The 288,358-nt window shown below is 38.8% G+C and overlaps 1 protein-coding gene across 4 annotated transcripts; it reads left to right on the plus strand.

Moving 5' to 3' along the window:
- Positions 1-1,787: 1,787 nt before the first annotated feature.
- Positions 1,788-193,501, plus strand: LOC124556655 (carnosine N-methyltransferase). Of its 4 annotated transcripts, none has more exons than XM_047130624.1 (9): positions 1,788-2,091; positions 2,205-2,289; positions 18,721-18,913; positions 74,682-74,845; positions 95,832-95,972; positions 96,083-96,248; positions 125,351-125,459; positions 150,032-150,159; positions 192,801-193,501. In XM_047130624.1, the coding sequence occupies exons 2-9, from the start codon at positions 2,210-2,212 to the stop codon at positions 193,107-193,109; spliced, it is 1,290 nt and encodes a 429-aa protein (XP_046986580.1). In that variant the 5' UTR covers positions 1,788-2,091; positions 2,205-2,209; the 3' UTR covers positions 193,110-193,501. The 4 variants fall into 4 exon arrangements, 2 of the variants coding, with proteins under 2 accessions (XP_046986580.1, XP_046986579.1); XM_047130623.1 differs by having other exon boundaries at positions 1,797-2,068; XR_006968644.1 differs by lacking the exons at positions 18,721-18,913; positions 74,682-74,845; positions 95,832-95,972; ... (2 more) ...; positions 150,032-150,159; positions 192,801-193,501 and adding an exon at positions 7,502-7,896 and having other exon boundaries at positions 1,828-2,091.
- The last annotated feature ends 94,857 nt before the right edge of the window (positions 193,502-288,358 follow it).

Consider the following 288,358-nt stretch of genomic DNA (forward strand, 5'->3'; position numbering starts at 1 on the left):
CAAATGTACATTGTACATTAAGGAATCGAAATCGGATCTTGCACATATTTCATTGATCTTTCCACAAGTATGCACGATCCTCCTTGGGTTAAATTACTCCTACAAATGCTGCTGGCAACTTAAAAATTATCAAGGTTATTTAAGATTTTGATATATCTTTGCAAACCAGTGTTCATTCAAGCATACAACCTTGATACTTGGTATTTCTGACAAAATAATTGGCAAGTTGTTAAGTTTTGTTTCTTTGCCATTTGTGTAGTTTGAAGTTAACCCATTTATGTTCAAGTGCATTACCAACGTATTGTTACTTTTTTGGATATTCCTAATGGCGTCTGTTTTGAAACGCTGTTTGTGTATTTTCGTTTCAACTTCGTTATCAACTTTTACAACCTCGTCTCTGCATACTAGTTTCCCTTTCTAAGTAAGATCTTACAAATATTAATTATATAGTACTAAATTTTGCCGATCCTAGCCTGTTTAGATGCAGCCCATCTTGTCTTACACATTTATCACTGATAAATTTATTCTAATCCAAGAAAACTGCATCGAGTCTGTTGCACTGCTCTCTGGTGTGATTGTTGATCTTTTCCATGTAGTTATCACTTAACGATCTCCTGAGCAGGATACTACTAATAATTAACTTTGATGCTGGGTACACGTTTTTCACTGTTCGGATTAGATTTTTTGCTTCGTTTACAATCTCTTCTTCACTGTTGTTTCTGATGTGCCAGTAGGAATGCATTTTGTTTAATTGTCTACGTGTTCTTGAGGTGATTATTTAATTGATGTATACCTATCCCTGGGCGGACACCAGTTTTAGTATTCGATACTGCAACGTTTTTAATTATGAATCACAAGTTATTAAGAAGTCACTTCCGATGGTTTGTTTGCCACGTTTTTGTACGTTGCTGCAACCCACTTGTATTTATTTCTATGTTCGACACATTTTGCATTTCTTTCTACACGATTTTCGTCATTATAATAACTTTTTTCGATTTGCATATTACTTTTAACACTTTGACATTTTTTGGTCAATTTTCTCCACTGGTTCACTGTTCCACGGATCCATCGTCGTTTTTCATTTAATAGCTTCGTGTTTTCTTGCTTCAAAGTGGCAATTCCTTTTCTGGGGGTCTCAATGTCAGTATTCAGTAACTTGATAACTTCGTCTTTTGAATTTATCGTGTTGAGAAAATCTTCACGTTCATCACTAACAAAGTTACGGCATGACCACCTAATGAGATTATCTTGTTCTGTGGCTGTCTCTCATTTCACTGCATTCCATACACCCTTTTGTTTGGTGTCATAATTACTGATTTCTGACATTATGTGCATGTTCCTTGATTTTTAATAACCTTACTTAGAATTGAGAGTAGTTTTTATAGTGTGTAGCTACTGCAGGGTCCTACTTGTCCTTGCCAATAGATAAATTTCCCTTTTCCTTTCACAAGATACTTTAATCCTTATAGTGAACCATCGCTTTTTACATGGCTGTTTAGTGTCCTTTCTGATTGGTTTATGAGGAAAGCGATTTTCAAACAATGATCAAACTTTCGGAATGTGGTGCTATAGAAGAATGCTGAAGATTAGACCGTCAAACCATTTAACTAATGAGAAGATACTGAATAGAAATTGAGAGAAATGAAATTTGTGGCATAACTTGACTAAAAGAAGGGATCTGTTGCCGGCCACATCAAGGGATCCCCAATTTAGTACTGGAGGGAAGTGTTTAAGATAAAAATTGTAGAGCGACATCTCTATATGAATACAGTAGGACGGTTCGAAAGAATGTCGGTTGCAGTAGTTCATCGGAGACGAAGGGGCTTGCACAGGACAGTATAAAATGGAGAGCTGTACCAAACCAGCCCTAGGACTCCTGAAGATTACGCCAACAACATGCATTCTTATGAACTTTGAGTTTTCGACTATACTCTTTGACTGCTTCGAATCTGAAGTATTGTTTCTGCACGGGCGTCATTGTGTGGTGTTTGTAAATATGAAGCAGTAGTTGAAAACATCGTTAGAATTAGTTTTAGTTGTTAGTGGAGATGGTGTAGCTACTCGTTGGGTTTGTACCGCCGAACATAAACAGTAGTTTTCTTGGATCATATTAATAACTAATAATTACTGAAAAACTGACATGTTTCTGTTTAGTTGAAAAGCGGCTTAGTTTACTGAAATTGTTTATTTTGTGAATGTGACAGGGACCATGGCTGAAGTGAACATAAGTCCCGATGAAGAAGAACGTGTCCATTTCAGAAGAATAGTTGCTGCCTTTAAATGTTACAGGTAAATGCGTTTTTTAAATGTTCTTTTCATATGTTTCCTAAAACAGTGAGCAACGTCAGCCTAGGTTATATTATAAACATTCGTACAAGATCCGAGAAATTGCAGGAGTAGAAGCTGAATTTGTTATTTTTTGCAGTGTAATGGAACTTTCTTGATGAAAGTTAACTTTTTCCATGATGTTATTCGAATATTTCGACATTTCTGCTGTCAGGCAGGTCCGATGGAATGCCCATCACTGTTGTAAATACTGTGTGTAATATTATTTCCTACCCATTGACTACAACAATTAACCAGTCTCTAGAACAGGAATCTTTTCTAAATGTCTTGAAATATGATAAGATGAAGCCAATCTTCAAAAAGCGATTACCAGAAAATGTAGGGAGACTTGTATGTTGCACAGTGTTCTGTAAGTCATTGGAAAGGTTGTGCCCAAACAGATGGAGAAGTTTCTGACAAAAGCAGTAATACTTGTACAAATCACGTAGGTTTCCAGAAAGGGAAAACCTTTATACTTGAGATTGGCGAATTAACTGACAAAAATAAGCTCCTCATTAGATAAATTAAAATGGTCACATGAATTTTCTGTGAACTGTCAAAAGCTTTTGTTTTAATGTATCACACATAACTTGTTTTCAAAATACAAAGGTATAGTATCAGGGCCTGTGAGTTGCAGTGGTTCATGTCATATTTGGTAGATTGAAAACATAGAGTAACCACAAATGGAAGCAATTACTTCTCAGGCTTGAAGACTTTTATCTCCAAGGTTCAATAGTGAGTCGATACCTGTTTCTGTTGTGTATAAATAACTTGCCATTAAATAATGATGTGCATTCGGTGTTGTTTGCAGATTACACCTGAGTCCTAATTGAATATAATGTCCTAGAAAGTATCCCAGATAGTATACAAAACATTAAAAAACCTTGAATCCTGGTTTTATCAAAGTGGACTGAAAATGAATGTAACAAAGACTGACGTGATGCAGTTTAGAGCTAAAATACCAGAAACAATTGAAAATAAAATAACTCACAATGGCCACGAAATGACAGAAGTAAGCCATGTTAAGTTTTTGGGGCCAAGTCTAGACAAATATTTTTAATTGGAAGGCACAAGTAGGTGTCATAGCAAACAATTTAAATAGTCTAACTTTGCAATGTGTGGTTTATCTGATGTGTCCCATTGAAGCAAAAATGTGTCTCACAGATACTTTGAATTGGTTATTGGGTATAGTATAACCTTCTGGGAAACTTCAACCAACAGCATTAGACTTCTGATGCTTCGCAAAAAGATAATCAAAAACAGGTATAGCTCGCTACTTAAAAATGCTAAAAAGTAACTAATACTAACTATATATTTATGAAAGTTTTATTTTCCTCTGCAGTAACTGCTATACGCTTAGAAATAATCATTTGAAACTCAATTACAGTGACTAGATTGTGATATTGGACCCCTCCTCCCCTCCATTGAAAAGTAGGCTTTGGTGACATACTGATTTGTAGTGTAGCCCAAAGTCAAGGTTAGGGTGAATGTGATAATTTGCCACTCGTCACAAAGAAAAATGCAAGCTTTCAATGCACAGATTAAAACTATGACCAAATACAACTATATGTGTGACGGAAGATTTATAATTAACTTAAAGGCTACAAAATATATAATGTGAACCTTGGCTAGCTGAAATAATGGATTATTAACTTTTGGAAACCACCGCCAGTAGTGTGTAGTGGTCATCATATTCATACTACTCCCCTTGTCCCCTTTTCCTTTTTTTGTTTTTAAGCAACTTCATCTGTTAATCTCATGAGGAGGTAGACACAAAGAGGTTACAAATTTCAAATTGCCGTTGACAGTTAACTTTACCCAGATGTTTCTGCTTCTTTGGTACAATCTGTGCACAGGTGATTTCATGCCAATTTCACAAAATTGTTAATGTGTATGGCCAGCTTTCTTTCGAAACACCTCAAGTGGCAAGTGACGTGTAAATTATAGAGTGATAAACTGCCCCTGTTTGATTTATCATCATTCTGAGTACCTAAGTATTTGGAAAAAGTGTTGTCATAACTAGTGTATATTTGAAGTTCTCTGATTGCTTAGCCTCCCAGATCCCCTGACTTGAATTCATTGGATTCTTTGGTTGAAGAGTACTTGAAGTGTTGGTGGCCCTTCTACTGCGTACTGTTTTTGGCAGTTTGTTTCCATTGCTTGTAGCCAAACAGTTGATAGTATACAGTAGCCAACGAACACATCTGAATGTAATGACTTTTTCAGCTGAAGACACAAATTGGTTAATTTTGTTTTTTACGCAGGTAGCTCATGATTATGATTATAGATCTGGCCACTACGGATCATTAAGGGATGTGTCCACTAGCTAGTACACTTCCACAAGTTAGTTGCACAAGAATTCTCTTGAAAGTGTTTTTGAACTCTGGGAACATATTGTGGATGACTGTCATTGCATTCTGAATGTGCCTTGAATTTTGGAATGTGTACGGGTATCAGTGAGGAGACTTGCTGACCCTGTCAAGGGAGAAGGTAATTATGGCAGTGTGGGATAGCTGAATGCATTAAAGAACGCAGTTCCGGGATACCAGGAGGTGCGCTGGTCTCAGATCGCTTGTGCCTCGCAGATTAATTATGGGGACCAGTGTGCTGGGCAGTCTGGATGTGGTATTTAGGCAGTTTCCCACATCCACATGTGTAAATACCAGACTGGTTCCCATACCCTGCCTCAGGTACATGATGTGTAAACACTTTATGCCACAATGTCATATTTGATCTTTTGATTACACTAGATGCAGACAGAAAATGTAGACAGCTTGGAATGTTGAAATACCCTAAGTATTTGTACCACAGTGGATGCCATGTCAACATAAATAGAGGGCTGGGAGGATTTCGCCATCAACAAATTTTTTAAGCTCCACTTAAAATCATATGTCATTAGCAGCTAAAATGTTCATGGTTGCCAGCCAGCCATTGAAAATGAATGCTCCCACATAATTAACGCAATTCTGAACCAAAGTGAGTGCCTTTAAGTCTTTATGAAGGTTTTCTCATTTTTAGTATTGATTTTGTGAACTGAACTTTTGCTTCAGAAGACAGATAAATTATGTGGAAGAAATTCAATTAAACAGTAGTTAGTATGCCCAGTTCTTTGAACAGGCTCTTGCAGGACATTTTTGAATTCCTGCCACAAACAATTTGTATTACACACTTTCGAATATAGAAACTGGGTTGGAGTTATGGTGGTCTATGGTTACTTTCTTATGTTGTCAGTACACTTGTGGATGTGTAATACATCTATTACTCTGCTGTGTGCCTTAGGATGAAGCCTTTTGTACTTCGAAACTGACTGCAGCTGGTGGAATACAATAAACTCGGCTGGTTGGACATAAAAGCAATAATAAAATTGATTAAATAGTTTTTACTATTCTAATAACATATGGCAATGGTTTATGTGAACTAGTTTATTGTAAGAGGTGGAGCAATAATATCGTCAACAATTTTCCTTGGATGTAATAGTGGGTATTTACAAAGTTTTTTTACTTCAGTGTTATTTACACAAATACACAAATAATTTACATACACAAATAATACTGATTTACAGCTTCGGTACATAGTATAACATGGAATGCAGTTACATATATACTGAAACACACCACCCTTTCTCTTCTCTTACCTCCTGATAAATGCCCTTCAAAGAGATTCATTTCTGTCATCAATGAAATTTGATCAGAACCATGTTCTCACCTAAGACTCAGTTGGAATAGGATTTCAAAATTTAGATGGTGGAAAAAAAGAAAAAAAAAACATACCTCACAGGCTTCAGAACACTGTTTTTATGCCCCAGAAGCAGACAAACCGTAAAAAATAAATTTAAAAGATCACAGTCACCAATGCAAAAGGATACTGCAATCTGCAAACATAACTGTGCTTCCACAAAGTGGAGCATAAATTGGAAAATCAAATTAAAATTAAAAATGGTGTAGAAAGAGCACCATCTAATAAGCAACACAATCCTCCTGGGATCTTTTGTCAGTTTCCAAACATGTTTTGCTTTGTACGGTTGGTCCAACCTATTTGTAGATGCATTTTGGAGAGCTGTCAAGTTTCTCATACAACTAAGAGTGACGGTCAATAGTGCAGCTCTTGTAACACAAATAAACACAATCACATAACACTGGTACAGACGATTCTCAAATATTCCTCAAATGTGTGGGACGCATACTAGATAGGCCTAACGGGAGATATTGAACGTATGCAAAGAAAGCCACCACAAACGGTCCCATGTTTGTTTGACCCATTGGAGAGCATCACGGAGATGCTGAAACAACTGAGCTGCAGTAGGCACAAACTATTCTATGAAAGCTACTTACAAAGTTTCAAGAGCCAGCTTTTAAGTGATTAATCAAATGGTTCATATGGCTCTGAGCACTATGGGACTTAACATCTTAGGTCATCAGTTCCCTAGAACTTAGAACTACTTAAACCTAACTAACCTAAGGACATCACACACATCCATGCCCGAGGCAGGATTCAAACCTGCGACCGTAGCAGTCGCGCAGTTCCGGACTGAAGCGCCTAGAACCGCTCGGCCACCGCGGTCGGCAGTAACTAATCAAGAAATATACTACAACCCCCTACAAATGACTCCTGCCTCAATAACAACATGAGACAAGTTACAGCAAATGTAGAGATGTTTAAGCAATCTGTTCTCCTGCACTCCGTACTTAAGTGGAATGGAAAGAAATCCTAATAACTAGTACAATGCGAAGTACTTTCCACTATGCACTTCACAGTGATTTACAGAATATGGATGTAGTTTTGTGATCATGTTACACCCTGCCCACTGGAACTGAACCATATATGTTCATTGAGATTTTTTTTTTTTTTTTTTTTTTTTTTTTTGTTTGTTTAATTGTATTGCTGCAGGATTTGATGTTAGTCAACTTGAAAGGGTCAGGAGGGGATAATTTCCATTATATAACTTTTATTCTTAATGCCAAAGGTAATTGTATGGTAGGCTGCTTCCTCATAATTTACTGACGAATTAACTTCCTGTATCTCATATATTAAAGTTAAAGCAGCTATTTCTGGAGTTTTCTGTAGGTGGAAATGCATATGAATTTGTGTATTATGTAACTATCAAATCATTTATCAGTGTACTCAGAAACATAATTATGTTTTGCATGACCCACTATTTCAAAAACGCTGGCAATAGTTTGTTTCAGGTTGCTGTTGTTTAAATGTTAATGAAAACTCTGAAGCAAGTAGGAGTCAGTTCCCTCTGAGCGACACAGGTGTTAACAGACTGAAATCTTCAGTCATCATCACCAGTGAATTCTACATAACAGTGGAAAATGACATAAGGACAAATTAAACAATGTGTACTGCATTTAGCTAGTTATTTATGTGTTCCATAGAATGTTTGTATGATATTTAATTATAACATGGCATTGGTCAGTTGACAGGTTAAAGGAGTGGCTACATTATGCCCATGTACTGAATTTGTGTAATAGTAAAAATATTTAGGTTATTAGCAGAAGAAAGTATGTAATTCTCTTGAACTTCATACAAAACAAGTTTCTAAATAAAAACTCCTCTTTAGAATACAAACTTTTTCAGCTTCCTATTGTATTTTCCTTTGCTGCTTGCCTGAAATTTTATATAAATAGGAAAGTGAAGAAAATTTTCATTAACAGTATTTTAGGAAAATTAGGAACTGTGACTGGTCCATGTGTTTCACTACATCCATTCATCACAGTGCACTCCATCCCCGCTTAAAGTTTGAGTTGTATCAGTAGTTTTTTTTCAGTTTGCCTCATTCAGTCTTTGCAAGAGTATCTTACCTATTTTTATGTATTTCTAACATACACTACATACTGTTAATTACTGTGTGGATTTTAGAAAAGGTAATTTTGCTTTAGCACTGATCACACATTACACACAATTATGACATATTACCTACAGAAAAGGAAATTGCAATTTTATATACATATTACCACATTATTATTATTATTATTATTATGGTTATTCTTCCCTTAAAATGAATTTCTTACACATTTACAGGCCACACACATATATTGGCTATATGGGTAGGTGTGACAGCTTTGACTATTTGAGGTGAATTGTGGCTCACATAACTGGCATTTATAAAGGAAAGTAATGCCTGTATTTTTTGTTTGTTTTGCAATCTGATTAAAATTACTTGGCACTGTATGTTGCCAAACTGGCTGTCAGCTCTATCCTTGTGAAAACTCGTACAAGGGGTGGACTCATTTTTGCATGCTGTAGCTGGTAGCAATTAAAAAGAGGATCCAGCACTGCCTGGTAAATGGTTGTATACATACACTGCAAGTCAACTGAAAGTCTGTTGCATTGGCAGTTGCAGTTATTGTCACATTGCAAGCTCCGTGTGGAGAAACTAAGTACCAAGGTGTGAAGTTTCAACTAACAAGTAATTTGAATCGTACTATAGTATTGTCATTATGGCTGTCACTATTTCATATCAACCATAATGGATTATTAAATAAAAAAAAAAAAAAAAAAAAAAAAAAAAGTGGGAGAATGTGTAATATGTATTGCAGTACTGTAGTTAAAATACATAACACTTGTAAGATGTGTCTTGCTTTCATAATTGAAAGTTTCAACACTTCCAGACCAGTATTTGTTATATCTATCAAACTTATGCCATGGTAATACTGAGAATGATTATCCACTAAAACTAGCGGACTATCATATTGAGAGTTGCACATTTTTCTGCATGCATTTACACAATGAACTGATTCTTAAGTGTGAGTTATACAGAATATAATTGCATTGGAAATAATTGAATGAAAATGTGTGCAAAGTATGTTTGCTTTGTGAATTTTTCTCTCTTCGAAGGTTAACACAAAATACAAAAGTGACTGAACTGAATTGTTTGAGAAGCTTCAGACACCTTTTTCTTTTTTTCTTTTTTTTTCAAATTTAAATATGAACATCCAATAATTTTGCAGATTCCACCTAGTTATTATCTCTTGCCTGTGCATAATATATATCATTGGCAGTGTACTTTTTGATGTGCACTATTACTTATTGAGGCAAACAGTGATGAAACCACTGGCATATATAACTTGTGTGAGCAGTAAAGTATAGAAATCCTGTGATGATGTGATAGAACCAATCTTGAGCTACCTTAGTAATCACTCAGAAAATATATGCCTGGATGACTGACAGACTTGACGTACAGTTTAGCCCTTTCCATTTGTGATAGTGGACGTAAGCATGTCATCCTTAACGATAACATAACTAGAGAAATGTGCAAATATCGAGTGGAATTGATACCTGTGGCACCTGAAGAGACACTTAATGTTATTAGTGACAAGATGCCAGTTTAAACTGTGACGTGCACTAGCAGAATACAGTATGTGAAAATAGTTCTCATCTGGACTCTGCAGTTCCTGGAAGGAGAGAACATGAAGTGCTGTATTTTGGTTCAAAATGTGTGAAGAAATTTTCCACAGACAAAATACATCACTTCTGGGAATCAGAGTTGAAATCGCATCTTATATTCCTGTCAAGCTAGATGCCACAGTGGCAAGATGCTGAACTAGCATTTGGGAGAGCATTGGTTCAAATCCCAGTCCAGCCATCCAGGTTTAGCTTTTCCATAATTTCCCTAGATTGCACAAGTCAGATGCCAGGATGGTTCCTTTCCCATGAGACACTCCCACTTACAGCAGCCCCAGGAGAGGAACCATGACAGAGGATAACCAGGTCACCAAATGAGATTGAGCTCTCTCACTTTGGGTATTAGGACACAGGTAAGCCATTCTTCTGGTAATGCTGATCATACAGAAATAAGCAGTAAGGGTTTCCTTGCAGCTGGAGTATGAGGATTCATGGGACATGTCTTATACATTTGCAGTTCACCACTTCTGCCTAAGGATTAAGTGATGTTTGTTGAAAATAATGTTACATTCTGTTTTATTTAATAAATAAAAGATCACAGATTATTATGACAAATTGAGTAAAAGCTTTGGTTCCTCTGAACAGAAAGTCAGTGCTTTAGACCACAATGACTTTAAATTTTCGTTTGTGTGATGGCAAAGGAGGATAACTGTACCAGTGAAATAAAGACCTCCTGAAAATTTCCACAGCATATTGTATTATTTGCAGCAAGCTAAAGAAGTGTGTTCACCTTATCAAATGACAGTGCATATAAAGTAATATAGAGGGTGACTAAAAATGTCAATTGTTGCTGTATTATGTCATTTGTTTTACATTTTTTTGAATTCTTGTTGATCCATAGACTCAATACACAACTATCAAAGCACTTTTCCACATTGTGTTTTGCAGTGCCAGTAATATCTCAGCAGACACCTTCTCCAGATTCTTCTTAATAGCTTCCATGACAGAACAGAGTTCCTGTCCCAATTCAGTTTCTAATCTTGTTGAGTCATGTTAAGTGACATTTACACCCTCACCAGAGGAGAGCGAGCCTGTGCCACCTGCTTCAACCCTTCTACTTAGAAAATTACTTAGCTACAAAATGAAATAACAAGTTTATTGTTATCAGTCTCAATTTATTTCCACATTATGTTTTAGAAATTTAAAGCTGCATTGTGAGGTGGATTTATGTAGATTAGCATGTCTCATGTTACATCTTTGGAATAACCTGTATTACTTTTGAATAGAAGAAAATAAAAAACTAAAAATCTATTCCAATAAATGGCTTACAGTTTTATGAAAGTTCTTGACTGAAAGTATGAAGATAAATTTGAATGTAAAAGTAAAAATACTTCCAGGGGGCACAACACCTTTTTCTGTCGTGTTCCATCACAGGAATGATCACACTTCATAAACATCAAAGGAAGTGAAGATGGCATATAGAACCTAATAAGTTCAAAGAACATATAACAGACAAAACTCTATTTTGGAACATATCAATGTACTGTGGAGATCTTAGATTGCATAGATGAACGGAAATATAAAATATAAAAATCTCGTGTTCACAAATTCTTTTATCTCATGTTTACATCAATTACTTCTTTCTACACATTTGAGAACTCAGGATGGCATATTAGAAACATGAAGTATAAAGAACATATGAAATAATTATTTTGCTAACAGTGGCAAAGCGGCAAACTAACTCACTAATTATTTGTGAATATGAAGGAGGTGGCAGGCATTTTTTAATCCTTTACGATGGGCTCAGGTTGTTGATTTTTGGAGCATTTCAAGGCTGTCTAGTTTTTTGCCTTTAGGGTGGATATGTAAAATGCTGATACTTCAGTTATTAACGTGGTGTTTAGTTTCATGGAGGTGAATGGCTGCTGCTGATATGAGACATTTTTTGTTTTATTAATGCTCCCATGTCTTTCTTGAATTTGATCTTCGCTGTAGAAGGTGGTGGTGTCACCTACTTGGTATGCAAATGTGAAGTTCATATTTTCATGGAAGCTGTTGAACAATTGGTTTAACTCACTGATATCTTTTGTGACACAGATTAAAATGATGGCATCATTTACATATAAGTAGTAGTAAACAACGTTTTTGATAATATAGTGGTTGAAACTCAGAGTCTTGTTTCCTAAGTTTATGAAAATTATAGCTAACAATCCAGAGAGGTTTGATCCCATTGCCAGGCCATTTACAGCTTCTTGTTGAATTTGAAATAGTGAGTGAGTGTGTGTAGGTCCATCAGTTTAGTAATGTATGTAGAAATGAGTTGTTGTTGGTTTTTTTTTTTAATTGGCATTAATGATCTGTAGTGCTGGAGCTATTGGTACAAAGGGAATAATTTTTTTTGTGTCAAACAAGGCAAGTGTTTCTCCATCTGGAATTTTTGACATGTGTAAACTCAGTTGTTTTTCTAAGTTTTCTGTTATTATTCAATATGTACATTACATAAAAAATTCTGAAGAACTTTTTGTTGAATTTGAATGTTCTACTGTTGTATAGTTCTCTTTAGCTGTGGCAATTGGGATTCCATTTTTATGGATTTTTTGTTGTGACCTGAGGGAGGGTGCTTGAGGGCTCATTGCCACAGTGTTTCTTGCTTTTTGAATGGTGAGTAGGAAATTTATGTTATTTGAAATGTATGTAATCTCCTTTTGGATTCTGACTGTTGGAGTCTTAGGTATTTCTATTACATCATTGGGTTGGAAAAAGTTTAAAGTTTTCTCTATGTATGTTGATCTATTCATGATTACATGTGCATTACTTTTGTCAGCTTTTACAGTTATTGCATTATTTGTATTTATATTTTATACTACATATGAGGGCTGCTTCTCCTTTCTTGTGTGCGTGAGGTGGTTTTATGACCTCCTCCTCCTTAATTTTGTGACATGTCGCTATTCTGTCATTTTGCTTGTCAAGGGCAATAGCTAAAATCTGTGTGACACTGGTGACGAGCTTATCTCAAGTCTTTGGTGCAATGGAACTTGAATATTGTGTTTTAATTCTTTGCTGGGCGGTACCTCTACTTCTGCAGTGATTATTATCTCAGTGTTGTTGAGGACAGGGGTAATGGATCTGTGTTTCTTTCAGCTGTTTTCATTCGCTTTGGGATGTAACTATTGTTTGACAAGATTGTCTAGTTTTCCCTTATGTGTGGTTTTCATTTTTTGCACAATAGATTCTAGTTGATGAAACAACATTCCCAACAGTAACTCTGTGTTATAAAGCTATATATTGATCATATTATCTAATAGATACAAGCTTAAGTTCCAACACATCTGTCAAAATAAAACCTGTGCACTCTCTTGGCCATTGCTTACATATAGCATGTTATAGATGTAATCTTAATAACCTACCGCTCTGCCATAAAACTGTGCTCACTCTCTCTCTCTCTCTCTCTCTCTCTCTCTCTCTCTCACTCACACACACACACACACACACACACACACACACACACACACACACACACCAATCAATGTCACATAGTAATGAGAAGTAAATTGTTATGTGTACTGGTATAATTTATGCCAGTGTTGGCAACATAATTATTTTATTTGTTCTTTTGTTCTTTACACTTCATGTTTCCAACATGCCATCCTGCATACTTAAATGCATACAAAATATAAACTGATCTAAACATTACAGAAAGTAATCTGTGACCACTGGCATATTTACACTTATATTTATATTCGCTTATGGAACTGGCAACTGTAGATCTTCACAATCCTTAGACACTTGGTCATAAATAGTGTTTTGTTTGTTATGTGTTCTCTGCACTTATTAGATTCTACATGCCATCTTTGCTTCCACTACTGTTTACAAAGCGTGATGATTTACATTTTCCTTCAAACTTTCAGTCACAGATCACCATAAAACTATGAGCTGTGTACTAGAATAGTGTTTTGTTTTTGTCTTCTTCTGCTAGACAGTGCCAAAGTCATAACACAACACAAATACGTCATATTAATCCACATAAATTCACCTGACGATGAAGGTTTAAATCTCTGAAACACATAATGGAAGTAAATAAACTGTAACTGGTGACAATAAACTTGATTCCATTACTTATGGAGAAACACGTCTGTGGTAAAGACAGCCAACCTTTCAGATTTGGTACAGCTTTGAAATATACAAAAGTTCTTGATCACACAGTTCTTTATTAAACATTCTTACACTTAATTTTTGCATAGTTTCTAACATGAAGGCAATTAAGGCCTTCATGAAAGTATGTTTTAATAGGAAATGTTTACCTTACAGTGTTTCACCTATTTATGCAAAAATTAAGTGTAAAAGTATTGAATAAAGAATTGTGCCATCCAGACCTTTCTATATTTCACAGATGTGCCACTAGACATGATGTTTCATTCGATATCAGTAACAGTCATGGTAAAATCAAAACAAAAATTTTCAAATTTAAGGCTACCCAGCTATTATTCTCAAAAAATTCACTAAAAACCTTGATAAATATCATATCATTAAACTCATCCATCTCAGATGTTTCAAATCCTTTTGAAAAAGTGTAAACTTCCATTAAACAGACGATAGTCACTTCCATGTCTTGGAATATAAAAGGAATCAAGTATTGCTAATCTAACAAATTAGTTGTTGCATATTGTACCATCATATACTGGAAAAGTCAATATCTAGGACCATTAACAAAATATTGTGGTTGTTTGATTTAGGCAGCTAACCACTCATTGACATATTATATTGTTGGTGTTTGATGGTGGTGTTAAGAAATGCAAGTGATGCCAGACTGAGATTCATTGGAAGAATCCTAAGGAAATGCAATCTGAAAACAAAGGAACTAGGGTACAGTGCACTTGTTTGCCCACTGCTTGAATGCTGCTCACCAGTGTGGGATCCGTACCAGATAGGGTTCATAGAAGAGATAGAGAAGATCCAACGGAGAGCAGCGCGCTTCGTTACAGGATCATTTAGTAATCGTGAAAGCATTACGGAGATGATAGATAAACTCCAGTGGAAGACTCTGCAAGAGAGACGCTCAGTAACTCGGTATGGACTTTTGTTGAAGTTTCGAGAATATACCTTCACCGATGAGTCAAGCAGTATATTGCTCCCTCCTACGTATATCTCGCGAAGAGACCATGAGGATAAAATCAGAGAGATTAGAGCCCACACAGAGGCATACCGACAATCTTTCTTTCCACAAACAATATGAGTCTGGAATAGAAGGGAGAACCGATAGAGGTACTCAAAGTATCCAATGGCACACACTCTCAGGTGGCTTGCGGAGTATGGATGTAGATGTAGATGAAATAAAAATATTGAAGCAGATAGGTCTGTCAGTGACTAGGGTTATAGCTGTCCCTGCCTTAAAGTCTTTCCATTTTACAGAGTGTATGGTAAGGTTCGTTCCACAAACTGTGCCACAGTAGGATGGCTTATGTGCCTCGGTGATACAGATAGCTGTACAGTAAGTGCAACCACTTCAGAGCAGTGTCTTTAGAGAGCTCTGACTGATGTATAGTTCCTGAAGAGGGGTGGCAATCTTTTAAGTAGTTGCTAGGGCACCAGTGTGGATGATTGACTGATCTGGCTGGCAACATGGTGTTGATACTATGAGTGGCTGAAAGGGAGGCTAACGTCAACCATTATATTTTCAGTGAACATGCGGCTCTGCTGTTTTATTTAATAATGATGACATCCCCTTGGGTTAAATATTTCAGAGGTAAAATAATTTTCCACTTGTATCTCTGAGTGGGAGATTGCTCGTGAGGTTGTTGTAATCAGAAGGAACAAATGTGGCAATCTGTAGGTCGGAGTGTGGAATGTTAGATCCCTTAATTGAGTAGGTAGGTTAGAGAATTCGAAAAGAGAAATGGATCGATGGAGGTTACATATAGCGGGAATTACTAAAGTTTTATGGCAGGAGGAATAGAATTATTTTTGGGATGAGTGCAGGATTACCAACACAAAATCAAATAGGAGTAATGCAAGTGTACAAGACTAGTAGCTCGACAGTTGATGAAGAGATTGAAATGAAGTATAGTCAGGTAAAAGGAAACAAAGTATGGTGAAACAAAAGAAATTACTCAGTTTGTTAACGGAGATGAAAATTTAATTTTAATGTGGGACTGGAATTCAATATAAGGAAGAGAAGGAAAAATAATAGGAAAATCTGTACTGGAGAAAGAATTGAGTGAAATTCCCTGGTAGAATTTTGTGCAGAGCAAAATATAATCACTGCAAATGCTTGGTTTAAGAATCGTGAACAAAAGCTGTGTACATGAAAGAGACCTGGAGTAACCTGAAAGTTTCAGATAGATTGTACAATAATAAGACACATTTTAGACCGCAAAACATTTCCAGGAATAGCTGTGGATACTGACCATGACTTACTGGTTATGAACTGCAGATTGAAACTAAAGAAGTTCCAGGAAATAAAGGAGCTAGGATATGGGTAAGGTGAAAGATCCAGGTGTTGAGTATTTTAAATGGGGCATTAGGTAACACTTGACTGAAATGGGAAAAGTAGCAAAAAGGCAAGGACCAGTAGCAAACCTTGGATAAGACATGAGAAACTGAATCTAATTGAGATACGAGAAAATACAAAAATACAGGATATGAATTAAGCAAAAGGGATTACAATTGTTTATAATATTTGATTTTTTTTATTGAGCCAAGAAATCCCATTGTGCGATGTTGCACGTGGATATGAAACAAGAAATATAAAATGACAACCCAGGAATGGTTAGAGGAAACATGCAAAGCTGTAGAATCTTGCTTGACTTTGGGAAAGATAGATGCAGTCTATATGAAAATTGAAGTTATTTTTTAAGAAAAGAGAATGTCTCAGATGACAAACAAGTACTAAACAAATAAATGAAAGCTGAAAAGCGGAAGGATATATTGAAGGACTGTACAAAGGGAATAACGTGTAGTTAGTAGTTAATTAAAGTGGCAGAGGTTTGCACAGGGTAGAGTAAAATGGAGAGCTAAATCAAACCAGTCCTCAGATTGAGGACAGCATGGTAATTGTATTGCCTCTGCAGTGCTGGATGAGATAAGGATTTCAGCTTCTAGTATATTGTTATAGAGAATGAATACCATTTATTACTATTTTTATGTCCAACCAGATGCATTTATTGTTTTTCAGTAATTGTAATCAATTTTAAATCACAAGAAGCTTCGTCCTCAGTTACACAAAATAGCAATTGATGTTTCACATGTCTGGAAGTGTATCAGGTCATTGTATGGCTGGAGTTACAGTGGTGCCATTAAGTGCAGAATAATTCCACTCTGAGGACATCAACATACAAAGGGCAGACAATTTCAGATCACAGCAGCCTAGAATCAGAATTAAAATATTTGTTCAGAAGAATGCCTGTAAGCCACACCAAATGTGATATGCACGTACTTGTAAGTAAAGGTACAAACCTGTTCGGCTGATTGATAAAAAGTAGATCTGCAACACTCCTTCCATTCTGCAGAGCTATCTTTGGTGTGAAAGGTTATATTCTAGGAAAATATAGTATTAGACTAGTTTTCAGATCACCACAAAAAGCTAAATAAGTTCCTTGTTTGCAGTGCAAGATGATCTGGGTATGAAATGATGGAATACCTACTATTTTATGTGCAAATGCTACAAAAATTGTATAGTGCGAGCAGTGTACGTCGTTCTTGGAATGGGTTAAAAAAATAAAGAAATGTCTTAAAAAGACAATGGGAGCAGAACGCAGCGATACAAAGCTTATAAAATCATTTTTGAAGATGTTGAGAGCCGTGCGAGCCTTAGTCTTTTTGAGAGTATGTGTTAAAGGGAACAATACAATGTGCATGGGTACCGGCACTTTTAACAGAGAAACCGACTGTAATATTAGTAGAGTTTGGAGATGGAAAATAACGAAAATTTTTCCGTCAGAGGAGAATGGTGGTACTATGCTCAAGATGTCCAGTCTGATGGGATAGGAGGAGATACACAATATCTCACATTTTCATGGTCAAATCCTTTCTCGCTTGACTGTAGTAAGCCAGACAGTGAGAGTGTAGTAGGCACATTCACTTTCTTTGAACCCTCAAGTAATAATATAATGTGCCTCAAATGCGAGAAAATTTTATATCAGAAATTCATGACAAAAAAATTTGAGGTTACTGTAGTGGGCAACTTGAGTGATTTGTGTGTGTTGCTCAAAGTGTAAATTGGGATTTGTGGTTTTTAAGAGTAAATAAAGCAGCTGCAACTAAATGAACATAGACTACTGCTGTACAAAGGAGGATGAGTGTGCCATTATTACAGTGTCCATTTTGGACTATAATATTTTATTATTCCACCTATACAATAATTGAAAATCGCCTGTGAAAAATAAATAATGGAACAGCTGAAGACAACCGATGTCTGTGAAATGGAGGCACCAAGCAGTGGATAGGCATGTAAATGAGAAATTGGATGTGATGTCTCTAATTTGTAGTCGACATCATCCTATAACAGTTAAGCGAAAGAATTTCAGTTCCTCTTTCATTTTTTAAGATATTTCATTTCAGTTAAAAGTATATAAAAGACATGAGATGATTGCTGCATAGCTGTTATTTAAAAATGTGCTCAGAAATTTATTTGTCTTACTCTTCAGTTATCTATTGATTTTTCCCAAAATCTTGAGATTATCCTCAGTTAAATGTTTTACTAATGTCTGCAATCAGTCAAATGAACAAAGTGAAACTTTATAACGTTGTAGGAATGTAAACAGAGGCAAATTATTATGATAAAGACTTTTTTTTCATTTTAGATATGGATAGATGAAAGTAATAGATCTTTGTGAATTGAACTATATCATATCTGTACTTTCAGGGAAATGATATCATTCATGTGTATAAAAACTTTTCCAAAATTAATTTTGATAAAACATCAAAACTGTATGGAAGCTGTTATATCCAGCCATTAAAATATGTTTGGGGACGATGAGAACATGGAGAGGTATAACTCTTGCAATGTATTTTGTTAATATGTGTCATGATAGTCTTCATTTTTCTTCACAGAGAAATGTATGAAACGAGACTAAGGAGGGCAGAAACAAATTTGAGAAAACTTTCTGCAAGGCACCAACAGCTCTTACAAAGTTATAAATTGCATCTGCGCAGCGTCAGAGAATGTATTGAGAAAAATGCTGAGGTTCTTTCAGCATTTGTTCAAGATGCTTATGCACTGTTCGACAATGCGGAGGAATTTGAAGTAAGTTATTTAGGTATTATTAAATCTGAACATCCAAATTACATTTTTCTAAGTATTAAAATTTTTCTGTAAGTGGTTTAGTAATTAGTGTGGTCTTTCATGAGTTGTCTTTTCCATAGCAAGTAAAGAAAATTTGGTTTTTTAAAAATTGTCCCTAAGATCATGATATAACATGTAGCTAGTTAGTTCCTTGTTCCATAGATCAAATTCACAATAAACGTTATGATGTAGAATGTGTCAACATAGAAAATAAAAAGGGCAGTCAAATGAACACAAGACAGGTGGAACAAAAGTAAGTAAATTGTTTATTATTTCAGGGGTCATCACCAGAACTGTTAATTCATTTACCTCACTGTGAGACATGACTGTTAGTGCCTTCACAAAAAAAAAGGGTGCGTTGTTGCCGACAGAACCATGATTGTACCCATGCATGCACTTCTTCATCCAAAGCAAATCGTCGGTATGAATATCTTTCTTCAGGGCTCCAAAAATATGAAAATTGTACTTGGGGGGGGGGGGGGGGTGATGGGGACTGTATGGAGGAGTTGTAAGGGCATTCCATGGCTATGAATGTCATTCTTCAGGGTTCAAAAAATATGGAAATTGCATGGGGAGAAGTCGGGACTGTTTGGAGCATTTGTAAGGGCTTCCCAGCAAAAGTAATGCAGTGCATTTTCAATGTTATTGCAAGTACACTGCAGAAGTTTTGCTGGGAAACACTTACAAATCATCTGTACAGTCATGATCTCTCCCCCATGCAATACCGATATTTTTGGAGCGCTGAAGAAAGTCATTGTTTATCATCAACTTGCTTCGGACTAAGAGGTGCACGCCTAGTTACAATCATGGTCCTGTTGGCAACTGCAAACAGTTTTCCATGAAGCCACTGACCATCATGTCTCACAGTGGGATACATTTGTCAATAGGTTCGACAATTACTTTTGAAATAATAAACAATTTTATACTTCTTTTTCCACCTCTCTCTTTCTCATTTGACTGCCCCTTACATAGATAAAATAATATTAATATGGATACATGCTGGCCATTTACAGTATTTCTTTTACTGACTAATCATTGCTATTCAAGAATTCCTATATAGCACTGAAGGAGATATTAAGGAGAAACATCTTTACTACATTTGAAAACACTTCTGCCATCTGTCAGACATTTTATATCTGCGGGTAGATTGTCAAAGAGTTTCATATTGGCATATTTAACTCATTTCTGTGCTAAAGTTAGATTCGTTAAAGAGTAATTGAAATAATTACTCCATCTAGTGTTGTACTTATTAACATCTCTTTTACTCTCAGACTCAAATGGTTTGTTGATAACAAATTTCATAAGTGAATAAGTGTATTATGAGGCTAGGGTGTATAATGCCAGCTGCTTAAAGATATGGCTGCAAGATGTACACATGTGAACTCCACACATAATGTAATTGCTTTCTTGTATTCATTGTACACTTTTTGCATAAGCGAGGTGTTACCGCAGAATATTTTCCTGTATGACATCAGTGAGCTGAAATATGCAAAATACATTAACTTACTGACTAAAACATCCCAAAAGTTGGCAATTATTCTTGAGTTAAAAATAGCAACACACAAATGTTTTTGCAGGTATACTATTTGGTTTTTGCAATTTAAATTGTCATCAATATGCAAACTGAAGAACTTGCAACAATTTTCTACTCTGTTTATTACTTCTTATTGGTATACTATGTCAATAGGAGGTGGGATACCAGTACAAAGCTGAATGAACTGATTTTTTCAAAATTTAAAACTAGCCCATTTGCACAAAAACATTCAGTTACTTTCACAAAAACATCAGTTACCATTTTCTCTTCTGATGCTTCTTTGCTTGGCTTCACAACAATTCTTGTATTATTTGCAGACAGGACTAATTATGCCTCCTGATTGAAATGAAGTGGCAGATCATTAATATAAAGCAAGAACAGTAATGGTTCAATAATAAAATCCTGTGGGATTCCCACTATAATTACACCCCATGCAGATGATGTGGCATCCCTCTTTGTTTTTCTTGAACATACTGTGGTAACTTTGTGCATTCTCTCTCTTAAATAAGAATTAAACCAGGCATTTGTTGAACTTGACTCAGTAGAAAGACCCTTTTGAAATCCGGATGGTGATTGATTATGTATTCCATTACCACACGGGTGGCTGACAGCCTTGGAGTATATTACCTTCCCAAAAATTTTAGAAAATGTTGTAAGGAGTGACACTGGATGGTAGTTATTGACATCTGTGGAGTCACCCTTTTTTAGAGAATCTCAACAATGGCATATTTCACTTTTTCTGGAAAATACCCTGAGTTAATGATCCTTTACGTGACTAAGGACATTACAAATTATAGGACCATAACTTTTTAGTGTCTTTTTCATGATATTATCAATTGCATATGAACTTCTACATTTTAGAGTCATGATTTGAGATTAATTTTTAATTCACTAAATGTCCTCTGTATTGTCTCTTCAGTGAAATGTTTTGCTTTCTCTTCTAAACTATGTGCATCAATTTTTTCACCTATTTGTAGAAAGTAATTGTGAAAAATGTCTACTAAAGGCAAACTTTTAGTATGCTCCCATTCTCTTTAACAGAAATATCATCATCATCATCTATCACTTCTTTCTCTGCTTCTCCTTTAACAATACTCCACATAGATTTTATTCTGTTATTTGATCTCTCAATTTCGGACAAGGTGTGGATACTCTATGATTTTTACACAACTTTTCCTCATATGTTGCAGTACTGTTTATAATAAGAAAGTATTTCTTGATCATTACTATTTCTGACCATTTCATACAAGTCCTTTTTTCATTGTCAGAAAACTCTGATACGTGTATTGATCTGAGGTTTCTTTAATGATTTGCCATTATTACATTTAAGTATCTTCTTTAGGAAAAGTGCTTTCAAAAATGTATAAATCCTCATTAAGAAATATCTTAAATTTATAGTTAGCATTATGCTCATTGGAAACTTTACAGGAGTCAACATTATTTAACCTTTCTTTAAAATCTTCAGTAGTTTTGCCATTAACCAGCCTTACTGTTTCCTTAGACTCTTAGAACTGTACATGAAGCTGCTAACTTATAAAATGTGTCTAACAGTGCATCATGCTCTGACAATCTATTTACTGCCTAATGGGCGTGAGTCTCTAACTTCTGTTTGTTGAATCTGTACATTAGGTAGAAGGGTACTGGGCAAATTATAAGTGGCTTAGAGCACCTATAGATCATTTCTCCTGTCAGATTCTTTTAAGAAATTTATATTGTAATCAACACAGATTAATAATTTCTTCCTCCTGTCTGTCAGAGAGCACGATAATTCATCAAAATTTTTCATGAAAATTTTCCAATTACCCACTGGACCTACATACTGTAAAACTCACATATATTACATTCCCATTAATAATTCACAAGCACATGCTTCTATATCCAGATCTATGCAGAATTTACTTATTTCTGCAGTTTTGTACCTATTTCTCTTTGTATGAATGTGACAAATCCTTCTCTATCTACGTTGGATCTACATGAATATGTAGCTAACTTATAACTACTACACTAAGATGTATAATATGGGTTTATACCAAGTTAATGAAAGAACAGTTTGTGATTTATGAAATAATAGATAAATCCTGCAGTTTTAGCAGCCATGAGATAAAATTTTATGAAGTACATGTATGAACTATATTAGGTCTATGCTAAGAGGGAATAACTATGATTTTTTCACTAGAATCAAAGCAGTTTTAGTTGATATGTGGTTGCCAAGTACACGGACCAATTAATTATCATTGACATTAGATATGTACTCAAGCGAGTATAAACACATTATATCCGGGCTTACAGCTATGGAAGTATGACACTGCAATGAAGTAAATCAGGAATACATGTAACAATAGTGTTAGAAAATACCAAAAAATTGCAGTTAGGCATCAGTGTTCCAATAGTAAATTTATAAAGAGGCTAGAAGCCTTGTATGTAATTCCTTAGTTTTATTTCCCATGGAAAATTATATGTCATTTCATGTTTTATTTTTCTCATGGTTCAAATCAGTAGAGTCACTTACACAATTAATTTGAGATATGCCAATACAATTCTCTCACATCAGTGAAATACAATACATGTAACAAACAGATTATCTGATTGCAGTGATAGATTTTGCCGTACAAAGAGGTTTAGATTAGAGATTAGATTTACTTTCTTTCCAATTGATCCATAGCGAGGAGGTCCTCCAGGATGTAGAACATGTCAGAAAAACAACAATACATGACAAATATTTACAACCAAAACAAATAAGCTAATGTACCATTCCACAGGTCAAAGTGGAATGATCGTCATTTTTTTTAATGAATACTATGAAAGAGTCATTTTACAAATACTAATGCACTGAATTTAAAATAAAAAAGTTTATTTATTTATTTATTTATTTATTTATTTATTTATAAAGTAATAAATGTGTGAGGGAAACATTCCACGTGGGAGATATATATATCCTTTTGCCTTTACAAATGTCTGCTTGTGTGTGTATGTGCGGATGGATAAGTGTGTGTGTGCGCGAGTGTATACCTGTCCTTTTTTCCCCCTAAGGTAAGTCTTTCCGCTCCCGGGACTGGAATGACTCCTTACCCTCTCCCTTAAAACCCACATCCTTTCGTCTTTCCCTCTCCTTCCCTCTTTCCTGATGAAGCTGCCGTTGGTTGCGAAGGCTTAAATTTTGTGTGTATGTTTGTGTTTGTTTGTGTGTCTATCAACCTGTCAACCTGCCAGCACTTTCGTTTGGTAAGTCACATCATCTTTGAGGGATATATATATATTCTTGAGTTCACACCACATATAACACTTGCTGCACGTTCTTGTGCCCAGAAAACTTTAGCTTGGCTTGATGAATTATATATATTTTTTCCACGTGGGAAAAATATATCTAAAAACAAAGATGATGTGACTTACCAAACGAAAGTGCTGGCAGGTTTTTTTATATATATATATATATATCAACCTGCCAGCACTTTCGTTTGGTAAGTCACATCATCTTTGTTTTTAGATATATTTTTCCCACGTGGGATGAAAGTAAGCATAGTATGCCAGCTTTTTCATTTTTATATCCTCTATGTCTGACACAATTCACATTGCAAATAGAGATTTGTTAAGACGTTTCAGCAGTTCTGTGGTGTGCTCCTCCCAGTTGAATTTATTATCAAGCTGTAATCCCAAGAATTTAACACTGTCCACTTTTTCTATCTGCTTGTCATCATATGTTAGGCATATACTCGTGGGACGCCCCTTACAAGTTCTGAACTGCATGTAGTGTGTTTTTTCAAACTTTTGTGACAAAGAATTGCCTAGGAACCAGTGATTAATGTCCACAAATATTTTATTAGCTGATCTTTCTAAGACTACACTTGATTTGCTATTTATTGCAATGTTTGTATCATCGGCAAACAAAACAAACTTGGCATCTGGTAATGTTACTGATGAAAGGTCATTGATATACACGAGAAAAAGTAAGGGCCCCAAAATGGAACCTTGTGGGATCCCACATGTAATTAATTCCCAGTTGGATGTTGCCTGATAGATTGATACATGTCTCTTTCCTAATAACACCCTTTGTTTTTGCAGTGTTTCCTGTTACACTATAATATTCTAATTTACTTAAAAGGACATTGTGATTTACACAGTCAAATGCCTTTGACAAATCAGAAAATATACCAGTTGTCTGCAATTTTTTGTCTAATGAATTAAGCACATTTTCACTGTAAGTGTAGATAGCCTTCTCAATATCAGAACCCTTTAGAAATCCAAACTGTGACTTTGACAGTATGTTATTTGAGATAAGATGGTTATAAAGCTGATTGTACATTACTTTATCTAAAATTTTTGAGAATGCTGGCAACTGTGAAATTGGACGGAAATTTAATGCTATTTCTTTACCTCCTTTCTTAAACAGTGGCTTAACTTCAACATATTTCAACCATTCAGGAAATATTCCACTGATAAACGACTGGTTACACAGATAGCTTAATATGTTACTTAGCTCAGATCACATTCTTTAATTAACTTTGTTGATATTTCATCATACCCACTAGATGTTTTTGATTTTAAAGATTTTGTGATGGACATTATTTCTGCTGGGGTAGTGAGGCACAAATTCATATTATGGAAGTTACTTGAAATGTCTGGTCTGAGGTATTCCATAGCAGCATCTACCGAATCTTACAACCCCATATTTTCAGTAACAGTTATAAAATGTTTGTTAAAAAGTTCTGCAACACTATACACATCTGTCACCAATGTATCATTTACTCTTAATCCTATTTGTTCCTCTTCATGTCTGGTTACTGACAACATACCAGTTTTACTAAGAAGCATACCATGTAAAAGATGTCAACTGTATGATTAGAAAATTATGATTTGAAAATTAGAATTTTCTTTTCAGAAGCATGTCAATAGAATAGGTACATAATTAACAATAGTCCTGCTTTCTTTCCTTTTGTGATTTTATCCATAACAGAATATTTCACAATACATTTGACAGCATTATAAGAATTACAATTGAAAGTTTGTAGTGTACAACTAATGTCTTGTGCTGTTAAGTGTCTTAGTATTGTCACAGTGTTATGACCTGAAATGTTGCATGAAGTTGACTGTAATTTTAATAAACTGTTGCAAACTCTGTAATCTGTTAAATAATTTCCTTTTACCTTTGGAACAAAAACAGCTGAGTTACATAAGTTTTATGATTGTTTGAACTCTCTGTGTTAAATGAAATCAGTAGTGTCCTGTTGTTATACCTCAGGAAAAGATGTTTTCCTGCTGTTGTGGCACTAGACATGTTGCTGTCTTGCACCATAGCCATTTCAACGAGACCTATTCTCAACAGTTCTGGTAGAAAAACTTGGATCTGGAAAAAAAAAGTTTTATCTCCTTTGGTTCTCATTGGGGGTGCACTTCCTCAAATTTGAAACATGTTATTTATGTCTCCCTGTTTACTATGAAACAGTGAGTTTACAACCACCAAAGAAATAAATGGACGATTAAAAATAAGATCATACAATGTACAATAAAAAATTAGGATTAAATATGTAATGTGTTGAATATTGTTACTCACAACATATTGACACAGGGTACTTCTTACTACACAACAGAGGTCATAGTGGTTTCAGTAACTTTCATATAATTTAAGGATGAAGTTTTCGCTACAAATTATATAGCTGTACTATGCAGAGTCTGTGGGGGAGGTGGAAGGACTAACCTGGTTTGCCTTTGGCTACTGTAACACAGAGAAAGCAAAATGTATTCGTCATTCAGTGGCCATCCTGGATGCCGTATTTGATTTTTTTTTTCTTTTGTGTCTAATATTTCAAGTCCTGGAAGAATTTGATCTCTTGGTACTCAGTGAATTATTTTGACGTGAATGGAATATTTGTGGTTGGTGTCTGCACAATGCCTTGCAAAGGTGCAATCTGTTTCGCTTGTGGAATATGAGCTACACTCTTGACAAGTAGTTTTTTCTCTTCAGTTTTGTTCAATATGCAACAAATTACCAATGAGTGCCAGCACACATTTTTACTTGGCCAAAATTTGAGAAGTTATTTACTACATTCACATTGGCACCAAAATCCAGTTTTCTGCAAAGAGGTTTCCAATACCACTTCTAGGTTGGTTTGGTACATTGAGGAATAAACTGCTGTTGAACAAATTGGGAAAGTATCTTAATGGAGTTTACTTAAACAAGACAATAATGTAGTTGTGGGTTCCTTTGTATCGTGGTTCTTCTTTCTATTTTAGAGATAATACTGCTACACTCGTGTGTACTTGTCATACTTGTGCATTGAATGGTTGTCTTTGCATCCTTACAAAGCTTCTGAATTGAAGGGATTCTGAGGAGTCATCCTCCTTCTTCAAGAAACTTATTTTATTCAAAAGCACATATGAATGCTCATAACAGCCTTTCTCACTGTTACCTTACTTTCATTCACTCACTTTCTTAACTTTGCAAGAGTGAGTACTTCTCTGTTACACCATTATTTAACTGTTGTTGCTGCAGATTCACTTGTTCTATTTCCTCTGCACACTCTACTTCATATATTATCGATTCCATAATGATTGACCCCTGACTTTGGTCTCATATTCTGGTTACATTGCATGGCAGACATTGATATGTTGTACCTTGCCAGAATTGTGGCAATGTCTACATTTATTTTATGTGTGAATATTACATTTTAGTTGAAAAGGGGATGACATATGTAGTAATATTTAAGAGAAAACATGCTTTTTTGAGCATTATTTGGTGAGAGCCAACTTTGAGGTGAGGTGTCATAGGAACCGGACCATACATAGGAGAAAAATTTTCATTGTCCTTTTTAAAGATACAATCTTTTGCTGTTTGCAGGCGGGAGAATACTGTTGCAGCCACTGCAGTGGAGAAAGCGCAGGTGTAAAGCTTGAAACTTTGTTGATCACATCATATGTCATCAGTAATGAATACTTCCTATCTTAATAGTTTGTAGAGCAGTTACATTAATAGCTACAATCCGTGTGATGGAACATAGTTGTCATACCAGCATGCTGCCAGTTTTGTAAGACAAGATAAGTGCCTGTTCATCAGTGGAAGATGGCGACTTAGTACTAGTATTCCAATACAGCATTGCCACATTCAGTTGTTGCAGGTAGAGGGCAATAAAATGTGAAAATGCAAATCATCGCTTGATGTACAAGCAGCTGTCAGTAAATGAACAGTGAAAGGTACGATACATTTTAATAGTAAATGAAAAATCAATTAGCTCGAATAAATTTTGCAGGAAAGAATGATGAATGAAGTAAAACCTTCCTTAATCATTTTTACTGCTGTATTAAGAGTCACTGCTGCTGTTGCAGTTTTATGCTTGGCTCAGCAATGGTTCTATTGCTATGTCAAGACAATGGGCTCTTTGTGCATATGTTTGAAAGTTCATTCAAGTGACTCACTGAACTCCTCCACACATTTTGGGGAACACTTTCCTGAGCAGAGCGATACAACTGTAAAGCACCATTTATCTTAAAATTCTGTTACATTGTTCTTGACAAAAGCCCAAATAAGTTCAGTGACACTAAATTCATGATATGCCACAGGCAACCACAGAAGCTTAATTTCCAGTCCACTGAGTGCAATAAACTGTCTGGAAGGTTTTCTTGTGACCTGAAATGCGGTCATGCGTGTTCCAGTACGCCTGCTTTAGTAAATTCCTCATATGATGTTGCATTAGATGGAAGGTGTACATTATTGCTTTCCATCCATTCAATATTAGAATTCTTCTTCCATTTTACAGATTGCTTTTGTGATGCTAGATTTATCATTGTGTGGTGCAGAGCCTGGTTTATAACAACTGCAGATCTATTTGATAAATTTTTGAGAGTGCCCTTAAACCACTCTTCATAATGTCTGGCATTCATCTCGGAATAATAATCTGCACCTCCTTTTTGTCCACTGAAACAGAAGCCAGCATTTCACATGAACCCATTTTCATTCCCATTGTGGAACATTATAATCCTTTTTTCAGACCTGGATGCTGTTTGAGTTTCTCCATTCCATCCAGTTCATTCTTGAACACTTCCTCTGTGATAATTGTGTACATCTGCATTTACATCTACATAGACACTCCGCAAGCCACTGTACGGTGCATGGCGGAGGGTACTCGTACCACTACTTGTCATTTCCCTTCCTGTTCCACTCACAAATAGACCGAGGGGAAAACGACTGTCTATATGTCTCCGTATCAGGCCTAATTTCTCGTATCTTATCTTTGTGGTCCTTGGCACAATGTATGTAGGTAGCAGTAGAGTCGTTTGGCAGTCAGCTTCAAATGCCAGTTCTTCAAATTTTCTCAATAAGAACATTGCCTTCCCTCCAGGAATTCCCGTTTGAGTTCCTGAAGCATCTGTGCAATACTTACATCTTGTTCAAACCTACCGGTAACAATTGATGTCTTCCTTCAGTCCAACCCAGTTTGAATCCCAAACACTCAAGCAGTACTCAAGAACAGGTCGTGCTAGTGTCCTATATGCTGTCTCCTTTACTGGTGAACCTCTCTTTTGTAAAATTCTCCCAATAAACCAAAGTCGACCATTCACCTTCCGTACCACAGTTCTCACATGCTCATTCCATCTCATCACTTTGCAATGTTACGCCCAGATAGTTAAATGACTTGACTGTGTCAAGCAGGACACTAGTAATACTGTATCCGAACATTATAGGTTTGATCTTCCTACTCATCCCCATTAACTCACATTTTTCTACATTTAGGGCTAGCTGCCATCCACCACACCAACTGGAAACTTTGTCTAAGTTGTTTTGTATCTTCCTACAGTCATTCAACTGAAACATCTTACTGTACACCACAGCATCATCAGCAAATAACCACAAATTGCTGCCCACCCTGTCTGCCAAATCATTTATCTATATAGAGGACAACAGCTGTTCTATCATGCTTCGCTAGGGCACTCCTGATGATACCCTTGTCTGTGATGAACACTTGCTGTTGAGGAAAACATACTGGGTTCTATTTTTTAAGGAGTCTTCAAGTCACTCATATCTGTTAACTTGTTCCATATGCTTGTACTTTTTTAACAGCCTGCAATGGGGCACCATGTCAAATGATTTCTGGAAATCTAGAAGTATGGAATCTGCCTGTTGCCCTTCATCTGTAGTTCTCAGTATATCATGTGTGAAATGGGCAAACTAAGTTTTGCACAATGATCTGTGGACATGCAATTCTTAGTCTCAAGGAAGTTTATTATATTCAAATTGAGAATATGTTCAAGGATTCTGCAGCAAATGGAAGTTAGGGAAATTATAGGTCTGTAATTTTGCAGGCCCATTCTTTTACCTTTCTTGTATACTGGAGTCATCTGCTCTTTTTCCCATTCGCTTGGAACTTTGTGCTGGGTGAGAGATTCATGATAAATGCAAGCTAGGTAAGGGGCCAATGGCATAGAATACTCTTTGTAAAATCGAACTGGGATTCCATCTGGACCAGGTAATTTATTTCCTTTCAATTCTTTCAGCTGTTTCTCTATGCCATGTATGCTTGTTACTTTGTTGTCCATACAGGAGTCTGTCTGATTTAGGTATTCCGTGATTTCCCTAAATTGCTACAGGCAAATGCCAGGATGATTCCTTTGCAAGGGCATGGCCAATTTCCTTCCCCATCCTTCCCTAATCGAATGGGACTGATGACCTTGCTGTTTGGTCCCCTCCCCCATATCAACCAACCAACGTAGCTGCTCTAGACAGTATTTAGAAAATGTGTTCACAAGTATTTTGCATGACTGTCTGTCTGTACACCCCACCCCCCACCCCACCCAATGAATCTATATACATTCCAGTGTATACTCAGCAGGTTTTTGATGCATAAAGCAGTTTTTGTTCCTGCCATCCAAATGTACTGGAATGATTTGCTCTACACCAACTCTGATCATTGTAATAAATAGTCCATTCAGTGTTTTGCAAGTGTCTTATTTTCTACAAGAACTTGTCTCTCTTTCCTACTATTCAGTTCTTTTCCCTCAGTACGAGATTTTTTGTTGAACATTTTGTATCTGAAGCCCAATTTCCAAATAATATGCCAAAGGATTCTTTCATTCATATCAGTAAAGTCTCACACTTAAGTCTTCACTTTTCCAATATAGCTGCAATTGTAGGAAACTGCTTTTCCACATTGAAGTCATAGATTTTTCTTTTCATCTGATGTAAACTTCTGTCACCTGTTATAACTTTTTTTTCCTGATGCATGACATGAAGTATCTCTAGATTCTCTCAAGATCTTCTTCACTGTACTGAGACATTCATAAGTTCTCCTTACAGGCTTTGAGACAGAACTGCCTGTGCCCTCTTCTTTTTCAACCTCAAAGTAAGCACATTCACTGATTACAATGGACTTTTCACAACTCTGTAAATGGTACAGGGTTTCACACAAGTACAGACAACTAATTGTATTGTGACGACTGCTTTACACGAGTATCCAACAGTGAATGGAGGCACAGTTGTTTCCTATCTTATGGGAAGCTTCAATGTAAGCATTGCGTCAATGAACAATAAAGTTGAAATACTGCGTAGAGGGCCAGCATACATGAGCATGTGACAAATAATGATCAAAAACCAAATAAATGAAACATGTGATATTAGTTCTTAATGTAGATTATGGTGTACAAAATACACTGAAAAAAATCACAACACTGAAAAAGAGTTGTTCAACATAAACAAATGTTAGTATGCATGTTTGTACATCTGAAAAATGATGTCTATTCAAATTTCATCTGAATCACGAGTGGTGTTAGTAGCACCACTATGAAGATGCAAATCAGGTTTGCTTTAAATACATGCTGTAATGGTCGTGAGCATTTGTCACCTTTGAGATTGGACGTGGGGAGTTGGTGAGTGCCTTTAAGGCAACTTTGTCGCCATTGTCAGCACCTCATGAGTTTGAACAAGGTCATGTAATTGGGCTACAAGAAGCTGAATGTGATGTTGCCAAAAGACTTGACAGGAATGTAACCACAGTCCATGATTGCTGGTAGCAGTGGTCATGAGAATGTTCTGTCGGAAGAAGACCGGGCTCTGGATGGCGACATGGCAGTTTCAAGAGGGAAGACCATCGTGTTCACCATATAGCTCTGGTGCGTAGTACTGCATCTGCAGCAGCAATTTGAGCAGCAGTTGGCATGACAGTGACACAGTGAACTGTTAGAAATCGGCTACTTCAAGGACAGCTCCGAGCTAGATGCTCTGTAATGTCCACTCCATTGAACCCAAACCACCATCATTTGTGATTTCAGTGGTGTCAAGCGAGAGCTCATTGGAGGGCAGGGTGGAGGTCTGCTGTGTTTTCTGATGAAAGTTGGTACTGCCTCAGTGCCAGTGTGTGTTGGTTATTAGGTGGCCAGTTGAGAACCTGAAGCCAACCTGCATGCTGGACACACTGGACCTGCACTTGTAGTTAAGGTCTGGGGTGTGGTTTTGTACAACAGCACTAGCACTCTCGTGATTATCTCACATACCCTGACTTCAAATTTGTATGTCAATCTGGTGATTCGATGTGTTGTACTGCCATTCGTGAACAACAACCCAGGGGGTATTTTCCAACAGGATAACACCTGCCCACATACTGCTGTTGTAACCCAACATGGTCTACAGAATGTTGAAATGTTGCCTTAGCCTGCTCGATCAACAAATTTTACCTCCAATGAACACATATGGGACACAATCAGGTGACAACTCCAGTGTCATCCACAAACAGCATTAAAGTTCCTGTATTGACCAATCAATTGCTACTGGCAGGAAACTCCATCCCACAAACTGACATCTGGCACCTGTACAACACAATGCATGCATGTGTGCCTGCTTGCATTCAACATTCTGGCGTTACACAGGTTATTAATGTACCAGCAATTCACATTTGCAATGGCTTATCTTGTGCTTACAATCACCTGTAGTCTTACAATGTTAATCACTTAAATATGCTACCTAGACAATTATATTCCTGAACTTGCATTACTCTATATTAATTATTTTTTGGTGTTGCAGTTTTTTTCCTGTCATTGTATAACAGCTGTGAAAGGCAACAGCCATGCATGCTATACAAATTTACTTTACTTTACTCTAAAAATGTTTCTTCATTCACTGACAATGGTCACCACCAAAGCATTTACTTGCTGATTCTCCAGTTTAGGAAAGCAGTTGTGGATAGAATGTATTGGTGTTGATGAGTGCTGACTTATTTCATGTGTGAAGGATCATTTTTCATTGGTAGCATTGAGCATCACTATCAATTCTAGGAACATCAAAATGTCTTCAATTTAAAGCCTGTGTGGTAAATGTCCAACTTGTGAAGAAAAGTGGCAATTTTATCTTGCACTGTCAAAATATCCACCATATTTCCTTGCAAGCTGAGGTTAGGTGGATTTATTCTATAAAGAAATCCACAAGGTGTGCCACTTTTGATATAAATGTATAGGAGTGCTCAAATGAAAAGGTATGAAAAATAACCAAACCAGTTTGAATATCCATATGTTGCTTTGGGGTAACATAATGAGACATGTAGGGACAACAATGTAGCATCGTCACCTCTCTCTAAAAAATTCAAAGTTGTGCCATCAGCAGGCAAGGTGATGTTTACCGACATTTTTGACATCCAAGGTCCAATACTCATCGAATTCCTCAAGTACAGACAAACCATTAACAGTGTTGTGTACTGTGAGGCACTTTGTAGCCTATTCAAGTCCATCAAAAACAAACCGCCTGGGATTCTCGTGGAGGGAGTGATTGTGTTCCACAATAACGCTCATCCATATGTCTCCAAGCCCACACTAGTGAATGGCCAAGTTCAAGTGGGAGCAGCTTCAAAATTTGTCCTATAGCCTGGATGTGTTTCCCTGCAACTTTCATGTGTTTGGTCCACGAAAAAAAATATCTCAAAGCGAAGCGCTTCAACTCAGACGTTGAACTGAAGGACACAGTGGAGTACTGGCACCTGTCACATTCACAGGAATTCTGGGAACAGGAAATCCTTCAGCTCATGAAACAGTGGTATAGTTGTGCTCAGTCCTCTGGTGATTACTTTTGAACAAAGAGTTCAATTATATGCACAATATTATTTCGAACCTTTTCTTTTGAATACCCCGTATACACTGAAGTGACAAAGAAACTGGTATAGGCACGCATATTCAAATATAGACACATGTAAATAGGCAGAATACAGTGCTGAGGTCATCAACGCCTATATAAGACAACAAGTGACTGCTCTTTTATAATCATAAAAAGTATTTTAACATGCTAGCTACATTTATTACACTGCAATGTATAATACAAAGTACACTAACTGAAAAGCACTGCTTATAAATGATGTTGCATTAACGAGCTGCTTTAAGAAAGAAACAGACATCTTTTTTACACCTTAAAAACGGGGGATGGAATGGGATTTTGGACTTCCATGTGGATGACTACAGATGATTTCTAAAGCCTTCTAGAGGTGTTTGGGGGACACACATAAAAAAAATCCGCCATAGCTTGCCAGTTTCTGCTTTCTCGTATTAGCAATGGCACCTCACATCCATAATTCACTACCAATTCTTCGAACAGTGGACAGTGATTACTTAACTTCATAGTATCATACTAAATACATGTGTGACTATAAGATGTGAAAAACTCAAATATTTGTACCTAATAGTATCCCTGCAATTGTTTCAGAGTGAAGCAAATCCAAAATCTTTGGCTTTTAAATTTTATCAAGAAGTATTAGATTTTCCTTCACCGAAGGATACAGCTTGGCTTCGTCTGTATAAAGGGGTTTTTTCAGCAACGCAGCAGATGACTCAACCTTCACCTTTCTCCTTACCTTGAATCAAACCTATATGTGGACATGATTCTTTGCTTGGTAGGTTGAAAAAGTCTGCCACAAAGAGTTCATGACAAAGAATTACGGGAATGGGTTGGAACAATGAATCAATGCATACTAATATTTGGAAGGGGAGTGCTGTCATGGGCTAAATGTCTAGATCAGGCATGTTCAGGAGGTGGCTTGAAAAGGACGTGCATTGTGATAAAACAGGCAGGCAGACAGCGACATGTAGTGCAAAGTGTGTGCTGCCTTTTGATGTGTGACCTGATGTTAAATTTATTGTAGTCTTGATCTCAAGCAGATCCATTCATCACGATCTGGTGATGTCAATATTTTCTTTTTTTATCTAAATGAGAATAGTGTAAAAAATACGTTTCATACATTTCTGTAATCATTCCTCCCGCCCTAAGTTTTCTTGACTTTACAAGCTCGCAACCATGAGTATACTAATGTTTGCCTAAATCATAGACATGTGTGTGCAACTTTTATTCTGCAGTGAAAAGGCTGGCTTGAAGCACATGTGGAATTCAATTGTGTCCTTATTGTGAAGTAATTTTTAGAGTTTAAGCTCTGTTGCACTGCAACTGCAAATAAGAAAGAAACTTACACACCCACTTTTCTTATCAACTCAACTATTTGTGTTCAATAATAAGTGAAAGGTAGTGCTGTAAATTTGCTATTTCTTACCCAATAGTTGGCTTTTGAATAGGAAAAATGTCACTCACCTGCTTCTGTTCCACGTCCAAAAATCCGAAATAGATTGAGAAGGTAGGAAAGTCGGAGGCAGTAACAGTGCATTCACTTCACATATTTGTGTACTTTTTGGAGAGCAGGCTGACGAAAGGGGAACAGTGGGCAAGGCAGATAACTCAGTTAAGCCTAAAATGGGCGTGCTGCACCAAGCAAGTTGCTAGCTGTGGCTAGTTGTCATCGCTAACTATGTGCACATTTCAAATAATGTTGTTAATACATTCACTGTGGCTTTTGCTGTGTGGCATCATGTGTTAATGCTCTTATTTGATAACTTAAAATTAGTCCAGTGTGGTAGTGATGTTGATTTTTAAAACAATTCAGTTTTGCAACTGGACCATAATCAAACACCCTTCCTGTTTTTACCACCAAGAAAATTTCATTCATTTTACCCCTCAGGGGGTAACAACCCATGCTCTCCTCCCTCTGCCCCCCTCTCCCTCCCCCCCCCTCCCCCCCCTCTGACTGAATCAACTCATAACTGATCTAATGCCCTTGGTGTTAGAGTGTTCTTAGGCATATACTTTTAATCTTTTGCTAATAAATGTTTTTCTTCTTCCTCCTCCTCCTCCTCCTCCTCCTCCTCCTCCTCATCATCATCATCCTCATCCTCAATCTCTGAGTTGTTTTGCCCTTCCCACACACATTCGTTATTGTTCAGTTACGCAATTGGAACTGAAAACTCCGTCTTTAAATACAGTGAAAATGTGTGAAATAGTGGTGTGTAGTATATAATACTCTATTGCCAATATTTTGTTGTTAGAATTCTGTATTTAGACTCTAGCCTATTTGGTTTATTGTCCATATTAACCCATAATCTTTTATCTAGTACTCCTCAAATGTGTCATAGCATCACTTGATTTCTTTATGGTATATTATAAGACCATGATGTATTTTAAGTTACCACTAACTTTCTTTGGTGGTTGTAGAGTTTTTGTTTTATAGTACACGAGAAGACATGAATAACAGCTTTGAGATGATAACACTACAACAACGGCCTGTAACCAGACATTGAAATTGTGTAAAATAAACTAAAATTTTGTGGAGCACAGACAAAAATGCATTTCCTTGCGTAATTATACATCCCTACTTTTATGATTCTTCACTGCCTGACAAAAAAAGTGAAGTACACAGGGGAAGAGGAGAAAACAAAATGATGCTTCATGGATTGAGAGTATATGTGAAATTATTTCAGTTGTTACAATTATTAGTCAGATTTACAAAGAACTTGGCAGTATGGTCCCACTTATCAGTATGAGGTTGCACCTCCTCCATCCTGGATGCATGCAGTGAGTCAGTTGCGAAAGGGTGCCATAAAGCTGTTGTATCCTCTCCTGAGACAAGCTAGCCCACAGCTGTGGCATCTTGCTGGCCATAGGAGTACCTCAACATCACACAGATAGGACATAGAAACAGGTACAATGTGTGGACGAACACTGTCCTGTTAAAAAATGGCACCACAAGACAGTCACATGATAGGTAATATATGAGGATGCACGATGTCCTTGATGTACTGTTGTGCCATAAGTCACTAACAGCTGTGACCTGTGATCATGCCTGATGGCTCCCCATGCCATGACAGCAGGAGTAACACTGCTGTACTTCTCGAAGACATTAGAAGAGTGAGACCTCTCCCAGGGTAACCTCCTTACTCGCTGATGATGGTCGTCCAGGGTAGTGCAGAATCATGATTCATTGCTGAACACAATGTGAGACCATTCTTCAGCAGTCCATGCTTTCTGGTCACAACATCACTCTGTATGCAGCCATTTGTGTTGTTGCCTTAACAGCAGCCTATGCATGGGACAGTAATTCTCTAATCCAGCTGTTGCTAGTGTCCAACAAATGGTGCAGTATGACACAGAATGTTGAAGGAAGTCTGTTACTTGATCTCAGATGGCAGGCACAGATGTGAAGGGATTATGATGTATGTGGTGCAGAAAATGGTGATCCTCACTTATGGGGGTCAGGCATGGCCGACTTGAATCTTGACGCTGAGTGGGCCTGTCCTCATTTTCCGATAAAGTCCAGCATTGAACCACTCTCACATCAGAATGCCCCACAAATATTTCATAAGTCAATCATCCAGGCAAATGGGGACTCCAGTGAGATCTCTTTCAGTCTCTGTCAGGTACTGATAAAGCTGTCCTGTCTCACATGAGTACACAGCACCACTATGTCCTTCACAGTGATCACTCAACATCTGATGCTGTTTGTACCTTTTATATACCCTACCAGGCCTGGTGACAACACAAATAGCTTTAAAGCACTTCTACTTGCCGCAGAGAGTTGCAATTCTAATCATTTACACACCCAATGGTGCGTACATGTACAAAGTTACATTGACATCCAATCTTGTCTTATGGGTGCTTAATGCTTTTTGTCAGGCAGCTTCAGGTTAGACCATCTTCCTGATGCTCATTTTAGTCTTTTTCTGTCATAAAGTAATGGAGTAACTATGTCCAAATTCTCATACTTAAAAGGTGTGACTTACTTTTTCCTAAAGTATTGATTAAAATGGATACATTTTATATGTAAATCACTTCTTGCCTTTTTTATTATATTCTTAGAATTTGAAATATGTCCTGATGCATCTCAAAACTTAAGTTATATACATTTTCAAAAATGGTGAGCTGCATTTGTTTCTCAGTTGTTCCAGTGTCTTGTGCACAATTATCTCATTGCCAACAATCAATCTGGCTTCCAGTCACATAAATATTCCTCTGGTGCTGCTCATATCACTGTGAACGAAGTCTTACAGGATATTAAAATAAACTGTAGTCTGTTGAACATTCTATTGGCATAAATTTTTATGCTATATGTTTATTATAACTTTTATTATATTTGTTGTGTTTGTGTTCTGATATTTCAGTGTTTGATTATTCAGATTGTTTTGAAACAAGTATACATTATGTTACAACAGGTTCTATGAAATTGTCATGGACACAGATGTATGAATGGATAAAAATTTAACCATTTTCCAACATAGATAACTACAGTCATCACAAACATCCATTCATTGTAATACGTTCCTGGTTGTAGCTTGCTACTTTTCCAACAGTCTTTATAGTAGTACTTTAGTTGTACTTATAAATAAAACTTAATGTGAGCTTGTGAAATGGAGCCTTTAATATGAGCATAACAAATTTTAATCACTGCTTCATGGGCCCCAGAAGCATGTTTTTCATACACACTAAAAGTAATTAATGCTTTTGGAAGAAAGTGACTGCACTGATTCAGATTGCCATCAAAACAGTTATCATCAGGACAGTAATGCACATCATACTTCATAAAGTGATCACTCCAGTAATATTTTTGAATATGGTACAATAGAATGTAGTGCACAATAAAAGATTTCTGTCACACCAAACATTTGCCACTTTTACCATAATTTGTCTGGCTGTGTATGTAAAGATGAATGAGTTGTTCTGTAACACTGTTGAATTGAGTTGAGATTTATTTGACCCTGTAGGATTACATTGCGTACTGCAAGTGCACATGTAATACAGGACACTGATAACAAAAGGTTGAGTTTCTTTGGATGTTAGTGTCATGAATATAATCATTTAGGCTCTTCTGTAGAATTATTAGTAACTTGATAACAAAGTAATGATGTCATTTTTCAGGAATTGTAAGTCATTGGGGTGGTAATCCACTCTGAACTATCTTTTGCACTTAGATATTGTTCTGTATGTATTACGAGTTGTAAGAGTTAAGTAGATTTTTGAAACAATATCTGCATGTTTCAGAAGTCGTCCTTAAAATGATCCTAATCATTTCTTTTTATGTTAACACCTGTTTTCTCTCATTTATATTTGAGTTTCTCCACACTGTCACTCCATACTGTTAAAAAGAGTCAATGGTGTACTGTGCACAGAAGCTATATGTCTCCATATTACAATAGCAATTTTAGTATGACTGTTATTAAAAATCCTATTACTGGACCTCTCACAGCACCATTTTTCAACCCTGTGACAAGGAAAATAAATGCTTACACATTAAAAGTCTTTCAAGAGACCACTGCTCATTCAAAAATTGGTAAAAAAATATTGGTTTCCTGTAACATTAGTGTAGTTTCCTAAAATCGATTGAGATATTGCCCTGATAGTTCCTTTCATTTCTTGTCTTTTGTGGATCCCATGGAGAATAATAGGCTTCAGGGTTGTGGCGGAATCAAGATATACGTTAACAAAAGGGGAACACCTCAAGGAAATGTGATGAGTACTCTGTATTAACAATAAATTATGAAAAAAAGACACAGCCAAATCTTTTTCGATCCTCAACCTACTGAAGATCATCCTCTGTCCCCAATAACCTCACCATTAACAAGACTTTAACCTTTATCTTCTTTCTTTCCTTCCCGGTAACAGTTAGCAAGCTGAAGGTGTATTTCACTCATTGTATCCTAATTTCAAAAGAGAACAATGTTTTCCAGTCAGTTCAATTGGTTTAAGGGAATTGAAGCTCCATGATTTGCTGAAACAGTGAAATTTACACGATTCACTTTCATTCACAGGTATTTGCACTTAACTTCAGATGTCCTAGAAACACAGCCTTGGTTAAAGTCCAGAATAGGGGCCATGAAGGCTAGGACACTGTCCAGTAAAGTGTATAAGTAGGCAACACATCTATTTTGCATATTCAGTGACATACTAGTAGTAACCTACCCCCATGAACCATGGACCTTGCCGTTGGTGGGGAGGCTTGCGTGCCTCAGCGATACAGATGGCCGTACCGTAGGTGCAACCGCAACGGAGGGGTATATGTTGTGAGGCCAGACAAACGTGTGGTTCCTGAAGAGGAGCAGCAGCCTTTTCAGTAGTTGCAGGGGCAACAGTCTGGCCTTGCAACACTAACCAAAATGGCCTTGCTGTGCTGGTACTGTGAACGGCTGAAAGCAAGAGGAAACTACAGCCGTAATTTTTCCTGAGGGCATGCAGCTTTACTGTATGGTTAAATGATGATGGCGTCCTCTTGGTTAAAATATTCCGGAGATAAAATAGTCCCCCATTTGGATCTCTGGGCGGGGACTACTCAAGAGGACGTCGTTATCAGGAGAAAGAAAACTGGCGTTCTACGGATCGGAGCGTGGAATGTCAGATCCCTTAATCGGGCAGGTAGGTTAGAAAATTTAAAAAGGGAAATGGATAGGTTGAAGTTAGATAAAGTGGGAATTAGTGAAGTTCGGTGGCAGGAGGAACAAGACTTTTGGTCAGGTGAATACAGGGTTATAAATACAAAATCAAATAGGGGTAATGCAGGAGTAGGTTTAATAATGAATAAAAAAATAGGAGTGCAGGTAAGCTACTACCAACAGCATAGTGAACACATTATTGTGGCCAAGATAGACACGAAGCCCGTGCCTGCTACAGTAGCACAAGTTTATATGCCAACTAGCTCTGCAGATGATGAAGAAATTGATGAAATGTATGATGAGATAAAAGAAATTATTCAGGTAGTGAAGGGAGATGAAAATTTAATAGTCATGGGTGACTGGAATTCGAGAGTAGGAAAAGGGAGAGAAGGAAACATAGTGCGTGAATATGGATTCGGGGAGAGAAATGAAAGAGGGAGCTGTCTGGTAGAATTTTGCACAGATCATAACTTAATCATAGCTAACACTTGGTTCAAGAATCATAAAAGAAGGTTGTATACATGGAAGAATCCTGGAGATACTAGAAGGTATCAGATAGATTATATAATGATAAGACAGAGATTTAGGAACCAGGTTTTAAATTGTAAGACATTTCCAGGGGCAGATGTGGACTCTGACCACAATCTATTGGTTATGAACTGTAGATTAAAACTGAAGAAACTGCAAAAAGGTGGAAATTTAAGGAGATGGGACCTGGATAAACTGAAAGAACCAGAGGTTGTACAGAGTTTCAGGGAGAGCATAAGGGAACAATTGACAGGAATGGGGGAAAGAAATACAGTATAAGAAGAATGGGTAGCTCTGAGGGATGAAGTATTGAAGTCAGCAGAGGATAAAATAGGTAAAAAGATGAGGGCTAGTAGAAATCCTTGGGTAACAGAAGAAATATTGAATGTAATTGATGAAAGGAGGAAACATAAAAACACAGTAAATGAAGCAGGCAAAAAGGAATACAAACGTCTCAAAAATGAGATCGACAGGAAGTGCAAAATGGCTAAGCAGGGATGGCTAAGAGGACAAATGTAAGGATGTAGAGGCTTATCTCACTAGGGGTAAGATAGATACTGCGTACAGGAAAATTAAAGAGACCTTTGGAGAAAAGAGAGCCACTTGTATGAATATCAAGAGCTCAGATGGAAACCCAGTTCTAAGCAAAGAAGGGAAAGCAGAAAGGTGGAAGGAGTATATAGAGGGTCTATACAAGGGCGATGTACTTGAGGACAATATTATGGAAATGGAAGAGGATGTAGATGAAGATGAAATGGGAGATACGATAATGCGTGAAGAGTTTGACAGAGCACTGGAAGACCTGAGTTGAAACAAGGCCCCGGGAGTAGACAACATTCCATTAGAACTACTGACGGCCTTGGGAGAGCCAGTCCTGACAAAACTCTACCATCTGGTGAGCAAGATGTATGATACAGGCGAAATACCCTCAGACTTGAAGAAGAATATAATAATTCCAATCCCAAAGAAAGCAGGTGTTGACAGATGTGAAAATTACCGAACTATCAGTTTAATAAGTCACAGCTGCAAAATACTAACGCGAATTCTTTACAGATGAATGGAAAAACTGATAGAAGCCAACCTCGGCGAAGATCAGTTTGGATTCCGCAGAAATGTTGGAACATGTGAGGCAATACTGACCCTACGACTTATCTTAGAAAATAGATTAAGGAAAGACAAACCTACATTTCTAGCATTTGTAGACTTGGAGAAAGCTTTTGACAATGTTGACTGGAATACTCTCTTTCAAATTCTAAAGGTGGCAGGGGTAAAATACAGGGAGCGAAAGGCTATTTACAATTTGTACAGAAACCAGATGGCAGTTATAAGAGTCGAGGGGCACGAAAGGGAAGCAGTGGTTGGGAAGGGAGTGAGACAGGGTTGTAGTCTCTCCCTGATGTTATTCAATCTGTATATTGAGCAAGCAGTAAAGGAAACAAAAGAAAATTTCGGAGTAGGTATTAGAGTCCATGGAGAAGAAATAAAAACGTTGAGGTTCGCCGATGACATTGTAATTCTCTCAGAGACAGCAAAGGACTTGGAAGAGCTGTTGAATGGAATGGACAGTGTCTTGAAACGAAGGTATAAGATGAACATCAACAAAAGCAAAATGAGGATAATGGAATGTAGTCGAATTAAATCGGGTGATGCTGAGGGAATTAGATTAGGAAATGAGACGCTTAAAGTAGTAAACGAGTTGTGCTATTTGGGGAGCAAAATAACTGATGATGGTCGAAGTAGAGAGGATTTAAAATGTAGACTGGCAATGGCAAGGAAAGCGTTTCTGAAGAAGAGGAATTTGTTAACATCGAGTATAGATTTAAGTGTCAGGAAGTCTTTTCTGAAAGTATTTGTATGGAGTGTAGCCATGTATGGAAGTGAAACATGGACAATAAATAGTTTGGACAAGAAGAGAATAGAAGCTTTCGAAATGTGGTGCTACAGAAAAATGCTGAAGATTTGATGGGTAGATCACATAACTAATGAGAAGGTATTGAATAGAATTGTGGAGAAGAGAAGTTTGTGGCACAACTTGGCAAGAAGATGGGACCGGTTGGTAGGACATGTTCTGAGACATTGAGGAATCACAAATTTAGCATTGGAGGGCAGTGTGGAGGGTAAAAATCGTAGAGGGAGACCAAGAGATGAATACACTAAGCAGATTCAGAAGGATGTAGGTTGCAGTAAGTACTGGGAGATGAAGAAGCTTGCACAGGATAGAGTAGCATGGAGAGCTGCATCAAACCAGTCTCAGGACTGAAGATGACAACAACAACTAGTAGTAACCCATGTGAGGGAATATATTTTGAGTGTGAGAATTGAAACCATTGAGTATTCTTCTCAGATTATTTATGATGATGTAACATTGTGAGATATTTCATTAAATTGTGAATGCCACCACAGTTTGCGTATCTCTTACTATATTATATATAAAAACAAAGATGAGGTGACTTACCGAACAAAAGCGCTGGCAGGTCGATAGACACACAAACAAACACAAACATATATGTGCGTGTGTGCGAGTGTATACCTGTCCTTTTTTCCCCCTAAGGTAAGTCTTTCCGCTCCCGGGATTGGAATGACTCCTTACCCTCTCCCTTAAAACCCACTTCCTTTCGTCTTCCCCTCTCCTTCCCTCTTTCCTGATGAGGCAACAGTTTGTTGCGAAAGCTTGAATTTTGTGTGTATGTTTGTGTTTGTTTGTGTGTCTATCGACCTGCCAGCGCTTTTGTTCGGTAAGTCACCTCATCTTTGTTTTTATATATAGTTTTTCCCACGTGGAATGTTTCCTTCCATTATATTGATCTCTTACTATATTGTTTGAATAAAACGTAAAGTCATATGGCATGAATACCTGGGCGACCCCGAAGGGTAGGTTTAGCCACCTAATTGGAAAAGATTTCCCTGTTACTTGTGCCCTTGGGCATCATTCCATTGCAAGCTGTGTATGTAAGTGTAACTGATAACTGTAGGTGGCTCATTTGAGGATTTGATCTCTGTTTCTCTAAATATGTTGTTGTGCACTCCACAATTATATTCACATATCTAGATTTGGCACAGTTACTTCATCTCATCATCATGAAACAAACCATCAGTCTGCTGCTCTCTGATCAGGTTTTATGAGCAGCTGTTGACACACCCCTCTATGTTCTCATCACACCTCACAGCGAGTGCTGCTGACATCACTCCTCAAAAAGGCACTGCTCCCATTCTAGACTGTTCTACAATATGAAAAAAATGAGGAAGGTATGGCCAGTTATTACATTGATTATAACCAAGGAATGGTTGAAATAGACATGTGTGACCAGCATTTATCTTAGTGCGCATTTATGAGGAGATATATCAAGAAATATGAGAAGTTTAAGTTAATGACATTCACGAAGTTTTGGTGGAATAGCTGCTTGGCTACTGACCTAATGGGCAGAAAACCCACATAGGCTTCAAGACAAAAGTGGGGGTAGTTTTCAATTGAAAATAGTGCCAACTGAGGAGAAAATTGTCTTCTAGAAGATATAAGGTCTGTTAGAACTGAGGATTACATGAAGATTGCAGCGAATGTAAAACAGAGCCCTGCGTAATGTCAGGCTATACAATGCTTGCAGTGCCTTGTTCAGTGTTTCCAAAAGTCACACCTTACTGAAAAGTCTGTGGTTCACTGGAGAAAATTGGACTGAGGAATCAAATGGAGTATTTGGTAAATTAAATGTATTAATTAAATTCATTTACAGTTTTTTTATTAATATCAAGGAAAATAGTAGTGTTCCTCACATTATTCAAGTTAACAGGTGAGGAACTACAGGTTATTCCCTCTGGTGTTCTGCAAAAATGTCATAAAAATTGAAAATGAGTCCGTACACTTCCATATGTTCTATTTCACTCATTTGTTTGTATTTTATCACAGTACATATACAGTGATTGTAATCTTTTGGTGGATTTCCTACTTTCTTTAACTGTTTGTATGTTGGACATTAAGACTGTATTTCTGAGTGTAGGTTTGCCAACTAAACCACCAGAAATGAACAACTGCTGTCTACAGCTACGTACAGAGATTTGAGTTGTTATGACATAAATCCATGGAGGTGACCACCAGCTGGTCTTGGATGTATGCAAGAATGTCTCATTTTTCCAGTGTTTGATAAGGCTCAAGTCACACCTGTGTAATTTACTACATACAATGTTGTAGTGTAGGAGACCCTAATTTTTCTTATGTAATGTTCATGGTCATTAGATGAAATGTATACTGGTGTTAGTAGGGTCATACAGTGCTCGGCCTCAGATGACGGTTCTCTAAATTTTCTCAATAGTGTTCCTCAGGAAGAATGTCACCTTACCTCCAGGGATTCCCATTTGAGTTCGGCATTACCATAATACTTTCATTTTGACTGAACCTACCTGCAACAACGCTAGTAACCCACCTCTGAATTACTTTGATGTCTTCCTTTAATCTGATCTAGTGGGAATCCCAAACATTCGAGCAGTACTCAGTAGTGGGTCGCAGTAGTATTCTACGGGGTGATCAGTCATTAATGCAACTGCTTTCACATGCCGACAACCAGTGATGCCAGCTGCTTTGTCTGTGGTGGAGATGACAGGAGGTTCACAGTAAATATAGTATGGTTTATTGTGTAAGTTATTTCTAACATACATAATGTAAACAGTTAAAAAAAATAAGTAAATTGCACTTGCATATTACACAACAAGATACTGGAACTGACTCCCTTCATTCAAGCATTTCTGACAGCTGCTTAGGAAACTGCTCATTACACTCTGTAGTTCCCTCTGAGAAACGGCAGCAATTTCTTTATGAACATTTGTTTTAAATTCATCCGAAGTGTGTGGATTTGATTTGTATACTTTCTCTTTTAATGTGCCCTCCTCCTCCCCGTCCCGAGATAAAAATTTCCAAGGTTTAAATTGGGTCAACAAGGGGGCCATATATTGTTAGTGATAACTCTGTCTTGAAACATGTCGTCAGTTTCCTGTAATGATAAGCTGGCTGTATGAGCTGCCGCAGAGTCCTGCTGAAAGCTCACGAAAGCACATTCTCTCTCAGGTAATTGTTTCCAGGAAAAAGATAGGGCCTATTATTCTCTCACTGCTAATAGTGGACCACATACCTAGTTTTTCATCATGCAGGGGTGCCTTGTGTATCACATCAGGCTTTTCAGAACCCCAATAATGGTTACTTTGTGAAGTAATGTATCCATTTAGGTGGAAGCTTGATTTGTCTGAAAGGAAAGTTAGGCGAGGGTCAATTTCTCCGCCATGCCCCACGCTATTCAAAATCCATTCACAAAACCGCAACCTCGTTGCAGGGTCACCTGGTTTAAGTTCTAGCATTGCCGTTATTTTATATGGTTGTAACTTCAGTAACTTTCTTGCAATTTGAACAAAGCCACAGGAAATTCCCATCTGCTAAGAAAGAAGTTGAACTGATTTTCTAAGAGACCTTTCCACAGCATTTCCAGTGTTACCCAGAGTTTCTTGAGTACTGTATGTGATTGTCTATGTTTCCTATCAAGAACACTTCCCATTTCATGAAATTTATTTATAAATTGATGAATCATATTCCAATTAAGAACTTGGACTGTCTATGTTTCCTATCAAGAACACTTCTCATTTCATGAAATTTATTTATAAATTGATGAATCATATTCCAATTAAGAACTTGGACATTAGGAAATTCCTCGTGAAGTAATCTTCTTACTGCATGCACTGATTCTGTATGCACATGAATACTCTGTGGCAAATAGAATACCTGTATTTCTCCATTTCACTTGAAACAATTTCATTCAGTGCACTGTGTTGTGTAACCGAACAGACACATGCTACCTGCACAAGATTTTTACACACTCAGAGGCCTTGCAGCAGGGGGAAATATGCTTCCCACCATTGCTGCCTCCAGCTTGCTGCCGGTGGGGGGAAGAAGATCCTTGCCAGGCAGTTGCATCCAGGATTTATCATCCTGTAAAAGCAGTCTCCTTTACAGATGAATCACACTTTCCTAAAACCAGCTTGGCACTGTACAGAGCACTGGCGCAGAATTGCACTATGCATGTGCTTGACAGTGTGCCATACACTGAACTTTGAGGGATAATGTCTTAATGGCTTACAATTTTTGTGAAATTGTGCAAGTACAAGAAACTTAAATGTGTAGTGCAAAAAATTGTTGTTATATAACAATTTTGCAGTTAAAAAATGGTAATTGTGTAGAAACTCACTCAGTTGTACATGATGCAGGTGATGCAACACTGCTAAATACACACAATGCTATAGAGTTACATAGTGCAGAAAACAGTAGATTCCATATGCTCTATCATGTGCAAATTGAAAGAGTCAGATACCAGTGGCTGACTGATGATGCCATACTTCTCATTCACCCAGTCGCATGTTTGTTATGCCTTAATGATACAGAGACATTCTTGTCATGCTAGTGACATTCTATAAGGCCAGGAAACAGTTATCAGAATAATGTTTGAAGTTACTGGTATGCTAAAACCAGCTTAAGGTAGAACACTTGCTTTCACAACGCATGAGGTAAATTGGATGTCGATCTCGTGCTATATGCACTGATAATTTCCTCAAATAACTGCTTGTAATTTTTAAAACAAATTCTTATCATCTGTTCATTACACACCGTTTAATAGTGCCAGCAGTCACCAGCATGGGAGCAGTGAGGCTTTGATCCAGAGTACAATCTGAAGGTACACTGGCCTGACTCTCCCTCATGTTTACTCGCTCTGCCTATGAAGACGTTTGGATGTACTGTTGCCTGCATATCTGTCTGTGTGGATGTGCTAACTGGTAATACCCAGCCACTCCAGCAATATGGAGACATACTCATAGTGATAGTGATACTATCTGTGTAGCAATTAGTTCTGTTTTCAGTGGCCGTGACTCCAGGGGATATAGCAAATGTGTCATCTGATGAGTGATCACTGGCTCACTACAGGACATAAATACCCATCCTGGCAGTTGGATTGACAGTTTGTACCTTGTTTAAGTCTTTGTATGCCAGTCATCAAAAACAATAGTTACCTCGCTTTGTGGACTGTGAACTGAAACTCTGACTGTGTACATTGTGTTAAGACACTCTCAGCTTTCTTGTTTGATTTTGATTTGAATTAATGTTACTTAAAACCATGACATTTGCTCCCTACTAAGTTTTTAGCCATCAATTTAGCATTAATCTTGGTTCCACATATGGTTCACAGCAGTGACCTCTCTAGTTTATGTCAGATGATGACGCAAAATTAACTTGTGCAGCCACATTCATGCCCTGATCTGTCAGTACCTGTTCAAATTTTGGACATATGTGTTGGAGTGTTTGTGTACATTTACTGCTGGAGTCTCACATTGTAGATTCTTACTTTTCTGTGTGTCCTGTTCATCAGGATTAACCTCGGAGTGTTATCCTTGCTGTTTTGTGTTAAGGAGAAAATGATGCGTCACTGTCATCACTTGTAGGACAAATACTGGAGGAACTGAATAGTAGTTATAGTGAGGACAATTCTGTTGATGTCAGTGATACAGGATCTTGAAGTGACGGCCTATGGTGTATGTGTGAGCATGTATAACTAGACAGTGTAATATTTCTGCAAGAGATGTAGTTCTTAGTTCTCTAGTGTCTGAAGGTGATGGTAAAATACTTGGGAGGGGGGGGGGGGGCAAGAGAGTAATTTAGTGACACATTTCAGTGGTAAACATGATTTCTGTTGATTCACACATTCTTTTAATTACCTGACTTCAGAACACAAAAGTCATTTATAGAAGTGTGGAATTTTGTTTTTCATATTTCCTAATATGTTTTGTAACAGTGAACCTGATGAATAGCACATGAAATCGATGAACTGCATTCATGTAAAAAGGCAAATGTATCTGTACTGCTGCATTCTTGGTTGTTAGGGTGGAAATGTAGAGTGTTGGAGCTGATTTGTCCCTTGGTTGCAATTAGTCTTCCCACAGATGTGGCAAAAAACTAAGAATTTTATGATTAATGGACAAGAATGATATATCTGAACACTCCAGGTTTCTGTAAAATTATATCCCAAGACCTTTTGTATTAATTTCTTGAGAGTACTTCAGTTCAGTTCAGTACCTGAGGAGACAGGTAATTGAAAGTTAGAAACATTGTTGATACAACGAATATGATTCTCCAATGTTCATTAAATACATATCAGGATTTCTGCACTAACAAAGGCCTATTGTTGTTCATTTGTGTTATGCCCCTGCTAGGCTGTCTGTCTTAGATTCTACTTTTTACACAGGTGGTACAACAGAATTTGAAATCCACAATTTGGAGAAAAATGGCCACATCTCTGAAGTCTATTTGGAATTGTATCGTATTATTTACATCATCAGAACTTCTTCCTTTTTGAAAACTTACACAACAAAATAGAGAAAAGATGACAGAGAAAGGCACTCTGATGAATCTAATGACAAAAATATACGTGCAATAAAAATTGAGATATATTTTTAATTTTGCCTGTGCCAGAATGGAAAATATGAACTGTGAATGTGAAGAATACTCAGACATTTAGTTTTTGACTGCAGAACTTCTGTCCAGATGAGTTAATGTGTAAACTCATAGACAGGATGTTCCAGATTCCATAGTATCTGTTTCATACTTTAAATACAAAAAATTGAAGAAATGGCAGACAGGTGCATTGTATGATGCAAAAGAAGTTACAAATAATTGTTTATTTCCAAGGTGCAGTAATTATTTCGACACTGACAAAGAGCATTTGGACCTCAGCTTTTTTGAGTTTAAAGATTATCAACTAACAATTGATTGAGTTTGTGGGTTTGAAATGTATCACTACTTTCAAAGTGTGTTCTGGCACCCAGATGATAACGCTTTGAATATTATATGCAGATGAACAGGTGTATTTGTATAGAACAACAGCAGTGAAAAACTATCTGTGCCTAGATAATTTTTACACCCACTGTGTATAAATATCTCTTACCAGTGAAAAAGTCAGAGAGACAGAAAAAATTGTCACCACAGTGCTCCAGAAGTATTTGGGAAAAAATGAGGCAGGCCACACGGATAACTTGCCTTCATGTAGCAGCCTGAATGCAGGTTATTAGATGCCCATAGCTCTAATTTTATGATGACAGTCCACTATGGAGCTGATTAAAAGCTTCAGCTACTGGAAATATGGTAAATTTTCACAAATCATACATTTGGCAGAATGTTAAGTCTTCTTTTATGCCACAAAATTAATTACAATGTACACTGGTATCCAAAATTAAAGCAACAAATGGAAATTTTGTGAGGTTGCATTTACTTTGCCGCAAAACAGTATAATCAGGTGACAGTAAAGTAGAAACAATATAAAGAATACAGAAGGTGAACAACTGCAACATGCATAATGGCAGACAAAAATGTTCTTCATTTTTTCCAACTTAATGGACTTACACACACTCTAACAACAGGTTAATCCTCTCAGTATGGGGTGTGACCACCTCTGCAGCAGTAAAGGCCTGCCAAACAACGGGGCATGCTGTGAAAGATGTCATCAATCTCATGTTGAGACAAGAACACCCATTCTTTCTGCAGTGCTGCTTGCAAGTCTTGGAGAGTGGTTGGTGGATGCTGACATGATGCAACCTGTGTCCCTAGTGCATCCCAGACGTCCTCTATAGGATTCAAATCAGGAGAGCGAGGAAGGCTGCACCATGCAGGCAGTATCTTATCTTTCCAAGAAAACATCAACCACACATGCTCTATGAGCTCAAGCATTATCGTCCAACAATACGAAGTCAGGGCCCACAGCATCTCACAACAGCTGCACATGAGGTCTCAAGAGCTCATCACGATACCTGACAGCAGTTAAACCTTGCCAATTTGACCATACAATTTCATGAAGAGGTATTCGAGTGGTCAACATATTCCCTGCCCACGTCATTAGGGATCATCCTCGATATCAGTCTCTTTCCACAAAAGTTGCCTCCTGAAATAGTGTTTCACATTTCCTCCAGATGCGAATCTGTCTAGAATCACTGTCCAGACCAAATCGGGACTCTTTTGGGGAAAGAGCATCAGCCCACTGTTGGACTGTCCAGGTGGTATGTTGACGGCTCCACCCTAGACATTCCTTTCTGTGAAGACAATAAAGGTCACACTGCCAAAGCCTTCTGTACGCTGCTTTCCTCGATACAGCACATCCAGTGGATGCTGCGAGTTTCGAGGCCGGTTGCTGTGCAGTACTAAAATGGTACCATCATGTCTGTACAGCCAAATACTGGTCCTCTCTTTCTGATGTTACATGTGCTCGGCCCTGCCCTGGTCTTCGGGATACAGTTTCAATCTCTATAAACTGTCACCAAATCTGAAAAACAACAGAATGATTCACATTAAGCCATCGGGCCACATCAGTCTGCGACTGTCCTGCTTCCATTCTTCCTATGGCCATCCACCACAGAGAGCCTGATGGGAGTCTTCTCTGTTCCATACTTCACTGTCTGTGACTGTGTACACAGTGATTGTGGTTGTGAGACTACCCAGCAAACATTACCCTGTTTGATAGGTGCCCTGATGTCATCTTTGGCATGGTTGTCCATTAACCAGAGTGTCATCTTTTGTGAAGGACACAATTGTACGGACGTCTGTTGACAGTTTCTACGATTATGCCATGAATTAGACACAGGAAAGGGAAATAATGGTTTGTTTCTTTAATTTTGGACACCAGTGTACAATCCATGAATGGAAGGGAAACAATTTGAACTAAGAGTACTCGCAAAAGTGATTAAAAGAAGTTACACACACGTAATATGAACAGCCAATTTTGACAATGTTTGAGATAGGCCTAGACTGATCGTAATCCCAGTTATCTAATCAAGATTATTAAATAAATTATTACTGTCATTTATGCAAACAACAGCATGTATTTCTTATCTTCCTTCTCCTTATTTCCACATTTATGATTCTTTTATCTTTGAGTACATTAAGATCCATCTTTTGTTTCTGCACTTTTATTTTATTTATCTATTTTTATTTTATAGGATGTCTGTGTCCTGAAGCATGTCATAAAATGTCCAGAGTTTTTTAAAGAAAAATCTGATATGTAAAAATGCTGAACTGTGCAATGACAAAATGAGAATACCAATTAAAATTACACAGAAGGATTAACTCTTTTTTTACTGAGCTTAGTAATGGGGAAGTCATTAGCCGCAATTTATTTGTTGGATTTATCCCAGGAGGTACTCGGACTGATTTGAGAAAAGTGCAGAAAACTCAAATCAGGTAAACAAGCCTGAATGTTATTTGCATCAACACTTTTTCCCACTTTTTGATTTGTGTCAGTAATTTCCAAACACTATAATGTAATTGAGCAAATCTAAACTACTCATGCAAGTGTCATTTTCCAATTTATTTCTGTGCTGTGGGTTTAATTGGATGTCAGTCTTCACTGAATAAGTGCTTCTAATCCTATTGATAAAGTCTGCATGATCAACAGTGAATCTCATAAATGAGTAATTGTGCTGTGATATATCCAACTTCTTAAGTGGGAACCTACACCGGGTTCATAAATTGACACCACAGATGGCCTTGATGACTCACTTTTGGGCTACGAATACTTTCATACCTTAACCAAATTGCCAGAACACTGAAAGGATGTTCTGATTCAGATGATGATTGTCTGTTAAGGCAGTGGTTGCTGTACTTAACAATAGAGAATTATTTGTTACAAAAATGGCATTTTTTATGTTGTTACAATCAAGTTACAGGCAACAATAGGTCGATGGAACAGTACATATATTTACTTGCAGTTTTCACACAAGGTTAAATTGTATTTGGATAAACTGAGAGCAGTTGTGCTTCTTGCAGTTGGTACTCATCACATAATAGTTGCAGATGCCAAGTTTGGTGCAGCTGTGGTGATGGATGGACATAATCTGATGGCAGTGATAGCGGAACTAAATGTACTACTAGTAAATGAGGAGTAGAGGCAGTAGAGCAGTTGCAGCTACCAATATTGCCATAATGTCAGTGAGCAGATAGGCAGTGGAGAGTGTTCATGGTCAAACTGTAAAGTGGAATCTCACTATGAGTAACTGCAGTGCCATCAGTTTTAATATAGGAATTGTTTATACATACTGACTGGACTGATCAAGCTTTCACACAAGAAGGTTTTTGCACCATTTCGCCTGAAGTCTCCAGCGTACTGTAGTTGACAGCAAACACAAGAAGTTTAAGTAGCTGGATTGAGCTACTGCCTTCTGTTTTTGTCGGAAGTTTTTGCTGTATTTGTATACAAAAATCGTATGAAATTATTGTGTTTGTGTATGCTTTAGGGGAATTAGAAATGTAAAGAAGAGGAAAGTTATTTAAAATCTACTGTTACCTGTTGAAGGCATAAAAATAAAATGTCCAAAATTATAATAGTAGTTTTGTGTTTGTCAGTGTGTAAGCAGTTTTTGTTTTATAAGAGGGTGGAACTATAAAAAGGGTATGATTGGATTTGAGAGAAGAGCTAACAGACTGTGCAAGAGAAAGAAAAGAGAGTGGAATAAGAAGAAATTTCAAGAACTAGAAGAACTAAAGGAACAGAGTGAAATAAGAAAGTTCTATCATGCCATAGGCAAAATGAAGAATAGATCCCAACCAAAAACAATGGCCTGTTCCAGTAAAGATGGGAAAATGATAAGGGAGGAAGAACAGATAGTGGGAAGATGGGCAGAGTATTTCAAAGATACACTAAGCACCAGCCTAGAAGATGAAGAGACAGCTGCACAGGAGGGAAGAGTGGAGCTGGAAGTAGACAATGAAACCAATGAGGCAAGAAAGCCAACACTACAAGAGGTCTCCCAGGCTGTGCGCAAGTCAAAAAACAATCGAGCCCCTGGGGAAGACAGCATAATTGCTGAATTAATAAAAACTGGTGGTGAGGCTGTAATAAAGGAACTGCACACATTAATATCAGATATATGGGAAACAGAAACTATGCCAGATAATTGGAAAATTGGAATAATAGTCCCCATTTATAAGAAAGGGGACAGAACAGCATGTGAAAACTATAGAGGTGTAACACTCCTAAGTACAGCTTATAAGATCTTCACAAGTATATTAAACGAAAGGATACGGAAGTGTGCAGAAGGCATACTAGGGGAATATCAGTGTGGCTTTCGACCGGGCAGAGTAACAACTGATCAAATATTTGTGATAAGGCAAATGATGGAAAAGTTCTATGAATATGATATGGATTTGCATTTCTTATTCATCGATTTCAAACAAGCCTTTGACAGCATAAATCGGCAAGAACTATACAGAGTACTGAAAGAAGTTGGTATATGTGCTAAATTAATAAGACTAATCAGAATGACAATGACAGAGACAAGAGCGAAAGTAAAGGTCCTTAGCAGAGCAAGTGAAAGCTTTGACTTTAATAAAGATGTGAAGCAAGGGGATAGTCTCTCCACTGTCCTATTCAACATAGCCCTGCATAGTGCAGTAAATAAAATCAACAAAAGAGGCACCATATTTATGAAAACTAGCCAGATATGTGCATATGCTGATGACATTGCTGTAGTAGGAAGAAATACCAACACACTCCTAGAAACATACCGGGCAATGGAAACAGAAGCCTTAAAAATTGGCCTCATAGTAAATGAAAACAAAACAAAATATATGGTAATGTCACAATCTGAGGCCAGAAGAACCCCTAAAAACCTAAACATCAATGGGAAATGCTTCAATGGAGTGTCCTCTTTTAACTACTTGGGAGCCCTAATAACAAATGATAACAGTATTAGAAAGGCTATAAGGGAAAGAATACAAGCAGGAAACAGAGCTTACTTTGCAAATATGCAGCTTTTCAAAAGTAGCCTTGTTACAAGAAAAACTAAATTGCTAATATATATAATTCCCTAGCCTGCCCAGTTATCACATACGGCTCAGAGGTATGGACGTTGACAGAACACGATAAAAATGCTCTAAGAAGCATTGAGCGGAAAATATTACGCAAAATCTATGGGCCAATAAGGGAGGAAGAAGGTTGGAGAATACGCTACAATGCCGAATTACAAGAGTTAATACAAGGCAGGGACATAGTAAAATTTGTGAAATCACAGCGAATACGATGGCTAGGACACTTGGAGAGAATGGCAGAGCATAGAATTCCAAAGAAAATGATGAAAGGTATGATCCATTCAGTTAGGCGAAAAGGTAGACCTAGAAGAAGATGGATCAATGAGGTAATAATGGATATCAGCAATATGGGAGTCCGGGGGTGGAAAAGAGCAGCAAATAACCGAGAAGTGTGGAGGAAGATTGTTGAAGAAGCCAAGGCTCACCAAGGGCTGTAGAGCTACTGAAGAAGAAGAAGATTGGGTATGAAGATAGTAACTGAATTTAAAATAACAGAAGTATTGTTATTTTTGGATGGAAAGTAGGAAAAATAAATTAGGAACAAAGAAATACATGTATTTGTTGTAGGAAAATTCTTGTAGAATGTAAGTACTATAGGATTAAAGGAGACCACTCACCAAGAAGCAGAAGCATTTAGTCATCAATACGACATGCAAAAGAAGGAAAACTTGCTAGATTTGGTGTTATACTTTGACAAGCTAAAGCGTGCACGCGCACACACACACACACACACACACACACACACACACACACACACACACACACACACACACACGTGAGCCTGCACCTATGTGTCCTCCCCCCCCCACCAACACACACACACACACACACACACACACACAAGTGGGTGCCTACATCTATTGACGCTACATGTTTCCAGCACAGAGGTGTGTGTGTTGTGTGCGTGCATGCGTGCGTGCGTGCGCGCGGACGGATAACTCTGAAAGCTAGCAACTTTTCCTTTTCTTGTGTGTGCCTATCAATGATCCACTGCTTCTGCTTTTTGGTGAATAATCTTCTTTAATCCTCAAGTTAATATGTATGTTTCTATGTAACAAAAAATAGCTCTGGTCAATTATATTAGAAGAAAACATTTTACTGACAATAAATAATTGCAACTTCAATTAAAAAAATCTCTTTGCTTCTCTGCTTTTTAAAAGAACTGTTATATATCTGATCTATGGTCTGATACCAAAAAGTCACACTGCCGTCATCATGGAGGTCAATTTGAGCACCCTCAGTGCTATACTAAGCTGGGTCTTGTTGGAGGTGGGTTGCCCTTGCTTCCTTCCAACCTTAGAACTGATTTTCCCAGCCAGTTATAGGGAGCCTACATTTTAATATGGACTCCATACCAGAAAAAGTACAGCCTGGCAATTTTCACATTAACAAATCATTGCCGGAGTTGAAAGAACCAATAAGTGACAGAAAAAGAAATTCCCAGGACTGAGAGATCGGACTCCTGATCTTCGGTTTGGAAGCCTGGCACGTACCCACCGACCTGGTGAGTTGTATTGTTTGTATCTGTCTAAGCATAATATATTTTGTGATTACAAACACAAAACACAATACTATTCTCAGAGACAATGCTACTCATTGTGGCATTTGGAGATTTTGGAAATTTGTGGTAAGTTCCTATGGGACCAAACTGCTGAGGTCATCGGTCCCTAGGCATACCCACTACTTAATCTAACTTAAACTAAGGACAACATACACATGCATGCCCGAAGGAGGACTCGAACCTCCGATGATGGAGAGCCACGCGAACCATGGCAAGGCCCCTTAGACCACGCGGCTACCCTGTGCCGCATTGTGGCATGTAAAATATACAACACATTTCAACTCTAAGATGAGTAAGGGTTTGTGGGGTCAGCAGAGAGCCTAGCTTCAAAAGCAAATGCACATAGAATATCATAACATTGGTACTGTCCTTAATCGTATGGAGGAAGAGGTAGCCTCAGCCAACTCTATGAATCTCTAGATCCTGCTAACAGTATTTTTCAGCATACGGTGTGCTATACACATGGTTTACTCTGGTCATATGATCAGTGATAAGCTGCACTAAAAATACGTCAATGAAGGATGCAGAATGAAATAAGATAAAAATAGAATGAGATTTTCACTCTGCAGTGGAGTGTGCACTGATATGAAGCTTCCTGGTGGATTAAAACTGTGTGCCGGCCGAAGGTAGGAGGCGAGGTACTGGCGGAAGTAAAGCTGTGAGGATGGGGCGTGAGTCGTACTTGGGTAGCTCAGTTGGTAGAGCACTTGCCCGCAAAAGGCAGAGGTCCCGAGTTCGAGTCTCGGTCCGGCACACAGTTTTAATCCTCCAGGAAGTTTCAAGATAAAAATAGATAAGATGTAGAATACAATAAAACAGAACATAACATCATAGTAGGTAAATTGCGTAACTTGTATCTTCATATTCTGATTTACAGGTTGGTGTTGCATTGGAGGCAGTATGATGCGGTGATAAGGAAGTCAGCTAGGTTACCGAGATAGGCTCTTAGTTCACGGTCCAGGGTGGTGTGTTGGACGGTTTGACTTGGAGCCCTTCAATCACAGATAGAAGTGGGTAGCTTTCCCCACTTGTGGAGATTGTTTGCACCTGTTCCATGTCTCGTTCGAAGTCTGTTTATGCTTTACAGTATCTGCCATGGAAGTTCAAAGCCCTTAGGGTTTTCTACTGGATTGACATGATCACTGTTATTGGATGAGGGACTGTCACTGAAGCTCTTGTGCCATTTAGTATCCCTGCTAAAATTAGTAGCTGCCAGTTGTTGGTCCACTCTCAGAGGAATGTTTCTAGAGTGAAGCTGAGTTTTTCCAAAATTGGGGCACTTTTGTGGATGGAAAGTAGTGAATTATTCATTGCTTTTATACATTTCTTCACCAAAACTTCCTGTCTCCAAAGGGAAGGTGCAACTATATGGGTAATTGTTGGAAGTCAATATAGTGCGGTAGTCTGTATACATCCACTTATAATCTTCATAGCAGCACTGAGCTGGATGTCCACCATCTTTACATGCTGGCTGGTTAACCACACTAGTGCACAGTACTCAGCTGCAGAGTTCAACTAAAGCAAGTGCAGAGGTGCATAGTGTATCCATTGATGTTCCCCAGTTAGTGCTGCATAGCCTCTGAATGAGATTATTGTGTGATCTTATTTTATGGGATACATTTTCAAGATGTCTTTGATTGATAAGGTCCTATCTAGAGTAACTGTCAAGCACTTTGGTTGTTGCTGATAGGGGAGTTCAGTGTTGATCATGTGAACGTTCAGCTTTTATCCCACCATTTTGTTGTTCAAATGAAAATATCCTACATCGATCTTGTTGGGATGCAGTATTAGCCTCCATTTAGTGAAATACCCATGCATTTTATTTAAATCAGCAGTGAGAATGTTTTCAGCATCTTTTAACTGCTTGTTCAGGACAGCTAGAGTCATATTATCAGCATAGCTGAGTTCCCGTGACTGTGTTTCAAGCAGATTAGAGATGTAGTGGTTAAAAATGATTGATGCTAGTACTGATCATTGAGACAGCCCATTATACAATTTCCTATGTTTGGCTATGTTATTAATCACCTGGCAGTTTCTATCTGAAACCATGTTGTCGAAAAGTCTCAGTGTGGTTCAGGATGGGTCTACTTTTATTAAATCGTGTAGAAGCCCTTCTTTGCACACAGTGTCATAGGCAGCTGTTAGGTCTGCAGAAGCTACCACTATTTTTTTGATTTAGAATATGAGCCTCAGTGTGCATGGTTAGGCTCAAAACCTGGTCTGTACAACTCCTGTCTGATCTGAAACCTTCCTGCTCTGGTGGGATAACTTCTAGGATTTGTGAACCCATCCTGTTCAAAAGTAGCTGTTTAAGGGGTTTGTACAGCTGCTGAGAAAAGCTATTAGGTGGTAGCTTTTTGCTTTATCTGATGATTTGTTTGCTTTCAGCATTGTCATTAGTTTAGTAATCTTAAAAGTTTTTGGCAGGCAATCCAATGTTAGTATGCATGAGTAAAATTTTATCAGCCATTTCTTTATTTCCTTCCCACACTGATTCAGGGTCCAATCAAAACCAGGCACCTTACCCATTTTAACATCACTGAAAGCCACTTACAGTTCTTCAGTGTCAAAGGTCAGAGAGTACTCAGTTTCTTATGATGTTACTTGTTGTGTATGTCTGTATTCCTTTTTAAATTTTTGTGTTTGATATTTGTCTTGTGGTGCTCTAGATAGTGATAGAGTTCTACTTGCTATCTCATCAGGTGATACTGGACAAGTTACTTTGACAGGTGGTTTGCTTCCACTGATCTTCTTCAGTAATCTCCATGCTTGCCTGTTAGATTTTTTAAAAATGTATTTCAATAGTTGACTTAATCCTTCTGTTTCTTCGTGCATTGTCCAATTTCTCTAGCAGTTCATTGGCTATGTCTGCATCACCATTCTTTATGTAGGTTTCAAAATGTTCAGCATAGTCTTTGCTCCATCCTGGAATGTATTCTTTGTAGTGCCCACATGGTATATTCTTTTTTGCTGTTGCAATCACTGTGCCTGTGAATCTGTTGTAATTTTTAGATGTTGGTGGGATCTATCTTACAACCTTGTCAAGTTCTTATGAAAACTGATTCTGTGTTGAGAGTCTCTGCCCTAGGCTGCTGATCTGAAAGTTCCCTTATCCTATGCATCAAATATGATACGTAGGCTGTTTTCCTCTATCCAGTCAGGTAGTGCAAGGCCATTCTGGTCATTGAAATTGTAGTTCCACATTGTACAGTGACTTTTGAAATCTCCCAAGTAGAGAGCTGGGTGGGGAAAGGGAGGGCGGTGGGGAGGAGGTTAATACCTCAGGAGGCCAGTGAGCCAGTGGAAGCTTGTCAGTATTAGGTATTTAAATCTCTTTGACTTTTGTAACAACACTGTAAATTCCAGTTTCAATGCCAGAGGACAGTAATTACACATTTTCTATGTTGATGTGAATACAAGTGACACAGTTGTGTGCGTGATAGTATTTATCCAGATATCTTGTGGTGTGTAGCTCTGCAAATGGTGCCTCTTTTGACATCTATTTTTAATGGTCCACGTGTACTCTGGTACATTCTGGAAATTTGGAAAATAGTGTGAACCATAATGAGAAAAAATGATGAATATGCTTAAAATTTGAAGAGCTGTAGACCCTATATCATGAGTACTATAGCAGAAGTCCAGGAGAGATTTCCACATGTCTGCATGCAGAGCTCGATGTGCTGCACCAATATCAATCAGACTTTAGAAAGCATAGCTCTGTTGATGATGCAGTAGATATCACTGCATGCTAGCTGGATGACACTGCTAAGAATTATGCAGTTGCTATAATGATGGACATTGTAGATGCCTTTGACAATGTCTGGTGACCTGGGAAGTTTGTCCAGTTAAGCCCTTTCAACAATCTGCCCTACAACTGTGTAGGATGAACTGTTGAGTGGGAAGTTGGGCAGTTAAAGATAACAAAATGCTGTCCACAAGGTTCTATCTGCTGTCCAGTTCTTCTCATTTAACTGTCAAATCTTACATAACCCTGCTGAAAGAGGACAGCGAAGCAGGTGGTTTGTTCGCACATATTGATGATGTACCAGTTGTTATTTCAGTGAAATTCAAGAAGCAAAAGCAAGAAGGTGATGGGTAAATAATATAAAAACAACAAGCAGCAGCCAGACAGGCTCTTTCCTGCTGAAGAATAGATTGCTCCTGACTAGAAAGTCAGAGAAATTTTCATTCCCAAAAGATTGATGTGTAGAGATTAAATTTACATTTAGAAAAGAAAAGAAATGTTTCATATCACCACAGCAAGGTCACAAGAAACTTGCAAAATTATGTACAAATTAGCTGAATTTGGAATTTTGACATAAACTACCATTGTTAGCATTGAGACTACACCATAGTGTCATCATTACTGCCACTGTCGTATTCGTTACATGTGTGGGCATTACAGCTGAAGTCAAAGCACCCCTCCACCATAGATGGTGAGATGGTTTTGTAAGATAAATGGTGGTCTTTGTAAACATACCAATAAAAGCATTGTCTGTATTCTGTGAATGTATCTTACCAGTATAAATTTCAGATACAGAACTGCTGCGTATTACTTGTTGCAGAAAGGTTACATGAATATGTAAGGCAGATAACTGAAGTCAAAATCACGAGTAAGATTCAATTAAAGTTATGGAGATTTTTTCCATGGCAAAGGAATTTGCACAAGGACAACACCTGTTGTATTTGCGAGCTATTCTCAGATATTTGTAAAATGTTGATGAAATATGTGTACCCAAGCAGTGGCTTAAGCCATTTTGTGATGTGAACTGGACTATAAGCTCTCTATCTATACAAATTTTGCAAAGGACAGTGAGATGTCAATACACTGGTCATCCAGTCACACGTCATGTTACATAAAACCTGTCAATAACACAGACCTTCAGGGATGTTGAGCAAGTCAGGTTTTCATGAACAGGCGGAAGCAGCTAGTGCAACCTTTGTATGCAAAGTATACTAACAACCAGTTATGATTAGTGCTAGTCTATTCGTTCTGTAAATCATAAGAATTGCTTCTATATTACTTTGTATATGTGTATAAGGGAGACAGTTTTCACTTTGCACATGATAGTAAAGGCAAGGCTTAACAAAAATTGAGACACTTCATTGGATTTGTTGACCTAGAAAAAGCATTTGACAGTGTGTGACGATGTGAAGTGGTGCAAGATGTTTGACATTCATAAGTCAAGGAATGCAGTGTTTCTCTCCTACTGTTCAGCCTGAATACTGAACAAGCAATGATGGACATAAAAGAAAGGTTCAGCTGGGGGATTAAAAATCGGGGGTGAAAGGACATCAATGATAAGATTAGCTGATGATAGTCGTAACCTTAATGAAAATGGGGAAGAATTATGGGACGTGCTGAATGGAATGGGCAGTTCAATGAGCACATAATATGGGTTGATAGTAAACCAAAGAAAGACAAAAGTGATGAGAAGTACCAGGAATGAAATCAGCTATAAATGTGAACTGAAGTAGACAATGTGAAGAAATTCTTCTATCTTGGAAGGAAGCTGAATAATGCATGGTAATGCATGGCGGATGAAGTGAGGAGATTATAAGAAGCAGTCTAGTGATAGCAATGAGGGCATTTCTGACTAGAGTCTTAATTTGAGGAATACATTTTCGAAAATGTGTGTCTTGAGCAGAGGACTCTATGGATGTCAGTCATTGTGGAAAAATATTTGTCGGCTAGACAGTGACTTCTCTTTAATCTGTGATGAAGCATCTTTTGCTTTCTTAACAATTTTCTAACATGGCTAGTAAATTTGGTGGGTCATTCCCAACCCTTACAACTTTGCTCAGCACATACTGGTCTAAGGCATATTTTACAATGCTTTCGAATTTTATCCATCTATGCTTCATATCTTAATACTTGAAGCTGAGTATTTGATGTTGATTACTCAGAAACTTTGCAGTTTGTTTCCTTTCACTCTTGCTAAGTAAAAATATTTTCCTACCTTTCTTAACAATCCTAGTAATGCCTGCTGGCAATAATGTCTTGCTCTACCTCAACTGTTTCTAAAAGTTCAGATCCGTTAGTTAGTAGCAGGTCTAACAAACTCCCTTCGTGAGATAGTTCCCTATCTGCCCAAAGTAATTTTCAGTCAATACATTCAGAGCAATCTCATATGAATCCTCATCTCTGGCAGTGCCTGTTTTAGTCATAAGCTATTCCCATTCTATAACAGGCAAATTGAAGAGTTCCCATATTATAACAGTATCATCAGGAAACTTACCGTGATCTTCTCCAAGTTTTCTCTGAAATGCTATGCTACTATAGCTCTTGAGGCAGATGGTCAATAGAAGCAGCGGATACCATGGTTGACCTGCCTTTGATGTTTACTTTTACTCAGATTACACCACATTTGTTTTCTGTAATGAAGTCACTAGATATTATTGAGTTTTTCCATGAGAATAAATACATCACTACCACTGGTGTCTGTTCCAACCTTCCATTATATGTTCCCAGAGTTTGGAAGAACAATATTACATGAAGGTATGCAAAGAATGCTAGAAATTCTGTTTGAAGTTCAGCATATGGAGAGAAATTCCTAAGTGCAAAGCAGTAAAAACTGATTTTTTTGGTTAACTTGTCTACGTATTGGTGATATCTTATTTAGTTTTATTATCCACCTAGCTGCATAGGGACTTTGCACGTGGGCCTCATTCAGTGTGTGCTCATAGGTCTCTACTTTTGGAACCTGTAAGTCATTGTTATTTGTTTTTAGTTTCATAACATGAGTCTTTGTAAGAGTAACAGTTAAACTGTTTGCCATGAACAATTTGTGAACCTGTTCTACTATGGTATTCTCCTGGCTCTGTATGTTATACAGTGCGTTAGGGTCCTTTATCACAATACTTGTGCCATCATCTAACATCACAGTTTTTGAAGAGTCCACCAATATCCCACAGAATTTAGTTTAATATGCTGAGCCAAGTGCTCCTAGCTTTAGAGGAATTTAAAATCCTGTTTCCTGCTGCACGCAGCACTCTCTTTAGCAGTGGTGTTGCCTGGTGGCTGTTTTCACCACCTTAGACTTGCAGCAGCTGGAGACGGGGTCTTCCCACTCATGACATGCAGTAGAGCAGAATTCACTAACAGTACTGGTTTGCTCTAGCGGTTGTGGTGATAGGGTTTTTCCTCCTGGAATCACTGAGGCGAGAAGTGGCGTAAGTGGATGTTGATGTGTTGGGTTCCCATCAGGCCATAGTGTGCACAAGAGTGAAGTTATATACTATTCAATATTCTCCTGGAAGTAGAAGTGTTTTTAACTCATTTCTCTCAGCTGCCCAATGGCTTTGTAACTCACAAATTGTGGAAGCACTGGCTAGCATCAGTCATGTTTCACCGGCTGTAGTGCAATATTTGTTTCTGAGTGCAGGTACCAACAAATTGGTTTACAAGAGTTTTTGTGGCGAGTTTGGTGAGCGTATGTGTTTCTGGTCAATTATGGTATAGCATCTTGGGAAATTGGTTCTGGCACAATTGTGAAGTTTCTGCAATGACACATAGTTGGTGATTTGAGACATTTACATTGTCTCTTCATATGTGAACCATGTGGAGGATTGTTTATCAATAGTTCATCTGTCTGGTGTTAAGTATTATCACTTGTCTATTGGGATACTTCAGTTTGCGGAATCTGACTGAAATCGTGTTATGATTCCCTATATCAGTGAGTTTATTGACAGGGAATTAGTTCTGCATGTCATCTGGGTGGAAACAGTCAGTCTCACTTGCAGTACTGTTTTGAATGTTAAACGACAGTAATTGAATGTGGTTGTCATAATTAAGACTGGTTATGCCACATGTGGTTAGAGTGGGGCTTGGTAGGATGTGCCCGTGCGTGTATTTCTGAGGATGTGTTGTTTATGATAGCCATGTCTGAGCAAGCATTGCCTTTTGGCTGGCTGTGCTTTATGAACTTTTCTCAGTCCAGTTGGATGTGTTAAGTGTGTGTGTAGTTTAAATTGTTGCTTTGTGTCAATCAGTGTCTCTCTTGAATATTGTCATCATGTGTTTTGGCATTACAGGCCAATTCTTGTCAGGCATTGAAGATTAATTTTAAGTAACAATGTATGATTGTTACCATGGTTCACCCACATTGCTCAACGGCTATCTTGAGTGATTAACTGTAAATACATATAGCTAGAGTTGTTCTCATCATAAATCGGCATTATTGGGTTGATTTCCAGCAAGGCTACTGTTCTAAGCTTGTATTTTATGGTCAGCAGTGATCCGCCTAAAGGCTGTGTTGTTATAAAGGTGTTTTTTCCCCAGTATATATTGAAAATGTAGAAAAGCCCCGGCTAGTGCTGTCTTAGGGTAAGAAGCTTATTGTCTGATAGTTGTAAGAGGTATTACACCATGATTGGCTACTGCCTTAGTTGTAAGTGACGTTACCATCATTAAAGTTCGTAAACATCAACAGCTAGCTTAAAGAGTCAGTTTAGGTGTAGCTCAGTGAGTAGCCACTAATTCACAGCAACCATTACTATTAACTGGGTACTGGGTTACGTATGTAACTAACTCTGCTATGGATGTTGTTTATTAATTGTAACCTGTGGTGACCATTAAACTGTGTGTTAATCAGAGTCACTAGATTGTGACTTGAAGTGCATTGTCTGCCTTGAGATTAAATATTCATTGATACCAGAATTTTACTTTCTTGAAGTGTTCAATTAGTTGTAGCCAGTGAATGTATTGCTGATCAAATATTTAAATTGTGGGTTTTGCACGTTTTTATTTGGAGTGTTTTAAATATGAATGTTGCCAGCTAGTTGCACTGTTTGTCAGAGTGAAGAGGAATCTGAAACCTTTCTGTAGATCACCATTGGTAATTATTCCTATATGCATAATCGGTGTTTGCCACTTAACACAAACTATGACCACCTTGTGGCACTGATTAAGACACAGTTTACTGGTCACTACAGGTTACACGTAACAAACAACATTGTATGTTTTTATTTGGTGTGTTTTAATATGAATGTTGCCAATCAGTTGTGCTCCTAGTCAGAGTGAGAAGGAAGTTGAAACTTTCAGTAGATCACATTATTATTCAGGTCTCTGTTTCAGAACAAAATCACTTGTGCCTTCCATTTGTCTTCCACCCTCAAGAATTTCAATGTCACTGCTATTGACACTGCACTGGTTGAGCTGTGTTGAGCTCTGATGTCCAGTGCAGAGTTCAGTCTGAAGATGTTGTATGGTCAAAATTCTCATATTCCAAAAACCGAAAATTGCATGCTTGAGCAATTTGAAACTGAAGGATTGAATAAAAAAGATTGTTTCAGCTCAACCAACCCTCAGTCACAAAAACCCAATGCTCCACTTGCCAATTTTATTGTGTGGCATATTGTCTGGCATCATTTGTCAATGTGCCAACCTGTTTTCTATTGTCAAGATGAGACTCCATTGATGGAATGGAAATGTCCTTTATATCATACCATTTTAGTGTCTGTAGGACAATTTTATGGTCTATACATTTGGATATCATGTCAAAATCACAGAAAATGGCAACATGTTAATTTCCCATGTTCATTTATACCAGAACTGAGTTTTTCATATAATATATTGCTTTCTTAGTAGAGAAATCTCTACTGATGCCAGATAAAGGTAATGAAATGTTATTCTCAGTAAGATGATATAGTATTATATTGTAAGTTAACTTATCAACAGTTTTTGAGAACATGTGAAGATGTAGGTCTATACTTGATAATTGCTTATCTCAACTTCTATAAATGGCTGTTACTACCACATACCTCAGTCTTTCAGGAAACACACCTTGACTCATCAACTTGTTACGCATTGCACGTGCATCCAGAAAAGCACAAGATTTTAGTACTTTGATTAAAACAACATCCATATCAAAAGAGTTACTTCTTTTCAAGGACCAAATAATTCTTGTAATCTCTGTAACAGTTGATTTGGCAAAACTGATGTCTAACAGTGGAGTTTGTAACTATCCTTGATCAGAACTATCTCAGATGCAATCAGTATTGAAATATCCTCTTACAATCCCTTCCATTCATTTTTAATTCTTACCTGTACTCCCTGTAACTGCTTAATGTAGTTGAAAAATTTGTTGTTGGGGGACTTCTAGAACTGCTGTCTTGTATGTTTCCAAATCTGTTACTGAAGTATAGTTGTCCAAGCACTTTTCAGTGCAGTACCCATCTGTGCATTGTTGGCTGTTCAATGGGTACAGAAAATCGAACATTGTACCAATTATGCTGAAAAGTAATGAAAGTTATGTACAGTTTTTACACAAACTAATATTTATGGAGCTATCACTGCTTTTCTTTAGAACATAAATGACGCCTAAGATGATCACATTATAAAGATATAAATTAAGAATATTAGGTGTAAAATGCATGAAAACTGTCAATGATGAACCAATCAAATGAGGGTTGTAACTTTGAGAACACTACTTGCACCAGGGTTGGCTGGCAGCACTATGTGTTGAATGTTGTCAAGTGAATGTAGCATACTTTTTCTTGTACATATCTGTCTTGTATTGACAACATGAACCAGAAAGTCTCCCACGTGGTGGTTTGTTCTGACATCTACACATGGCTGCCAATTCTAACTGCAGGCAGGTTCTGAAGGTCATACCTATAAACAAAAACCTTTGATAATTATTGACTGAGCTATTGGCCAAACAATTAAAATGGAACAGGAAATTTTGTCTGCAAATTATCTCAGTTCCTGCAAATGACATTTTAGTCTGCATCAAAAAATCACCCTGTGTATTAACGTATAAATTACCAGTACCATCAGTAAGACTATACTGTAGTGGTGTCAGTTATAACGTCAAGTTTAACACATATGTTTCAGAACAACACAACACATATAAGTCACAGAGTAAGTTGACAAGCAAGACATGTGTACATGTTAGCATTTGAATGAGCACTCAGTCCCAGTCTAGCGGCCACTGCTCGGCTGGCCGCTTAGGTGGCACAGCTGCTGCATGGCTGGCAGACAGCGCCGCACGTAGAAGACGCGCGTAATTGCGCGGCGGCACTTTGAATGATCGGCGAGTCATAACACTTTTCCCCCCTTTGAAATTGTTGCACTGGTCTTGATGGAGGTGTCCTGGAGATGGCTAACGTCCATAGGCGTTGTTTGACTCGCCGTAAAGTCTCGAGGAGGAGGCTTCCCGTACGGACAGAAGTGTCCCCGATGATAACGGGTCGAGATGACAGGAGACGTAGGGGTCGAATCTGCTGGGGCCCCATGCATCAATCTGCCCGTTGCGGCAAGTCCAGTTTGATATGACAGGAGACATGGGCGATGTGTCGGCGTCCGTTGGAGGAGGAGGCGAGTAGATTTGTTCTGACAGAGGATGGTCATCTGGTTCCTGCGTGGGCACGTCTCCTGGTGGCGTCCGTTCTTGTGTTGGCATCGCGATGACAGTGAGAGGGCTGCGTTGTGAGTATTGAGAGATGCCAAGATCCCGAGCGTCAGGTAGAGCCAAAGGTGGTGCAGCGGCATTCGGAACAGGCATTGCAGGCACACGAGGCCGAAGCTGGTCCGAATGACGCACTGCAACACCCGTGTCCGTCTGGATTTCATACAGGCATCTGCCACAGTGTCTTAATATGCGGCCCGGGCTCCATTTTGGCCACCTGCCATATCCCCGTACCCAGACGAGGTCGTCGGCGGTGAACCGGCCAAGTGAAGGCACCTGCGGCCGTGAGGTGGAAGGCCGCAGAAGATGAAGTAGCGTGCGGGGCTGTTGGCCATGTAAGAGCTCAGCCGGGCTGTGGTCACCCGTGGGGGTGAAACAGTAAGACGCCAGAAACTGGAGAAGTGCATCATCAGCAGCAGAAGAAGTCAGAAGGATCCGCATCTGAGCCTTAAATGTGCGGACCAGTCGTTCAGCCTCATGCGTTGGATTGTGGATGGAACGGCGGGGCCGTGACATGCATAACGCCGTGACGAGCACAAAAATCCGCAAATTCGGAAGAGGCAAATTGCGGACCATTATCAGTAACAAGAGTAGAGGGGAGGCCTTCCAAAGAAAAAATGCGGGCGAGAGCACTGGTGGTTGCCGCGGTGGTAGGCGACGTGCAACGGACAATGAAAGGAAAGTTAGAGCAGGCGTCAATTACGAGGAGCCAATAAGTACCTAAAAAGGGTCCCGCAAAGTCAGCATGAATGCGCTCCCAGGGCTTCTCAGGCGAAGGCCACGGTGACAAAGATGACTTCGGGGCAGCGGCCTGTGATGCACAAGTGCCGCAGGCAGCGACCATGTGTGCTATTTCAGAGTCGATGCCGGGCCAGTACACATGACGGCGCGCCAGAGATTTTGTGCGAGACACACCCCAGTGCCCTTGGTGAAGGAGGCGCAAGACCGAAGCACGCAAAGACGCAGGTACCACAACATTGTCGGTGGAGAGGAGGATAACATCATCCCTAGCCGTGAGGCGGTAGCGCAAAGCGTAGTAGTTCCGCAACAGATCAGAAGTCTTAGCGGACGGGTGATCTGGCCAACCCTTCTGAATACAGCGTAAAACCCGGGAGAGGGTAGTGTCAGAACCCGTAGCAGCCGCCAGCCTGTCCCCAGTGATGGGGAACTCGTCCACAACCCGATGCTCAGCAACATCCAGGTGGAAACACAAAAGTTCGTCCCTATCGAATGCCTGATCAGGACCCATCGGAAGGCGAGACAGAGCATCAGCATTTGCATGTTGAGCCGTTGGCCGGAAATGAATCTCATATTTGAAACGAGACAAGGAAAGAGCCCAACGCTGGTGGCAGTGTGCAGCGTTGTCGGGAAGTGACGTTGATGGATGAAACAAGGGAACAAGTGGTTTGTGATCTGTAACAAGATGAAATTTTGAGCCATAGAGAAAAACACCAAACTTATGAAGAGCATAAATAATGGCCAAAGCTTCTTTCTCAATTTGAGAATACTTTTGTTGGGCATCCATGAGCGTTTTGGAGGCATAAGCAATGGATTGTTCCGAGCCGTCAGAAAAACGGTGCGCAAGGACTGCACCGACGCCGTATTGAGAAGCGTCTGTGGCAAGAACAAGATGTTGGCCAGGTCGATAAGTAGCCAGGCACGGGGCCTGTTTCAGCATAGTCTTCAATTTCTGGAAAGCCGCTTCGCATGACACGGACCAGTGAAAAGGCACGTTTTTATGCAACAGGCGATGCAACGGCTGAGCCACCGAAGCAGCAGACGGTAAAAACTTGTGATAGTATGCTATTTTCCCCAAGAAGGCCTGCAGTTCCTTAACAGATGTAGGTCGGGGAAGGGCATCGATCGCAGCGACAGTTTGCTGAAGTGGACGAATACCATCCTGAGAGAGTTGAAACCCCAAGTACGTGATAGAGGCCTGAAAAAATTGTGATTTCTGAAGATTACACTTAAGACCGGCAGTCTGTAAGACATGAAAAAGTGTGCGGAGATTTTGAAGATGTTCTTTAGTGGTGGAGCCAGTGACAACAATGTCGCCCATGTAATTGATACACCCAGGGACAGGGAGGAATAATTGTTCCAAGAATCGCTGAAAGAGAGCAGGGGCACTAGCAACCCCGAATGGCAAGCGTTGGTATTGATAGAGGCCGAAAGGCGTGTTAGGGACCAGAAACTGCCGGGAAGCAGCGTCGAGAGGAAGTTGATGATAAGCTTCTGACAGGTCAATTTTAGAAAAATACTGGCCTCCAGCAAGTTTAGTGAACAGTTCTTCAGGACGGGGCATAGGGTAAGTGTCAATGAGGCATTGAGCATTTACAGTGGCTTTGAAATCGCCACAGAGACGAATATCACCATTTGGCTTAGCAACGACAACGACAGGAGAGGACCACTCACTGGAAGTGATGGGAAGCAAGACCCCTGAAGTAGTGAGACGATCCAACTCCCGTTTTACCTGATCACGAAGGGCCACAGGAATGGGCCGAGCCCGAAAAAACTTTGGCCGAGCAGTGGGTTTGAGCATGATATGAGCTTCAAAGTCGTTTGCACGGCCTAACCCAGAAGAAAAAAGGGACGACAATGTCGTCAACAAGGAATCCAGTTGAGCATAAGGAATAGCATCAGAGACAATATTGACAGAGTCATCTATGGAGAACCCAAAAACGCGAAAGGCATCGAAACCAAAAAGATTTTCTGCATTGCTCTGGTCGACAACAAATATGGGAACAGTGCGAACGACGGATTTGTAAGATACCTCAGCATTAAACTGTCCCAAGAGAGAAATCTTCTGTTTATTGTACATCCGTAATTGCCGAGTGACAGGTGACAGGAGTGGAGAACCCAACTGAAGATACGTCTGACAATTAATTATAGTGGCAGCAGAACCGATATCCACTTGCATGCGAACATCTCGACAAAGGATTTGGACAGTGAGGAATAACTTCGCTGAAAGGGAAGAAGTGCAATTGACAGACAACACAGAATCAGCGTCATGTTCATGAACATCATGTATGCGGTCAGATTTGCAAACGGAAGACACATGACCTTTCTTTTTGCACTTGTGACACACAGTCCAATGTTGGGGACAATCCTCGCGTGAATGCTTCGTAAAACACCGCGGACATGAAGGAAGTTGCCAGGGGTTTTGCTGCAGTTTCTTAGCGGGTTGTTTACGGCTAGGCCGAAGCTGCGTGTGGGAGCGCACTGCGGCCACGTTGGCCGGCGGGGACGCGCCGCACGTGTCGTCAACAGTGCACAGAGGTTGTATTTCCCCGACATCACCCCACACCTCTATTTGCGCCCCAGCGGTGTGAGAAATTTCAAAAGACTGTGCAATGGAGAGAACTTCATCTAGAGTCGGATTCGCCAACTGAAGGGCACGTTGCTGAACTTCTTTGTCGGGTGCCGACCGGATAATAGCATCCCGTACCATGGAATCAGCATAGGATTCTTTGTGAACGTCAGTAACAAATTGGCAATTTCGACTGAGGCCATGAAGTTCAGCAGCCCAAGCGCGATAGGATTGATGTGGCTGTTTTTGACAACGATAAAAGGCCACATGAGAGGCTACCACATGCGTTTGCTTTTGAAAATAGACAGACAGAAGTGAGCACATTTCGGCAAAGGACAAAGACGCAGGATCCCATCCTCGTCGCCAATTGTTATAACGTCAAGTTTAACAAATATGTTTCAGAATGACACAACACATATAAGTCACAGAGTAAGTTGACGAGCAAGACATGTGTACACATTAGCATTTGAATGAGCACTCAGTCCCAGTCTAGTGGCCACTGCTCGGCTGGCCGCTTAGGTGGCGCAGCTGCTGCATGGCTGGGAGACAGCGCCGCATGTAGAGGACGTGTGTAATTGGGCGGCGGCGCTTTGAATGATCGGCGAGTCACAACAGTGTCTTTTTTCCCGCATTTTATTTCACCAGTCACTTCTTGATAAATAGAATTATTATTGCCTTAATATGTTGTGTGCATGTATCTAATAGTTATTATTTTGCCAATCTCTCTCCTTTTTTGTAAAAGCTGTTGCTATATTATTATAGCATATTCAATTTGATGGTAACTGAAGTTTTCATTACTTTACCTTCATATTGTTGCTATATCTTCTGTTGCAAAGAATTTCAGTTGTTGTGTACTTCATGTCATTGAAAATTATCAGCCTTGTGATTTTCTGTGCTTGACTTGTTTGCTTAGTAGATGTGAATTTGTGTGTTTGAAATACAATCTCAGAAAACTGAATTGATGGCAATCCACATTGGACATGGCAGTGTGAGTTCTATACAGTGCCATAAAATTATTGGGCTTGTGTACAACGTAATAAACAAAAGAGATTGGCAGGGGTGGGAGGGAGAGAGAGAAGATAAATCTACACTATTAATCCTGAATGGTGTGCTGAGGCTTGAGTTTATCTGTGACTTGTACTTAATCAGAAGAAGATTGTGTTTATATTTATAGTTGATTTGAAGAATAATCAAGAACAGGTGATTTCCTAAGACCCATCAGTTATATTTTTACCTAGTGTTCCTGCAAGTATTTAAAATTTTGTTTCTGTAATGTGTAGATGGAATCAGTTCAAAGTGATACTGCGTTTGTTTAAGCAGAAGCCCAATGTAAATGAAAAATTTCTTATTATAAACAAAATATTTTGTAATATGAGGTTTTATGTGCCCATTCAATAAAATGATCTCAAATTAATATAGTGTGATATTTTGTTTAAAAACATGTTCTTTAACACTTACATTATCTGTAAATATTGTTAACAGATTTCTTTAAAATGTTTTCTTCAAATCGTCTAAAAAACTTATGGTAGCTCATAGGCTGTTGATAATCCTTTATTCATAGATTATACATGACTGGTTTCACAATATTGCAATCCCTTCTTCAGGTGAAAAAAGCTACAAAAACATGTAGTATCAATTAGGAGCAAATTAATAATACCAAACATGTTGGATACCTAAACCAGAAAAAGAAGCAGTGAAATACTTGCATAACTTATTGAACATTAGGCCATTGAAATAGTATGATCTCCCAATATTCAGATGGTACTTGGCATAAGCATTGCCATTTAAAATGTATGTTGAGTAATCCAGAAAAAGAAAACCAAGAAATAGTGGGTGTAGGCCATATAACTGACTGCTGCAAGTCGCATTTTTAGACCTAAAAAGGGAACATAACATAAGAAACCTGAAAAAGTATTGGAAAACTAACTTATGGTAAAGTAAAGGAATGACGGCTCACCAGTGCTGTAAAATGTCTCCAGCAGGAAGGTCGTATCACTGCATGAAGGTATGGACATGGCCAAGTGCCAGAGAAAAATTATGTTGGGCAATGTGCTGTGAAAGGGCAAGTAAGAAATAGTGGAATATGTTGGTAGAGAGGAAAGTAACAGTTTTGAAACAAAGGTTGGGAGTCATTACATAGACAAAAAATGTAGCAGTGTTACTTCCTCGCCACTTTCATGCCCTCTATCATTTTATTCCCCTACTTCTTACTCGCTCTCTCGTGGCACATTGCCCAACATCAGTTTTCTCCAACACTTGGTTATGTTCACACCTTAATGCGGTGGTATGACCTTCCTGCTGCAGGCAGAGCCACAGTCACTATATGTGGTTTTTGCTATTTTCACAAATTCTGCAGTAGTGTTGAGCCATCATTCTTGTACTTTAGTGTAAGTTAGTTGCTCTGTAGTTTTTTGAGTTTCTTGCGCTATGTTGCCTTTGTTAGGTCTAAGAGTGTGACTTGCAGTGGACTGTTACATGGCCTAAAACCACTAATTCTTGGTTTTCTTTTTCTGGATTATTCAACATCCATTTTAACTGGCAATGCTAATGACAAGTGCCATATGAACACTGGGAGACCGTACTATTTCAAAGGCCTAATGTTAAATTAGCTGTGTAAGTATTTCACTCCCTCTTTTTCTGGTGTGGGTATCCAACATGTTTGGTATTATTAATTTGCTGCAAATCAACATATGTTTTCATAGATTTTTTTTTTTTACCTGAAGATGCGATTACAATGTTGCATAGCTGGCCGTGTATAATCTTGGAATAAAGGATTATCAACAGCTAACATGGTTTCCAAAAATTTTTTAGAAGATTTTAATAAAACATTTTTAAAGAAATTCGTTAACATGTGTCATCTAAGCTGCGGATGGTTGCACCATAAAATGATGTTCTGTAAATATTTCTTTGTCATGTCCTTCTATCCTGAGTCACCCCATCACATGTGCTGGCCTGTGTTGTGCTGTCTACTGGCACTATGTAGGAGTGCTACTCACTCACTCACTCCTGGGGTACTGATTATACTTCATATTTTACTGTTCCTGTTAATATGTGTATCTAAACCGAATACTGCAATGGATTAATTTGAGACCACTCTGTTGAATGATCACATAAAATTCTCCCATTTTGTTCATAAAAGGAAGCAGACCAACATTTTTCATTAACACTATGTGTTACATGAAACACATGATGAACAATATTTGTGTAGGCTGATTCATCTACACAGTGAAAAACAAAAGAGAAAATATTTACCAAAATCCCAGAGAATATGTGCCGGACAACTCAGAGGAGAGATACTTGGTTTCATATTTATGTTTTATATGAGCTGGAGGATATATCATAATTGTGACAAATATCATACTATGGAAATTTGAAGGTTTCATATAATTCATGTTTTAGGCAATAAGGAATCATGTAATGTAATTGATAGCATCAATGAATGTTTAAAAGTGCACCAAAATACTATCCCTTATAGTGTCAAGAAATGCAGTTGCACAATAAACGAATTTCAATACATTGAGGGTTCTGAGTAGGCAATGATCCGAGGGTAAAGGTAACTCTGCATTTAGCTGTAAACATGTGCCTTCCAAATGAACTTTCCATTTACACTCTGTCTGATGTCTACTGAAAGTCTCCAAATACTTAGATTTCCATGTATGCTACAAAGCTATAGTTCTTAAATGTATCTTATTGAAAACACTTGTAAGTTTCTTTAGTCAACATTTTGTGACTGTGTCAAATTAAACATTGTGAACTTGAAGTATTATAAGTTGCTGGCATCAAGTAATACTTTACGCTTTCTTTGCTATATTTTTAGAGAGGTGGACGTGATGAGCCACCTACCTGGCAAGACATTGAGAAGCTGCAGGCAACATTGAAAAGTGTGTATCGCGATTGGACTGTTGAGGGAGCTCTTGAGCGGGACCAATGTTATAAACCAATACTTGAAGCTATTGACAACCATTTCTCCACTGAAAAGGCGTGAGTAATATGAGAGTTGTTATGTTATTCACCATAGAGATGACACATTTAATTGCAGACAGGCACAAGAAGAAGATTGTTACACACTGAGCTTTCAGCCAAAGCCTTCATCAGAAAAGAAAGGAAAACACACATTATATTATTGTACCAACTGATCTAAATTTTTAAAGCAAATTAATGAATTATGTTGCATGGGTATTCAAATTTGTGTCACTGAGCAAGCTTTAGGTAAATGCTTTCTGTGTTGTTTGTTGTACTTAGGAAATATTGCCATCTGCTTTATAAAGATAAAGATTGGGGTTTAATTTCCTGTCAGTGACAATGTTGTTAGAGCACTTGTTCAGGCAGGAAAAGAATGAGGAAGGAAATTGGCTGCTTCCTCTTTACCTTACTTAATTTTGAGAGACTACCAAAAACCTTAAACACTATGACCCTCTCTCCCTCTCTCTATCTCCCCCTCTCTCCCTCTCTTTCTCCCCCCTCTCCCTCCCTCCCCCCTCCCCCTCCCCCCCTCCCCCTCCCTCCCTCCCTCCCTCCCTCCCTCCCTCCCTCCCTCCCTCCCTCCCTCCCTCCCTCCCTCCCTCCCCGTCCATCCCTCTCCTCCTCTATCACTCTTCCCTCCTCTCTCCTGTTTTCTCCCTCCCCCTCTCTCCCTTCCCCCCTCCTCAAATCTCCGCGCTTTTGTGCCATGGTTTCCATTCCAAATACCAAGTGAGGTGGTGCAGTTGTTAGCACATTACGCTTACATTGGGGGCAGTGGTTTAAATTATCATCCAGTCATCCAGATTTAGGTTTTCGTCAATTTCCTTAAACTGTTTAAGGTGAATACTAGGAAGGGTTCCTTTGAAAATTACGCAATTTGCTTCCTACCCCAACTATCTCAATGCAAATTTTAACTTGTGCTCCATCATTAGTTAACTCATCACCAACAAGATGTAAAACTTGGATCTTTCTCCCCATCATTCTAATTCCATCATTTTCTACCCTATTATCATTTTCTCATGTGCTGCCCTTTACAACGCAAGATGATTAAGAGTGAAATGGCTAGATTTCTATTCCCTAAATCATACCAAGACAGTTCCTTTTAGATGAACAAAGCTGATACTCTTCTCTGTCTGTGCTAGGACTCCACCTATAATGGCTTTATCTCTGATGGTATATTAGACTGTAATTTTCCTTCCTTCTCTTCTTAGTTTTCCATGTCATGTCTTTACTGTATCTTCCTGTCATTGTCTAGAAAGCTGATTCTTTTGTCATTCATTTCACACAACCACAATATTTACAACATTATGCGGAACACATTTAAATGCTTCTGCAACTGTGTTCCTTCCTTGTGTTTTGATGGTTGAAAATTTTCAGAGTCCTAATTGTTTTATTCTCATGATTTCACTTCTGTTTTCTGTTATTCAGTTGCAGAGATTCTTGTGAAAACAATTATTGTCAATGCAGAGTTCTCTTGTGCTTATGTGGTACGTCTATTTTGAGAAAAAGTCAACAAAAAATTATTTATGGTTGGTTCTATCACAAAACTGATAGTTGAAAAGAAAGTGACGGTGCCTCAGATTTATGAAATACGACTGTTTTGTATGAGAAATTGAGATATTGTACTGTTTGAGACTCTTGGTGTCCTTACTATTTCAATATAAGATTTTTTGGAATGACTACTATGTAGCATTGAGTGTCTGTCTATTAAAGTTAAGATTAGCTGTGTAGTGTTCAGAGTAGCAGCAAAGTGTTAAAAGTTGTCCATGGTTATGCTATCATCTTTCAGGCGTGCATCCAGGGCAGCAGTATTTGATCTTCTGATACATCAGCTGTTGACCATACAGCTATCTTCGAGGTGTGTCAGTGACTGAATTAAAACCATTTGACATAGAGATATACTGTGGAGTAAAATATGCATGTGTTAGAGATAAGACAGTCTACACAACAATGCCAGATAAAACTTTATTTGTGTAGGAATAAAACATAGCAAGCACTGTGGATTTACTGACTCAGCACTTGTTATGTTTTCTTCTTAGACACACAAAGTTGTACACATGGCTGGCACTGTTGTGTTGACTGTTTTATCTCTGATGTATGTACATTTTATTCCACAATATATTATTCATCAAGTGGTTTTAAGTCAGTCACTGACTCACTTTGAAGATGGTTGTGCGTATAACAGGTGAAATATTGGATGATGAAATATTATTGTCCCAGATGCGTGCCCTTAAGAGGATGTCCTCTCTGCTGAGCAAACTAGAGCTCATACATTTAGCGGAGTTTCTATATTCTGTCCTTGAAATGCTGAGAACTCAGAATTAGTACCATTGCTCTGCAACAATTTGAAAACCAATGAGGTGAAATTTTAGTAGGAGATAGTAGGTGACATATCTCTAAGTTCATAGGATAGCAGGACCCTGATTGATAACATTTTTATTGACTATGCATAGGCTGAAACAAGTAATGTGTACCAAATTGTTAATGGAAATAAACACTGTAGTACCTTACAGCCCTGAGGCATGTTCACACACAACAGAGAAGCTTATTTATGAGAACAGGATACAATGTTTTAAGAATAAGTGAAAAGAGGTGGTATGGGATGAGGTACAGGGGTTGGGCAAAAATACGGAAATGCCATGGGAAATGCTTCAACAAAAATGTGGACCTGGCCAAGCCTGCAGGTTGTGGTTTTGTTTTTGACCATGAATGGCACCAGTGCAATGCCCTCAATACATTGCAAGTGTCAGTCATGGGCACAACAGTGTTCTGCGTAGTTGTGAGTGCGTTATGTTGGAGCTAAGTGAATTCAAATGTCAGCAAATTGATTGTGCTCGTATGGTTAGTGCATCTGTAAGCAAGGTGGCCGAAGGGTTTGGTGTTGCAGGTGGCAGCATATTGAAGATTTATACCGCATACAGGAAAAGTGGAAAAACATCACACGCTGCGTCACAATGCAGATGAAAGTGTATATTGAGTGATCATGGCAGATTATCATTGAAGAGTTTTGTGATGAAAAATAAGAGAATGACAGCTGCAAAAGTCACCACACAACTGAATGTTGCACTCATTGACTCTGTCAATGTCAAAACAACACAAAGGGAACTCCATTAGCAGGGACTAACAGGGCAGTCTGGGATTCCAAAACCACCCATCAGTGATGCAAATGTCCGTAACAGGAAAATGTGGAGATGAAGCCATAAAACCTAGACTTTGGAGCCATGGAAGAAAGTTATTTGGTCAGATGCATCTTGTTTCACACTGTTTCCAACTTCTGGTCGAGTTTGCATCCCAAGAATGAAACATTGTGTGGGTTTGGTGATGATTTGGGCAACCATATTGTAGTATTCCATGGGCATCATGGTTACTCTGAAAGGCTGCATTACTGCCAAGGATTATGTGATCATTTTGACTGATTAGGTCCATACCATGGCACAATGTTTCTTCCCCAGTGGCGATGATGTGTTCCAGGATGACAGGGCCATTGTTCACACAAGTCACATAGTCCAAGATTGGTTTTGTGAGTAGAAGAATGAATTGTTGCGTCCTTCCTGGCCACCACAGTCAAAGATCTCAATGTTATTTATCCTTTTTGGTCTGTTTTTGAGAGAAGGGTGTGTGTTCGCTATTGGTCTCCATCATCATTACCTGAACTTGCGACTGTTTTGCAAGAAGAGTGGTGTAAGATCGCCTTGAAAACCATACAGGACCAATATTTCCTGACTTTGAAGTGACTGGAAGCTCTTTTGAATGCCAACAGGTTTCTTAAACCATATTAGGTGTGGTAATGTGTTTTGTTTTTGATGTTTCCATATTTTTGTCCAACTCCTGTATATATAGAAAGAGATGCTAATGTAGAATTCAGTATATTCCATAGTAAATTTCTGTCAATATTTGAAAGTAGCTTCCCTAAAATGTTATTCAGAAAGTCCATTTAAAAAAAAGTAAGCCATGAATAACTGAAGGAATCAAAATTTAATGTAAGAGAAAAAGGGAAATTTATAGAAGCTAGAATAAGTCAAGATCCAACATTATTTGCATTCTACAAAAAAGGAAAGTTATTAAAATGTCCAGAAATATGCATGTTCTGACAAAATAAATAATGCAGATAACAAGATTAAAACTGTATGGAATTTCATGAAATGGGAGATAGGCAGGCTAGTTAGTGTACAAGATAGAACAACAATTAAACTAAATGACAATGTTGTGACTGACAATTCAAAAGTTGCAAGTATTTTCAACAATCACTTTCTAAAAGTAGCAGCAAAAATAGGATTAAGTAGTTCAGTTGAAGAAACAATAGAATATATTAAGACTGTCATTCTATAAAACTTGAAGTGAATAGAAGTAGCACCAAAATCCTGCACTGAAATTAATAGAATTCTAAAAAGCAAAAGCTCGTATGCTGTTGATGGAATTTCAAACATAATTTTGAAAATTTGTTCTTGCTTAATAAGCAGTGTCCTTAGTGATAAATGTAGTGCTTCATGGCACAGAGAATTTTTCCAGACAGATTAAAGTATGCAGCTGTTAAACCTCTTTCCAAGAAAGATGACAAGAAAGACTTACATGATTAGTTGTCCAATTTCCTTACTAACACGTTTTTCTGAAATACCGGAGGAAGTAACGTTTGCTAGAGTAATCCCACATTTAAATAGAAGTAATTCACTTACCATGTTACAGTTTGGATTCTAGAGAGGTTGCTCCACTGAAAATGCGATTTATAGGTTCACTCACTAAATGTTACAAGCCTTAAATAATGAAATATTGCCAGTCAGTATTTTTTGTGATCTTCCCAAGGTGTGTAACTGTGTAGATCATGTTACTCTCTTAGAAAAACTTAAGATTTATGGAATTGGCGGCTTTACACACAATTGGGTTTAGTCATACTTAACAAAGAGAATGCAAAAGGTTGTGCTGAATAATTCAAACAATATTGAAAGGAGAGAAAATTATAGTCACTGGGGAGAAATCACACTGCCCACCAGGTTTGTTTTGGGATCACTCGTATTCCTTATATATGTGAATTAACTTCCGCTTAACATTCATCAAGTAGAGTTGGTACCTTTACTAGTGTTATAATAAGTCCCATTAGAGAGGAAGCAAGAGAAAACATTGTTAATGATTTGTTTCAAAGCATTATTAAGTGGTTCTATGAAATTTGTCTGGGTCATAATTTTGAGAGAAAAAAAACTATATTCAGTTATGTACAACAAATAATGTCATATCAACAATTGATGTAGCACATGAACAGTAGTCAGTAAACAGTGTAGAATGCACCAAATTTTTGGGTGTAAATATTGATGAACAACTGAACTGGAAGGAGCGTATTACTGACAGTTAAGTCAGCTGCTTTTGTTCTTTGTATGGTTGCTAATCTTGGAAACAAGCAGATAACTTCTTGACATATTTTGCATATTTACTCTTGATAATATTGTGTGGAACTTTTTTTTGATTTGTGACTTAGAAATAAAATATTGATTGCACAAAACCAAGCAGGTTAACTGCACCACACTAATGTGTATGTTCGCTAATGAAATTCATCACAAGTAATCCATCACAACCTGAGAAGAATACTGAGGTCTGTCCCTACAACATTAGAGGAAAAAATGACCTTTATTACACCTTAATAAGCTGTCAGTGGCTCAGAAATGAATTCAGTATGAAACAACATAAATTTTTGCTCTTTTGTCCAATAAAACCTAAAATGTCTGACAGGTAATAAGGCAAGTTTTAAATCCATTCCATGTATGTCTTTTTTTTTTAGAAAAAAATTAAAAACTGATAGTGTGTTAAAAAGCCCTAGTTTTTAAGTGTAGTTGCATGAGTAGGACTAAAAATATATGTTCATTAATGTTAACATGAATTATGTATCCGTACCCTGTAAACTGACTCATTCCACATCATTTTGATGCAATAATCATTCAGCTGCTCCATGAAACAGATAACTAACTAACTATCATAGGTTAAAGTGGAGGAGTAACCATTTATATTGTGGGAATTCATTCAAGGGTGTTGCCACAACATTCGGCTCTCATTTATTGCATGACTGGTTTTAGGGCACAATGCTTCATTTACAGTAGCATCCTGATACCATGATAGATAATATGGTGAATGAAAGTTCCTAATAAAGTATAAAATCTGTCAAATTGATAATACTACAACACATCAAACTTAAACAAACCAATTGTTATGCAGCCAAAATTAATAATTGTGAACCTATTCAGTATCGCTCTATACAAATATTCTGTAAATGGTCACATTCCTAGGAAGTGCAGCATATTATTAATCATAAACTTTATATACATGATGTATTCGGTTTCATGTCATCCAATGATGAAAAGAATATACAATATAAAACTCTGTTTGATAGCTGAGTGAAGTCACAAATTAAATTGCCTATATAGTCAATAGTCACAAGGCATTAATAAAATGGCAAAGCTGTTTTAAATTTAAACAAATGCCTAACTATGAGCCATCAAATGTTGGCCCACTTTCATGACTTGCGCACTTCATCTGGTATAAGTAAGTAATGGAACGAATAATATTGAACCATATGAGTCAGCTACAACAATACATCTCATATTATGATAACTTTCTATAATTGCTTGAAAAATCATGGTATGCAAAGAGAAGTACCAGTTTTATGAAATATGGCAGCCCAAGAAGAAATAACAAAACAAGTAAGCCAGGAGACTCAATTCACAAACAGTTCAACCCATTCTTAACCCCTTAACATATTGGTTTTTTTTTTCCTTTTCTTCCCAAATTACAATAAAAAAATTTTTTTTTAATTAATGAAAAACATCCTATATTGAATGTCATTACATATAGACACATAAATATAGCTTTTAAAGCTCAAAATAATGAGTTACAAAATTTTGAAGAGCATCAGTAATAAAATCTCAAGTATACTTGTGCACTGGGCTTTGACTAAAATGTCCTGCAACTTGAAGTCATTTTTTAGTTTCTGTGTAGCTGTGAAGTCTAAACTTGTATTTCACAATGGTTTCCTGTGGACAGAAATCTCGTACCACTGGCCAATACTTGTCACTCAGCTGACAAACTGTTGTCAATTTCAGTCTCAATTGAAGTAATATCACATTCTTCTTCACTTTATGAGCTGCTAAATTCAATATCAAACTCAGGATCACTAGAGCCATCCTTTTTTGGAAACACTGCCTAAACAATAATACAGGACACAGGTTGAAAATGCACATTTTGTTGCTGAGTATCCAATGCTGCACACATTAAAGAATATCTAATGGCAACCACCTCAACCAAAACATGACAGCCAGGCTACAAATGTAGAACTGGATGTGCTCTCTAGCGGCCAAACACTTAACTATCACTTACAGAAAGCTATAACCACCATTTGACTGTACGATATGGTTCATTACACAATCTAGATTTCAACCTTAGGCCACTATCAGGTGTTACAAATTTAAAAAAATTGTCTGAATTGTTTGGAACTACACAAGTCAGATGACTTTCATTATTTTATTATTTTGACAGAAACTTTAACTCCTGTGTATACTTGGGCAACTTAAGAACAGACCTTCAAAACAATCTTTCTGCAAGTTTTGCATGACTGTGGCTCCACATGAAGGAAAAATCATTACTTAAATATTAATGCTGAAATGGATACAAGAGGGGTTTTATGTTTTGAAGGTTTGTTCTTAAGTTGCCTCAGTATACTCAGGAGTTTAAGTTTCTGCAAAATAATAAAATGAGGCAACTCAGGGCTCTATGTTAAGAGGGTAAATAAAGTGAATCTCATAGACTGAACAGAGGTAAATTTGGTAATAAGTAGACATAAATTGATACTTGCAGTAAAGACATGGGCTAACAGCATCAGACATCCCATGTTCATTTTATGTAAGTATGAGTTATGCTGTTCCATAAAAACACGGGAGAACTGCTGGATATCAGTAACGTCCTGCCATGATATTTCGGCGCAGAGATTTGTGGCCATCTTCAGGTGAGTGCCCCTGTAGTACATCACATGAGTTATGCTAGTTGTGAGTTGAGTAACCTGGCAACCTTGTCACTGTTATCTTTTCTTGGCCTGCCACATTCCATGATGCTGGTACGTGTCTTCAAATACAGTAATTTTTTGAGCAGTTGTGGGATATTGTTATTAGGGTGTATTGCAGTGGCTGACCAACATGTTTAAATATTTTTCATTCAATTACTTTAGTATATGTATTGTGCAGTATCATTAACTGTAAGGCCATATTGGGTGGCTCATAGTACATGACTAGTTGTCTGTTTGCCTAAATTGTTGTTAAGAATATTTATGACAACACATTAGTTTTATGAATATTCTACAAATATTCAGGCATGCTAATTTTGGCTGCTAATCATGTATCAGTTGCAGTTTTATAACAAATGTCCTTCTTAGCACTGGATGATATGAAAAGGAATGTTGTTGTTGTGGTCTTCAGTCCAGAGACTGGTTTGATGCAGCTCTCCATGCTACTCTATCATGTGCAAGCTTCTGCATCTCCAAGTACCTACTGCAACCCACATCCTTCTGAATCTGCTTAGTGTATTCATCTCTTGGTCTCCCTCTAAGATTTTCACCGTCCATGCTGCCCTCCAATACTAAATTGGTGATCCCTTGATGCCTCAGAACATGTCCTATAGTCAATCCCTTCTTCTAGTCAAGTTGCGCCACAAATTTCTCTTCTCTCCAATTCTGTTCAGTACCTCCTCATTAGTTAGGTGATCTACCCATTTAATCTTCAGCACCACATTTCAGAAGCTTCTATTGTCTTCTTGTCTGAACTATTTATTGTCCATGTTTCACTACCGTACAGGGCTGCACTCCATACAAATACTTTCAGAAAACACTTCCTGACACTTAAATCTACACTCAATGTTAACAAATTTCTCTTCTTCAGAAATGCTTTCCTTTCCTTGCCATTGCCAGTCTACATTTTATATGCTCTCTACTTCTACCATCATCAGTTATTTTGCTCCCCAAATAGCAACACTCATCTATTAATTTAAGTTTCTCATTTCCTAATTTAATTCCCTCACCACCACCTGATTTAATTCAACTACATTCCATTATCCTTGTTTTGCTTTTGTGATGTTCATCTTTATCCTCCTGTAAAGATGCTGTCCATTCTGTTCAACTACTCTTCCAGGTCCTTTGCTGTCTCAGATAGAAATACAATGTCATAGGCAAACCTCAAAGTTTTTATTTCTTCTCCATGGATTTTAATTCCTACTCCAAATTTTGCTTTTGTTTCCATACTGCGTGCTCAATATACAGATTGAATAACATCAGGGATAGGCTACAACCCTGTCTCACTTCCTTCCCATCCACTGCTTTTCTTTCATGCCCCTCAACTCGTACAACTGCCATCTGGTTTCTGTTCAAATTGTAAATAGCCTTTCGCTCCCTGTATTTCACCCCTGCCACCTTCAGAATGTGAAAGAGAGTATTCCAGTCAACATTGTCAAAAGATATCTCTAAGTCTACAAATGCTAGAAATGTAGGTTTGCCTTTCCTTAATCTATTGTCTAAGATAAGTCGTAGGGTCAGTATTGCCTCACTTGTTCCAATATTTCTACGGAATCCAAACTGATCTTCACTGAGGTGGGCTTCTACCAGTTTTTCCATTCTTTTGTAAAGAATTCATGTTAGTATTTTGCAGCTGTGACTTATTAAATTTTTGCACGTGTCAACACCTGCTTTATTTGGGATTGGAATTACTATATTCTTCTTGAAGTCTGAAGGTATTTCACCTGCCTCATACATCTTTCTCACCAAATGGAAGAGTTTTGTCATGGCTGGCTCTCCCAATGCTATCAGTAGCTCTAACGGAATGTTGTCTACTCCTGGGGCCTTATTTTGACTTTCAGTGCTCTGTGAAACTCTCCATGCAATATCATATCTCCCATTTCTTCTTCATCTACGTCCTCTTCTCCATTTCCATAATATTGCCCTTAAGTGCATCACTCTTGTATAAACCCTTTATATATTCCTTCCACCTTTCTGATTTCCCTTCTTTGCGTAGAATTGGTTTTCCATCTGAGCTCTTGATATTCATGCATGTGGTTCTCATTTCTCCAAAGGTCTCTTTAATTTTTCTGTAGGAAGCATCTACCTTACCCCTAGTGATATATGCCCCTACATCCTTACATTTGTCCTCTAGCCATCCCCGCTTAGCCATTTTGCACATCCTGTCGATCTCATTTTTCAGATGTTTGTACTCATTTATGCCTGTTTCCTTTACTGCATTTTTATATTTCCTCCTTTCATCAATTAAATACAATATCCCTTCTGTTACCCGAGGATTTCTACTTGCCCTCGTCTTTTTACCTACTTGATCCTCTGCTGCCTTCACTATTTCATCTCTCAAAGTTACCCATTCTTCTTGTACTGTATTTCTTTCCCCCATATTTGTCAGTTGTTCCCTAATGCTCTTCCTGGAACTCTCTACAGCCTCTGGTTGTTTCAGTTTATCCAGGTCCCATCTCCTTAAATTCCCAACCTTTTGCAGTTTCTTCAGTTTTAATCTACAGCTCATAACAGACAGATTGTGGTCAGAGTCCACATCTGCCCCTGGAAATGTCTTACAGTTTAAAAACTGGTTCCTAGATCTTGGTCTTACCATTATGTAATCTATCTGAAACCGTCCAGTGTCTCCAGGCCTCTTCCACTTATATAACCTTCTTTCATGATACTTAAACCAAGTGTTAACTATGATTAATTAACTGTGAAATTCTACCAGGCGGTTTCCTCTTTCATTCCTTATCCCCATTCCATATTGACCCACTATTTTTCATTCTCTTCCTTTTCCTGCTATTGAATTCCAGTTTCACATGACTACTAAATTTTTGTCTCCCTTCAGTATCTGAATAATTTCTTTTATCTCATCATACATTTCTTCAATCTGTTCATCATCTGCAGAGCTAGTTGGCATGTAAACTTGTACTACTGTGGTAGGTGTGAGCTTCGCGTCTATCTTGGCTACAGTAATGCGTTCACTATGCTGTTCATAGTAGCTTACCCGCATTCCTATTTTTTTATTCATTATTAAAACTACTCCTGCATTACCCATATTTGATTATGTATTTATAACCCTGTATTCACCTGACCAGAGGTCTTGTTCCTCCTGCCACCGAACTTCAATAATTCCCACTATATCTAACTTTAACCTATCCATTTCCCTTTTTAAATTTTCTAAACTACCTGCCCAAGTAAGGGATGTGACATTCCAAGCTCCGACCTGTAGAACGTCAGTTTTGTTTCTCCTGATAATGACGTCCTCCTGAGTAGTCCCCTCCCAGAGATCTGAATGGGTGGCTATTTTACCTCTGGAATATTTTACCCAAGAGTATGCCATCATCATTTAACCATATAGTAAAGCTGCATGCCATCAGGAAAAATTACAGCTGTAGTTTCCCCTTGCTTTCAGCTGTTCGCGGTACCATCACAGCAAGGCAGTTTTGTTTGATCTTACAAGACCAGATCAGTCAATCATCCAGACTGTTGCTCCTGCAACTACTGAAAAGGTTGCTGCCCCTCTTCAGGAACCCCACGTTTGTCTGGCCTCTCAACAGATACCCCTCTGTTGTGGTTGCACCTGCAGTATGGCTATCTGTATCACTGAGGCATGCAAGCCTTCCCACCAATGGTAAGGTCCATGGTTCATGGGGGGTGGGGGGGATGAAAAGGAATATATCACCCAATAAAGTTTATAACTAATAGTATGTCATACTTCCCTTTCCACGATTTATAGTGTCTGCCCTGAAAGTGAGTTCTTGGAGTTTTCTAAGCAGTTTGTTCAAAATTTCTATTATACTGCCCAACCAGACAAACAAACCTGTGACCACTCACACTTTTCTTCTTTGGATTTGCTGGATGACCACTTCTAGTCTGATGTGACATGTGCCCACACACTTGTGCAGGATTAAAGCATTGGTTGTATGAATGTTTTGTAGTCTATCTCGTTTGTGTACAGTTTCATAGTATCCTACCAATGAATCAAAAACAGCCCTTTGCTTTATGTACTACTGAGACCCTGTGATTGTTCCACTTTATATTTCTTCACATTTTTACTCCCAAGTGTTTTATGACATGACTAATACTAATAGTTTTGTTTGATGAGCTCTGAATGTAGTCAGCTCCTGGTGTGGGACTGCAAGAGCAACTGAACTGATCTGAAATGGCCTTCTGGAGGCTGTGCTTGGTCTTACATACACATCTGGTGGAAGTATGTTTGTGATTAAATGATGTGAGGTGAGTGCTTGTTCTTTGGTAGCAGCATTGCCATCTTCCTGGTGTGTGTGCTACTCAGAAACATAGCTGCTGCCCCCTGGCGGAGCCCATAAAAAACAGAATATAAACATACTATTTGTATACAGCACTGTGTAGTCTTGTATAAATACACAATCTCTGGAAGAGAGACATTTTCGGGTAATGGGTAGGCAACCCAGCAGGGCAGAGATGTCAGACTAGTAGTGTATGTACGTGGTCTGCAGCTGATAGGTAACATCCTTTCCCCTTATGAAAGAGATGGCGAAGCCATCTCGAAGGAGGCCGACCATGGCTGTAGCTGTGTGGCAAAGGTGCGAAGCAGTGCAGCAGCATTGGGCCAGCTGATGAGATGGGGCATGGCAGCCAGCCAGGACGACCCAGTTGAAAACCTTTCAAGACACTGTGTGTGGACGGGAACAGAAGATGGTGCAAGAGCTATCAAAGGTGCTGGAGCTGGATAAAGTGCTGGATCCTGGCAAGGAGGTGCTGGATTGGCCCAGACACGTGGATGAGTGACAGCAGCTATTAGTGACAAACTGTCTCCCTTGACTTTTCTTTCACCATCAACAGGAATCTCCAGAAAAACTATGAAATAATGAACAACAGCTGGTATTCAAGTACACGGAATTGAACAGAACTAAAAACGATATGTCTAATGAGAATCTTCGAATTGGTATAAACTTCTGAGTACAAGATTCAGTGAACAAGACTGCTGAACTGCTGAGCATGGGGCATAGGACCTGTGGGATCTACACGAGAATAGAAAAAGTACATAAATATTTTATGACAACTGCAGCACCAGTTACATGAAAATACAAATTGAACACCTGATTAACACAAGAAAATGATTTCAACAGATTAAGCATGTAGGGGAACAGTGACTGGCCATCACGGGCAACAAAAGAAAAGGCCGGGTGCTGGAGGGGCATTCAGCAAAACTTCCACGAAGGCATAATCCAGTGCCCAGAAGAACACAGGACAGGATTGGTGGCACCAGCCAGGATGGTGAGACCAGCAGCAAGGTCGGCAATGACAGTAGAAGTGGGTGGTCATAGCGATGCCAGTAGTGACAACTGGACTGACCGCAGAAACAGTGGCAGCGAGAGCACTGGCCCTGGAGGATCAGCAATCAATACACTGACTAGACAGTTGGCATCAGCATTGGCAGAGTTGGCGATGGCCAGGGGCCGACATCACAAAGACTGATGAACAGACCGACGTCATCGCAAACAGACATGCCAATAACTGGAGAGCAAGCATGGCTGGTGACTCACATACTGACTACAGGACTGAGAGCATCGCAAACTGACTTGCCAACAACTGTAGGGCAGGCGACTTGCAATCTGACAACGGGACGGATGTTGTTGCATACAGACATGGTGATGGCTGGAAGGTTGGCCATGACAGTGTCGGCAACATAAAGACTGATCACATGAATGACATCATTGCTGACAGGCTTTCCAATGACAGGAGGGCTAGTTGGAACCGGTCTAGCGATGGACGGACTGAAGACAGGACTGATGTTGTCATTGACGGACTGAGTGATGACATGAGGGCCAGCCAGGACAGGGCCAGCTGCGTGCGGATGGATAACGGGGCAGACGTCACCATTGACAGACTTGGCAGTGACAGGAGGGCTGGCCTTGGTTCAAATGGCTCTGAGCACTATGTGACTTAACTTCTGAGGTCATCAGTCGCCTAGAACTTAGAACTAATTAAACCTAACTAGCCTAAAGACATCACACACATCCATGCCCGAGGCAGGATTCGAACCTGCGACCGTAGCGGTCGCTCGGCTCCAGACTGTAGCGCCTAGAACCGCACGGCCACTCCGGCAACCCCATCAAAACAAACTAACACCCAACCAAAAATGCATATGCTTGAGCAACTCTCAACCAGAGAGAAAAACAGAATGATACTCCAGCAAACAAACTAACACACTGCAAGAACCAGAAACCATGCATGAAAATAGCCTCATCGCCAATGTCCTCAATAATGGATGAGGGAAGAGTAAACAGTTGCAACAATGTACTTTAACACATGTGGACAAAGACTTGTCACAAATTTACTTTCCTGCTATTTGTAGGTGGTTGCTTGCTGTGTTAAAAGATGATTCTCAAATTGCAATACAAAACATTATCTTAACTGCACAAATTCATGATGACATTTGTCCTGAAAACAATTACTGAAAGATGATTCATGATCATTTGAAGTAACAACCACAAAGTTCGCTGATGTGATACCAGATCTGTGGGAAACATCATCCCGTATGGCTTAGGGCGGTGTCTGTGAGGGACCACACTGTGTGGAGTAACGTAGTAGCATGACGACGGTGCGAAGCACAGTGGAGCATCCTGGCTTATCTCAGCGAGTTCCGTTTGATGAACTGATTAACTATGAGTATAGCCAGCTCCAGGCTCGGAACTGTGGGAGCAAATGAACTGAACAGGCCTGCTTTAGGCTGTGTTTTGCATTATGTACCCAGCTGCTGGAAGTATGTTCCTGAGTTTTAGTTTAGTTTTAGTTCTAGTTATGTCATGTTCCATAGATCATTTTCCTGATTATTTTATCGATATGATGTGGAACAGGTCAGCTTACAAGATATATATACATACACACACATGAATAATGCTAATATTAATATTACTGAAATTTTTAGTTCTACACATGCAACTACATTTAGAGGTACCCTTTTTTTTTTTTTTTTTTTTTTTTTTTTTTTTTTTTTTTTTTTTTACCATTTCTGAAACAGAAACTCGTCCATAGAGTAGAAGGAGTTGTCCAAAAGAAATGATTTTAAGCTAGATTTAAAACTTGATCTGCCAGACACTTTATGTTGTTGGGCAAATGACAAAGATTTTTGTTGCTGAATAATGTACTCCTTTTTGAGCAACTGACAGCTTCAATAATGGATAGGAAAGGTCATTTTTCCCTCTAGTGTTGTACGTATGAACATCACTGTTCTTCGCGAATTGAGGTGGATGATTTGTAACGAATTTTATTAGCGAATATATTTACTTTGCTGGTGCAGTTAAAATACCTAACTCCTTGAAAAGGTGCCTACATGACGTCCTTGGGAGAACACCACTAATTATTCTCAGTGCTCTCTTTTGTGCAATCAATACTTTATTTCTTAGTGGTGAGTTACCCCAGAAAACTATTCCATAAGACATTATTGAATGGAAATATGCAAAGTACGTTAGGAGGCTGATTTGTTTACTACCAAGACTAGCGATTTTACGAAGAGCAAAAGAAGCTGAACTTAGTTGTTTGGGAAGCTCAGTAATATGCTTCTTCCAGTTCAAGTTGTCATCAATGTGAACACCCAAAAATTTGGAGAAATCTACCCTGTTAACTGAGCCCTGTTCACATGCTACATCAATTGTCGGTATGACTCTATTCGGTGTACAGAACTGGATGTAGTGAGTTTTTTCAAAATTAAGGGAGAGTCCATTTTCTGAGAACCACATAATAATTCTTTGAAAGACATCCTTAACAATATCATCAACTGCTTTTTCTGGAATGGGGTTTATTATAACACTCATGTCATCTGCAAAAAGTACTAGTTTCGCATGCTGAACATTAGGTGGGAGGTCATTAACATGAATAATGAACAGCAGAGGACCTAAAAATTGAACCCTGTGGAACTCCCTTTGTGATAACTCCCCATTCACTAGAATTTACCACCCTCCTAACATTATTTGTGCTATTCAGCACAACTTTTTGCGTTCTGTTCATTAAGTATGATTCAAACCAGCTGTGTGTATAGCCTTCAATTCCATAAAACCTAAGCTTTTCTAAGAGTGTGACATGATCCCCACACTCAAAAGCCTTGGAGAGATCACAAAAAATAGCAACTGCCGATAATTTGTTATTTAGGGCTTGTACTATTTGATGGGTAAATGTGTAGATAGCATTCTCAGTCGAGTAACCCTTCCGGAATCCGAACTGTGACACACTGAGTAAATTATTTTCACTTAAATGTGAGACTACTCTTGAATACACAACTTTTTTGAATATTTTAGAAAATGAAGTCAGCAATGAGATTGGTCTATAGTTATTTAAGTCACTCTTGTCCCCTTTCTTATGGAAAAGTTTGACAATTGCTTGTTTCAATCTGTCTGGAAAAATTCCCTGTGCCAGCGAAGCATTACATATATCGTTAAGGACTCCACTTATTAAATTAGAACAAAACTTCAAAATTCTGTTAGAGACTCCATCAACACCACGTGAGCTATTATTTTTCAATTTATTTATAATTCCCTTAATTTCAGTGGGGGAAGTTGGTGCTATTTCTAAAGGCCTAAAGTCCTGGGGAATGACATTTTTAACATATTTTTTTCTATTCTTCAACGGAACTCTTTAACCCTGTTTTTGCTGCTACATTCAGAAAGTGAAATACTTGCATACTGACTACATGATGTGTGGACTGTGATTGTTCTTTGATAATAGGGGTGCCAGTTTCTGGGTGCAAGTGCTGCTCAGAAGCATAGCTGGTGCCCCCTGGTGGAGCCTATGACAATGATGTATAAATTTACTGTTTGCATACAGCACTGTGTTGTGACATGTGATGCCTGTCATTTATGAATACAAACTCTCAGGAAGAGAGAGACTTCTGAGTAATGGATAGCCCACTGTAGAGGTCGGAGACGTCAGGCTGGCAGCAGGCATATGTGGCCTATGGCATATATACAACAGTACCAAACAAAGAAGCTCTGGGAATCACCAGGATTCTTATAGAAGATGTAATTTGAAAGCTTGGAAGACACTGTGCTATGCTCTGTTATTGTGGAAAAAGGTGCAGTTACTGCTGTCAGTACGACTTTTGTTTTGCAACATTATTTGTAGAATGAACATTTCCTACCATCTGCAGGTAGACGACCTCGTGAAACATTTTAATAATACATTGGCAGATACACTTTTGATGTACATTGAAGTCAAACAGTGAGACCCGGATGTGCTACTGCGTGTCATGACATTTTCATACAACACAACAGAGCAAGCCATATCGCTGTTTTTCCTGAACCATGGGCAAAAGGCTGAAACAACAATGAATGCTTTGTTTCTGTTCAACCTGACAATGCTGAGAATTGTTACAGCAATCAGCTCATCACCTAGACTAAAGACGCAAGACAGCTGACACCCAGAATACGGACAGTAAAAATTATAAAATCAAACACCTACCATAAAATTACAACCCAGGTCCACTAATATGCATCTTTACACTTGTGTGGAAGGTTGGGCTATCAGAAAAGTATTGAACTGTTACTTTGGTACATGCCATTTCCAATTTTGTTTGTCAGATATTACCTACAAAGTTGAGGACGATGATCTGTATCAAGACTACAATGGCACAGAGACATTGTCCACGTCCTTTGCATGAAGCCTTAGCATAGTCATGAAGCGAGGCGTCACCATGACTGCCATATGAAGGATCACTGACTAAGTCTAGATCCAAAAAGCTATAGTCCACTCCAAAGCAATGGGTTACCATTCTACAGGGAGGGGGAGCAGTGCCATCCACCATGGTGTAGCAGTTGTAATCTGTGTGGTACTAGTTAAATTGCTGCTTATTGCATTTATTTACTATTTAAGATTTATGATTTCTGGAGTATTGAAGATTACTATAACATTCTATGTATGTATGAATAAATGAATGATTAATAGCATTATCTGCTGAGGAAAGCAGTTCAGTCCTGTCTGCACTGTTGTGTGTGCTTAATAAAAATGTTTTCTGTGTGAAATGTTAGTTTTTGTGGATGGCCCTGCTATTACAGTTGGTATTTAGTTACAGATGGTACATGAGAATGTTGTGTATTGGAACCCCAAAAATTCACAGTTTATGTTGTGTTCTGAAATGGTATGTCTTTCAGTTTGCATTTTAGTAGTGTAGTCACTAGTCACAATATATTATTGTGTGTACAATCGTCTACGGCCCATTTCTTATTCCCGTAAGCTATGCAGCAAAGTGTCTGCTCAGCAGTATTTCTTTCATCAGAAATTGCTAGGTGTTAAAAGTTCTCATTGTTTCTGGCAAATTTGATTTCACACTATGAAAGGAAACTATTGGCTGAGGATGGTTTTGTTGATGTTTTTTTACAGGATTGAAAGTGTGTTTTCCAGTGCAGCTACTTTTGCAGTTTGAAGTCTGTAGGTTAATACAACTTCAGCTGAGTTCTCTGTTCTTTCCAGTGGTGACATGTTGTTTCAGCATCCTGCAGCTTAGAAAATAGTGCCATGCTGATAGTGTTCGAGAAGGGAGACTGTATAGAATAGAATAGAACAGAAGTTTGTTGTCTTGTAACATACAGTTTCGAGTCATTGACTCAATTTACAGGAGACTCGTCAAAATACAAAAACTGGTTACAATGTTTCTTATAATATCATTAATATAATATACTGTACTTTTAACTAATTAAGCAATTAATAATTTTTCTTAGGCAGCAACAAACTTTTAAAAATTAACAGTCCGAAGTACTTGCTCTCTCCTGCTCAAATTTTCAGGTTGTCCTTCATGAATTCTTCTACAGAATAGTAACATTTATGCACTGGTTTCTCATACAAGGTTTGTTCAGTGTCTCTGAATTTGTACTGAGCAATTCTCTTCCTTTCACTTTGTTATAAATTTTCATACCCGTATACTGTGGAGTTTGAGCATAAATTTTTTAACTGTGGGTGGGTGCCATGAAATTATTTTGATTTCTGGTGTTGTAATCATGTTGAAAATGAATGAGAATTTCACTCTGCAGTGGAGTGTGAGCTGATATGAAACTTCCTGGCAGATTAAAACTGTGTGCCGGACTGAGACTAGAACTCGGGACCTTTGCCTTTCGCTGGCAAGTGCTCTACCAACTGAGCTACCCAACCACAACTCACGCCCCATCCTCACAGCTTTACTTCTGCCAGTACCTTGTCTTCTACCTTCCAAACTTTCTTTCAGGAGTGCTAGTTCTGCAAGGTTTGCAGGAGAGCAGCTGTAAAGTTTGGAAGGTAGGAGACGAGGTACTGGCAGAAGTAAAGCTGTGAGGACGAGGCGTGAGTCATGCTTGGGTAGCTCAGTTGGTAGAGCACTTGCCTGCGAAAGGCAAAGGTCCTGAGTTCAAGTCTCGGTCCGGCACACAGTTTTAATCTGCCAGGAAGTTTCATATCAGCGCACACTCCTCTGCAGAGTGAAATTCTCATTCTGGAAACATCCCCCAGGCTAAGCCATGTCTCCACATATCCTTTCTTTCAGGAGTGCTAGTTCTGCAAGTTTCGCAGGAGAGCTTCTGTAACGTTTGGAAGGTAGGAGACGAGGTACTGGCAGAAGTAAAGCTGTGAGGACGGGGTGTGAGTCATGCTTGGGTAGCTCAGTTGGTAGAGCACTTGCCCACAAAAGGCCAAGGTCCCGAGTTCGAGTCTCAGTCCGGCACACAGTTTTAATTTGCCAGGAAGTTTCATGTTGAAAATGATTTGCTACAAATAAATTAGGGTTACTATTTACAAAGATAAGCAGCTCATAGATGTATAGTGAGGGATCTCTTAACATACTTAGATTTTTTAGAAGTCGGTGACATGATTTTCTTCACTCTACATTGCGCATATTTCTAATGATGGTTTCCTGAAGTTTTAATATTTGGTACTTATGGTTTGAGTTATCCCAAAATACAATTCTGTACCTTATTACTGACTCAAAGTAGCTCTAATATACTACTTTTCTTACATCCATACTAGTAGCATTGTACAATGTTCTCATTGCTAATACTAGGCTATTCAATTTATTTGCAAGGTAATTTATTTTTAAGCCTCATGATAGATTTTTATCCAGTTGCATTCTTAGGAATTTCACGCACCTAGCTTCCTGCAGATCGTAGTTTAAGTGACTGACTTGAATATCATTTAATTTTGCTTGTTTTGTTTTAAACTGCATTAACTGAGTATTTTGCATGTTTGATTTTAACCCATTAAAATCAAACCAAGTATCTAATTTTTCTGAAGTATTTAATACAGTTTGAGAAATTTCGTCAGTAATGTTACTTTGAATTATTGCAGATGTGTCATCTGCAAATAAAACGAAGTGATACTCGATATTAAGTGGTAGATCAAAATGGGACCTAAGACAGAACCTTGTGGTACTCCTTGTGAAATGGTTTACCATATTGAACTATAAGTTCCTCTCTCTAATGATATAACAATTCTTTGTCTTCAGATGTGTAGGTAGGACTTAAACCATTGTAATACAGTGCCCAATGCCATATATTTGAAGTTTACAGAGGAGCAAAGAGTGGTTCACACTATCAAAGGCCTTTGATAGATCACAAAAAGTTCCTATGGCATGCGCCTGACTATCATCCATGATTTCACCTTTTGGCTTTATTCTTGTATAAATTCATATTTATTTTTAATTTTTGTAATTTAGAAATTTAAATCAAAACATTATGTGCTGTGAAATTCTTGTTAACTTGTTACAAAGAAAAATAACTTTTATATTTTCCATGAGAATTGCCTTCACAGTTCAGTGTTGAGTGTTTTTTCTTGACTTTTTTTGATGAATATGTTTATATCTCCTCGTTATTTGAAGAATACCTTACACCGGTAGATGTATGTAATAATTGTGTAAATTCGATTTGACATCAGCGTGACAAAAAGTATTTGCATGATAATATTAAGTAATATAGCTATACTGTTGTTACAGTGCAGGTGCAGTTGAGCTGCCGTCAATTCTCAATGAATTTGTTTATGTTGTAGACTTCGTCAGGAGATTAAAATATTAGTCCCAGGTGCTGGGTTGGGTCGTCTGATGTTTGAAGTAGCGTGCCGAGGCTACAGCTGCCAGGGTAATGAAGTCTCATATTTCATGTTGTTATCATCATATTTTCTATTAAACAGGTGTGTACTTCAGAGATTCTAAATGACTTACAGAATTACATTATACATTTATTATTAGGTTTCTATTTGGACTAGTATACTGATTTAGTTGTTTTTTCTGATATTATCAGGTGTCATACAGCACATATGTTTACAATTTACCCATGGGTACATAATTTTGCAAACAACCTGACCTGTGAGTCCCAAACTCGAGGTGTCACATTTCCTGATGCTGTTGCCAGCGAAATCTTGAGCTCTTCCGACCTCATGTCTATGGCTGCCGGAGATTTTATGGAGGTTGTACAAAACCATTTTAATTCTGATTTGATAAACTTCCCTAACAATCTCTAGCGCTATAATTTTTCACGGAATATGAAAAAAGTTGTAAATTTTTATTACTGTTTTCCAGGACAGTAATTTTCCAGAAATTATACTTTCTCTCGCTGTAGATTGAATGGAAAATCTGTGTAACTGTATTAATAAGTATAAGAAGTATTTTGCATTTAGTGAATTCCAGTGTTGGAGCAGCAGATTACTTTTAAAATGTCAACTTATATCAACTATAATTTTGGAGGCTCTTGAGCCACATGACATTATTATTGAACAAGTTAACATTTCAACATTAATCTGCTGCTCCAGTACTTGGGAATTCACCAATTATTTGCAGAACAGTAGCGTCTGTAACACAGCCTTCTTATTAGGAAGTACACGGTCCAGTCACATAATGTGGCTACCGCTGATGTTTGACGTCAGTGTACATTAACCACTCACAGACAGCAGGTAGCAGCACTAGCAGTGAAGGGTATATAACACATGTCATGATGAATGAGGAAAACAGTGGTCATCGTAATGTGGAAACAGAGCAATTTAGCTGATGTTGAAAAGGATGTGATAATTGGCTTTGAGGCCAAGGATGAAAACATTTCCCAAACGACTAAGTTTGTAAAGTGTTTGTATGCTGCTGTGATTGAAGCATACTGTGCATGACAAAATAGCACTATCCATAACTGGTGCCAACATGGGTGAATGACAACTGTGGAAATGTGTACAGTTGAATAGACTTGACTACCCATATGAACTGAGGGGCTACCAACAGTGTCTCCCAATGGGTACTCAGCGAACATTGCTGCACAGCAGGCATCTGGTTCATGTACCCATGCTGATTGCAGTTCATTGGCAACAAAGGCTGGAATTTTCATGCCAATACCACATGTGACCATTATGGTTTGGTGAATGTTTTTATAGCATTCCCTGGGTGATAACGTAATACTGGAAAGCATGCAGGATAACACAAGTGTGCATCTGTCCTTGGCTTTAGTGTTGTTGCAGTTAAAATGTGGCATCAGCTCTGGAATCAGTGTAGCCACACAGATAGGTATGTAAAACTGTTGTATGTGTAAACAGGATACGATGGCCATTTGATCTGGCTGCCTCACAGCTAAAAGTCCCATAATTCACAGTATGCTGTGGAAACATTTGAAAGTGAAACTGTAAAAGTTGATATTCCTTTGGTCACTGAACGGGGGATGATGAGGAAGAAAAAACTTTTTTTTTTTTTTTTTTTTTTAGCAACATTCATCCTCTGTGAGAAAGCTAATTGTTAAAATCCGCATGTGGGCTCTAGAGAATCCTTTTGGAAAAAGGCATGAATCTTAAAACAGTTCATGGTAGCTTCGTCTGTTCTGTTCAAATCCTTCCCTTTAAACTACCACTAAAAACACTACAGTAGATCAATTTCATTAAATGGACAGGGACAGCACAGAATATTACCTGTTTCAAATTGTAGCTTAGATCGGTTATGCATTTTGGAGCTGATGATTTCATTTCGGCCTATTTGGACGTGGTGGTGATGGTGATGGTGGTGGTGGTGGCAGTGGTGGCAGCGGCAGTGGTGGCATTGGTGGGGGTGGCGGTGGTCTTCAGTCCAAAGACTGGTGTAATGCAGCTCTCCTTGCTACTCTATCCTCGGTAAGCCTCTTCGTCTCCGAATAACTACTGCAACCTACATACATTTGCACCTGCTTACTATACTTGTCTGTTGGTATCTCTCTATAGTTTTTACCCTCCACACCTTCTTTCGTACTAAATTGACAATTTCTTGATTTAAAATGTCTCAAGTTAGGCCACAAATTGCTTTTCTCCCAATTATTTTTAGTACCTCCTTATTAGTTATGTGATCTACCATCTATTATTTGGCATTTTTCTGTAGTACCAAATTTCAAAAACTTCTTTTCTCTTCTTGTGTGAGCTGCTTATCATCTACGACTTCTGAGTACTTAGATTTATACTTGATGTTAACAAATTTTTCTTCTTCATGAACACTTTCCTTGCCATTGACAGTGTAAATTTTATCTCCTCCCTACTTTGGCCATCATCACTAATTTTACTGCTCAAATAGCAAAACTCGTCTACTACTTTTAGTGTCTCATTTCCTGATCTAATTCCATCATTGTCACCTGATTTAATTCGACTAAATTCCATTACCCTTGTTTTGATTTTGTTTAGTGTTAATCTTACGCCAGCCTCTCAAGACATTGTCTATTCCATTCAACTGCATTTCCAAGTTCTTTGCTATCTAACGGAATTGGGAAACCTCATTTTTTTTCCCTTCTCCCTGAACTGTAATTTCTTCTCTAAATTTTTCTTTGACTTCCTTTACTGCTTCCTTGTGCAATGTGGGGGTAGGCTACAGTCCTGTTTCACTCTCTTCTCTATCACTGCTTCCCTTTCACGCCATTCAACTCTTATAATTGCTTTCAAGTTATAGAGCACAGCAATCAGTTGTCCTTTTCGTGCTACCTTCATAATTTTAAAAAAGTTTATTCCAGTTTACATTTCCAAAAGCTTTCTCTAAGTCTGCAAAAACTATAGATGTAAGTTTGTCTTTCTTTAATTTATCTTCTAACATAAGTTGTAGGGCCAATATTGCCCCATGTGGTCCAATATTTCTTTGCAACCCTAACTGACCTAACCCAAGGTCGGATTCTACCAGTTTTTCCATTCGTCTGTAAGTAATTTATGTCAGTATTTTGCAACTGTGACTTATTAAACTGATAGTTGGTAATATTGACACCTGTCACCATCTGCTTCCTTTGGAATTTGAATTAATATATTGTTCAGTTGAAACTTACAGGCTGACAGACTATTGTCAAAATACAAAATTATTCCCAAATGTTTAGTCTCAGTCTCCAACTGCAGGAGACACCTTCAAAGGTGCTGTTTACCTCGAAAGATGTATCCCACAGGCAGAGCTGAAATGTCAGGGAATAGGTGTTTTCTGCCCTCCCCCCCTCCCCTAATCGCTGAGGAGGTGCTGTCGACTACCAATGAAATATGTAAGTGCCACAACAACTGTTTGTTATCGACTTATGAAAAGAATTTAAATACAGAGTCTATAGACAAACATCCACACCACTGAAGTACAAAGAGAAATGTTACTCGTAGACGTTGCCTGGGATGTGCCTATATAATGAAGTCAATGAGTCATAGTAGGTGACTGAGTGGAAGGGTGTTGAGGATGATTGATGGTAGGATCCAACCAGGCATGCAGAGTGTGTCCTTGAGGACAACGGCATTTCTGGCATGTCAGGGGTCGGCAGATGACAGAGGCGATAGCTCAATGACAGCAGCTGCCAGCAGGACACAATACTTGTGGGACGTCAGGTGGCAGTGGATGTCAGAGGTGATGGCTCAACGAAGATGGTTGGCGGTGGGATGATGTGCGATGGGCTTGGCACCTGGGGGTGGGATAATGTGTGACGGGCTTGGCACCTGGGAGCGGTGGACAACAATCCTGCAGAGCATTGGTGACAGGTGCTCATGGCCAGGGCACAGTGATTCTGGTTGGTGGGGTGCTAGTGTAGCTGGTGTCAAGCCCTGTCCGTGTACTGGCTGCAGCATGGTCTGGCAACAGCCTAAATAACCTCCATCAGAGGAATACCTGTGTGGCTCTAAGTGGGCACATCATGCGACGTAAGAAAATGGTACTCAGACTACAGCACTCTCTACCATGATAGGCACGCTGCCTATTGGTGAAGTTGGTGCCACAAGATACCGTGGAGACTGTGTGAAGTTGTGACACAAACAGCCCAAGCCGTGCGAGGCTAGACTTGTAAACAGCTCTGTGGATTATATTGACATTAACTTTTTAAGTGCATCTTCCATTAGAGGCCTGTTATGTGGAGCTGTGTAGTCCCAGGCGGATACTATCCACCCAGCTGAGAAGAGGTTGCACAGCCACTTTGAAGGTTAAGCAGCTGCTGCTGGCAGGCCTGAAAAAGCAATAGACAGACAAGATCAACATAATGAAAAATTACCCGGTCACCATGGGTCCAACAGTGTAGTGCCTAGTATTGCCCAACATTTGTGACAAAATTTTCATGAAAGCTAAACTCCAAGTGCAGTGACAGAGGAAGAACCTGCAACCAGTACAGACAAAGGATGGAGCAGCACAGAATGGAAGGGGGAAGTCCTCGGATCATGCATGCAGAGCAGGGCCAAACGGCACAGGAAACAAAGGCACAGGATGAAGCTGAGGAGGCCCAGAGAATGGGTAATTTGACAGGGATGATGAGACTGGCTGCTGGGTCAGCTGCAGTGGGATCAGCAGTGGGACCAGATGCAGGGGCAGCTGTGATGGTGGGGTTGGCTGCAGTGTCAGGCTGCAGTGGTGGTGGGGACAGTGGTGCCAAAACTGCTAGCAGTAGTGTCGAGGCCAGTGGCAAGAGGGCTGACGGCGACAAGGCCAGTAGTGGAAGTGCCAGTGTCAGTGGTGACAGGGCTGGCCAGAACCGGGCCAGCATTGACTGGGTCAGCGACAAGAGGGCCCGCAATGATGGCACGGCTAGTGTTGGGGGCAGTGGAGGTGAAAGCATCTCGTCAGGCCCCTGGGCTGACACCAGTGCAGTGACAGGGGAGGCCACAAAAGAGTCGGCAGTGGGTGGTGTTGGGGATGGCAGAGATTAAGGCATCTTTGCAGTCACTCTGGCTAATATCAGTGTGTTGACAGGTGCCAGAGCTGCTATGACAGGTCCTGGTATGACAGAGGATGGTAAGTGTCCTGGAAAATAAGTTTACAAAGGAACTATCCTAACATTTGCCTCAAATGACCTTGGGATGTGATGGGAAACCTAAATCTTGCTGCCTGGATGGTGTTTGAACCTACACTCCTTCAAAATGTGAATCAAGAGTCTTAAACAATGCACCACCACGCTCAGCTTCCTGTGTCTGCCAATTTCGCACACAACATACAAAGAATCTCATTCCGATTAGTAAGGTATAACATTTGCCTGTAATTGTGATCTGCCTCAGAGTGGTATAGAGAGTGAATGTCTCCTTAATTCAAAGCTTTATTTGAAAACCACAGTGTTCTACTACACAGTCTCTATGCCTCCCCACTGTCCTTAATTTGAGAACTGGTCTCCTCACCCATTTTTAGAAAGACTTGTAGTTTAACATGCAATCAAAAATGATGCAGATAGTCATATTATCAGCCAGAAAAATATCATGTGACCATCCAGGGATAACACATTTGTATTTGTAGTCTCAACCTGCTCAGCTGCCAAGTCACACCAGGTTAGTAAAAGGTGTTTGTAAAAATTATTTGAAATGAAACAGCTACCTCAGTTAAGATTAAGGAAGTTATTTGTACATTAACTACACAAAATTTCATAACAGTAACAGACATTAGGTATTAAATCTATAAAATTTAGTAGGAAAAGATTTTGAGTGATTAAGTGGTTCATAGATGAGAGGGAACATTCAATACAGACTGTTAGAATGTTCACAGTTAGTAGCAGAGTAAGTGGTAGTGAAATTTAACTGAGTAATTGGTGGAAAGGATTAGTGAGAACAGACATTCACAATGAGCACACTTGATCTCCCACTATAAGATGAAGTGGAATAAAATATCTCTAGCTTGCTGTAAACAGTGGCAATTTTCTAAGATGAACACGTCCAAAAACATATGCTATGCTGTATATGTGTTTCAAAAAATTGAGGCAGTTATATTAATAGAAGCTATGTTGTTGTATGAATTATTAGTACCACTGGTATTTATATTTGCATTGTTAGTTGTTTATTTATTTTTGTTGTAATTTTTAATTTTTTTAAAAATTTAATTGATTTTTTTATTTTATCAAACCTTCTTTCTGGATGACTCATATCTGAAAAATGTATGACTATAAATTCACTGATGATGATAATTAATGTGTTTGTTTGTTTTTCGGACAGTAGCTGATGGTTGAAATATTTGAAGACACTTCTTTTGGTATGTAGTGTATACTAGTTGGAATTGCTCATTTTAACAATCATGTCAATCATCCAGTCAAATTTCAGAGAACATTGAGGAAAATACCAAGACAGTCATGTTGTGTTTCCCAAGTCATTCTGTGCTAACATAAAAGAATTTCATTTTAATAGTAATTGATTAGAAGGATGTGCTGCTCATGCTGTATGGGAGACAAATAATGATTTTTGTAGAACTATGCATAAAGCATTGTTTGATAGTATCTTGTTAGACAAGCCAATTGTACTTTGCATCTTCATAGTAAAGTAACTGAATCCCTTTGATCATTTGACAGTGTCAAAGAGACTGACATACTTTACCGTGAAGACTCTGTACTACAGTTTTATTATTTAACATGTTGTATCACACAATTTCATTAGTATAATTCTGCAGAACTCTTTTTTTGTCATTCTCACAGTAAGAGCAACATAACTGTCTAATCAACTACTTGCAAAGTAATATTCTCTTTATTCTGGTACAGATACATGATGAGAAGCAGTTCAGGTTCTTTTGTTTGTTAATCAGAGAGAATACTAATGTAATCAGCAATAGGTAAGTTACACAAGTTCACCTCTGGGATGGAGCACAGAGGTTTCACAGTCATAATATGAGACCTATTATTATGAATTGCTGAATATGTTTTGTGTTCACCTTGCAGCACTGGTATCTGAAAAGAATTCATCAAAAATGCAGTGATTGTAGCCTTATGTCACAGTTGATACTAATGGCACTTTTTTTGGTGGGTCATAATTCTTCTAACGGGTTTGATGAAGTCCAGCATGAATTCCTCTCCTGTGCTGACCTCTTCATCTCAGAGCAGCACTTGCACCCATCATCCTCAATTGTTTATTGGATATACTCCAGTCCCTGTCTTCCTCTACAGTTTTTACCCTCTACAGCTCCCTCAAGCACCATTGAAGTTATTTGTTGATGTCCTAGGAAAATGATCTATCATTCTGTCCCTTCTATTTGTCAATGTTTTCCACATGTTCCTCTCCTTGCCAGTTCTGCAGAGAATCTCCTCATTTCTTATCAGTCCACCTAATTCGCAACACCCTTCTATAGCATCACATCCCAAACATTTTGATTCTCTTCTTTTCCAGTTTTACCACAGTCTGTGATTTACTTCCATAAAATGCTGTGCTCCAAACATACATTCTCAGAAATCTCTTCCTCAAATTGATGCCGATGTTCAACACTAGTATACTTCTTTTTGCCAGGAATGCCCTCTTTTCCCATGCTAGTCTGCTTTTTACGTCTTCCTTGCTTTGTGTGTCTTATTATTTTGCTTCAAAGTTATGGAATTCCATCACTTCATCTTACTTTGCAGTGTCTCATATCACAATCTTTGTTTTCTGCATGATAAGGCTTTTAGAGCTTAGAATTGTAATTCACAGACAAATGAACACCAGTTTCCCACTTGTACCTTACTTGTAAGATGAGATCTCTTTTATGTGTGTTGTGAACTGTGCTCTCCTGGTACGAGAGTTCCTTCGCTTAGTTGAAAATTAATCCAACTGCAGGGTCAGGTCTTGCTCCAACTACCTTGACATTAGCACATATCGTGTCTTATTGTCATTAATATGTGTATCTGTTTCATCCACATCTACATCTACAGCGTACTCCTCAAGCCACCTAATGGTGTGTGGCAGAGGGTACTTTATGTTCTACTAACTGAGCCCTCCAACCATGTTCCACTCGCAAATAGTGTGTGGGAAGAATGATTGTCCGTAAGCCTCTGTATTGGCTCTAATTTTCTCCTCATGGTCATAACGTGAGATGTGTGTGGGTGGAAGTAATATGTTGTCTGACTCTTCCCGGAAAGTGCTCTCTTGAAGTTTCAATAGTAAATCTCTCCATGATGCACAATGCCTCTCTTGTAATGTCTGCCAAATGGAGATTGTTGAGCATCTTTGTAACACTCTCGTACCGACTAAATGATCATGTGATGAAGTGTGCTGCTCGTCGTTGGAACTTCTCTATCTCTTCTACAAGTACTATCTGGTAGGGATGCCAGATAGATGAACAGTATTCAATAATCGGTTGAACATGTGCCTTGTTAGCCACTTCCTTCATGGATGAGTTACATTTCCTTAAGATTCTTCCCATGAATCTGAGTCTGGCAGCCGGCCGTGGTGGCCGTGTGGTTCTGGCGCTGCAGTCCGGAACCGCGGGACTGCTACGGTCACAGGTTCGAATCCTGCCTCGGGCATGGGTGTGTGTGATGTCCTTAGGTTAGTTAGGTTTAAGTAGTTCTAAGTTCTAGGGGACTTATGATCTAAGATGTTGAGTCCCATAGTGCTCAGAGCCATTTGAAACATTTTTTTGAGTCTGGCATCTGCTTTTCCCACTATTTGTTTTATGTGGTCATTTCACTTAAGGTCACTCTGAAGCTTGCCACAGAGTTCCTTCTACCATACTTTTCCTTTTGTCTCTGTCTCGTCACCCGCACAATATTGGTGTAGATTTGCCACTTACAATTTTCTTTCAGTTCTACACTGACTACTGTCCCTTAGCTGCATGTCTAATTACCCATTCCATTGCTAGTTCAAATAAAACTGGGGATACTGCATCTCCCTACCTCAGACAGTAATTCACTTTAAACTTCTCAGACAACATTATATAACACATTACAGCCACTTATGATCCTTGTATGCAAATTTATGTTAATACCTTCAAGACAGCATGTACCAGTGATGGCTTATGCTTGACTCTCCCATTGAGCAGCACTTACAACTGATGGCACATGCTGGAGTCGCCTATCATGCGGCATGTACCACCAGTGGCTCATGCTAGAGTCTCCTATCAGGCAGTGTGTACCATTGGTGGCTCATGCTGGAGTCTTCCATCAGGCAGCATGTACTACCAGTGTATCATGCTGGAGTTTCCCATCAGGCAGCGTGTACCACTAGTGATTCACACTTGAATGTCCCATCAGACAATGAGAAAACCAAATATTAAAAAAATGTCATATAATCAAAATTAAATAATGGAAATTTAACATATATTAATTGATGAACTGTAGGAATTATTTTATTTCATCTGAATATTATAAACACAAATTACAAAATTTCAATAGTAAAAACAATACATTTCAGTGTTATAGACTTCACTAAACATAACACTATAAACACAAATAACAAAAATTCCAATGTAAAAACGTACTTCAGTATTATAAACTTCACTTGGTGTTTATGTTTTATATGTAATTTTTGAAAGCATTTCAAACAGTGTGCTGGCAGGCCCTCAAACAATTGCAATAAGTTGTTACCTTCTTAACTTTCATTATTGCATAACCTCTACCTTTTGCAGTCTCTTTGTATGATTCAAGACAATGTGAAATCCTTTTTGAAGGTATTTGGCTTTTAATATCCAAGAGGAGCTACCCATTGTGTTGGAAGTGCACTCCTTGTGTGAAACAGAACATGTCATTGCAACGTGATGGTTGCCAGCACATCACTCCACAAGAGCCAAAGAAGCATTGAATCGTGATTTCAATGGCCGCTGGATCGGTAAAGGCAGTCATATCACCTGACCTTACGTCGCCGGATTTTTCCTTGTGGGGCTATCTGAAGGACAAAGCTTGTGTTGAAGTACCAACTACTCTACAGAACATGATAGAACATATCAGAAATACTTGTGCAAACATTTCACTAGACATGCTTTTAAATTGTGTATATGCGTTCCATGCATATGAAGTAATAAATGTATTGAAATTGAGGTCGTCAGTTTGAGCATTTGTAGTGAATTACAGTTATGGTGACAGGCAAGGAGACTCACTGAAATCATGCGCCAATTGGTGAGGGAACTCACCGATATCAAGCATCCCTCTGGGAACCTAAGACTATTACATCCACATTATTGTTCCTGGGTCATGCTAAACATAGTTTATAACCAGATATTGAAACAGCTAACCATATTTTACTAACAGTCAAATTTTCAACACTAAAATAAATTTTGAACGTAAACATCATCTGTTAGAACACAAAGCTTTACATTTACATCATAAATGAGTGTTGAAACAAATGTATTGCTTCTTAATTCCAAAAACAGGCACACTTGATATTTGTTGATTACAGTGTCATCTACTATGAATGGAAACAGTACTTATGTTTTGGTGTACAATCCGAATATGCAATAAAAATGAGGAGTTCCCATTTGAAAATACAAAGTTGACCCTGACCACACTGATGGGCTGATTAGGAGATGGCCACTTGTAGCAAAAACAGATGTCTTCTTTACTGATATGAACTTTTCACCTTGAAATTTTTTTTTCATATTATGAGTCGCTTCCGAGATATTTTTGTTGTCTCCTGTTAAAGCAAACACCCTGTGTATATACCACACATTTATTAGGCAAGTCCTGCATATTAATTGTATGATAATTTTTCTATACCATTTAACTGTTTTCTCATGACAATTGATCAGATAAATCAACACCCTTTTTGCATTATTGTATAAAAAAGACAGCATCAGGCTTTAGTTTATCCTTTTTTCCTCGAACAGATGTACATGTGTGATTCTGGCACGTACTTGCTGCTATGATTTCCAGATGAAATAAAATCACCCAGTCTTTGTTTTTGTTTTGCCTATGATGGTAGAATTCTTTTTGCTTATTTTAACAATACCACAAATAAAGGTTCTTCTCCCTCCAAAAGACCTTCAGCCAAAGAGACACCTGCGTAATATCTACCGATAAACAATAGATGGTCCTCAAATAATGATCCACTTTGAATCTCATTAAAATATCATGTGAATATGTTTCCTCAATAATCGTTGCATCTTTTCCAGAATAAATGTCAATATTATAAATGTAGCCTTTAGGAAGACACAGTTTATGCACTTTTACACTATACTTATGGCCCTTGTCTGGAATGTATTGGTGAAAACCAAGATGTCCTCTCCTTGGAACAATGCTGTCATTGATGACAACATTTTTGCCAGGTTTAACAGCATTTTTGAAAGTATCAACAATTGCTTCTACAGTATTTCAAATTTTGTTCAATCATTCTTCAGTTTTAGCTAATATATTGTCAAAAAATGTAAAAATTCAATATAGATAAAAATATCATGTTTCATGGCATTTTTATGTGTGTGTTCATATACATGTTCTTTTTAGACCAATATAGTGTAATTTCTGGTAGTTGCATTACACCCATGATAAGCAGCATTCCTATAGAAGTATTAATTTCGCCACTCGTAACAGACTGCTGGCCAGTTGGTGTCTTCTGCTTGTAGGTAAAGAATTAATCCATTGTATAACATATTTGTTTGTTTCTTCAACTATCATTCGTAATCTATAATCAGTCAAGAATAGTTTGTATAAAAAGCAGCGACAATGCAATCAACATTTTGAAGTAACACCTCCTTTCCTGTCGAATACTCAGTTACTATTGGACTTCTTTTTCTTATTTGCTAACATTCCTTATTGTTGTCATTTTCCTCTGATGGTGACTCAGACTTGGAATCATCTTCCTGTTTGGTAGAGTCATTATGTTTGTTAACTAATGACTCACCTTCATTCCATGCATGAACAAGATCCTCATCTGAAGAGGTTGTGAGTGTTTTTCATCTTTTATTTTTTCTGCATCTAATTACAGATTCATCAGATGAATCACTTGTTTCCATATCCATGTTATCTGTTATTTATGTAAGCAAAAATTAAAAAAAAAGACAAATGCCCACCACCTTTCCAGTTACTCATGCTCTAAAAGTATTTGGTCAGGATGAACAAATGGGATGAGCTTTGTATAGGTTCCAACACGAAGTTATAACAACAAATAGCTTATTTAAAAGGAGCTGATGGAGGTCGAAGAAAATCCCTTGATCGTATGAATATAATTTAACAAGTAACTGCAAACACACTAAATACACTTGGTTTTGACATTCTGTCAAAATGTCGATTCACAAACTGTATCTCTGGTAACACTTTACACTGATGGTATTGAACAACATTACACTTACGCAATCAAGTACAGATCTTATCCTGGACTTTTTTTTTTATGTTGTGTTAATACTTTTTTCAACAAAGGAGGTATCACATAATTTGTGATTAATTTAGCATAAAATTTTTATTTTATGTGATATCATGTTTTTAAAATTTGTTGTAATGGACTGACGCTACTTTCAAAATAAAAGGTCAATGTATTAAGAAGTTGCCAAGGGTTTTTGAATATGACTGCAAGAAACAGGAAAAGTAGCACAACCAGATGAAGTGCAGCAGGAATACGCATACCAAACCTCAGTGAGAAACATTATTATGAGCACCTGCATACATTTTAAACTGATTTTAGATAGATTTAACTTGCTCATGATGGGCCGTTAATATAAAGTCTGTTGTATGCCTTTTTAACACTGTCGAGACCGACCACTTAGAACAATATTGGGCCTAGGAAACGAGCCATTTACGTCGTTTTTTAAAGCATTACTGGCACATATTTAATTCATGTATCTTCAAAGTTTATACTTGCTGAAAAAGGACCAAGCTTCAAGATTTATTTTTCATATTTATTTCTTTGATAGATTACAAATATTAAAATAGTGATGACAGCAGGTATAAATATTTCTTTAAGGAAGAAAGTGTGAGGTGAGCAATTGAGTAATTTCTTCCTCTTGAGCTTCCAAAATTTCTTGCTCACTCAACAAATGTGATGTGTTTGTCACAGAATTACAAGAAACTGCAAAACCTAATGATTATGCACATGAAATAACGTCAATGCAATCATATAGGCTCAGCCATTCATGACAGCACCTGTTACGTTCATTAACGTTTCTTTCAAAATGATTTTAGAAGTTCATAATAGAAGGCAGCACCACTTGAGGAGCAACTCGTAAGACATCTGTACATTGTTCTCATTGGAAAGGACTCCAGTTTTTGAATGATAAGTGGCTCCTGTGTCAAGAAAATCGTGGCCTGAGCAGTACTCGGATGTGGTCTTTTTAACACAGAGTTGTGGCCAGAGCTATACTTGGGCTTGGTCTCCCAAGTGATAAAACCACTGAATGGGATGTAAATATTCATAATATTTTAACTACAGCTTTCTCAGAGAAAATATGTTTTTCCTGTTGACCACTATGTCCTGAAGCCTTTATGATAGTCTTCTGAGGTGGATCTGGTTGTTTTCCCGTTTCTTTTCACTGAAAACATTGAGGATGTTTTAAGCATGGTAATAGTTATTTCAGTCCATCTTTTGACCCTTTTTGTGGACTGTACTTTCTGATTCTCGTCCGTGTTCCAGGTCCTATCTATTGAATACAGTATCTCAAGATGCAGCACATCATTCCCTCATGGAGCAGTTCCATCCCAAATCCGTCTCTTCTCTATTCTTTGTACTTCAATCTGAAACAGAGCTCTTCTTCCTACTCTCCTTCCAACATCTTGATATTTTCTCCGGCTTCTAATTGAAATTCGTTATGTAAGAGTCTGAATATGTGATTTCTTCGTATTTTTAACATTTTCTCTTTAATGACCTTTATGCATCCTTTCCTATTTAGAGTATAATTGGTTCTCATCCATGTGTATTTTCTGTAGGTTTTGATTGCTCAGAAGAACCTCCTTGTTTGGTTGGTCTGATTGTAGTTTCATAACATTCCCTGAGTCTGAGTCATCTGCTTACATTTTTCCGTGCTACCCTTGTGTTTTTCTCTTCTGGCCTCCATCAAATAGTCTTTCTTCCTTTTATTTGTTGCATCAACTACCTATATTACCACTTTGTCCCATATCACAACTTGATTTTTGTCAGGAATCTTCCGCCATAACCACTGAGATGTGCTCTCAGGGGCTCAGCATTCATTTGCTGGATAAGGATGTGGTGACCCCAGAATTCCTCAACTGGGGACTGATAAGTGGTACTCTGGCACTGTAAGCTCTGGGCATGCTTCAGCGACCACTGTGTGGCATGGCGGTGGAACGTTGTGTGGCACTGGGAACAGGTATGTTGACTTTACCATCCATATCACGAGGATGGTAAAAACCTCTATAAAAAACCTTCAATCTCAAGGTGTGCTGCATACTGAATACAGTCACATCTCAGTTGTATAAGCCTTACCTAGGTGCATGGCACACTGTCTAGTTGGACTTTTATTTCTCTAGCTACTGATGGGACCAGGATGGGTCCTATGAAATTTTCCCCACCTCCTTCCAGCGGAAAGGGTGGACCGCTGGAAGGTACCAACACCTAGTTCAACAAGAGAGCCTGGGTAACCAGTCCTGACTCAGTCAGTGGTACCAGAACACATGCTATTTGTCAGAATGTTTTTATAATAGTTAAAGAAAAGAGTGGAGCTTCAATAAAGTTTCACAATTTTACATATAGAAAGGTTTAAAGGGCATTACTGGAATCTTAAAATCTGATAAGTCCTTCTGCAGTGGAACCCTGTTGATTGAAACATCTAGTTCTCAACAAGTGAAGAACCTTTAGAAAGCTCAATGCCTCAGGGAGGATGCAACTGAGACTGAACTGTAAAACACCTGGAACTACAGTAAAGGTGTTATGACTTGCAGGGTTCTAGTTGACATTCCCCAAGAAGAACTGATAGCTGAGTGGTCCCAGGAAGGCATTGTCGATGTGCAGAACATTATGGAAAGGGTGGATGGTGATCTTGTCAGATCAGACTTTTTTTTTTATCCTTCCATTTAACAGCACCAAACTTCCAGAGCACGTCAAGGCACGTTTCCTACGCCTAAGCATGCTGCGTTATTTCCCGAACGTAATGCCCTGTTTTAAATGTCAGTACTTTGGGCACAGTACTCTTGGTTGTAAGGGAGAAGCCACTTGTAGCAAATGTGGTAAAGCCACCCACGACGGAGTTGGTTGTTCCTCTCATCCAGTGTGTTTCAACTACTGTGGGACTCACCCTGTTTGGAGTAGGGCCTGCAGTGTCTTCCTTAAAGAATGTAAGATCCAGAGATAAAAGTGACAGTTCCAAAAAGATATACAATGCCATGCAGCCGCCCACTTGTTCTGCCTCATCTGCTTCTGTTCTTAAACAGTCAGTCCAGAAAACTGACTCTGCTACACCAACGGAGGTTGCTAGTGTTAACACTGGTACCTGTGTTTGTCAATGCACTTGTGCTGCTGCAGTAACCTGGAAGCCTGCCCCTCACCCAGAACTTCAGAAAAGGCTGTGGTTGCTGACATTGTGGAACTTCCTGCCCCTTCAGAGATCAGCTCTTGTCCACCATCTAGCGCTGCTGCTACCACTTCTGTGATTGTGGCTCTGTAACTGCCTCAGACAAAAAAATCAAAACTGAAATTGAAGGTGAAGAATCACCCACGGACGGAGATGGGAACTACATAGTCCAGTGATGTCGATGTCATCCTGTGTGAGGTCTCTCTTGAATCTTGTTCAGAGGTGATGGACCTCGATATCAGGCTGGGCCAATCATCTTGCCTCAAGACGAGCTTCTATCCATTGTGGGCTCCTATCCCCGGCAGAAAGTACTACCCCTATGATAGGTGGCTTCCATCCTACAATGGAATATTAATGGGTTCAGAACACATGTAGAGGAACTGAAACTCCTAGCACAGGAATGCCCCCTATGCTTGTGTTTGCAGGAGATGCATTTTAAAACATCTTATGCCCCTGTACTACAGGGCTGTACCGTCTATGGCAGAAATGATGTGACTGGGGAAAGGGACAAGGGAGGGGTCACTGTGTTGGTCAATAATTCACACCACTCCTCTGCTCTATCCTTGGCTACTGACCTGCAAACAGCCGCCATTGAAATTCACGTGAGTTGGAGGATCACTGTTTGTTCACTGTATCTACCTCCGCAAGATGCAACAGACTCTGAGACTCTCATAGATCTTATGGAATAACTCCCCTGATCTTTTCTGCTACTGGGAGACTTCAATGCACATAATGTTTCATGGGGCTTGACATCTGCTTGCCCTCGGGGTCGGGTTTCGGAGCACCTGATGAAGTATCATGAGCTGTTCATCCTCTACACAGATACCCCCATTCATTTATGTGCTGCTTCTGGGTCATTCTCTGCCACTGAACTTTCTTTCTGCTCTCCAGCCCTTGTAGACACTGTTCAGTAGGAAGTCATTGACAACCTTCAATCCAGTGGTTACTACCCACTCCGCATTCATCTACTGGATGGATTACCTGAAGAGAAGGCATCAGTTTGGATGGTCAGTGGGGCTAACTGGAGACTTACATTAATTCATGATGTCTGTTCTTTCAGACATATCCAAAAGAACAGACATCACGTGGAGTCTGTAGCTGTGATATTTATTATGTAAATAGAAGGTGGAGGGGGGAGAAAGGTTTTGTATCCCACTTAGAAGGCGGCGCATGTGTTGGCTCAGGAAAAGGTAAAACACGTCGGTACTACTGTATGAATTTAAATCCCCTTTACTCAAGCAGTAAGAATACATAACTTGGAATGAGGTGCGAATGCTGAAGTGAAATGTCCTGGCTGGCTGCACCTGATGAAATGGGCGGAATCTGTAGCAGAGCTCGTAGAGCTGCACAGCGCCAGCTAGAGGGCGCTGCCAACGGTGTCTTGTGGTAGTGCCAACCTTTGAAACTATGTGGCATAGTTACTATCAATACCACATCCCTCCCCCCTGAAACAATGCACCGTCGATGAGTATGGCTTCCGACGGCAGGTGAAGGGACCCAGGGGCAGTGCAGCCGAGGGAGCGGTCAGCGGAACTGCTGGGGCGTGCCGTCCACCCATGACCCCAAATTGCTCGCGAGGGGGTGAGGCAAACGCCCCGTGGAAAACCTGCCCAGGCCGCGCACTGCTACTGGGTATGCTCAGATGAGGACGTGGAGCAACAACCTGTCCGGTGTCGCTTGACAGTGCTGGAGGGACCAGAAATGACAAATAAGGCATGGCCAAGCTGGTGAAGAATGCGCCCCTACTCCCTGCGCTGCCTGCCAGAGAAAATGCGATAGAGCACCAAATCATGCGGCGCCAAGACAGAACGATACGAAGCAGTGGGATCGTGCAGCGGCGGGTGCAATAGCTGCAGGAGCGACTGATGGGCGCGGCCACGTGGCAAATCCACAGGGGAATGGGTGCTGCCCGGCTGAGAGCAACAGGAAGCAAGAAAAGTTCAGAGCGTGTGCTCGCAAGAGTGCGCGGCACGCAACTTGCTCAACTTAAACGTACACACAAAGCGTTCAGCCTTGCCGTTCGACTGGAGGTGGAATGGGGCTGAGGTCAGATGACGGTTTCCATTAGCAGCACAGAACGCTTCAAACTCTGAGGACACGAATTGGGGGCCATTGTTGGAGACAATAACTTCAGGAAGGCCCTCAATGCGAAAAATAGGTATCAAAGCCCGAATAGTTCTGGCAGAGGTAGTAGAGGACATAGGTACAACAAAAGGAAAGTTACTGTACGCATCAATAACTATCAACCAGCGGGTGTCCCAGAAAGGACCTGCAAAATCAATATGAATGTGCTGCCAAGGCACAGTAGGAGTTGGCCATGCAAAGAAGCACTGACGGGGAGCAGATTGATGCTCTGCGCAAGAGCGACAGTTAGCAAGCAAATTCTCAATTTGTCTATCAATGCCGACCCAAGTCCAGTGACGACGCGCGGATTTCTTCGTCCCCACTATACCCTAAGCGTGCAGCAATCGGAGGATTTCCGGCTGCAACAAATGAGGTACAACCACACGAGACTGATCATTGTCAGTTTGTAACAAGATAAAACACTTTGGTGTACAGACAAGTTGTGATGTTACGCAACGTAACGTCGAATGAGTGGATCTCGAATCTGCGTAGCAGATGGAGGCCATTGAGTACGAATATACTGCAAAAGAATCTGCAAAGAAGCATCGGCGGCAGTCGTGGCAGCAATGCGACGAAAATCCACTGGAAAACCAGTACCTAAATCCTTATCTTGCGAATCAATAAACATGCATGACAGTTCGGAAGAATCAAACACTTCATCAGGACCGATAGGCAGACAAGACAGAGCATCAGCATTGCCATGCTGGGCCATAGGCCGAAACAAAATTTCGTAATTGTAGTTGGACAAAAACAAAGACCAATATTGAAACTTTTGTGCGGTACAGGCCGGAACTGGCTTGGACGGGTGGAACAACAATGTCAAAGGCTTATGGTCGGTGACCAAATAGAACTTTTGACCATACAAAAAATCATGAAACTTAGGTACTCCATATACAATAGCTAAAGCTTCTTTCTCGATTTGAGAATAGTTTTGCTGTGCAGAATTGAGCAACTTAGACGCAAAAGTGATCGGGCGATCGACAGAATTAATGTGGTGTGAGAGAACTGCACTGATGCCGTGCAAAGATGCATCGACAGCCAAGACCACTGGTTTGGAGGGATCAAAAGGAATCAAACAGTGATCACTCAACAAAGCAGATTGGAGCTTGTGGAAAGCAGCGTCACATTCTGAAGACCAAACAAAAGGAACGTTCTTACGCCGAAGGCGATGCAATCTGCGCTGCATTTAGTATAAACCGAATATAATAAGTGATTTTGCCCAACACCGACTGAAGTTCTTTCAAGTTCCTGGGCACTGGCAAGTCTCTAATCGCACTGAGATGTGAGGGTGTGGGGTGGATACCCTGTCCGTTAATCATATGTCCTAAATACTGAATCTCAGTTTGAAAAAATTTACACTTGTCTCTGTTACACTTTAATCCTGCCTGCAAAAGTACAGTAAATAAGGCATACAAATTCTGCAAATGTTCGTCAAGGGTGCGACGTGATACAGCTATACCGTCCAGATAATTGGCACAACCAGGGACAGTGGCACACAACTGCAGCAAATAAGACTGAAAAATAGCAGGAGCCGAAGCACAACTGAACGGAAGGTGGCAAAACTTGAACAATCCAATGTGTGTGTTGATCACAAAATAGCGCTGCGACTGTTCATCGAGCAGAAGCTGAAAGTATGCGTTCCCACAAGTCAATCGTGGAAATGAATTTTCCCGCACCAAGCTTATCAAAAATGTCTTCAGGATGTGGTAAGGGAAATGTAGCTACCACTGTCTGGGGATTTACTGTAGACTTAAAGTCAGCACAAATATGGAGGCAACCGTTTAGTTTCTTCACACACATGATAGGGGAAGCCCATTGCGAAGCAGAAACAGGTTCAATGGCACCACTATCTTGCAAATGCATAAGTTCAGCAGCTACAGTGTCGTGCAGTGCGTGCGGTACCGGGCATGCGCGCCGGAAAACAAGCATGGCATTGTCTTTAACTACAACATGTGCTGCAAAGTCTGTAGCACAACCAAGGCCATCAGAAAAGAGTTCAGCTAAATCATCGCATAGTGTGGCCACACTGTCTACATGGTCACTAGCGTTGATGCAAAGTACATTGTCCTGAATTGTGAGGCCAAAGAGTTCAAATGCGTCCATGCCAAAAATTTTCGTAGCATCACTAGAGCGGAACACATGGAAAGACACTGTACGGGTCGTTGCACCATACGTGGCTTGCAAACTACACACTCCGAGCACTGAGATTTCCTGTCCAGTAAATGCAGTCAGCGTGGAATGCGAATGACGAAGTGGGGGCGAGCCAAGCAAGTCATATGTAGATTTGTTCAGTAAAGAAACTGATGCACCAGTGTCCAGCTGCAAGCGAACAGAATGTCCACAAATATGCAAAGTAACAAAAAGGTTCCTCGCATTGCGCTGAATGCGAGAGGAAGTGTCTGGCAAAACTTGATTCACACAACGAGCTGTCGAAGCACGTGAAGCAGAAGGCTTTGAATAAATGGCATTAACATCCATAGGCTGATGTGAATCCTAATTATGGCAGTTGCCGTTGCAGTGACGCCAATGTGAGTCACGCGAACAGGAGACATGTTGTGAATCAGAGTTTCTCTTACTACACACAGCTTGCACATGTCCTTTCTTACTACAAAAATAACACTGTGCTTGATGGGATCGGCAACTGTCCCGTGGATGGACACGAAAGCAGTTTGGACATGATTTCAGTTTCTTAGTAGACGCCTGATTTGAACCATGTTTACGTGCGCACGAGCGGCGTGGCTGGCTGGGAGGGCACGTGTTGTGCCGCACTAACAGTACACACACCCGGAGTCACGTCGAATGTAGAAGTAGCCATGTCTAATGTATCTTGTCTGTCTAGCAAGTCCACTACTTCCTGCAAAGATGGGTTTTTAAATCTGAGGATTTGCTCGCGGATGCGGTGATCCACCACATTCTGCATAATAGCGTCTCTAAGCATATGAGCATCCACACGAACAATTAAAGTCACAATCAGAAGTTAGTCCCTGAAGGTCCACTAACCAAGATTTATTCGAGTGAGTAGGGCCATGCCAGAGGCGAAAGAATTTGTAACGTGCAGCTACCACATATACACTATCACGGAAGTGGGAGTTCAAAGTTTCAATCACTTTGTCGTAAGTTTTAGTTTCTGGGCGGGTGGTGGGAAACAATTTCACAAGCACACGGTACAACACAACACTCGTGTTGGAAATGAAAAAGGCAAGCCGCTCTGTACCTGGTATGTTGTAAGCTGTGAAGTGTGCCTCGAGCTGGGCGATGTATTCTGGCCAGCGTTCATCGTCATGATTGAATGCACAAAATGGCGGCGCCGTCAGCGACGGCGTTGGTACAGGCAGTGGCGTCGGAGGTGCCGAAGTAGCTGCAGTTTGTAGTGTGACTAGTCCATTTATGGCAGCAAGCAGCTGCGGCGTTTGCTGAGCCTGAAAATGGACAAGATCGGACAGCGAAGCCTGTTCCTGTGGCGAAGCCATGGTGTACACAAATGAAAGTTTTATAGCAACTGGGAAATCACAAAAAAGCTAAATCAGTACCAAGCAAAAAAGGAAATGATAGGAAGAGACAGCTGAGTCCTCGTCGCCAATTTTTTGTATCCCGTCTGGAAGGCGGCACGTGGGTTGTATCAAGAAAAGGTAAAACATGTCGGTACTGCTGTATGAATTTAAATCCCCTTTACTCAAGCAATAAAAATACATAACTTGGAATGAGATGCGAAATCTGAAGTGTCCTGGCTGGCTGCACCTGATGAAATGGGCAGAATCTGTAGCAGAGCTCGTAGAGCTTCACAGCACCATCTAGAGGGCGCTGCCATCGGTGTCTTGTGGTAGTGCCAACCTTTGAAACTATGTGGCATCATTACTATCGATACCACAAAAGGAAAGGAAAAGGAAGAGGCTGTTTATGTCAGCTACATCAGGATTTTATGCAGAATCAGCAGTGATGACCAAAAATGTGTGCCGGGTTGGGGTTTGAACCCAGGATCTCCTGCTTACTAGGCAGTTGCATTAACCACTGCACCACCTGGACACAGTGTTTATCGCAATTGCACGGAATATCTCGGTACGCCTCTCGGCTAACTCATATTCCCACCCAGCACCACCTGTCCGCAGTCCCTGACCATATCCTCCATGCTCGCTACTTTCAGATTCCTGCAGAAGGTCAGATGTAATTGTGCGTCCCACTGAGGGTGGTAGATTCATTGCTCATCAAGGCCAGTCAGTTATATGAATGTGTGGAGAAGATGGAAGGGGGAGAATGGAAAGGAAAAAGAAGGGGCTGTTGATGTCAGCTGCATTGGGACTTTTATGTGGAATCAGTGTTGACAAGCAAAAATGTGTGCTGGACCATGATTTGAACCCAGGATCTCCTGCTTACTAGGCAGTTGCGTTAAACACTGCACCATCCGGACACAGTGTTTATCACACGTCTGAAAGAGCAGACACCACACATTTATAATTGATTCATCTCAATGGGCAATGAATCTACCACCCTCAGTGTGAATGGACAATTACATCCGACCTCCTGCAGGAATCTGAATGTAGTGAACGTGGAGGACATGGATGGGGACTGCGAATAGTTGTCACTGGGTGGGAATGTGGGTTGGCCAAGAGGTGTATTGAGATAGTCTGCGCAGTTGTGATAAACACTATGTCTGGGTGGTGCAGTTGTTCCTTCCCTTTCTGATCCCTCCACCTTCCATTACATAACTGGATGCTGCTGAGCCAGCTGGCTGTTTTTGAACACAGCAAAAGTGCCCAGGAATGGGTGGACCACATTACGTGAGTGATCCATCATACCGCTGACTTATCTGTACGAAAGTTCTCAGGTCATCTTGGGAGGCAACCTGTATTGGTAGACCAGTGAGTGCCACTCAGAAATCTGGATCAGGTGTGTGGCACTTCAACAGTTTAAGCACCACCCTACAGCAGAGAACTTCACAGCATCTTAGGTGACGAGGGCCATGGCTCAATGCGTAATTAAGGAGAGCAAGAAAAGGTCATGGTAAGCATTCCTGGACTTCATCAAACATTCCACTTGTTCTACAAAAGTATGGGAAGCCATCAAGAGGGTTTCTGGTAAGCACAGTCATTTGTCAATAGCAGCAGTGTGTGACAAGGGTGTCTCCAAACAATGCCCACAGATGTCGCACAGATACCAGCAGAGCATTTTGCAAAAACTACTGTCAAAACTACCCAGGATACAACATGAACTGCAGAGAGACGAAGATTCTTTCGTCTGCTTCCATGTACTAGGACTCCATCATTAAAGAAGCAGTCAAAATTCGTATAAGTAATGACCTGATCAATGGATCACGGGATTTCCAACTCAGCAAGGCATGGGAACCAGCACTGGTGGTACTAAGGCAATGTCTGCCGCAGTCGAACAAATGCGAGTCATTTGGGATGGAGAATCAAAATCCACACATTTAAACTAGGCGCCAACACTCTGACCGCACACGCGCTGGGCCACTGTTTGCAGCTGCTCTTTTCTGTGTCGCAAATGAGAAGCCCATGGCCCGTGGCCCATTTGTACGGCATGGGCATTGGATGTTGCTCTGCTCTATGATTCATCTATGATGCTGTTGTAGCCTTAACCCTTGGTGTCTGGGCTCTTCTAGCAAGTCAGCGTACAGGGTATTGGTGAGCCATTACAACAACATGTCAGTAAGCACCTGAAGATGATGAGCAGCTGTCTTGTCGAAATATTGTGCAGCTTTCACAACATTATCCAACATGATGCTCATGAACCATTGAAGCAGTTACTGCATTGGGAAAGTCTTAAACAGCACACCTCACCGTTTCTCCAGTCGTCCACAAGCAACAAGGCCATTAGGGATCCGCATGCGGCATGTGCTGGAGTCATTTGGTGTGGTGCAAACACAACCTCAAATCTAGGGTTTTTACCATCTGCCACCCTCCCAGAGTAATTTTAGATTTAGTGCTGTGCAGGTGAGATTACATTCCTGCATACAGTTTTAGTATTTCATTTTCTGTCATTTTCACTGAGCGTCACAACTCTACAGCTGTCTTTACAGATGGATCGAAACAGGGGTACTGTGTGGGTTGCTCCGTTGCTTTCCGGGGTCATGTCCTCAAGGTACAACTGCCTTGAGGCTTCACTGTCTTCGACACAGAACCTTATGCAATCTCGAATGTATTGTAGCAGGTGGGGTGAGCCTCAAGTGCTAAATTCCTTGTTTGTTCTCATTCTCTGAGTGCCCTTCACTCTCTGCAATGCTTATACCCAGCAGAGTAGGTAGTCTAGAATATCAAGGAATCCCTCCTTCAACTACAACAGCTGGGGGAGGTGGAGTCTTTCTGCCGGGTACCTGGACACATGGGTATTGCGGGCATGAAATGGCAGATGTAGCAGCGAAGGAGGAGTTTAACAATCCTTAGTTATTTCATTGTATTCTGTCACCTCACTGTTGAGGTATAGAGTCATGCGTGGATTGGAAAAAACCACTACACGGCCATGGCGTACCACCTTTCACCACAAAGATGGGATGAGGTCCTACTTACTCATCTTCGCATAGGCCACAGTCCTCTGACACATGGCTTCTTCCTTTAGGTTGAGTATCCTCCAAGGTGGTGTGCTTGTGGCATGCAGATTACTGTGTGCATTTTACTAGCCTGTGTTTTATTTTCAAACCAGTGGGCAGCAGCAGATTTACCGGCAGATATACCCTTTATTTTGAGTGACATTGAAATGAATGTGGTTAGAGTTTTAAGATTTTGCGTGTCCAACTTGTTTCCAAAAATTTTAAGGAGATGTTTGTAACATGTTAACATGGTGACTGGCTCACCCATGTTTTTTGTAAGTGAGCTGTCGGTTAGGTTTCACTATGCTTTTCTTTTAGCTCTTCTGTGGTTTTCCTTGTCTTTTAACCTCATGTATAGCACCTTTCACCCTTCTCTGTTTGTGGTATAACGCCTTTCACCCTTGTCTGTTGTATTAAGGCCTGTGAGATATGGGAGTGAGTGAATGAGTGTCATTTTATAGGTTTTCTCCTCACTGTGTGACAACCATTTTAGGCATTTTATCCACATTCATTTCATTTAATATGTGTAAGGGTGCTGATAATCTTGACGTTGAATGCCTGCGCACACACACACACACACACACACACACACACACACACACACACACCACTGAGCACTGAGTTGTAAATTATACACAATTTGGCACCTCCACTTAAACTGTTCCTATTTAAGATTGACATTGTCACTTCTCTGGAGAATAAACTCTCATGATAATAATTATAAAGGTGAGAGCCCACAGTTGCACAAATCTAAACATATCAGTTTCCAGTAAATGATATGGTTTTTTCACTTTAATCAAATGCAGCTGAATCCATTACTTCAACCAGAGCTTTATTCTATCTATTAGCTCTAAACCCTAATGCAGTGCTACACACACATATATAGACTAAAATCTTTGTTTATGAACTTCCAGCATTCTGGAGTAACTTGGGTCAGCAACTTCTGTTAATCAGTATAACAAAAAACCAGTCCAAGTTGCAAGTATTCTATTTTTCATTTGATGACTAGTTTTGGGCTGAAACCATGCATACAGATAACTGTGAATGTACATTACACATTTTGTTGACAACTTTGGAAATGCCATTAAAACTTTGTTATGTTGATTTGGAAATGGATCTTGGCCTGAAACTAGTCATCTAATGAAAAATAAAATATTTGCAACTTGGACTGACTTTTTGTTCTATTAAAAACATTGCCTCAAATAACCCTTTCTACATTAGCCTCCTGTAAGAGGAATCCTAAAAACAGTTTCCCAGTACCTCTACACATTCGAACCCAACTCCACCACAACTTCCTCCTTCAAAAGGACATATCTGTCCAAAAACTACTGTTTCAGTTTGGCATGGTACAAGAAGCCATAATTTTTTACTGTACTCTGCTTAACTCTATGCCTGAGTCTTGATTTTCCTCATTTGGAGCAGATCTCAAAAGCTCTTTTGAAATTCTGCCTTTCAATTACCTTACACTTTGTTAAGAGGGTGATTGTCCTTTGTCGACCCATTGAACATTACTCTCAGCAATGTCCCCTCTCTGGCTAATTACAGTTCTGTGCTTCGTGCTGTCTTGTATTTAGGCCTATGTCATAAAATCAGACCAACTTCCACTGTTCTAACAGAAAGCCCTCTGATACTCAGACCTGCCTAGAAACTACTGAACAAGCATTTTTCATGTATAAGGAACTTTCCCAAACACCAACCGCTATTTGTCTTAAGGAAACCCACATTCCACTATAGTGATTTGCAATTAAGAAGGCAGCTCTGTGATGCATTCTGTGCAAAAGAATATGTTGGGGTGGCCCTACACACCTCATGCTCCCATCGTTGCTAACCCTGGTAAATGGCAACTCTGGGGTGAAGGCCACTGTTGATGCTTCTGATTCTTCCTAGAAAAAATTTTGTGCTTGGTACTGTATCCCAAGCTATCACATGCTCCTACAACTACCTGGCAGTGCAGCCATGAGTGTTGGGTTGCCGTGCTACAGAACCACAGGCTCCACAGTGTGGATTGGCAGGCACATTGAATCAACCACAACAAATGCTGGACTGTATGTTAACACAGCAGCCAACCAAAACACACCGGTCTGTTTTGGAGTTAGCCCCCAGCAGTCACCTTGAGAAATGTGCGGCACTATTCTCTCAACCCATGGTGGATATATCACTGTTAGTTGCACTAAATTTGCAGGCACTATGTTGTGTCCACCTATCACATGTCCTTTCAACTTACAACAGGTATCTGTCCACCAGGCATGTACTTATGATGCCAGTTGGCCACTAGTGAGTCAATTCAGTCCTCTGAACCACAACCGGATCTTCTCCTTGCATTGTCATTGAGCTCCAACTGTCGCATCAACCCCACAGGTTCTTCACAGCAGCATCATACTGAGCAGACTGCAGTTGCTACTGGAGCCATCACCTCCAATGACCATGGCTTCAACAGACACTGTACTCCTGGAATAGTACATGTGTCATTTGAACTTATATTCTGTGCCCTCATCAAGTTGCTGCCATCACCAGCTTATGTCCTGACATACTTTGACTATCCTAATTAATTTCCATAACTTGTGATTCGTGAACACTAGATTCACAATCTTATAAGTGGAAACTTACGAGACCAGTCTCATTTGGTGTATCTTCAGGCTTTCTAGGAATAGCACCCCGTGGTCATTTATTTGTGAATTAGTTTTGTTATTTGTGTTCCAAGAAAGTGTTTGTTATTTATACTACCTGGGAATATATTTCATTTGTCTACTGCCATATAGAACACATCACTTGGAAAACCATTGTTGTCACTTCTTCATGTAATACTTGTTATATATGGTTTCTGTTACTCATAATGAATAGTACAGCAGCTGAGTACCCTACCAAGTCTAAACTAACATGAAAATCAGTGCTAAACATTCTGTGCACAGACAGACATAGCAGAATAAAGCTGTTGGCTGGAGTGTCATTTGGTACATTGTTGTTGTCATTGCACATCCCTCCAGCACCCACTGTATTACATGCACACAACTGTAATATAGGCATAGGGAGGGACCCTCTCATGAAATATCTTGACTCCAGACAGCCACTATTTTGGTGACAGCAGTGTGCATTGTGCCAGCCTAATCAGTGTAAAATTGCTATCGGAATTGAAGTCCGAGTTGGATAATTAATTTATATGAATGCTGATACCTGCAGTGTTAAAACATGATATGTAATGTACTTGCATGTCAGAACTTATTAAATGTGCAGACCTATAAATATAGAGAATACCCGTATCTCAACTGAAAAGAGAATGGACAAGTATATCAGATGAAGAAAGTTTAGCGTGATCAAGTGCTAAAAGAATTTGAAACAATTGTCAATTTTGTGCCCTTCTTCCATTATGTGATTAGTTTTTGCCTCATCAAATACAATCTGTCAGAAATGCAGCAGTAACTGATTTAATGTAATGGGAGATGTAATTAGCTTCAACCTTATTGAAGAAACAGTCCTAGTAATTACGGGAGTAATTTAGAGAAACCTTATTGTGATCCAGGCGTGACTTCTCTTAAATATAAGTAACATATATTCAATAAAACTTTTGCTGTTATGTAATCATCTCTTCACATTGATTTATTTAATAATGTATCAGTGATGTGCTACAGCAACAAGAAGATGACATGATCACATACCTAGAAAAGTTTTTTTGAAGATGGCTGTGGCTACAGAAGCTTATACCTTATACTCACACACAAGTAAAGTTATTTTACTTCTGTGTTACTTCAGTTAGTGTTGGTTATGTGTAAAGTTTTATTTAATAATAAATTGTATTTCACTAAGGTAACAAAAGTTATGGGGTACCTCCTTATCATGTCGGACCTTCTGTAGCCCAACTTAATGGTGCAGCTCAACATGGCAGGCATTCAACGAGTCGTTGAAAGTCCCCTGTGGAAACATAGAGCCATGCGGCCTCCATAGCTGCCCATAATTGCGAAAGTGTAGGCAGTGCAGGATTTTGTGCATGAACTGACCTTTTGATTGTGTCTCACAAATGTTTGATGAGATTCATGCTGGGTGATATGGACGGCCTGATCATTTATTCAAATTTTGCAAGATGTTCTTCAAACAAGTTGCGAACAATTGTGGCTTGGTGACATGGCACATTGTCATCCATAAAAATTCCATTGTTGTTCGGGAACACGAAGCCTGTGAATGGCTGCAAATGATCTCCAAGTAGCCTGACATTTGGACCAGAGGACCCAGTCTGTTCCATGTAAACACAGCCCACACCATTATAGAATCACCACCAGCTTGCACACTACCTTGTTGACAGCTCAAGTCCATGGCTTCGTGGGGTCTTCACCACACTCGAATTCTACCATCAGCTCTTACCAACTGAAATTAGGACTCATCTCATCAGGCCACTGTTTTCCAGTCATCTAGGCTCCAACAAATATGGTCACAAGCCCAGGAGAGGTGCTGTTATAAAAGGTATTCATATTGGTTGTCTGCTGCCATAGCCCATTAACTCCAAACATTGCCTCACTGTCCTATCGGATACACCTATCGTACGTCCCACATTGATTTATGCAATTATTTGATGCAGTGTTGCTTGTCTGTTAGCACTGACAACACCGATGCTCTTGGTCATTAAGTGAAGGCCATCGGCCACAGCATAGTCCATGATGAGAGCTAATCTCTGAAATTTGGTATTCTCAGCATGCTATTGACACCATAGCTGTTGGAATAATGAATTCCCTTACAATTTCCTAAATGGAATGTCACATGCGTCTAGCTCCAACTATTATTCCATGTTCAAAGTCTGTTAATTTCCGTTGTGCAGCCATAATTGTGTCGATCACCTTTTCATGTGAATTACCTGATTACAAATGACAACTCTGCCAATGCACTGCCCTTTTATACCTTGTTTATGCAATAGTGCCACCATCTGTACATGTGCATATCTTTATCCCTTGACTTTTGTCACCTCAATGTATTTTAACCCTTTTAGTGCCAAATACGATCTGATCGTGATCCAGATTTTCGGCAAAAAATGCCAGTAACGAACTGATCGTGATGCCTTTCTCATTCATTTTTTCCGCGCTTGAAGGCAAAGTTGTTAGTATTTCCTAGCGAATGAGAAAGGCATCACGATCAGATCGTTACTGGCATTTTTCGCCGAAAATCTGGATCACGATCAGATCGTATTTGGCACTAAAAGGGTTAACATCATTTGCCTCAGAGAAACACTACAGTATATTTCTGACAGGTTTGTTAGAATTTTTGTTACTATAAAATCATGCAGCATCTTTGTTATCCCGAGGAAATAATTTTAATTTTGTGAAATCATTTTTTCAGATTTATCATGAAAATGCTTACTGGGACTGTGTAGCAACTTGTTTCTTTATTGACTGCTCAAGTAATGTTGTAGATTGCATAGAGAAGATATACAGCATTCTCAAACCAGGTAACCAGTGCTATAATCAATATTTATATCCTTATCTGTTTCACTGCTGATGATGTGTCAAACTAAATATTGTGTGACATATATAATTTATGCCTTGAGTATGGAAAGAATCTCCATTATTATACTGAAACATTTTGTGAGAGGCAGTATTGAACCATATGTTGTACAGTATACTACTACTATGAATTGTATCAATAACAATCTCATGAGATTTACCTCAAATTTTCTGAATTTATAAATAATTAATCAGTCTAATTGTGACAAAACATATAGGTCGTTGTTAATATTTATTATTGCCTGTAGAAACACGTAAGTGGAAAATACTAGTCATAGCTCTGGGACTGTACATGCTTTCTTCAGGGAGGTAAGAGGAATCAATTAGGGAACGTTGGAGAAAAAAGGGGTGATGGCTGGGGGGGGGGGGGGGGGGGTCACTCAGACCCTAAGTGGCGAGGGGCCCATCTGTTATGTGTTATGAACACTGGGAAGGCAAAGGTGAAGAATAAGGCCTCAGAGAGAATAAGAGGCCAAAGGCAGTACATTGCTAAACACTGCCCCAGCTTCAGTTCAGAGATAATAGAAAAGAAGTGACGATGAATTAAAAGAGGAAGAGAGATTAAAAGTGGAGATAATAATGTAGTTAAAGAATGGAAAAGAGAGAGAGGTAGTGGTAGACAGGTAGGGGAAAAAGGGATAACTAACAATATGGAGAGAGGGAAAGTGAAAATAACAATAATTGAGTAAATAAGTAAGTAAATAATTGAATAAGTCATTAAATTAACCTCATAGAAAAGGGGAGGTTATGCTAATGGAAGTTAAGTCCAGAAATGTGGTAGGAAGAGAGGATATGTGAGGGAGCAAGTTGTCATCTCTGAACTTTGGGAAAACAAATTCTCCTTGAAGGATTCATATGGCCTGTGTGGTATATCAGGTATAGCATGCTCAGCAAGTGGGTAGTGATTGTCCCCAAGGTGAACAGTTCTCTGTATTCAACCAGTTTGCTGACACTGTGATTCTTTTAAAAATGTGGTGCTGTGAATACGTGTAAACAACATGGTGCCCTGTCTTTAATGTTGCAGAATCTGCTAGTGGTGGCACCAATGTGTAAATGGTAGTGGATGAGATCATGGAGCAAGAGTTATAGTGGAATGATTGAGGGCAGAACCATCAGAGTATAGTGATAAGAACAACCAAATCAAAACAATCGATTCAGTCAGTTGTCGGAAAACGACTTAACTCTTTCAGTTGTACCTTTACGTATTGAATTATTCATTCATTGTATTGAGTGAAACCAGTCTATGAGAGCTACCAAATGGAAACATTAAAATCAGTCAGTTGTAGCTTTATGAATCAGTGGGATATTTATTCGTTCATTTCTTTTGCATGAAACAAGTCTCAGGGAGCAACGGAATGAAAACAGTCAACACAGTCCAGAGACATTTTGTGTGCTACTGACTGAGTTATTCATTCTTTCCTTTTAAAATGAAAGCAGTCTCTAGTTATCCTGTTAGTTGAAGCTTTTATTCATTTGTTCATTCAATAGAAAGCACTGTTTAGTGGTTTAGCTGACCGAGTTATCCAGTTATTCTTCTGAGTGAAACCAGTCTGTAGTACTTTCATTAGGTGAAGTAAAGCAGTGGTATACAATACAAACCAGGGTGCACATACCCCTAGGTTTCGCAAAACAAGCAATAAACACATTTGTTTCATTATGTACTTCTTTTCACTGTTCAAAACTTGTTTGCCTAACACATAACTAGTAAAGCTTCGTTGGGTGTACAATACTGAGCAAGCATAGAAGTTCTCTTAGGGGCACGTGAATAAGAAAGGAACATTGTCACATTTTTGCGACTATTAGCACTATGTTTTTCTTTAAAGAGATGATGATCATAAATAAAATTAAAATTTGAGATAGCGCCTGTGTCACTCATGCTTCACGTTAGCGTCCTGCAGCTGGCAGGGGCAGGCTTGCAGCTGGCGCAAGGAGGTGGGGTGGTGGCCAGATGCCCTAGCATGGGTCCTGGCAGTGTTACGCTGACTCCGGCTACCATGCCAGCTTCTCATGCTGGCTGTGACCCTGGCAGACACAGGAGGAAGTTATGACGGCAGCATCACATGCCTACCCCAATGACCCCACAGAGAAAGTTGAGTAAGTATGTTAGTAAATATCACCCAAACCTAGAGACAGAGTGAAAACATTCATATAACGGCCGCAGCCGACAGAGACTTGAGTCTGTCAGTTCTCTCGCATGGAATGAAACCACTCAGACCTGGTCAGTTAGTGAAAACATTCATATAACAGCCACAGCTGGTAGAGATTTGTTTCAGTAAGTTGTCTCACATTGAGTGAAACCACTCAAAGCTATTGACTGAGTGAAGACATTCATGTTGCAAACATGGTGGCAGAGACTTGTTTCATGTTAAAAACATTCAGTTGTCCCATCACTGTTGGAGTAGTGATAATAGTGTAGGAATGTTCGACAGTTTCGCAAGGATATGGCAGAGGTTAGGGATGCGATGGTAGGTGACAGTTGGTGAGAGTATCGGGGAAAGTCACTCTCATTTCAGTCATTTTAGTCATGGTATAGTAATATATTGAGGCACTTTAGACCTGGGTGGTACAGGGTGGCAAGAGGATTGCTACTATTTTGAAGTAAGGTCTTGTTAGTTGGAGTGGGAGACTTCTCAGTAGATTTATTTGGAGACACCGTTGGTAGCAGGGAGAAGAGCATGAGAGAATTCAGTGAGGCAAGGTTACTTCAACTTAAGGTTAGCAGAATCTTTTTCCTCTACTCGGCTTCTCTATTGACAGTATATTGAAGATAAATATTATTTTTCACTGTACAACATGGTGCTCCAGTTCTCTGAGTCTCTGGTTTATCTTTGCTGAAAACAGGCTGCAGAATCAACCCTGTGACTTAAGCTAATAAACAGTGAATAGTCTCACCAAATTTCATGTAGGAATTAAACTACTGCTTGTAAATGATGTACATGTTTGTATATATGCATAAGCTGCATCAATGTTAACAATAAGTTTTCTTGAAGCATCACTTGCCTTGGACTCCTTACATCTGTTAATGGCATACATTTTTGTGTGCGTATAATACTGTTCTTTTCTTACACATAAATACATTCTCCAATATCAGTTGTAATGTTGGCTGTATAAATCAGTAATTGACACATAATGTTCAGTGAATAGAAATAACAGAATATTCAGTCTCAGTTTATGTACAGACTCACTGAACTATTGTGACTGTTAAATATGATGTATGTATTAAGTTGTTGGCTCCAGTTTGAATATAATGCTGTACCTTTATTACATAAACATAAATTGAATTATAAAAAAAATAATGTTAAATTTTACAGAGTAAACGAAATGAACAAAAATTTCACAACAAGAGTACACATGGTCATTTCACACTGACCACCATTACTTTGGCACACTTAACTTTTTCATACACGTATATAAACTAAACATATTGTGAAAACAGATTTTCATAAAAAATTGGAAGATAATAACATGTTGCCATACTTCCATTTATTTGATTGCATAGATGAGTAAGTAACATCCATGGTGAGTATTTAATATGCACCCAGGTCTACTGCAGACTTCACTTCAATAACAAACTATGATTGCAGCTGTGAATGATTGCTGTTAGTACCTCATACACTAGTGTGTTCCAGAACAGTCCAATATTCACTTTTGTCTTTAATTTTCTTGAATGACAATTTGCCCTTGATGAATATTTTCTTATATATGGACAGTCCCTTTGAGTGACTGAAGTTAAAGGCATTCATCAGCTGCCTCAAAGCTACACTCCTGGAAATTGAAATAAGAACACCGTGAATTCATTGTCCCAGGAAGGGGAAACTTTATTGACACATTCCTGGGGTCAGATACATCACATGATCACACTGACAGAACCACAGGCACATAGACACAGGCAACAGAGCATGCACAATGTCGGCACTAGTACAGTGTATATCCACCTTTCGCAGCAATGCAGGCTGCTATGCTTCCATTCTGCCATGCCATTTCCACCTGGCGCCTCAGTTGGACCAGCATTCGTGCTGGACGTGCAGACCGCGTGAGACGACGCTTCATCCAGTCCCAAACATGCTCAATGGGGGACAGATCCGGAGATCTTGCTGGCCAGGGTAGTTGACTTATACCTTCTAGAGCACGTTGGGTGGCACGGGATAGATGCGGACATGCATTGTCCTGTTGGAACAGCAAGTTCCCTTGCCGGTCTAGGAATGGTAGAACGATGGGTTCGATGACGGTTTGGATGTACCGTGCACTATTCAGTGTCCCCTTGACGATCACCAGTGGTGTACGGCCAGTGTAGGAGATCGCTCCCCACACCATGATGCCGGGTGTTGGCCCTGTGTGCCTCGGTTGTATGCAGTCCTGATTGTGGCGCTCACCTGCACGGCGCCAAACACGCATACGACCATCATTGGCACCAAGGCAGAAGCGACTCTCACCGCTGAAGACGACACGTCTCCATTCGTCCCTCCATTCACGCCTGTCGCGACGCCCCTGGAGGCGGGCTGCACGATGTTGGGGCGTGAGCGGAAGACGGCCTAACGGTGTGCGGGACCGTAGCCCAGCTTCATGGAGACGGTTGCGAATGGTCCTCGCCGATACCCCAGGAGCGACAGTGTCCCTAATTTGCTGGGAAGTGGCGGTGTGGTCCCCTACGGCACTGTGTAGGATCCTACGGTCGTGGTGTGCATCCGTGCGTCGCTGCGGTCCGGTCCCAGGTCGACGGGCACGTGCACCTTCCGCCGACCACTGGCGACAACATCGATGTACTGTGGAGACCTCACGCCCCACGTGTTGAGCAATTCGGCGGTACGTCCACCCGGCCTCCCGCATGCCCACTATACGCCCTCGCTCAAAGTCCGTCAACTGCACATACGGTTCACGTCCACGCTGTCGTGGCATGCTACCAGTGTTAAAGACTGCGATGGAGCTCCATATGCCACGGCAAACTGGCTGACACTGACGGCGGCGGTGCACAAATGCTGCGCAGCTAGCGCCGTTCGGCGGCCAACACCGCGGTTCCTGGTGTGTCCGCTGTGCCGTGTGTGTGATCATTGCTTGTACAGCCCTCTCGCAGTGTCCGGAGCAAGTATGGTGGGTCTGACACACCGGTGTCAATGTGTTCTTTTTTCCATTTCCAGGAGTGTATTTGAAAATGGTAATGTTTAAAGTGACCGAAAGCTGAAATGTGTACACATTTATTTTTCAATTCCTAAATAACACAATGTACCACCAACACATCTATCTCTCATTCACTCATGTCCACTCAGGACATTCATTCTTATGCTGACTTCATCATGCTGGGATAGTTAAAATCTGCCATTCTTTATGCACTCTGTACAGAGTGAACACTTCCTTTCCATCCATCCTACAGACCAAAAACTGGTCTGAAACTCATGTTGACCCTTGCTTCATCTAGTTCACAATTATGTCTGGTCATGATCCTCCTCTGTTACCACTCTACTGCATCTTAATAAACTTCCAGGAATTTGACACATCCCTCCATTAGCCCCTTCTCAATAACACAGATAAAAAGGGCACCCTCAAAACAGATCCTAGCCTACCCATCATGCTTGTAGACAGATGTCACTTTCTAGATGAAGCACTAACAGTATATGTCAGAAAGTCTTTTAAGTATTTCTGCAAGGTCCCAATACCAGAAGTCCAGTGTGACCTGCAATAGCTGATAAACTCCCTAGTTGCAGGCAAGAATGTGTCTCATTCTCTACCCTTTCCAACTCTTCACACCCACATAATTTGTGCTTACAGCACCAGCAACCACACTTTCCCTGCAACCAAATGTGTTTTCCCATCAAAATGCTTTCTGCTCCAGTCAAGAAATGGCTATGACTGATCACTTATGGCCTGCCTTGTTCGTGCATTAGAAGTGCTCACCTATTCCTCTGTCACCTATATACAATTTGTAGCCGTATTACTACCAAGCTACCTGTTTGATACTGTTAACATCGTCTTCGTTCTCATCAATATCTCCTGCTCCCATGTACCATTGCCGTCAAACACTAAATTTCTCAACATCTTGCAGATTCTGCACATACCACCTTCTTCCTCATGCAAATGACAGACCGTACCCTCATCTGCTATTATTACTTTTTTGGAGGGTATATGCAGAGTGTTTCATGAAGAATAGTAAATATTTTAGGAGCTGGTGTTATAGACTAATTTGAACAATTGGCATGCTAGTACCTTAGTTGCTGTGGGCTTATTTAAACATTGTCATTTTTGTATTGAAGTTCTAGTTGAGAAGTTGGGCTTGAGTTTATGTAATTTAATTTTTCAACTGTGATTGTAATTGTTGACCAATTCTAGTATATCGTTTAAGCATGTTGCATACATTTAAAAATATTGAGTATTCCAGTATGCAGTGTTATTTGTGTATGTGTTTTTTTAATGGAAATAGTGTTGCTGCTTGTAGAGAATGTGGTAGATGATTTCCTAACCACAGAGTATAGACTCAGCAGTGCCTAATTGCATTTTCACTAAATTCTGTGAGACTGGTGCAGTGCCCAACAGTCATATGGATGTGCAAATAAACAGAGTCTACATGAAATAGAAGACATTATTCAGTTGATAGAACATAGTCCTTTGATAAGCATACACAGAATTTCTGCACATATTGGTGTTTCACATACAAGAATATGGTTGACGTTATGCATGCATGGCATCTGTCCTTACCATTTACAGGAGATTGAACACCTTTGAGGAGGAGATGAAGGTAGCCAACTGGAATTTTTCACTGAAACATTGGCTAAATGAAAATCACTTAGTAATCCCGTTAATGCTGTTTTCTGATGAGGGTATTCTAACCTATGTCATTGTCAGTAATACTTGTAACTCACATTGGTGGTCCCACAAAACCCACGTACCTTTGTGGAGGCACATGTTGAAGAATGCTTCTCTGCAAATGTGTGGTATGGTATGATAGAAAATCAGTTGATTGAGGCTGTTGTATTAGCACACCATCTTTGAAAACGAGCTTCGAGCATTATTGGATAAAGTTCTTTCTTCTAAAAGGATGGGTATGTTTATCTAGCATGATGCTGCTCCTCCCCACACTAGTTGTCATGTGACACATCATCTAAACCTAATACTCCTCAGAAGACAATTGGCAGAAATGGTCACACAAGAGATGAATCAATCATTCAGATTATGAATAATGCTGACCTTATAAAAGAACATCAGGATGACCTCAGAAGAGCTACAAATGGTTTTGTCAAGAGAATTCGAAAGTGCACTGAGGTCGGAGGTGAAATTTATGAAAATCAACTTTGTACTTAATCGCTTCTATGAGTATTTGTTTCTATTACATTATAACAGCTGTATCTTTTTAAGAAGTAAAAAAATGGAAACATTTGAAATGGAATATTTTATCCAAATTAGTCAGCACTGCTACCTCTGAAAATATTTACTGCTTTTCCTGAAACACGCTGTATACTGACAAATCAGCTGCACAGTAACGGCCACTCACACAGCATCCTCATACATCAACCTGTTTGAAGCTGGTCTGAAATTCTAAACACATTCTCCTGTTCAGACTCGTATATGCATGCACCATTTTCGTTCTTCCACAATATCAATGCGTACCACATCATTGATTGCATATGATAAAGACTATTACCTGAAAATATAGTGTTTATCTCCCCTTGGAATCCGATAAAGTACTTCCTTGTTTGAAGAGATAAGAATAGACTGAGAAGACAACCTAATGAAATATGGAGAGGTTACATCAAATGCTGCACAGGAAGAACCACAGTTGCTTTCAGCTGAAGTAACATCTAAAGAAGGCATTTATCCAACAGTGCATGTCAGATAGTTCATGATTATAATGATGATATTTCATTATCTCTAAGTGCAACTTAGTATCGCTTATGTGCTTCACTGCATGTCATTGCACATTATGAAATACTGTATTAAAAACTTACATTATAATTCTTATGGAAATAAATTCATTCACTGCCTCTTTATTATTCCTGACATTGTATGACATAAATGTTCGGAAATGTATTTTGCATTAAAGGCCCATATCTTGCTGCCATAAGTCAAAACTGGTAATACACACTGAATGTAAACTTAGTATTTCAGACAAACCAGAAACTTAGTTTTGAAAATGTCCATTTGGGCTCCCCTGTTTATTCTTTTGCTATCTATTGAGTCACTGCCTTCAACTACCATTGAAACGGATACTCATTTAGTGGTTCTGTGACTTGTTCATTTGTACAATTTTGTGTTAATATGTTCATTAGATATCATTTTTCTCTTATTGTGAATGGTTCTCAAGTCTGCTTTAAAACTTGCTGTATGAAATGTGAGGACATATCAAATATGAATTGGAATTTTAATCTGACAGCTGTGGTAGTGGGCAGAAATGGGTATCACCTTGACAGGAAGGTGGTTGGGATGACTGGAATAGCATTGTGATGCTGCAGTTGGATGGACATGACTGCTCGAGTTAGTGTGCGAAAGAAGTACACAAGTCAGTTGCACAGTGCATAAACATCAAGTTTCTGATGAAAGAAGGTACCAGACCTATGGAAATTTCAAGGAGGCTTTGTGCACAGTTTTGAGAAGAGACCCTTTTCAAGATTGAAGTGTATAAATGGCATAAAACATTTGGGGCAGGATGGGTAGCTGTGGAAAATGTACCCCACTAAAGATGACCATGGACAAGTTTCACACCAGACAACATTCGTGTTGTACAGGGCCTTATTGCCGAAGATTGGTACATAAAGCTTTGTGAAATTGCTACAGCAGTAGGAATGATCTATGGAAGTGGTCAACCCATCATCACAGATAATGATTTTTCTGCACAACGATGCAAGTCCGCACTCTGCTGCTTTAATGAGGGAAAAATTGCAGGAAATTCATTGGGCAGCTCTGGAACATCCTCCTTACAGAACAGATTCATCCCCTTGTGACTACCACATATTTGGACCACTGAAAGAAGAACTTGGAGGACCTTGGTTTGATGACAATGCAGTGGTAGAAGAGTTCATGCACAAGTGGCTGTACACATGCCCCTCTTCTTTCTTTGAGGATGGCATCAAAAAGTTTCCAGTTCAGGAGATTAAGTAGAAAACAAGGGGAGTGTACTTTTGTTTTGTTTAAAAAAAAAATTCCAGTTCATATTTGATTTCCTCGTGTACTTCCATTCATTGTTGGTTATTTGTGCTAGAAGCAAATACTACTATAACATAAACAGTACAATGTCATCAGCAAAATGACGGTAATTCAGATGAGATCAGTTAACTCTATTTATTCCCCACCAATTTAGGGATCATGATAGAAAGGGAGAGGGGGGTCAGGATTGGTGAAGGTAGATGGAATTAATTTGGAACTAACAACTCTTTTTAATGACTCTTTAGAGTGGGATAGCTTCGATACGGTGATCCTTGAGTGGAAAGCCACTGGACGATAGATTTCTAAAACAAGTATTAACATTAAGTAAGAAACGGATATTGGTACTTAGACCATTCAATAGGATTGCTTATATCGTGATTCCAGATACTGACTTGTTTTACTCAAATAAAAAAAAGGTTAGCATTACTGATTGGCGGCACTAAGCCACTTAGAAGGTTCTCAACAAAGCTAGCAAGATTTCTTTAATTATATCATGGTGCTAACCACATATATATATATTTTAAAAAGAGCATAGTAATAACAACATGCACCAACATCTTGACCTCAAGCCAATGGATATAGCTTCAGATTTGCAGAGTGGCCACCTGCTGTATTATCTTCAACCTAAGATAACCAGCAGTCATTAGTGCACGTGACTAGATAATAAGTATCCACTACAATGGTTGTACAATGCCAGATAGTAGCTCCTTTAAAATTTATTATCTAACAGGGCAAAATCTGTGGACTACAAAGATGCACACCAGCCCCTTCAGGAAGTCATAGGAAGTTTAAAGACTATTTACTTGTGACAAATAAAATTTTTTTGCACCAAAATTGCATGTACACGGACACTAGTCTTTGGGAATTAATGAACTAAAATTTAAATCTCAAGTTTAGCAAGTTTTTCAAAATGATCTGGGATCAAATCCTTTTAAAATAATAAGACACATGACCAATACTGAGCCAAGACAAATTACAACACACATTTTTAGATAAAAACTGTAAATAACTTAAACTCCGGGCACTAGCCCTCCACTAAATTATCCTCAAAGCAGCCCAAATCTATGACACAATGTAGTTATTCAAACTCTGGCACCATCCAATTTGAACTACAGGTTAATAGGCCAGTTTTCCTTAAGCACGTAACAAGAGTAAAGGTAATTTCAGTTTGAAATCAACAACCACATTGAGCAGCACAGCTGTTGGTTCCCTTAAAATTCAACACTTAAATTGATGCTTTGAGTTTTTTTTTTATTAAAAAGAGTGAGCTTTCAATTGCAGCTGAAGAATCCAATTAAGCAACATGACAACTGTTTGTTCCTTTTAAAAATTTAACCACTTACGTTTGAGCTTTACATACTTGTCACCCAAGACAACAACCCACAACTTTATTATTGGAAATTGATGAAACAAGAATACATGCTCAATTACTGTACCACGAGCTGACAGCCACTTTTTCAGCACTCAAGAATCAAAATTGTATTACCCATTTTGTTGCAGACAGTTTGCCAGCGTGTTTGGCTGTCAGCATAGAAATCAGCCATTGGTAAGCACAATCCATCAGCTGATACTGTTAACAAACACCACTCTAAGGCTGTTTCATTGCTTATATGTAAACCTTCCTTCTTCTACAACAGGTAACAGAAAGGAACATTAATCCACACTGGATCATAAAAGAGAACCTGCCACACGAGCAAACAAAATTTTCGACAAGCAGTTGATGTGGTGGATCGAAATAGAGCACAGTAACAACTCAAAAACTCGTGGTGCACTCCCTGTTGAACACAGGCACCTCAGTGGCCTGCTTTTGCCACTCTCCAGTACATCAAAACAGTTGCTGAGTACCGACTGCCAAGACGTGGCTGCGTCCACCACACGTGATTCCATAAAACCTCCTTACAGGGCATGTCGCCTCTTGACAGCCCACAGCTCACTCCAAGCACACAGTCAGAGGGCTTTTTCTATGCTTGGAATGAGTAAGACCTCTGACTTTAGCCACCCCGATACAGCTACACGGCCAACTGACAGGTCCTGTCAATACGCACGTATCAGATCTGAAGGTGTCCTCAGGGCCTGCTGAAAATAGTTTTAGTGATATGGAATCTCTTTGCCTGCCCTCTCTTTCATTTCTTAATTTCTCAATATCTGGTCTGAGAAGGGGAGGGGGGGGGGGGGTTATCTTAGCTGCATATATGGCATACGATTAGCCACACTTATCTCCTAGGTGAGCATCTTGGGTACAGGTTTAGCGAACCTGGGGTGACAATGCCAGAAACTGGGAAATGCTGCCTGTCCTTTGTAACTGTAAATTCTGGGCATGCTTCACCAAGCCCCATCCTGTGTGGCAGTGGAACATTGTGTGTTGCAGGTGTAGGTGACCTCAGTTTTAATACTTTGTCAGTGTGGTGAGTGGGTGTTGAGGAGAAACAGTTGTTAACAGATAACGTTGGGTGCACTTACAACTCCTCAGTTCTATAATGCTTACTTGGCGAAGTGGACAGTTGGGGGGCTCTGTCTGGGTGGACTGTTAGTTCCCTAGCTACTTGTGGGACCAAGATGGCACCTTCAAACTCTTATCTTTGGACTGATGGTGGGATGGATGTACTGCTGATGGGTATTGAACTCAACTCAACTCAACTCAATAAGTCACAGGTCCTTCAAAACAAAAGCAAACATCATGTATGAGTAAAAGAGCAAGAACTGCTGGTCACTGTGTACAGTATTTTTAATCATTGCAAGAAAACATACAGCTTTGACTACGTTTCACTGTTTGAAATCCAAAAGAATTGGAAGGCATTGCTGGCACTTCAATAATTGATAAAATGTTCAAGGAATAGGACATCACTGGTAGGAACACTCACTTTCTAGGAAGATAAATGCCTATGAGAATACACCATTAAAATGGAGTTGCACTAAATGCTGTGCTATTGTACCCTGCAGAGACATAATGGATATACTGAAAGAGGAACTGAACAATAAGAGGACACAAGATAGTGCAATTAATGTACAAAATATAATGACAATAGAAGATGGCAAACTAGCAAAAACAGTTGCATTTATTCTTACATTTAGTGAAATGACACTCACAGAGCATATAAGGGTAGGATACATTTATCTAAATGTGAGGCATTACATACCCAGTCTGAAATACTGTTGTAAATGCCAGTATTTTGACCACACCACTTAAATGTGTAAGGGAGAGACAGCTTGCAGCAAATATGTCAAGGCTGCCCACATTGGTGTCATTTGTTCATCTTCTTGCTCTAGGGCCACCTTGTCTGGACTAGAGATTGCACTGTATACCTTGAAGAAAGAAAGATGGAATAACTGCAGATAACAAGGCAGAACACGTACAGTGAAGCAAGAAGATCTGTGAAGCTATGTGACTCCCTACATTCACTGCCTCATTTGTTGCAGGTATTAAAAACCAAGCCAGAAAGCCAATTCCTCAACACAAACTAAAGTAATTAGTGCCAGCACAAATACCTGTATCTGTAAATGCAATTGCAAAAGCACGCTTACTTCAAAATATTCTGCTCCCTTCAGACAAGAAGAAAAAGCCACAGGCACTTAGAATATAGAACTTTCGACACCACAGCAGGCAGACTTGAGAAAACAGTCAAGCATGGCTAGTGCCATGAAACTTCCACAACTCCTCCATAAGAAAAAAACAAAAAGGTGAGCTTAAAAGGCAAATGACAGCAGATTGTGAACAGTCAAATTGTGCAGATCTAGTTCTGTCTTGAAAGATCTAGTGCTTCTGCTTCAGAGACTGTGGACTCTGAGACATACCCGAGGGAACTGTCTGGACCCTCAACTGAAGCCCCAATAGTTGCATAACCTCCCACCTTAGCAGAAAAAGTAACCTGACTGATAAAATGGCTCCTTTATTCCAGTGGAACGTCAGTGATTTCAGGTCTCCTGTGGAGGGACTGAAACTTTGAGCACAGGAAGAGTATTGTGTTTGTGTCTACAAGGGACATATTTTAAGGACTTTGATACTTCTATGATAAGTGGATATTGGCTCCACAGAAAGGTTGACCTTAGTTGGGATACATCTAGTGGAGGAGTGGCAACCTTTAAAGATAACATTTGTCATTCCTCAACTGTCCCCTTTATCAACAAGTTACAAGCAGTTACTGCTACAATTTACTTGAAACATAAGGTTACTATATGTTCCCTCTAGCTGCCTCATCATCAACCAGTAGATCAGGGGGGTTCTCACCATCCTCATCCTTCCCAACCATTCCTTAGATGTATGTATGTCTGTGTGTGTGTGTGTGTGTGTGTGTGTGTGTGTGTGTGTGTGTGTTTGTGTTTGTGTTGGGGTGGGTAGATAGGTGGGCGGAAGTTAAAACACAGTGTGCTATAGGACTCCCGGACTGCCTGCCTCTTGAGTAGAGTGTTGAGAGCCTCCTGTTGGCAGGAGATCATTGTCTTCTAAAATATGAAACAGATTTCAGCACTGCTACAAGGTCATTCTTTGCCATCAGTCTTTCAGTATGCTCTCTGGCTTTCACACTCGCAGCACATGGGGATAAGTGATTGCTGAATTGCATTTGAGTGATGGCTTCCCAATCAGGAATCACCTGTGACAGAGCAGTGCTCAAAAGAAAGCCAACATGATGGTTTTCCAGTAAGGTGAAATGAACACTGTACAGCCAACTCACCTCGTTTGAACACAGTGACAGTATCTGGTGGTGGATGTATCATATAACAGAGATGATCCAGCATGCTGCAGAAGTATCCAATCCACACTCTTTGGACCAGCTATGAGGGAAGGTTCTTCCCTAGTGGAATGACAAATGCCACTCTATTGTGACAGACAAATTGGTGGGTCAGTGTACTTTCAAATACTGACCAACAGCGGAGAGTTTTGAAACCTTTCAGGTAATGAGGGCCAACAGTTCCCAAACACTATAAACTGCTTTGCCAACAGTCCAGTTGCATGGGAATCCATTAGAGTGATTTCAAAGACAGGCAGAAGATGCCTAGTCAGGACCCAGATTTCTAAAGCCACAGAATTCTCACTAAAAGGTGTGGAAATTCAGTTCTGTTAATGACAAAGCTGCCCATTGTCCATTATAAGCTGGATTTGGCACTGTTTGTGCCTTGTAACATGTCATATGAATGTGATAGGGTCCATTTCAGTATGTTGCAACAACTCACAGTGAGGACAAAGAAGTCCTCCTTGCCCTTTCTAGCTTCGTCTGCCCAACTGACAATTTTCCAACTTGTGGAGAGAATCCATTTTAATCCCCCTCTAGAAGGTCTGCACATGACCAAGTAGCTATCATAGTGTTATTCTCACCAGCCACATGGGAAAGACCTCAGAACAGATGGAAACTGCTGCCTTGTGTGGAGTTAAAACTCTGGACAGTTCCTTAGTCACAGTGAGTGTGGTTTCAGGAGATACTGATTGATTTTTGATAATCTGGCTGTGCTGGAAGCAGATGTATGCAAGCTTTTGTGTTCAGGAATCACCTAACACACATTTTTTTTTTCCAAACTGAAAAAGTTAATATCAGGTTGCGGCCTACTTCATTGTTAATCTGGACATATGAATGTGCACTTTAAGTGAAATTATGCATTTTACTATGGTTTACGAGATTCTGATGCTCTTGGAGGATTATCTGATGTCTTGTTTCTTTTATGACATAATGTAAGATCTCTTAATGGTTTAAACATACGAACATACAAGCTTCGTATGTCATTGTAGCTGTGCACGCGCAGTAGTGACTGGTTTCTGGCAGTCAATGGCATCTGCTGAAAAGAACTTGTTTCTAATAGCTCGAGGGAAAATATTGTGAATGGTGGTTTGAGAAGCGTCACTTTCAATGTATATTTTCTTTTACACAAGATGAATTATGTTGCATATGAGAAAGTGCAATGAATTTCTTAAATCACGGAGTGTTTGACTCTCATTTAAAACTTAACACTTTGAGTACCAGCCACTTAGAAGAATTTTGAGCCCAGAAGACCAGACATTTATTTCATTTTTACTGGCACATTCGTGTGATGTATCTTAAAGGTAACACATGTAAAAAAAGACCAATTTATCCGTGAAAGCATAGCTTTTCTGGTGGCTTATTGATCTTCGAGATCAGTATTATAAGTGAAAGCATAGCTTTTCTTGTAGCCATACTTGTACATTAATTTAAACCATTAGCTTTTCTACTTGTGTGTTCGCGCTGCTTAACAGTGATGTTGCTGTTGACTGACTATCTGTTTTCATTGACTGGTGAGATCACGTGACATGAGTTAAGATTGTCTTACAAAAGCACATCGTAATCTCGATTTCAACGTTTCAGAAACTAATGTGTTGTATTTGGTGGAATTCGAATGTATACTTTTGTAACATGAAAATATGCAGTGTACTTGTTGCTGCACATCAGCTATCTTTCCTTTTTTTCTGCTCGCAATTGTTTACTAATGTACTGGGAAGTTCAAGGCGGTGCATAAAACTTTAACCCTTCAAAGGATTGTTAAGTTTTACAGTTTCGAGGGAAAGTATACTGTCATTTAACAGGGAAAAAGTGTATTTTCATCCAGGAGAAAGTGTATTTTTAACTAAGAAATCCAGTAAAAATCTGGGAATTTTTTCCTTGTCCATGTATATACCCTGAACTACGATCGAGGCCAAAAACAAAATAACACTGACAATTACCAAAATAGCAGAGGTATCACATCTTTCCCAGCTGCACATTACGCAGCATGAGGTTGAACAAATACCATTATTTTGCTCATAACATACAAGTGGGAGTGCAATGGAATAACTGAAATCAAAATTCTCTTGTTCTTCTGTGGACGGTGTGATATTTTAATAAACTATTATTAGAGGAGCAAGCAGAAGAGAATAAAATTTAATTTTCACATACATGTGTCTTTTTTTCAATGTGAGGGTGGAGTAACTCTAAACAAGTTACCCATTAAACATTTCACTGTCCAGCTGCAGAAAGTTGATGTAATCATCAGATCCTGAATGTAACAGTTCCATTAACAGGTTTTCATGTGTATATTTCTCTCTCATTTTAAACCTTTCCCTGGACCAGTGTCTTGTTTTCTTCTTCTTTAAACACAGTGCTATAGTAAATGTTAGAAGAACTTTACCAGCATTTATAGCCATTCGCACTAGTACCAAAACAGAGCATATACGAAAAGCATTTGCATCAAATGTGGATTTGAGAAACTTCTTTGTTTTATTGCTATTTGTCTTTTAATGGATCAAGTTAAAAAATGCTCATGCTCTCTACAGGTCATTTACAGGGTGAAAAATGGCACTTGCAGAGTTTCACCTGTCTCTTGTTAGGGGAAAATATAGAAATATATGTGACAAAATGGAGATGTCACATATTTTTATATAGTTTCCCCTAACAAGAGACAGGTGAAACTCTGCAAGTGCCATTTTTCACCCTGTAAATGACCCGTAGAGAGCACGAGCATTGAAAATGTGCATATCCAGAACATGAAAAAGATATTTCTTGTACCGTTTCACAGTCTTATGCACTAATCGTATTGAGCGCAGTAGCGTGTCACATTGGTCAACTGCACCCATACTTGAACTGTGATCTACAATACATTGGGGTTTCTTGATCTTTTTTTGCCGCTATTTCTGTCTGCTTTTTTCTGTTTCAACCATTTTGTTGTGTTACACATGGTCAACATCCACACTTCTCTTTTGTCACACCACTTGAAGGCAAGCATCTTGTCAGTTGACTTAAATTCAGCTTTTCTTCATTTTGATTGCACACGCAGTTTTGGAATGTTGTGCATATTCTTATGAATAGTGCCACATGCAGTTGTTCCGTGATTGTGAAGCCAGAGAAGCAGGTAGAAATACCTGTTGTTGACATACAGAGTACATCCCTGTTCCAAATATGGTCTCATAAGTATTGCCACTATGTTGCCACTTTTCCCTAAATTGTGGAACCCAGTTTCTTTTGTTGCACTTGTATGTATAATTAAATCCACAACATACCCAGTCTGACAGTCACACTGTACAAATGGCTTTATTCTGAATATACTTCACTTCAGTGGCATAATTCTTTTAAAACATAAATGACCCTTGAACAACAAAAGACTTTCATCAATGCAAAGCTTCTGATGTAGACAAAATGCACTGTGGAATGTCATATGAACTTCATCAACAATATTCCTAATTTTAAACAAACAGTCACCTCCAGTACTCGTAGAGTTGTTACTAAAGTGTAGCTTCCTCAAAAGTGAAATAATCACTCTCAGGACATAATTTCGCTGAAAACTGGAGAATTTAAAAAGTATACCTTTGGACCAATAATAACTTATTTGCAACTTTTTAACTTGAGCCATTAAAAGACAAATAGCAATAAAACAAAGAAGTTTCTCAAATCCAGTATCTTTCCACTTTGACAGTCAAGAATGCTGCACAGATTCTTGAGTATTTCCATGGTGTACACACAAAATCAATTTCTTTTGCCTGCTGTAAACTACAACAGGTCTTCCGACAGAAATATAAAAATGGCAGAATGCTTGGGTCATTAACCAGTTTACATTTTTGTTCTGAAGCCGAGTCATCATACACATGCTTTAATGGCTGGAAATCAGTTTGTTTTTGTTATACCTGATCTTATGTGCATGTGGGATCTCAGTTGTTTGGCAGGAGCATGGAGCACAGTGCACTGTTAACATAAATACAGACAGTTATCTTTTATTCTAAGTACTGGTACCACTAAGAAAAGAATGAACACATATCTTTCTGGTAGCAGTTGAATGTACAAGTTCCTTGTTAAGACAGATACACAAGTTCTGAATTATCCAGTCAGGACAATGAATGCTAATTATAAACTCCATAAGCTCTGACCAACAAGTACATGAGAACACTGAATAGAAAATACAAGGACAAGTCACAAGTGAGCATGAGAAAAGCCGTTCTCATAATTTAAATACATCCACCGCTGGGCCTCGGAGAGGGAAGGTCCCTTGTAGATTGTTGGCGCCGGTGTAACGGCATCAAAGCAGCACCCGTTGGCCATGGTGGTGATTGTGGGAAGCGCAACAGTGACTAGCACTGTGCATATTTCTAAGTGCAGTTGACAAGTGGTGGTAGGTACTGCAGTTTCCAATCAAAAGGTCACTAATGTGTGCTCTTTTCCAAACTGCTTTGCTATCGCTTTCTGACTTTTCAAATTCTGAATAACTGTTGACTGCACCTCCGGAAGAAGCAACAAATTGTTGTGTTGTACCAGCTGATGTACAGGGCTGAGGACTTCAATTTCGTGATTCTGTTGAAGAATCATCACTGCTAACAACATCAGAGAATTAAAGGTCACTGTCGCTTCTAGTGAATATCTCCAGAATGTGTCTATCTGTTCAACCATGGTGATGTGTCATTTATCTCACAGAACTGAAGATTGCAAAGTTGAAACTGACAGGTGCTCTACCACTTGCCCGCGAAAGGCAAAGGTCCCAAGTTCGAGTCTCAGTCCAGCACGCAGTTTTAATCTACCAGGAAGTTTCATATCAATGCACACTCCACTGCAGAGTGAAAATCTCATTCTGGAAACATCCCCCATTCTGTGGCTAAGCCATGTATCCACAATATCCTTTCTTTCAGGAGTGCTAGTTCTGCAAGCTTCGCAGGAGAGATTCTGTAAAGTTTGGAAGGTAGGAGATGAGGTACTGGTGGAAGTAAAGCTGTGAGGATGGGCCGTGAGTCATGCTTGGGTAGCTCAGTTGGTAGAGCACTTACCCGCGAAAGGCAAAGGTCCCGAGTTCAAATCTCGGTCTGGCACACAGTTTTAACCTGCCAGGAAGTTTCATATCAATGCACACTCCGCTGCAGAGTGAAAATCTCATTCTGGAATCAAAGGGTTAATCAGGCTCTCTGTAGCAAAGTAAAGTTGCAGAATTAGCTGGGTGTGTCCCATGACTTAAAGCCATTACCTGAGTTAAGTGCATTAGTCCAGTATTCTTTCACCTGGACCAGAACACCAATATCCCAAGGACTCACACATATCATTAGGGACTCCGTGAACACTACCCACAGCACGTTAGCCTCCCAGGGCCTGAAGAGTTTGGTGAGACACATCAACAGTGATAAACCTCAATACAGTTGTGCTCCCAGCAGTGTTGGCCCTGAACTGAATGCTCTTGATCTCAAATTGTGGAACAGTGCTATCATGCCATATGCAGATCACTTGCCAGCAGAACTGTCAACTCTTCAGTCAGTTATCATCACTTGTCAGTCTGTCTGTCTTTGTGTCACCTGTAATACATTTTGGCCAGAGAGTAGCAGGGTAATTGACATCCTGTCTTTAGTGCAGGTGTTTGAGCAGCCCCAGCTATGTTTGTTTCTCGTACAGTGATCCATCAAGGCTGTTTCTGTATGGATGATAACAGGTGTACAGTGTGGACATATGTAATAAATTGTATAGTGTTTCACATACAATGACAAAAAAAGTGCTCCAAAGAAAACAGCTCATTGATTTACTAATCCATATCTAATTCTTATCTGTTCCTGTGAAGTATAGTTTCAAAATCCTTATCTGTTGGTTCCAAGTAGGGCATCTGATTTTTAACTTTGCACAAGTGTCAGTTATGCACATGCTTATGGATGGGAGGAGGAAAATGTTTTTGGTTATTTTGTGTGCATGCTCATGTCTTCTCACACTAAAGTGAAACAAGTGGTAACAGCTTGAAGTTCACTACAATTTCTTTTGCAAACATTCTAGATTTACATGTAGATGGTATATGTAGTTTCTAGATTATAACTTGTGAGCAGCACATAGATTTAAAACAACAATACTTTTGCACATCCCTTGGCATTAGGCAAATACAAAAGAAATCCTTAAATTTTCTAACACAGGAAAGAAATAGCTCTTTTGTAGTTTATGGTATTTATAGTTTACTGCCTCAAAATAGCCACAGCCTTGTTTTAATGATTTTTGCTTTGTGTTATAGCTTCTTTTACTAATTTATTGTTCATATTTATAAGTGGTATGTAATGTAAGCTTTGTCTGTTAGCTTTCTGTCAAAAGAACTCTTTCTACATATATGGGGTGATTTTGCTAAATGGGGACAAACTAAAGGAAACAATCCCTGAGAGGATAAGGAGCAGAAAATGTCATATGGACATATGGCTGGAAACACATTTGAAGGGAAGTACACCCACTTGAAGGTGGAGATAAAGACCTCTGACAATGTAGGTTTCAGTGATTGATAGCAGACATGAGAACACACTAGTTAAGTGTGAATGCTCTGTCTGTACTAGTGTTCTAGCTCCACATTCAAGAGGTCAGTGAGTGGAGCACCAACATGTACTATCCACATAATGTTTTGTACAACCAAAGGCACTTCTTCAGCAGGGGAACCAGGGTCACCTGCAGTAAATGCAGATACATCTCACCTGTGAGGGATTGTAGAAGGATGACCAGACCCATGAGGCAGTTACCAATAATCACCACCCACACATTGACGCTGAATCATTACTGATGGTTCACTGCCATCATTCTGTGGGGATTCCCTGTAGCCCACTGATGGGTGTTTTGAAAGTTGATGATGCTGCACTGTAGTATCCCATTGTGGGGGATGTACGCACAAGCAGAGAAAGGTGCCTAGGTAGCCAAGCTTCATTACTAACAGTGAAAGTACACAATAACAGTAGCAACTGGAACAGCTTCTGAGTAAGGACGACGTAAATATTGTCCTGATCTAATGCAGGTTTGTCCCAGACATGATAACAGTTCTCTAATTTTCAAGCTTTGTATACTGTCGAGAAACACTGCCCTAGGCAGAGTTTGTATATGCGAGGAATACTAGGAAGCTGTCTAGTATCTCCTTGTAAAGGTAGCCTCATCTGTGAATAGGATGGATAACAGAAATCCCAGCACCACAGTGGCCCATACAACAAACCATTGGGAAAATCGTCACCATGGAGGCAAGTCTGTAGGTAATAAGGCCTCTGCACTCGTCTGGCTTATCCCAGGCTGGTGGGCCACCTGCCTGGTTTTGGTACGTGGCTCATTGTCAAAAATCTTTTATCTCCACCTTAAAGTGGGTTACTTCCCATGGAATTCATTTACACCAATATTTCCGTCTAACCTTTTGTGCTCCTTGCCCTTTCAGAGACCATTTCCTGCAGTTTGTTCCCATTTAGCAAATTACCCTGTATGTGGTATGTGTTGCTCACAAATATTTATAAATTGAGTGTTTAGTTAGTAATTACATAAATATATCACTGATTCTGTGTTCAGTCAGTGGAAAGGCCACATATACATCTCAAATTGGTCTGACACTTGTTTTGAGTAAAAGTGGCATATATTTTGTGTAGCCCCGTAAATAGGAAGAGTAATAGCTGAGTCAGTGATCAATGACCATTTCCAGTGCAGGGATCCAGAGAATATTTTCTAGTTATATCATTCAAAAAGTAGTGTAACATAACACCTGGAAATATTTTCTGTGCTCTCTTTCCTATTTGTGTTAAGCAGTTTTGAATGCAAAGGTGAACAGGCTACTTATGTGACAGTTCCAAGCCATCTGACTATTGTTTTAATCATCTTTCTAAGTCCAGAAAAGCTGAGAGGATTGATTTTTAAATGCATACATTGGTAATAGTCACCAGAACATACTTTCATTTCTCCCTTATCCCCATAAAGCTACTGTGTCATCTACATCACTATCGTAATGAATTATCGTAAATTATTTTTGATGTCTTGTCTGCAGCTTCTTGCATGTTTGACCTAAATTAATGTTAGGGTATATTTTTCATAATCTTTGTTCCAGTCTAGCTAGCCTGTTTTAACTTTTCTGTTTTATTTCTGAATAAGGCAACACTAAATCCAAATCATTTACAGGAATAGTCATAAAGTTTTAATTGTAAACTTGAAAAAATGAAGCTACAACCACGAAACTTGGTGATTGTATTAATCCTCCTCCACATATCCACCCATCAGTGTGACAGATTTTTCCCAAAGTTGGATATCTTAGTGGAGATTTCAGTTGTAGAAGTCTGCATTTTGGATGTTCGGGAAAGGTCTAACCTTGAAAGTCACCTCTGTGTCATTCTGGAAGTGCGTACCATGCAAAGATTTCTTTATATGAATAAAGAGGAAAATATCACTTGCTTCTTTGTCAGGAGAATATTGGGAAAGAGGGGGGGGGGGGGGGATTAGTAGTCATCTGGATTGGCCTGACACAGCTGCAACATTTCCACTGCTGCCTCAGTTTGGAAAGCTTTTTGAATGAGTGTGAGCAGTTGTGAAACCCATCAGGCAGTGACCATTGTCATGTACAAACCGTTGCACTAGAGCTTGAAAACTGATCCATGACTGATTTTCACTTATTTGCCTCACTAGAGATATGGTGGTCTTGAAGCACAAGGGCTTCCACTTCTCTTGTGATTCCCAGTTTTCACAGAGAGGTGATTTAACACTTCGTTCTTTGTCACTCAGACTTTTTTCAGCCCTTGAGGATATTTTTGTTCTGTCGTTGCAACTACAACATTTTTTTAGTTGTAACAACAGAACAAAAATACAATCAGGAATTATAAAGCAACTACAGACACTATGGCCACACAAATGAAGAATTTAATTGTTTGACCCCATTGGAAACATTTGCAGCACCATTTAATGACTGTGTCATATGATTATTGCATTTTTGCCATACACATCTACCAACCCAGCATATATTGTTGCATCATTGTTCTTTGTTAGATGCTGATAATGAATTGCTGCATAATATTGTACTTTACCAATGGGCAGCACCTCTTTGGATTTCAGTATGTGCGTTAACTACAGACATGTACCTGCAAACAAACAAAAAATTAATTTCATAACTTTTTTAATGTGACATTAAAAGCTTTGTGACTACCCCCTCATACATTCAGAAAGACATGGTGGATTTCCTTCCAAAACCATGTCAAAACTAAGGTCATTCTCTGCCAGTTATGCTGTCAGTATTGACAAAACTTTGCATTCTAACAACAAAAATTTTGTTATTCACAGTGCAGTATCATTTCAACTGCACAAGAAATAACTTCAAATTAGCATGAAAATCAATTGTAATTATTGTTAGGCTATGTCTATATTAACTATCCGAGCGGCTGTGCAGAAGTGTAGCTTTACCCAATGTTAGCAGTTCTTGGTGGTCTTAGACTTGAACTTCACTTGAAAGTTATTTTTTTTTTTTTTTAACTGCTGATGATTATATTGCACTACTCATGCCTAGTGGCAACTACTGCTGTATTTGCAACTTTATGCATAGTAAATTAACTCTTTCTGTGAATGGTGAATTGTTTTGTTAATGCTAGTATGTGTACTGCTGGTGCTTAAAATGTCATATTCAGCAATATTTGTTTGGTTTTTTGATGACCAGGCAAAGAAAAACTTCTTTCTGAATTAATTTCTTGTATTAATATGAAAAAGGGCAGTCAGAAAGTAATGTATCATTTTGCCGTATAAATACAAGAATTAGACAGTTGACATGATTGTCATTCAGTGTTGGTCACAGCCCTGTAACACAGTAGGTAAGGCAAATTCACAAGTGATTTCAGTTGTTGAAAACCTTTGTTGTTTAAATATTTTTCAATTATGGGTACCCAAACCTTTGAGCAAAAGAAAAAAAGCTGCTACAGGAGGGAGAGAAATTGTTATTGAAGATAGTGACAAATGGTATGATATGGAATTATTTCTTTGAACCTGAAATCAAGGCAGAATTTATGGTATGATGGTACTCGTTTCATCTAAAATGAAGAAATGTGTAAGCTGGTGGGAAAGCTCCAGGCTTCTCTCTCTTGAAATGCAGTGAGAGTGATCCTTGCAAATTTATAAGACCAGGATGCTGCAACTGGAATGTTTAGATCGTCAATAACAAGTTTATCAAACAAAATGAGTGACAGATATTCTTTGCTCACACACAAGTCACATCCTCACATTTATGTACCAGTACAAGCTAAATTTCAAAATCTCACTGGCAAGTTTTATCACACTCATTATACAGCCCAGAAATCACACACTAGACTTTCACCTTTTAGTTATCATGAATGAAAATCTTTAAACACACCACTTTCAGAATAATGTGAAATCAAAAGATACCATGCCATAGTGACTGAGGATTTGAGGATAATGCACAAGTGTGACTTGATTTCTTATAATGTGAAGGTAATGGCACAGTTCAATGTTGAGCTGTACTGCAGTATATGATAGCAAACTAATTCTATAGAAAACAATAGAGGTGACTTTTTAGCAAGTAATAATTTCAGCAAGAATTTTGTCACTGCGATTTTGTGTAAATTCAATGCAGATTTCTTCTGGAACAATGAACATGAACAATAGAAAGCATTACTTTCTGACTGTACCTAGAACTAAAATTTTGACATATGTTGTATGTTATAATGATTTATTTTGCAATGCAGGTGGCATATGGGTGAACTTGGGCCCATTATTGTATCACTATTCAGATGCAACTACAAAACAGCCCCTGGTGGAACCTCCATTTGATATAGTTCTGAGCATTATTAAGAAATTTGGATTCGATGTGCAGGTAACTATCCAAGAACATAGCCTAAATAACCTCTAGATGGGCAGTACATGCCAATAGAAGTAGTAATAATGTCACCAAAGTTATTCTCAAGCTTTTGAAAATGAAATTTCTCATTAACATATTGAGGACAGAATGAAATAATGATGGATACATGGGGGAGAGGAAAGCAAGAAATAGTGCCCACACACTTTGAAATTGAACTAGAGCCAAACATTGCATAAGAGTCTGGTGTAGATAAAAGTAATTTGTTCCAAATCCTCATCAAGATTATTTTAATTTCATTAAAGGCATGAAATGGTGGAAAGCACTGCCCATACTCATGGGGTGAAAACACATTTCAAGGTTTCCAGTGACTTTCTTAAAACTGATCGTCATCCTCCTGTTTGGTTCTGGTGGATGGATCAAATTAGCGGCTCAGACAGTTTTATTACTATTTTGGATTTGATCATCATCCTCTTGTTTGGACCTGGTGGATGGATCAGATTATCAATTCTGGCAATTGTATGAATGTCTTGGATGTGAATTTCTCAATGTACACTATTGACTGGAGACATTCAGAAGTCATCTAATCAAGTCAGAGGTGCACTACACAGGAAGTGGCTACTTGGGTGGTAGAGTGTGTGTGGTGTGTACATGAAGACTTTTTGAGCTAGAGAAGTACCTCCATAGACCAAATGACCTAGTACATGTATTCAGAGAGATGACTATATCACCCACATTAATTGCAGTGGAAAACGTTAGTCCTCACTGTTCAGAAAGAGAAAATGTTAATACAGTACTTCTTAAATGCACTATCTTTCAGGATCAATTCTGAGAATTTGTATTACTTATTAGAGGTGATAATGCCTGTGTGGTACTAGGAAGGAAAAACTGACTGAAACTACAAGTGAATAGCAGGCAGATCTAAATTCAGAATGTAACGTCTAAGTTATTTCCAAACCATAAAAAAAAACCTCCAAAAGTGATCGTCCCTTGTATGAAAATGAGAAAAAAATGTTGTTATAAACACAGAGTACACATTATAGCATTACGGTGTATCTCCACAACTGAAAATTCAATGGATTAATGTTCTGAGACTGAACAGATCTGGCATTCAACATTTAATTCACCATCTTGGAATCTGGTGTACATCAGAACTGAAATGTGATGAGACTCTGCAGAAATGTGACGTCACTCCTATACATCGTATGTACCATCTGTTTATTATCTGCACAAATACATTTATTTAATTGTGTGTATGAACAAATACAGACAAAAACTAATATATCACCGAGTATGTGATACCATATTTGTTTAAGAAATGTACCCTATTAGTAGTTCATCATAGAAGATACATGTGTAGGAATATTTTGTTTTGTTAAGATTCTCTGAACCCTCACCAAAGTATGTTACAAAAATTTAGAAACACCCAATATATCACTACAATAGCTGGGTCACCTATGGCGGTAGCATGTCAATTGCCATAAAGAACTCTGTCATATCTTCTTATGTTATTATGGATTCCAGATTTGAAAAAATAATGAACTCACCCAGATTGAGCTGGGCTGGGCACATAGCTTAGTGAAAGTGCCCCAAAAAGGTATTACAAGGAAAGACAAGATGATAGAGTGGCTGAGATCGACTGAGAATAAGATTGGAGAATGGAGTCACTGAGGATTTCCAGAAAATAAGTAATAGAAATTTGAGAATTCTAGCAATGGACTGAAATAAATGGCAGAAAATTGTTGAAAAGGCTGAGGCCCACAAGAAACTGTGGAACCACAAAAGAAGAAGAAGAAGTGAAATTGTTTGGGTGAAGATAATCGTTACATATGAATCAAACATTGTAACTGATTATTTTTACAAGCCACCTACTACCGGTAACTATGACAAACTGAGTAAATCAGTTGAATTTGTTATTGTGGTAGGGGGAACTTCCAACTTGGCAACTATAGAATGAGAGACTCACACTGTTGGAACCAGGGGTAAGGACACAGATTTGTGTTATTGTACAGTAATCTCTGCTCCAAAAATTAGTTTTTGCTGCACAGTTAAAAAACTGACTTGTGCAGATGACATTTTGATGTATATATATGGGAAGTGGTGACTATAATGCTATAAGGTGCCATTGATGATGAGGGTTCAAAGGGTTGTTAAGAAATGTAGAAAAATATTTCTGCTTAGTAAGTATGGTGAGAAACAGATTGCTGATTATCTGAGCAGCCAATATAAAATTGTCATCTCTGGAACTGAAAGCTTGGAAGAAGAGTAGGAAAAAATGAAACACAGTCAAAATGAGTGTAAAGAGTCCAACATTAGGAGCATTCCACAAATTTTAAGGTGCTGTCTTATCTAGATGTCTTTTATTACTTTCCAGTGTCACACTTTTTATAATTATGATCAGTTTTCTTCAATTAGAGAACATAGGATCATAGGTGTTGCAGAGCAGCTGTTCAGTTTCAAGTGCTGTGGATGTTGCCCATGAGTCATTACGACTTTAGTAGCGTGTACAACATTAATGAATTGCTAACCCTCGAGGTCTCGTGGTAGCGTTCTCGCTTCCCGAGCACGGGGTCTCGGGTTCGATTCCCGGCGGGGTCAGAGATTTTTCCTGCCTCGAGATGACTGGATGTTGTTGTGTCGTCTTCATCATCATCATTCATCCCCATTACGGTCGGAGGAAGGCAACGGCAAACCACCTCCATTAGGACCTTGCCTAGTAAGGTGGTGCGGGTCTCCCGCATCGTTCCCCTACGCTCTGTAAAGAAGCATGGGACTTCATTTCCATTTTTTTTTTCCAAGACCTTAGGGACTCATGGACACTTTACATGGGCATCTGAAACTGACTGTTTGCTCTATGGCTACTATTACCAAAGATGTTCTGTAATCGAAAGAAACTGGCTATCATTGTAAAAAACATGACATTAGATTGTAATAAAAGACATTTCAACAATTCATTTGTTGTAGATTTCTACACTTGACATATGACAAGCCTTCACATTAAAATCTTGTATGATAAGTGGTCAACCATATTTGACAAAGGGCCACAGCCATTTATGAAACTTCCTGGCAGATTAAAACTGTGTGCCCGACCGAGACTCGAACTCGGGACCTTTGCCTTTTGCGGGCAAGTGCTCTACCATCTGAGTCAGCTGAAACAAGGGCCACATGTCAGTTATCAAATGGATGTGCAACCCCCCCCCTCCCCCCTCCCTCCCTGCTCTACACACACACACACACACACACACACACACACACAGAGAGAGAGAGAGAGAGAGAGAGAGAGAGAGATTGTCAGATGGTTACACTTTTAAAGTAACTAAACAAGGAAACTGCTGCCAACATGAGTAACTTAGAAGTAGATACCTTCGGTGTAATGAAGCAACACAGATCAATGAATAAATGCATGTCTCCTGGTCCAGATTGTATACCAATTGGATTCCTTGCAGAGTATACTTAGCAATCACATGCAACCGCTCAGTCAATGAAAGATCCATATCTTTTTAGGAAAGTTGCAGAGGTTACACCAATACTCGAAAAAGGAAATAGGAGTGGTTCACTGCATTACAGACCTATATCACTGATAACTGATTTGCAGTAGGCTTCAGAACGTGTACTGTGTTCAAACATTATGACTTACCTTGAAGAATAGATCCACTGACACAGTAAGCATAGGTTCTGAAAATATCATTCTTGTGCAACACTACTAGCTCTTTATTCTCATGAAGTAATGAGTGCTATAGACAGGGAATTTCTAGATTTCCAGAAGGCTTTTGAAACTGTTCTTCACAAGCAGCTTCTAATCAGATTGTGTGCCTATGGAGTATTGTATCAGTTATGGGACTGGATTTGTAGTTTCCTGTCAGAAAGGTCGCACTTCTTAGTAACTGACAGAAAGTCATTGAGTAAAACAGAAGTGATATCTGGTGCTCCCCAAGGAAGTGTTATAGTCTCTCTGCTGTATCTGATCTACATAAACAATTTAGGAGGCAATATGAACAGCCCTCATACACTGTTTGCAGATGATGCTGTCATTTACCATCTAGTAAAGTCACCAGATGAACAAAAACAATTGAAAAATGGTGTATGGTGCAAAAAGTGGAAATTGATCCTAAATAATGAAAAGTGAGAGGTCATCCTCATGAGTACTGAAAAGAAAATGTTAGATTTTGGTTATGTGATAAAATGAACAAAGCAAAAGGCTACCATTTCAAGAAAATACTTAAGGATAACAATTATGAAACTTAAATTGGAACAGTCACATAGATAATGTTGTGGTTAATGTGAACCAAAGTCTGCGTTTTATTCACAGAATGCTTAGAAGATGCAACAAATCCATTGCAGAGACTGCCTACACTATGCTTGTTCATCCTCTGCTGCACTAATACCATGTCCAGCTAGGATTGACGGAGGACATTGAGAAAGTTCAGAGAAGGGCAGCTCATTTTGTGCTATTGCGAAATGGGTGGGAGTCATGAATATGATACATGAGTTAAGGTGGCAATAATTAAAACAAAGACATATTTCATTGCGGTGAGATCTTTTCATGTAAATTTGATCACTAACTGTCTCCTCTGAATGTGAAAATATTGTGTTGACGCCCACTTACATAGGGAGAAGAGATCATTGTAGTGAAATAACATAAATCAGAGTTCCCATGGAAAGATTTAAGTGTTCGTTTTTCCCATGGCACAGTAGAGAGGAACAGTAGAGAAATAGTGTGAAAGTGGTTCAATGAATCATCTGCTGGGCACTTAAGTGAAAATTGCAGAATAGTCACGTAGAGGTGTGGTAAAATGGTATTACCTGCATGAGACAGGATACAAATATCAGTTCATGCTCTGGGCAGAACAGAACAGATTGTAGTTAAATAGTTACGGATGAATCTAATTCAATATAAAAGTAAAGGGAAAAATATTTTTAATTAAATATTACCTGACAGTGACAGACCTGGCAATTTGTCTCTCGAACAAGGCTTCCTAAACTTGTTTTGATGCTTGTAGTAGCAGCTTGAAGTGAACTTGCCAGATAAATTTAAGTGATTTTAGGTCTTTTTATGCTTGCATATCTGTGCCACCAAAAATGATGTGACGTGAATACCGTGCCTATTAATGCATGGAAATTTTTCCCTGGAGACATATTTGCAACAAAATTCTAGTAGCGGTTTTTCAGGAGACACTGAAAATTTCCACATTCCATTTGTAAATCCTAAGATACTTCATCCATGGATAGAGAGGAGTGAGAGAGATTGAAGATTGCTTTATTGCTCTTGAACTCTTGAATATGTCTTTTAGGCCAAATATAGTAGGTAAATATTTAGAAGTTTGATGATGACTGGGTCTATAGTCTTCATGAAATTTTTAAATGAAATCATTCTTCTTTAGACTGTTAGAACATTATTCATTGGGGCTGCAGTTTCAACATGTGATCATTTTCAAGCATTGTGGGATGTTGTAATCCACTCAATAGTATAAAGCTGTGACATACTGTGTAAGAGCAGTTGCATGTGGTGATGTGAATTTATTTGCTGTTCTATCTACCATACATATAAGAAACCTGGTGAAATAATGATATAAACAATAATGTTTTAACAACCTAAAGTGGAATAGTTTCATTTTAAAAAAAGGTAAATATTTGTCACAATTTTTATTGTTACATTTCTGCAAGGAAGGAAAATGCAGAAAATTGCCATTTTTTTATTTGTGATTCCAAAATTTGCAATTTTGTTTTGAATACCTTCACATGCTCATACGTAAATCCCTCTCTCTCCATCTGAACAATCCTTGGAAGGCTCAGCTGTACCGACTGACCGCTGTGTCATCCTCAGCTGTTAGGCACCACTGGATGCAGATATTGAGGGGCATGTGGTCAGCACACCATTCTCTCAGCCATTCTCACTTTTTGCAACCAGAGCCACTACTTTTTGATAAGTATCTCCTCAATTGGTTGTGCAAGGGCTGAGTGCAACCTGCTTGCCAACAGCACTCGGCAGACTCAGACGATCACCAGTCCAAGTGCTAAGTCAAGCTCAACAGCACTCAACTTCAATGATCTGATGAGAGCTGGTGTTACAACTGTGGCAAGGCCATTGGACATGCTTTTATGTAGAACATTTTAATTCATCTTCCCCTTGTAATTGTTCATTTAGTTTGTTCAATTGAACTGTTACATCTACCAGTAAAGCAAAATCACACATCCATTTGGCATCTTTAAATTGAGCAACAGACTTTGTCTTTTCTGTCACAAATATTTATATTTCATCTTTGAGATTACTCACTCACTTCAACATTTTGCCATGGCTAAGTCATTTGACGTTGGTGTAATAAATAATATTTCCTCATTCTGAATTAACAGTCTGTGGAAAGTTAACAAATTCTCTGTGTAGCAAACCATCAGCCTTCTTTGGTGAAGCACAAGGATACTAACGAGTCACATGTTTAGTTTTGTGTTGTGTTTATAGTTTAACCTTAAATTCTTTGCATGATTTTTTGTGCTTGCAATGTTTAATTCATAAATTCAGTGCATATTTTTGTGTTTGAGAAGTATAGTATTGCATAATTACACATACCTTTGTGCAGTCTGTAGTGCAGTAGTCATTTGTTTGTTTACTTTGGATGGTCAGTAACCATTGATAAAAGCTCAATGAGCCATCAGCCTTCATTGATGAAGCACCATGAGACTAGCAAGTCACATTTTTTTAGCTTTTCTGTTTGTTTCAGTATTTAATTCCTAAGTTAGTAGGATGGACAGGATGTGTGTGTGCTGTGTGCATACACCGGAGCAGCTGGCCTCAGTTAGTGAGCAGCTGAAGACGCTACGGTCTTGGTAAGCAGTCTGTAGGGTGCTGCCTTGGGTATAGTGGTGGCGGAGCATGGGACACCTTAGGTGTCACTAGTTTTTCTCACGGGCTCCGCTGCCGAGGCACCGTGCAGCATACCCATCATGGGGGATCTGTTCTCATCACATATGAGTTGCAGGTTGTAATGCATCTGCATTGGTCGAGGCTGAAATTCAGTGTGGAAGCTAGCTATCTGGCCTTGCCCATTCATCCTATGAATGGATAGGTGGCCACTCCATCAGCAGGGGCCGAGCAGGCACATGATGAAGAGTTTACTAATTATCGGCAGTTTCAAGATTCGGAGTGTTACGGAGCCTCTTAGGGAAATAAAATGCAGGTCTGGAAGAAAGCCAATGTTCACTCGGTATGTCTGCAGGAACACCTCATCTGAGATGTGGAGAAGGCTGTGCATGCTGCTATCAAGCATGCAGGGTGCAGCTGTCTGAAAGTTGTGGCTGACATCGGCACTAGTGACATCAATCACTTGGGCTCTGAGGCCATCCTCAGTTTGTACGGGCAGTTGATGGAAGTAGTGAAGACAGCTAGCCTTATACTCGGGGCGTAAGCAGAGCTGACAATATGCAGCATCGTTCCCAGAATTGATCTGCGTCCTTTGCTTTGGAACCAAATGGGGGGCCTCAACCAAAGACTGTATCAATTGTGTAGTGGTCTTGGCTGCAGATTTCCAGCCCTGCATTATGGGGTGAAAAATTGTTGGACTCCCCTTGATAGGTCAGAGGGGCACTACACAAATGGAGCAGCTACTCTGATAGTAGAATACTTGTGACACGCATGTGAGGGTTTTAAGCTTAGGCGGTAGTTTGAGGGCTCCTGATGAACACTCACTGGTTGATACATGGAGAGTGAAATCAGATCACAGACAAAGTAGAGATACTTTGAGCACCAAACTTTTAACAGTAAATTGTCAAAGTATTCATAACAAAGTTCCTGAACTTACTGCCCTGCAGGAAAATTGTTGCACTCAAATTATTCTTGGAACCAAGAGCTGGATGAAACCTGAAGTAGAAAGCTCTGAAATGTTTAACGAGTCATGAAAAATATACAGATTAGATTAGATGTCATAGGTAAAGGAGGGTTCATTGCTTTTGACGAATATATTGTGTCTATCGAAGTTGAAATTGAGCCTGTATATGAAGTTATCTGAACATATATAGCAGATGTAGGTAAACTCAAGTTAACTATCGGGTGTTTTTACTGGCCACCTGATTCTATCATAACAGTTGTAGAATCATTCAAGGAAAGTTTGAACTCAGCAGTGTGGAAATACCCAGATCATGCAGTATTAGTCGGAGATGTCTTTAATCTGATGCATATAGACTGGACCATTTATGGATTCACTGCAGGTGGTATAGTCAGACAGTCTTGTGAAGTACTTTTGAACACATTTTCCGAAAACTGCTGTGAACAACTAGTTCGACAGCCCATGAGCAATGGAAATATTTTAGATCTCGTAGCTCCAAACAGGCCTGTCCTTATCAACAATGTCAGTATAGGGACGGGGATTAGGGATCATCACGTTGTTGTAATGACAATGGTTACTATAGTTACTACACTGAAGAGCCAAAGAAACTGGTATGGCTGCCTAATATCATGTAGGTCCCCTGTGAGCAGGCAGAAGTGCTGGAACATGACATGGAATAGACTCGACTAATGTCTGAAGTAGTGCTGGAGGGAAATGACACCATGAATCCTGCAGGGCTGTCCATAAGTCCGTAAGAGTACGAGGGGGTGGAGATCTCTTCTGAACAGCATGTTGCCAGGCATCCCAGATATGCTCAATAATGTTCATGTCTGGGGAGTTTGGTGGCCAGTGGAAGTGTTTAAACTCAGAAGAGTGTTCCTAGAGACACTATGTAGCAATTCTGGATGTGTGGGGAGTTGTATTGTCCTGCTGGAATTGCCCAAGGCCATCAGAATGCGCAATGGGCATGAATGACAGGATGCTTATGTATGTGTCACTTGTCAGAGTCGTATCTAGACATAACAGGGGACACATATCACTCAAACTGCACGCCCTTCACACTATTACAGAGCCTCCACCAACTTGAACAGTCTCCTGCTGATGTGCAGGGTCTATGAATTCATGAGGTTGGCTCCATACCTGTACATGTCCATGTGCTCAATACAATGTGAAATGAGATTCGTCCGACCAGGCATGTTTCCAGTCATCAACAGTCCAATGTTGGTGATGATGGGCCCAGGCAAGGCATAAATCTTTGTGTCGTGTAATCATCAAGCCGATATCAATTATTCCAGAATGAGATTTTCACTCTGCAGTGGAGTGTGCGCTGATATGAAACTTCCTGGCAGATTAAAACTGTGTGCCTGACCGAGACTCAAACTCGGGACCTTTGCCTTTCGCTGGCAAGTGCTCTACCATCTGAGCTACCGAAGCACGACTCACGCCCGGTACTCACAGCTTTACTTCTGCCAGTATCTCGTCTCCTACCTTCCAAACTTTACAGAAGCTCGCAGGAGAGCTTCTGTAAAGTTTGGAAGGTAGGAGACGAGATACTGGCAGAAGCTCGCAGGAGAGCTTCTGTAAAGTTTGGAAGGTAGGAGACGAGATACTGGCAGAAGTAAAGCTCGCAGGAGAGCTTCTGTAAAGTTTGGAAGGTAGGAGACGAGATACTGGCAGAAGTAAAGCTGTGAGTACCGGGCGTGAGTCATTCTTCGGTAGCTCAGATGGTAGAGCACTTCCCCGCGAAAGGCAAAGGTCCCGAGTTTGAGTCTCGGTCGGGCACACAGTTTTAATCTGCCAGGAAGTCCCATATCAATGACGTTTCATTGAATGTTTCGCACCCTGACACTTGTTGATGGCACAGCATTGAAATCTGCAGCAGTTTGTGGAAGGGCTGCACTTCTGTCACGTTGAATGATTCTATTCAGTTGCTGTCAGCCTCATTCTTGCAGGGTATTTCCAGCCACAGCGATGTCAGCGATTTGATGTTTTAATGGATTCCTGATATTCATGATGCACTCGTGAAATGGTCGTTCGGGAAAATTCCCACTTCATCACTATCTCAGAGATGCTGTGTCCCATTGCTCGTGCACCTACTGTAACACCATGTTCAAACTCACATAAGTCTGCCTGTTTATGCATCTCTGTATTTTAATACGTATCCCTATACCAGTTTCTTTGGCACTTCAGTGTAAATCCATCAAGAAGGCTATGAGAGTATTATGGTAGAAAAAGCAGATAAGCAGCCATTGGCACCCCTCTTAGACAATGAATGGACATCATTTATTTCCAATAAAATGGATGTAGAGGAAATACAGGTGAAGTTTAAACTGATTGTTAATCACACTCTGGAGATGTATATGACAAGTAAGTGGATTAAAGATGGAAAAGATCCTCTGTGGTGTGATAATCAAATTTGGAAAATGCTGAGGAAACAAAGATTGTGCACTCTCAGTTAAAAACAGAATGCACTACTATTGACTGGCAAAAGTAAGTAGAAATTTGTGCTTCTGTTAGCACCATCATACCTTAGTGAAAGATTATGCTGAGAACCCGAGAAAATTCGAGACATCCATAAATCACCCAGCAGATCAAAGGCTTCTATCTAGTCTCTGGTCGACCAATCTAGTTTAGCAATAGGAGACAACAAAAGGAAAACTGAAGTTTTAAATTTCATATATAAGAAATCATTCACGCTTTAGGATCATACAAACATAGCATAATTTTATAGTCGCACAGATTTCCACATGGAAGACATAGAAATTTGCATCCCTGTCTTGGAGAAGCAACTGAAAAATTTGAAAACAAGTAAGTCACCATGTCCAGATGGAATACAAATTCCATTACACTGACTGGTTGCTGCTTATTTGGTAATTTTATTACACTGAGTGTTCTCTGCTACATTGGTCCTTTACTTAGCTTGCATTTATCGCAAATCTATCTCCCAGGGCAAAGTCCCAAGCAACTGGAAAAAGTGCTGGTGACTCCTGTATGTAAGAAAGGTCAAAGAATGTACCCACATAATTACACCAATATACTTAACATTGTTATGCTGCAGAATCTTGAACATATTCTCAGTCCAAATATAATAAATTTCCTTGAGGCAGAAAAGCTTATGTCCACAAATGAATAGAGGTTTAGAACACATCGCTCATGCAAATCTCAGCTTGCCCTTTTCTCAAATGATATCCTACAAACCATGAATGTAGGGCAGCAAGCAGATTCCATATTCCTAGGTTTTTGGAAAGCATTTGACACGGTACCATTGGCGGACTGCTGATGAAGGTCCGAGCATCCTAATTGGATTCGCAGATATGTGAATTGTATGAAGACTTTAAGGTAATAGAACCCAGTAAGTTGCCCTTCAGGGCGAGTGTTCATCATGGACAAGGTTGATAGGGCCACTCTTATTCTCTATGTATGTAAAGGATCTGGTGGACAGGGTGAACAGTGATTTATTGCTGTTTGCTGATGACACTGTGATGTACTGGAAGGTTTCTTCCTTGAGTGACTGCAAAGGGATACAAGATCACAATTTGTAGTTGGTGTGATGAATGGTAGCTTGCTCTAAATGTAGGAAAACACAAATTAATGCAGATCAGTAGGAAAAACATTCCTGTAACATTCGAATACAGTATTAGTAATGTGCTGCTTGACACAATTACATTGATTATATATCTAGGCATCACATTGAAAAGTGATATGAAATAGAATGAACATGTCTGGTAGGTAATTGGGAAGATTAATGCTTGACTTCATTTTAGTGGGAGAAATTTGTAAAAGTGTAGCTCATCGATAAATGAGGTGGCATGTAGAATATAAGTGTAATCCATTTTTGAGTACTGCTCAAGTGTTTGGGATCCCCAATAGTTCAGATTAAAGGAAGCATTTCAGAGATATTCTGCTAGGTTTGTTACTGGTTGTTACTTGTAGGTTCGATCAGCATGTAAGTATTATGGAAATCCTTCATGAACTCAAATGGCTATCCTTGGAGGGAAGACAATACTCTTTTCACGAGGCACTATTATGGAAATATGGAGAACCGGCATTTGAGACCTATTGCAGATTTATTCTACTGCTGCCATCATACATTTACAGTAAGGAGCATGAAGATAAAATGAGAGAGATTAGGGCTCATACAGAGGCTTATAGACAGTCATTTTTCCTTCATTCTATTTGCAAGTGGTACAGGAAAGGAAATGGCAGATAGTGGTATGTGGTACCCTCTGCCATGCACTATACAGTGGCTTGTGGAGCATGTTTGTGGATGTACATATGAAATTCCCTACTCTAGTGACAACTTCTAATACACTCTCTAAGTTTAAAGATTTAGGACAAAAATTTTTTTGTGAATTATGCTATGACACTGAATTACAGAACTTTTGCCCATCTTAGCTTTTTGTGTATGGCATAATTTTTGCTAATGCTTCTCACTTTCCTGCAACTGTAAGAACTCCATCAGTTGTTTCTGCTGACAGATTTGTAAGTTCCAAACAGCACCTGCTTATGGTCCCAATAACAGCCTCCGTTAAATCATTAGCTTTTGTGATGGCTTTGAGAGGTACTAGAGCACCCAATTCTTCCATAATATTCAAATTTTTATCAATTTCCTTCACAAAAATTGCTGACTGAGCAGTGTTGTGGACATCTTAGCTCTTGTTGAGTGCTATAGAATAAATTTCAAACTTTGTGGCTTGCTGTTTTAAAGTTTTCTCAACACTGTTGGCTAATTTGTCAATAAGATGAAATAGTCTGTCACAATAAGCTTCATTTAGTGAACTGCAGTTTGTTGTCAGTGTGTAAATAACAGCAATGTTTTAAAGGACGTCTTTGACATACTTGCCATCTGATAATTATTTTGATTTTGTTGCAATCATTTCCACTATGATGTAACTCATTTTGAAATGTAACAGCTGCCTGAAAAGTTAGTTCCAAGTTAGAACACTTCATCTTCATGAAACTGGCCCTCAAATGTATCATATGATGAAGCATGGTTCACATTGTAATGTTGCTTAATATTATATGAAACCATTTCATTACAAATTAAACACATTGCTTTCTTTGTTTACCTCAGTAAAGAAATGCTGATTTTTCCCTGTGACCTGAAATGGTCTGCCCTCCTCCACAATTTCTCTTTTCTTCTTGCTGCATTCAAAACCCATAATCATTTCACTTTCTAACTGACTTGAGTAGCACTGGAACACAATGCTATCCATAACATAACACAGTTAATACTACAGTACCAGACAACAATCGCAGACTGATAGCTGCTTTATTGTTGTATCCAAAGATTATACAGTTGTGTATAGAACTTAGAACAGAAGTAACTTTGCATGATGTGTCACTTCCAAGTAACATAGCTCACTAAAACTTGGCCCATACAAAGAGAGAACTGTTAAAGTGTAGTACAGAAGGTAAGTGAAAGAAATTCACAATGAGACGAATAGAAATGACACTTTTATTCAAATATAAAAATATAATAATTACACTGGAGTCACTATGATTCATGATGGTCCCCTGAACATTATATTAGGTGGGACATGGTTCTTAATAGTGTGTGTGCTCACCATGGACAGCAATTCATGCTCTGCACCATGCTCCTAAGCTGGCCACAAGTTCGGTGAGGAGTTCTTCTGGTAGGGCATTCCATTCATTCTCCACCATGGTTGGCAGTTGCTGGATGGTCATTCATGCATGTGGGCGTTCTGCAATACGTCTTACCAATGCATCCCACAGGTGCTCAATGGGATTCAAGTCAGGGAAACAGGCAGACCAGTCCATCGCCAAATATGTCCTCTTGTTCAACATTGTTCCTGGGTGCATTACATGTTCCCACCAGTTATTATATGAGGGTATGTCCAGCATTGTTGAACAGTATTCCTGGCTGCATTACATCTCTCGCCATATGAGTGTACATCCAGCATAGTTGAACAAGATTGTTTTGGATCTCCAGTTATGGTGTGGGAAGGCATAATGTTGTATGGGCACTCTGATCTCCAAATCTTTGAACATGGCACACTCACTGCTCAATGTTATTCTGACACTGTACTCCTTCACACCTGCATCTTTTGAGGGATGCAATAGGCCCTAACTTCATTTCTAGGGATGAAAGTGTGTGACTGCATCAAACAGCCTAGGTCAAACAGCTCTTGAAATGAGAGGATATTGGGCAAATGCACTGGCCTGCGTATTACCCCTATTTAATCCCATTGAGCAGATGTGGAATGCATTGGGGAGACATGTTGCATCACTTCCACATGCACCAATGACTATCCAGCAGTTGTCAACCACACTGGTGGAAGAAAGGAACACCCTACCACAAAAACTCTTCAAAAACCTTGTGGGCAGCATGCTGCAGGGCATGCAGTGCCATCCATTGTGATCACAAGCCCTAAAAGAGTCATGTCCCACCTTTTATAATATCCATGGGACCATCGTGTATTGTGATGACTTCAAAGTAATTATTGTCTGTGAATAAAAGTGTAATTTCTATTTGTCTGATTATGTATTTCTTTCCATTGCCTTCTGCAGTATACTGTAGAAGTTATTTCTGTGTATGGTCTTAAGTTTCATTGAGCTGTGTTCCTGGGTAGTGACACATCGTACAAAAGTTACTTCTGTCCTTAAGGTTTGCACATAAGTGTATTTAATCTTTGTAGGCCATGAAACATGGATAAAAATATCAATGAACTAGCGACTGTTCTTGTACAAGTCGGTGCTTCATAAGCACGTAGTTTTTCTTTTTTCGTAATTTAAAGTTCCCAAGCACTTGAAGTAGATTAGATTTTACATTTCAGGAAAATTGCTCTGTGTTATATACACTGGAACTTCAATTTTACATTATCTGACATTTTTGTGATTCTACAGCATAAATTCGTGGCCCCTGTGAAAAACCCATAAGATCAATGCTAAAAATTTGTCAGTTTTACATTTCTTCCTAATAAGGCTTGCCTTGATTCTAAGTTCTTACTCGACATCTCACTAGAGTTGATCTAGTTTTCTTTCTGTTGATATTTGATGTGACTGAAGAAGTTATAAGTGGCACAAAACACAGATGGTTCGCACCACCGGTAGTGGCGGAGTTAGGGAATTTTTAGGCCGTTGGGGAGAGGGGAGATGTGAGAGAGGAAATGCTGATGTAATCGATGATCAGTGTTGCAACACAACTTTCAAGTTCTAGCTTCACCATGCAATTATGATGCAGCTAGTGCTAGGTTGCAGCGGTAATGGAATAACAAGACAGTCGATGCAAAGTGTTCCGGGCCAAGCCAATACATGATGTAGGGGCCCAGCCACCACCTTATCGTGTGGCACTTATAGCTCAGTCTCATCTTTTTGCATGTATTTTCAATGTACTGTATTCAGCAACAATATCAATCATCAATCTTTTAAATTAAAACACTGAGTCTCGGAGAATATGCTCAGTCATAATCAAAGAAACGTCACCTGTTTCCGGCTAGTGAACATATTGGTTGACAACTTGTTAAGTCACCCAATAGCCAGTGCAGCCACCACACCACACTGTTGTTGTTGTTGTGGTCTTCAGTCCTGAGACTGGTTTTATGCAGCTCTCCATACTACTCTATCCTGTGCAAGCTTCTTCATCTCCCAGTACCTACTGCAACCTACATCCTTCTGAATCTGCTTAGTGTATTGATGTCTTGGTCTCCCTCTACGATTTTTACCCTCCACGCTGCCCTCCAATGCTAAATTTGTGATCCCTTGATGCCTCAAAACATGTCCTACCAACCGATCCCTTCTTCTAGTCAAGTTGTGCCACAAACTTCTCTTCTCCCCAATCCTATTCAATACCTCCTCATTAGTTACGTGACCTACCCACCTTATCTTCAGCATTCTTCTGTAGCACCACATTTCGAAAGCTTCTATTCTCTTCTTGTCCAAACTGGTTATCGTCCATGTTTCACTTCCATACATGGCTACACTCCATACAAATACTTTCAGAAACGACTTCCTGACACTTAAATCTATACTCGATGTTAACAAATTTCTCTTCTTCAGAAACGATTTCCTTGCCATTGCCAGTCTACATTTTATATCCTCTCTACTTCGACCATCATCAGTTATTTTACTCCCTAAATAGCAAAACTCCTTTACTACTTTAAGTGTCTCATTTCCTAATCTAATCCCCTCAGCATCACCCGATTTAATTTGACTACATTCCATTATCCTCGTTTTGCTTTTGTTGATGTTCATCTTATATCCTCCTTTCAAGACACTGTCCATTCCGTTCAACTGCTCTTCCAAGTCCTTTGCTGTCTCTGACAGAATTACAATGTCATCGGCGAACCTCAAAGTTTTTATTTCTTCTCCATGGATTTTAATACCTACTCCGAATTTTTCTTTTGTTTCCTTTACTGCTTGCTCAATATACCGATTCAATAACATCGGGGAGAGGCTACAACCCTGTCTCACTCCTTTCCCAACCACTGCTTCTCTTTCATGCCCCTCGACTCTTATAACTGCCATCTGGTTTCTGTACAAATTGTAAATAGCCTTTTGCTCCCTGTATTTTACCCCTGCCACCTTCAGAATTTGAAAGAGAGTATTCCAGTTAACGTTGTCAAAAGCTTTCTCTAAGTCTACAAATGCTAGAAACGTAGGTTTGCCTTTTCTTAACCTTTCTTCTAAGATAAGTCGTAAGGTTAGTATTGCCTCACGTGTTCCAACATTGCTACGGAATCCAAACTGATCTTCCCCGAGGTCCGCTTCTACCAGTTTTTCCATTCGTCTGTAAATAATTCGCGTTAGTATTTTGCAGCTGTGACTTATTAAACTGATAGTTCGGTAATTTTCACATCTGTCAACACCTGCTTTCTTTGGGATACACCACACTAACACATGAAAAATGAGCTTGTCTACTTGATTGTTGGAGAGGAGGAGTGGCCCTTCACTGACCACTAGGTAGGGTTGAAAGCATTTTTTAGAGTGCTGAAAATATACTTTTCATGTTGATGCTGTGCTATGACAGAGATGTCATACAGAAAAAGAACAAGGGTTTTGTGATAGTACATTTTAAAGACTTCCATGTTCACACCTTACGTGATACAGTTTGCAACAACTACATACACTACTCGTGTATACACTTTGCAGCACACACACCGCACGCTGTAGATCATAAAGATTGACAGCAGTGAAAGAGGGCATGAAGTGAAACTGTAGCACCTGAGTTTCTTTCAAATTTATATTTTACATAGTGTATAGAAATTTACTCAGCCGGCTTCTAATAAGCTTGTAATGTCAATTGTGGAAGTAATTTCATTTTTTCATGTTTCTATTTCTCTCATCAGCCCTAAAATAACACTTTAATGGTGGTGAGCATATGATGTGTGGCTCGTAAGAAAAGCGTTAAACAATAACATCAGTGGTGACAAGGTATGTCGTTAAGCAGATGTCCCCATTTATACTTATGGTTTAACCACGTAGCTGCTGTGATGTTTTTGGTTTAATCCAACATGTTCATCAGTTTTTGCTTTTTCCTGGGCGGGCACAAAGGAAGATCTCTTAAAAACATGTGTTTTGAATGTATAATTTGTGGTTGTAGCATGTTGGAAAACAACTCTATTACCCTTTATCCAGATACTAACTTCAATTTCTTGGTGAGTTTTTACTTGCTGTTACACATCTGTAATTTTTAAAGAACTGATGAAATTCATTACTGCAAATTATTGTATAAACGTCGTGTTGTACACTGGTGTCCAAAATTAAAGCAACAAACTGCTATTTCCCCATCTTGTTTCTAATTGACGTTATAATCATACAAACTGTCAACAGATATCTGTATGATCGTGTTTTGCAAGGAAGATGGCATTCCAGTCACCACGCCAACAATGACATCAGGGCACCTATCAAAGGGGGTAATGTTTGCCGGGTAGTCCCAAATCCACAATTGCTGTGTACACAGTCAGAGACAGTGAAGTATGGCTCAAAGAAGATGCCTACCAGACTCCCTGTGGTGGAGGGCTATAGGAAAAATGGAAGTAGGAGAGTCGTAAACTGATGTGGCCTGACAGCTTAATGTGAATGGTTCTGTTGTTTGTCAGTTGTGGCGACAGTTTATAGAGACCGAAGCTGTATCCCAAAGACCACGGCAGGGCTGACCACGTATGATTTCAGAAACAGATGGACCTCGCAGCATCCACTGCACATGTTGTACAGAGGCAGATAGTATACAGACGGCTTCGGCAGAGTGGCCTTTATTGTTGGAGACCTGCCATGTGTGTATCTCTGACCTGTCTTCACAGAGGGGAACGTCTAGAGTGGAGTTGTCGACATTCCACCTGAATGATCAAACAGTGGACTAATGGATGGGTCTGGAGAGTGATTTTCGATCGGTTGACTTCGTATTGATGGGCGATAATGCTGGATCTCATAGAGCAAAATGGTTGATGTTTTCTTGGAAATGGAAGATATTGCATGCATGTTGTGGCCCGGTCACTCTCCCAATTTGAATCCCGTAGAACATGTCTGAGATGCATTAGATAGATTGGCTGCATTATGTCAGCATCCACCAACCACTCTCCAAGACTTGCGAGCAGCTCTGCAGGAAGAATGGGCATTTTTGCTTCAATATGAGACTGATGACTTCATTTGCAGCATGCCCCATAATTGTGAGCCCTGCATTGCTGCCATGTCTCTAATATGGTGACCAGTGCAAAAGAATGTCATGCATCTCCTCGGAAAAATGTAAATATTGCCAGTAAAAAGAAATCGTGTGCTAATTTTAAGGACGAAATATCAAAACTACACAAATGAGTATCCAGTCTACAGTTTATCATCAGTACACAAAAAATGGAAATTACTAAACTTCAAACACCAAGAAATGTGAACCACTGATAAAGAAAAGTGCACCAAAAATTCCGCCAGAAACAACGCCCTTTCTGACGAGTGGTCTCAAGTGATCAAGAACGAAGTTAAAAAAGTGTTGCAAGAAGAAAACAGTACTATGAAGATTAAAATCAAGTATTCAGAAGCACAAATACCTCATAATGAGCAGAATGCAGTGAAAAACCGTAATCATGATTCGTGTGAAAACTCATGATCTGTTAGGCCTCAAACAACTGCTGCAAAAGGAAATAAAGTTCTAGTTTTAAATGACAGTCATGGCAGAAATTGTGGGAGTATACTACAAGATGAATTTGGCAAAAAATTCAGTGTGCAAAGTATTATAAAACCTGGGGCACCAAATAAGAAAGTTGTGAAAAATGCAGACAAATTAACTGATAACTTCTCGGTCAATGATACTTTAATCATTATTGGTGGTACAAATGACACTGATAAACCTCTGGGAGAATTGCAGAGGAACATGAAAGATTCTTTGGAATACATACTTAAAGTCACGCAAAAAACAAATGTAATAATTCATCCAATACCGCTTAGATGTGACGCACAAGGTCTGAATGGAAAAATCAAAGCTGCAAACTGCCTTATGTTAGAAAAGATCAACACTGCCACAGGCGTGTGTTGGAAGAGATTATCTGTGAATTTCAAAATCAAACACCTGAAAAGAAATGAATACACAACTCATGGTTTACATCTAAACAAACAAGGAAAGATTCGCATTTGTAATAGGCTTGCTTCTTTCATACACATGGCAAAAACTGAAAAACCACGCACTGGTACAGGAGAAAAGCATACGGAAATGGACCATCAGATAGAGAGTGGCAGTCTTGAAGTGAAAGTGCCACCCACGAAAAAACAGTTATGGACCATTTTATAACAAAAAATAAGTCCAATAAAAGTCATAACAACACACTTACTAGGTCGAATTTCAAGCCATCAAATGCAGCAACAAGGCAGTCGTTAATGGACAGATGGGTGAAAAAGGACGGAAAACAAATGTTCAGTTGCTCCTGAATAAACTAAATGAAATAGAAATAATATTAAATGAACTAAATGATATTTCTGTATTGTTATGGAACACTGGCTCAAACAAGATATGTTAGAGCAAACATACCTTCCTCAGTTCAAACTTGCAATCGTGTTTCATAGGAAAATGTTGAGTCTTGGGGGTACTTGTATATATGTTAAAGAAAATATTGAATTCAATAGTGTAACTAAATACCATAAACTGTCCTGTGAAAAAGATATAGAACTCTCTATTGATTAACTACCAAGCCAAAATACAGTTATTATTTGTGTATACAGGTCACCAGATGGAGACAAAAAAGTGTTTTACAATCAAATGTAGGATCTCTTGGAAGAAACTCGCTTTCCCAAGAAAATTATAATTATGTGTAGTGACTTTAACATTGATTTTTCAAAATCCAATAAATTCAGAAATGATATTATAAATTTACTACAATCGTTCATATCAGTTCAATGGTAACTGAACCAACTCGAGAAACGTCTACCTCTGCATCTATTATTGATCAGATCTTGATAAATACATGCAAATATGCCTATAACACACAAGTTGTAAACATGGGTTTTAGCGATCACTATGCTCAGATTCTTGCAATGAATGTTTCAGGACACCAAATTCCCAGTCAAATGTAAGGAATTTCAGTATAAAAAATGTGGAATATTTTTGTTCTCTCCTAGGGGGTGAAAGTTGGAAAGATGTATATGACTGTAATGAGACCAATGAGAAATATGATAAGTTTATGGCTACATTCAAACATTTTTTTGAAATGGCTTTTCCCAAGAAAACAACTATGCTAAACTCTACTCAAAAAACAAACACGTGGATTACAAAAGGGATAAGGATATCACGTCAAAATAAAAGGAGATTGTATGAGTACTCCAAGCATAATACCAGTCCTGACTTTATTGCATATTTCAAAAGATACAAAAGAACACAAACACGAGTTAAAAATAAATAAAAATAATAATAAAAAACTATAAAATGACAAACTATTGTGTGATTCCAAGAATAAAACTAAAGCAACCTGGCAAATTATAAGGAAAGAAATGGGTACCAGGCCAATTAATCACAGTAATATAGAGCTGATTGTGAATAAAAATAAACTAACTGACCCCAAACATATTGCTAGTGCTTTCAACAATTATTTCTCAAATATAGCACAGCAGTTAATAAATACACACCATGACAAACAGCCAACCAGTCACTCAGATCAAAAAAATCATTTATACACATTATTCCTGTAGCCTGCAACACCTGAGGAACTGTCAAGAATCCTAAAAGAATTACCTGATAAATATTCAGTGGATGTTGATGAGATACCAGATGCTATTATCAAAGCTAGTGCAACATTTATTGTGGAACCACTAACAGACATAGTAAATTCATCTTTTGAGAGTAGTGTATTTCCAAATAATCTAAAAACTGCAAAAGTAACACTTTTGCATAAGAAGGTTGCAAAAAGTGATATTGCTAATTATAGATAAGTTTCAGTTTTCTCAGGCTTCAGCAAAATTATCGAAAAAATGTTCCGTAGAAGATTAACAGTTTTCTTAAATAAAGAGAGGCTGATAAGTGACTCCCAACATGGGTTCAGAGCTGGAAAGTCAATTCAGTCAGCAATTTTTGCCTTCTTAAATGAAGTATTAAAAGCGGTGTTTGATAAACAACATGTATCTGGGATATTTCTGGATCTAAGTAAAGCCTTTGATGTAATTGATCATGTCGTTCTCTTGTGTAAATTAAGTAATTATGCTAGTTTTTACAGTGATGAGCAGAAAATCAAGTATGGAGTCCCACAAGGGTCAGTTCTAGGACCTGTCCTATTTCTGCTGTATGTAAATGACTTGGCTGGTAAAATACATGATGGAACCACTGTACTGTTTGCAGATGACACTAATATTATAATCAAATCACAGAATGAGGAAAATCTGCAAGAGGCTGCGATATTAGTTATGCGTACCTTAACACACTGGTTCTGAAAAAACTTTGGTAGTTAACTTTCATACCACACAAAACCTCCATCAAGCAAACCCTATTTTCACTATCGAAGGAAAAAAAGTGTTGAAGGTCAGTCATACAAAATTTCTAGGGGTACATGTTCAGGCAGATCTGAAGTGGGAGGTACACTAAAACAATTTAAGTAAGTGACTGAATTCACTAGCATATGCTGTTAGGATCCTCACTCAAAATAGAAGCTGCTCATCAGTGCTGACAATGTATCATTATAGTTTACAGTCGCTACTTATGTACGGAATAATTTCTGGGAGGAATTCCACAAATACTAAAAAAACATTTAAAATACAGAAAAAGATTATCAGGGTGATAAAAAAAGCTAAATGTAAGGATTCCTGTAGACCCCTTTTTAAAACTCTGAAAATATTTCCACTGCCTTGCTTCTATATATACGAAATGCTAATTTTCACAAAAGGGAGCATCTTAAAAAAGGAAAATCTCTTCAAAACACAACTGTGATATACACACATAAGAAAATAGACAGAAGATGAACCTACACAGGAACACAGTAAATACAAACTTATGCAAAAGAGGAGTGTATCATTCTGGAGCTATGTTACATAACCATATGCCTTCTTACCTAAATTGCGTACCAACATTAAATGCATTTAAGATTAGATTAGATTAGATTAGATTTACTTTCATTCCAATTGATCCGTAGTGAGGAGGTCCTCCAGGATGGGCAACATGTCAGAAAAACAACAATACATGACAAATATTTACAACTAAAACAAATAAGCTAATGTACCATTCCACAGGTCCCAAGTGGAATGATCGTCATTTTTAATGAACACTGTATGAAAGTCATTTTACAAATACTAATGCACTGAATTTAAAATAAAAAAGTTTTTTATTTATTTATAAGGTAATAAACATGTAATACAACTACTATAATACTTATTTACAATGAACTCATTACTGCACTGAAATGGTGCAGAAGTTAGATTGTACTTACACACACACACACACACACACACACACACACACACACACACACATATATACATATATATATATATATATATATCAAGATGATGTGACTTACCATACGAAAGCGCTGGCAGGTCAATAGAAACACAAACAGACACATACATACACACAAAATTCAAGCTTTCGCAACAAACTATTGCCTCATCAGGAAAGAGGGAAGGAGAGGGAAAGACGAAAGGAAGTGGGTTTTAAGGGAGAGGGTAAGGAGTCATTCCAATCCCGGGAGCGGAAAGACTTTACAGTGGGAATTAAGTTGAATGATAGTGTTACTAACTCAAATAAGTTCTTATTGGGAGAGTCTTTAAAGAAATCTACATTGAAATCACCAGCAACCACTATTTCTTTGTTTTTGGGTGTTAGATGGTCCAGTACAGATTCAAGGTGGTTTACAAACAGATTAAAGTTATCTGCAGGTGCTCGATATACACTTAATATTATGAAGGATTTTTTGTGAAATTCTAATTCTGTTGCACATGCTTCCATATGCTGTTCTAGGCAAAATTTATGAATGTCTATGTTCTTAAATTTATGACATTTCCTAATGAATGTGGCAACTCCTCCTTTCTCCATTTATGATCTACAAAAGTGAGATGCTAACCTAAACCCTGTAACACTTACAAGTTCTATACCAGTGGTCACATGATGTTCAGACAGGCAGATTATGTCAGCTGGGTTTGAAGACTCTAATTCATCTATGCAGATAGTTAATTCTATAATTTTATTTCTCAGTCCTCGAATATTTTGATGCAATAAAGATAGCTGACATTTCACGTTGACTGAGTTAAAATTTGGTAGAGTTATAATATCTGCTGACTGTTGAAAATTCTTAACCAATAGCTGTTTATGCTGATGTAATAAGCTGGAATTATGTTTCTTGATTTCTTTCTCAAACTTAAGGTTTGTCTCAGTTCTAACCTCTCTTAAAATTTGCTTTCTTTCTGTCCTCCCTACCCTAAAAAATGGTCTTTTCTGAACCCTATAACCACTGGTATTTTATCACTCATGACAGTGCCTCACCCCTTTAACTTTCCTGCTATTTCCCCAGCCAATTTACCCTTCCCCTTCCTGTTGAGGTGAAGGCCATGCCTAGTATAATCCCACCTACTGAGAGAATCAACAGGAACCACACCAATGTGTGACCCTGCACCCGACATAAGCAGCCGTTCCAGCTCCAAATTAACTCTCTTGACAGAAGAGTTCAAATGAGGTTGGTCATGGTGCCCAAGAACAGATAAAAACTCAACACTAGTATGCTTCGATGCTGATGCAATCTTCGCCAGGTCACACTCTATGCTGTACCCAGGATCTCTGTCAATATTGTTATCTGTCCCACTCACTATAACCATGGTGTCTTCCTTAGTGAAATCTTTGCAAAGTGATCCTAAATCCTTTGTCACCTGCTCCAGACCAGCACTAGGTTTAAAAAAAATTGGTGACCTGGTATTCTGTTCTTAGTTCATCCTGCAAAAGTTGGCCAAAACCTCTTCCATGGGAATTACCTAACAACAACACTTTCTTTCTTTTTACTGATTTCCCTACATTCTTACTTTTCAATTTGCTGCTGAAAGTTTGTTGTGCCCTGTCTACACCTGCAGCTGCTTGAGGCTCACCAGCTTCTAACTGAAGCAACAGGTCAAATCTATTTTCCACATTCACCACGAAGCTGTCAGACAAAGTTCTAGGCCTGTTCCTCCTGTCGCCTGTTGCCACTTCCCACCTCTCTTTACCCTTCTCCCTCCTTAACCTGTCAAGATCTCCCCTGGCCTTGTCTAACTCAGCCTGAAGGACAGCAACTTTCCCCTCCTGTTCTAGTATCTTCCTATCTCTACTACAAATCCTACAAAACCACTGATGAGTCTCATTTACTTCCCCTATTCCCACGCCACTACAGTCACCCACATGGAAAAAACTACAGCACCCCTCACACCAAAGCCCTGACCTAACGGCAAGTCAAGGACTTTTCACTCATGATAAACGTAGTGGTTTATTAATAATAAGTCAGTTAAATTACAGATAAACACGAAAATTCGGTTACACAAATTTGGACTAAACACAACTGTGTGTAAACAAAAACAAAAGTGCAAAGTTTCTGAAACAACAACTTAAACTTTACGCTACTTTCCGGAAATGCTAGTTGAATAATGAAGAGGTATGCTAAGTTAAATTGTTGGAGAGAGTAAGGAACAACTAAACAAAATTCTATAGATTTGCTGCATCAGAAAGTAAACAGAAAATACGACTGCACGGTCTTTTCGCGTTTTCTGCTTTATTATGTAAAGAAAAATGAAACTTTTAAAGGTACACTTAAAAAGCACACTAATACACCTATTTACCTTGTAATCAGTACTAATCTATATGTTTTATAATCTAAAATGACTTATCTTTACGAGAACACCAAAACTCGCGCTTGTCGCCTGGCTGCAGTTCTTGTGGACCACTGCTTCTATTCTTTGTCTGAGTCTATGGAACATCATAATCATTTACCAAATTTCACTAATTGTCAATTCATAATATAGTTTACATTGTGGTTATCATGTCATCTCACTTAATAAGTACTATTATCACACGTAGAAGCAATGTAGTACACCAACCTACATTATTATGCATTTTCATTATGTTAACAGTGTAGTCAAAATGACGACTGTATTGTAAACTAACTAGGTTTACCACTGTCCTATATCACATCTACAAACAATGTATGAAACTGATTCTTGGACCAATAAATAAATAAATAAATATTAGGTGGTCGCACCCGATACTGAGCACATTAACAAGTTGTAGGAATTCATGTGCATATCCATTAAGGTGGAAAAAAAAATGAACGTTTTTGTCTAAGATTATGCATGTTGCAGTTGTTTATATTCTATGTTCTTTACATTGTTCCTATTTTACTACTGTCACCGGTTTATACTGTTATGTGGCAAAATAAATGCAACCGTGTAAAATTTCTGTTTGTTGTTTCAATTTTGGACACCAGTGTACATTTAACTTTCTTTGCGTAGACAGATTTTATATAAAGTATTGGAGAGGATGGGATATTTAGTCATATATGCCAATTACATGTGTTCTTGGTGATAAATGGGGAGTTTTAACATTTTCCTTTTCTCTGCATTTTCCTCAATTTTGCATTTTTCAAGTCTGGGCCGCACAGATATGAAACATGGGTGTTTCGCTGTGTTATGTTCCCAAAAACTGCTGCAGGCAACAAACAACTTAGAAGCGGATCGTATATTTCCTTGTGGCCCTGAGACGTGGCTCGGAAAACTCTTCCTTAGATAAAGTTGATCAATGTATCACATTAATCTGTCCAGTTACTCATAGGTGACACCAAAATAGAGGATTTCAGGCAAAATATTGAATTTCATCCTCCAAAATTCTTTCACTGTTGATGAGTATACCACAGTTCCACTTTTGACAGTTTTCCAAGCACTGAAATGATAAATATAAAGTTAAGTGATTGCAGAATTTAAATCCAGTTAAATTTGGTCAATAGAACAAAGGCGACTGTATTTGATCCAATACCTTTTTGATAATTTGTATATTATATGAAAGGATTTATTCATCTTCTTGTAGCTAATTCTTTTTTTCTGTAGTGATTAGATTAGATTAGATTTACTTTCATTCCAATTCATCCATAGTGAGGAGGTCCTCCAGGATGTAGGACATGTCAGAAAAGCAATAATACATGACAAATATGTTCAACTGAAACAAACTGTTCCATAAATTTCGTGTTTGTTTTGAATACAGTCAGAGAGAGTCCCTTTAGTCAGCCATAGTGCCAGTAGTGCTAGTGTTTGTTTTGAATACAGTCCAGAGACGGGTAGTGCTATTTTCATTGTTTTCTACAAGAAGGGTATAGTAACCACAGTTTAGTCAACTATCAACTGCCTTTAGTGAATTAGCAGTTTAGTTAAAAGTTGATTAACTTTCTACAGTAAATTGATTTCTTAGGATGGATAGGATGTGTGACTGCTGTGTACGGACACAGGAGGAGCTGGCCACTGTTCGCGAACAGCTGAACGTGTTGATGGCCGTGGTCAGCCATCTTCAGGCTGCTGCCTCAGAGTGTAGCGGCAGTGGGGAGTCTGGTGTGTCGCATGGTAAACCCCAGGTGTTACATGCTTCACCCACTGTCCCTACTGTCGAGACATCTTCGCGGGTACCAGGCACGGTTGGGCCACCTTCTCCCCAAGGGGAGTGGCGGGTTCAGCGGCGTTCGTGGCGCACGAGGCGGAGAGTCAATGTGGAGGATGGCCGTGTGGCATCGCCCGCTCTGCCTGTGAGTGGACATGTGGCCGCTCCTTCAGCAAGGTACGAGCAGCCACGGGGGGAGGGGTTTATCAGTGATTGGGAGCTCCAACGTTAGGCGGGTGATGGAGCCCCTTAGGGACATAGCAGAAAGGTCAGGGAAGAAGGCCAGTGTTCACTCTGTCTGCTTGCCGGGGGGTCTCATCCGAGATGTGGAGGAGGCCCTGCCGGCGGCGATAGAGAGCACTGGGCGCACCCGACTGCAAATTGTTGCTCATGTCGGCACCAATGACTCCTGCCGTCTGGGTTCAGAGGTCATCCTCAGTTCATACAGGTGGTTGACAGAGTTGGTGAAGGCGGAAAGCCTCGCTCGCAGGGTGGAATCTGAGCTAACTATTTGTAGTATCGTTCCCAGAACCGATCGCGGTCCTCTGGTTTGGAGCTGAGTGGAAGGCTTAAACCAGAGGCTCAGACGATTCTGCGGAGATCTGGGGCACAAATTTCTCGACCTCCGCTATTGGGTGGAGAAATGTAGGGTCCCCCTGAATAGGTCAGGCATGCACTACACGCAGGAAGTGGCTACAAGGGTAGCGGAGTATGTGTGGAGTGCACATGTGGGTTTTGTAGGTTAGAGAATTCCCTCCCTAGGCCTGACAAGAACCTCCTGAGATGCAGCAAGGTAGGAGTAGGCAAAATGCAACAGGGAATAACAATATTAATGTGCTAATAGTAAACTGCTGGAGCGTCTATAGAAAGGTCCCAGAATTGCTCTCATTAATAAATGGTCACAATGCCCACATAGTACTAGGGACAGGAAGTTGGCTGAAACCAGATGGAAACAGTAATGAAATTCTAAACTCAGATTGGAATGTATACCGCAGAGACAGGCTGGACAGTGAAGGGGGAGGCGTGTTTATAGTGATAAAAAGTGCAATAGTATCGAAGGAAATTACGAAGATCCGAAATGTGAAATAATTTGGGTGAAAGTCACGGTTAAAGCACACTCAGACATGGTAATTGGATGTCTCTATAGGCCCCCTGGCTCAGCAGCTGTTGTGGCTGAGCACCTGAAGGATAATTTGGAAAATATTTCAAGTAGATTTCCCCACCATGTTATAGTTCTGGGTGGAGATTTTAATTTGCCGGATATAGACTGGGAGACTCAAACATTCATAACAGGTGGCAAAGACAAAGAATGCAGTGAAATTTTTAAGTGCTTTATCTGAAAATTACCTTGAGCAGTTAAACAGAGAACCGACTCATGGCGATAACATATTAGACCTTCTGGTGACAAACAGACCCGAACTATTTGAAACAGTTAACGCAGAACAGGGAATCAGCGATCATAAAGCAGTTACTGCATCGATGATTTCAGCCATAAATAGAAATATTAAAAAAGGTAGGAAGATTTTTCTGTTTAGCAAAAGTGACAAACAGCAGATTTCAGAGTACCTGACGACTCAACACAATAGTTTTGTCTCAAGTACAGGTAGTGTTGAGGATCAGTGGACAAAGTTCAAAACCATCGTACAATATGCGTTAGATGAGTATCTGCCAAGCAAGATCGTAAGAGATGGAAAAGAGCCACAGTGGTACAGCAACCGAGTTAGAAAACTGCTGCGGAAGCAAAGGGAACTTCACAGCAAACATAAACATAGCCAAACTCTTGCAGACAAACAAAAATTACACGAAGCGAAATGTAGTATGAGGAGGGCTATGCTAGAGGCGTTCAATGAATTCGAAAGTAAAGTTCTATATACTGTCTTGGCAGAAAATCCTAAGAAATTTTGGTCTTATGTCAAAGTAGTAGGTGGATCAAAACAAAATGTCCAGACACTCTGTGACCAAAGTTGTACTGAAATGGAGGATGACAGACTAAAGGCTGAAATACTAAATGTCTTTTTCCAAAGCTGTTTCACAGAGGAAGACTGCACTGTAGTTCCTTCTCTAGATTGTCGCATAGATGACAAAATAGTAGATATTGAAATAGACGACAGAAGAATAGAGAAACAATTAAAATCGCTCAAAAGAGGAAGAGTAGAAATCTACTCTGTAGGAATCAGCATGGGTTTCGAAAAAGACTATCGTGTGAACCCCAGCTCACACTATACATCCACGAGACTCAGAGGGCCATAGACACGGGTTCCCAGGTAGATGCCGTGTTTCTTGACTTCCGCAAGGCGTTCGATTCAGTTCCCCACAGTCATTTAATGAACAAAGTAAGAGCATACGGACTATCAGACAAATTGTGTGATTGTATTGAAGAGTTCCTAGATGACAGAATGCAGCATGTCATTCTCAATGGAGAGAAGTCTTCCGAAGTAAGAGTGATTTCAGGTGTGCCCCAGGGGAGTGTCGTAGGACCGTTGCTATTCACAATATACATAAATGACCTTGTGGATGACATCGGAAGTTCACTGAGGCTTTTTGCGGATGATGCTGTGGTATATTGAGAGGTTGTAACAATGAAAAATTGTACTGAAATGCGGGAGAATCTGCAGCGAATTGACGCATGGTGCACGGAATGGCAATTGAATCTCAATGTAGACAAGTGTAATGTGCTGCGAATACATAGAAAGAAAGATCCCTTATCACTTAGCTACAATATAGCAGGTCAGCAACTGGAAGCAGTTAATTCCATAAATTATCTGGGAGTAGGCATTAGGAGTGATTTAAATGGAATGATCATATAAAGTTGATCGTCGGTAAAGCAGATGCCAGACTGAGATTCATTGGAAGAATCCTAAGAAAATGCAATCTGAAAACAAAGGAAGTAGGTTACAGTACATTTGTTCGCCCACTGCTTGAATATTGCTCACTAATGTGGGATCTGTACCAGATAGGGTTGATAGAAGAGATAGAGAAGATCCAACGAAGAGCAGCGCGCTTCGTTACAGGATCATTTAGTAATCGTGAAAGCGTTACGGAGATGATAGATAAACTCCAGAGGAAGACTCTGCAGGAGAGATGCTCAGTAGCTTGGTACGGGCTTTTGTTGAAGTTTCGAGAACATACCTTCACCGAGGAGTCAAGCAGTATATTGCTCCCTCCTACGTATATCTCGCGAAGAGACCATGAGAATAAAATCAGAGAGATTAGAGCCCATACAGAGGCATACCGACAATCCTTCTTTCCACGAACAATACGAGACTGGAATAGAAGGGAGAACCGATAGAGTTACTCAAGGTACCCTCTGCCACACACCGTCAGGTGGCTTGTGGAGTATGGATGTAGATGTAGAAGCTAATGCACTTTCCACAGGTCCTCAGTAGAATGATCATCATTTTTGTAATGAACACTATATGAAAGAATCATTTTACAAACACTAATGCACTGAATTTAAAATAAAAAAAAGTTTTTTTTTATGTATAAGGTAATAAACATGCAGTATAACTACTACAATACTTATTTACAATGAACACATTACTGCACTGAAATGGTAGAAGTTATATTGTAGTTACACACACATACACACACACACTACACACACACACACACACACACACACACACACACACACACTCTTATTTACAATGAACGCATTACTGCACTGAAATGGTGCAGAAATATATACAAATCAGTTGGTTCTACTGAGAAATTCATCAATGGCCACCAATAAATCCTTTAGGCTTCTCTTAAACTGAATTTCATTGGTTGTTAGGCTTTTTATGGCTCCCGGAAAGTTATTGAAAATGTGTGTTCCTGAATAATGCACACCTTTTTCTACAAGAATAAGTGACTTTAAATCCTTGTGAAGATTATTCTTATTTCTAGTACTGATTCCATGAATTGAGCTGTTGGTTGAAAAAGTGATATATTCTTAATGACAAATTTCATTAAGGAATAGATATATTGGGAAGCAGTAGTTAGTATCCCTAGTTCCCTAAACAGGCCTCTGCAGGATGTTCTTGAGTCCACACCACATATAACTCCTACTGCACGTTTTTGTGCCCGGAAAACTTTAGCTTGGCTTCATGAATTACCCCAGAAAATAATCCCATATGAGATTATGAAATGAAAGTAAGCATAGTATGCCAGCTTTTTCATTTTTATATCCCCTATGTCTGATACAATTCGCATTGCAAACAGAGATTTGTTAAGACACTTCAGCAGTTCTGTGATGTGCTCCTCCCAGTTGAATTTATCATCAAGCTATAATCCCAGGAATTTAACACTGCCCACTTCTTCTATCTGCTTGTCATCGTATGTTAAGCATATACTCGTGGGACACCCCTTACAAGTTCTGAACTGCATGTAGTGTTTTTTTTTCAAAATTTAGTGACAAAGAATTGGCTAAGAACCAGTGATTAATGTCCACAAATATTTTATTACCTAATCTTTCTAAGACTACGCTTGATTTGCTATTTATTGCAATGTTTGTATCATCGGCAAACAAAATGAACTTGGCATCTGGTAATGTTACTGATGAAAGGTCATTGGTATACACAAGAAAAAGTAAGGGCCCCTAAATTGAACCTTGTGAGACCCCACATGTAATTAGTTCCCAGTTGGATGTTGCCTGATAGCTAGATACATGTCTCTTTCCTAATAACACCCTTTGTTTCCTGCCAGGGATATAAGATTTGAACCATTTTGCAGCATTTCCTGTTAAACTATAATATTCTAATTTACTTAAAAGGATATTGTGATTTACACAGTCAAATGCCTTTGACAGATCACAAAATATACCAGTTGTCTGCAATTTTCTGTCTAATGAATTAAGCACATTTTCACTGTAAGTGTAGATAGCCTTCTCAATATCAGAACCCTTTAGAAATCCAAACTGTGACTTTGACAGCATGTTATTTGAGATAAGATGGTTATAAATCCGATTGTACATTACTTTATCTAAAATTTTTGAGAACGCTGGCAACTGTGAAATTGGACGGAAATTTGATGCTATTTCTGTATCTCCTTTCTTAAACCGTGGCTTAACTTCAGCATATTTCAGCCATTCAGGAAATATTCCACTGATAAATGACTGGTTACACAGATAGCTTAATATGTTACTTAACTCAGAATCACATTCTTTAATTAACTTTGTTGATATTTCATCATACCCATTAGATGTTTTTGATTTTAAAGATTTTATGATGGACATTATTTCTGTTGGGGTAGTGAGGATCAACTTCATATCATGGAAGTTACCTGAAATGCCTGTTCTGGGGTATTCCATAGCAGCATCTACAGAACCTGACAACCCCATCTTTTCAGTAACAGTTATAAAATGTTTGTTAAAAAGTTCTGCATCTGTCACTAATGTATCATTTACTCTTAATGCTATTTTCCCTCTTCATGTCCGGTTCTACCAGTCTCCTCCTTCACTATATCCCATATTACCTTTATTTTGTTATCTGATATGACTATCTTTTCCTTGTAATATATTTCCTTTGAAATCCGTATTACAGTGTTTAATATTTTGCAGTATTTCTTGTAATGTGCTGTAGCATCAACATCAGAACTGTTTCAGATTGACAGATACTGTTTTCTTTTTGTTTTACAAGGTAATCTTATTTCTTGAGTAATCCAGGGCTTCTTTGTAGACTTTACTCTAACCTTGGTTAGTTTTGGGGGAAAACAGTGTTCAAATAAGGTAAGCACTTTATTAGCAAAAGTGTTATATTTTTCATTCATGTCATGAACACTGCAAACATCAGTCCAGTGAATAATCAATTTTTGGCTTATTGATTACCCTCTTGAGCTCAGATTTAACAGATTTTATATCCTGTTCGGTATTAACATTTGACAGAAGGAACTGCATCTCATGGTCTGAGAGGCCATTGACTATTGGTTTTGTAATATAATTTTGTTCATTGTACTTTTCTATAAAGATATTATCAATGGCTGTTTGTGAGCAATTGGGTACCCTAGTGGAGAACTTACTCAAATAAGTTCTTATTGGGAGAGTCTTTAAGGAAATCTACATTGAAATCACCAGCAACCACTATTTCTTTGTTTTTGGTTGTTAAATGGGCCAGTCCAGCTTCAAGGTGGTTTATGAACAGATTAAAGTTACCTGCAGGTGCTCGATATACACTCAATATTGTGAAGGATTTTTTGTGAAATTCTAGTTCTGTTGCACATGCTTCCATATGCTGTTCTAGGCAAAATTTATGAATGTCTATGTTCTTAAATTTATGACAATTCCTGATGAATGTGGCAACTCCTCCTTTCTCCATTTCTGCTCTACAAAAGTGAGATGCTAACCTAAACCTTGTAACACTTACAAGTTCTATACCAGTGGTCATATGATGTTCTGAGGGGCAGATTATGTCAGCTGGGTTTGAGGACTCTAATTCATCTATGCAGATAATTAATTCATTAATTTTATTTCTCAGTCCTTGAATATTTTCATGCCGTAAAGATAGCTGATATTTCACATTGAATTAGTTAAAATTGGGTAGAGTTGAAATATCTGCTGATTTTTGAAAATTCTTAACCAATAGGTCTCAGTCCTAACCTCTCTTAAAATTTGGTGTCTTTCTGTCCTCCCTACCCTAGAAAAAGGGTCTTTTCTGAACCCTATAACCACTGGTATTTTACCACTCATGACAGTGCCTCCCCCCTTTAATTTTCCTGCTATTTCCCCAGCCAATTTACCCTTCTCCTTCCTGTTGAGGTGAAGGCCATGCCTAGTATAATCCCACCTACTGAGAGAATCAACAGGAACCACACCAATGTGTGACCCTGCACCCGACATAATCAGCCGTTCCAGCTCCAAATTAACTCTCTTGACAGAAGAGTTCAAATGAGGTTGGTCATGGTGCCCAAGAACAGATACAAACTCAACACTGGTATGCTTCGATGCTGATGCAATCTTCGCCAGGTCACACTCTATGCTGTACCCAGGATCTCTGTCAATATTGTTACCTGTCCCACTCACTATATCCATGGTGTCTTCCTTAGTGAAATCTTTGCAAAGTGATCCTAAATCCTCTGTCACCTGCTCCAGACCAGCACTAGGTTAAAAAAAATTGGTGACCTGGTATTCTGTTCTTAGTTCATCCTGCAAAAGTTGGCCAAAACCTCTTCCATGGGAATTACCTAACAACAACACTTTCTTTCTTTTTACTGATTTCCCTACATTCTTACTTTTCAATTTGCTGCTGATAGTTTCTTGTGCCCTGTCTACACCTGCAGCTGCTTGAGGCTCACCAGCTTCTAACTGAAGCAACAGGCCAAATCTATTTTCCACATTCACCACGAAGCTGTCAGACAAAGTTCTAGGCCTGTTCCTCCTATCGCCTGTTGCCACTTCCCACCTCTCTTTACCCTTCTCCCTCCTTAACCTGTCAAGATCTCCCCTGGCCTTGTCTAACTCAGCCTGAAGGGTGGCAGTTTTCCCCTCCTGTTCTAGTATCTTCCTATCTCGACTACATATCCTACAAAACCACTGACGAGTCTCATTTACTTCTCCTATTCCCATGCCACTACAGTCACCCACATGGAAAAAACAACAGTACCTGTCACACCAAAGCCCCGACCTAAGAATTCTACGGCAAGTCAAGCACTTTTCACTCATGATAAATGTAATAGTTTATTAAGAATAAGTCAGTTAAATTACAGATAAACATGAAAATATTATTCCACAAATTTGGCCTATACACAACTGTGTGTAAACAAAAACAACAGTGGAAAATTTCTGAAACAACAACTTAAACTTTACGCTACTTTCCGGAAATGTGAGTTAAATAATGAAGAGGAATGCTACAGTTAAATTGCTGGAGAGCACTAAAAACAACTTGATGAAATTGTAGAGATTTGCTGCAGCAAAACGTAAACAGAAAATAGGACTGTACGATTTTTTTGCGTTTTCTGCTATATTACATAAAGAAAAATGAAACCGTTAATGGTACACTGAAAAGGCACACTAATACACCTATTTACCATGTAATCAGTACTAAACTATATTTTTTTATAATCTAAAATGACTTATCTTTACAAGAACACCAAAACTTATGCTAGTCGCGTGGCTGCAGGGCTGCCAACCTTGAAGTGTTCGAAGTGATTGAAAAAGCCACAAGTCATTCATGTCATTAATCAGTGAACATAATGATAGACCACAACTCACACATGGCCACTGCCTCTGCCTACTGGGGCCAGAGACAATGGTCATGTGTGTGAATGTGTGTGTGTGTGTGTGTGTTTTCTACTTTGGAAGAAAGCCTTTTGGCTGAAAGCTTAAATGTATGGCAGTCTTTTCGTTGTGCTCGTCTGTGACTCAACATATCCTCTCTATGGTTAGTAGCAATCTGTCCTTTTCATGATATTGTAAATATAGATACCACATATAGCAAAATTAAAACAAAAACAGTTTCAAGAAAAGTGAAGTATCAGAGAAGATAAGGCTAAAAGGTGGAATATACAGAACAACAATATAACAGAGAGAATCTTCATGACAATATTATGGAAAGAAAAGAGGAAGCGGATGAAGATGAGGTGGGTGATGTTATTCTGCAAGAATAATTTGACAAAGCTCTGACAGACCTAAATCGAAACAAGGCACTTGGAAAAGATGCTGACCCTATGGCTTATCTTTTATAGCATTTGTACATTTAGAAAAAGAGTGTTGACTGGAATATACTTCTTAGAACACAAAAATTCTCAAGTACATGTGGCAGAAGATTACATGTAATTTGTACAGAAATGAAACTGCAGTTCTAAGAGTCCAAGGACATGAAAATGTTGCAGCAACTGAAAGGGAGTGGGACAAGGTTATAGCCTATCCCCTATGTTATTCAGTCAGTACATTGATCAAGCTGCTAGAAAACTATGGAGAATTTGTGAACATGCATTAAAAGTTTGATACAGACATAGTAGATCTGTCAGAGATGGCCAAGCACTTGGAAGGTCAGTTTAAAGGAATGGGTGTGTCTTAAAGTGGTTATAAGATGAGCATAATGAAGGTAGAACAAAGGTAATGGAGTATAGTTGAATTAAATCAATTGATACTGAGGGTATCAGATTAGGAAATGAACATTGAGGGTCTGATTTATAAAATGGTTGATCTTAGGTTAGTACAAAAAATGAGTTCATACCATGTTGGACTTGGAAATCTGCATTGTATTACATGAGATTATTTTGCCATGAATTGGGATCTACTTTGATTATCAAAATTTCATGGCTCAAGTAAGGTTAAATTGCAGTTGTTTCACACAAATAAAAGATGAAAAGACAACAAGCTATTAAAATCAAAGCACTCATCAGGAGTAGGTAATATACCAGATTTTGCTGTTATATGTGAATCACTGATATATCTTGTAAATCTATCCATCTCAAGTAGCAACTTTCCAACAGTCTTAAAAATCACTAAAGTGAAACCACTTCACAAAAAAGAAGCCTAGGAGAGATGGCAGACTACAGACCTGTTTCTTTACTGTCAGTGTTTTCGAAACATGTAGAATTCTTTTTTTAATTTTTTTTTTTGTAAAAAGACTGATTTGTTAAATAAACATTAATAGAATCACCACATGGCCTTAGAAAAAAGCCACTCAACAGAAACAGCAATCTATTCTGTTCTATATGAAACACTGCAGCTATCATTTGGCAGGAATGTACCTTTTACATATTTCTAGACTTATTAAAAGTCTTTGACATTATCAATCATAATAAATTAATTATTAATATTGAGAACTGTGATATTAGGGGAGAAGCACATAACTGGATTAAATCATACCTGTATGAAAGAAAGCAGCTCGTAGAGCTAAGACATTAAGTAAATGGCACAGTCAGTATACATCAGTTAGATCTATTACTGCTCAAACACGGAGTATCCCAAGGTTCCATACTATCACCAATCCTATTTTTACTAAATGTAAATTATTTAACTATAGATAATAGTAACAGAAAAATGTATAAATTTGCAGATGACTCAAGCATCTTAAATGCAGGAAGTACCAAATAAACCTTTGAAAATAGCATTAATGCCATCACTAAGAATGCAATAGACTACTTAGATGCAAACAGTTTAATTGTAAATCTGGAACAAACTGTCGCAATGCGTATATTCACCAGCCAGAATAGGACATCAACTTATCCTCATATTGAAAGAAATGGACAAATAATTGAAAAAAAGTACAAAATTTCTAGGTTTGTGGATACAGCAGAACATGAAATGTGGATATGGTTGTAGACTAAATAAACAGTAAACTGAGCAAACCAAATTTCATAGTACAAATAATAGGGAGCTGTATGCCATACGATAATCTCAGAACTGCATATTTTGGTTATGTTCACTTGTTATTGAAATTTGGTGTAATATTTTGGGGATACTGTAGAGCAATTTTGAAATCATTTCGCTCACAGAAAAAAAATTGTTAGACTAATGGAAGGGATAAACCATGTATGCTAAAAAATGTTGTTGTTATAAAAGAAAAATTAAACAGTAACATTCAATGCATTGCCCATAATGAACCTGTACACAGCTACCACACATGATAAATAAATAAATGATGTAAACCCAAAACAGATAATTGTAGTATTTTTACAGGAAAGCATACTCCATCCTGACATCAAACTGTATCATGCATTACCCAGATCCACAAAAATAGTAATGGACAAGAACAATTTCAAATCAACTATGAAGGATTACTTACTTAGTGTAGCACTCCTTCCATAGCTACAGTAAGGGAGTATCTAGTGAACAAAACTGTAGCACCAATGATAATTGTAAAGTGTGTAGAGTAATGAAATATTGTGTAATATTGCTTTTGCTAAAAGTGCTGTGTGTAAAAATATCAAGGAATATCTTCTGTAAACTGTGCAGTCCTAGATTAACAGAGTAAATAAATAAATAAACAAAGTGATCTTTATTTGCCAATGATGAAATGAATTTGGGTGTCTGAGGATAGGTAGTTATGTGCTGGATTGAAAGGTCTATGGTTTAGTCCCAGACAAATTGTAGGACCTTTTTTCACTTATTACTTTTTTCTCCTTTGTCATTGTTTGTTAATGTGCAAAATGATATGTTGCACTGTGGTTCTGAGTACACGTCAAACTATAGGTTCACTTATATCTGTGTGGATAAGGCTGTTAAAAGGTCTGAGGAAGGCAAGGATACACCACCTCCGAAAGGGCAACACTTAGTAAATTACTATGTTGATCAAACCAACATTTGGATTTATGACTTCTCCACCAAAGCAGACAATCAAATGTATATTTTTAATGCTCACTCCATTGATAGTTTCTTTAGCATTAAATAACAATGATTTTAATACCTGCAAACTATTGAAACTTTCATCCACATAGAAACCTGCTTAAATAACAATGATTTTAATATCTGCAAACTATTGAAACTTTCATCCACATAGAAACCTGCAGAAATCCGCGACCAGTGAGTGATCTTTAATATGTATGTGTTCGTTATGCTCACCAAACAGCTGAAAGCCCAGTGTGACACATTACCATGGTTGCCTACAGCTTGTGTCCAAAGTCAAATTGGTCATGCCACCTACTGGCCAATGCCAGATTTCTGTGATTTATCAGCTGCTGGATGATTAGTTATAAAGATAATTACGACAATGCTGAGTATGCAAGTCAGTTTGGAATTATCAGTAGCTGGCTCAGTAGTTGTGTCCTGACAGAGTCCAGAGGATGTCAGGTCGATCCCAGGTTATGTCTCAGTGGTCCCTCTCCACAATGCCCCCCCTCCAGTCTCAGCCCCACTCCCTACTTCCGCTTCTTTCATTGATGCAGAATGCTCAGTTTTAAGTTTAGGAATCAGAGTAAAACTAATCTCACAGAAGTTATTATAGCTGCAACATTGGACGTGCAGATTACAATATACCTATCAGTGCAGCAGATGAGGGAACTGAAATGGATAGCACTGTTCTCGTTTGGAGAAAAGTTTATGAAGAAATTACAGAACCAACAGAAAGTGAAGTCAGCCGGAGTCACAATACAATGAGGACAGACAATGTATTTACATAAAAATTACAAAATTGGAATACATTTACAAAGTGTCACCTTAAAAGCCTGATTTTTTCATTTCTTTTAGTTCCAGTTATTTAATTTCCCTATCTCCTTTCAGTGTTAATGCACTGTGCTTTTATTTTATGTTTGTGCTTCTTTTGTAAAATTGTTATTTGACATCAAGAACATTTTTAATGCTATTCTGGCATTTTAGTTTCGATAGCAGACTCATGGATTGAGTGTTTGCCTGTAATTAGAGATTATTTGTAGTTCAAAATATGTGATGTATAGCTTTCACAGTTAACATACACTACTGTTCTTAGTAGCTCAACATAAACAGTCTCTCCTCCTTAATTCTCATTGTCATCAATGATGAAAACAATATTTTTATTTGAAGTTACAGTTGTTTCATCATTTACTGATATTAATGGATTTCAACCTTCAGGCTTCTTTAAATCTGCGTCAGAACACGAAGTCAGTTAGAATATAATGAATAATATTGTCAACTACGTTTTATGCAATAAATTCTTTAAAAAAATTATCTGATTGTATTCAAATATATAAAAACCGTGGCATGTAACTTAGGGATAAAAATATGCACTGCCATTATATGGGTTGGAAATATAAATTAATTGTGGCTTCAGGACTGCACTTACATTCTTTCTGCTTTTCATAACAGTAGGCCTGCTAAAATTACCTCCTCCAGTTTTATGCATTTCATCCTTGAAAAGTTTCGATACTATCTTTCCTCCAGTTTACATGGCATATGTAGTTACGTAAAGATGAAATGTAATAACTGTAATGTATGGTTAAAATTATGTCTTATCACGTGTGAATGTGTCTTGGTCATTTTCTTACTAACGTGATAACACATTTTCAAACTTTTCATCATGATTTGAGATTTGCTCTTATGTTCTGTGAACTAAAGTCAACAGCAACTCTTTCCAAACCTTTTCTTTGCTAGCCATAGCAACTTATCAGTTTTTTTGTGTCTTTAACTGACTTGGTATGATCACAAGCAATAAATCTTTTTCAGTTTGGGAGAAGTTTGGAGGTCACACCTCCTTCTCTTTAATTTCCAACATCTTTACAACATGATACATTCGATAATAACATTATGTATCAATGATGTATGATTAACATCTGCCATTGAAGCACAATAATTGTGTTGACAGCTGATTTTTAGTGGTATTGGCAAGTGTATTTCGTGCTAATTTAGATCAACGTTCAACCTCATTCAGTGGATCTAAGTTTAGTGTTACACATTACAGCAGGTTCCTGAACAGAGTTCACATTCTGAGCTAAAGTCAAAATTGGTTTCCAGTCACTGACATGTATAAAATCGACCCAGAAAGTAGTAGATGAGTTTTGCTATTTGGGCAAAAGAATGGTTGTCGATGTCAGAAGTAAAGAAGATATAATATGTAGACTGACAATAGCAAGAAAATATTTCCAAGAAAAGAAAAGTATGCAAACATTGTATATCAATTTAAGTGTTAGGGAGTCCTTCCTGAAAGTATTTGTTTGGATTGTACCCTTTTATGATTGTTAAACATGGATGATAAAACAGTACAGTAGCTCCAGGTAAATGCTGAAGATAACATGAGGAGATTAAGTAAATAATGATGAGGTAATGTATCAAATTATGGACCATAGAGTGTGGTATGACACAGTTTGAATAAATAAAACAATGGAAATCTGGAATGGAATGTAACAATATTATGAAAAGGATAGTTGCTACTCACCATACAGCGGAGATGCTTACATGCACATATGCACAACAAAAAGACTGTCAGAAAGTGTGTGCCTATCTGTGATGCAGCATCTCTGATATATGGTGGTAGCAACTATCCTTTTCAAAAATTTGAATAAATAAAAAAAATAGGTTCAAGGACACCAAGAAATAGGTAATGTGGCGATGGAGGAAAGGGAAGTGCGGAGGGGTTAAAATTTTAGAGCAAGACCAAGGCTTGAATACAATGTAAGCGGGTGGAAATGAATATAGGGTGCAGTATTTATGATTATGTGGGAAGACTTGCACAAGATAAACTCACAGTAATCTAGTGAATTGCTGAATGTTGGACTGGCGTTTTTACTATACTGAAGACTTTGTAGCAAATATAACTAAGTATATAATTCTCAGTGGGGAGATATTGTTTGATGTGAAATGAGCTTCTGGAAAACATCAAGAGGATGTTATAGAACCATAGCTGTTCACAGTCTGTGTATAACTCATATGGTGAATAATGTCGGCAGCTCCATGAGACTGTTACTGAAACACGTTAATATATATTTGTGGCTGTTGTAACCCAGAAAATTGCAGTTAACTACAGGAAGATCAGCAGAAGGACAGCAAGTGATCCAAGGACTGTCTGTTGACCCACAACAAAAACCTACATATTATATTGCTCATAAATTGATGATAAAACCAATTATTGTTTCAATAAACAATTGACATTCAGGTGTATAATAACTAGTTGTATGTACCTGGAATTATTTAAAACTGAACAACAACAAAAATCTAGCTGCAGAATAAGCAGTTGCCAGACTAAGGTCCAGTGGAACAATTTTAATTAAATAAAATTCTTTAAGGAAGAAGGTATCATACGGAACCCTCATTCCACAAAGTCTCGCTTATTGCTTGTCAGTGTGAGACCTTCATCAGGTGGGGTTAATAGAGGAAATAACATGATTTAAAGAAAAGCTGCATGTTTCATCATGAATACACTAAGATAGTGGAAGAGTGTCAGCGATATGCTCATTTATTTCAATTTGCAGACACTGCAAGGTATATATGCAATCGCAAGACGCCTACTGTTAACATTATGAGTGCACACATTCCAAGAATAGTCAGGCAACATATTATTTCCTTCAACACATATCACACATCCACATTGTAGAAATTGGGTGTGCACAGAGGCTTACTGACAATCATTCATCCCAAATACCATTTGCAAATAGAAGAGAAGTTAGATACACACTTTATGGTGAATTATGGAGAATTAGTATAGATGTTGAGAAATTAACAAAATTAGTATATTAATGTGATTTTTGTCATCCCATATATGTTTAATTTAATTTGTTGTATGTTCTATAGATAAAATGCATGTTAAGTTTTTATGGTGTGGAACATCTCAGTTTTTTTTAAAAAGTCAGTTTATCAGAAACAACTTTTGAGTGCTTCTCTGCCTACATGCTGACCATTTACATGGGGTAGTGTTGTGTAGTGTAGTGTAGTGTAGTGTAGTGTTGTGATGAGCCATTGTACTCATTTGCTGGTAAATGCACACTATTGCATGTTGTAAGGATTTTGTAAATTCAACTGATACAGAGCAATCTGTGATTCAGACAAGATGAGAAGAACATCTTAAATGAGTGGAAACAAGTAGAAGAGCAGCATTGCTATACAGATGTTGCCTTTGCAGTGGGAGTTAGAATTAAATCCATCCATTCTATTAGTACATTCTCCCATTTTGATACTTCTTTCTTTTTTCATAGAAAATCAATATATTACGAATTGCACTGTCACCATTTTCAGCTGCGGGTTATTTTGTTCACTTAACCAATCATCATAATACTAGCTTAAATATTAAAATAAGTAATACATTTCATGCCAGAGCATTAAAAGCTGTCTTTTAATCATTGATGCCTTCTAAGGACTTAGCACTGTGTAAGAAAGTTGACTATATTCCCCTGACTTATGCTTGCAACTGCAGCCTGTATCTAGTGTAAGGTCATAACATTATCTCTTAGTTTGACTGTCTGTGGTATTATATTCTGTTCTGTTTTCTTTGCAGACTGTAAGATATAATGTGGAGAGTACTTATGCGCACAACACAGAATCATTATTGCAGTATAAATACAAGAGTATATTTTTTGTCTGCACTAAACCTGTACCAGTACATCAGATGGAAGCGCATGCTGTGGTTGAAGAAAATGTGGAAAATGCTGCTGGAACTAGTTCTTCCCAAAGTGAAAATGATTCATGTACAAACCCGACAGCTTCATCTGAATCACACACTAAGAAGAGAAAGTCGAAACCAAATTCTGAAGAAACACAAGATAATTCAGATTCACCTACGAGTGATGTACAAAGTGATAAATAGCAACATGATTCTGACGTAAATACTACTGACTGAAAAGAAAGAGGAAATAGAATGTAAACCCTGGGGCAACATTAATCCTCACATTCCTTGAATCGTTGTATTTCTGAAGCTTCCACTAAACAGAAGTTTCTTTCACATCATTAACTGGGTGTGCACATTTTCCCACATATTATGCCACGTGGGAAATTTTATTTTATATACATATTATATTTGATCACTTCGTATAAACTGTCTATTTGCATTTCTTCCTTTTGTCAGTATCATTAAGCTCCATTACATAACTCTGCCATACAGCACAATTTCTCCATCTTCTATGAAACTTCCTGGCAGATTAAAACTGTGTGCCCGACCGAGACTCGAACTCGGGACCTTTGCCTTTCGCGGGCAAGTGCTCTACCAACTGAGCTACCGAAGCACGACTCACGCCCAGTACTCACAGCTTTACTTCTGCCAGTACCTCGTCTCCTACCTTCCAAACTTTACAGAAGCTCTCCTGCGAACCTTGCAGAACTAGCACTCCTGAAAGAAAGGATATTGTGGAGACATGGCTTAGCCACAGCCTGGGGGATGTTTCCAGAATGAGATTTTCACTCTGCAGCGGAGTGTGCGCTGATATGAAACTTCCTGGCAGATTAAAACTGTGTGCCCGACCGAGACTCGAACTCAGGACCTTTGCCTTTCGCCAGTTTTAATCTGCCAGGAAGTTTCATATCAGCGCACACTCCGCTGCAGAGTGAAAATCTCATTCTGGAAACATCCCCCTGGCTGTGGCTAAGCCATGTCTCCGCAATATCCTTTCTTTCAGGAGTGCTAGTTCTGCAAGTTTCGCAGGAGAGCTTCTGTAAAGTTTGGAAGGTAGGAGACGAGGTACTGGCAGAAGTAAAGCTGTGAGTACCGGGCGTGAGTCATGCTTCGGTAGCTCAGTTGGTAGAGCACTTGCGCGCCAAAGGCAAAGGTCCCGAGTTCGAGTCTCGGTCGGGCACACAGTTTTAATCTGCCAGGAAGTTTCATATCAGCGCACACTCCGCTGCAGAGTGAAAATCTCATTCTGTCTCGATCTTCTGTTCCTTGCATCATCATAAATTTTTCCCTCTAAAGGCTTTATTCTCTGTAATTCTAATTTTTGTGTAATTTTTATCTCTGGTATTAAGACACTCCTTTTCTCTCTTACTTCTTTTAGGACTTCATTGCACTTTAGTCCTTGAACTGAACTGATTAACTGCTAAGTATCATGTTCACATAATCAGTTCCAAACTGTCAATAACCTTCATAATGTAAAATTAATTGCCCTTTATTTATCTTCTCTCTCACCTGAAAAACTAAGTTGAAGGCTAGTGATATTTATTTTGTCATGGTCTCAAATCACCGATTTTCGTATCAGATAAGAGAAGACGTATTTCCCTTAGGTTTTAATTTATCTCTTCTGTTGTCATAAGCACTAGTCTGTGTATGACTAGCAATTCATGGTTCTTCTGTATGTACCAGTGCAAAGCTTTCAGCGATGCCAATTTCATAAAAAAAAAAAAAAAAAAAAAAAAAAAAAAAAAAAAAAAAAAAAAAAAAAAATAAATATCCAAAGTCCTTCATCGTTTGGAATATTTGGGGACTGTGTGTGTGTGTGTGTGTGTGTGTGTGTGTGTGTGTGTGTGTGTGTGTGTGTGTGTGTGTGCGAAGCACTCAGAAGTGGAGGTACAAAAATGAGTCAAATTTACAAAGCCCTTGGCAGTATGAGCCAATTTATCAGTAAATATATAAAGTTGTTGTCAGTATTATGCCATTTATCAGTATGACATTGCACCCACACTGTCCTGGATGCTTGCTCTGATTCAGTTGGGAAAGGTGTCATAAAGCCGTTGTATCTTGTTCTGAGACAAGCTGGCCCACATCTGTCATAAATGGTCCTTGATATCCTTGATAGCACTTGGAACGAATGGATGTCCAATTTGGCCCCACGCATGTTCTGTCAGGTACAGACCAGGGGATCTTGCTGACCATGGGAATACTTCCATCATGATGCAGTCAGTTCATAGACATTCACATCATGTGTGGACGAGCATTGTCTTGTTGAAAACTGGCATCAAAATATTGTATGTCCTGTGAAACATAACACATGGGAATGCTGGATATCCCTGACATTCCATCATGCCACCATAGTTGTTTCAGTCACTACGAGCTATGACTTGAAGTCATACGCTATGGCTCCCCACATCATGGCATGAGGAGTGACAACACTGTGCTTCTCCAAAACATTGGAAGAGTAGGACCTATTCCTAGGCCACAGCTGTATTTGTTGATGATGGTCACGCAGAGTGGTGCAGAACCACAATTCGTCACCGAACAGAATACAACACTGACCATCAGCAGTCCATGCTTCCCAGGCACAGCACAACTCCAAACTTGGCCATTTGTGTTGTGGTGTTAATGGCAGCTTTTGTACATAATGGTAATTCCTTGGTCCAGCTGCTGCTAGTCTCCAACCAATAATGCAAAATGACACAGAGTGTTGCAGGGAGGTGATTACTTGTTCTTGAATGGCAAGCGCAGATGTGAAGAGGTTACAGTGTGCCTGATGCACAACACAGTGATCCTCCTTTGAGGTGGTCAGACATTGTCAGTTGAAATTTTGACAAGTATGCCTGCCCTCACATTCCCATGCAGTCCAGTATTGAGCCACTGTCACATCCAAATGCCTCACAAATCTGGAAATACCACAATTTGACCAGCAAGCCAAGCGAAGACCCACAATGAGGCCCCTTTCAAATTCTGTCAGGTGCTGATAACACTTTCTCAGAGGAGTACACAGTATCTCCATGTCCTTCACAGTGGTCATTCAACATCCAACACTGTTTCCACTTCCTGTATATCTTGCCAGGCCTAGTAACAACACTAATCATGAACAACATTAATGCACTCTGGTGGCCTCCCACAGAGAACTGCTACTCTTAATCATTTATCCTCCTGCCGATGGTATGTACTTATTCAAAGTGACATTGATTCCAACCATGTCTCTGGGTGCTTCACTTTTTTATCATGTATTGTGTTTTTGCTACTGTTGGATGTTACCAGACACTTGAAGAAATGAAACAAATGATTGAGTAACATAAATTGAAATAAATGAAATTAATATAATATTTGCAGGCATACTGTTTAATTTACCAGAAATTGCTGGGAAACATTTCTTATTGACAACTGTGTATTAAACAATTGTATGATGATGTAAATATTCACATATTTTTTCTTATTTTTTGTGAAGACCATCAGAAATGTAATGTGCCCTGTACCAAACCATAAAGCTGTGATTGATCCATAGGTTGCAATACCATAGTGCTTTACTTGACACAGTCCTATTGGAGGTGGTATGCCCTTGCCTTTCTGTGGCCTTTGAACTGACTTGCCCAGCTAGTTACTTGGGACCTACAGTTTAATGTAGACTTGTAATCATGGTGCAGCTCAGTATTTTTCACTTTAAGGCAAAAGAAGTTGTAAGTGAATGATAAAAATCGTTACAGTGATTGGGGATTGAAACCCCAACTTTTAGATATGTAATGTGGCACTCAACCACTGAGCCGCGACTACCACAACACAAAAGAAACAAGTTTGTTTGCATTAATGTGGAATTAGTTGTCATGGTTTGTTAGTGTGCATCTGGTTTCTTTTCTACCTTGAAGTCCATCCTGACACTCATAGAAGATTTATGAAAATCAGTTGACCCTGGTCATTTGTGAGCAGTTTACTACAGACATGTTCTTGCATTCCAGTGCCAAGTATGATGTCTGACTCAGAAGATAACATTGTAGAAAGTGGACTTGACTCATTAAAATGTAAAGACTCTGCTTGAGGTTGGAGAATGGTCAGTCAAGCTGTAATACACCGTGACAAATAGCTTTTTAGTGATGTCAAGGTAATATGCTTTTAATAGTGATTGTATGACTCACTTTCTTTACTAACTTATGTATCAGTGAGTATGTGCTTTATTGTTAAATGATAATGTGTTGTGGACTAGGATCTTTACACAATATTCTCATAGACGTCCAGTTCCCAGCTGAATTCTGATGCAGACAGTCATGAGCAGTAAAGAAGGTGTTTACAAAAATGAAGGGACACCTCAAACGAGATAAATGGGAATTGAAAACTGATCATTTTGATCATAAGGAAACAGTAAAATACCTGAGAAAGGTAAATGAAATGTGAAGAGATAGAAGTATAATATTCCTCTCGTATGAGGATCATAAAACTAAACTGTCATTAAAATCACTTGTAAAGAAAAAATGATTTAATATTGAAAAATTAATCAGAACATTACCATCATGAAACTAAGTAAAGAGTTGAAAGATAGCAGATAAAACCTCCATTAACTCACTAAGCATTTTCTTATTCTGCAAAGAGGAATGTGAAATGTACAACAAAACTGACCCATTTCTGATGGTGCTCTCACAGCCTCAAGTACTCATTGCCATACAAGTTCATTTATGAAATGGTGGTTACAATTTACTTCTCACACATTGAAGCAAATATTGCAGTTCTACACATTATTTTGTTCTAAGGTCAGAGTCGTCATTATCACAGTTGTGATAGGTCTTGATTTTGCTGTATCATTCCTGCTGTTTGACAGTGCCTGCAAGGAGTAGAATAACTTTGCCCTGTTTTACATTTTTTACTTATTCACCAGTAACCTGACTTTTCTGATGTGGCCCACCAGAATTTCCTCTCCTGTGCTAATATCTTCATTCCAGAGTAGCACCCTATGTCCTTACTTATTTGTCATATGTATTCTAACTCTGTCTTCGTCTATAAATTATGCCTCTCCGCTCCCAATAGTGCAATAGCATTTATTCCCCAGTGTCTCAGCACATGTCCTATCGTCCTGTCACTTCTTTTACTTAGTCTTTTCCAGCCATTCATTTCCTCACTGATTCTCCCAATTACTTCTTGATTTCTTATCCTCTCACTCCACTTAATTTATGCCGTCCTTCTAGAACTGCACATCTGAAGTATTTTCATTCTCTTTGTGTCGCCATTTCATAATGGATTAAATTGTGGACACCGACTCATGTTGTAATTGTACAGGGTGTTAAAAAAGGTATTCCATATTTTGAGAGGTGGTAGTGTGGACCAGAACAAAAAAGTCCAGTAAATAGTGGCTATAAAATGCATATTTTAAGAGCTATGAGCACTTGTTCATCTTCTGTGGTGTGAGACACATCTCTTCTACTGTAAGCTCTTTGCTATTTTGAATGACGTACAGAATGCAGTAAACAAATGAGAACACATTATTCTGTTACTGGGAAACAGTAGAGCTTCTAATGCAATCTGTTTGCTATTACATACGACATGCACTTTTGAGCGATCAGTAAAAGAGGTGCTCGGTATGGTGCCCATTGATAGTAAGGCGTGCTTCTATCTGACATCTTAGGGAATCATGCAGACTCTGAAAAACTCCATGTTGGACACAGGTGCCATTGCAGCTACTGATCATAGCTGTGGTTTCAAGTGTCCCCACAACCAGAAATCCAAGGATCAGGGAATGAGCTGGCCAGTGTACTGGATCTCTCTGATCAATTCACAGCCCATTAAATGTCTGTGTGTGGTGTTTTCCGACATTTCGGAGAAAATCGGCTGGTGCTTCATCATGCATGAACCATACCTCCAGCCGTTGTTGAAATAATATCTCATTACCTGGACAAGTAAGTCCTTTGATAGGAACTGATGATACCTTGTATCACTTAACTCGTTTGACAGTATGTTAGGTGTCATTAGTCTATCGCAAATAACTTCTGCCTATACATTAATGAAAATCGGCAATGATGACTTGCTTCTTCAACTGCATGTGCATTTACATCAGCCCACAGATGTTGGTTATGAAGATTGACAATCCCATCTCGTGGAAAACCACCCTATCTGTGGGTTTGTTGAGAAAAGTGGATTTTCACTGCACCCATGCAACAGCCATTGGCAGAACTGCAAGGGATTGGACACGCTGTACATGATGTGGGTGTAGCAACTGTTCATGAAGGACCTCCCAGACTACAGTATGACAAACACTGATAGATGCTGAGAGTCTGCGTACACTAGTTCCAGCATATTCTTCCACTTATTGCATTACTCACTCCTCCACAACAGGAGTACGAATGGTGCAAGGTCTGCCAAGATTTGCAATTGCTGGGGCTACAGAACCAGAGAGTGCTAGTCCCTGGAAAAGATGACTGAATAATGGGGCAGTTGGTACCCTGCATTTTGGGTATTTTTCACAATATTGGACACAGGCTTGACGGTTGCTTCCATTTGCTAGATGGAAACAGAAGATCATGTTTGCCATTTCCCGTGTGGCATAATAGGCTTCCAATATCTTGCTAAGTGGAAAGGTAAAACTACAATGTAAAAGCATTTCAGAAATTTCTCACAACACAATCTGGTTCCAGTATAACTAATGTATGTGCAGCAGTTACCCAGAAATGTGAATACGGTTTTCAGTAACAACACTAACAAATGTTTACTGTGTGTTAAATTCATGGACAATAATGGAAGAAGCCTGCAACAGAAGAAATGTGTTTCACAGTAGTGCAGATGAAAAAATGCTCATTATAGTAACCATAATCTAACATGACCAGGAACGATTCGAGAACCAGTAGAACAGGCTGACCAGCTGAGGGCGGCACAGCAGATTGACAGAGCAACAAATGGACAAAGAATTAGAGAAAGGCAAACAATAGAGACAGTATGGCAGAATAACATGTCCAGCGAGTAAACTGAGATCGAAAGCCTAAGACCTGGTGAATAAAGAACAAAGACAACAATGTGTAGTGAGATCAACCCAAAACAGAGAGAAATCGAGACTGACTGCAGAGCTGCTGCACTCTTGTCTTTAAAGGGCAGCTGCGGGTGCTGACAGACTGACAAGGCAGGTGTGTCCTTATGGCAGCACTTCCAGTGCTGATGCCAGCATCCACAGATGTAGCAGTGTGCCATCTAGTGGCTGTCATCAAATTCATTACTTTCTGGCAGGCCTTCAAACTCGCTGGGTCGGGGTACCAGATCCCTCCCCCCTGAAAGGGGTGCGTAGGGCTGAAAGTGTCCCGGACAATGCTTGTGAAGGTGAACTGGTGACATTGGTAGACTCCTCGCAAGGAAGCCCGCCAGCTGTGAGGAAGAAATGGGGGTTCTGGCAATGTGGTGGGGCGCAACAGTGCAACCATGGCAGAGATGGCGGACATTTCACATAGACCTCCACTTCCACGCCTTTGTCCATAGGAACTGGTGCTGGTGCCCCGGAGTGCAAGTTGTACCCATGCGGGTATGGGAGAATCAGATCCGATGAAGCCAGCAGCGGTGGTGCAGTCGGTAGGTGTGGACACAGTTGGTTGGTATACAGGTGCTCCAAACCCCTTGGAATGTTAACTGTTGTAAGGTACTGCCTGTGGGTGGCAACGACCGTGGCTGGCGTCCACAAAGGTTTTGCCCATATGAGTGTGCTCACATAGCTGAGACCAGCAAAAAAACCCAGCGTGCTAGGTCTGGGGTTCCGTCGGTTGTGGGGCGAGTGGATGGAGGAGAATATGTGGCTACCACTGATGGAGGAGCTCCACCATGCTACAGTTGTGGGTAGGGCTGGTCCAATAAGTGCTCAGAAACATCATGAGTGGAGCTGAGCTGATGGAGCTGCCCACCACTTTCAGTATTTGTTTAAACGTTCACATCATACACACCACTTTTCCATTGGAGGATAGATGAAATGGCAGACTAAACAGGTGCTTGATACCACTGGAGGTGCAGAACCACTCAAAAGCCATCACTGTGAATTGTTCCCCATTTACTGACATGATGGTTTAGGGAAGCCCTTTGAAGGCTAGAATCAGGACCAACACAATGAGAGTGGCTTCACTGGTGGTAGATGCAGTGCTGACCACCAAGGGATAGTTAGAATAAGCATCCACAACAGTGAGCCACCCAGAGCCCAGAAAGGTGCTAGCAAAGGGCGGATGGAGCAAAGGCCCAGGGGTGATAGAGTGTGGACCAGGGAGCAAAAGACTAACAGGAGTAGCGTACCAAGCACAAACAGGACAACCATGCACCATGACCTCCACATCTTTGTTCAGTCCAGGCCAGTAGGCATGTTATCTTGCAAGAGCTTTCATCTATGACATACCTCAGGTCCACGAAGCAGCAGCTGCAAAACACAAGACCACAGGTTGTATGGGCTATGAAACGGTGCTTATATGCCTTGACATTAACCAGGAGAACATTGGAAATGACTGTAAAGCAATGGGATAGCGAGCTAAGGGTCGGCATTTTTTGAAAAATAAGTGGGCCATCCACCGCATAGTGCATGACGCGTTGCAAGATAGGGTCATGTGTGTACAGCAGTGTGAGTAACCATAATGGAAAAATCATCTAAAGCGTGCTTTTCCACATTTAACTGAAAACAGAATATTTCCTCCTCCTGTTGCGTGGCTGTATTGTTCATAGTTGCTTTACAACTCCTAAGGGTATTTTCATTCTGTCTTTACAGCTACAAGAAAACGCGTGTTTTTCTCACCAGTCACAGATCGCTTTATTGAGTAAAGCTTCATCAGTGGTGGTGATCTCTGCTTGGATGATTGCCTATGTCAGAAAATGCTGTCTGATAGCACATCTTTTTTGTCTTTCTTCATTAGACACTGATATTGTAGTGTAATGTGTCACTGCTCTGCAGAACTATGCATTTCTTACATTTTACACAGCACACATTTCATACACCATGTTTACTGTTTATTGGAAGAATAAAAATAAACAGTAAACAGTGATGTATGAAAAAGTGTGCTGTGTAAAATGTAAGAAGTGCATAGTTCTGCAGAGCAGTGAAAAATTAGACTACAAGTATCAATGTCTCATGCAGGAAGACACTAGGGATGTGCTAGCAGATGCCATTTCCTGATGTAGGTGAGAAACCAAGCAGAAATCACCACCACTGATGATACTTTACCGTAATAAAGTGAAACATGTCTGGTGACAAAAACATGCATTTTCTTGTAGTTGTAATGATTGGACAAAAGTACCCTCAGGAAGAATATTTCCGGTTAGCCAAATTCCAGAAAAGGCCCTGAGGGTAGGCGAGAGAGAGTATACGCATTTGCATGTTGTGCTGTGGGCTTGTATTTCATGGTATTCTATAATTGTAGGAGCTAAGGACAAGAGCCCAACACTGAAGCTGTTGAGCTATCCACTCAGGGAGCTGAGAGCATGGCCCGAAGAGGGCTGCCAGCAGTTTCTGGTGTACAGTGAGGGTGAACTTGGAGCCAAATAGGTAAACATGGAAATTCTTAATAGCAAAGATACACGTGAAAGCTTATTTTTCAATGTGTGAGTAGTTCTTTTGTGCATGGGTCAGCACCTATGACACACAGACAGTAGGTCGCCCAATACCATCATTGTTCCGATGCCCTGATAGGACACAAGTGTCATAGGGAGAAGTATCAGTGGCCAAACCAGGGGATGTGACGGAAAAAGGGCATACGGCAGGATGCCGAGCACAACAGATGCTTCAGCTGTGTGGAGATGTGCTCACTGGCAGCCATCCACCTGTACCAAATGCCCTTCTTCTGCAACTGGTGGAGTGGATGCATAATGTGGGCCATCTGTGGGAGGAACTTAGAATAATTATTCATCTTTCCCAAAAAAGCTTGCAGCTCCTGTAAGTTTTGAGATCAGGACAAAAGTCAATATCAGAAACATTGTGGATAGTGGGCTGGATTCCATCTTTGTTGAACAAGTGGCTGAGGTACTTCACTTGTTCCTGGAAAAACTGGCATTTGGACAAGTGACATTTGAGCCCTGCATCATGCAACATGTTTAAAGAGGGTACAAAAATTGTGCAGGTGATCCTGACCTGTGGCACCCGTAACTATTAATTCATCAAAATAATTGATACAGGCAGGGATGGATTTGTTTAACTGTTCCAGATATCCCTGGAAGATTGACAAAGTGGAATAGATACCAGAAGACAAGATGCTTGTATTTGTATAAGCCAGAGGGTGTACTGATGATCATAACATGTTGTGATTCCTCGTCCAGTGAGATCTGTAAATATGCATCAATAAGGCCAATCTGAGAAAAATATTCACCTCTGACAAGCTTCATGGTGAGGTCCTCCAGACGCAGAGTGGGGTAGGTTCTACTTTGGCCTGGGCATGGCCAGAAGGAGCCATTGGGTTTCTTAACCACCACCAGGGATGCAGCCCAAGCTCTGTTTTTAACTGGTTCAATCACCCCAGCTTCATGGAGCTGATCAAGTTCATGCTTAGCAGCCATGTGCAAGGAGACAGGAATAGGATGTTGCCTGGTAGAACAGATATCTGGACGTAAGGATATACATAAGTCTGGAAATGTGTGGTACTCCCCACACCAGGTGCGAATAGAGACACAAAGGAGGCACAGAGATTGTCGAGCTCTGGGAAGCAAACGGTGTGCGGGGGATGACCTGAACCTCATTAGTGTTGAAGAACCCAAATAGCGAGAAGGCATCCAGTCTGAAAATTTTGCCAACTGAGTGACTATTGACAAAAAACAGAATTATCAGCCATGTGACACTTTTGTATGGAGCATGGATTGTGAATTAATCCTGGAGGGGAATTGAACTGTCACCATATGTGACCAACATACGGGAGGGTTGGGCTGACACAGGGAAAACCAGACAAGCATACATTTGGAGGCAAATCAAAGAAATAGCAGGTCCTATGTCCACCTAGAAATGCACATCCTGGTATACAATTGTGAGGTTGATAAACAACACAATACTGGAAGTATTGTCCTGGAGAACAACTGCCTGAAGGTCGTCTACTTTCCTTTGATGCTTGTGGGGAGTGGGAGCTGACTATCCTGACAGTTTTTGACAGACTATTCAAAGATGTCCAAGATGTCATTCTTTCCCACAATGGCTGCAGTGCACCCAGTGATCCAAACAGTCTGCATGCAAGTGTGCTGAGAAGCAGTTAGGACACGACGGGAGACCCCACTGCTGACGTCTACGGGATGTGATTGGCTGTTCAGAGGTCATGGAATGTTCAAGACTGATGACTCGTGATACTGCTATTGGGAAAATGTCTTATGAGAATTCCACTCCCAAGGCAGTAGCTGGACCATTGCCACTTGGGGCCGAGCCTTGAGGCATTCATTAGCTGCCTACACAATCTTGGAAGAGTGCACGATTTTCAAAATATCATCCAAGGAAGGGTTGTCAAGTCTGAAAGCTGTCATACATACTTCTGGATTGGTAGCCAATTGGACCACAGTGTCTTGAATCAAAGAATCTGCAAGTGAAATTTTGCAAGTCAGGTTTGCACAAGTTAAATCACAATGGCAACTCAAACTGCAAATTCTTCAGCCACAAGCTGTATGACTGAACAAGTTGCTTGTGGTACTGATGGAACTTGAGATGTGATGTAACCATACAAAATTGTTTTGAATAATAACTTGAAAGCAAGAAACACATCACCTCAAAACTGAGGATTCAAGATTGGAGCCAGCTTCTTCAGTGAGAAACACATCTCTGATGAACGCAAGAAAGGAAAAGTGACCATTGGAGAGCATCATCAGAAACCTGAAAAGTGACAAAGTGCTGTTTCAGTCACTGAAAGTATACAACCACTGCTTGTATGGGATGGGTACTCTGAATGTGCAATTGATCCTTCAAATGCTGAGTTTCCTCATGGAGTAAGTCAGCATGCTACTGCAGTTGTTATCACTATTGTTGAAACTGTTGTTGCACTTGCTGTTGCTGTTCCATGAGATGCAGTAGTTTGACATCCACAGAATGCTGCTAACTTTATAGTGATTGGAATTCGACAAGGCTGGGAACAACTCATGAGCCAGTAGAAACGGGCCAATTGGTTGTGGGTATCACAGTGGGTTGCTGGAGAATAAATGATTGGACAAACAACTAGGAAAAGACAAACAATGGATATGGATTGGCAGAATACCAAGTCCAATAAGTAAACCAAAACTAAAAGCCAAAGATTTAGCGAACTGAGAACCAAGCCAGTGATGTGTAGAGAGATCAATGCAATAGTGCAGAGAAATCATGACTGACTATGGAGCTCCTGGACAGCTGGCTTTAAAGAGCAACTGCAGGCACTGATAGGCTGGCAAGGCAAGTGTAGACGTAGTAGTGCGATCTAGTAACTAGGCCCTTCTGATGGGCCTTCAAACTGTATGGGCCAGATACCAGACTTACAGTTCTTAAGGTATGAATTTTAGAGCCCATATTTACTGGAAATATTTGTCTTGTTTTGGCCCATATTATCACTTCTCAAATTATGATATACCTTGTTCCAGAAGATGATGGTTTGTTAATCCTGCACTTGGAACAGTGAATACATGTGCAGCAATGGAACATTTTGTTTCTTTCATTGCAAGAAAAACGTAGTCATAATTTCATTTATATCACTATAGGGCATACGTTTATACTGATGTTTTGTCTGCTGCTGCTCAAGGGGTTGTCATTCGTATTTGGGAAGGCTCATAAGAGGTTGTCTCGTATGAGATTTTCGTGATTTGTAAAATAAGCCAAAACCTCTCAAATGGGATAATCGCTGGAGGCAATCCCCAAGGCTGTTCAGTCTGCATAAACAGTGAAAGCTGTGAACAACACTGTACTCCAGAGCACCTGGTTTACCATACCATCTGTCTGTTGACCCAAAAAAATAGGGACACCACAATTTGGTTCCCCAGTATCACCAAAGTTGCCTTCCTGCTAGAGTGCCACTGCCACCAAGCTTCTTGTATCGAATGAGGTCATACTGGACAGGTCTTAGTAGTACATGTCAGTAGCACAAACGTGTGCCCATAATCCACACATTTCACATATTGGGAATACCCAGAAATAGGCAACAGTCGATAAGTGTCACCATTGGCAGTGAACGAGTCCCCATTCAACTGGATGCAGGAGCAATAACCACACTCCCTTTGGCAGTGATCTATTGGGAGTTGATTTCAGCATCAGTCTTGAAATCCATTACAATATCGATAAGGTGTGAACAATCACCTTCGGCGTAGTACTTGTCTGCCTCACAAATTTACAAAATTTAGTCACACAGTGTCTTGAGCTCTTGGTGGTGTTTCATGACAATGATCTGAACACATTAGGGCTGGAATTATTTAACATCTGTGATATTTCTGTAAACAATTTTGTGAAGTTTGTACCATTTAATGAACATAGCAACCTATGCATGCAGTTTCCTTCCCTATTCCAACAAGAACAAGGAGGTAAAAATAAGTAAATAAATCAGAGCACAAAACTCCCTTCATGGTAATGCCATCCCACATTTTTAAGACATATGGTATACTACATGCCCTTTGGAATGTGACTGATGAGGAACTTGTATACCTGTTAAATATATGTGCTATGCAACACATTAAATTTAGTATTTGACAGCCACCATCATTACTGTTTATAAGTGATGTAGTCCCTGAAAACATCCAGTGATTGTAAGCAACTACCAACATGCAATTTGATTATGGTTTTTTTTTTTTTTTTTTTTTTTTTTTGCACCCACAGCCCTCCAGAAACCTAGAGATTTTATGGCTTCACCTCTGTGTTAATGAGTAATCAGTATGACATTTGTATTAAGCAAGTATTATTGTAGCTTGAACTGTTGACCAACATGCCATTACTCTGGTACTTTGTCCCATAATTTGTGGGACCAATTAGCAACTTATACGCCAGGACAAAACCTGTTGTCAGCTAAAGAATTCACTCCTGTTGTCGTCACTAAATATTCAATCAGCTGGGATGCAATAAAAGCGGACCCCCACCTTTTCATTTCAACTGTACACAAAATGGCTCACAACTCGGCACTGACTAAGCTGCTCAAAAAGCCTCCTGATGGTCATTTGTGGCATTCTCCTCATTGTCTAAACCAAAGGAAATTGTGTTATCATGCCTCTGGCACGATAACTCAAATTGCAGGCCTGTACTGTGCCAGAAGATATACCTACTGTTTTAACACCCAGTGTTGACACAAAATAAGAATGGCCTGGTTGGTGCAATCAAGCACAAAATGTGGTGTGAAATGTATCATAATCGTGTAATAATTCAAGATTTTGATTAGTAATTTTTAACATTGCATCCCAAGACAAGCCTGGTACTGTAAAATACCAAGAAGGATCTAAATTATATGTATTTATATATATTTTTCTAAATTTTTCAAAAACAGCACTTAATAATAATACATCAGTTTTAAGATATAAATCATGATGTATACCAAGATTTTTAATGTTGAATTTTTCCCAAACTAATTTTGCATTTTCATAATCTTCATCACTTATGTCACATTGATTTAATTCACTATAAAATTTTTTTGTTGGTAATTGTGTTTCTTCAAATTTTTCCAAGAATCCATGTAATCATATGGATAAACACCTATTCTAATTACTAAGTTAAATAATTCTGGAGAAACATTCTTTTTAATATTTTAAATTGAGTTTTCTTTAAATTTGATGAACGTTTATCAAGTGAAGAAGCCATACATCTTAATGTATCAATTTACACAAAAAGTTCCATTTGTTATTTATGCCGATTTTGAAAGTTTACTTTTAAAATGGATAATTGTGAACCAAATCCAGAAACACCATATACAATGAAATATCAAAAACATGAACCAAGTGGATTTTGTTATTATATATATATATATATATATATATATATATATATATATATATATATATATATATATATATATATATATATATAAGATCCTGTTGCTATAGAGGACCAAATTGTCATAAAAAATTTATAGAATGTATAAAACAAGAAGTTGAAGAAATCGGAAGAATATATTCTGTAACTGAAGAAATGAAGACACTTACACTTGATGAATACAAAATGTATTATAAATCTACAGTGTGTACACAATGTGACTTGAACGATTAGTAATAATAAATCTAATCAAATCAGCTTTACATAAATTTGAATATCCTCGTAAATTATTTTCTTGACAAAATTCACGAAGTCTTACAGCAATATAATGTTGTAATTGATAAGCGAATTGTTCTGCTTGAACAGCAGTGTATCTTTACATTTTGCTACTCTAGTTATTACAAAAAAAATAATATATGAGTAAACATTATTTTTATTAATAAAATTATAATTATTTTGTAGGTGGATAAGGATTATTATTTAATAAATAATTAATCAAAAAGAGAATTAGTTTAAATATCAATTAGTCTTTAAGAGAATGCAAAATGAAGAAAAATCTAAATCTAGAATGGATAATGGAGAAGTTATAAATGAAGAATGAAAGAAGTATAAAATTTGTCAAGAAATTAAAGATTTAAAATGTTTTTACATAAATCCATCACATAAAGATAAATATAACAATAAATGTAATAAATGAACCTTAGAATATATTAAGAATAAGAAAGCTTTAATTTTAAATAATAATCCTTTATGATTATTTATCTGTTATATAATAAGACTTATCCATATATTAAATAATTATCATTTTATTCATAAAAATAATTTTTAGTAATCTAATGATTTTTTTGTCATAAATATAATAGGAAACTAATCGATTGTTAAACTAAATAGTGGATTTAAATGGGATGAACCGAATAATTTTTAAAATAAACAGATTCTCCTTTACCTGGCATTTCAACTTTTAATGTTTTTTTGTGTGTTCACCTAATTTTTCTTTACTATTAAAATGAAGTAAACATATATCGCAAATAGATTTTACTTCATGATGTTTAGTCATTTGCCTTGGTACAAGTCTAGAAAATTTTTTTATATAACAATAATGTGAATGATTATCTTTCTTGAAATAAAGTAGATTTACATGTTTCCTTTTTTAGATCTTGTTATTTCTAATGGATACCCTTGGTAATTTTTATCTTCATCATAAAATGAATAAACATCAATAGATACATCAATAATTTTTTTCTATTTTTGGAATATGATCGACTAGTACAGCAAAGTCAATATTTTCAAGTTTTTTTTATTGAGATCAAGACCAACAGTTTTCTATTTTATTATTCTTTCCTCATTTTTATCTACAGGAAACAAAGATGATTTTATAGACCACAAAAACCACTTTTGATCATCATTTTTCACATTAATACAAGATTTTTGTTTTTATTACCTCCGGTAAATCAGTACAAGATGATCCTCATAGTGGAACATATTTGTTAATTACTAGTTGTAAGCCAATTATTCTATTTAATGACCATCCTGGTCCTAGTGCTTGAAAGTAGAAATTTTTTCTAAAATGTGTCTGTTACCATATTTCAATTTTTTATTAAAATCTTTTTCTGTTAAAATAGTATAGTTTGGTGTCTGTTGTCCAAATTCTTGACCTTTTTCATTTATTTCATTTGTTTCTAGTGTATATTCACAATATAAATTAAAATTTATCTTTACACCATTATGTACTTTTAAATAGTTTTTAACAATTTAAAAGAATTTATTTTTACTGCATATAAGAAATGATTAGGATCAAATATATCTGTACTATTTTCTAAATTTATAGTTTGTTATCTGTCTGCCAATGCTTTTTCAACTAAGTAATCTTTAATTGTTTTCTTTATCTCTTAGTTTCTGAAATACATTTGTAGAAAATGGACATATTCCTCTCAATGGTTTATCTTCTTTTGTTAGAAAAAACACCAATAAAAATCATATAATTTTAACTTTTTCACTTACTTTGACTTTATTGTTTTTAACAATATTTTTTTTATTATCACTTACTTTTTCAGGTATATAAATATTAACAGTATTTTTATGATTTTTACTTACTTCTGTTATATAATTTTTATGACTTTCACTTGTTATAACTGTATTATTTTTAACAATATTTGTATTGATTTCAGATATATTTTTTCACTTACTATAGGTGTATTATTTCTAAAAATATTTGGATGATTTCTGATAATAATTGAACGATTACTAATAATAAATCTAATTAAATCAGCTTTACGTAAATTTGAATATCCTCTTAAATTATTTTCTTTATAAAATTCACGAAGTCTTACAGCAGTATATTGTTGTAATTGATAAGCAAATCGCAGAACAATCTTGTTGAACTTGCTCCATTTATACAGAAAAAATTAATTAGAATTGTAAAAAAGTTAATTTTTAATTTTAAATTATTTTTATAAATTACTTTAACAATAATCATCACTAATAATCATCTTCATAATCATCAGATTCATAGTCCTTATTTCTAAATTGTCGATTTCTATCAAATAAAGGATCAAAATAGCTTGTAGTTAGTGGTAAAGAATCAAGTACAGCTAATATATCTTTTAATGATGGTTCATTATTTTTAATAATACTTCTACAAAGTGGAAAATTTCCTTTTTCCTTTAACCATTGGTAAATATATTCTTTATGAAAAATATGATTTCAGCTTGTTTTAACAAATTGATTATTATTTTCACCACTTAAACAAATAGGACAATCAATATCTTTTTCACATACCTCAATTAGTACACAAGTTTCTTTTAGCTTAATTTGCCTTTCGTTTTGGTTGTCCATTTATAAGAAATAATTTTTATTGAATTTACACTCCTGGAAATTGAAATAAGAACACCGTGAATTCATTGTCCCAGGAAGGGGAAACCTTATTGACACATTCCTGGGGTCAGATACATCACATGATCACACTGACAGAACCACAGGCACATAGACACAGGCAACAGAGCATGCACAATGTCGGCACTAGTACAGTGTATATCCACATTTCGCAGCAATGCAGGCTGCTATTCTCCCATGGAGACGATCGTATAGATGCTGGATGTAGTCCTGTGGAACGGCTTGCCATGCCATTTCCACCTGGCGCCTCAGTTGGACCAGCGTTCGTGCTGGACGTGCAGACCGCGTGAGACGGCGCTTCATCCAGTCCCAAACATGCTCAATGGGGGACAGATCCGGAGATCTTGCTGGCCAGGGTAGTTGACTTACACCTTCTAGAGCACGTTGGGTGGCACGGGATACATGCGGACGTGCATTGTCCTGTTGGAACAGCAAGTTCCCTTGCCGGTCTAGGAATGGTAGAACGATGGGTTCGATGACGGTTTGGATGTACCGTGCACTATTCAGTGTCCCCTCGACGATCACCAGTGGTGTACGGCCAGTGTAGGAGATCGCTCCCCACACCATAATGCCGGGTGATGGCCCTGTGTGCCTCGGTCGTATGCAGTCCTGATTGTGGCGCTCACCTGCACGGCGCCAAACACGCATACGACCATCATTGGCACCAAGGCAGAAGCGACTCTCATCGCTGAAGACGACACGTCTCCATTCGTCCCTCCATTCACGCCTGTCGCGACACCACTGGAAGCGGGCTGCACGATGTTTGGGCGTGAGCGGAAGACGGCCTAACGGTGTGCGGGACCGTAGCCCAGCTTCATGGAGACGGTTGCGAATGGTCCTCGCCGATACCCCAGGAGCAACAGTGTCCCTAATTTGCTGGGAAGTGGCGGTGCGGTCCCCTACGGCACTGCGTAGGATCCTACGGTCTTGGCGTGCATCCGTGCGTCGCTGCGGTCCGGTCCCAGGTCGACGGGCACGTGCGCCTTCCGCCGACCACTGGCGAGAACATCGATGTACTGTGGAGACCTCACGCCCCACGTGTTGAGTAATTCGGCGGTACGTCCACCCGGTCTCCCGCATGCCCACTATACGCCCTCGCTCAAAGTCCGTCAACTGCACATACGGTTCACGTCCACGCTGTCGCGGCATGCTATCAGTGTTAAAGACTGCGATGGAGCTCCGTATGCCACGGCAAACTGGCTGACACTGACGGCGGCGGTGCACAAATGCTGCGCAGCTAGCGCCATTCGACGGCCAATACCGCGATTCCTGGCGTGTCCGCTGTGCCGTGCGTGTGATCATTGCTTGTACAGCCCTCTCGCAGTGTCCGGAGCAAGTATGGTGGGTCTGACACACCGGTGTCAATGTGTTCTTTTTTCCATTTCCAGGAGTGTATAAAGAAGTTAAATTCTCTAATTTTTGTACAGTATCTTTCAATATAGTTATTACTTTTAGGAATTAATTCAGATGTTTTATGGCAATCAGTACCAAACAAACATAAATCAGTTGTACCAGCTCTAACTACGTTTTTTGTAAATTCGTTGTATTCATAGAAAATATTATCTTTGAAAAAATACAACAAACCATTTGTGTATCTAAACTCAGAATTCCTTTTTGGCGGTAATCCTGAAAATTTTTTGTTACAGTTCCCCTTGATTTACATGTAAAAGTACTTTCATCTAATTCTACATACAAATATTCATTAAAGAATAAGAATGTTCTTCCTTAATAAGTGTTTACTATACTATTCAATAAAAAATTTTACGTTATCCTATTGTAGTTATTGATTTTGGATATCTGGAAATTAATTGTAATGTGTGTAAATTTACCATATAAAACATATCATCAACAAATATTACAGTTTCACCACTTTGTCTTTGATATATTCCATCTATTTTTTGTAAATCTTGAGGTAAAAATGTTAACCAATTAGTTATTACTTTTGGTTTATCCTCATTTATTGAAACCCACTTATTATGAAAAATATACAAAATTCCATAGTAGATGATCAAATTTCTTAAGTTCACATAATAATACAATTGGTTCAATTGGTATAGGTGATGTAGTAGTAATTGTTGTTTTTCTTGTTGTTGCTGGTGTATTTGTTTGTTTTCCATATACACTTTGAAAAGCATCAATATCATCTTGAGATAATACTAAATGTGAATTATTATAGTAATAATACATTATTGATTCAAATACATCTGAATGTTCTAAACCTAATGCATGACCAATTTCATGTACTAAAACTTCAAATAGATTTGTTTGATATTTTGGTGTATTTTTATCAATTTCCAAGTACCAGTTTTCATCTGTGTCCATATGTATTTCTAATGGATCATTATTCCTATTTGGAAAAAAGCATGACCTAACACATTTCCTTTCCCGTCTAACTCCTTTGGACAACGTTGACCATTAAATTCATATAAATGTATTCATCTTTTACCTGTAATTAAAATATCAGGATCATTGACATGAATAAACTGAATACCACTATATATATATGCCATAAACTGAAAGCTGCATTTGTTAATTCTAATACTCTTTTATTTGATCCTTTATAATTACATTCTTTATTCTTCTTATTTCATTTATACATACTACTTCTATAACTATCAAATGAATCTTTTACACCGCATCTAGGTTTCTTCATAAAACGTAATGTTTCTTCATTTAATTCACCACTAACCTCAAGATTGTGTGTTAGATGAAATAACATAAATGATTCTCTTAATAATTCATCACTAACTTGGGTTATTTCAAATTTTGGTGAAATATCTAAGTAATCAAAAAATAATCTATGGTTTAAAGGAACAGATATAGCTAGAATTTTCGATCATAAAAGACCTAAAGATGCAATTTATGATAACATAGACAAAAAGGACACAAAAATGTATACTAAATTAAATCTTGGTCAATCACCGACGATTAATAATATGAAACCAAACACTGTTTTTAACAACGAATCAGCTCTATACAAACTTATATGCAGATCTAAAATGCCTGCATCTGAAAAATTTACTGATTGGGTAACTAAAGAAGTTTTACCATGAATTAAAAAACATGGAGGATGTAAGATTAAAAAAGAGATGATTGATGCCTATAAATAGCAAATAAAAGACAAAGATAATTGTATACAACAACTACAAGAATTGAATAAATTAAACACAGATATAATTCAGTTAAAAGATGATAGAATTAAAATGAAAGATAATCATATTCAAAATTTGAGAGAAGCAGTTAATATTGCTTCAGAAATAATAGGTAAAAAAATGAAGAAATCAATAGTTTATTACCACATGTAGTTCCTAAAACAATTGACGACAGTTTATGACCAACATTCATTCTTTTAAAATTATTTTATGATGAATGTGAAAATAACTACTATGTCATTAGAACACAGCGAAAAAATTTGCAGAAACAACTATATAAATTTGAAGATAGAATCAAAATTATGAAAAAATGTTAAGATTGAATTATAATCCTAATTCAATAAATCTGTATCAACGAATGAAAGAAAATTTCAGTATTCAGAATGAATTTTTCACTCTGCATCGGAGTGTGCACTGATATGAAACTTCCTGGCCGATTAAAACTGTGTGCAGGACCGAGACTCGAACTCGGGACCTTTGCCTTTTGTGGGCAAGTGCTCTACCAACTGAACTACCCAAGTACGACTCACGCCCCGTCCTCACAGCTTTACTTCTGCCAGTACCTCGTCTCCTACCTTCCAAACTTTACAGAATCTCTCCTGCGGACCTTGCAGAACTAGCACTCCTGAAAGAAAGGATATTGCGGATACATGGCTTAGCCACAGCCTGGGGGATGTTTCCAGAATGAGATTTTCACTCTACAGCGGAGTGTGTGCTGATATGAAACTTCCTGGCAGATTAAAACTGTGTGCCAGACCAAGACTTGAGCTCAGAACCTTTGCCTTTTGCGGGTAAGTGCTCTACCAACTGAGCTACCCAAGCACGACTCACGCCCCGTCCTCAGAGCTTTACTTCTGCCAGTACCTCGTCTCCTATCTTCCAAACTTTACAGAAGCTCTCCTGCGAACCTTGCAGAACTAGTACTCCTGAAAGAAAGGATATTGCGGAGACATGGCTTAGCCACAGCCTGGGGAATGTTTCAAGAATGAATTTTTAACGATGCAGTGGAGTGTGTGCTGATATGAAACTTCCTGACAGATTAAAACTGTGTACACACACAGCACACAGCTTTAACCTGCCAGGAAGTTTCTATTTTAGGATTGTCTGTCATCTGAACTATTTCAATATTTTGGATAACTATACACAAGAACAGTTGATTAATGATATAATTAGTCGTCATCAAACACAACTACTATAAAATAACTTTGTCTTTATTTACCCAACTATTATGTGATTTAACAAAACCTAACCATTTAACATAAACTTTATCTCCATTCTTTCTTAAAACTTTTTCAACTAAGTATACATCTGGATATTACGTTTTCTGTAGTCCCTGTTCATAAAAATTTCCTTTATATCTTTTAATTTATATGTAATTGGATTAGAATGAATAACATCTTCAATTTCAAATACTTCTGTTAACCAATTCGCTGTATATCCTTTTCCAAAAAGACCTTTAAGATTACTAATTCTCACTTTTTCACCTTTTCTAAATTTAGCTTGCTCACTAGATACAATGTTACTTATTTTTAATTTTGTTTTCATTTACTTCTCTTGGTTTCATTTTTATTGTAGAATGTTTTGTATTATTATATTCATCAATTAGATACTTAACTAGATCGATCCATTTATAATTTCCTTGTAAAGCAAATTTCTTTTATTTCCATCACCTTTAGGCTGCAGCTTATTTCCAAAAATGTCCATTTATTAAATCTAAAATATCATTGAAATTTAATTCTGACATAACAATTTTAAAACGAATAAACAGAAATGACCACAAATTACTACAGCAAAATTTTGTATTATTTCTGTGTTGTAGTATAGTTTATTTTTTCTTAAATAGTTAACTAATTGTTTTGGTATATTACCACCAAATGAATTAAAGACAACTTTTTTAGAATTGTTTTATAGTAATCAGTCCAATGTGTACCAGGATTTTCGATGTATCTAAATTAACTATACCACATTCAATTTTAAATGGTTTATAAACTAATTCATCAATCAGGTATACACCATGAAAGTGTTTAATTTTTGATTAGTAAGTTCTTCTATATAAAAATTACTTAATGCTTTAGGATATTTATTAACTAGCTTTTGAATTTTGTTTTGTTTTCTTTATTCCAGTACCTGAATTCTTAACCATTTTTGTTCTTCTAATTCTTTATCAGCTTCCTTCTTATTTATAACTGCATTTGCAATTGCTCCAGATTCACCAGCTAAAGGACCAACTGTTGCTAAATAAGGTAATGCAGCTAATAATAATGGTTAAAATCCGTCTTCATGTTGTGTTCGTCGTTTGCCATCTTTCTTTTTGTTAAATATTCAATAATTTTTTTAAGAAAATGTTACAAGTAAAGTTACAAGTAAAGTTACAAGTAAATTTCCACTAACTTTCTTTTCTTTCTTTTTTTTTGAACATCTGTAAGAAATGATTCAATTGCATTTAATTGTTCATTGTTCAACTTTGATTTAATTGACTTTGATTTAGTTTTGTCACTAGGCACCAGAGTATAATCAATTGTAAAGTTATTCATATATATACACTCCTGAAAATTGAAATAAGAACACCGTGAATTCATTTGTCCCAGAAAGGGGAAACTTTATTGACACATTCCTGGGGTCAGATACATCACATGATCACACTGACAGAACCACAGGCACATAGACACAGGCAACAGAGCATGCACAATGTCGGCATTAGTACAGTGTATATCCACCTTTCGCAGCAATGCAGGCTGCTATTCTCCCATGGAGACGATCGTAGAGATGCTGGATGTAGTCCTGTGGAACGGCTTGCCATGCCATTTCCACCTGGCGCCCCAGTTGGACCAGCGTTCGTGCTGGACGTGCAGACCGCGTGAGACGACGCTTCATCCAGTCCCAAACATGCTCAATGGGGGACAGATCCGGAGATCTTGCTGGCCAGGGTAGTTGACTTACACCTTCTAGAGCATGTTGGGTGGCACGGGATACATGCGGACGTGCATTGTCCTGTTGGAACAGCAAGTTCCCTTGCCGGTCTAGGAATGGTAGAACGATGGGTTCGATGACGGTTTGGATGTACCGTGCACTATTCAGTGTCCCCTCGACGAACACCAGTGGTGTACGGCCAGTGTAGGAGATCGCTCCCCACACCATGATGCCGGGTGTTGGCCCTGTGTGCCTCGGTCGTATGCAGTCCTGATTGTGGCTCTCACCTGCACGGCGCCAAGCACACATACCACCATCATTGGCACCAAGGCAGAAGCGACTCTCATCGCTGAAGACGACACGTCTGCATTCGTCCCTCCATTCACACCTGTCGCGACACCACTGGAGGCGGGCTGCACGATGTTGGGGCGTGAGCGGAAGACGGCCTAACGGTGTGCGGGACCATAGCCCAGCTTCATGGAGCCGGTTGCGAACGGTCCTCGCCGATACCCCAGGAGCAACAGTGTCCCTAATTTGCTGGGAAGTGGTGGTGCGGTCCCCTACGGCACTGCGTAGGATCCTACGGTGTTGGCGTGCATCCGTGCGTCGCTGCGGTCCGGTCCCAGGTCGACGGGCATGTGCACCTTCCGCCGACCACTTGCGACAACATCGCCGATACCCCAGGAGCAACAGTGTCCCTAATTTGCTGGGAAGTGGTGGTGCGGTCCCCTACGGCACTGCGTAGGATCCTACGGTGTTGGCGTGCATCCGTGCGTCGCTGCGGTCCGGTCCCAGGTCGACGGGCATGTGCACCTTCCGCCGACCACTTGCGACAACATCGATGTACTGTGGAGACCTCACGCCCCACGTGTTGAGCAATTCGGCGGTACGTCCACCCGGCCTCCCGCATGCCCACTATACGCCCTCGCTCAAAGTCCGTCAACTGCACATACGGTTCACGTCCACGCTGTCGCGGCATGCTACCAGTGTTAAAGACTGCGATGGAGCTCCGTATGCCACAGCAAACTGGCTGACACTGACGGCGGCAGTGCACAAATGCTGCGCAGCTAGCGCCATTCGACGGCCAACACCGCGGTTCCTGGTGTGTCCGCTGTGCCGTGCGTGTGATCATTGCTTGTACAGCCCTCTCGCAGTGTCCGGAGCAAGTATGGTGGGTCTGACACACCGGTGTCAATGTGTTCTTTTTTCCATTTCCAGGAGTGTAGTTAAAAATTTAATAAAGATTTTTAAATTTATAATCCCCAACCATTTTCATCAAGATTAATTCCCATACCTAATTTTCGTTTTCCATACATTATTCCTCTAACTGCTGTTGGTGCAAAATTTTCACGAAATGAAGCATGATTTGCATACATTCTTTCTTTTGCAGCTAATTGAAGTTCTTTATCTGCTATTTGTCTTTTTTTCTAAATCTTTGTTATCTCTGAAAGAAATATCATGTTTTTTACAAGCTTCATATAATGGATTTATACCTTTATCACCTTTAGCTAATCTTTCTTCTAATTTTGTATCCGGACCACAATAATTATAATCTGGAAGATGCATTTCAAATGGCAATTTGTTAATTAAAGTTTTTACTAATCCTTTTCCATATTTATCACTTTCCCAAAATGTATGTGGAAGATTATTCAAAACTGTAATTAAATATGGAATTTCTCTTGCATTATCAATTATAAAATCACTAAATTTTTGGTAACATTTGTGCAATGCTAACTTTTTCATTATGATAATTCTTATTTCCAGCTAGTCTTCACCATGAATAACTGCTAATCTATCAATTAAGTCTCTAACATCATTCATCCAAACATATTCAATTGATTTATCTGTATATTTTTTATCTAAACCAAATCAAATAGCTTCACTTGATGATGAAAAATCTGATGGCAGTTGACATCCTTTTGGAAAATATACATTAACGATTTCTTTTATCAGTTTATTATATTTTTTACCTCTACTTGATTTTATTTTATTTCGATTACTTTCAGAATATAGTGCTCCTGAACAATTCAATATATCTGCATAATTTGATAAATCAATAGAATTAAACTTTTCATTTAAATCATCTATAGTAATTTGTTTTTTAGTTAAAAGATTCATTAATCCATCTGTACTTTCATATCCTTTCCCACCAACTTTTAATCTGTCACCATTAAATATTACAGGTAATTTACCAACAAATTTAAATGCTCCTACAGGTTTTACTCCAAAAGATGGATCTTTACTATGAGTAATATACTTTCACATTTTTTCACTTACATCTACTAGCCTTTTTTTATATTTTTGAATACGCTTGAGCTAAATAAAAGCAATCTATACCTTTGTGTCTTCCTCTAGTAATAATATAATTGTTATAGAATGTAATTTAAAATTGTATATGGATGTAGCAGATTGTATTGGAAGTTTACTTGGTTTCAATAATCAAGTTGTTTTAGCTAATGAAAAAGCTGTAGCTAAAGATGTTACCAAAATAATTTCTTTTCAATTAATAAATATAAATTTTAATCTTGCTGATGGAATGTATGTAATACATAATGATCATTTTCATAAAGAAACTAATATTATTGCTTCATTCAAACATAATGCAGAGTTTGGTAGAGCAATAATTTAGAAACCAAAATATCCTGTAAATGTTCCTATGTTTAATACAATTCAAAATTTAGAAGTTACTATAACTGATGAAAATAAATTGACTTTAATGGTGCTACTGTAACAGTTGTTTAAGAAATATCTTAATAAATTTTTTCCTTAATAAATCAGCGATAGCTAAAGCACTCTTAGACTGTGTCATGAATAAAATTGAAAGTCATCAATTCTACTCATTCTCTGTGAATGAGAAAACTAAAAATAATTTAAATGTTCCTAGCAAACACACAGAAATTGAAATAAATATTGGTGATGGTTGATTTCATCCAAATCATGCACAATTCTACATGAATTTTAGTATTATTGGAAATGATGGTATAGATTATCTGACTTATAATGGAAAATCAAAAAAAATTAACTGATAATTATGTAGCAAAACTGTTTGATTTTATAATGATAAAGAAAGGAAATAATATTTTATCTAGAATTGAACATCCTCTTATTTCTTCATCGGTTTTTTTGCATCTAACTTCATCTGTTACTGACAAAATAAGTTAGGACACATAATTAATACAGGAAAAATAAATGGTAAAAGAAATGAGGTACTTTATCCATTATCATTACTTGGTGGATTTTTTAAAGATTATAAAGAAATTATGTGGGAAGGAGATTTAACTTAATTTCTTCTGGAGACATAATTCTTCATTCAGCTGATAAAAATGATGCTGGAATTGAAATAAATGGTACACTTCCTAAAGAGGGAAAATAGTTATAGAATCTAGAAATTCGTGTACCAGTTGTTAAATATGAACCAAATTATGGACTTGAACAATGTGAAATTATTCTTAAAAATCCGAAAATTCCTATTTCTTTTTATGAACTTCAAACAAAAGGAGTTGCTGGATTATCTAGTAAAAACAGTTTTGAACTAGATATCACAAATTACTATAACTCTACAAAATTTGATATGCCATACTTCATATTTGTTACATTTCAGACGAATTGTAAAAATAATCAATTAGTTGATTCATCGGCATTTGATCATGTTAAACTACGGAATATTTATTTAAAAATTGTAGAAATGAAGTTTTTCCTCAAGAAATGTGGAATATTAATCCGCCTAATTAATTTTCTTAAAGCATATGATGCATCTCTAGATTTTAAACGAATTACTTTACCAAAATCAGATATTGATATTAATCCATTTAGTTTTATAACTATTTATCCAATTTATGTAATCAATATGACACGCAGAAAGAATGTTGTAACTACACAGAAAACAACTATGAAATTTTGTGCAACTTTAAATGATAAACTTCAGAATGATACACTTGTTTATGTAGTTATGTATGGTAAAAACAATCTTACATATGATGCACAACATAGAATACTTACTGAAAATTTTTAATTATTAACATTTGCTTCTATATACATGAATGAGAAACTTAAAAAATTTATAAAAGTGTTAACTTCGTGCTTATATATGTTTCTGAAAAATTTTAAGATAAAAAATAAAAAATAAAAATTTTAATATAAATTACCTTTGTTAACTAATTTATTTTAATTAATTTACATATGTTCACAACATTAGATTCTTAAAGTAATTTACTTTTGTTTCAATTAATTTACCTACATTCAAAAAGTAGCTGAAAGTAAAGTAATTTTCTTACCTATCTGATTTATATTTTTTAAAAAATAAATCATATTTATTTCATCTATATACTCTTATGGTTGCTAATGCAGAAAGTAAATAATTTTATGTACTTATTCTTTAATATAATTTTAAATGTTTTTCACAGAAATCACAGATAGGACAATTTTTTAGGGTTAAGAAAATGTTATAAAAATGCTTCTCTTAAAAAAATTTTTTTAAAAATAGTTTTAATAAACACCTTTTTCACAGAAGTCAAAAATAGGACAATTTTTGAGGCTAAGAAATTGATCTAAAAAATGCTTTTTTAATATTGTTTCGAAAATAATTTTAAAAAAGACGTTTTTCAAAAAAGTCAAAAAGTATGATGCATCCTGGGACTAAGAAAATGATGTAAAAATGCCTTTTTTAAAAATTGTTTTTTAAAAGTAATAGTTAATTACCTAATTTATTTCATTATATTACATTCACCTATGGTAAATGTATGTAAAATAATTGATTTTTTATTATAGTTATTATTATTATTATATTATATTATATTATATTATTATTAAGTAAATGGGATAGTGGATTTATTTTGTATGTTCTGAATAACTAGGTCAATTTTGTGAAAAATAAAAAATTGTATTAACAAACAATTTTTTATTTTTTATAAAATTGAGCTAGTGAGCCAGAACATACAAAATCAATCTACTTGAAATTGACTGTCAGCCTTTGTTATCGTCTTTAGAGCATATCATGCAGTCAGTACAGAACCCATATTCATCTTAACTTGAACGAAGTCTGATGCCAGTTTTAAAAAGTAGATATTCATGGTCGTGCATCACTTATTTAGAATCGGAACATCATCCATGGTAATGCATTGCAACTGCTTCCAGCTACATTAAATAGCATTGTCTCACAGTACCAATATAACTGCTCTCTCGCATTAATTTGTCAAACTTTAAAGTATTGAATCACTTAAAATCGATACCCTTTACCGTTGTAATATGGACTTTTTATGAAACGACGATTGCAATGCTCTCTGCTCTCAAACAAACTTGCTGGTTTAGTCTTTCATTTATTGTATAATAGATACTGATTGATTATCATGGTTTTGGTGGTTTGACAACTGATCTGTTATTGAAATATAATTATATTATTCCAACCGTGCACTACCTCATCTCTTAACGATGGGTGAGTGTGCTCCTCAGTATAGTATTCTAATTGAGTTGCTGTGTATCTCAACTGTTTTTGGGTGGTCTGGTGAACCCTCAATCTGAGGAACAGATGATAGCGAGAACTTGCAGAATAGTACTGTGATAAAAATCCTTACTTTTAGTTTTCTTCTCCTGGTAGTGTTCCAAAATAGTCCTAGAGAGTGGTTATAAATAAGCTCTTGTGACTTGGGCTAGTGTAAATGGAAAAATTATTTCACCATAAGAGCACCAAGCTTTATAGGGATGATGTTCAGACCGTTTACAGTTTGGTACAGTGAAACACATACACACAGTCAAGATGGTTCTGGACTATGTGGGCATGTATTAGTATAACTGGGAATGAGAGAGTATTTCCAATGAATAAGGTAACAATCTGCATTGAGGCACTATATAAACGATTCCACTACCGGTAACAGGGATAATATTACTCCAACGTCACTATATCATATATTTTCACATACAACCACTGGATGATACTCACAATCCATTTACATGTACTCCTGTTGAAGTTACAAACAGCATCTTTTGCAATGACATGGAAGTTCTCAAGCAAATTGGTGATTTATCGATAGCCACTAATAAGTATTTTAGAGGGAAATTATGGTTTTCTCATAGAATAATTTCGCTCCTCGTCCCTGACTTAGTGTGATCCTATGTCCACCTTGTGTCAGAGCTGTCATTCACAATACATCTTGGCTGTTTGGATACTGGGAAACAGAAGTAGTTTCAAATATACATGCAAGATGTTCAAATAAAGTATTGAATAATTTGAGAGGTGGTGCTACTCATTGAAGCAAGAAAAATAAGTCCAATTAACATAGGTCCTGAAATGCGTACTTTCTGAGATAAGTCCATAAACATGTGTCCAGAAATTCATACTTTCTGTGATAAACACATGTTTATGGGATGTGTTCAATGTGTCGTTCATTCAAGACAATTGAGAGTGGTCACATACAGTAGATGGTGCGCTGACTGAGTTTGTAAGTTATGTACACTGGCTTTTCAGATCTCTAGTGCTACGCTTTCTGGTAGAAATGCTGTCTCAGATTTGTAGTCAAGTTTTTCCATTCAACAACGTATCTGCACTGTATCATATGAAGAAGTCTTTTAATGATTACAGCCACTAGTGGATCATATTTCTGGCACTCTCATATCTCGAAACGAATCACTTTTTCGAACCTATCTGCTACAGTAAAATTTTTGATTGTCCCTATGCATCTTGCAACTGCCCCTCAGAGTCTGTCCTGCCACCCTGCAGCTTTGCGCATGTGATTGTTCCAAATTAAGCCGGAAATGAGCAGACGTTAGAGACAGCTATAGCCACCACATTCTACAACCCATGTAGAAGCAGAGTGACCTGAGTTAGTGCGACAGGACCATGTTTTAACCATTCAGTGGAAATGGGAACATGTTGTCATAGCTCCGCCAACAGTGTACAATGTGTAAGTTCAGCACGAAACAAAACCTACTCCTGCAACAGGAGGTGGTATAAAAGATAGTATGGGAACTTGGAAAAGGACGAGGGTTTTGCCACTGCATTGTGGTGCGTCTCCATACTACATACAGGTAGTGCAGTCTGAAGCAGATGCCCATCTCTTAGAGCCCATTTACATCTATCATCCCAACATGCTATCATCGTTATTCTGTACCATCCAACGGAGATGAATTACGAACTATAAAAGGCCCACTAACTTCATCCAATAGCAAACTCGATAAGATTTTTACGGCATCTCTCTCCTCCCATATATCGAAAACAAATACCATCTGTAGCCGGCATAGAGTACATGTGGAGATCCTATTAAATATATATGTATTGATCCATTGCACAAACCAGTGGAAAGCTTCATCACCTGTACTGTAGGAGGATGACCGTATACCACAGACTATACTATAAGTCAGAAGAGACGCTCCGTGTGACCCTGTGTCGTCGTTTGAAACACTTTCTTTTTTTTTTTTTTGCTGTAACACGCTTTGTACACTGCCATACATTTTGTTTTATTCCGCCACATCCTCGAGGTCTATGTCAGGTTCTAAACTGACATTAACATGTTCCGATCCATTGCCTCTCACAGGAAACTAAATGTTACATGGTGTGAATCATGTTGCTTCTGCTGCTACCATAACACACACACACACACACACACACACACACACACACACACTCTGGACGATTTTAAATAAAAGACAGTCACATCATAAGGAAGCTGGAAGAGTTTTGCGGCGTTGTGGAGTGTTTCCAAACTGCTGTCCAAAGGTGACTAATGGCCTCTACATTTAAGCTCATCTGTCACAGTGACGAAAGAGGTGATGGCTTTGTGTTTCATTTCGATTGATTCCTCATATTGTAGCCATGTACGCGATCACTGTTTTGGTGCTAGCCATCCCCGAAGGTGTTGCCCCTCCATCAAGACTCTTTCCCCATGTCAAACAAGCGATCTGAGTCAGTCACTATGTGGTAATCAACAGCATACCAGTGGACAGATGGGATGAAAAGATATCGTTGATATACTGTAATAATAAGCATCACAGTTGATAGTGCAAACAATTTTAGCAATTTACAGAAATTTAAACACAATCCAATGATGCGACAGCATGCTTCCCAGTTTCAGTATCATCTCTAAATCGCCCCTCCTCTAACTTACGCATACCATTGCGAATGTAGATAGATGACTGTGCAGTACATCCATCCATTGTTAATTCTCGAACATATACATCATCAAAGTATACCAGACAGTGATCTACATGTTTCTAACACCTCGAGCATAGTACGTAATTTACGATTTGTCTCGATGCTGAAGGGTGTCACAGATCATTCTCGCATCCTTAGGATAAAGTTAGAGACTGAAAGAACCCTCGCACTGTCTTTGACCAACCCGCCCTGCAGCACCGTTACCGATTTAATCTACAGCTGACCAGAAGTAGACCGCTATATTCTGAGTCTCATCAGTGAATGGAGCTGGCCGAGTCTGCACCCATCCAAGTGCAAAAGATTTCTCTAGATGCGCGCATGTCGAGGAGGTATAGTAGTAGATTTGACAGTGTTGTGATGTAATGCAGACAATTAAGAAGAACAAGAAGTGGGTGGTTTTTATGCATGATGGAGCTCCAGACGGATGGAGTTCAGAGCATTTTACGTGAATCAACTAGGCTATCAACTCTAAAGTATTGTTCAATAGTCTGGGATCAGTACCTGGAAGGTATTGGCAATAGAGAATGTAAACAAACGCACTCCTAAGGCTACACGGTTCTGTACTTAAAACAGGCTATAATGTTAGACCGCTTCAGTTTCCGACCTATTAGTCGTGTGAAATGCAACACTGTTAATATTCCAATGTAAGAAATATATTTACAGGGCATGACGTACATCCCTCTTTCATGTTTCTCTACGATATGGTAACAAACTGTCAAATGGAAAAACTACTTCCTTAAGACATCGGTTCTGTTTAAAACATGCAAAATATTCCAGAGATGTACAGCGTGCACTGCCCACATCCGATCATGGTTCAGAAATTATACTGTGCCCGCATCATTCCTATATAAAAATGATCGTTAGTAACGGAGAATACCTCTTACAAGGAAACAGATAAACGCATAGCAGCGGCGTCCGACATGTGAAATTACACATCATGCAGGCACTAACTCTGTAAACAGGATACATGTCAAGCAGCTGTATATACGGGGATTGCAGTGCCCTTGTGGCGGCAGCACCGTCCAACGCACGAAGGGCTGAACTACGGCACTGCCGACACAAGTAGGGGCAGCTGTACCGTTACGCAGAATTTCGGCAACGGTGCGTCGCACACCGGACCGCATGGGAACAAAGCAGGCGGCCAGTGCGAGCTAGTCGACGCGACGCGACACACGTCTCCCAGTTCTTCTGTCGCGGACCACGTGCGTCGAGTCAACGTGACTCCACCGTAAATGCGTACGCGCGGTCGTAAGCACAGTCGCCGTTAAAGTGTCTTCCGCTCCTCACAGCTCGTCACTGGAGTGTACACCCTCCGGGATCGGTGATCGAGCTGTGCCGCCAGTGCAACGCATCCGTATAGATGGACATTAGCGAAGAATGTTACGTGTCATTTATTGTAACGGTAGGAAAAATAAATGTGTCCTGTCCCGAAACCGCTCTAGTCGTTTATTGCCACAAAGCCTCTCCCTTGAGCATAGTGCGTGGGCGCGGCGATAAAGCCGGTTCACTGCACATGAGCGACTGTAAGCGGAGATACAACACGTCCCGCTTCACTGGTGACCCCAACGTGATCTGAGGCTAAAAAAACACGTGGTGACGAACGTTCGTCGGTACGAGAGACGTGGAACCGCGAGTAGGCTTGCGCGTATACGCCCGCGCCGAACAGTGCTCCGTAGTAAAAATTTTTTTTAACTAACTTTTTTTGTATTGTTTTTGTGGCCGTATGTTTTGATCGCGGACTGCTTAGTGTTATTTTTTTTTCGTGTGTTTCGCTTGTCGTGTTATTTTCGCTGTGTACTTTCCTCTTGTACGAGGATTCGACTCTGAACTAAGATGGCGACACCAGAGGAGTTGCAAAAGACCGTCGAAGAACTGCTCACACGCAACATGAGGCTAGAGAGTGAGCTACAGGCACGGACTACACGCGCGGACGCCGCGCAGCCACCGTCAGCTCAGGACAATGTTGGCGCGCAAATCCCCGCCACACCGACGCCTCCTACGACCGCTGGAACGCCGACAAGCGCTGGACGGGCATTGATCAGGCTGCCTCCCTTTTGGTCGCGCGACCCTGTAATGTGGTTCAGCCAGGTTGAGGCGGTATTTATGAGCAACAACGTGACCTGCGACCTGTCAAAATTTGGGCATGTAGTGAGCCAGCTGGACCAGAACTATGCGGCCGAAGTGTGGGACATAATCACCACCCCGCCGACGCAGTCAAGCTACAAACAGCTCAAGGAAGAGCTGATCCAGCGGATTTCGTCATTAGAAGAACAGCGAGTGCACCCACAGCTGCGGCAAGAGGAATGCGGCGATCGGAGGCCCTCGCTGTTCCTGCGCCACTTGCAGAGCCTCGCGCTGTCCAATCTGGGTGTGCAGCCTCCCAGCTCAGGTGCAGGCAGTGATAGCCGCACAGACGGAGATGCAGCTGGACGCTGTCGCTAACTTGGCCGACAGGGTGCACGACGCGCTGACAACGGCGCCTAGCACCACGGCTGCGGCAGCTTACGACTCTGTCCCCCCACCTCCGTGGCGGCAAGCGCCTCCCGCACCCGCATCGGATGCCGACCAGCACCAGCTAGTGCAACACTTGACCGTACAGGTGGCAGCTCTCTCGACGCAAGTCGCCCGGCTGGCGCACTCGCAGCAAGAGGGCAGCACGCGCCGCAGTGGCAGCAGACCGGGCGACAGGCGGCGCGGCTTGCGCAGCCATCAACGCAGCAACAGCCACTCCAACGGTACCCCGCCAACGTCACAGCACGCACAAAGCGGCTACTGCTGGTACCACGCCCGCTTCGTCAACTAAGCAACCAGATGCCGCGCTCCTTGCTCGCACCCAAACGCCAGCTGCGACTGGACCTAGGCGCACCCGGCTGCAATATGATATCGAAGCGTCTATTTGTTGCGGAACGGGGGGCAGGCATGAGGTACCTCGTCGACACGGGTTCGGACCTCTCGATATTCCCCCGTTCTATGTTATCAGACCGCAGGCGGGCCAACACACTCTGCCTTACAACGGCGAACAATTCCGCTATTAAAACTTACGGCACACACAGCCACAATGTAGATCGAGGCCTACGTCGCACATTCTCGTGGACTTTTACCGTGGCCGACGTCAATGAGCCGATCCTGGGCGCAGACTTTCTCAGCCACTACGGGCTGCTAGCTGACATCGCAAACGGCCAGCTCATCGACGCCACAACGAATTTAAAGATAGCGGGACAGTGCCGGCAGGCTGCATACTACAGCGTTAAACTCGTGAAGTGCCCCGGACTGTACGCTGACATTCTTGAACAATTCCCCGACCTCACCCGCCCAGCCGGTGCACTGAGGGACATCAAACATTCGATGGTGCACCACTTAATAACCACACCCGGACCCCCCACATCGTGTCGCCCACGTCGACTTGCGCCGGACAGACTCACAGCAGCAAAGGCAGAGTTCGAGGGCATGCTGCGGCAAGGCATCGTGCGACCATCGAGCAGCCCATGGTCATCGGCGTTGCATTTAGTGCCCAAAAAAGACAATTCGTGGTGCCCGTGTGGGGACTATCGCGCCCTTAATTCGCGAATGGTGCCAGACTGATACCCAGTCCCACACCTTCAAGACTTCAGCTATGCCTTGGCAGGCTGTGCGGTGTTCAGCAAGATTGACTGCGCAAAGGCGTACACCCAAATTCCCGTGGCGCCCGAAGACATCGAAAAAACAGCCATCGTAACGCCCTTTGGGCTTTTCGAAAGGCTGTTTATGACTTTCGGTCTCCGGAATGCTGCCCAGACGTGGCAGCGGTTCCTGGACGGAGTCTTGCGAGACTTGCCATTTTGCTTCGCGTACCTCGACGACATCCTGGTGTATTCCAAGTCGCCCGAACTCCACCGCCGCCACTTAACGACCGTCTTTCAGCGCCTGAGTGAAGCCGACATCGTTATTAACCCCGCTAAATGCGAGTTCGGTGTGACGGAAATCGAGTTCCTCGGCCATTTAATTACGCCCACCGGATCGACACCGCTACCGGAGAAAGTGAAGGCAATACTGAACATGCCGCGTCCGCAGACGCACAAAGAATTACGACGTTACCTCGGCATGTTGAACTTTTATCGTCGACACCTGCCCAACGCCGCAGCCGTGCAAGAGCCGCTGACTAAGGCGTTACAAGGTCCTACCTCAAAAGGAAAGACCCTCGTGAATTGGACAGACACAATGGAGCAGAGCTTCACGGACTCAAAAAGGAATCTCGTGGAAGCGACGCTGCTCGCGCACCTGGTACATGACGCGGACTTAGCTGTAGTCGTGGACGCCAGCCAGGCCGCCATCGGCGCGGCGTTACAACAGCGTGTCGACGGGAGTTGGCAGCCTCTCGGTTTTTTCTCTAAAAAGCTTTCCGATTCGCAACGTCCTTGGAGCGCTTATGACCGAGAGTTGCTTGCGGTGTACACGGCGGTGAAATACTTCCGACCGTCCATAGAAGCCCGACAATTCGTCATTTTCACCGACCACAAACCCATTACACACGCGTTCGAGAACAACCACACTAAGTGTTCACCGCGCCAACTCCAGCAGTTAGAGTATGTGTCGCAATTCACGACTGACATTCGACACATTTCGGGGATAGACAATATCGTCGCCGATTGTTTGTCCCGAGCGTGTGCCGTTATTTCACCCCCTGTGAACTTTGAGGGCGTGGCCCAAGTGCAGGAGAGTGACGAAGAACTGCACCGCTTCCGTCACGACACTTCCAGCGGCCTGCAACTGGAGCTGGTGCCTGTCCCCAGCTCCGCACGGAAGATTTGGTGTGACACCTCAACCGGCACACACAGACCGTTCCTCCCGGAGAAATTCCGGCGCAGTGCCTTCGACCGTGTCCACGGACTGTCACACCCCGGCACTAACACCACTGCAACGCTCGTGGCTGCGCGTTTCGTCTGGCCCGGGCTTCGGAAGGACTATCGCGAATGGGCGCGCACTTGCACCGCATGTCAGCGCGCCAAAGTCGGGAGGCACACCCATGCACCCGTGGGCACCTTCCCAGACGCGACACGCCGATTTGCGCACGTTCACGTGGACCTCGTCAGCCCGTTTCCTCTCTCACAAGGCAAGCGGTACCTCCTAACTATGGTGGACCGCTTCACTCGCTGGCCGGAAGCAACGCCCGTCACGGACGTCACAGCCGAGACTGTTGTCACCGCATTCGTCGATACCTGGGTGGCACGCTTCGGATGTCCCAGTCACGTGACAACTGATCGCGGCCGCCAGTTTGACTGCGCGTTGTTCGCGCACGTCGCCAGACTGTGTGGCACCCGGTTACACAGGACTACCAGCTACAAACCGGTGTCGAATGGCATGGTCGAACGGTTACACAGGACTCTCAAAGCTGCTCTAACCTGCCACGACACCTCATGGCCAGAGGCGCTCCCACTGGTGCTGCTCGGCCTGCGAGTCACGCAGAAGGAGGAGATCGGCGCGTCACATGCCGACCTCGTTTACGGGCAATCTCTAACAATCCCGGGCGATTTTGTCGAAGATGTAAGACTCCCACGCGACGCCGTGGCACCCACTCTGGCGGAACGTCTGCGCAGTCACATGGGCGGCCTCCGAGCGCACGCACCGATGCGGCACGGCACCGGGAAGATATTCGTCCACGCCGACCTGCAGCACTGCACGCACGTCATGTTGCGTACCAACGCAGTACGGCCACCTCTCCGACCGCCCTACAGTGGACCGCACTGCGTGATCGCCCAAGGAGACAAAACGCTGGTCATCGAGTGCAACGGAAAGCCGTGGACAGTGTCAGTCGACCGCGTCAAACCAGCCTACGTCTTGCCCCCTCCATCAGCCACGCATTTCTTTGACCCGGCAGAAGATCTGATCACGGATGACACTCCCTCTGCCAGCGGTCAGACGGAACCCGCACCCGGAGCCGCCGGTGACGCACAGCTGCAGCCTGCTGTCATCGCGCCGCCACGTGCGCCTCCCACCACCACGCCCAGGCAGCTGGTACGGCCGCCCGGACCGCGCCTACCACAGGCGCACTGGTCGCCCCCACCACAGCCGCCAGCGGACTACGTCACGCGCGCCGGCCGCCGCGTCCGATTCAAACGGCCGTGCTGCGTCGCCAGCGCACCTCGACACCCAAACCGGCAATCACGCGCCCGAGCCGCCGAACGCCGTCAGAATTCGGCGCCCACGTGCCTCCGTCCGCTGTAGAGACCCGACCTCCAGCTGTAAACGCCTTCGGCCGGTAACTTCAGTCGAGCCCCGGACACCGTCTCCTGCGTTCGTCACAGCTCCTGGACCCGCGTTCGCGTCGTTTGCCTCCGCCGCGTCGGGCGTTGAGGCCGGATCGGCATCCGCGCCAGCTTACCGCATTCGCTTCTCCGTCGAGCTCCGGACATCGCGCTCCACACCGCCCGGCTTGTCCGTAGTAGCTCCCGGACCCGCGTTCGAGTTCCGACGGCAACGCACTCGCGCAAGCGCCTTCGAGACGTCACCACGAATGACCCGCAACGCGCGCCTTCACGCGCATCGCTACGGACAGTAGCAGCCAGTGCCTGCTGCCGCTGTCACCAGCCGCCAGCGCGAGGACACGCCCACCGCACGCTCGCCGGTCCGGCGCGCTGACGTCTCGGGCCGCCGCCCCTCCGACGCCGACCGACCCCCACCAAAGCTGCCGCACTGCCATCACGCAGCGCGCGAACTTTAAACACACGCGCGCCACCTAACGATCGCCGCGTTTTGGCAGCTACGGAGCTCCGCTCTCCAAGGGGGGATCTGTGTGGCGGCAGCACCGTCCAACGCACGAAGGGCTGAACTGCGGCACTGCCGACACAAGTAGTGGCAGCTGTACCGTTACGCAGAATTTCGGCAACGGTGCGCCGCACACCGGACCGCACGGGAACAAAGCAGGCGGCCAGTGCGAGCTAGTCGACGCGACGCGACACACGTCTCCCAGTTCTCCCGCCGCGGACCACGTGCGTCGAGTCAACGTGACTCCGCGGTCGTAAGTGCAGTCGCCGTTAAAGTGTCTTCCGCTCCTTCGCGGACGTTACGGCGCCTCCGGTCGCGCCAGGAGCAGAACATTCTGTGACGCGGCCTTTTGTCCCGCTCGGTCCACGCGGTCGCGCCACGGCTCGTCACTGGAGTGTACACCCTCCGGGATCGGTGATCGAGCCGTGCCGCCAGTGCAACACACCCCTATAGACGGACATTGGCGAAGAATGTTATGTGTCATTTATTGTAACAGTAGGAAAAATAAATGTGTCCTCTCCCGAAACCGCTCTAGTCGTTTATTGCCACAAAGCCTCTCCCTTGAGCTTAGTGCGTGGGCGCGGCGATAAAGCCGGTTCACTGCACATGAGCGACTGTAAGCGGAGATACAACACGTCCCGCTTCACCCTCACAAACCCCTGTTGCTAACTTAGAATAACATTAGTTACGAAACTGAAGTCTCGATTTTATACCCAAGATGCGACAGGGGAATGAAGTACATCGTATAAATCTTCGTACACTTACAGGAATGTGTCGAAACAAGGTGGTCACGTTTCATCACACTTCAGATGGGCGTCCTCTGATGACCGAGAGGTTTGCTGTTAACGATCACAAGTAGACAGTGCTCTAAGTCACACACAGAATGCATGGTTGTATACAAGCTGAATGCAGGCCATGTCACACAACTGATGCACCCTGACAGAACAACGGAAAAAAGTGGTCAAATGACATACAGCATCATATCCCTCTCTCTAGAATGCATCATCAGTCTACCATTAAATCGTACCTCGTTACAACTCCAGCTTAACCGATCACTCCATCCACTCTGTCATCCTTTAACGCAGATGCAAGTAAGTTTACAGGCAGATGGCTCTCTGTTTTCCCGGAAAGCGTCAAATACAGTCGTCAACTCGTGCGTATCACTATTACCTCAACAGACATATAGTAGAGTGTTGCCTCGACAGAAGGAAAATATGACTGTTTCCGTGGTTCCCAGCGCTTCCATATCAACGTTTTCTCGGATTTGTCTTCCTGTCACATACTCGTTCCCAAGCACAGGAATTGTTCTACACCAGGCAGCAGAAACGTAAGTACTTCCTCAATTGCCCCACATTTGGTGTATTTCCCCTCAATTAGTATGTATTTTCCGTCTTTTTTCGTAATTCTAACGATTTTATGTCACTTCTTTTCATGCAATCATGTCGTCACTTCTCGTTCCGTGTTCTAAAATTGCTTTGAAATGTAGTGCAACACCTACTATAAATGCACTATTTTTCAGGTGGCGGGAATGATTCACGTTTCCGGCTAACGGCAGGAGCTGTCCGAATGGAAAGGCCTGTTGGTGTACAGGAACGTAGCTGACCTAACTGTGTCGTCCTTTAGACGGCCGAATAGCGAATTAATACTCAGTATGTGTAGGACGGCCTTCGTGATCACGTGTGTTCCCTGTGGAAATTTGAAAAGATTCAATATGAACATGTGCTTGCGCTGGACCATTATTGCCTCCATGTAAATTGTCCAGTTGACTGCTTATGCACGTTTCTCGCCTTTATTTGGTTGAGAGAATATCGATTGTGGCGTGTGCATCTAGCAGGTGAAAGACGGGTGGTAGATACGTTTGCTGGTTCTCTAGACATGGGAAACACCTTAGTTGAATTGGTAGATTATAAGGATGATTTGAAATTTTTATATCACCGACATCGGTATTCGCGAGTGGAAATATCAGTTCCCTCTATTTTTTTCGAGTTTTCTCGTAAAGGTCTTCGCAGACGAGATAAGTTTCTAGTTGCTCAGTAGTTTACAGCATGCTCCACCAAGCTGAAGTTTCAGGTTTCTAGAGAAATAATTTCTAGTCTATATCTTCGGAATTATACTGTGCAAGCGATCGGTAGCATATTGCTATGTGCTTGATATCGAAATAGTTTCGCGAAAATGGTATGATATTCTGGTGAACCATGTGAAAATACATATGTTCTTGTAATCCCAGAGTCATGGCCTGAAACAATAACGCCTTTGTGCCAAGATGTTCTTGTAATCCCTGAGTCATGGCCTGAAACAATAACGCCTTTGTGCCAAGAGGAATCGACCCAATCTTTGTACAACAGTCTTTGCGGTATATGTACGAGTGTCTGATGGTCGATAGCTACGTGTATGTAGGATGCTGAAGTGGTGATTTTGTATGGTGTAGGATACGAATTGTGTGTTTACTACATCGAGACGGTATGAGGTGAAATATTCAAACTTCTCTTGTCAGTGGCAGAGCAGTGCAATTGTGGAAGTGTCTTTCGCCGGCCGCGGTGGTCATGCGGTTCTAGGGCTCAGTCCGGAACCGCGCGACTGCTACGGTCGCAGGTTCGAATCCTGCCTCGGGCATGGATGTGTGTGATGTCCTTAGGTTAGTTAGGTTTAAGTAGTTCTAAGTTCTAGGGGACTGATGACCACAGATGTTAAGTCCCATAGTGCTCAGAGCCATTTGAACCATTTTAGAAGTGTCTTTCCGTATTTGACGATCTGTAGACCACTTTTGCAGGGTTTAACTGACAGTGCAATATGGCGATATGTACAAAACTGTTTTACCGCTGAAAGTCTCGTCTGCAGAAAAAAAAGGCAGACAGTGCTCCCACGCCGGCAGCATCAGTAATTTGGCGGGTAAATTCAGTAAGAGCCAATCAGAATGCTCCATACATTCACAAGACATCCTTTGTGCTGGGACTTAGGAGCCTCTATGGAGTGATATGTACAAGATGAGGGCAAGGTATCTATGGCGGTATGCTGGCCCCATCCGCCATTGTGGCATTGGGACATCTCCAGCTGCTGTTTGCCACTGAAAATTCCAACCATTTCTCACTTCTGTTGGACAGTGCTTCGAATTATATTTGCGTAATTGTTCTGATTTTCCCTTCTGTGCTTAGACAGTGCTCTCTTTTCTAACAACAAGAATGCTTCTGTGATTAACGGTGTTTTCGCAAACGTGCACATGCATGATGAAAGTTTTTAGTGGTGAGAATTTACCGTTTCGGAGATGTACGTTGAAAGCAGGACATTTCAATTTCTGGGAAGTGTAACACGGGATGTCTCGTTAGGACCATCAGGAGGAATGCATTCGGTGTTATTCTGGGCTATTTTCGTAAACAGGTCCTATTAGGACACGAATTTGGCTGTTCTTTACATAGACGTTTGACGTCAGTATACCACTGACAACCTTTTAGCTGCAATTGCGATAGTTAGGTGCTAGACAAACATCTCTTTATCATCGCATCAGAAACGGTTAATACTTGCACGCCTAAACGCATCCGTCATCCCGCATGTGGAGTGGATTGTGGGCACCGCATTGGGGCCTTTGTAGGGAACAGTTTGCTGATATGTTGTGGCTGAATTTCTTAACCATGGTTCGAAAGCGGTTTTACTTGCAATGAGTGTTTGTGCACCGCATTATTTCAACTGTTTAAGCTTTGTGAGCAACAGCATTACAAATGCATTATTTTTTGTTAATTTCATGAGTAGTGAACATGACTGCTGCATTATATCGTGAACAGGTTTGTAGGCTGTGCAATCCATTATTTTGGCAGTTTACAATTAGTGAGCATGTTTGCAGAGTGTTATACATGCATTATTTTGACAATTTTCGAGTTGTTTGCTTGTCTGTACATCAGTGTACTGCATTATTTCGGTGATTTACGAGTAGTTTTCAGGTCTGTATGATATTTACTGTGGCCCCAAGCACGCCAGGGCGAGTTTTTTGTATCAGCATAATAAATAAACTACGTGAAATCTATCCCTAAATAAATTGTTCCAACTTCCCATTGAAAATAAATAAAGTACACTCCCTCTCTCCAGCAGCTGAACACAGACTGACTTTTTTCCGCCATTTTTCCCCAGGCCGCCATCAGATGACAGTGCCCTCTGGTGGCAGAACTGTGTACTAGGTCAGTTGGACTCTTGAACCTCCTGGTGAACACACTAAATGGAGCTACGGCCTATGACAACTCATACTGTTTAAACAAACACTGCATGCAAAATAAAGATTACATCCATTCTATACAGCAGCCCAGCACAGGCTGAGTCCCTATCCCACCAATTCCAAGAAAAAGGTGGTGGTCAGATGACTTAGGTAAGTGGATGTAGATGAAGTGGCCTTTTTTCCGCCTTTTTCTTGGCTTAGTGGAGGCAGCCAAAGTGAGCTATTTTCCCAGCAAAATCGGAACTTCCCACTATGACGTCACTGAGATGTTGCCCCATCTATCACCGCCATCTTAGAAAAATTTGGCAACAATGCCGATTGGGGCAAGAAGGTTGCCCTACTACTCTTAGGGCCAGCTGATGTTGTAGATATGAGGGAATATTTACACGAGAATGGATTAGAATATATTTTAATGGTTATTGAAACACACTCCAAATTTGTCTGGACATTACCTGTTAAAACAAAAATGGGGAGAATGTCACGAATGTGGCTGAGCATTTGCTGAAGACAGGAATGAGTTGATGCCCAGACAACCTCCATATCGATCACTGTGGAGAGTTCTACAATGAGTATTTCAAGACCATAATGCAGTGGTATGGAATATGTCACTACTCAACATTCACCCAGCTGAAGGCGAGTATCATGGAATGTCTGAACAGAACAATAAAATGCCAACTGTGGATATGTTTTAATCTTCGCTGCTCATACAATCGGACAGACATCCTCCAAGAAATAATTGCTCGGTATAATCGAACCTAACATAGCACAATAAAACTGAGACCAATAGAAGTTTGTGATAATGGACTCATGGATGTGGTGTACTATCACATTAAAATGCTGGATCCACACAAACAAATTTAAAGTAAGTAATTTGGCACGTATCTCAAAACACAAGACGGCATTAGAGATATCACACATAGCAATCTGGTCAATAGAGATATTTACAGCTTCAAAGGTGCAAAGAACCAAATCTAGAACTTACATAGTGAAGGATAGTAGTGGAGAAAAAATAGCAGGTTCGTTCTACACCAAAGGGTTACAGAAATGCTCTGAATCAGATGGGTTTCTCATGAAGAGAATCATAAGACATCAAAGAAATAAAGTGCTAGTCAAATGGATCGGTATTCCTGTAGCACAAAACAATTGGATTGATGCTAACAACTTGCTATGTAATGAGGTGCATCGAGCACAACTGGCACAGTAACATAACATGCATGTTAGGAGAGGCATTAGAGGAGGTGGTGGTGTTCTAGACAAACTATGAGTGGAACTACATGTTCAGGGGCACAACTACGGTGGACTTGGAACAAAGCTTCAAAAAGCCTTGGCTTGACGAAGCATGTATGTAACACTAAATTGCATACACTGCAAAACAAAGTTTTTCCAAATTGTCTCATTGCACATACGATTTTAGCTGATAAGGGTAAGGTGATACACAGGATAAAGGATATTGGTGTACCAGATGTAGAAGTATGAAACAAGAAGTTCCCTATAGATGATGATAGCCATCAGTGTAGGGCCTATGAGGCAGCATCTGCAGCGCCATCTGCTTCCTATAACGGAAGATGACGAATGTCAACATACAATAACTTGCGTTCCTTACGTTGGTATCTGTTTCAAGCCTGTTAACAATGTAACTAGACAAGATGTGATGGAATTTATCGATTATTTTAATAAAAAAGAAATGAAGAAGTGTGAACTAAGACATAAAAGAACACCACTTAATTCCTAAAACAAAAAGTTAAAGAACTATCCAAACATAATAAAGAGAAATTAATCAATTTTATTGCAAACCCTGTTGACAATGTTAAGAACATCGATAACAATAATGAATACAAAATCTGTAAAAGATCTTCATAAAATTTGTAAAAAGAAAAAAATTAAAAAGATCTTATGAAGTTAATAGAAGACAATTAATCGCTTTTATCGAAATATCTGAAGATAAAATGTATAATAATGATAACAATTTGAAAAAAAATCAGTGAAACAAAAAATTGAAAAAAATATTCTAATCTTAACAAACAATAATCAACCAATCTCCTCAATAGATCTGAGAACAGTATTGATAATAATGATAATAAGGTTATTTTCAAAAGCTTCTAATAGATAAATATCAAGAAATGAACAAAAAAATTATCAGAAAAATTTACCAGGTTTTAATTTTTTTAGATGAGGACGATTTTTTCAAATCAAATGGTTCAAATGGCTCTGAGCGCTATGGGACTCAACTGCTGAGGTGACCAGTCTCCTAGAACCTAGAACTACTTAAATCTAACTAACCTAAGGAGATCACACACATCCATGCTCAAGGCAGGATTCGAACCTGCGACTGCAGCAGTCGCTCAGTTCCAGACTGTAGTGTCTAGAACTGCTCAGCCACTTCGGCCGACTTTTGAAATCAGCTAATCGAATTTATAGACATGCTTCTGCTTTTAAATAAAGGGTAATAGCTTATGGAATTAATAATAATGTTGTTGTTAGGTACAAGAATTTTTAAATCAAATTAAAAAAGATATAATCACCAAATTAAAGAATATTTTAATATAAAGAAGAGTAATTAAAGTTAACACGAAATTTTATTGCAATTTTAAAAGATGAAATACAAGAATGAAATTTTAAAACAACTAATCAAGTTTAATTAGGCACAACTGATTTAGAAGACTGTTAACAATGAATTAATTAGTAAGTGAAATGGAAGAAATGCGAAGGAAAAAATGTGGTTTGACTATTTCATATAGATAGTTAAGAATTAAATGTTAATAGACAGAACCCATTTTTTGGTTCATCTTATTTCGATTTACAAAGACTAATTAAAGAGATAATTGCTGCAATTAATGTGCAAAATACAGATCAAAAATGTTTGGTTATAATTAGATGAGATTTTTGAAAAAGAGAAAATTATTTTCTCTGTTCAGTTAACAGATACCCCTAAATTTTAAAAGAAATCTGATGTTTCAATGAAAGTTTATGCATATGAAAGCAATGAAGAAAAAGGAAGAATTTTTGTATATCCTATTTAGCATACAAACAATAAAGAAAACATGTTAATCTTCTTTTAATTGTAGATGAAAATACTTGACATTGTTGGATAATAAATCTATCACAGGTAACTAGAAATGGTCAACAAATTTGTCTTTTGGATGGATGTTTAATATGTTTCTATTCACAAATTGAATTTGAGAATTATAATCGTTCATTATGGGTATCGTTTGTAATTTACTCAAATTTCGAATGTTTATTAAAAGATATTAATACTTGGGAACCAAATCCTTAAAAAATCTTATATTAATAAGTACCAAAAACATTTACTCATTTCATTCAGTTATGTTAAATATTCTAATGAAGATTATAAACACCCTGTTATGTATACTGGTAAAAAATGGGGCAAAAAGAATACATTGAAATGTTAAAAAAGAATGTAGAGAAATTGCTAAACTATATAGACGAAATATTCCACTGATAATGACAAGTGTAGATAAAATAACTTTTTATAAATTCAAAAATGTTGTATTTGAGGAAAGAAATTTACTAAGAAAGATAAACAAGTAATAGATCATTGTCATTTAACAGGAAAATATCGTGGAGCTACACATCAAGATTGTAATCTTAATTATCAAAATCCTAAATTTATTGCAGTACGTATTCATAATTTAACGAATTACAGTGTTCTCTTGTTTATCAAAGAATTAGCAATAGATATTAAAAATGCTGATACTATTCCAAAGGATGAAGAATAAATATATTTCTCTTTGTAAATATGTTGAAGTTATATTAACATTACAATTTTTGGATATGTTTAAATTTGTGGCTTCAAGTACTGATAAATTACCCTCTAATCTGGCAAAAGAACAATTTAGAGAAACAGTAAAATATTTGGAAGGTGAGCTATTAGATTTAAAGTTAAAAATGGAGTTTATCCTTACAAATATATGGGTTCTTAAGAAAAGTTACAAGAAACTAATACATTAAAAAAGAACTTTTTATACGAGAATTAATAAAGATAATTCTGATGAATATAATCATGCAAAATGGAAGTGATTATTCAAATGTTGATATTTACGGAATTGTGCAAGTAAATAAGAAAGTTTCAGGAAAAATGAAAGATGACAAATGTGGAAAACTTATGTTTGAGTATGTTAGTTTAAGACCGAAAAAATACGTTTACAAACTTGGTGATAAGTAAGTGAAAAAATAAATAGTTAAAAATCTGTTGTAAAAAGAGTTATTACTTTTGTTGATTACAAAAAATGTTTAATGTAATAAAACAATACATAAAATGAATTTGAATATATAATTTAAACATGAACTGTATACTGTTGAATGTAGCAAAATTGTTGTAAATGCTGCTGATGATAATGTGTTATAAGATAGACCTAATACGTTACCATATGGTCATTATAAATTAAACCAAGTAAAATTAAAAATGATAATTTCTTATGAGAATCAAACAGTAGCACAGAATGTGATATAAAATAAATTAAACAGTGTTAATATGTTTAATGCTGTGGTTATTTATGATGTTATCCTTAATACATTTTATAAACAAATTTTCCATAGAAACTTTGATAATATCTTTATGTTCTTGATAACTGAAAGCTATTTTCTCATTTTTCATTGATCACAGTTAAGATCATGTTTAGAAGAATTTTTAATTTCCATTGCAGAATTTGTGCAAGTAAATTTCCTTTGTGCCAGTTATTAAAATTTTCTTTATATGTTTGTATTTACTTTCCATATATTCTTTTTGTTTCTTTTTTGTACAATCAATACAAGCAATTTTTAGGGGTGCATTCTACTTTCTCATTTTTAATTCTTTACAAATTTCTTTCTCAATTGTGCAATGGACAAATCATTTTATTTTCACTTCCCATTTACAAAGAAAAAATTTGGAATAAAAAAAATAAGTATACTAAATTTTATTATATATAATTTGAGTCGCTTGTGTACCTACAAATTCTGATAAGAATATATAATGAAAAAAGTTTTAATAATTAATTATGGACAATAATCCACAGTCCAAATCAGAAGATGTGGCTAGTCTTTTAGAATATAGAAAAAGAGACAAAACTTTCAAACACTTTGATGATGACTATACTATTACATTAGAAATGTTAAACCTGTCAAATTGGAGGTATTGAAATTAAAAATCAGCTGCCATCATCAAGTCATTATTCCTTAGTTTTAAAATCTAATGAAGAAGCAAAATACTTTAAAAATGTGTTAGTCATGATCAATTCGAAACCATGGTGAATATAATGTAAAACAACTGTATAAAGGGCAACTAACATAATTACTGGGAATTATAAAAAATCTCACATGAAATAGGTAACAGAACAGTAGAAATGTTGTGTGAAAAAAATGAACAAATAGATACTTTATTACCACATGTTGTTCCTGAAGTAAGTAATGGAAATTTAAGACCAACTTTTGTCATTTCAACATTACATGACTTTAATTATGTACAATATGTTATTCGAGCACAATTTGAAAATGCAAAAAAAGATGTTATCAGATATAGTCTTCTGAATTAAGAAGAATTTTAAGAATTTGTTATTTACCAAAATCAAATGTTTTGTGATGGCTCCCAAACCCAAGGTCCTCAGCGGTACTTTTGGGGCAGCCACCACAAGTTGTATAAAGTGTGGGTAGTGACCAGGATGTAGCTCTGTCTGTTGGCCGAAAGATAATGACAGGAATTGCGCCAGCTAGAATGAAGAGATAACTTGTCATTATTTCTGACGAAATGTGCACCAGCAATACAAGTCCAAGTAATATCCCAGAGTAATCCATGTACTGAGCCTAGTCAAATACAATAGCAAATGTCACACTGTAATGACTCCGCTATAAACTCCACGAAAGGCTAGCAATAGACAATCGACAACAGACTGTCCGTCTCGGGGCAGCGCTCCTTATATGCAAAAGGCAGAGGGTGCTGTGGACCCGAGCTCAGCTATGGCCCGACTTCTTCCGTCGGCGGTAACGCGGAGACGCCGACGGCCGCGACAGGAACTGGCCAGCGATGTCACGGTCAGGGCGCGTGTGCGCGAGTTGGTTGGTTGGGTCCATGGATACAACATTCCTCCCCCTTGAAAGGCCACCAAGACGTCAGATGCTGCAAGGGCCTGACGACGAAGGGGGATGTGGCTACTGTGAGGCGATGGGGAGCCAACGTAGCGAGGGTGGGGGTCGTCGACTCCTGCGTCCCGGCATTCGTCCTGTGCTGGAGCCGGAACCAGCCGAAACAGCCCCAAGGACGCAACTCACAGCAGCCACGACGGACCCAACTAACGCGCCCCGACTCTCGAAGACGACAGCGATGTAGCCTCGGGCGACGGCGGCGATGACCCATGCGAAGTGGAGGCGATGGAGGCCCGGTCCGGAAGAGCCGAAGGGCGGGCTGGAGCAACCCAGGCAATGGCATCGACTTCCATCGGGGTTGGCGCCAGCAGCGGCGATGACTTCTGGGACGGGATCGGGGATGGCGAGGGACCTCCGCCATCCAGGAACCGAGGTGAGGCTACATGTGGGTCTGCAACATTTACGTCCGCGGTAGTATCGCGACTGTGGCTAAGCTGCAGCTGATTGCGGTGGCGGCGCTGCAAGCCAAGGGGTGGGTGGGCAAAAGATACATATGGGACCCCAAGCGCCATACAATGGTACCCTGCTCCCAGCGGCGGCGGCCTGAAAACAACGTGAAATACAATGGAGTGTTAGGCGCAAAGCTATCATGCGGCTGCAGCGGCGCTGGCGCGCGCGGGGGCGTGTGCAGCAGGGTGAGCAGAGTTTGGTGACGATGCCCATGAAACAACTCTGCCGGCGATGGGCCATCGTGAGGCAGCGAACGATATGATGACAGGAAGAGTAATAAAGCTTGGTCTCTCGTGTGGTTGGCGCGAAGTTTGCTCATCTGTTGTCTGAAAGTACGAACAAACTGCTCAGCCTCGCCATTGGACTGAGGGTGAAAAGGAGCACTTGTGAGATCGATTCCATTATCAACACAAAACTTCAAAATCACGCGAAACAAAAGAGGGTCCATTGTCTGTGACAATCAGTTCAGGCAAACCTTCAATGCAAAGGATCGACGAAAGTGCGTGGGTGGTACTCTGAGTAGCAATATTGTTCATTGCCATGACAAAAGGAAACTTGCTACAGGCATCCACGACAATAAGCCATCGAGTACCCCAGAATGGGCCCGCAAAGTCGAGGTGAACGCGCTGCCAAGGCGCAGAGGGTGTGGGCCATAAAACAAACTTCTGGGGCGGGGCCGACTGGTGTTGGATGCACGAACGGCACTGAGCGGTTAACTGTTCTATATCTCTGTCCTTTCCTGGCCATGTGCAATGCTGGCGTGCAAGTTGCTTAGTGCGTACCATTCCCCAGTGGCCCTGATGTCGCATTTGCAAAACTTCGCGTCGCAAAGACGTTGGAATCACCACACGATTTTGTCCCGACGGAGAGCGAAGAAGCAAAACACGTTGCACTGTCAGGTCGCGGCGTTGAGCAAAGTAACGGCGCACAACGGGATTTGCAATGTTCTTCGGCGAACGTGGCCATGCCGTGCGAACAAGTCGCAAAAGTTCACTCAAATCAGCCTCCAAAGCTGTGGCCCGTGCAATCTTGCAAAAGTCCAGAGGAAAACTAAGTACGACGTCACTGTCTTGAGAGTCGATGTGACAACATGCAATGTGATTCATCAAAAGCTGTGTCATGGGCGATTGGCAAACGAGACAACACATCTGCATTGCAATGGCGAGATGTGGGGTGATACAAAATTTCATACTGGTAATTTGACAATAACAAGGCCCACCGTTGCAATTTCTGAGCGGACGGGGAGGGGGGGGGGGGGCGGGGGGGAGACCGGCTTTGCAGGATGGAACAACGACTGTAACGGCTTATGGTCCGTCACGAGAAAAAAATTTCCTGCCATACAAGTATTCATGGAACTTCGTTACTCCATATATGATGGCTAAGGCTTCCTTCTCAATTTGGGAGTAGTTCTGTTGTGTGGTGGTGAGCAATTTGGAAGCAAAAGATAGTGGGCGATCAGCTGATCCGACACGATGCGTGAACACTGCATCTAACCCATAGTATGAAGCATCCACAGCAAGAACAACTGGTTTAGAAGGGTCGAAATGTACAAGGCAACGATCACTCAACAGTGCTGTTTTCAGTTTCTGGAATGCCGCTTGGCATTCGGCCGACGACACACACAAACGGAACGTTGCGCCGACGTAATCGGTGCAAGGGGGCAGCTATTTGCGCAGCATTGGGTCTGAACCTATGATAATAGGTAATCTTGCCTAACACAGATTGCAACTCAGGCAAGTTCTTAGGCGAAGGAAGTTCGGCAATGGAACGAAGGTGCGACTGCAAGGGATGTACACCTTGTGTGTTGATAACATGTCCAAGATATTCTATTTCTGTACGAAAAAATGCACACTTTTCCTTGTTCACTTTGAGCCCAGCTTCCGACAATACTGTAAACAAGCGACGCAAATTCTGCAAGTGTTCCTCTGGAGTACGACCGGCAACCACAATGTCGTCCAGATAATTCGAGGACAAAAATGTACTTTGGCAGTCAGTTGCGACAAGTAGCGCTGAAAAATTGCAGGAGCGGAGGAGCTGCCAAAGGGGAGGCGCAAATATTTTAAAGAGACCCATGGGAGTGTTTATCACAAAAATGTCCTGGGATGGTTCATCTAAAGGAATTTGCAAATACGCATCCCCAAATCAATCTTGGAATAGTATCGGCCCATGCCTAGTTTGTCCATTAATTCCTCAGGGCGAGGGAGAGGATAGCTATCGACAATTGTCTGTGGATTCACTGTACTCTTGATGTCCACACACAAACGCAAGGAACCATTGGGTTTCTTTAGTACAACTAAAGGGGAGGCCCACTGACTGGCACTAATGGGCGCAATGACTCCCTCATTTTGCAAAGAACGGAGTTCTTCCGCGACTTTATCGCGCAATGCGCGATGCACAGGTCTTGCTTTGCAAAAACGTGGGCGGGCGTTATCCTTCAGCGTGACGTGTGCAACATAATCACGTACGCAGCCCAAACCACTGCCAAACAAATCGGGGAACTCTTCACAAAGAGGAACAACAACATCAGGAGTAGGACATTCACTAACAGCTAACACATGGTCTTGGATGCTGAGGCCAAACAAATAGGAGCAGTCCAGTCCAAAAATGTTACTGCACGAACGTGCGGCGACGACACGCAATTGAATTGTCCTGGTCACATTATGGAATTGTGCTGGCATGCTACATGTACCCAGTACTATAATGGGTTCGCCGTAAGCTGGGCAGACGGTTGAGCAAGTTTAGGCTTTCCTAACAATTCATACACCCGGCTATTTATCAGTGTAACTGAAGAGCCTGCATCCAACTGAAATTTCACACGATGTGAAGCAATATGCAACTCAATGTACAATTTGTTCGCCTGGCGTTGCACAGAGGGCGGCAAAGCACTATTAACTACATTGACTCTACTATGCAAATCATTTGATAGAACACTGTCTTCAACACTGTTGTCTTTAGACCTAATAGCATGAACAGAATGTGCGTGTCCAGAAGCACGAGAAGCAATTGAGTTCCGTTTATGCTGTTGGCACACGGATTGTACATGTCCAACCCGTCCGCAATTGTAGCAAGAATAATTACGCGATGGGCAATTTTCACGTTTGTGGCGCACATGACACTTTGGGCACGATTTCAAAGGTGCCTGCGAAGAAGCAAACTGACTGTTTTGACGCAAAAGCTGTTGGCGGGGACGCGAGCTACTTCCGCCTTGCCGATTGGGAGCACGCGGTGTGCGCGGCAACTGCGCCCGACGACGGTCGGTCTGTTGTACACAATGTCCGTCCGACACACGAAAACCGGTAGGCAAGTCAAAACTACTTTGGGCACTTTCACATGCATCTCGACTCTCCAAGATAGCTACGACTTGGTCTAGAGAGGGATCGGGGATCCGCAAAATCTGTTCCCTTAGGTGAATGTCTTGCACATTCTGAGTTATTGCATCACGAATCATTATCTGCAAAAAGTTTTCCACAGTCACTCGCAAAACGACAGTCACGAGTTAAGCCCTTAAGGTCAGTGATCTACTGTTTGTAAGTTTGACCCAGTTGTTTGCGATAGCGAAAAAATCTGAATCTGGCCGCAGCAACTAGAGTTTGCGAGTAAAAGTACTGCGGTAAGGCCTGGATGCACTGTTCATATTGCAAAAGTTCAGGTCGGGAGACCGGAAAAAGTTTTTCCAATAAACGGTACACTTTAACACCGGCGGAGGCCAAGACAAAAGAAAGTTTTAGCTGACCTGGGTGTTGGTGTGCTGCCATGTGCGATTCGAGTAAGGCCATATATTCTTGCCAAGTTTCTTCCTCTTGATTGAAGGCTCTGTATGGTGGCGTGCAGGTTGGTCGGTCCATTGGGCCGACGGCAGCAGGGGAAGTTGATTGCTGCTGCGCTGCTATGAGTTGTTGCACGCCATAGAGGAGTTGTCTCATCTGCTGCGTCTGCAAAAGCAAAATGTGTTCAAATGTGACTGTGGATGCACTAGACGCTTGCGCAGGATTGGTAGGAGCAACGTGTGGAGGCGCAGGAGTAGCCATGTTAGTACAATGCAACTGTTGAGAACAAGATATCAACAAATGTAACAAAGGTGCGAAGCACTCCACTCTGTAATCAAAAAATGTCCACGAACAATTCTGTTAGTTTGGTTAGGCGCAAGAAAGAAACAATTTGCAAATGGTGCACAAGCGAAACGCGAACGATGAGGCGAGTGGGGTTGACAGCGGCGTCGGGAGGCAAGGTCCGATCGCTTCTCCAAAAATCCTCGTCGCCACTTTTGTGACAGCTCCCAAACCCAAGGTCCTCGGCGGTACCTTTGGGGCAGCCACCACAAACTGTATAAAGCGTGGGTAGTGACCAGGATGTAGCTATGTCTGTTGGCCGAAAAATAATTAATGATAGGAATTGCGCCAGCTAGAATGAAGAGATAACTTATTATTTCTGACGAAACGTGCACCAGCAATACAAGTCCAAGTAATATCCAAGAGTAATCCTTGTACTGAGACTAGGCGAATATAATAGCAAATATCACACTGCAATGGCTCCGCTATAATCTCCACGAAAGGCTAGCAATACGCAATCGACTGTCCGTCTCGAGGCCAGTGCTCCTCCTTTTATGCAAAAGGCAGAGGGCGTTGTGGACCGGAGCTCAGCCATGGCGCGACCTCTTCCGTCGGCGGTAACGCCCTGAGACGCCGACGGCCGCGACAGGAACTGAGGCCAGCGATGTCACGGCCAGGGCGCGCGTACACGAGTTGTTTGGTTGGTTGGGTCCGTGGATATAACAAAATGTACTGTTCTTGATACACATTAATGACTTACCATTCCACATTAATGAAGATGCAAAGTTAGTTCTTTTTGCTGATGATACAACTATAGTAATAACATCCAAAAACCAAGAACTAAGTGATGTAATTGTAAATGATGTTTTTCACAAAATTATTAAGTGGTTCTCAGCAAACGGACTCTCTTTAAATTTTGATAAAACACAGTATATACAGTTCCATACAGTAAATGGCACAACTCCAGTAATAAATATAGACTTTGAACAGAAGTCTGTAGCTAAGATAGAATTTACAAAATTTTTTGGTGTGTCCATCGATGAGAGGCTAAACTGGAAGCAACACATTGATGGTCTGCTGAAACGTCTGAGTTCAGCTACGTATACTATTAGGGTTATTGCAAATTTTGGTGATAAGAATCTCAGTAAATTAGCTTACTATGCCTACTTCCATTCACTGCTTTCGTATGCATCATATTCTGGGGTGATTCATCGTCGAGTAGAAAAGTATTCATTGCTCAAAAACGTGTAATCAGAATAATTGCTGGAGCCCACCCACAGTCATCCTGCAGACATCTATTTAAGGATCTAGGGATCCGCACAGTAACCTCACAGTATATATATTCACTTATGAAATTTGTTGTTAATAATCCAACCCAGTTCAGAAGTAATAGCAGTGTGCATAGCTATAACACCAGGAGAAAGGATGATCTTCACTATGCAGGGTGAAATCTGATATTGGCACAGAAAGGGGTAAATTATGCTGCCACAAAAGTCTTTGGTCACCTACCAAACAGCATCAAAAGCCTGACAGATAGCCAACTAACATTTAAAAATAAATTAAAAGAATTTCTAGATGACAACTCCTTCTACTCATTGGCTGAATTTTTAGATATAAATTAAGGAAAAAAAAACAACAACAACTACTTAAACATTAGTGTTATGCAATATTTTGTGTAATGTAATATCTTGTACATACATCTTTTATTAACCTGACATGTTCCACATCACTACAAAGTGTCGTATTCATGATCTATGGAACCAGTATTAATCTAATCTAATCTAATCTAAAGTACCATTAAGATATATTTGTCATTGAAATTATTTCAATACTTTGATTAATTAGTAATGCAAACCATTGTACGATGATGTAACTAATCTAGGGCCAACACATTAAAGAAAAATATATTCAGTCACTTGAAAAATTAAAGTACTGTATTTCATGGCTGTTTCGGACTGTACATCCAAACACTTTATTTATTAACGAAACTGGCTTAAATTCTTTGTGGTTTCTTAGGTTATAAAACTAAATTTCCAAGTACTTTTACCAGAATTAAATTTTAAATAACATTCGTAAAGTTTTTTTTCATTTTATACAAAAAATGAATCAATACCATAACATTGCATTAATTAAAATTAAAAATTTTCAGATACTTCTGGCATTATGTAATTTTTGTAAATGTTTATTTGAATACCAAAATTTACTCTATCCCTGAAATGAAACAATAAGCATAATCAATTTTATACTCAATAACAGCATGTTTATATATTCAATATCTATCTCCATTTATATTTAAATACTTTATTAACATTTTAAAAAATTTCATTACTTTTATTTACCTAACTATTGTATGAATTATCAAAACCTAATCATCTAACATATACATTATTACCTTTTTATTTAAATCTTTTTCAACAAGATGAACATAAGTAAAATTCGTTCTCAGTAAATCTTGTTCATAAAAATTTCGCTTTATTTGTTTGCCATGGAAATCTTTCAATTTATATGTAATTGGGTTAGAATGAATAACATGTTCAATTTCAAGAATTTCTGTCAATCAGTTGGCAGTATATCTCTTTTCAAAAATTCCTTTAAGTTTACTGTGTCTAACTTCATCACCAATTTTATATTTAGGATCAGTATCTAATAAATTTGTTACATAAACAGTTTCCAATAAGATATTTTTCATTTTCTTTGTTCACATCTTTTGGTTTTATTTTTATTGCTGAATATTTTGTGTTATTGTAGTTGTTGAATAATTTCGAACCTAAGTGAAAACTGTAATTTCCTTCAAATGTCTTCCACATTTCATCGTTTAATGTTCTGTTAAATCGTTCAACAACAGATGTTTTTAATGAGCTAAAAGTTGAATAATGATCAATGTTAAATTTTTTCATTTATCCTTGAAATTCTTTATTATAAAATTCTTTACCATCATCTGTTTGTAAGTTTCTCAGATGACGTATTCTAATTACTTTTTTAAAAGAATCAACTATATTTTTATCTGTATTATCATGAATTGGAACAGCTAAAGCAAAATTTAAAAAAAAAAGAACCTACAACAGTTAGTAAATATCTATTTCCTGCATCTGTTTTTGAAATTCCTTATAATTTTCCAGAATCCATTTCTAGTAAATCAGCTTGCCATAAATCGTCTATTCCAAAAGAAATTATAATTTTTCTTTCAAACTTTTTTTATTGTTTTATATAATTCATTAATAATTTGAACACAAATGCTTAATCCATTCCCTACAAAAAGTTTTTAACAAATTTATTCCTTTTACTTTCACATACTGCACTAAGACCTTCAATTCTTTGTCTTCTATATTCAGTTGTTAATCTATGAGGATTACATGTTTCAGTAAATATTTTTTCACTTCAAACAGTAAACGTGATTGTCATTTTACATTTATATAGAAGAAAAACTAATTTAGTTATATCACATAGTATCATTACCTTTACATCAACTGGAACAGTTTTATTGGAATCTTCTAATCTTGCAGTTAAAAAATTTGATTTCCACACTACTTTAATTGACTGGATGTCATGTGTTACTTTGTAAAAGTTGTCACGAACACTCATCAAAAGATCAAAATCATTCAATGTTAAATCTCTATTTCAGTTTCCCCACCAACAATTTTAGAGCATTTTTGTCCATCTCCAGTCATAAAAGTAAATCCAATAATTTTTGTATCATATACTTTACCTTTAAGATTTCTTAACTAATTTAAGTATGGAGTTAAATCTATTTCTCAAATAACTCTTTCAATTCACTTTTTTGTAAAGTACTTATTTCTTGTTTAGTAATTTAATTGTTGAGCTGTGTCAGAACACTTGTGTATTCGGATTTTGTAATAACATTTGATAAATTATTCTGCAAATATTGTTTGTTTACTGCATGTTTTACATCTCCTTGATAACTTACGTTCATAATTCTTCTTCCTTTAAAGCCAATATAAACTCTATTTACCTTAACAATTGCATTTAATTCTTTTTGAAATTGTTAAGTCACATTAATTATTTTGAGTCTAATGGTGCTTGAATATTTTTGTTTTTTGTCCGAAAAATGTTCAAATTTTTAAAGGGTGGTGGTAAACCGTCTTTGGTCTTAAAGTTTTGGTTCTAACAATTGAAAATCTTTTGTTATTCTAAGTCATTAATGTACCCAGCATATAACTTATTTCCTAAAATATCCGTTTCTTAAATTCAAATTTCCATTAAACCTGTAACTTTTACATAATAGTTTTACAACAAATAGGTAAAAATTTCCATGAACTACATAACTGAAATTTTGTATTTTCTTGGTACTATAGTATAGATTGTTATTCTTAAATTTGTTAACTAGTAGTTTAGGTATATTTCCTCAGTGTGAACGAAACACAGATTCCAAATTATATGATTTATAATAATACCTCGAATCAGCACCAACATGATCACAAGTATCTAAATTTACTATTCCAAATTTTTAACTTTTGGTTTATGAGGTAATTAATCGATCATAAAAGAGCATGAAATTATCTAATTTTTAATTGTTGAACTAATTCTATGCCAAAATTAAATAAAGGAATCCTTCATTTTTTACTATTTCTTTGAAATTTTTTACATTAACTTTCTCTCTTTTCTATTGTAAAATTATGTATTTTTTGTTGTTTTAATTTTTTATTAGCTCTTTTCTTATTTATAACTGCGTTAGCAGTTGTTGCAGAACCACCACCTAGTGAACCAATAGCAGTTAAATATGGTAAAGCTGCCGATAGTAATGTTAAAAATCTACCTTCATGTTTATTTCTTTATCATAGGGTGCTCAATTATTTTGTACACAGTGGGTATGACTAATATTATGGATAAATTTCCATCAGTTTTTTTTCTCTCTTTCTTTTTTAGGATCAGTTAAAAATTTATCAACTCTATGTAGCTGCGAGTATCTGATCATTATTGGTTTTAATTTTAATTCCTTTTGCTTTAACTTTGTCACTAGTTAGCAAAGTATAATCAATTGTAAAGTTATTCATTTATATATACTGAAAAAGAATAAAGAATTTTTATGAATCCCAGTTCTCAATACCCAATTGTTATTTTTGTTTTCCATACTTTATTCCTCTAATTGCAGTTGAAGTTTTTTTTCCCTAATGTAGCATCTCAAGGATACCTTCTTTCTTTTGGAAATATCCGAATTTGTTTATCTGCTCTATGTGTTTTTTTCTACATATTTATTATCTCTACAGTCAATACCGTGTTTTTCACAAGCTTTATGTAATGGATTAATTCCTTGACCCCTTTAGCTAGTATTTCTTCTGATTCAGCCCTGAACCACAAAATCCTTTTCCATATTTTTCAGTTTTTCATAACGTTTGTGGTAAATTATTCAAAAATCTTATGAAATAAGAAATTACCTTTGGATCATTAATAATAAAGTCACTAAACATATTTGTTAACATTTGTGTTATTCTTACTTCTTCATTATCTTAATTTTTATTTCTAGGTAGTTCTTCTCCATACATTACTGCAAATCTGTCAGTTAATTGATGGACATCATCTAGCAAAACATATTCGATTGCTCTTTTTGAAAATATTTTTACTAAGCTGTCACCAGCTTTTTCAAATGAACCAATAAGACTTCTTTCCAAAAAACTAGGAAAATACTCTTCAACAATTGCTTTTGTCGAACTATTATAATTATTCCCTTTAGTTGATTTAATTTTATTTGTATTATTTTCTTTAAATACACCACCTGATTTGTTAGAAATTCTAGCATAATTTTGTAAATTGAGAGATATAAATTCTCTACCCAAACCATCCATAACGATATTTTTTAGTTAACAGATTCATTAATCCATCTACTCCTCCTTATACTTCCTCACCAATTTTTAATTTATTGCCATTGAATTCTACTGATAAGATACCAATATGTTTGAAATACCAACAGCTGATAATACAGGAACATTATCTCAACTATGATTGATAAATTACAACATTCTTTCACTTATATTTATTTTTGTAACATCTTTGACTTTTAAATTTTTTTTCATAATCCTCAAAAAAATTATTTATTTTTGATTCACTTAACGTATTATCTCTTTTATTAATATCATACTATTTAATTGATGGAATATCATTAAATTCTTCTATATAATGTTGATTTTAAGGAACTATTTGATTTTCAACATCTCTATTTTCTTCAGTTGCTTAGAAACATTATCAGCTTATCCTTTGACATCTTGGTTAACTTTTTCAATTGCATCAACAACTGGTTGATCTTTTTTAAATTTTTCATATTCTGTTCATGGCTGTGTTTTCCATTTTTTAAACTCTTCATTTAATTGTTCCTTTACTCTTCCATTTCGTCTGGGTTCTTAATAACTACTGGATCGTGTTATGCAAACATTGGTTAAGGATAAAAGTATAATAATGATTATTATTTTATATTGTACATCTATGTTCATTATTTCAGCGTTTTTATGTTCAGTGTTTATATTCATTATTTTTATGTTCAATCTTCAAAAAATCCTAAATTTTTTCTCTATATTTACCATCATTAATGTTTGTTGTCACATCTGTTGTTATAAAAACTAATTTAACTAATTTATATTCATTCCGACATTTACTACATTTTTCTTAAAAAATCATCAAACTTTAAATTTCCACCAACAAATTCCTGATAAATATGATTAAACTTTGTTTCATCTTGTCTGAAAATATTTAAAAAATTGAAATTACTGCTAATTATTTTTTAATTTTTGAGTGTGTTTGGCTCAAATAAAAAATCTATTTCTTTACGTCTGCCTCTACTAAAATATTCTCTAACTATATCTTGATTTTCAAGAATAAAGTCGTCAAATACTAGAACTGAATTCATTTCACATTCATCTAATGGAATAATTTCACGATTATTTTCAATAAAAGTAACAATTTCTTCATTAATTTTAACCTGAATTTTACAATTTTTTAAATAAATTCTCAATAATTTGGTTGATCAAAACTTTTAGAGTAAATGTACAAATTCCAATTCAGCCATGCTAGAGCTAGAATATAGCTGTCAATTGTGAACTTAGTTATTCCACAACCACTTGGCCCTATGATTGCACATCAAATAATATTTAATAAAAGTTTACCAAGTTTATTTTTTAATTTCTTTTCTAGAATTCTTATTTTTGGTTCAAAATCTCCCATTTACATAATTTTTATTAGTATAAATGAGTATATTATTTCAATTGTGTGATAATTGCTGTTTTGAAGAAAATATTAATTATTTAAATAAGAGGAAGTTATAAAAGCGTTCCACTAGTTTTAACTCCAAAAATTATATAAAACTAATAAACTTTACTGCGATGCAGAAGTAACAAATTTATCAAAAAATAATTAATTCTATACTAACAGAGAAGCGACAGCTATTCCTGTTGGTCAGTATAGTTTCAGAAATTTAGAAAAAATTTATTCAGTAAACATAATATACAGTAAAACATAATATAGACATTAAAGAACATAAAATTTTAATTAGAGTTCTTATAGAAAGTGATGTTTAATTATTTACAGATAAAGAAGGTAGTATTGAGCAAGTTTTAGGATTTAATAATCAAATTATTGAAGCTAATAGGAAGACTGTTGCTAAAGAATGTTCCTAAAATCTTTCTATTTCAATTAATAAATGTTAATTTTAATTTGGGTGATGGAATGTTTGTTAAACATACTGATCATTTTCACTGAGAAACATTATTGCATCATTTGAACCAAATGCTGACTGTGGAGGCCCAATAATTTATGGACCAAATCAACCTATGAATTAGAAATTAGTAATAATTATAACTGATGAAAATGATACTTCGATTAACTACAATAGTGCTAATGTTACAGTAATTTTTATAATGAACTAATAAGTTTTTCTCTTAATAAATCATGAACAATATTCAGAGTTCCCAGAATGAGATTTTCACTCTGCAGCGGAGTGTGTGCTTATATGAAACTTCCTGGCAGATTAAAACTGTGTCAGACTGAGACTCGAACTTGGGACATAGCCTTTCGCAGGCTAGTGCTCTGCCAAGCACAACTCACACCCCATCCTGGCAGCTTCTTCTGCCAGTATCTCATCTCCTACCTACCAAACTTTACAGAAGCTCTCCTGCAAACCTTGCAGAACTAGCACTCCTGAAAGAAAGGATATTGCGGATACATGGCTTAGCCACAGCCTGGGGGATGTTTCCAAAATGAAATCATATCGGCGCACACTCCACTGCAGAGTGAAAATCTCATTTTGGAAACATCCCCCATGCTGTGGCTAAGCCATGTCTGCGCAAAATCCTTTCTCTCAGGAGTGCTAGTTCTGCAAGGTTCGCAGGAGAGCTTCTGTAAAGTTTGGAAAGTAGGAGAAGAGATACTGGCAGAAGTAAAACTGTGAGAACGATTTGTGAGTCATGCTTGGGTAGCTCAGTTGGTAGAGCACTTACCCGCGAAAGGCAATTCTAGTCTTGGTCGAGCACACAGTTTTCATCTGCCAGGAAGTTTCATATCAGTGCACACTCCGCTGCAGAGTGAAAATCTCATTCTGGAAACATCCCCCAGGCTGTAGCTAAGCCATGTCTCCGCAAAATCCTTTCTTTCAGGAGTGCTAGTTCTGCAAGGTCTGCAGGAGAGCTTCTGTAAAGTTTGGAAGGTAGGAGACGAGATATTGGCAGAAGTAAAACCGTGCAGATTGGGCGTGAGTCGTGCTTAGCAGAGCACTTGCCCATGAAAGGCAAAGGTCCCGAGTTCGAGTCTCGGTCTGGCACACAGTTTTAATCTGCCAGGAAGTTTAATATTCAGAGTTATCAATATTACTCATTTCTTGTTAATGAGAAAACAAACAAATAATTTCAATTTCCTAGCAAGGAAACAGAAATTAATATGAATATTGCAGATGGTTGGATTCATCCTAGTAGTTCGCAACTTTACATGGCCTTTGACATTATTCACATATGGATCAGATTTTTCATCACACAATGATACATCGAATACTAAACTAATTGATACTGATGTATTACAATTGTTTCATGTTATTAAATTACAAAAGGAAACAATATTTTATCTAGAATGGAATGTCCATTTATTTCTTGATCTTTGACTAACTTCATCCCTATCAAATGAATTAAATAAGGAAGGACATATTCTTAGCAAGGGTAATATTGAAACCAAACAGAATGATGTACTTTACTCATTAGAAGTTTTTGGTTGAGTTTCTGAATATTATAAAGAAATTATATTGGGAAGTGATTTAACTGTTAATTTTATTTGTAGTTCAAGAAAAGATAAAGAAGATTCTATTCTATTTTGTACTACTGATGATAATAATAGTATGCTTCTGAAAGAAGGTAAAATTGTTTTAAAATGTAGGCAAATTCGTGTTCCTTTTGTTAAATATGAACCAGAATATTCATGTCATGTAGAACGATAAAGACTGAAATATCCAAAAACCCCAATTTCTTTATTTGAACTACAGAAAACGGAATTTACTGGATTACATGGAAAAAGAACTAGATATTACTAATTATTATAATTCTACCGAATTTGACATGCTTTGCTTTATTTTCGTTGTTTTCCAAACTAACCGAAAGAATAATCAGTTGAATGATTCTTCGTTAGTCGATCATGTTAAATTGGCTAATATCTATGAAAAAAGGGAGCATATGAAGTTTTTCCTGAAGAATTATGGAATTTTGATCCACTGACTAATTTTTTAAAACCCTATAATGGAATTTGAATAGAGTTTAGAATAGTTTAATTTAAATTTCAATATTAAATTGTAATTGAATAATTTATTTTTTTAACAGGACGAAATTTTCGTTTTGTGGGTATGGATAAATTTTTGGTGACGGGATAGAGAGAAATTAAAATCTTGGTTTATGTCCTGGAGTTCTTAATCCAATATAGTCTTTGGTCCAGAATCGTGATTTGAATGCAACTTCTAAGGCAGGATGGGTTACGGTATAAAACCACTACATACAATCCACAGCACATCACTTCACTGCCAAACCGCAAAGTGATAACATGTGTGATCCACGAGTTTCTTAAATCAGTTGGCTTGAAACTTCAGAATGATGTCTTCGCTCAATATTACCAGTCCAGCAGAGAATGATGACAGAATCATACGTCATGAATACTTCTCGCATAAATCCAATGTATCAACCACATTTAATAAGAATGATGTAATTAGGATTGTGTTCGAGCACTAAGATGCACTGATGCTTCCATACAAGAGTTTCATACATTTGGAGAGATCACTCAAGAAAACTGATGGTAGTACTACAGTGGGAGCCAAGCTTACACATGACACTTTAGCATTCCCGGGTCTGAGATTGACTGTACATGTAATGTCAGCACAACACTAATCCTTAAAACATATGTCTTTGGATCTCTTGTGGATATGAATGTGTAAGAAAATGCAAGATGGTTCATAGACGATCCAATGGATGCAGCAGCTGCAAAGTACAAACAATTTACTGCATCCATACCTCTAAAAATATTCATGGGCTACTTTGAGGACAGGAGGTAAATTTGTATGAATGTTGAAGATGAACTCATTCTGTTACGGAGAGCCAGCGATAATAACTCATACATGGAAGAAGCTCAACAGGAGAACATGACCACAATCAGCAAGGTGGCATGGAAAATGCGTCTATTCAGTGTATCAGATGACGAGCATTCAAAGCTTTAAAAGTTCTGAATTTTGGTATATATCTATCACTAACGTTCTGCTCTTGGGGGCTTTTCAAGTACCCAGTGCAACTGACTGCAAGCAGACAGACATGGGGTATTAAAACCTCCTCGCAGCAAGAGATACCTAGATTCATGATACTTGCATTTCAGATTGATGGATGAAGGAATATAGCAAATGATTCCACTGTATTAGACAACTGCAAGTTAGCTAATGCCGGAGTCTACCTGAATTCAGAATTCTACCCATATGACAATTCCCCCCCCCCCCCCAATGAACCATAGACCTTGCTATTGCTGGGGAGGCTTGTATGAATCTGCACTATAGATAGCCATACCATAGATGCAACCACAATGGAGGGCAGCAGCCTTTTGAGTAGTTGCAGGGGCAACAGTCTGGATGATTGACTTATCTGGCCTTGTAACATAAACGAAAATGACCTTGGTGCACTGATACTGCAAATGGCTGAAAGCAAGGGAAAAATACAGCCATAATTTTTCCCGAGAGCATGCAGCTTTACTTCATGGTTCAATGATGATGATGTCCTTTTGGGTAAAATATTCCAGAGGTGAAATAGCCCCCATTCAGATCTCCAGGTGGGGACTACTCAGGAGGACGTCGTTATCGGAAGAACAAAACTTCTATAGATCTCAGACTGGAATGTCAGATCCCTTAATCGACAAGGTAGGTCAGAAAATTTAAAAAGGAAAATGGATAGGTGAAAGGTAGATATAGTGGGAATTAGTGAAGTTCGGTGGCAGGAGAAACAAGACTTCTTATGATGTGAATACAGAGCTACAAATACAAAATCAAATATTTGTAATGCAGGAGTAGTTTTGATAATGTATAAAGTATGCTACTGTGAACAGCATAGTGAACATATTATTGTAGCGAAGATACACACAAAGCCCACCCCTACCACAGTAGTACAAGTTTATATGCCAACTAGCCTGCAGATCATGAAGAGAATGAAGAAATGTATGAAGCGATAAAATAAATTATTCAGATAGTTAAGGGAGACGAAAATTTAACAGTCATAGGGGACTGGAAGTTGATTGTAGGAGAAGGATGTAAAGGAAAAGTAGTACATAAATATGGACTGGGGGTAAGGAATGAAAGAGGAAGATGCCTGGTAGAATTTTGCACAGAGCACAACTTAGGCATAGCTAACACTTGGTTTAAGAACCATGAAAGAAGGCTGTATCTGTGGAACAGGCCCAGAGAAGCTGGAAGATTTCAGATAGGTTATATAATGGTAAGACAGAGATTGGAACAAGGTTTTAAATTGTAAAGACCTAAGTAGAAACAAGAGCCAGCAAGCAGACAACATTCCATTAGAGCTACTGACAGCCTCGGGTGAGCCAGCCGTGACAAAACTCTTCCATTTGCTGAACAAGTTGTATGAGATAGGCGGAATACCCTCAAACTTCAAGAAGAATATAGTAATTCCATTTCGAAAGAAAGCAAGTGACGACAGGTGTGAAAATTACGAAACTATCAGTTTAATAAGTCACATTTGCAATATACTAACATGAATTATTTGCAGGTGAGTGGAAAAACTGGGAGAAGCGAATTCCAGGGGAATATCAGTTTGGATTCCATATAAATGTGGGAACTCGCGAGCAATACTGACCCTACAACTTATCAGAGAAGATAGGTTTAGAAAAGGCAAACCTACCATTCTAGCATTTGTAGACTTAGAAAAAGCTTTTGAAAATGTTGACTGGAATACTGTATTTCAAATTCTGAAGGTGGCAGAGGTTAAATACAAGGAGCGAAACGATGTTTACAATTTTTACAGAAACCAGATGCCAGTTACAAGAGTCAAGGGGTATGAAATTGAAGCAGTGGTTGAGAAGGGAGTGAGACACGATTGTAGCCTATCCCTGATGTTATTCAATCTGTATACTGAGCAAGCCGTAAAGGAAACAAAAGAAAAATTTGGAATAGGAATTAAAATTCATGGAGAAGAAATAAAAACGTTGAGATTTGCGGACGACACTGTAATTCTGTCAGAGACAGCAAAGGACCTGGAAGAGCAGCTGAACGGAATGGACACTGTCTTGAAAGGAGGATATAAAATGAACATCAACAAAAGGAAAACAAGGATAACGGAATGTAGTCGAATTAAATCAGGTGACGCTGAGGGAATTATATTGTAAAATGAGACACTTAAAGTAGTGGATGGGTTTTGCTATTTGGCTAGCAAAATAACTGATTATTATCAAAGTAGAGAGGATAAAAATTTGGACTGGCTATTGGCAAGGAAAGCACTTTTGAAGAAGAGAAATTTGTTCACATCGAGTATGGATTTAATTGTCAGAAATTCTTTTCTGAAAGTAGTTGTACGGAGTATGGCCACGTATGGAAGTCAAACATGAACGATAAACATTGTAGACAAGAAGAGAATAGAAACTTTCGAAATGTGGTGCTACAGGAAAATGTTGAAGATTAGATGGGTAGATCATGTAACTAATGAGGAGGTACTGAATAGAATTGGGCAGAAGAGGAATTTGTGACACAATTTGACTAGAAGGAACGCTTATAGGACACATTCTGAGACATCGTTGCTCACCAGTTTAGAATTGGAAGGAAGTGTGGATGGTAAAAAACCGTAGAGGGAGAGCAAGAGATGAATACACTAAGCAGATTCAGAAGGATGTAGGTTGCAGTAGTTATTGAGAGATGAAAAGATTTGCACAGGATAGAACAGGAGGGAGAGCTGCATCAAACCTGTCCCTGAACTGAAGACCACAACAACAACACGAAAATTTACACTTGCAGTGGGATGAAAATGTGTGCAGTCTAGCGTATGATGTGTATGTGAGGTTCGTGCTTCTTACTATGAAACTACTTAAGTAGAAGGAGGAGGGTGTCTACTTAGTCCCCAGAATTCGAGGAGCTATCACCAATCATCGCAATAGATTGCTCGACATAGGACAAGATAATTAAGTCTGGACCGATAGATGTGGGAATTTAATTTGAATCTTCAGCAAATTTTCCGGAACACACTATAGTGTATGCTCTAGTTCTACATGCCCTCTCACTGATGTTGTGCACTGAGCTGTATAATTGAGCAGGTGTTGCGCCACATCCAGTACTTTCCACCGAGACATCTCAAGGTGTGAACACTATTGCAGACACTCAGGGTTACTATGATCATGAATGTATACAGTTCATATTTAAAGATGTTGCATTCGCAGTGCACACAGAAGATAATGGAATAATAGAGACATTGTCAGCAAAGATTGCATCATCGACTTCTTTCAAGGATGTAAAGTGCGCTAAAAGACAGAAGACTACAAAGTAGTTAACACATTTCTACCATGGAATTCACTGGGATGATTCTGGTATACCCTGTAAAAATATGATGACGATTAGTCGACCACGCGGGTACCATCACCTATGTGAAGGGAAAGGACAAGATATCATGGTTGGTATTCAAGATCTGGAATTCTTTGTGTGTCCTGCTCTTCTTTGAGCCAAGAAGAAGAAGAATTGTGAAAATAGTGTTGCTGCATCTGCATGTGAAAATGTAAAATTACCTTTATGTTGAATGAAGAATAAAGAATTTTTTTACCTCATAATATGTGTATGATTTCTCTTCACCTTCTTCCCTCTCTGACAGTTATATTTAGTATATTTCAGTTTATTATTTATTATATGTTAAATATAATACATATATTATATATTTCAGTTTATTCTATTTAGTATACAGTATAGTATTGTCCAGATACTATCTCTGTGGTTTACTTCAAGCAGAGCGAATATAATTTTAGATATGGTTGCTGTATGACTTCTGAAACAGACATGGTCACATGCCTCCTGCTCCTGTAACCAAATGTGTGCTCCATGGTAGGCGTAATTCTATGCAACCATTCTATATATTTTGTTGTTCTCTGTCTTAAATTTCACCAACTTAATAGTACTCATCTTCAGAAAAACGAATGTCATTTGGATCATGCACAGCTTTTATATATACATACATAACGCAATATGGGATAGATCCTTTTTTAAATAGTAACAACAACAAAAAAGACGCATGGTAACGAATTATTTCGTTTATTCAGTTCACACAAATACAATTCAGTTCTTGAGATTACAGTTCAGTTCTTGACATTACAATATATGTGTATATATATATATATATATATATATATATATATATATATATATATATATATGCGTGTATATACACATGTACATATGTAGGCGCCGCAGTGGTCCCGGTCGCCTATGGTGGACTGGATGGCCGAGCGGTGACCTCTCCAGTTGTCAGGATGCTAGAAAATGGCTGTAGAAGTGTCAGAAACGCCAAAGAAACATTATTAATTCGTAACACCTTTATTCCTGCCGAGTACAATGTGGCTTGGTGATATCAACGACCTTCCCCGAGTCCTCACTGACTCGTAGCGATGACACCAGATCTGGGCCACACAGTCTTGCTAGCGCAGCGAAGTAAGGAGTGTCCTTACTTCGGCCGTGCGTGGCTGGTGGGTCCGCATGGCTGGCCGGCTCGACGGCGGTCAGCAGGTGGCTCCAGGTTGGAGTCCCTTCGCTGTCGGCATGAGAGGCGTCCTCGTAGTGCGGAGTGTACTCTATCCCACCCCGTCTTCTTCCCTGCTCCTCCAGGTAGCTGGGCCGCGGTGGACGGGCGGAACGGGCTGCAGTCCCCCAGCGTCGTCGGCTCACCCGGTTGTGACGACGGATGCACAGGGCCTAGGCCCCGCACGATCTCGACGACAGCTCACTGATGTGGTCAGCACTGGTGGCGAGCGAGTCTGCTGCGATGTCTGCTAACCCTGGGTTGAGGATTGACAGCGGCAGCAGAGAGGACCAGAGCTGGTACTCTCCCCTCACATCTGCTGCTGGATGGGCCGCCCTTACTGCAACATCTCCTTAATAAAGATTAACATGTCGATCACCGAGCTGAGCGCTATGCAGCGACCCAGTACACATCTAACTGCAAGTCTAACTGTGAGTGCCTTGTTGCTATCAAAGCTGGCATATTTAAAGGAAGCACGGGCGACGTCCTGACGTCATGCTCGTTTGTGATGAACGCATTCGTTCCACTTATACTGCTGATTCATCTGTCGTACTCGCCCCTTAGGTGCTCTTGCGACAGAGTTACGTGTTGTTATGACAGACTTACGCGAAGTTGTGAAATGCGGTACAGTTGACGATATACCTCTGTCTTGCACTCTACGAAAGTCTCCGTCTAACACAAACCCTCATGCTAAGCAATTCTCTCTCGCCTGTTGTGTGTAACCAGGCCATTGCCCCTGCGTGACGACACATTCTGATATATGTGCAATCCTCCTACCTCTTGGCTAAACTACTGCCTCTGGCTCTCGGCATAGGCAACGAAACTTTGACAATATTCCACGTTTCCAACTCTTTACTATTCCGCGACACTACACATCCCCCTCCTTTAAGAAAATTCGTCCCGAGTTTTACAATTCTGGACTTACTGGTTGTGTACGCCATTTTTCCTTATACTCTACAGGTATCTTACAACTACTCCTTCAACACTGTCAAACTTTTCTTATCCGCTAATAATCTATTTACACTTAATACTGATTCCAATCTTATCATTGGTTATCTATTTATATTACGTTCCACTATTCCCGATCCATCCCATAGGTATTTGATGTACGGTTGTTATTTCAGAACGAGACATCTTTTTCCATATACAAAAGTATGTTGCACAAATAAACACTAGAACTAAGATTATGCTAGTCGTTGACACACCAAATATAACTGTGTTGTACTTACGTTTCTCCCGACATTGCTGCACGTGCTGCAGTAGTTCATTAACTGAGATTTGCTCTTTTTCTGAGATAATCAGGCTCTCTAAAGATTGTAGCTACGTGGGATCCAAGGACTCGTTAATAAATGTTAGGTTCTGCGAGGCAAAATGTGTGGTGGTTCCTCTGGATAATACAAGATAGGCTGTGTCGCGTTAATCATTGTTGTACTCGTGAAAGTAGCTGGTAGGTGAAAATGCTTCCCCACCATTTCACATCCAGTGCCATTAATCAATAACCCACTGCCCTGCAATTCAAGCTTTGATATATCTGTCAATCTACCATTTCTGTAACAAGTGGCAACTATGGTCTCTAGTTCGAACACAGAGTAAATCCGATGTTCCCCAACTTTCTGAAATTTCGGTCTCGGAAGTAACACCTTCTTTTCGCATTCTAAGGTTCCCATATTCCCCAAGAACAACTGCATCTCACACGAATGATTGTGGGTTGCCACCTCCTTTGCTGGACAAATAAAAACACTCCCACTGAAACATTCTGTCAAATCTTTCGTAGACATTACCACATGAACACTCCTCTGTCTTGACACTAACAACACTTCCCAAGTTCGCACTGCACCCACTTCCCAAGTGCACCCCATCTAATTGGATATGGGTGTACTGTATAACACTGGTACCGCGAATTGATACTCATCACTGGTATTTGCACTTCTACGTGTATATTCGCCTGATATGTAATTAGTCTCACTTTAGACATGCGATAGAATAACGCTAAATTCTGCTTCGCCGGAGGTACGACATGACACACTCCTCCCAAGAATTCTTTCTGCGCTTTCAGCAACGCCTTCAGCATCTGATCAGGACCTAACAAAGTGGCACTCAATTGCCCATGCACTGCATGATGCATAGCTACATATAACGCTTCCAATTCGACACACGCATCATCCTTCCTGTCTGCTAATGCCCTCAGTAGTTAGATTTTGTAGGTTCTGGACCACTAGACCAATCTTATAAAAAACAAAAAATTACTCGTTATCACTTGCAATTTTTTATTTGCCATAAGATTGATCTACCAGAACCCACAAAATCTAACTACTATCCCTTTTACCTAATAATAATATAGTATAATAATATAATAATAACTATAATAAATACTCATTTATCTTGCGTACATTTCCCATAGGTGAATGTAATGTAAATAAATAAATTAGGTAATTAACTATTATTTTTAAAAAAAGCAGTTTTATAACATTTTCTTAGGCCCACAAAATGTCCTATTTTCGACTTTTGTGAAAAATGTGTTTTTTAAAAATTATATTAAAAAATAAGTACATAAAATTATTTACTTTCCGCTTTATCAGCCATAAGATTATTATGAACTGTTGTTTGTAAATGTTTTCTGAAGGTAGATTTATTTACAGTTGTACCACATTTACAAGTAACTTTAATTTTATTATGTTCCTTACAGCATTCTTTACATACATATTTACACTCCTGGAAATGGAAAAAAGAACACATTGTCACCGGTGTGTCAGACCCACCATACTTGCTCCGGACACTGCGAGAGAGCTGTACAAGCAATGATCACACGCACGGCACAGCGGACACACCAGGAACCGCGGTGTTGGCCGTCGAATGGCGCTAGCTGCGCAGCATTTGTGCACCGCCGCCGTCAGTGTCAGCCAGTTTGCCGTGGCATACGGAGCTCCATCGCAGTCTTTAACACTGGTAGCATGCCGCGACAGCGTGGACGTGAACCGTATGTGCAGTTGACGGACTTTGAGCGAGTGTATATCCACCTGTTCGATATTTATCTTTATAAAATTCGTCAATACTTTTTTTAATTATACATTTACTACACTGTCTTAATTGTGGCTTGGCGCAGCCTAAAGTCTTCTTTAGATGACGTTTGGTGTTGTCCATTTGAAGAATATAAATTTTTTATTCACTATCTCAAAACTGCAAAACAAACAACACATTGTCCTACACACAGTTTCTGTGTTTTGGACTTCTGTAACCTTATGTACACAGCACTAAATGAAGACTAAATTCTGAATTAACAAAACCGCTTCTATTATTTGCGTTGTTAAAAAGTACATAAGTGAGAGTGTTGAATATTTTAGCCGAATGGCTAGCACTCTTCACACAAATACGTTATAATGACCTTTGATATGCGCTCTCTCATTGGTCAACGAGTGTGTGAAGTCTGGCTGAAGTAATGGAGCTTGAAGAATGTATTTATAGTTGGAGTTCTACTAACAAAATATCTTCTAAAAATCAACTTACTTTTCAATTTATTTCAGGATCAAATTCATTATTTTCCTAACATTATTCCATTTTGAAATTGGAGAACAAGCGTGAACAATTGATGAATGCGATTTGAACGACAAAATTAAAAACAAAAGTAGAGATAATTACATCTAAAGTAAAGTATATTCCTACATTAAAGTAAATGGAACTTACTTCAGTGCCATCTGTTGACAGAAGTTAGAATGCAGTTAGTTCAGACTAATGCTCACAAATGTCTCTCTAAGTACAGTTAGATACATACAAAATGAAGTACAGTTTCATACATGCAAAATGTATCTACCATGACTCTGCACTTTTGGACTTGTGATTTTCTGTTTAAATCTCAAGACTATGAAAATTCGTTTTTACTTTAACTTTTTTATTTTTAGAAACATTGTAATTCTGATTGCATTTTTGGTTAGGCCCATTTCCCCTAAAAGTTTGCTCCCCGTAATACATCGAAGTAATTCTGGTTGCTTAACTCACAGGGGCAAGGGGCAAAATTTCTCAGTCAAATATTAACCGCTTTTAAAAATTCAAAGTGCTAACATAATCTACATAAAAAGAGCTATCTAGAAAAAATATAATAAAATAAATCGGAAATCATTTAATAAGTAAGATACTAAACTTTTCAGTTTTTATATTTTCTATCTTTCTTAAAATGTTTCAGAAACGTATATTAGCAAGAAGTAATACTTTTATAAATTTTTTAAGTTTCTCATTCATTTATATAGAAGAAAATGTAAAAATTTAAAAATTTTCATTAAGTAATCTATGTTGTGCATCATATGTAAGATCCTTTTTACCATACATAATTACATAAGCAAGTGTATCATTTGGAATTTTATCATTAAAAGTTGCACAAAGTTTCATAGTAGTTTTCTGTGTCAGTACAACATTCTTTCTGCGTGTCATATTGATTACACAAATTGGATAATTATTTAGAAAACTAAATGGACCAATATCAATATCTGATTTGAGTAAAGTAATTCCTTTAAAATCAAGAAATGCATCATATCCTTTCAAAAAATTATTTGGCGGGTTAATATTCCACATTTCTTGAGGAAAAACTTCATTTCTACCATTTTTGAATAAATATTCTGTTGTTTGACGTGATCAAACAATGAAAAATCAACTAACTGATTATTTTTACGATTTGTTTGAAATGTAACAACTACGAAGTATGGCATATCAAATTCTGTAGAGTTGTAGTAATTTGTAATATCTAGTTCAAAACTGTTTTCATCAGATAATCTGGCAACTTCTTGTGTTTGAAGTTCATAAAAAGAAATTGGAATTTTCGGATTTTTAAGAATAATTTCACATTGTTCAAGTTCATAATTTGGTTCATATCTAAAAACTGCTACACGAATTTCCATAGATTCTACAACTATTTTTCCTTCTTTACGAAGTGTATCTTTTATTTCAATTCCAGCATCATTTTTATCAGACCAACGTAAAATTGTGTATCCAGAAGATGAACTATGTGTAAAAATTACAGTTAAATCTCCTTCCCACATAATTTCTTTATAATCTTTAAAAAATCCACCAAGTAATTATAGTGGTTGAAGAACTTCATTTCCTTTGCTATTTATTTTTCCTGTATTAATTATATGTCCTTCTAAACTTATTTTGTCAGTAATAGATGAATGTAGATGAAGTAAAACAGATGAAGAAATAAAAGAATGTTCAATTGTAGATAAAATATTATTTCTTTCTTTATTGTTAAAAAATTAAACATTTTTGCTACATAATTATCAATTAATTTTTTGTTTGATTTTCTATCATAAGTTGAATAATCTGTGCCATCATTTCCAGTGATACTAAAATTCATGTACAATTGTGCGTGATTTGGATAAAGCCAACCATCACCAATATTTATTTCAATTTCTGTATCTTTGTTAGGAACATTTAAATTATTTTTAGTTTTCTCATTCACAGGGAATGAATAGAATTGATAACTTTCAATTTCATTCATGTCACAGTCTAAGATTGCTTTAGCAGTTACTTATTTATTAAGGAAAAAATTTATTAGTGTCAGCAAAGCAGACTTCAGTCTGCAACTAAGATATTTCTAAAACAACTGTTACAGTAGCACCATTAAAGTCAATGACATTATCACTTTCATCAGTTATAGTAACATCTAAATCTTGAACTGTATTAAAAATAGGAACATTTACAGAATATTTTGGTTCATAAATTATTAGTCCACCAAATTCTGCATTATGTTTAAATGAAGCAATAATATTAGTTTCTTTATGAAAATGATCATTATGTTTTACATACATTCCATCAGCAAGATTAAAATTTATATTTATTAATTCAAAGGAACAATTTTAGGAACATCTTTAGCTACACATTTTTCATTAGGTAAAATAACTTGATTACTAAAACCAAGCAAACTTCCAATACTATCTGCCACATCCATATACAATTTTACATCACTTTCAATAACAATTCTGTTTAAAATTTCATCTGAATTAATATATATATTAGGCTTTTTCGAATGAATAAATTTTTCTAAATTTTTAAAACTACATTGACCTATAGGAATTTCTATCGTTTCTCCATCACAATAGGGTTTATTATTTTTTGTTGTAATATTTGGTGTTAAAAAGTTGAACAAAAACCAACTAGTGAAACATTAGTATAACTATCACATATTGGAACAGTTAACCTTATTCTAAGTATTGAAGGTTTATCACTAAGTTGAAATAGGCGACAGCCAAAGCTGTCTTTAGACTGCGTCAATCTACTCATTTACTAGTGGAAGAGATTATTAAATAAATGGATAAAACAGATTGGGAAGCTAAAGTAAGAATTTCAGAAAAGACATCGAAAAACAGACATGGTAAACTGTTACCAAATTCTATAAGGTGTGCAATAACTGGGCCAAGTGGTTGTGGAAAAACAACATTAATGATTGATAATTACATTTTAGCTCCAGAGTGGTTAAATTGGAATTAAATAAAAAATGTATATATTTGCTCAAAAAGTTTATATCAACCAAAATATCAAGAATTTAATAACAATGTAAAAAAATTGAAGTTAAAATTAATGAAAATATTGTTAGTTTTATTGAAAATAACGAAGAAATTATTCCTTTTGGTGAATGTGAAGATAATTCACTTATGGTAGTCGATGACTTTCATTTTAGAAAGTGAAGATATTATAAGAGAGTATTTTATTAGAGGCAGACACAAAGGTATAGATTGCTTTTACGTAGCACAGAGTTATTCGAAAATACCTAAACAGTTAGTTAGAGACAATGTAAGTTTTTAAAATATGTTTTAGACAAGATGATACAAATTAAATCATATTTATCATGAATTTGTTGGTGGAGATTTAAAGTTTAATAATTTTAAAGAAAGTGTAGTAAATGTTGGAATGATGAGTTTGAATTTTTCACAATAGACATGACTAGAAAACCAAATGAAGACAAGTTTAGAAATAAAATACAATATTTTACAAATCTTTAATTATTTTTGTCTATAATAAATGGACACTTTAAAAAATGACATTACATATCTATTAGACGATGATGATGGAGTTTTACCTGAACATCTAAATGAATTTAAAGAAGCTCTAGATTACAAAAGAAATATGAAAAATCACAAGAAGTAGAATCAATTTATGGTCAACATTATATAAATTGTTCATGGTTTAAGGATAATGCTACATGTGGACCAGACACTTGTGGTTGTTATTATTATGATAAATTTATAAGTACAATGCGTTACCTTATTAATTTTTATAAACATAAACATTAAAAATAAACATAAATGTTGAACATAAACGTAAACATAAACATAAACGCTAAACATTAACGTTAAACATAAACATAACCATAAACATAAATGTTAAACATAATCATTAAACATAAATGATAAACATAAATGTTAAACATAAATAATGTTTTTTCTTCCTTAATAAATGTTTGCAAAGTATGATGAAAATGTTGTTAAACAAGCTAAACAAAATAAAAAGAAAGCTGAAGATTTAAAAGAACAATTTAAATTTTGGAAAAAAGCAACCAAGAACAGAATATGAAAAATATAAAGAGAAAGATCAACCTGTTATGGATGCAATTGAACAAGTTAAACAAGGAATCGAAGGATTAGGAGATAATGTTCTGAAACAAATTACTCCATATCGTCATCATATAGAAGTTTTGGAGATTTATCGCCCATTAAACCATTAAAAGATCGGTCTGATGATATTCCTGGAAAATATGATTATACATTAAGTGTATCATAATTTTCTAATAAATTAGTATCATCTGTATCAACATTCTTTCTAATTGCTTGATCTGTGTCTTTATATTCTAATATTTCAGTAATATCTTTATCTTTAAACCATGGATTATTTTCTTCATCAATAATCATAAAAATTTGTTTATTGCTGTATGTAAGCTTGTTGTTGAACATATCTACAATCGATTCCATTCAACAGAGATATTTTTATTAGTTTTGCAAAAAATAAACTGTATTTGAAATTCGTAGTTTGTATTTATCATTAAATTAAATTAGAGAATATAATTTTTTATTAATCTAATAAAAATTATTTTCTGATAAATGGAGAACCAAAACGAAATGCAAACTAAACTAAAAGAAACTTATGTACTAATTGAGGTATGTGAAAAAGATATTTATTGTCCTATTTGTTTAAGTGATGAAAATAATAATCAATTTGTTAAAACAAGCTGCAATCATATTTTTCATAAGGAATGTATAGACGAATGATTACAGGAAAAAGAAAATTGTCCACTTTGTGGAACTATTATTAAAAATAAAGTACCAGAAAAATCTGAAATAACTGATATAAATGTTATGTTTGATGCTCAATATGAAGCAGCTTATTATGGTGATTATGATGATGATGATTATTGGTGATGATTATTTTTAAAATAATTTATATGAATAATTTAAAATTAAAAAATTACTTTTTCACAATTCTAATAGATATTTTCTTTATAAATGGAGCAAGCTCAACAAGATTGTTCTGTGAAAACTGTATTTTGTAAATATTGCAATACAGAGAAATCAATTGATAATTTTATGTTACAAAAAAACACAAAAGATGGCAATGGAACTATATGTAGACCATGTTTAAATAATTATCATGTAGAAAATTACAATAAAAATCGAATTCCTTGCATGGAAAAAGTGTTGCTAAATATTATTTTAAAGAACATTTGAGACAAAATCCAAGTGAAGAACATACAACAAGGGAAAATGAATAATTAAGAAGTTGTAAGTGAAGAAAATAAGAAATATAAAATTTGTCAAGAAATTAAAGATTTAAATTGTTTTTATATAAATCCATCACATAAGGATCAACTTAATAATAAATGTAAGAATTGTACTTCAGAATATATTAAGAATAAGAAAACTTTAACTTTAAATAGTAATCCTTTATGATTAATTTTCTATCCATCTATTAAATAATTATCATTTTATTTAATAAAATTAATTTTTACTAATCTAATGAATTTTTTTTGGATTAAATAACTAATTGATTTTTAAATTAAATAATAAACTTCTTGTTTAAAAACTAATTGAGTGTTAAACAAAATAATAAACTAAATCTCTTTTTGATTAATTATTTTTAGATAGTAATCATTATCTATCTATTAAATAATTATCATTTTATTAAAAAAATATTTTTTACAAATCTAATAAATTTTTTTTAAGAAATAGGAGAGCAAAATGGAAAGTAACATTGCTGCTCAACTAGAACAAGTTGCTATTCGACTACAACAATTTCCTGTTGTAAGACTTCGTGAATTTTGTAGAATAAATAATTTATGAGGATATTCAAGTTTACGTGTTTTCTGTTGACTATAAAATCAGCTTTGTTTCTTGTAGATGAGCATTATGATAGAATATCAAAATATAAAAATGTTGGTCTTCATCTTGATAAAAGAAAACTTGAAAATATTGAATTTTCTGTACTAGTGGATCATATTCCAAAAATAGAAAAAATAATTAATGTATCTATTAATGTTTATTCATTTGATGATGAAGATGAAAATTATCAAAAGTATCCATTAAAAATAACAGAATCTAAAAAGGAAATGCACGTAAATCTACTTTATTTCAAGAAAGATAATAATTCAATTATTGTTATATAAAAAGTTTATCTAGACTTGTATCAAGTCAAATTACCAAACATTAAACAGTAAATTTTATTTGTGATTTATGTTTACTACATTTTAATAGTAAAGAAAAATTAGATGAACTCATAAAAATTGTTTAACTAATAAACCATTAACAGTTCAAATGCCAGGTGAAGTAGAATCTGTAAATTTTAAAAATTATCAATTTACACAAAAAGTTTCATTTGTTATTTATGTTGATTTTGAAAGTTTACTTTTAAAGATGGATAATTGTGAACCAAATCCCGAAACACCAAATACAATGAAACATCAAAAACATGAACCAAGTGGATTTTGTTATTATATTAAATATATATATGGAAATCATAAAGATCCTGTTGTTTATAGAGGATCAAAGTGTCATAAAAAATTTATAGAATGTATAAAACAAGAAGTTGAAAAAACTGGAAGAATTTATTCTGAAATAGAAGAAACGAAACCACTTACACTTGATGAATATTAAATGTATCGTAAATCTACAATTTGTACACTATGTAAATGTTCTTAAAAAAAAAGAATAAAAAAGTACAAAATCATGATCATTTAACTGGAACATTTATTGCTCCATTACATAATAATTGTAATTAAAACTAAAACAACCTGAATTTATACCTACTTATTTACATAAGTTATCTGGTTATGTTTCACACCTTTTTGTGAAAGAACTTGGTTATGATGATAAAGAAATAGAACTAATACCAAATAATGAAAATAAATATATTAGTTTTTGTAAACATACAAAAAAATTAACAATGAGATTTGTTGATACATTTAGATTTATGGCTTCTTCTCTTGATAAACTTTCATCAAATTTAAAGAAAACTCAATTAAAAATATTAAAATTTCTCCCAAATTGTTTAACTTAGAAATTAGAAAAGGTGTTTATCCATATGATTATAGGGATTCTTGGAAAACATTTGAAGAAACACAATTACCAACAAAAGATAAATTTTATAGTGAATTAAATGATTTTGACAGATGTGATGAAGATTATGAACATGCAAAATTAGTTTGGGAAAATCCAATATTAAAAATCTTGATGAATATCACGATTTATATCTTAAAACTGATGTATTATTGTTAAGTGATGTTTTTGAAAATTTGTGAAAAACATGTATAAATACATACAATTTAGATCCATTTTGGTATTTTACAGCGCCAGGTTTATCTTGGGATGCAATGTTGAAAATTACTAATCAAAAACATGAATTATTATATGACTATTATATGCTTCTAATGGTGGTCGTGGTGCTTAGTGTTTAACATCCCATTGACAATGAGGTCATGGGAGACAGACTGCAAGCTCGGGTTAGGGAAGGATTGGGAAGGAAATCGGCCGTGCCCTTTAAAGGAACCATCCTGGCATTTGTCTGAAAGGATTTCGGGAAATCACGGAAAACCAAAATCTGGATGGTTGGAGGTGGGATTGACCGTCATCCTCCCGAATGCGAGTCCAGTGTGCTAACCACTGCACCACCTTGCTCGGTATGCTTCTAATGGTTGAAAAAGGAGTAAGACGTGGAATTTCACAATGTTGTAAAAGATACGTAAAAGCAAATAATAAATATTTAAAAGATTATAATAATAAAGAAATATCAAATTCTATAATGTACCTAGATGCAAATAATTTATATGGTTTTGCTATGAACCAATATTTACCACATGGCGAATTTAAATAGGATGAACCAAATAATTTTAATTCTACAAAAACAAGTGAAATGTCAACAATAGTCAGGATGGATATATATTTGAAGTAGATCTAGAATATCTAAAAGAATTACGTGATTTACATAAAGATTTACTGCTACCTCCTGAATCAAAACTTGTTCCATTTACAAAAGAAAGTAAATTAATAACTACTTTAGATAAAAAACATAATTATGTAGTTCATTATAGAATTCTTAAACAATATTTATCTTTAGGAATGAAACTTACAAAAATACATAAAGTGTTAAAATTTAAACAATCTAATTGGTTAAAGAAGTATATAGATCTAAACACACAGTTAAGAACTAAAGCTACAAATGATCTTGAAAAAGACTTCTATACATTAATGAATAATTATGTATTTGGTAAAACAATGGAGAATATGAGAAATAGACAAGATATAAAATTAGTTTCAGATAGTAAAATATGTGATAAACTTGTAGCTAAGCCAAACTTTAAACATTGAAGTATATTTACTGTAAATCTATCTACTATTCATATGAATAAAACTTAAATAATATTTAATATACCTATTTATGTTGGATTAAGTATACTTGATTTATCTAAAGAATTGATGTACGATTTTCACTATAGAGTTATGAGACCTAAATATGGAGAAAATGTTGAATTATGTTATGAAGATACAGATAGTTATATTTACAATATTAAAATCAAAGATTTCTACAAAGATATGAAATGAATGATTGATTATTTTGATACAAGTGATTATCCAACAGATAATATATGTAATATTCCACTAGTAAACAAGAAAGTTGTTGGTAAAATGAAAGATGAATGTAATGGAAAAATGATGGAAAAATTTTGTGGTTTAAGACCAAAGATGTATGCTTATAAAGTAGTGACAAAATAGAAAAGAAATCTAAAGCAATTAAGAAATGTGTTTTAAAAACAAAATAAGTTTAGAAGATTATAAAGATTGTTTTTTTAACAATGTGGAACAATATAGAAAATTTAATCTAATTAAAAGTGAAAAACATGAAATATATACAATTCAAGTAAAGAAAAAAGCACTAAGTCCTCATGATGATAAAAGATATGTTTCAGAAAATAGGATAGATACATTAATATATGGTTATTACTCATTATTGAAAATCTAATAAAAAATTATTATATATAAATCTGATAAAATTTTTTCTGTATAAATGGAGACTATAATCAAGAAGATTGATGATGTTAGTGTCTGAAAAGAGATAAGAAATATAGCTGAACTAGATATTAATGTTTTATATAATGTTACTGACTGTGAATATTTAAATATTAGATATGGAGAAAAAATATGTATGGACCTTAATAATTATTTTAACGTTATTTTACCAGACAGATATTACAAATTAATTGATCCTTGGGAACTTGAAATTATTAAAAAAAGGGCAAATGAAACTGAAATATAAAGGAATGAAGAAACTTAAAAATGGAAATAATGAACTTCATGATATAGAATTCGTGATGTGAAATTTTTAAAAAATTATTTTTCTAATTAATTTTATTTTATTTAAATGGACAACACTAAACGTCAACTAAAGCAGACTTTAGACTACACCAAGCCACAATTAAGACAGTGTAGTGAATGTATGATTAGACAAGTATTGACGAATTTTATAAAGCTAAATATCGAACAGGTGGATATAAATATGTGCGTAAAGAATGCTGTAAGGAATATAATAAAACTAAAGTTAGTTGTAAATGTGGTAGAACTGTAAATAAATCTTCCTTCAAAAAACATTTACAAACAACAGTTCATAATAATCTTATGGCTGATAAAGCAGAAAGTAGATAATTTTAGATACTTATTCTTTACTATAATTTTAAAAAAAACACGTTTTTCACAAAAGTCGAAAATAGGACATTTTGTCGGGCTAAGAAAATGTTATAAAATTCTTTTTAAAAAATAAAAGTTAATTACTTAATTCATTTATTTACATTACATTCACCTATGGGAAATGTATGCAAGATAAATGATTTTTTATTATAGTTATTATTATATTATTATATTATATTATTAGTAGTTAAATTTTGTAGGTTCTGTATCATTAGATCAATCTTATGGAAAATAAAAAATTGTGAGTGATAATGAGTAATTTTTTATTTTTTATAAGGTTGGTCAAGTGGTCCAGAACTCACAAAATCTAACTACTGCCCTCAATAAAGCTGCTACTTGTATTTTCCCGTCTATTCGGCTCAATTTCGCTTGTATAGCCTCTATATCCCCATCCAACACTTTCCTGCTATTTGATACATACCGTTCCAGGTCTGACGCCAACTGCCGCATTGGTCTGGTGACATTCAATATCCCCTGCTCCATGTTACCTGTGCGTGTTGTGTGCCAATCCACTTTCGACTTTGTCTCCTCCTTGAGGACACTTAATCTACTTATTGCTAGACCTAAGTGCATAAGGAACGTTCCTCTGCTGTTCTTTTAGCTTCGGTACCCTCACACCCTTTGTTACTGCTGGAGCAATCTGTGGTAACGCATCCACTGCGCCCTTAAACAGCTTAATCCTACTCACATGAACTACTGATGACTTGGTTGGTAACTGCAACTTTACGTTCACTGGAGACACTATTTCATTTACCTGATACGGTCCAGAATATTTCGTCAAAAACTTCTTCGTGTTTCCCTTCGGAACATAAGGATTAGCCAACAATACCCATTGACCAATTCTGTATTGCGGCAATTTACCTGTTCTTTGCCCAATACTCTCTTGTTTCTCCAAAGTTTTAGTATTAGCACGCCGTACCCTTTGCCAAATCTCTCTCAATTTCTTGGCGAAATTCTTCACTGACTCATCCTGTGAACCTACCTGAGGTTTGAGCACATCAAATGGTGATGGCATTTTCCGACCATAAATTACCTCATACGGAGAGAGCCCCGCTCCTGTATGAACTTTCGCGTTATATGCGCTTGTCAACAGATTTAAATACACGTCCCAAACCGTGTGTTCTCAATTTACGTAATGACTAATCAACTTACGTCCTATGAACCAGTCTGTTCATCCATTCGACTGAGGATGAAATGGGCTTGTCTGCAATTTCTTAACTTTCAATAAACGGCATAACTGCTTCATCAGCTCCGACATAAAGTTACTACCCTGATCTGTAATTATAGTATCAGGCACATCATACTTCAGCAACCAGTTATTTACTAAGGCTTGCGCAACAGTGCTTGCCTTCTGATCTGGAATAGCTACCATTACCAGGTATCGGGAAAAATGATCTAATATTGTTAATATGTATCGATTACCCACTTGGGTCTTGTTAAATGCTCCAATTAGGTCTAATCCAATTAATGCGAATGGATGATCCACTTCAGGTAGTCTCTGTAACTGAATTTTCTGATGACTTAAATCTTTTCTCTGTGCTCACGGTATACAATTTTGCACATACTGCTCTACATCATTGGGATGGGTCTTCCACCAAAACCTTTCAGCTACCCGTCTATCAGTCGTTCTTTTAGCACCATGACCCGACAATACATGGTCGTGCGCTTTTTTCAACACTCCTCCCCTCAGCGACTCCGGTACTGTGACGCTTAGTCCGCACTTCATCTTCCTGCAAAGCAACCCATCCTGCATTTCAAACTGCAGTTGCGCTTGGAACAAATGACACTCTCTGTCAGTGGCTTGCGCCTTTATCCACTCCTTCTCACTTATGCCCACAACTTGTACAGCTGCTATTTTTCTACTAAGCGCCTCTGCATTCGTATGTTTTACCCCTGGTTTGTGAATTACCTTGCAGCCAAATTCACTTAGTTTCGGTGCCATCCCGTTAAACGACTCGAAGGATCTTTCAACCCCAACAACCACTTGAATGCTGCGTGATCCGTAATCACCTTGAACTTAAGCCCATATAAATAACAGCGAAAATACGAGATACCGTAAATCACTGCTAAAATTTCTTTCTCTGTAGTTGAATAATTTTTCTCTGCCTTATTCAGTTGCCTGGAAGCATAAGCCACTGGATGTTCCTGTCCATTAAACCTCTGAGAAAGAATTCAGCCTACAGCAATATTACTAGCAACACAAGATAGTATGAACTCTTGTTCGAAATCAGGAAGTATCAACACTGGGTCTGATGTTAGTATCTGTTTGAGCTTCTATAATGCCTCCTGACACTGTGCTGCCCATTCAAATTTAACACCTTTCTTTAACAATCTCGTTAATGGATGTGCAATTTCCGCGAACCCCTTTACATATCGTCTGTAGTAATTACATAAACCGACATATTGCTGAACTTGTTTAGTGGTCTGTGGTACTGAAAATCACGCACAGCCGACGTTAGACGAGGATCTGTTCTTACCCCATCCTGACTGATAATATGCCCAAGATAAGTCGCTTGCGTCTGAGCAAACTGACATTTCTCGACATTAAGCATAAGATTGGCCGCTCTTAGCCTACTAAATACTTCGTTCAGTCGTTCCACATGCTCTTCTATATTACGCGAAAAAGTAACAATATCATCGGGGTATACCATAGCAATCTTGGGTTTCAGTCCCCGAAGCACACCATCTAACAGATGCTGGATAGTAGCAGGAGCGTTTTTCAACCCAAATGGCATTCTACGATACTGAAAGTTACCAAGGCTTGTTGTAAAGGCCGTCTTTGGTCTATCCTCGGGACTTACTTCTATCTGATGGTACCCACACTTTAGATCTAGTGTCGAAAAATATTTACACTGACCTAGATTATCCAATGTTTCCATGATGTTCGGTACTGGATACGCATCTGTTACAGTTCGTGCGTTCAAAAAACGATAGTCATAACAAAACCTATACTTCTTAGTACCATCTAATGACTTCTTAGGAACTACCACTATGTTGGCAGACCAAGGGCTTTCACTGTTCTCTATAATACCGTCCCTTAGCTGCTGATTAATAAATTCTTCCGCTAGTGGTTGTAGGTGTTTCCCTATCCTGTATGGTTTTCTATAGACAGGCGGACTATCGCCAGTCGGTATACGGTGCTGTGTGATAGGAGTTGCAGGTAATGGACCATCTGAATTAAGCAAATTTAAATACTCTAATAACAAAGCTTCTATAGCTTTCCGATCACCATTCTCCAAATGTCGAATCTTATCACTTAGTACAGATGCCTTGACGGTTTGCTTGACGTTATAATCACCTTGGGATTCACCTATATCCTCACCGTCGAGTATTTCCAAACTTGCTACCACTAAACCCTTTGGGAGATCCACTTCATCTGCCCCAAAATTGTCTACACTGACCGGAATCATCAGTTCCCCATTTATATCCGTTACGCACGCAACGCTCCTCCTAACAAAACAATGCATTTCATCCAATGCTTCATTGCTCTGCAGTGGCTCCACCACACATAGTCTCTGCTGTGGTACATCGGCACCTACTGACAACCAAACTAACTTCCCTGTACCCAAAGGCACTTTGACATGCGTAATCACCCTTGTACGTGGTTGAATTGGTGACGTCTTAGCAACGGATGCACCTCGCGATGTAGAAACATTTACAGCTGTTGTACCCATTGAAAACAAGTTTCCACTAAGTTCGATTGTACGCTGTGAAAGACTAATTTTGGCATGGTGTTTATCGAGGAAGTCCAGTCCGAGAATCACAGAATACCCTTGTCCCACAGTTGGCAACACTTCCATTTGCTCTCTGAACTCTACAGGTCCAATCTCAAAAACGAGCTGTGTTGTACCCAATGATTTCAACTCATTATTCCCTACTCCACGTAATCTATACCTAGGAGTACCTAGTCTTCTCCTACCCACGAGGTCTAGACTAGCAAGAGATACATGTGCCCCTGTATCAATCAAAAACTTACATCTGTTATTCCTTACAACACCCATCAAGCAACAATCCGTCTCTGTACTAGTTTCCGCCGTACCTCTGCCTACCGGGAATGTCTTCCGACGGACGAAACACTCCCGTTCCCGTTTAACGCTTTTTCCTGTTTATTCCCGTTACCATTCTGCTTACTACGCCACTCATTCGCCTTGTGACCGTAGCGTTTACAAGCACAGCACTGCGGGTGTCTGCATTGAGCCTTCACGTGACCTTTCCTCCCACAACGGTAACAATTCCTCTCTGACGCAAAGATGAGTTTATCATCGCGAACCCTTGTTGCAATGTCTATCTCCCGCAGATGCGTTGCAATACACAGTGCTGCAGCTAAATCCCCAGGATTCTCCATCCTAACCCTACGAGAAAATTCTGCAGGAATTCCCCTGAGGAATACATTGAGGGTTCTGTTTTCTGCCTCTCGTAGTAACACACGATCCGTATCGGGATTACCTGATAATTCATAGGTCTGCGAATTAATTTTCCGTATCCTATCTGGAAAAGTCTCCACTGTCTAATTGAACTTCTGTGTCAAATTAGCTAACTTCTCCCTAAAAAAATCTTGCACTATTTTGCTTACAATATCTTTGTCGTAACCCATCTGCCAATTCTTCAAACGTGCTCGCCTTACTAAGCGTCTCGTGGTACATCAAGAACGTCTTGGCTTCCCCTGCTAATCGCAAATTTGCCATACGTAAGGTAGTTACGTCCAACCAATTGCTCATTGCAGCTGTTGGCAAAACATCGTTAATGAACGCTGTGACATCCTCTGTTGTTTTACCCGAGAAAGGCTTGATCAGGTTAGCTACTGAAGGATATATTGCAAGGTTGGACATTGCTACTGACTTGCACTCGCTTGAACCCGTTTGCGACTCTTGCGCCGAACGCAAGGTCTCCATTTGCGTCATTAATTCTACATGACGTAACTTATGCTGCGCATTCTCTTCTAACAATTTTGAGACTTGCTCCGTCAGAGCAGCTATACTCACTTCAGTACTAACGGATCTTGTTTCCGGCATGATTTGTGCAAATTACAAACAACTTACTCTATACTGAATTTACTCCTCAGAACAATAACTACACTAGCTACTCAACTCCTTTGTCACAGTTGAGTAGTACACATAAGAAGACAAACAAGACTCACAATCCACAACTAAACAAAATTAATCCTTCTGCCTTATTATTGCCCAGTGACACTCTCTACAATTGTGCGCTGCATGACCAAACCATCTACAAATTGAACATTCTACTGGTACAAACTTCGTGCATGGCTCCTCATGGCCCATTAAATTACACACAGTACATCTGACTGGTACCAAGTACGTTTCCCAAATGTTTCCCTTAAATTCAGATAAATCTGCTGTTTCCGCAGGTCTCACAAAGTGAACTCCCAATAAAGAACGTGCATCCATATTTATTAAGAAAAATCGCCTCGTGCACTTACCACTACACCAAATCTACTAGATGTGCAGCAAATACCTTGTATGAGGAAAAATAATTCAGGTACCTTAAGCAAATACGCTTTTTATGTTCTTTTTTCGACAATTGGTTGTAAAGGAGTCCAGACACGTCTTTGATCAAAACATAATGACAACTATCACCTTCAGAGAACTGTAGCATGTTTACATGCATGTCATGCTCACTGGAAAATCTCGAGAACTGGAGGAGGCCGACGGCAATCTGCTTGTATTCCTCCTCTGACTCGCTTTTCTTCTCCAGGCCATAAACGTGAACCGATATTCTGGTATTCTGCACCTCAAATTTAGGTATGGCCTGGGTCTTGATGGGGAACTCGATAGCATCAGAGTTTAACGCCCATGATTATTATGGGCTACATTGTATGTACTAGGACGCTCAGAATGATCTTGAAAGGTCTCTGTTGGATTCCTTTCGTGTTTGATTTCTTAAATCTGTTGTCATTTATGGAATAAATTCCTCTTCTAAATTTACTGTGGCGTTTCTGACTATCTGGGAGGAGACTGAGTAGTGGAACGTGTTACTTTTACACATAAACAAGAACGAACTGTCACACTACTACACTATAAAACACAGTTTATATGTAATTCATGTGACACAGTCTCATACGGAACCTACATCAGCTTTCTTTTATATACTGTATATGATAAGATACTGTCTTCCCCCTTCCCTTCTGTGAGAGAGGATGAATGAACAAATGTATTTCTAGTTGCATGCTTGAGGGTAGCAGACAAGCCTGTCTGCTAGAGAACAGTAGGACCAACGTCAGAACAGGTAGCTACGCTTTCTAAAAGCAGAGAGGTTTCTATCCTTAGTATGGTCCTGTCCGTCCTTTGTCATGTTGGTATAGGAAGCTGCCCCTCTGGCCACTTCCGTTGGTATTGGTGAGCCACCCCTCAGGAAGGGACCAGGGCAGTCTGTCCGTGGCGAGCGTCTGAAGTGGTAAGATCTCTGGCTAAGCGCGTGTCTGCTAAGTCCGTAGGACAATGGATTTCTTAAGTTCAGCCTAACTGAAAATTTAATCACTTTTATTTCAGGTTTAGCTCTAAAATATCTAATGTTATCTTAAATTGCAACGCAGTATATTTCGAGTGTGAAGTTCAGAATATTTTCCAGTAGTTGCTTTGTCACTACTTTGTGGGTAAAGTGGAACCACGTGTTGATCAGTAAATCTAACTAAGATCATCAATCTTAAATGCAAGTGTGCGTGAGATTATAACATCTCGTCTTGACAATATTTTTCAATATAGCAACTTTTCTTTATGTTCAACCCACGTGGGGTGTACTTTGTGAGACCACTACCACGTGCTTATATAATTGTTTGACCCATCAGGTTAATAGTAAGACGTTAGTAACCAGTTCGAGGTTTTTATTTTGTAAATAGCTTTTCGATCTAATTTATTTTAATTATCAAAATTATTGTGGAGTTACATGCTTTGTGTAAAGCAAGTTGACCACGTGAAGCATGAGGGGGGTTCTATTTTGTTTTGGAATAACGTAAACACATCACATTTAAGTGTTAATGCAAACAAATGAGCTTAAGTGGTAAATGGATTTTTCGTTATGTTTTTTTTTTTTTTTTTTTTTTTTAGAATTGTTACCGAATAATTGTACTGCGTTGCGCCTAATTCAGTTCCTCAAACAGAAGTGGAAATATTATGTACCCACCAGTGGCGGGTCATGAGTATACATTCTGGGTGTTAAAAGATTTTTAGATTTAGATCAATATGAGAGTATGAACTTAATAGCATCTGCTGTATAGCAGTTATGCTTATCAACCTGTGTATGCAACAACAAGCTCTGCCAATAATAATGATAATAATAACGGTAATAATAATAATAGTAATAGTAATAATAGGCACTACTTGTCTGAGAAAAGAAAGAATTATTTTTGTGGAATTTTGTTGTTTTGTACATAATTAATTACAGTTTAGGGCAAGAACGAAATAATGTTCAAGCTTTCGCTACTTTCCCTTCCGCATTTTTGTGTAAGTGGGAGTCTTCATGCTTTTTTTTATTTCTTTCTGACAAATGTACAATATCCATAATACATCTCTTAGCTAACGAATTAACTTCCGAGCTCAAAATCAGACATTCTTACGTTGCACCCACTCAACAACATACACTTATTACAAACGTCTTTGTTAAATGGTCGCTTGTAGTCATGCTTATTTGATTTCGACACTTTCTCAGTAAGTGGATCTGATCTGGGAGGCCCTAGTTCCTTCGAAGCTAAACTTTTCCCGGCAATTATTTGACGTTTATGGAAATGATTAAATTCAAGTAGTACTGTCTACCGACATGGTCACTTGACTACATTACAAATGAGGCACTGAGAACCATAAGGGCTAAAAGCACACCGTCTTCATTCCCATACTGAAGTGAATATCATACAAATCAGTGAGACAGCTTTTCGTGAATTTTCATGTATAAAATGAGGGCCTGCAGCCCAGATGAAAATGAGCCACCGAACATGAATAAATGCTACAGCCTAACAATCGACTATAATGTGCTTTGTGGTTCTCAGCCTCTCAAGTGGATACTGTATGATGAAATCCCAAACTTAATGTACTATATCTCATTCAGAATCCCATAAAATAGGTTTTCTATCAGTATAACTGGAAGGTTTACTGATGTCCGGTCTAATTTTACTATATAGTGAGTGAACTGAAATATCTGGGGAATGTGCTACCATCTAACGAGATTTATGCCGAGTGAGTGGGGATAAGATTATGCTGCAGTGTGCTACCATCTGGTAGCATTGACATATAGTTCTAGTTGAGTGGTAAGCGCTAACTGTGCACACTGTGAACCATGAACATTGTTTATCAAATCCGTATGTATTTGGCCCATAAGGCAATTATGTCATGCCAACTGAGCATGTGTGAAAGTTCCTCGAAACGTTCACAGCTGAAGGCCAAGTTTCACGAAGTAGCCATGTAGCATAGCGCGATAGATTTCGTACTGTGCATTTCGGACTATCGGATCTACATTACAGTTAACAGCATTCAAAGAAAAATAACCAATAAATCAGCAAGGTGTCAAAATTTCGTGTGTTCATGTGCTTTTCTGCTCTTACACAACAACCGCCACTGGTACTCACTCCCCTCTACAAGTCCTAGAAGATTGTAACGGGAATTTCAGAACACCCTGTATATACTGAGGTGACAAAAGTCACAGGATAGTAATATGCACATATTCAAATGGCGGTAGTATCGCGAACACACGGTATAAAAGGACAATGCATTGGTGGAGCTGTGATTTGTGCTCAGGTGATTTATCCCAAAAAGTTTCTGGCGTGGTTATGGCCGCATGACGGGAATTAACAGACTTTGAACGTGGACTGGTAGTTGGAGCTAGATCCATGGGACACTCGATTTGGGAAATCGTTAGAGAATTCGAATATTTCAGTAACACTTTTGCAGTTATGGAAGGCTTTAGATGTAGCGTAGATCAGTATTTCCGCAGGGAATTTTCAATAACCTATTGAGTCCATGCGACGTCGTGTCCTATGCCATGCAAAAGGAGGTCCAAAACGATTTTAGGAGTTATCCATGAATTTTGTCACCTGAGAGAGTGTTAACCTATCCTGTATGCTGATACCTTCGTTAAAAACCTGCAGTAGGGCACTGTGTGAAACGTTCTTCAGAAATCTGTGAGGGTAGTTGGGCAAGGCCAGCATGAGCGCATTTGTTAGTGCAGGTTACCTGCATCAGAGGCAAGTATGCAATTCAGGAGCAAACCTGTTGTTCTCCTGTGATTGACAGGTTATTACCCCCTGGCGATAATCATTCTTTCTGATTGACAGGCCCTTAACCTATTGTTCCTCTATCCCTCCCCCTCCTCCTAACCACTCAGGAAACTTCCCCCCCCCCCCCCCCCACTTCCCCTCACTGATACAGGTACTCTTTCACGCCTGAGTTATTTGAAACATCACCTACCACTCTATCAGTATGATTGACTACTTAATTAAATTGAACAATTAATGAACCACTCCCCCTCAGATAAACCAACCCTTCCCACTCCCCTCGCCTACCTGGAAATTGGCTGCCATGAAACACTCATCACATATAATTACACTATCTGAAATCTTTTGATGGCAAAGCGCCAGCCGTTGTGGCTGAGCGGTTCTAGGCACATCAGTCCGAAACCACGCTGTTGCTATAGTTGCAGGTTCGAATCCTGCCTCGGGCATGTATGTATGTGATGTCCTTAGGTTAGTTAGGTTTAAGTAGTTCTAAGTCTAAGGGACTGATGACCTCAGATGTTAAGTCCCATAGTCCTTAGAGCCATTTTGGATGGCAAAGCACACACTGTCCATCATCTGCTGGCCTGCAGACAGCAATGGCCCGAGAGACTACAGCAGCTGTCTGACTGCGCCAAGCAATGGTATCTAAGAGACTACACTACCCCCACTCAGGGCCTTATGATTGCTGTCATGTTGGTCTGTTGGAACACCTGCTCTCTCTCTCTCTCTCTCTCTCTCTCTCTCTCTCTCTCTCTCTCTCTCTCTCTCTCTCACAAGTGGTCATGTCCTGTAGGTTACCACTGCTGGGCCTGCACACACCTTTGGTAATGATTGGATAAAACTGCAAACAAACCAATGCTTAGTTGGTAAACCATCAGCCATGGATATCTTGGAAATATTACCTCACTTTGTGAGACTGATTGACCAATTAATTAACTTGATACCCTTTGTGTGGAACAGTTTCTCCTTGTTTCCTATTGCTGGATACTAGGGTTGGAATATTTTGTGGGACTCAATCCTGCAACCACTTCATTTCCAAACCCTAATGGGTTTTTTCCCTTGCCTCCTATCAGTCGATACCAACACAGTTAGGTCATTTCACAGGAAGCACATCACTTTAGAGGTACCTGAAAATCTCAAATTTCAGCTGAGTTGCATTCTATGTCAAACAATTTGCGTGAGGGGCTGGACAGATGCATGCTCACAATACAAATATCAGAAACAATAAACCGACCAATCGTGAATTTGATGTTACAATTGTGTATTTAAACCACTGTAGAATTCTTAAACTGTTTCTCTCCACTACATTTGGAAGGAGGAGGGAGGATCTACCACGTGATGGGATAGTAACAACAGCAACAAATACCCCTTTGTGACAGAGTCCACTGCGATGTATTGAGAAGCACTAAACATGACACACATAAACTATGATACAATTCATAGTAGTAGTAGTACCTGTCATGGCCAGATGTCAGAGATGATTATCAATCAGGAATTTGACATCACAATTGTATTTTTAAACCACTATAGAATTCCTAAATTGGTTCTCTCCAATACATTCAGATGGAGGTGGAAGCGTCTACCACATGATAGGATAGAGACAACAGCAAATACCTGTGCAAGACAGAGTCCAATGTGATGGACTGAAAAGCACTAAACACAAGAAACTTAAATCATGATCCAGTCCATAACAGTAGTTGTCATGGCTAGATGTCAGAGATCATCAAAATACTCACATATCCTATTCGTTCATGTTCTGATGTACACATGCATGATGCCAGTCCCCTCTTATGCCGTTAGTGCCAACACTCTGAGGCTGGAGAAAACTGCCACAGTCATGCATGCGTGTGTATGCCAGAGTGCACCACTGCTGGCCATGGAGGGGCATCAAGGGTTGATTGGAGTATTAGGAATTTGGGTGTTATCAACATGTCCAGTGCCAACACTTGGCAGTGATTAATGTTGAAAGGAAACTTGAAACTTTCAGGCAAATTAAAACTGTATGCCAGACCGATACTCGAACTCGGGACCTTTGCCTTTCGTGAGCAAGTGCTCTACCAACTGAGCTAGCAAAGCATGACTCACGACCAGCCCTCACAGCTTCAATTCTGGCAGCACATCGTCTCCTACCTTCCAAACTTCACAGAAGCTCTTCTGCGAAATCAGCACTCCTGGAAGAAAGGATACTACGGAGACATGGCTTAGCCACAGCCTGGGGGATGTTTCCAGAATGAGATTTTCACTCTGCAGCGGTTTCACAGAAGAAATTCTGAGACGTTTGGAAGGTAGCAGACGAGGTGCTGGCAGATTTGAAGCTTTGAGGATGGGTCGTCAGTTGCTAGAGCACTTGCCAATGAAAGGGAAATGGCTTGAGTTTGAGTCTCGGTAAGGCACACAGTTTTAATCTGCCATGAACTTTCATATCAGCGCACATACCACTGCAGAGTGAAAACCTCATTCTGGAATGTTGAATAGCTCAATTTCCCACAGAGAATATATGCAACACACATGATCACAGAGATATCCGATGTATACTGTGTATTAGTTTGCTATTCAACAATACAGTGTCATTGCTGGGACCTGCCACTGCAGCTGTGGGCAAGAACCAACTAGCTGGTAGTAGTAAGGTGATTGTACTCCCAGCACACTTTTGATATTAAATAGACACGTAAATTAATTAAACTGATCAATTAATTACCCCCACCCTCAGTATTGGGACAATCTATGTTCTGGTGCACACTGCATTGTTGCCAAATGTATCCAAGATGGCGGCGATGACCTCATCCAAGATGGCAGCATGTAGACGTGGCAACAGCACATGATATCATCTAAGATGGCGGTGATGATGTCATCCAAGATAGCGGATTTTGGCGGAAAGATAGGTCAATTGGGCTACCTCCACTAACCTAACTGCACTCCCCTCCACTCCCCCAGAACAATGGCTGGAAGTTCCAACAGGATAATGCATCACACCACGATTATCTCTATTAACCTATGAAAATCGCGGGAAGATAGGTCACTTGGGGTACCTCCACGATAAGTCACTTGGGGTACCTCCACTAACCTAAATCGTCCAACCGCCACCTCATCCTAGGAACTATCGCCAAGTTTGAATTTTGGCAGGAAGATAGGTCAGTTGGGCTCTCTCTATTAACCTAAGAAAATGCTTGGAAAGAAAGGGCAGTTGGGTCACCTCCACTAACCAAAGTCACCCGACTGTCACCTCCTCCTAGGGATCCAAGGGCAAAGGACTCGACTTAGCTGTATGTAAATCTTTATTTTCAGTCTTTATGTAAACAATTTGATGCAGTACCACCATCCAATGTGTTCACCACGAGGTCCAAACTCCAACTGACTTAGTACACACTACCATCACTGAGAGCACTTTCATCCATGACATAATCCAAGATGGCTACCATAATGTCAACTGATCACGCGAGTACCGTTATACAATATGGCGGCAGACAGTGTGTTCACCATGAGGTTCGAACACAATACACAGAACCACCACCAGAGAACACTGTCGTCCGTTCCATGATGTAATCCAAGACAATGGGGCAAAATGGCGGGAAAAGGACTGTATCTGTGCTGGACATAATTCCTTATTTTGCAGGCAGTGTCTCCACCACAACATCTAGAGACCAGCTGACCTAGTACACAGTACTGACACCAGAGGGTGCTGTCATCTCTCCTGTAGCGTAATCCAAGATAGTGGTCTGGAGGGGGAAAATGGCACAAAAAGACTCAGCCTGTGCAGGGCTGCTGGAGAGAGTAAGGGAGGAGTGTACTTTATTTATTTTGGAGCAATTTACTTAGGGATGGATTTTGACAGATAGTATATTTATCACATCGATACAAAACACACGCTCTGGCATGCTTGGAGTCACACCACACTATTCGCAATTGTTTTCTGCAGGCGAGACTTTCAACAGTAAAATTATTTTGCACAGATTGCTAAATTACACTGACAGTTAAACTCGCATAAGTTGTCTATGGATCATCAAATACATACAAGACACACAAGAATTTTGGAAGCCAGGAACACATTTACCAGAGTAACTACAATTAAATATTAAGATTGCTGCTACAGTCTGACACTGATCGATGTACAGGTAATGTCTCCTCTTGACAGCTCTGGTTCTGGAACGAATCTCAGTATCTATAGCGCACATAATTTTCCACATAAAAAAATCTCTCTCAGAGCCTCGTGGTTATCGATGTGCTGAATCTACATGTCCCTCACGATA

This window comes from Schistocerca americana, chromosome X, assembly GCF_021461395.2.
Source record: "Schistocerca americana isolate TAMUIC-IGC-003095 chromosome X, iqSchAmer2.1, whole genome shotgun sequence".
Lineage (NCBI taxonomy): Eukaryota > Metazoa > Arthropoda > Insecta > Orthoptera > Acrididae > Schistocerca > Schistocerca americana.

Excerpts from the sequence above, each read along its gene's own strand:
- LOC124556655 (XM_047130624.1), top strand. The coding sequence starts at position 2,210 with ATGGCTGAAGTGAACATAAGTCCCGATGAAGAAGAACGTGTCCATTTC. Across the intron at positions 18,914-74,681 it reads ACAATGCGGAGGAATTTGAA|AGAGGTGGACGTGATGAGCC; the intron begins GTAAGTTATTTA and ends CTATATTTTTAG. Across the intron at positions 125,460-150,031 it reads ATACAGCATTCTCAAACCAG|GTGGCATATGGGTGAACTTG; the intron begins GTAACCAGTGCT and ends TTTGCAATGCAG.